Consider the following 288358-nt stretch of genomic DNA (forward strand, 5'->3'; position numbering starts at 1 on the left):
TCTCTGCTACTGAAGCTTATTTCATTTCCTTTCACATCCCCCTTTTGGTCAAGAAGATGTTCTCCGTCCCACGATGCCAGGTCTACATTCCTCCCCGGGAGTCATGTTCCACGTTGCCAGGGAGATTCACTCCCCTGGGTGTATGATCCCACGTAGGGTGGAGGGCAGCGATTTCACCTTTCAAGCTGGCCCAGCCAGAGAGACAGGGCCACATCTGAGCAACAAAGAGGCATCTGGGAGGAGGCTCCCAGGCACAACCACAGGGAGGCCCAGCCTCTCCTCCGCAGCAACCGTCCTCCCAAGGGTAAAATCTGTGGTAGAGGGCCCAAACCATCAAACCACCAGTCCCCTATGTCTGTGGTCATGTTAGCAACCATGGAGGTGGGGTAGGCAAATACCCCTGAATTCTCCACAGGCTCCTCAAGGGGGCACAATAACTTTTTTTTTTTTCCTTATTTTTCTTTTTTTTTTTTTTTAACTTTCCCTTCTTTTTTAAATAAACTGTATGAAAAAAAAGTTAAAAAGAAAACAAACATACAATAAAAGAACATTTCAAAGAGACCATAACAAGGGAGTAAGAAAAAGACAACTAACCTAAGATAACTGCTTAACTTCCAACATGTTCCTACTTTACCCCAAGAAACTTACCTAATATAGCAACATTTCTGTGAACTTGCTCCTACTATATCTATCAGAAATTAACAGACCATAGTCATTCCTGGGCATCCCCAGAACGTTAAATAGCTTATCTGTTCTTCTTGGATTATTGTTCCCCCTTCCTTAATTGCTCTCTACTGCTAGTTCCCCTACATTCTACATTATAAGCCATTTGTTTTACATTTTTCAAAGTTCACATTAGTGGTAGCATATAATATTTCTCTTTTTGTGCCTAGCTTATTGCGCTCAGCATTATGTCCTCAAGGTTCATCCATGTTCTCGTATGTTTCACGAGATCGTTCCTTCTTACTGCCGCATAGTATTCCATCGTGTGTATATACCACATTTTATATATCCACTCATCTGTTGAAGGACATTTGGGTTATTTCCATCTCTTGGCAATTGTGAATAATGCTGCTATGAACATTGGCGTGCAGATATCTGTTCGTGTCACTGCTTTCCGATCTTCCGGGTATATACCGAGAAGTGCAATCGCTGGATCAAATGGTAACTTTATATCTAGTTTTCTAAGGAACTGCCAGACTGACTTCCAGAGTGGCTGAACCATTATACAGTCCCACCAACAGTGAATAAGAGTTCCAATTTCTCCACATCCCCTCCAGCATTTGTAGTTTCCTGTTTGTTTAATGGCAGCCATTCTAACCGGTGTTAGATGGTATCTCATTGTGGTTTTAATTTGCATCTCTCTAATAGCTAGTGAAGCTGAACATTTTTTCATGTGTTTCTTGGCCATTTGTATTTCCTCTTCAGAGAACTGTCTTTTCATATCTTTTGCCCATTTTATAATTGGGCCGACTGTACTATTGTCATTGAGTTGTAGGATTTCTTTATATATGCAAGATATCAGTCTTTTGTCAGATACATGGTTTCCAAAAATTTTTTCCCATTGAGTTGGCTGCCTCTTTACCTTTTTCAGAAATTCCTTTGAGGTGCAGAAACTTCTAAGCTTGAGAAGTTCCCATTTATCTATTTTCTCTTTTGTTGCTTGTGCTTTGGCTGTAAAGTCTAGGAAGTGGCCGCCTAATACAAGGTCTTGAAAATGTTTTCCTACATTATCTTCTAGGAGTTTTATGGTACTTTCTTTTATATTGAGGTCTTTGGTCCATTTTGAGTTACTTTTTGTGTAGGGGGTGAGGTAGGGGTCCTCTTTCATTCTTTTGGATATGGATATCCAACTCTCCCAGCCCCATTTGTTGAAAAGACCATTATGACTCAGTTCAGTGACTTTGGGGGCCTTATCAAAGATCAGTCGGCCATAGATCTGAGGGTCTCTCTCCGAATTCTCAATTCGATTCCATTGATCTATATGTCTATCTTTGTGCCAGTACCATGCTGTTTTGGCAACTGTGGCTTTATAATAAGCTTCAAAGTCAGGGAGTGTAAGTCCTCCCACTTCGTTTTTCTTTTTTAGAGTGTCTTTAGCAATTCGAGGCATCTTCCCTTTCCAAATAAATTTGATAACTAGCTTTTCCAAGTCTGCAAAGTAGGTTGTTGGAATTTTGATTGGGATTGCATTGAATCTGTAGATGAGTTTGGGTAGAATTGACATCTTAATGACATTTAGCCTTCCCATCCATGAACATGGAATATTTTTCCATCTTTTAAGATCCCCTTCTATTTCTTTTAGTAGAGTTATGTAGTTTTCTTTGTATAGGTCTTTTACATCTTTGGTTAAGTTTATTCCTAGGTACTTGATTTTTTTAGTTGCTATTGAAAATGGTATCTTTTTCTTGAGTGTCTCTTCAGTTTGTTCATTTCTAGCATATAGAAACATTACTGACTTATGTGCATTAACCTTGTATCCCGCTACTTTGCTAAATTTGTTTATTAGCTCTAGTAGCTGTATCGTCGATTTCTCAGGGTTTTCTAGATATAAGATCATATCATCTGCAAACAATGACAGTTTTACTTCTTCTTTTCCAATTTGGATGCCTTTTATTTCTTTGTCTTGCCGGATTGCCCTGGCTAGCACTTCCAGCACAATGTTGAATAACAGTGATGATAGCGAGCATCCTTGTCTTGTTCCTGATCTTAGAGGGAAGGCTTTCAGTCTCTCACCATTGAGTACTATGCTGGCTTTGGGTTTTTCATATATGCTCTTTATCATGTTGAGGAAGTTTCCTTCAATTCCTACCTTTTGAAGTGTTTTTATCAAAAAGGGATGTTGGATTTTGTCAAATGCTTTTTCAGCATCTATTGAGATGATCAATTGATTTTTCCCTTTTGACTTGTTAATGTGTTGTAATACATTGATTGATTTTCTTATGTTGAACCATCCTTGCATGCCTGGAATAAACCCCACTTGGTCATGGTGTATGACTTTTTTAATGTGTCTTTGGATTCGATTTGCAAGTATTTTGTTGAGGATTTTTGCATCTATATTCATTAGGGTGATTGGCCGGTAGTTTTCCTTTTTTGTAGCATCTTTGCCTGGTTTTGGTATTAGATTGATGTTAGCTTCCTAAAATGAGTTAGGTAGTGTTCCATTTTCTTCAATGTTTTGAAAGAGTTTGAGTAAGATTGGTGTCAGTTCTTTCTGGAAAGTTTGGTAGAATTCCCCTGTGAAGCCATCTGGCCCTGGGCATTTATTTGTGGGAAGATTTTTGATGACTGATTGGATCTCTTTGCTTGTGATGGGTTGGTTGAGGTCTTCTGTTTCTTCTCTGGTCAGTCTAGGTTGTTCATATGTTTCCAGGAAATTGTCCATTTCCTCTACATTATCCAGTTTGTTGCCATACAGTTGTTCATAGTATCCTCTTATAAGTTTTTTAATTTCTTCGGGATCTGCAGTTATGTCACCTTCTTCATTCATTATTTTGTTTATATGGGTCTTCTCTCTTTTTGATTTTGTCAGTCTAGCTAGGGGCTTGTCAATCTTGTTGATCTTCTCAAAGAACCAACTTTTGGTGATATTTATCCTCTCTATTGTTTTTTTGTTCTCTATGTCATTTATTTCTGCTTTAATCCTTGTTATTTCTTTTCTTGTACTTGGTTTAGGATTGGTTTGCTGTTCATTTTCTAGCTTCTTCAGTTGATCCATTAGTTCTTTGATTTCGGCTCTTGCTTCCTTTTTAATATATGCGTTTAGTGCTATAAATTTCCCCCTTAGCACTGCTTTTGCTGCATCCCATAGGTTTTGGTATGTTGTGTTCTCATTTTCATTCGTCTCTATATATTTAGCAATTTCTCTTGCTATTTCTTCTTTAACCTACTGATTGTTTAGGTGTGTGTTGTTTAACCTCCAGGTATTTGTGAATTTTCTAAGTCTCTGATGGTTATTGACTTCTAATTGTATTCCATTGTGGTCAGAGAATGTGCTTTGAATAATTTCAATCTTTTTAAATTTATTGAGGCTTCTTTTATGTCCCAGCATATGATCTGTTCTGGAGAAAGTTCCATGAGCACTAGAAAAGTATGTGTATCCTGGTGATTTGGGATGTAATGTCCTGTAGATGTCTGTTAAATCTAATTCATTTATCAGATTGTTTAGGTTTTCAATTTCCTTATTGGTCTTCTGTCTGGTTGATCTATCTATAGGAGAGAGTGATGTGTTGAAGTCTCCCACAATTATTGTGGAAACATCAATTGCTTCCTTTAGTTTTGCCAGTGTTTCTCTCATGTATTTTGTGGCACCTTGGTTGGGTGCATAGACATTTACGATTCTTATTTCTTCTTGCTGAATTGCCCCTTTTATTAGTACGTAGTGGCCTTCTTTGTCTCTCAAAACATCCCTGCATTTGAAGTCTATTTTATCTGAGATTAATATTGCTACACCTACTTTCTTTTGGCTGTAGCTTGCATGAAATATTTTTTTCCATCCTTTCACTTTCAGTTTGTTTGTGTCCCTGTGTCTAAGATGAGTCTCTTGTATGCAACATATTGATGGTTCTTTTTTTTGATCCATTCTGCGAATCTATATCTTTTAATTGGGGAGTTTAATCCATTTACATTCAACGTTATAACCGTGAAGGCATTTCTTGAATCAGCCATCTTATCCTTTAGTTTATGTTTGTCATATTTTTCCCCTCTGTCTATTAATATCCTGTATTGTACCCATACCGAATCTCTTTAGTACTGAACCTTTCTCCAAGTCTCTCTGTCCTTTCTTTGTTTCTCTGTCTGGAGGGCTCCCTTGAGTATCTCCAGTAGGGCAGGTCTCTTGTTAGCAAATTCTCTCAGCATTTGTTTGTCTGTGAAAAATGTAAGCTCTCCCTCAAATTTGAAGGAGAGCTTTGCTGGATAAAGTATTCTTGGCTGGAAATTTTTCTCACTCAGAATTTTAAATATATCGTGCCACTGCCTTCTTGCCTCCATGGTGGCTGCTGAGTAGTCACTACATAGTCTTATGCTGTTTCCTTTGTATGTGGTGAATTGCTTTTCTCTTGCTGCTTTCAGAACTTGCTCCTTCTCTTCTGTGTTTGACAGTGTGATCAGTATATGTCTCGGAGTGGGTTTATTTGGATTTATTCTATTTGGAGTTCGCTGAGCATTTATGATTTGTGTATTTATGTTGTTTAGAAGATTTGGGAAGTTTTCCCCAACAATTTCTTTGAATACTCTTCCTAGACCTTTACCCTTTTCTTCCCCTTCTAGGACACCAACGAGTCTTTTATTTGGACGTTTCATATTATCTATCATATCCCTGAGGTCCATTTCGATTTTTTCAATTTTTTTCCCCATTCTTTCTTTTATGCTTTCATTTTCCATTCTGTCATCTTCCAGGTCACTGATTCGTTGTTCAACTTCCTCTAGTCTTGTACTATGAGTGTCCAGAATCTTTTTAATTTGGTCAACAGTTTCTTTAATTTCCATAAGATCATCCATTTTTTTATTTAGTCTTGCAACGTCTTCTTTATGCTCTTCTAGGGTCTTCTTGATTTCCTTTATCTCCCGTACTATGGTCTCATTGTTCATCTTTAGTTCTTTGAGTAGCTGCTCTAGGTGCTGTGTCTCTTCTGGTCTTTTGATTTGGGTGCTTGGGCTTGGGTTATCCATATCGTCTCGTTTTTTCATATGCTTTATAATTTTCTGTTGTTTTTGGCCTCGTGGCATTTGCTGAACTTGATAGGGTTCTTTTAGGATTTGTAGACCAATTGAAGTCCATATCTCTAATTTATCAGATCTACAGCTTCGTGGAGTACACTTTCTCTAACTAACCAGCAGGTGGCGTCCACGAGCCACCTGTTCTCCACAAGCCAGTTCTCCCCTGCTTAGCCTTTTTGGTGAGTGGGGGAGTGAGTCTTGTGGGGTCCAATTGGTGTACCAAGCTTGCGTGTGTAGTTGGTGTTGCCTGCCGTGTATATAGGGCATGTTTCTGGGCAGTCAGGGAGGGGGGGGTGGCTCTATCAATCAAATCTCCCTGGTGATCCTAGAGTTTTAAAGCTGCTGCAATACTCTAATCCTTCAGTTCAGTCCTGCCACAGTTTCTCTCTGCCACTGACCCTCAAGTCCTTGGTATTGGCGTATGGCTCCTGAGACTTGCAATTCGGCCCCTCTTCCAGGCCGTGCTCCCCGGGTCCTCTGTTGAGGGATGACTCTGCTATGTCACAGGTGAGTGCTGTCCCCCCAGGGCAGTTCTGGGCTGCTGGGCTGTGTAGGGAGGCTCCCAGTCTGCTGAAATGATCGCTGAATGGGGCTTTGTTAATTCACACTGCTCTACCTTCCCAACTCTGGGACAATCAGCTGATGTTGCAGGGAAGGCTAATGTCCACGCCCAGTTTTGTGGTGTGTGCCTGTTGTTTGAAGCACTTCCGTCACACTGGGTTGTCTGGGGCAGTTCTGGGCTATGGGGCTGGCAATGGGCAAGAGTGTTTCCTGTCCACCAGGACGATGGCTGTGAGCAGACACCCCCCTTTTCTTGGTAAGTTGTGGTGTTTAGTGAATTTTCTCAGCCACTGGATTATTGCCTTTTGTCTCAGAGCTCTCTTAGTTCTGCTCTTGACTTGACGTGCCCAAATTGAAAGTCTTTGAAGCTTTCTGTATTGGGCTTCTTAGAGTAATTGTTTTAGAAAAAGAAAAAAGGATTAAAAAAAAAAAAAAAGGGCCTTCCTCAGAGATCTAATGGGTTATTGAAATGCTAAGAGACAAAGCAACCAGAGCCATTAAGGAAAGGTCCACAGGGCAGAGAGATCAGCTTTTCTTCGGGATTTGCATATGCGCCTCAGGGCCTGAGCTCGGGCCTGAGCTCTACCCTTCCCCTTTCTATGTTCACCAGAACTCCAAAAATCCTCCGCTTTTATTTTGGAGTTTTTCGTGTTGTTTTTTTTCTATGCCTGTCTCCTCTATGCTGTGCTGGCTGCTCTCAGATTCTCTGGTGTCTATTCTCCATCTATCTATGGTTGGAGTTTGGATCAGCAGAATGAGTTTCCAATAAGGGCTGCCACTGCAGTTCTCCCTTCTCCTTCCCGGAGCTGACAGCCCCTCCTCCCCCGGGACTGAGCCTGGCAGGGAGGGGCGCGGGTCCCCTGGCCGCAAAAACTTACATATTTCGCTGATCTCAGCAGTTCCACGTTTTCATGAGTGTTGTATGAAGTATGTCCAAAGTCAGATTGCTCTGTGGTGTCCAGTCCACACAGTTCCTGGCTTTCTACCTACTTTCCTGGAGGAGTAACTAAAACATACAACTCACCAGTCTGCCATCTTGCCCCGCCTCCTCATCTCATTTTGCATCCCCCTTTTGGTCAAGAAGATACTCTCTGTCCCACTATGCTGGGTCCACATTCATCCCCAGGAGTCATATCCTGCATTGCCAGGGAGATTTACAACCCTGGAAGTCGGGTCCCACATAGGGGGGGAGGGCAGCGAGTTCACCTGTCGAGATGGCTCAGTTAAAGAGAGGGGGCCACATCTGAGCAACAAAGAGGTACTCAGGGAGAGACACTTAGGCACAATTACATGCAAATTTAGCCTCTCCTTTGCAGTAACGAGCTTCATAAGGGCAAGTCCCATGATCGAGGGCTCAGCACATCAAACCACCAGTCCCAATGTTTGTGACAACATCAAGACAAAGGGGACATCTTTTTAAATTGGATACCACTATCTTCTATTTTAATTATTTTGGTATGTGTATACTTTACTTTTTCTTTATATTGTGATAATAATAATTCTGTAAATTGAAACAATATAACCAATATAAAAAGATATATTCTCTAAATTCTGCTTTTATCCTTGCCCCATCTGTACTGTTTCCCTTCCCAACTCATTACAAATTGAAATATTATTTCTTAATTTTCTACCTTTATTAAATAAGAAGTGGCATATTCTACACAATAGTTCAGACCTGGTTCTTTTCACTTATTAAAATATCCTGGAGATCACACCATATAAGTGCTCAGAGCACTTCTTCATCATTTTGTTTTTGTTTTTTTTTACTTTCACCACATTCCCTAGTGTTGGTGTACCATAATTTAACAATTCCCTTAGTGACAAACACTTGTTTCCAGTCCTACAAGATTACAAACAAGGCTGCAATGAATAATTATGCATGTAGGTCATTTCATATAGTTTCAGATATTTTTGTAGGATAAATTATACAGATTAGAATTGCTAAGTGAAATGGTAAATACATCTGTAATCTTGATAGATATTGCTTAATTGCTCCCAATAAAAGTGGAAGTATTCTGTATTTCCATTAACAACTTATGAGAGTGGTTGTTTCCCCACAGCTTTGAAACATGGCAGGTTAAAAATAATTTGAAGGCTTTCTGATATAATAAAAGGAGTATCTTTCCATGTGTGTAAGTCATTTATATTTCATTCTTTGTAATTTGTTCTTATCTGTAGTAGAAACTTGTAGTGTTCACCCATAACCCATAGCCAGTTCCTTTTTCCTTCCTGAGCACATGGTAAGACTATTCTTCCTAGCCCCCTTGCAATTAGGTGGTGTCATGCAATTAGCTTTAGTCAGCAAAATATGAAAATGATAGGCATCTAAAAAACTGTGAGCAACTCCACTCTCTCTACTTCCCTTATTCCCCAACTCTGAAAGCTATGTGTTCTGTATGGTGTAGTAAGGCTACAAATGGGAGCCTCCATTATCCTTGGTCCCTAAGGCTACAAAATGGGAGCCTCCATTATCCTTGGTCCCTTGTAAAGCTGAATCCCTATTGTATCTGCATTGGACAGGTAATGTACATGAAAAATAAAACTGTATTAGCTATCTAGAGCTGCATAATAAATTTCCTCAAAATTTAGTGGTCTAAATACAATATTGTATCTTACAGCTTCTGTGTTTAGGAATTTGGAAATGGCTTAGCTGGGTGTTTGGCTTAGGATCTCCCATGAGGATTCAGTCCAGATGTCAGTCAGGGCTACAGTCATATGAAGGCTTAACTGAGGAAGGAAGATCCACTTACAAGATGGCTTACTCACATAGCTGGCAAATCGATCCTAGATGTTGGCAAGAAGGCTCATTACTTGTCATGTGGACCTCTCTATAGGGCTATTTTATTGTCCACAGAATAGTGATACAAGAAAGAGTAAAGAGGAAGCCATATTATTTAAATGTCCTGGCATCAAATATCACACTCCATCATTTCTACAATATCCTATTGGTTATGCAAGTCAGCCCTATTTAGTGTGGGAAGTGACTTTATAGGGACATGAATAACAGGAGGCAGGGATCATTGAGAGACATCTTGAGACTATCACTGCCCTATGGTTCCCAATGATCCACTTCTCACCTACATGCAAAAAACCTCATCCCATCCCAAGGACCCAAAAGTCTCAACTCATTACAGAATTCAGTCAAAATCCAATTGAATCAGGCCATTGAAAAATTTTAAATCCATTTAAAACAGGTCAAAGTGTGGTTTAGGCCCTGTTTTAGTTTCCTAGGCTGCTTAAGCAAATACCATGAAATGGGTTGGCTTAACGAGTGGAAATGTATTCACTGATGGTTTTGAGGCTGGGAAAATGTCCAAATCAAGGCATCATCAAGGTGATGCTTTCTCCATGAAAGACTGTGGTGTTCTGGGTTGGTGATCCTTGGTTCCTCTGTCACATGGCAAGGCACATGGCAGTGTCTCCTCGTTTCTTCCTTCTTTTCCAGGTTCTTTTTCAGCTTCTTGCTTCCTGTGGCTTTCTTGTTTTCTCTGAATTTCATTTTCTTATAAAGGACTCCAGAAATATGATTTATACCCATCCTAATTGAGGTGGGTCACAATTTAACTGAAGTACCCTCATCAATGTGTCCTACTTGCAATGGATTCACACACACTACTTACAATGGATTCACATTCCTACTTACAATGGATTAAATTTAAGAACTTATTTTTCTGGAGTACATACAGCTTCAAACCACCACAGTCCCTTTGGGACCAGTTCCACAAGTGGTGCTCATAAGTACCCAAACTGAAGGCCCTTGAACTAAAGAGACAAGTTATCTACTCACCACACATCCAACATACAATGATGAGAGTCACAAGATAACTGCTACTACATCTTCCCATTCAAAAATAGGGAAAACAGGAGATACACAGGAGTCATTGGTCTGTAGAAATTCTGAAATCCCACAGGGTTGTGTTGTAAGTTACTTGATTAAAATGTAAGCCCTGGGAATAATTCTTCATGGCTCTTATCTCCACCCTCTGTGCTTTTGGTTCTGTCTTCTGAGTCATCCATCCTTTTCCAAGAAATGTAGCCCAAGTTAGCAGCTGGATAGCTTTCTCTGCCTGTTTCCTGCCTGAAGAAGTTTGGGGAGCTGTACAAAGACTTCTTTCTATTTTGTATATTCTGCCCCCTTCAGTTCAAGCTGGTGGTATTTTTGTAAACACAGTTCTTTTTAAAACTTTTTGGGACCCATGTGAATTCCATTGGGGCTCGCTCCATCAGAAAAAGCTACACCCACAAATATCTTTGAGATAAGCTCTTCTTTAACTTGGGCTTCTGCTGAGACTGCTGAAGGACAGTTTCCTTAAGTGCCTGAGAAGTCCTGTTGTTTGAACTGAGTGGTTCCCTGAGGAACTGGGTTTTTTTTTGTTTTTTTTTTTGTTGTTGTTTTTTTTTTTTGGATCTTTATGAGGTCTTGAAATAGGATTTTACAGTCACAACTTCAGCTTCATCTTTAGACCATACTTCCATGAAAATGCCCTGGATTTGATGTTTTCCTGGGAGTCATTTCTTAAAGATTAGCATCGCTTGTCATTTGGAAGGCTGAGAATTTTTAAACCCAACAATTTATGGACCTTTTTTGTTTAGTAGTCCTTCCCTTAGGTTATCTCTCTCCTTTTGCATTTTATTATAAGCATTCAGAAGAATCCAGGAAGCATCTTTAACATACTGCCTGGAAATCTCCTTTCCTAGCTCACCTAAATCATCAGGAAAATTTTCTACTTTTCAAGTTACCACAGGCACCAGTCTTGCTAAACTTTCTTATCCTACATAGCAAGGGTCTCCTTTCCTCCAATTTCCAAAAACATTTTTCTCATTTTTGTTCAGTCTTCATTAGCAATCTCTGGCAAAGTTTTCAAAGCTTTTACTAACAGTATCTTCAAGGCAAACTAGACCTTCACTAACATTCTGTTAGTCTTTTTAGCTTCTGCCCACTATGTACTTTCAAATCTAATTCCACATTTTTAGGTTTTTATTATGATAAAATTCCTATTCCAGGTACTAAAATCCATATTAGTTATGTGTCATTGGAGAAGACTTGGGGAGTAGCACAACTGGAAGAGAAAACATTATGAATTGGAGATATTGCATTTAAGATATCTGAAATCTGTTAGACATTCAACTGTAAATGCTGAGTGGGCATCTGAATATATATGAGTCTGGAGTTAAGAGAAAGGTCCATGCTAGAAATACCAAATTGGAAGTTGTCCACATATAGTTGCTATTTAAAGGCACTGAGCCTGGATGAAATCACTCAGGTGAGTGAGGATAGAGAAGAGTTCCAACAATGGAGTCTTGGAATACTCTAAATTCAAGAGAAGGAATAGCCAGCAATGTATAAAGAAAACAAAGAGTGCAAAGCCAAGTGAAGAGAGTGGAAGAAGAGAGATGCATAAGAAGGTAGCTAACAGTATCTGCTACATGTGGTTATAATTTCTAATTTCAACAGCCTGAGGTGTGGGTTGTGCAGTGCACTGTAATAGGAGGTGAGCATAAAGAGTTGGACAGATCATCAGTACACAAGAAGGGATTTAATTAAAAGATGGATTTTCATCAGTGAAGTTATATGACCATATTTGTTTTAGAACTGTATTTAGAAGCATATACACCAAGGTGGTGTGGGAAAAGTTGTGGTGGGGGGAGAAATTAATTCTTTTTGTTTAAATTACTTTGTATTATTATATAATAATGTAGATTACAAGGGGTGACAGTGTGATTGTGAAGACCTTATGGATCACACCCCCTTTATCTAGTGTATGGATGAGTGGAGGAATGGGGATAAAAACTAAACGACAAATGGGGTGAGATGGGGGGATGATTTGGGTTTTCTTTTTTCACTTTTATTTTTTATTCTTGTTCTGGTTCTTTCTGATGTAAGGAAAATGTCCAGAGATAGATTGTGGTGATGAACGCATAACTATGTTATCATACTGTGGACAGTGGATTGTATATCATAGATGATTGTATGGTGTGTGAATGTATTTCAATAAAACTGAATTTAATTAAAAAAATTACTTTGTATTGTTTTATTATGGTGTATGTATTACATATAAAGATGTATTACTTTTGTAATTTAAAGATTATTAAAGAAAATTATTTTTTAAAATTCCCTGTAGGAATAACAGGGAACATATACTTGTTATATGGCTCAGCAGAACAATCCTCTATTTGACTTCTTTGCTTCCTCATGCAGCAAAAGAAAGACAAATATAGAAATTGATTATATTTATGATACAGGTTTGGAAGCCCCTGGCCCCCAAGTGTCTTGAAAACTGCACACAGCAGTTTGCTTGACCTAGGACAGCTGAGGTTTGACCTTTTCTCCTTGTAATATCAGGTGCTGAATGTAATCTATACCCAAAACTACCTCCTCCCTGAGACTCCATGAGACACTGTTATCTCTATAATCTTCCCCTCCTCCTCATTGATTACAATCAACCCCTCTCTATGTTACATGACCCTGCTCCCTGCCTTATGTTCCCATACCCATTGGAATGTTGAGCCCTTATAACCAGCTTATTCAGACCCCCAAAGGGTGGACTATTTCCACATTGTGCTCTGAACATGCCACCATTCAGAGCAATTCCTGAATCCATTCAGAGAAGCTCCTGATTTCAGGGCAATGTGACTCAACTTCCCCTCCCTGTAGGTAAGCCCTATAATAAAAGCTCAAGTCTCAGAATGTCTGGTGCTTTCTTTAGTCTTTTGGCTACAAAAGCCCTCTTGGGCCATGGCAACTGGTATTTAGTATCCTGTATCCTTTGCCTACTTCTTAGAGTTTGCCATGGTAAATTTTGGTCTCTAGAAACATGAGTAGGTCCATTTATTGCTGTCACTTATACTTTAATAGTGTTGATGTAACAAATGCAATTGCCTTTTCTTCAGGAAAATGTTTTAAAAATTCATTAGAATTCCAGTTTGGGGTTTTAAGATTTATGGAAATATTTGGAACTCAGTTCTTTTTTCAGGTAGTGTTAGGTTAATCACTCAGAATGCTAAATCTTTAGTGACAAAATTTTAACAAGAAATGTGGCTCTAGGCTTTGGTCTCAGTTTCAGATGTTGGTGTTCAAATACTATAAATGCATGTTTACAAAGTTATCTGATGGGACCTTGAAGAAGAAGATCCAATGTAAAAAATCTTTCAGTTTATGTTAGTAAATGAAGAAAACACGAGAGGAAATAGGTTGAAGAACAGACAGCTGAGCGAAAAGCCTCAAACCCTAGGTCATAGATATTCTGTTTGGAAATAGTATAATCTTAGATGTAGTGTCCACTCAGTTTTTCAAATGATATTTAAAAGAACCATAATTATTAAAATGGATTGAGTTCCTTTGATATTTTGGTAGTAAAATTAATAACCCTAAATTCCTACACTTTTGCCTTACTCAAAAAGTTAAATTGTATGAGCTTTTAAGCTTGCTAAATTGAGCAGTATACAAGTCCAAAAACAAAAATATACTTTTCTATGTCACAAAGAAAAGAAATGCAAAGAAATTTTGCCTTATGCCTCTTGCTCTGATTTATTTTATGGTATAAAGTTCAGGTTTTTGTGAGGAGAAAAGAATTTGGATTTTCCCCTGTTCTACTTTGCTAATGCTGCTGGAATGCAAAACAGCAGAAATGGATTGGCTTTTATAAAAGGGAGTTTATTTGGTTACACAGTTACAGTCTTAAGGCCATAAAGTGTCCAAGGTAATGCATCAACAATTGGGTACCTTCACTGGAGGATGGCCAATGGTGTCCAGAAAATCTCTGTTAGTTGGGAAGGCACATGGCTGGCATTTGCTCCAGAGTTCTGGTTTCAAAACGGCTTTCTCCCATAACATTCCTCTCTAGGCTGCAGTTCCTCAAAAATGTCATTCTTAGTTGCTCTTGAGGTATTTGTCCTCTCTTAGCTTCTCCAGAGCAAGATTACATCAAAGATAATGACATTTTGGGGGACATAATACATTCAAACTGGCTCATTCCACCTCTTGGACCCCAAAATGACATGATCTTTCCATATACAAAATACATTCATCCCACAACAATATCACAGAAATTTAAATCATTTCCATAAAAATAGCTAAGTACAAGACCCCATCAAAATCAGTTACAGGCATGGTCTGTCCAAAATCAGAACTCCCCTCTGACTGTGGACCTGTAAAACTTAGAACAAGTTATGTGCTTCCAATATACAAAGGAGGAACATTGATAGGATAAACATTCCCATTGCCATTAGGAGAAACGGAAAGGAAAACAGGGTCTAAGGGACCAAAACAATTCCTAAAACCTGCAGGGCAAACTCCATTAGATAGGAAAGCCTCAGAGTCATTTACAGAATGATGTTGCACCCTTGGGGCTTGAGAGGGCAGGAGTCTAACCTTTCCTAAGGGCCTTTGCAGCAGGCCATTTCTCTCCAAACACTGGGGTGAGTGCTCCAACATCCACATACTGGGGAGACCACCTTCTTGGCCCCACACTCCTCAAATATTGGGGCAGCACCTGGATTCTCTTCCATCTCTGGGGCACATGCTCAACCCTTTCAGAACAGTGGGGTGGCAGCCAGGCTCTTCCCAGTCCCCTGGGAATGTGCTCCACACTCTTTGAGGCCTGAGGAGGAAACACCTTTCCTGAATATCGAGGTGGAAGGCCCACACTCAGTCTCCAGGGCAAACTCACCCTTTCCATGCATGTGAGCCATACTGCTCTCCCAGCCTGGGACCTCTTAACTCCAGACTTCAACCTCCATGGCTCTGTCTTTGAAAAAATTTTTCCTTCAGTTTGTTCCTTCTCTGTCTTGTCAAGGCCTGAACAGCAGCATCTCTATCTGTGAAGATCTTGCAAAAATTCTGTTGGCTTCTCATGAAGCACACAGGGGTCAAAGCTATCAGACAATAGGACTTTCCACAAATCCTTTCTGCTTAACTCCTTCTCCAATCTTGCTTGTACTGAAATGGTGGCTGGGTTCCATGTTTGGTTACATCCTCATGTTGGGCTGTAGCCTCTGGGGTTTCACCCTGTGGAAGCCCAGAGTTTTTCAGGCCATCAATTTCCAGTTTCTTTGAAACCAAGAGTTCATTTCTCAGCTTATATCTCTCCTCTCACATTTTACTATAGGCTACAAGTAAAAGCCAGGCTACTTCTATATTTTGCTTGGAGATCTCATCAGCTAAATATTCCAGGTCATTGTTTTCAAATTCTGCCTTCCATCCAACACAGGACTCAATTTTGCCAAATTCTCTGCTACTTTAAAACAAGGATCACCTTCCTTCCAGTTTGCAACAACACATTCATCATTTCTGCTCAAGGCCTTATCAGAAGTATCCTTAGAGTCCATATTTCCACAAACAGTCTCTCCAAAGCAGTTTAGGCCTTTTCTATCAAGCTCCTCTCAATTCTTCTAGAACCTTCCCCTTATCCATTTAAAAAGCCATTCCAACATGTTTGGTATTTGCAAATACAGCAGCACCCCACTTCTCTGCTACCAAATTCTGTTCTAGTTTGCTAAAGCTGCCTTTTTGCAAAACACCAGAAATGGATTGACTTTTTTTTTTTTTAATCATCATTTTATTGAGATATATTCACATACCATGCAGTCATACAAAACAAATTGTACTTTCGATTGTTTACAGTACCATTACATAGTTGTACATTCATCACCTAAATCAATCCCTGACACCTTCATTAGCACACACACAAAAATAACAAGATTAATAATTAGAGTGAAAAAGAGCAATTGAAGTAAAAAAGAACACTAGGTACCTTTGTCTGTTTGTTTGCTTCCCCTACTTTTCTACACATCGATCCATAAACTAGACAAAGTGGAGTTTGGTCCTTATGGCATTCCCAATCCCACTGTCACCCCTCATAAGCTACATTTTTATACAACTGTCTTCGAGATTCATGGGTTCTGGGTTGTAGTTTAATAGTTTCAGGTTTCCACCACCAGCTACCCCAATTCTTTAGAACCTAAAAAAGGTTGTCTAAAGTGTGCGTAAGAGTGCCCACCAGAGTGATCTCTCGGCTCGTTTTGGAATCTCTCTGCCACTGAAGCTTATTTCATTTCCTTTCACATCCCCCTTTTGGTCAAGAAGATGTTCTCCATCCCACGATGCCGGGTCTACATTCCTCCCGGGGAGTCATATTCCACGTTGCCAGGGAGATTCACTTCCCTGGGTGTCTGATCCCACGTAGGGGGGGAGGGCAGTGATTTCACCTTTCAAGTTGGCTTAGCCAGAGAGAGAGGGCCACATCTGAGCAACAAAGAGGCATTCAGGAGGAGACTCTTAGGCACAAATACAGGGAGGGCCTAGCCTCTCCTTTGCAGCAACCGTCTTCCCAAGGGTAAAACTTATGGTAGAGGGCTCAACCCATCAAACCACCAGTCCCCTATGTCTGTGGTCATGTTAGCAACCATGGAGGTGGGGTAGGCGAATACCCCTGCATTCTCCACAGGCTCCTCAAGGGGGCACTACATCGTTTTTGTTTTTTTTTGTTTTTTTTTTTTCCTTGTTTGTCTTTTTTCTTTTTTTTTTTTTTTTAACTTTCCCTTCTTTTTTCAAATCAACTGTATGAAAAAAAAAGTTAAAAAGAAAACAAACATACAATAAAAGAACATTTCAAAGAGACCATAGCAAGGGAGTAAGAAAAAGACAACTAACCTAAGATAACTGCTTAACTTCCAACATGTTCCTACTTTACCCCAAGAAAGTTACATACTATAGCAACATTTCAGTGAACTTGTTCCTACTACATCCATCAGAAATTAACAGACCATAGTCATTTCTGGGCATCCCCAGAACGTTAAATAGCTTATCTGTTCTTCTTGGATTATTGTTCCCCCTTCCTTAATTGCTCTCTACTGCTAGTTCCCCTACATTCTACATTATAAACCATTTGTTTTACATTTTTCAAAGTTCACATTAGTGGTAGCATATAATATTTCTCTTTTTGTGCCTGGCTTATTTCGCTCAGCATTATGTCTTCAAGGTTCATCCATGTTGTCATATGTTTCACCAGATCATTCCTTCTTACTGCCGCGTAGTATTCCATCGTGTGTATATACCACATTTTATTTATCCACTCATCTGTTGATGGACATTTGGGTTGTTTCCATCTCTTGGCAATTGTGAATAATGCTGCTATGAACATTGGCGTGCAGATATCTGTTCGTGTCACTGCTTTCCGATCTTCCGGGTATATCCCGAGAAGTGCAATCGCTGGATCGAATGGTAGCTCTATCTCTAGTTTTCTAAGGAACTGCCAGACTGACTTCCAGAGTGGCTGAACCATTATACAGTCCCACCAACAATGAATAAGAGTTCCAATTTCTCCACATCCCCTCCAGCATTTGTAGTTTCCTGTTTGTTTAATGGCAGCCATTCTAACCGGTGTGAGATGGTATCTCATTGTGGTCTTAATTTGCATCTCTCTAATAGCTGGTGAAGCTGAACATTTTTTCATGTGTTTCTTGGCCATTTGTATTTCCTCTTCAGAGAACTGTCTTTTCATATCTTTTGCCCATTTTATAATTGGGCTGTCTGTACTATTGTCATTGAGTTGTAGGATTTCTTTGTATATGCAAGATATCAGTCTTTTGTCAGATACATGGTTTCCAAAAATTTTTTCCCATTGAGTTGGCTGCCTCTTTACCTTTTTGAGAAATTCCTTTGAGGTGCAGAAACTTCTAAGCTTGAGGAGTTCCCATTTATCTATTTTCTCTTTTGTTGCTTGTGCTTTGGGTGTAAAGTCTAGGAAGTGGCCTCCTAATACAAGGTCTTGAAGATGTTTTCCTACATTATCTTCTAGGAGTTTAATGGTACTTTCTTTTATATTGAGATCTTTGGTCCATTTTGAGTTACTTTTTGTGTAGGGGGTGAGGTAGGGGTCCTCTTTCATTCTTTTGGATATGGATATCCAACTCTCCCAGCCCCATTTGTTGAAAAGACCATTATGGCTCAGTTCGGTGACTTTGGGGGCCTTATCAAAGATCAGTCGGCCATAGATCTGAGGGTCTATCTCTGAATTCTCAATTCGATTCCATTGATCTATATGTCTATCTTTGTGCCAGTACCATGCTGTTTTGGCAACTGTGGCTTTATAATAAGCTTCAAAGTCAGGGAGTGTAAGTCCTCCCACTTCGTTTTTCTTTTTTAAAGTGTCTTTAGCAATTCGAGGCATCTTCCCTTTCCAAATAAATTTGATAACTAGCTTTTCCAAGTCTGCAAAGTAGGTTGTTGGAATTTTGATTGGGATTGCATTGAATCTGTAGATGAGTTTGGGTAGAATTGACGTCTTAATGACATTTAGCCTTCCTATCCATGAACATGGAATATTTTTTCCATCTTTTAAGGTCCCCTTCTATTTCTTTTAGTAGAGTTATGTAGTTTTCTTTGTATAGGTCTTTTACATCTTTGGTTAAGTTTATTCCTAGGTACTTGATTTTTTTAGTTGCTATTGAAAATGGTATCTTTTTCTTGAGTGTCTCTTCAGTTTGTTCATTTCTAGCATATAGAAACATTACTGACTTATGTGCATTAATCTTGTATCCCGCTACTTTGCTAAATTTGTTTATTAGCTCTAGTAGGTGTATCGTTGATTTCTCAGGGTTTTCTAGATATAAGATCATATCATCTGCAAACAATGACAGTTTTACTTCTTCTTTTCCAATTTGGATGCCTTTTATTTCTTTGTCTTGCCGGATTGCCCTGGCTAGCACTTCCAGCACAATGTTGAATAACAGTGGTGACAGTGGGCATCCTTGTCTTGTTCCTGATCTTAGAGGGAAGGCTTTCAGTCTCTCACCATTGAGTACTATGCTGGCTGTGGGTTTTTCATATATGCTCTTTATCATGTTGAGGAAGTTTCCTTCAGTTCCTACCTTTTGAAGTGTTTTTATCAAAAACGGATGTTGGATTTTGTCAAATGCTTTTTCAGCATCTATTGAGATGATCAATTGATTTTTCCCTTTCGAGTTTTTAATGTGTTGTAATACATTGATTGTTTTTCTTATGTTGAACCATCCTTGCATGCCTGGAATGAACCCCACTTGGTCATGGTGTATGATTTTTTTAATGTGTCTTTGGATTCGATTTGCAAGTATTTTGTTGAGGATTTTTGCATCTATATTCATTAGGGAGATTGGCCGGTAGTTTTCCTTTTTTGTAGCATCTTTGCCTGGTTTTGGTATTAGATTGATGTTAGCTTCATAAAATGAGTTAGGTAGTGTTCCATTTTTTTCAATGTTTTGAAAGAGTTTGAGTAAGATTGGTGTCAGTTCTTTCTGGAAAGTTTGGTAGAATTCCCCTGTGAAGCCATCTGGCCCTGGGCATTTATTTGTGGGAAGATTTTGATGACTGATTGGATCTCTTTGCTTGTGATGGGTTTGGTTGAGGTCTTCTATTTCTTCTCTGGTCAGTCTAGGTTGTTCATATGTTTCCAGGAAATTGTCCATTTCTTCTACATTATCCAGTTTGTTGCCATACAGTTGTTCATAATATCCTCTTATAATTTTTTTAATTTCTTCAGGATCTGCAGTTATGTCACCTTTTTCATTCATTATTTTGTTTATATGGGTCTTCTCTCTTTTTGATTTTGTCAGTCTAGCTAGGGGCTTGTCAATCTTGTTGATCTTCTCAAAGAACCAACTTTTGGTGATATTTATCCTGTCTATTGTTTTTTTGTTCTCTATGTCATTTATTTCTGCTTTAATCCTTGTTATTTCTTTTCTTGTACTTGGTTTAGGATTGGTTTGCTGTTCATTTTCTAGCTTCTTCAGTTGATCCATTAGTTCTTTGATTTTGGCTCTTTCTTCCTTTTTAATATATGCGTTTAGTGCTATAAATTTCCCCCTTAGCACTGCTTTTGCTGCATCCCATAGGTTTTGGTATGTTGTGTTCTCATTTTCATTCGTCTCTATATATTTAGCAATTTCTCTTGCTATTTCTTCTTTAACCCACTGATTGTTTAGGAGTGTGTTGTTTAACCTCCAGGTATTTGTGAATTTTCTAAGTCTCTGATGGTTATTGACTTCTAATTGTATTCCATTGTGGTCAGAGAATGTGCTTTGAATAATTTCAATCTTTTTAAATTTATTGAGGCTTGTTTTATGTCCCAGCATATGATCTATTCTGGACAAAGTTCCGTGAGCACTAGAAAAGTATGTGTATCCTGGTGATTTGGGATGTAATGTCCTGTAGATGTCTGTTAAATCTAATTCATTTATCAGATTGTTTAGGTTTTCAATTTCCTTATTGGTCTTCTGTCTGGTTGATCTATCTATAGGAGAGAGTGATGTGTTGAAGTCTCCCACAATTATTGTGGAAACATCAATTGCTTCCTTTAGTTTTGCCAATGTTTCTCTCATGTATTTTGTGGCACCTTGATTGGGTGCATAGACATTTACGATTGTTATTTCTTCTTGCTGAATTGCCCCTTTTATTAGTATGTAGTGGCCTTCTTTGTCTCTCAAAACATCCCTGCATTTGAAGTCTATTTTATCTGAGATTAATATTGCTACACCTGCTTTCTTTTGGCTGTAGCTTGCATGAAATATTTTTTTCCATCCTTTCACTTTCAGTTTCTTTGTGTCCCTGTGTCTAAGATGAGTCTCTTGTATGCAACATATTGATGGTTCATTTTTTTTGATCCATTCTGCGAATCTATATCTTTTAATTGGGGAGTTTAATCCATTTACATTCAACGTTAAAACCGTGAAGGCATTTCTTGAATCGGCCATCTTATCCTTTGGATTATGTTTGCCATATTTTTCCCTCTCTCTATTAATATCCTTTATTGTACCCATACCAAATCTCTTTAGTACTGAACCTTTCTCCAAGTCTCTCTGTCCTGTCTTTGTTTCTCTGTCTGTAGGGCTCCCTTTAGTATCTCCAGTAGGTCAGGTCTCTTGTTAGCAAATTCTCTCAGCATTTCTTTGTCTGTGAAAAATTTAAGCTCTCCCTCAAATTTGAAGGAGAGCTTTGCTGGATAAAGTATTCTTGGCTGGAAATTCCTCTCACTCAGAATTTTAAATATATCGTGCCACTGCCTTCTCGCCTCCATGGTGGCTGCTGAGTAGTCACTACTTAGTCTTATGCTGTTTCCTTTGTATGTGGTGAATTGCTTTTCTCTTGCTGCTTTCAGAACTTGCTCCTTCTCTTCTATGTTTGACAGTGTGATCAGTATATGTCTCGGAGTGGGTTTTTTTGGATTTATTCTATTTGGAGTTCGCTGAGCATTTATGATTTGTGTATTTATGTTGTTTAGAAGATTTGGGAAGTTTTCCCCAACAATTTCTTTGAATACTCTTCCTAGACCTTTACCCTTTTCTTCCCCTTCTGGGACACCAATGAGTCTTATATTCGGACGTTTCATATTATCTATCATATCCCTGAGGTCCATTTCGAGTTTTTCAATTTTTTCCCCATTCTTTCTTTTATGCTTTCATTTTCCATTCTGTCATCTTCCAGGTCACTGATTCGTTGTTCAACTTCCTCTAGTCTTGTACTATGAGTGTCCAGAATCTTTTTAATTTGGTCAACAGTTTCTTTAATTTCCATAAGATCATCCATTTTTTTATTTAGTCTTGCAATGTCTTCTTTATGCTCTTCTAGGGTCTTCTTGATTTCCTTCATATCCCGTATTAGGGTCTCATTGTTCATCTTTAGTTCTTTGAGTAGCTGCTCTAGGTGTGTCTCTTCTGGTCTTTTGATTTGGCTGCTTGGGCTTGGGTTATCCATATCGTCTGGTTTTTTCATATGCTTTATAATTTTCTGTTGTTTTTGGCCTCGTGGCATTTGCTGAACTTGATAGGGTTCTTTTAGGGTTTGTAGACCAGTTGAAGTCCTTATCTCTAATTTATCAGATCTACAGCTTCGTGGAGTACACTTTCTCTAACTAACCAGCAGGTGGCGTCCACGAGCCACCTGTTCTCCACAAGCCAGATCTCCCCTGCTTAGCCTTTTTGGTGAGTGGGGGAGTGAGTCTTGTGGGGCCCAATTGGTGTACCAAGCTTGCGTGTGTAGTTGGTGTTGCCTGCCCTGTATGTGGGGCGTGTTTCTGGGCAGTCGGGGAGGGGGGGGTGGCCCTAACAATCAAATCTCCCTGATGATCCTAGAGTTTTAAAGCTACTGCAATAGTCTAATCCTTCAGTTCAGTCCTGCCACAGTTTGTCTCTGCCACTGACCCACAAGTCTTTGGTATTGGCGTATGGCTCCTGAGACTTGCAAGTGGGCCCCTCTTCCAGGCTGTGCACCCCGGGTCCTCTGTTGAGGGATGACTGTGCTATGTCACAGGTGAGTGCCGTCCCCCCAGGGCAGTTCTGGGCTGCTGGGCTGTGTTGGGAGGCTCCCAGTCTGCTCAAATGATGGCTGAATGGGGCTCTGTTAATTCACAATGCTCCCCCTTCCCAGCTCTGGGACATTCAGCTGAGGTTGCAGGGAAGGCTAATGTCCACGCCCAGTTTTGTGGTGTGTGCCTGTTATTTGAAGCACTTCTGTCACACTGGGTTGTCTGGGGCAGCTCTGGGCTATGGGGCTGGCGATGGGCAGGAGTGTTTCCTGTCCACCAGGATGGTGGCTGTGAGCGGACACCCCCCTTTTCTTGGGAAGTTGTGTTGTTTAGTGAATTTTCTCAGCCACTGGATTATTGCCTTTTGTCTCAGAGCTCTCTTAGTTCTGCTCTTGACTTGACGTGCCCAAATTGCAATTCTTTGAAGCTTTCTGTATTGAGCTTCTTAGAGTAATTGTTTTAGAAAAAGCAAAAAGGATTTAAAAAAAAAAAAAAAAAAAAAACGGCCCTCCTCAGAGATCTAATGGGTTATTGAAATGCTAATAGACAAAGCAACCAGGGCCATTAAGGAAAGGTGCACAGGGCAGAGAGATCAGCCTTGCTTCGGAATTTGCATATGCGCCTCAAGGCCTGATCTCCGCCCTTCCCCTTTCTGTGTTTACCAGAACTCCAAAAATCCTCTGCTTTTATTTTGGAGTTTTTCGTGTTGTTTTTTTTCTATGCCTGTCTCCTCTCTGCTGGGCTGGCTGCTCTCAGAGTCTCTGGTGTCTGGTCTCAGTCTATCTATGGTTGGAGTTTGAATCAGTAGAATGAGTTTCCGATAAGAGCAGCCACTGCAATTCTCCCTTCTCCTTCCTGGAGCTGACAGCCCCTCCTCCCCCGGGACTGAGCCTGGCAGGGAGGGGCGCGGGTCCCCTGGCCGCAAAAACTTACAGATTTCGCTGATCTCAGCAGTTCCACGTTTTCATGAGTGTTGTATGAAGTATGCCCAAAGACAGATTGCTCTGTGGTGTCCAGTCCACGCAGTTCCTGGCTTTTTTACCTACTTTCCTGGAGGAGTAACTAAAACATACAGCTCACCAGTCTGCCATCTTGCCCTGCCTCCTTTGAGTTAATTTTTGTGTAGACTGTGAGGTAGGGGTCCTCTTTCATTCTTTTGGATATGGATATCCAACTCTCCCAGCCCCATTTGTTGGAAAGACTGTTATGTCCCAGTTCAGTGGCTTTCAGGGACTTATCAGTGATCAGTCATCTGTAGATCTGGGGGTCTACCTCCAAATTCTCAATTCAATTCCATTGATTAATATGTCTATCTTTGTGCCAGTACTATGCTGTTTTGACTACTGTGGCTGTATGATAAGGTTCAAAGTCAGGGAATGTAAGTCTGCCCATTTCATTTTCCTTTTTTAAAGTGTTTTTAGCAATTCAAGGCATCCTCCCTTTTGAAATAAATTTTCTTACTAGCTTTTCCAAGTCTGCAAAGTAGGTTGTTGGAATTTTGATTGGGATTGCATTGAATCTGTAGATGAGTTTGGGTAGAATTGACATCTTAATGACATTTAGCCTTCCTATCCATGAACATGGGATATTTTTCCATCTTTTAAAGTCCCTTTCTATTTCTTTTATAGAGTTATGTAATTTTCTTTGTATAGGTCTTTTACATCTTTGGTTAATTTTATTCCAAGGTACTTCATTTTTTTAGTTGCTAGTGAGAATGGTATCCTTATCTTCAGTATCTCTTCACTTCATTCATTTCTAGCATATAGAAACATTACTGACTTGTGTGCATTAATCTTCTGTCCTGCTACTTTGCTAAATTTGTTTATTAGCTCTAGTAGCTGTATCATCGATTTCACAGGGTTTTCCAGATATAAGATCATATAATCTGCAAATAATGAGAGTTTTACTTCTTCCTTTCCAATTTGGAAGACTTTTGTTTCTTTGTCTTGCTGGATTGCCCTGGCTAGCACTTCTAGCACAATGTTGAATAACGGTGGTGACAGCGGGCATCCTTGTCTCATCCCTGATCTTAGAGGGAAGGCTTTCAATTTCTCACCATTGAGTACTATGGTGGCTGTCAGTTTTTCATATATGCTGTTTATCATATTGCAGAAGTTTCCTTCAATTCCTACCTTTTAAAGTGTTTTAATCAAAAAGGAATGTTGGATTTTTTTGAATGGTTTTTCAGCATCTATTGAGATGATCATTTGATTTTTCTCTTTTGATTTGTTAATGTTTTTAATACATTGATTGATTTTCTTATGTTGAACCATGCTTGTATGCCTGGAATGAACCCCACATGGTAAGGTGTATGATTTTTTTAAAGTGTCTTTGGATTCAATTTGCAATTATTTTCTTGAGAATTTTTGCATCTATATTCATTAGGGAGACTGGCCTGTAGTTTTCCTTTTTTGTAGTATCTTTGCCTGGTTTTGGAATTTGATGTTAGTTTCATAAAATGTGTTATGTAGTTTTCCATTTTCTTCAATGTTTTGAAAGAGTTTAAGTAATATTGTTGTCAGTTCTTTTTGGAAAGTGTAATAGAATTCCTCTGTGAAGCCATCTGTTCCCAGGCATTTATTTGTGAGAAGATTTTGATGACTGATTGGATCCCTTTGCTGGTGATTGGTTAGTTGGTGTCTTCTATTTCTTCTCTGGTCAGTCTACATTGTTCATATGTTTCCAGGAAATTGTCCATTTCCTCTACATTATCCAGTTTGCTGGCATACAGTTGTTCATAGTGTCCTCTTATAATTTTCAATTTTCTTTAGGAACTGCAGTAATGTCACCTTTCTCATTCATTATTTTCTTTATTTGGGTCTTCTCTCTTTTGAGTTTGTCAGTCTAGCTAGGGGCTTGTCAATCTTGTTGATCTCCTCATAGAACCAACTTTTGGTGTTGTTTATTCTCTCTATTGTTTTTTTGTTGTTGTTGTTGTTCTCTATGTCATTTATTTCTGCTTTAATCCTTGTTATTTCTTTTCTTCTACTTGGTTTAGTATTCATCTGCTGTTCATTTTCTAGCTGCTTCAGTTGCTCAATTAGTTCTTTGATTTTTGCCTTTATTCTTTTTTGATGTATGCATTTAGTGCTATAAATTTCCCCCCAGTACTGCTTTTGCTGCATCCCATGTTTTGATATGTTGTTTCTCGTTTTCATTCATCTATATGTATTTAGCAATTTCTCTTGCTGTTTTTTCTTTGACCAACAGATTGTTTAGGAGTGTGTTGTTTAACCTCCAGTTATTTGCAAATTTTCTAAATTTCTGATGGTTATTGATTTCCAATTGTATTCCATTGTGTTCAGAGACTGTGCCTTGTATAATCTTAATTTTTTAAAATGTGCTGAGGCTTGTTTTATGTCCCAGCATATGGTCTATTCTGGAGAAAGTTCCATGAGCACTAGAGAGGAATGTGTATCCTGGTGATTTGGGATGTAATGTTCTCTATATATGTCTGTTAAATCAAATCCATTTATCAGATTATTTAGGTTTTCAATTTCCTTATTGGTCTTCTGTCTTATTGATCTATGTATAGGACAGATTGATGTGTTGAAGTCTCCCATTATTGTGGAAACAGCAATTGCTTCCTTTAGTTTTGCCAGTGTTTGTCGCATGTATTTTGTGGCACCTTGATTGGGTGCATAAACATTTATGATTGTTATTTCTTCTTGTTGAATTGCCCCTTTAATTAGTATGTGGTGACTTTCTTTGTCTCTCATAACATCCTTGCATTTAAAGTCTATTTTATCTGAGATTAATATTGCTACTCCTGCTTTCTTTTGGCAGTAGCTTGCATGAAATATTTTTTCCATCCTTTCACTTTCAATTTCTTTGTGTTCCTGTGTCTAAGATGAGTCTCTTTTATGTAATATATTGATAGTTCATATTTTTGATCCATTCTGCCAATCTATATTTTTTAAATGGGGAGTTTAATCCATTCACATTCAATGTTATAACTGTGAAGGGACTTCTTGAATCAGCCATCCTAACCTTTGGTTTATGTTTGTCAGTTATATTTTTTCCCTGTCTCTCGATGTCCTTTAATGTCCCCATACTGAATCTTTTTATTACAGAATCTTTGTCCATAACTCTCTCTCCTTTCTTTGTTTCTCTGTCAGAAGGGCTCCCTTTAGTATCTCAAGTAGTGCAGGTCATGTCTCTTGTTAGCATATTCTCTCAGCATTTGTCTGTGAAAAATTTAAGCTCTCCCTTAAATTTGAAGGAAATCTTTGTTGGATAAAGTATTCTTAGTTGGAAATTTTTCTCTCAGAATTTTAAATATGTCATGCCACTGCCTTTTCACCTCTATAGTGGTGCTGAATAGTCACTACTTAGTCTTATGCTGTTTCCTTTGTAAGTGGTGAATTGCTTTTCTCTTGGGGCTTTCAGAACTTGCTCCTTCTCTTCAGTATTTGACAGTCTGATCAGAATATGTCTCAGAGTAGGTTTATTTGGATTTATTCTATTTGGAGTTTGCTGAAGATTTATGACTTGTGTATTTATGTTGTTTAGAGGGTTAGGAAGTTTTCCCCAACAATTTCTTTTAATATGTTCCTAGACCTTTACCCTTCCCTTCCCCTTCTGGAACACCAATGACTGATATTTGGATGTTTTTATTATCTATCATATCCCTGAAGTCCATTTCAATTTTTTCAAATTTTCCCCCATTCTCTCTTTTGTTCTTTCAGTTTCCAATCTGTGTTCTTCAAGGTCACTGATTTGCTGCTCAGCTTTCTCTAGTCTTGTGCTGTGAGTACCCAGAATCTTTTTAATTTGGTAGACAGTTTTTTATTTCCATAATATCATCTTTTTTTTATTTACTCATGCAATTTCTTCTTTATGCTCTTCTAGGATCTTCTTCATGTCCTTTATATCCTGTCCCATGCTCTCATTGTTTGTCTTTTGTTCTCTGATTACTTGCTCCAAGTGCTGTGTCTCCTCTGATCTTTTGATTTGGGTTTTTGGGTTTGGGTTATCCATATCATCTGGTTTCTTCATATTCTTTAAAATTTTATGTTGTTTTTGGCCTCTTGGCATTTGCTTAACTTGATAGGGTTATTTTAGGATATGTAGACTTATTCTAACACTTATCTCTAATTTGTCAGATCTACAGCTTTGTGGTGTACACTTTAACTAACCAGCATGTGGTGTCCCCAAGCCACCTATTCCCCTCAAGCCAGTTCTCCCCAAATTTGTCTTTGTGGTGACTGGGGGTCTGAATCTTGTGGGGGTCCAATTGGTGCACCATGTTTGCAGGTGTAGTTGGTGATGCCAACCCTGAATTTGGGCATGTGTCTGAGCAGTTATGAGGGAATGTGACTATAATAATCAAACCTTCCAGGTGTTCCTGGAGATTTAAAGCTGTTTCAGGAGTAAACCTTCAGTTAAGTCTCACCACAGTTTTTCTCTGCCACTGAATCACAAGTCCTTTGTGTTGGTGTATGGTCCCTGGGACTTCCAAATGGGTCCCTCTTCCAAGCCATGATCTCCTAGGGCCTCGGCTAAGGGAAGACTCTGCTACATCCTAAGTGATTGCCATCCCTCAAGGGAAGTTCTGGGCTGCAGGGCTGTGTAGGGGCATTCCCAGCCTGCTGAAAGGATGGTTATATGAAGCATGTTAATTTCCCCCTTTTTGCACACCTCTGCCTTCCTAGCTCCAGGACAATTAACTGTGAGTTTGTGAAAGGCTATCATCCATGCCAGATATTGTGGTATGTTCATATGTTGCTGGAAACACTTTACGTCACACTGGGTTGTTTGGTGCAGCTCTGGGCTGCTTTGCCAGTGCTGGGCAAGAGCATTCCCAGCCTGCCAGGAAATTGGCTGTATGGGACATGGTTATTTTACCCTTTTTGCTAAGTTCTGCCTTCCTAGCTCTGAGACGATTAGCAGTGGGTGTGCAAAAGGTTATCATCCATGCCAGATATTGAGGTGTGACCACAGGTTGTGGGGACACAGTTTCACTGCACTTAACTGTGTGGTTCTTGCTGCCATATCAGCAGCTGCTTTTGTGTTTTTAAAACTAGTCTAACTCCAAACACCAACCCCCAATTTCCCCAGAGCACAGTGTGGCTGCTGGTTATCCAGCAGGCTCACTCACTCATTTCAGAACACAGAATCCCAGTTTCCCCAAGTGTACAATCCCTGTACATTTAGCAGACCTTGTCCAGCTGGTGCATCACTGGAACTGGTATTCTGGATCACTTTCTCTCTTTTATCTAGAATTTTTCACACAGATTTTTTTTTACCCTTACTCTCCTAATTGCCATCTTCCAGAAGCTCTCCCAAGTGTCTTCGTGTTACCCTTTATCTCTTGATGTATTTGTTTAGGAGATTTGTTTGAACATCTTTGATTTGTTGTTCCAGATTCTGTGTCTCCTCCAAATTTTGTTTACTCCTTTGGGCTATATCTTTCTGTTTTTAAATATGTCTTGTAACTTTTGGCTGATATCTGGGCATCAGATTATCTTGGTGAGTTTACTCTGAAGGTTGAATTCTCACTCTAGTCAAATCTTTTGTTGATTGGATTTGTGTTAATGCTCTTCCTTGACACTGGTTTCATCAGTATTACCCAACCAGGCTGGGCCAGGGACCCACAAAAGGTGTACACACCAGTTCCACAGGGCCTCAGGAAGATCAAGTAAAGATGCCTAAAAGGCTTTAATTTTGCTCCTGAAGGGTGCACTTTTCTGGCCTACCTAGCATATGCTCTTCTTTGCTGAAAAGCCTTTTAGATATCCTCCCAAAGGTGCACTGTCCTCACCTGCCAGCAGATGGCCCTCTTCAGGAATGTATTCTCCTCAGCCCTCAGAATTCAGGCTCTTTTTTAGCTGTCAGCACCAGATAATGGTGTATCTGGGCTGGGCTGGGGGGGATGAAATGTCCAGTGGTCCCAGCAGCCCAAATTTGCCATCTGAAAGCTTGCACAGTGCTCAATCATGTTCTGCCCTTTTCTTGTAAGAGTGTACTTCCACTGACCTTCCAGTCTAGAGCTGCCTACCCATGAGAGACTGGAGAAGCAGATGCTTCTTACCTTGAGAATGGAGGTTGGCCACCAAGATCTGGGGTTGAGCGGGTTACTGATGATCTCTCACCACAGCTTCTCCATCTTTTCACTTGGCACTTTACTGGGTGTTGTAGAATACTTCACCTGATTTCCATAGCCCCATCTCCATTGTTGTAGTTTCTGCCTGACCCCTTATTTTTCTGGGAGAAAAGAGAGCCCAGACTCTCCCAAATCAGCCATCTTGGTTCTCCATCTCCCTCATTTTTGAAGGACAGTTTTGCCAGATGCAGAAATATGGGCTGGCAATTTTTCTTTTTCAATACCTTAAATATATCATACCATTGCCTTCTTGTCTCTATTCTTTCTCATGAGAAATCAGTCAGCAAATAGTACAATTAAAGATCCCTTGTATCTGACAAATTGATATTCTCTTGCTGCTGTCATAATTCTCTTTTTTCTTTGATATTTGATATTCTGATTAGTATGCATCTCAGAGGATTTTTCTGTTTGGAGTGTATTGTGCTTCTTGGACATGTATATTTACATCTCTCATAATAGTTGGGAAGTTTTTGGCCATTATTTTTTCAAATAAACTTTCTGCACTTTTTTCCTTCTCTTGTCCTTCTGGGACATCCATGATGCATGTTTGTATGCTTCAGGCTGTTGTTCAAATCCCTGAGACAATCTCAGTGTTTTTCTGTTGTTTTCTCTATCTGTCTTTCACTGTATGATTTTGATCATCCTGTCTTCTAGTTCACTGAGTCCTCCCTCTGCCTGTTCAAAACTGCTGTTGTACACTGCTAGTGTATTTTTTAAACTCAAGTTTATTGAGATATATTCACAAACCATACAATCATGCACAGCATATAATCAATTGTTCACAATACCATTATATGGTTGTGCATTCATCACCACAATCCATTTTGGGACATTTTCATTACTGCACAAAAAAACAATAGGAATAGAAACTAAAGTAAAAAAGAACACCCAAAACATCCTATACCCCCATCCCTCCCTATTATTCATTTACTTTTTTTCATCATTTTTCTACTCATCTCTCCATAAACTGGATAAAGGGAGTGGGAGTCACAAGGTTTTCACAATCACGTGGTAAAACAGTGTAAGTTATATAGTTATACAGTCACCTTCAAGAATCAAGACTACTGGGTTGCAGATCAGCAGTTTCAGGTACTTCCTTCTAACTATTCCAATACACTAAAAACTGAAAAGGGATATATATATATATATATATATATATATATATATATATATTATGCAAAAGAACCTCTTGACTCTATTTGAAATCTCCTAGCCACTGAAACTTTGTTATGTTTCATTTCTCTTATCCCTTTTTGCCCAAGAAGGCTTTCTCAATACCATGATGCCAGGGCCAAGGTCATTCCCAGTAGTCAGGTCCCGCTTTGCAAGGGAGAATTACACCTATAGGAGTCATGTCCCATGTGGGGGGGGGGGTGTCAGTGAGTTTACCTTCAGAATTGACTTAGAGGCCACATCTGGCAACAAAAGAGGTTCTCTGGGGGGTGAATCTTCGGCACAATTATAAGTTATCCTAGCCTCTCCTTTGCAGTAATAAGCTTCACAAGGGCAAGCACCAAGATCGAGGGCTTAGCCTTCTAAATTGGTAGTCCCCAATGCTTGTGAAATATCAGTAATTCCCCAAATGGGGAAGTTCAATATTTCCATATTTTCCCCCTGTCCCTCAAGGGGGCTTTACAAATATGTTTTTATTCTTTGCCAGAATTACACTGGGGCTATATCAGGGCTTCACACTGCCTTGTATAAACCAACCAGATCACACTCTGTATTCAAAGTTCCATGTAATTATGGTGTTTGAGTAAACTGAACATAGAAGTTAAATTATATAGTGTGCTACAAAAATATAGATTTTTCACCTAATAAACATCTCTACCTTTAATCTCACACAGCAGATGAAGTTTTAAAACACCATCAATATCATCCTTTACCCTTTAGTCTGATTTATATTAGTCCTAAACAGGTCCATTTTGTTCATATCTGATTGAAGTCTAATCTTTTTTTCAACCTCTTTACCATTTGCTATGTAGGTAATGCTGACATTCATATGCTGGACTCTGGCTCTGAGTCTCAGGTGGCATACAGATATCTAAAGTTCCAGGGACTGACAAGCTAATGCACAAAGAACTCAGCATCTCAGAGTTTAGAAATAGCCATTGCAAATCAGGAATAGATATAACTGCTCTAAGAGGTTACAATCAAGGAAATTTTACCATAAGCCTTCCCCTAACAACGTATGCTCTCAGATTCAATTCTCAGTTTGGACATTATTGTTATTCCATATTAGTGAGGCATTATAATGCTTGTCTTTTCATTTCTGGTTTATTTAACTCAACATATTGTCCTCAATGTCCATGTACCTAGTTGCATACCACACAACTTCATTCTTTCTTGTATCAGCTCAATATTCCATTGTATGTCTACACCACAGTTTTCAATTCCATTCTTCAGTCCATGTACCCTCAGGCCACCCCCATCCACTGTGAATAGTGAATATTGCCACCAGTATCCCTACTGTGCAAATGTCCATTAATGTCCCTCTTCAGTTCTTCTGAGTGTATACCAATTACAGGGTTGCAGGACCAAATGGCAATCCCATGCTTAGCTTCCTGTGAAACCACCACCTTACCCTACAGATGGGCTGCACCATTCTATTTCTACACTAACCATGATTAGGTGTATCCCTCTTTCCACATTTTCTCCAGCACTTGTATCCCTCTGCTTACCTTTTAGACAGTTTTATTTACCATGCCAGTTTGGATGTATTATGTCCCCTAAAACTTCATGTTCTTTGATGCAATCTTGTGTGGGCAGACATATTAGTGTTGATTGGGTTGGAAACTATTGGTTGAGTGTTTCCATGGAGATGTGACTCAGTCAAATGTGGGCAAGGCTTTGATTGGATAATTTCCATGGAGGTTTTATGCCACCCATTCAGGGTAGTTCTGAATTAAATCACTGGAACCATATAAAAAGCTGACAAACAAAAGGAACTCAGAGCAGCTGTGAGTGACATTTTGGAGAGCAACTGAGAGAGACATTTTGAAGATGGCTGTTGAAAGCAGACTTTTGCTCCAGAGAAGCTAAGAGAGGACAGATGCCCCAAGAGCAACATTTTGTAGAACCCACTGGAACTAAGAGAGTAGCTAGAACACAACTCAGGATCAGCAGATGCCAGCCACATGCCTTCCCAGCTTAGAGAGGTTTTCCTGGATGCCACTGGCCTTCCTTCGATGAAGGTACCCAATTGATGTCATACCTTGGACATTTTATGGCCTTAAGACTGTAACTGTGTAACCAATTAAACCCCCTTTATAAAAGCCAATCAATTTCTGCTATTTTGCTTAATGGCAGCATCAGCCAACTGGAACAGATTTTGGTACCAGAGAAGTAGGGGTGCTGCTGAGTTTGCAAATACCAAACACGTGGAATGGCTTTTTAATTGGGTAAGGGGAAGAATCTGTAAAAATTGTGATCAGCTTGATAGAAAAGGCCTGGACTGCTTTGAGAAGACTGTTCATAGAAATATGGATTCTAAAGATACTTCCAAAGAGGCTTTGAACAGAAACAATGAATATGTCATTGCCAACTGGAAAAAATGTGATCCTTGTTTTAAAGTGGCAGAGAATTTGGCAAAATTGAGTCCTGGTGCTGAATGGAAGGCAGAATTTGAAAATGATGACCTGGGGCACTTAGCTGAAGAGATTTTTGACACTAAATATCAAGAGTGTGGCTGGCTTCTTGCAGCTTATAGTAAAATGTGAGTGGATAGAGACAAGCTAAGAACTGAACTTTTGGTTACAAAGAAACCAGAAACTGATGGTTTGGAAAATTCTGGGCTTCTGGGAAGTGAGACCACAGAGGCTACAGCCCCACATAAGGATTTAGACAAGCATGGAACCCAGCCATCATTTCAGTACAAGACAGGATTGGAGATGGAGTTATCCAGAAAGGATTTGTGGAAAGTCCTATTGTCTGAAGGTTTTGACCCCTGTGAACTTCATGCAAAGCCAATGAGATTTTTGCAAAATCTGTATAAACAGAGCCACTGTGGGTCTGGACTGGAGGAGATGGAAAAGGAACAAATTGAAGGAAAAATTTCTTCAATGACAGAGCCATGGAGATTGAGATCTGAACTCAAGATGTCTCACTCAGGGAGAACAGAGCTGCCCAAGCATGTGTAAAGTGTGCGTTTATCCTGGAGGCAGAGAGTGGGACTTCTGCCTTGTTGCTCAGGCCCCAGAGAGAGTGGAAGACATTCCACATGGACTGGGGAGAGCCTGGCCATCACCACATTGTTCAAAGAGAGGAAAGTCTTTGCCCAAACAGGCCGAGTCTGGGTGGCACCCCAATGTTTGAGAAGGAAGGAGCTGAGAAAAAGGTGGTCTCTCCAATGTGTGGATATGTTGAAGCACTCACCCCAGTGTTTGGAGAGAAAAGGGCTACTTCATAAGCCTTTGGAAATTGTGAGACTGCTGCTCTCTCAAGTTGCAAGGATAAAGCATCATTGTATAAATGACTTTCAGACTTTGAAATCTCATGGAGTTTGCCTTGCAGGTTTTAGGAACTGTTTTGGTCCCTTAAACCCTGATTTCCTTTCAGTTTGTCCTTATGGCAATGGGAATGTTTATCCCATGACTGTCCCTCCTTTGTATATTGGAAGCACATAACTTGCTCTGAGTTTCACAGTTCTACAGCCAGTGGGTAATTATGCCTTAGGACAGACCATGCCTGTAACTGATTTTGGTGGGATCTTGTACTTAACTTTTGTTACTGAAATGATTTAAGTTTCTATGATAAAGTAATGGTATGCTTGTATTTTGTATGTGGAAAGATCATATCATGTGCTGTTTTAAAAGTATTATGTCCCCCAGAACTCCATGTTCTTTGATGCAATCTTGTATGGGAAGACATATTAATGTCAATCTGGAACCTATTGGTTGAGTGTTTCCATGGAGATGTGATTCAATCAACTGTGGGCAAGGTCTTTGTATAATTTCCGTGGAGGTATTACCCCACCCATTCAGAGTGGGTCTCAATTAAATCACTGGAGCCATATAAAAAGCTGACAAATAGAAGGAACTCATAGCAACTGAGAGAGACATTTTGAAGACAGCTGTTGAAAGCAGACTTTTGCTCCAGAGAAGCTAAGAGAGGACAAACACCCCAAGAGCAACATTTTGAAGAACCCATAGGAACTGAGAAAGGAGCTAGAAAACAATCTGGGATCAGCACATGCCAGCTACATGCCTTCCCTGCTTAAAGAGGTTTCCCTGGATGGCACTGGCCTTCCTTCAGTGAAGGTACCCATTTATTGATGCCTTGCCTTGGACACTTTATAGCCTTAAGATTATAACTGTTTAACCAAATAAACCCCCTTTATGAAAGCCAATCAATTTCTGGTATTTTGCTTAATGGCAACATTAGCAAACTGGAACACCCCCTAAGTAAACAATCAATGGTTCCCTGTATAATTACATAGTTATGCATTCACCACCACTATCTATAAAGGACATTTCCATTTCTTCCACAAAGAAAGAGGAACAAGTAAAAAAAGAAAAAAGAAAAAAGAACAAGAAAGAAAGAAAATAAAAAACACAAAAGAAAAAATAAAATAAAGTAAAATAAAATAAAATAAAATAAAATAAAATAAAAAGGTCAAACAATGCCAACACCAAGAATCCCATATGTCTCCTTCATATCTCACTCTCATATACATTTGACTTTGGTATATTGCCTTTGTTATAACTGATAAAAGCATATTACACTGTTACTGTTAACTATAGTGTCTAGTTTGCATTGATTGTATTTTGCCCCAATACCATCTGTGCCAGTTTGAATATATTATGTCCCCCAAAACATCATTGTCTTTGATGCAATCGTGTGGGCAGATGTATTAGTGTTGATTAGATTGTAATTCTTTGAGTGTCTCCATGGAGATCTGACCCACCCATCTATAGGTGATAACTGTGATTAATTTCCATGGAGGTGTGGCCTGGCCATTCAGCACGGGCCTTGATTAGTTTACTAAAGCACTATATAAGCTCAGACAGAAGGAGCAAGCTTGCTACAGTCAAGGTGGACACTTTGAAAAGCACACAGGAACTGAGAGAGGAGCTTGAAGATGGCCGTTGAAAGCAGACTTTTGCTACGGAGAAGCTAAGAGGACAAATGCCCAAGAGCAACTGAGAGTGACATTTTGAAGAGTAGCTGTAGCCTAAAGAGGAGCATCCTAGGAGAAAGCCATTTTGAAACCAGAACCCTTGAGCAGACACCAGCCACATGCCTTCCCAGCTAAGAGGTTTTTCAGATGCCATTGGCCATCCTCCAGTGAAGGTACCTGACTGTTGATGCATTACCTTGGACACTTTATGGACTTAAGACTGTAAATGTGTAACCAAATAAACCCCCGTTTATAAAAGCCAATCCATTTCTGGTGTTTTGCAAAAAGGCAGCATTAGCAAACTGGAACTCCATCCCATTTTCAACACCTTGCAAAGTTGACATTCATTTGTTCTCCCTCATGTAAAGATATCCTTATATTTGTATATTTAATCACAATCATTGACCACTCTAGATTTCACTAAATTATACCATCCCAGTCTTTATCTTCTATCTTCCCTTCTGGTGTACTACATCCCCTAACCTTCCTCTTTCAACCATATTCTGCTACTCAGTATTGTGCTATCCATTTCTGGATCTATACAATCAATCCTGTTGAATATTCTGTACTCCTTCAGCATCAAATTCCAAATCTTTACCTGCTTTCTATCTCATGGTATCTTCATTTCTACACTTCTCTAAACATATCTCTCCTGTCTTTTCCTATCTGTCTGTAATACTCCCTTTAGCATTTTTTGTAGAGGAGGTCTCCTGTTCATGCACTCTCTCAACATCTGTTTATTTGTAAGTATTTTAATTTCTCATTTATGAAGAACATCTTTCCCTTTCATTATCTTGAATATATCATACCACTGCCTTTTTGCCCCTATGGTATCTACTGAGAAATCTGCACTTAGTCTTATTGAGTTTCCCTTGTACGTGATGGATTGCTTTTCTCTTGCTGCTTTCAGTATTCTCTCTTTGTCTTTGACATTTGACAATCTGATTAGTAAGTGTCTTGGAGTAGGTCTATTTGGATCCATTCTGTTTGGGGTACTCTGCACTTCTTGGACCTGTAATTTTATGTCTTTCGTAAGAGATGGGAAATTTTCATTGATTATTTCCTCTATTATTCTTTCAGACCCCTTTCCCTTCTCTTCTCCTTCTGGGACACCTGTACAACATATATTTGTGCACTTCATGTTGTCATTCAGTTCCCTGAGACCCTGCTCATACTTTTCCATTCTTTTCCCTATCCTGTCGCATGTAGGATTTCAGATGTCCTGCCGTCTAGTTCAGTAATTCTTTTTTCTGCCTCTCCAAATCTGCTGTTGTATGTCTCCATTATGTTTTTCATCTCTTTTATTGTGGCTTTAATTCCCATAAGTTCTGCCATCTGTTTTTTTCAAGCTTATGGATTCTTCCTTATGGTCACCCAGTGTCTTTTTATCCTTCATCTCTTATGTCACATTTTCTTTCAACTCATTAATTTGCTTTAGAAGATTTGTTTATACTTGTTTAATTAACTGTTTCAATTCTTGAGTCTCAGTTGAAGTGTAAGTTTGTTCCTTATACTGGGCCATATCTTTGTGTTCCTGATGCAGCTCATAATGTTTTGCTGTCTAGGCATCTGATTTTTTTTATTAGTTTATTCTGGAAGCTGTTTTCTCTCTTTTGCCTTGGGTTTTCTTGTTTGTTTCCTTTGATCTCTATATTTCTTTGTTTCTTTCACTGGCCAATTGTCAAATTGGCTCAGTCCTCTGGTCTTCCCCTCCAAATCAGGTCCCCACTGTGGCCTGCCACAGGAATGGAAAGTAGGCACTTGGAATCCCAGCAAATTCACTGTGTGTGGTAATATAGATTTGCTGTCTTCCAGTGGTGCTCTGTTTTCCACTGGCAAGCAAGACCTGGGTTTGTTTCAGAGCCCTGCTTTTACAGTTGGGTTTCCATATTTCTCAGCCAAAACAGGGCTGAGTTTCTGTGCAAGGCATGTGGACCAGCTCCTGTGGTCCTAATAGATGGTCTGAAGCATCTTTTTAAAAGTGTTCCAATTCCCTTACACCTTCCAGAGTGTCCAGCAGATGGCACTGTTCATTAACAGAATCATCCTTTGAGGCTGCTTTGCCTCTGAGCACAGGCTGCATCTACACAGTTGAGCTGAAACTGTGGGATTCCTATGGCCTCAATTTGCTGGCCAAAATCTGGCAGTATATGGGGCTATACATGTGGCTGAATGCTCCTTCAGCTGACCCAGTACTCCAGCCATTCCCAAGACAAGGAAACAGCCACTGGCTGCTGCTTCCTTCAAGGGTGGGGGAAGGATTTTCAGACCTAGGGCTGGAAATGCAGTTTCTGTCCACATTTTCTCAGTCTCTATGTCCCTCACTGACATGGGCCTTGAAATGTCCTCCCCTATCCCATGGGTCTTCAAACAGTGGGTGTATGTGTCACTGCTGTGAGAGATTTTAAAATCTGTGTCCCTAATGAGAGGGTTTCCATCTGCTGATTCCATGCCTTTCCCACATAGAAACCAAGTGAGGGGGAGGGGAGAGGACTGGCTATTCTGGGACAGAAGATTCCTACCTGATATTTCTTCTTTTTCTTCAATTTTGCATTTGCATGGCCTTCTCCAGTCTATATCCTCCTAAGAGTTTCAAACAATTCAGAATTGTTTTTTTGCACTGCATCTCTGGAGAGGAGTTTTCAGTAGCTGTTTACATTGCCATGTTGATGACACTCTCTACTGTATTTTTAACCTCTACTGTTTTGCCTTTCATCCTCATAATTTCTGTTGTTTCTTTTATACTTTCAAAATCTTCTTTATGCTCACAGATTGTCTTCTTAATATCTTTTATCTCTTTAGCCATTTTTTTCCTTCATCTCCTTGAATTGATTTAGGAGACTTATTTGTATATCTTTGATTAGTTGTTCCAAATTCTGTGTCTTCTCTGAAGTTTTAATTTGTTCCCTTGGCTGGGTCATAGCTCCCTTTTTCTTAGTGTGGCTTCTAATTTTTTGCTGATGTCTATGATTATTTTGATGAATTTTTTCTAAAGTTCAGTTTTCTATATCTCTCAGCCAAAGCAGGGCCAGGGACTCACAAAGGGGGCAGATACAGGTTCCAAAGTGCCCTGGGCAAGGGATTGAGAAGGACACCAAAATCCTCTTTGACAGCTTCTGGAAGCTGCACTTTCCTGTCCTGCTTAGCAGATGGTGCTCTCAGCTAACTCTTCCCCCCAAATCCTAAGGAGTCACTGTGCCTTTACCTCTCCACTGCCTCTGCCCATGTCCAAGTTAGAGATGAAACAATGGCTGCCATGGCCTTTGTCCAGGGCAGGTTGAAACAGTAGCCCTCAGCCAGGACCCAGAGATCTGAATTTGCTAATCAAAGCTGTGATCTCTTCTTGGGGAAGAGGATTTTTATATCCCTTTCTGAGAGCAGTAGCCAGCCAGGGACTGTATCCCAAGGTGGTCCACTGCCAAAATGGGTGTTGAGCACCAGCAGCCACCTCACAGAGAGAGCTATAGCCTGTACTTTACCACAGTTCATTAGCCTTTTCCTCCAGCTCCTCCCTGCATGGTGTACAGTGTTCTTCTGGGCTGAACAGACAGTCCCACCTTGTTTAATAGGTGGTTGGATGGAAGGACTAAGTCCTGGAGCTCCCTATTCCCATCAGTACATTTATTGGCCTAAGTTGGCAGGACTGAGAGCTATAATAAGATATAATTGGCATCTTAACAATATGCAGTTTCTAGTCTATGAAAACAAAGTGTCCTTCCATTTATTTAGGTAATCTTTGATTTCTTTCAGTAGTACTTTGTAGTTTTCTGGCAAGAAGTCCTTAACATTCCTGTTTAGGTTTATTACTTGATGTTTGATACTTTTAGTTACTTTTGTAGGTGAAATTTTTGATTCCCTGTTCAGATTGTTCATTACTAGTGTATAGCAACATGACTGATTTTTGCATGTTGACATCTAACCAGCTACTTTGTTGAATTCATTTCTTAGCTGTAATATCTTTGTTGCACATTTTTCAGGATTATCTACATATAGGATCATGTCATCTGCACACAGGGAAAGTTTTACTTCTTTCCAATTTGGATATCTTTTATTTCTTTTTACCTAATTACTCTGGCTAGAACTTCATGTACAAAGTTGAATAACAGTGGTGACATTGGACATATTTGTTTTCTTCCTGATCTTAGAAGGGAAACTTTCAGTCTTTCACCATTGAGTATTATGTTACCAGTGGGTTTTTTATATATGCCCTTTAACCACTTGGAATAGAAGTTTCCTTCTATTCCTAGTTTTCTAAGTGTTTTTTTTTTTTTTAAGTGGGGCTGGATTTTTTCTAGTAACAGCTTTGAGATATAATCCACATATCACCTAATTCACCCATTTAGCATGTGCAGTCCAATGGCCTCTGGTACATTCACAGAGTTGTAGAACCATTCCACCCTCAATTCCTGAGCATTTTCATTACCCCAGAAGAAAGCCCATCCCCATTAGTGGTCACTCCCCATTTCCCTTCTGCTCAGCACCTGGCAACCACTAATATACTTTCTGTCCCTATGGAGTTGCCTCTTTTGGGCATTTCCTATAAATGGAACTATGCAGTATGTGGCCTTTTTGACAAGCTTCTCTTTCTCAGCATAATGTTTCAAGGTTCTTCCACATTGTAGCATATTAAATACTTTTTGTACTTTAACATGTTATAAACACTGATGTGTTTAACACTGAATTTTTTAAAACCTAACATAAAATTTATCAATTTTTGATAAAAAGTGTCAAAAGTGCTATGTACCAAAAAATGGTCAACAGCGGTTTCTTCAGATGGCCTAACATTTGTCTTTTAAATTTTACTTTTTCTTCACGCACTTCTGTTTTCAAACAAACACATGTTCCCTTTACAATGGGAAAAATGATTATAATCTTCTTCTCAAAAAGAAAATCCCCACTCAACAGCCTGTATTCCTTGGGATGAGGTGACCAGAGGCCTATTGGACCCCTACTGCCCAGGAGAGCAGGAGGTCTATTTCCTGCTCTAGCAGTTTCCCCAGTGCCCACAGAAAAGCCCCTGACACCTGGGAAGGGAAAGTCAGGGAAGTTCCCAACCACAGCAATGAGTGGACATGCTTTCTTCCATCATAGGAATGAAAGGACATGGTTTTCTTATACCACAGCAGCGCATGGGTGAGCCTTGTTATGCCACAGTAGTGAGTAGGTATTTAACTTTATTTACCAACTCTCCATATCCACCAAATATACACACTTCTTTTCCTCCTTACTCCATCTCCTGATAATCTGTAAACTACTTTTTGTCTCTGCAGATTGGCCATTTCTAGACATCTCCTGTTAATGACATCATACAATGTTTGTCCTTATGTGTCCTGCTTATTTCACTGTGCATAATGTTTTCAAAGTTCTTCCACATTGTAACATGTCTCAGAACATCATTCTTTTTTATGGGTGAATAATATTCTCTTGTACAAATATTTCACATTTTATTTATCCATTCACCTGTAGATGGACACTTGGGTTCTTCGCACCTTCTGGCTATTGTGAATAATGCTGCTATGAACATTGGTGTACATGTATATGTTTCAGACCCTGTTTTCACTTTCTTTGGGTATATACCTGGAAGTAGAATTTCCAGGTCATATGGTAATTATATGTTTAACTATTTGAGCAACCTCCATATTGTTTTCCACAGACATTGCACCATTTTACATTCCCACCAACAATGTACAAGAGTTCCAATTTCTCCACATCCTCTCCAGCACTTGTTTTCTGTCTTTTCAACAATCACCATTCCTATGGGTGTGAAGTGGTATCTCATTGTGGTTTTAATTTGCAATTTCCTAATGATGTGGAGCATCTTTCCATGGGCTTATTGGCTATCTGTATATCTTCTTTGAAAAAATGTCTGTTCAAGTCCTTTGCCCACATTTTAATTGGGTTGTCTTTTTGTGGTTGCCTTGTAAACACTCTTTGTATATTCTGGCTTATTAAGCCCTTATCTGATATATGGTTTACAACTATTTTCTTCCATTCTGCAAGCTGTCTTTTCACTTTCTTGATAATGTCATTTGACGTATAAAAGTTTTTAATTTTGATGAATTGAATGCAGTTATATGTTCTGTTGCTCATACTTTTGTATCATATCTAAAGATCCATTACCAAATCCAGGTCATGAAGAGTTGCCCCTATGTTATTTTCTGTAGGTATGTCTTCTACCACAGCAGCATGTGAGCCTGCATTCTCATGGCTTTCAGATCATGCCTGTCTCACACCCTGTGGTCCTGCTGGTATTGCCCTCTGGCCAGCACTGGTCCAATGTACCTGCAAATCTCTGTCACATTCTAGTCTTGCTGCACTGTGCTTTCCTAGGTGGGCCAGTGTTTCTCAAAGACATTGATAGGACAAGTGACATCCTGTTGGCTGTGCTTGCTGCCAGCATGCTGAATTCTGGACAAGAATTCAACCTACAGCCCAGAGTCTGATTTTCTTCATTTCATACCCAGCTGAGACCTTCTCTTGGGTGCTGCCACCCCTGCTGCCCAAGCCAAAATGCCTCCTTTCCCAAGTGACATCTTGGAGACCATGGTGCTGGATTTTGTCAAATGCTTTTTCTGCATCCAGTGAAATAATCATGTTGGTTTTTTCCTTTTTCTGTTAATATGCTGCATTATATTATTTGATTTTCTTATGTTGAGACACTCTTGCATACCTAAGATGAATCCCATTTGCTCATAGGGTATAATTGTTTTAATGTGCTGTTGGATTCAGAGTGCTTGTAATTTTTGAGAATTTTTGTGTCTATATTCATAAGGGGCTTGTCTATGATTTTCTTTTCTTTGGAATCTTTATGGTATTAGGGTAATACCAGCCTTAGAATGCGATAGGGACTGTTACTCTCTTTTCAATTTTTTGGAAGACTTTGAGCAGGATTGGTGTCAATACACCTTGGAATGTTTGGTAAACTTATCAGTGAAGCCATCCGGTCCTAGGCTTTTTCTGTCGTTGGAAAGTTTTGATTACTAATTCAATCTCTTTACTCCTTAATGGCCTGTTGAAAACATCTGTTTTTTCTTGAGTCTATTTAGATAGTTTGTATATTTCCAGGAATTTATCCATTTCATATAGGTACCTAAATTGTTTGCATACAGTTGTTCATTGTATCCTCTTATAGTCCTTTATATTTCTGTGTGTTCAGTAGTAATGTCCCCCTTTCATTTATGATTTAAATTATTTGCATCCTCTCTTTTCTTCTTTATCAGTCTAAATAACATTTTGTCAATTCTATTGATCTTTTCAAAGAACCAACTGTTGGTTCTGTTGCTTCTATTAATTTTTTTTATTATTTTTCATTTATCTCCACTCTAAACCATGTTATTGCCTTCCTTCTGCTTACTTTGTGTTTAGTTTGCTCTTCTTTTTATACACTTTCTTGAAGAGAGGTTAGGTCTCTGGTTTGAGATTTACTTTTTTTTTAATACAAGCATTTAGAGCTATAAATTTCCTTTTCAGCACTTTCTTGCCTTGCATACATTTTGGTATGTTGTGCTTTCATTTTCATTCACCTCAAGATGTTTCCTAATATCCCTTGTGATTTCCTCTTAGACCCATTGGTTCTTTAGGAGTATGTAGTTTAGTCCATCCCTTCAATATGGCTTACCCCAAGGAGAGGTGAGACAAATGTGAAGGTTGAGTGTGCAGAACCTAAATCTCTCATCATATAGATGGCTGCACAGAGTTCAGGAGATGGAAGGCACAGTGTCTGGGCAAAGTAGACTTCAGCTGGAAGGACAGTGTGGAGGAGGATGTGGTAGAGCTTGTGCAGTTCCTGAACATGTGAGATCAATTTTTCACCACCAGCTCTAGCACTGGCCACATCCTCCTCCTAGATGGGGATATAAATAGTTTTGAAGTTCAGAAACAAAATTTTTGCTGGCTACTGGTTACATACAAATTTTGTGTAAATGATGATGTCATTTTAGCTCTGAAGAAAGTGACTGCTGATACCATTTTGAAATTTGAACCATTTGTTCTTCATATACAGTGTTGAGAGTTGCAGGATGCACAGATCCTGCACACAGTAGTAATAGATTCTGGTTTCAGGAATTCTGGCCTAACAGTGAGAAAGAGAGGAAAGACAATGTTGGCTGTCTGGAGTACACATGCCTTAGAAATTCCATTGAGCCATAAGGGAAAACTGATGGTCATGGAGGAGCATATTGACTTCCTGGTAAATATAGCAAATCTAAAAATGGAGGGGAGGATAGGCAAGATGGCAGCATAGAGAGATGTGGAACTCAGTCAGTCCCTTGGAGCAACTAATAAACTACCAGAAACCACTAGTAAATAATCTGGAACAATTTCTGGGGGACAATTGTGACTATCCACATATGTACACCTACCTGGAATGGGTGAAATGGCTGAGATCACAGAATAAAAGCTGTAAGTAAAACTGCAGAAACAGCCAGGAGTCCCCTCCCCCCATGGCAGTCTGAGTTGAAAGACCTCACTGTGGGAGAATGCAGCATTCCTGGATAGGCCAGTTTGGATGTACTATGTCCCCCAAAACACCATTATCTTTGATGCAGTCTTGTGGGGGCAGGTTTATTAGTGTTGATTAGATTGAAACCTATTGGTTCAGTGTCTCCATGGAGATGTGACTCAATTAACTGTGGGTGAGACCTTTCATTGGATTATTTCCATGGAGGTGTTGCTCCACCCATTCAGGGTGAGTATTTATTGGACCACTGGAGTACTTTAAAAAGAGCCACACAGACCCAGAGGCAGTGCAGCTGTGAGTGACATTTTGGAGAGCAACTGAGAGTCACATTTTGAAGAGGAGCTGCAGCTAAGAAAGGACAAAACACCCCAAGAGCAACATTTTGGAGAACACCATTTTGAAATGCAACATGGGAGCAAGCAGATGCCAGCCACATGCCTTCCAAGCTAACAGAGGTTTTCTAGACACCAATGGCAATCCTTCGGTGAAGGTACTCTTTGTTGATGCCTTACCTCGGACACTGTATGGCTTTAAGACTGTAACTTTGTAACCAAATAAACATCCTTTTTAAAAGCCAATCCATTTATGGTGTTTTGCAAAAGGGCAACATTAGCAAACCAGAACACTGGAGCAAGCTAATATAGCTCAGCCTAGCTCCTACTTGGCTTTTAATTTAAAAATGTGAACTGCTGAATACAAGCTACAAACAATCCTCTAACAAGCAGCAAAGTACCCAGAGGTCACTCCCAGTGGAGAAGAGGTGGGGCTGATGGAAAAAAAATAAATTAAAAACAATACAGAGGCTTTTAGAGACAGCTGACCTTAGAGAGCCAGAAAACCTGTGACCTGGGAAAGGGAACCCAGAATACAAGTTGTTCTCTCTGGCCAATTGGAGAAACTAGGGGGCAGTGGACTGGCTCTGAAAAGGGGCTTCCTTTCTATTTTTCTCTCTCTCAACCTGAGTGGCTCAGTAGAGAGCACCCCAACCATTCTCACTTCACAGTGCTCTGACCCAGATGGGTGGAGTTAACAGACTCAGAGAGACAAAGGAGTAATTCAAATGCAGAAGATAACTCCCTAATGGGTGTATCTTCCATAAGAGGAAAGAGGTGGGGCCCAGCACTAGTGCCTACTCTCCCTTCAGAACTCAGTCCCCAGGGCCTGGGGGGAAAACAGCCAAAATAGAAACAACTTAAGTTAAGAATTAAAGGGGCCACATCTCTTTACATCAGTGGGGAGTGACAGGCTGACAGGCACCACCTGCTGGGCAGGTTAGGAAAAGCACAGTGGCTAAAAGCCTCACACGAAAGTCTAACAATTTTCCAAGACACCCTCAGGGAAACCTGATACTTAAAATAGGCCTCTTCTGAGACCTGAGCCCCTTCTGGTCTGGGAAAATCTGATTGCAGTAATCAAGGAAACCAGATGCCTAGACAACAGAAAACTACAAATAACACTAGGAAAAATGAAGATATGGCCCAGTCAAAGGAACAAACTTACACCTCAACTGAGATACAGTTGAGATGTCATTTCACTTTAATGAAACAATGAATTAAAGATTTTCAAATAAATATGCTAAATCAATTCAAAAACCAAATCAATGAGCTTAGGGAAGATGTGGCAAAAGAGATGAAGGATATAAAGAAAACACTGGGTGAACATAGGGTAGAAATTGAAAGTTTGAAAAAACAACTAGCAGAATCTATGGAAATGAAAGGTAAAACCAAGAGATGAAAAATGGAATGCAGATATGCAACAGCAGATTTCAAGAAGCAGAAGAAAACATTCAGGAACTGGAGACCAAGACAATTGAAATCCTACATATGAAAGAACATGTAGGGAAAAGAATGGAAAAATATGACCAACAGCTCACAGAACTGAATGACAACATGAAACACATGAATGTACATGTCATGTGTGTCCCAGAAGAAGAGAAGGGAAAGGAGGCAGAAGCAATAATAGAGGAAATAATCACTGAAAATTTCCAGTCTCTTCTGAAAGACATAAAATTACAGATCCAAGAAGCATAGTGGATCAAAAACAAAATAGATCTGAATAGACCTATGCCAAGACACTTAATAATCAGATAATCAAACATCAAAGGCAAAGAGAGAATCCTGAAAGCAGCAAGAGAAAAGCGACCCATCACATACAAGGGAAGCTTGATAAGACTGTGTGCAGATTTCTCAGTAGAAACCATGGAGGCAAGAAGGAAGTGGTGTGATATATTTAAGATACTGAAAAAGAAAAACTGCCAACCAAGAATCTTGTATCTGGCAAAACTGTCCTTCAAATATGAGGTAGAGTTTAAAATATTCTCTGACAAACACACAATGAGAGAGTTTGTGCACAAGATACCTGCTGTACAGGAAATACTAAAGGGAACACTAAAGACATTGGAAAAGACAAGAGTGAGAGTTTTGGAACACAACTGTGGTTGATGGTAGCACAACAATGTAAGTACAGTGAGCAAAAATAGTTGTGAGTATGGTTGAAAGAAGAAGGTTAGGGACATGTGGGACACCAGAAGGAAAGAGAAAAAATAAATACTGGGACTGTATAACAGCAAAACCTAGAGTGCTCAAAAATTGTGATAAAATGTACCAATATGTTTTAACATGACAGAGAACAAATGACTGTCAACCTTGCAAGGTGTTAAAATGGGGTGGTATTGGGGAAAAAATGCAATCAATGCAAACTAGAGACTATAGTTGGCAGAAACATTGTATTATGCTTCCTTTGGTGTGGCAGGAGCAATGTACCAAAGCTGGAGGCCTGTGAGAGGGGGATATAAGGGAGGGATGTGGGACTCTTAGAATTTGTGATGTTGTCTAACTCTTTTATTATACTTTAGTTTAATTCTATCTTTCCTTTTTTTGCTTTTTAGCTCTCTGCTTTTTTTCTTTCTTTTTCTTTTTCTTTTGTTTCTCCACCTTCTTTGTCTCTTCCTCTTTCTTTGTGGAAAAAATGGAAATGTCCTTATATAGATAGTGGTGATGGTGATGAATGCGTAAATATGTGATGATGCAGGGAACCATTGTTTTGGTTTGTTAGTGGTGCCAGAATATAAAACACCAGAAATAGATTGGATTTTATAACGGAGAGTTATTTGGTTACATAGTTACAGTCTGAAGGCCATAAAGTGTCCAAGGTGAGAAATAAACAATCGGGTATCTTCACAGAAGGATGGCCATTGGTGTCCGGAAAATCTCTGTTAGCTTGGAAGGCATGTGGCTGGTGTCTGCTTGTTCCCAGATGGCACTTCAAAATAACATTCTCCAAAATGTCAGTGTCAGCTTCCAATGGCCATATTCAAAATGTGTCTCTCAGCTGCAGCTATTCTCTCAGCTCCTGTATGTTCTTCAAAGTGTCCCTCTTGGCTGTAGCAAGCTCACTCCTTCTGTCTGGGCTTATATAGTGCTCCAGTAAACTAATCAAGGCCCACACCAAATGGGCAGGGCCACACCTCCATGGAAATTATCCAATCAGAGTTATCACCTTCAGTTGGGTGGGTCGCATCTCCATTGAAACAAAGAATTACAATCTAATCAATATTAATATGTCTGCCCACACAAGATTGCATCAAAGATAATGGCATTATGGGGGACATAATACATTCAAACTGGCACATTCTACCCCCTGGACCTCAAAATGACATGATCTTTCCATATGCAAAATACATTCATCCCATCACAATATTACAAAAACTTAAATTATTTCAGTAACAATAAGTATGTGCAAGATCCCATCAAAATCAGTCACACGTGTGGTCTTGTCCTAAAGCAAAATTCTCTCTGGTTGTGGACCTGTGAATCTCAGAACAAGTTATCTGCTTCCAATATACAAAGGAGGGAGAGTCATAGGATAAACATTCCCATTGCCATAGGGAGTAACTGAAAAGAAAACAGGGTTTAAGGGGCCAAAACAATTCCTAAAACCTGCAGGGCAAACTCCATTAGATTTCAAAGTCTGAGAGTCATTTATCCCTGGGCTTGAGAGAGCGGTAGTCCAACCATTTGCAAGGGCCTTTTTGACAGCCCTTTTCTCTCCAAATGCTGGGGTAAGTGCCCCAACATATCCCCACATTGGGGAGACCATCTTCTCTATCCCACCCTCCTCAAACATCAGGGCTACACCCAGACTCTGTCTTTCTGGGGCACATGCTCAGCCACTTCAGAACACTGGGGTGGTGGCCAGGCTTTCTCCAATCCCCTAGGAATGTGCTTCACCTTCTTTGGGGCCTGGGGTGACAGCACTCTTCCTGAACATCGAGGTGGAAGGCCCACCGTCGACCTCTGGGGCAAACTCACCCTTTCCATGCATGTGGGCCACTCTGCTCTCCCAGCCTGAGTCCTCTTGACTCCAGACCTCAACCTCCATAGCTCTGTCTTTGAAGAACTATTTCCTTCAATTTGTTCCTTGTTTGTTTCCTCCAGTCCAGACCAGCAGCAGCTCCATCTATAAAGATCTCACAAAAATTCTGTTGGCTTCCCATGAAGCATACAGGGGTCAAAGCCATCAGACAATAGGACTTGCCACAAATCCTTTCTGGATAACTCATCTCCAGTCCTGGCTTGTTCTGAAATGGTGGTTGTGTTCCATGTTTGGTTAAATCCTCATGTTGGGCTATAGTTTCTGCGGTCTCACTTTTTGGAAACTCAGAGTTTTCCAAACTACCAGTTTCTGGTTTCTTTGTATCCAAGAGTTCATTTCTCAGCTTATCTCTGTCCTGTCACATTTTACTACAAGCCACAAGGAGAAGTCAGGCCACACTCTCCATAGATAGTGTCAGAATACCTTCAGCTAAGTATCCCAGGTCATTGTTTTCAAATTCTGCCTTCCATCTGACACCAGGACACAATTTTGCCAAATTCTCTGCCACTTACAAACAAGGATTGCCTTTCTTCCAGTTTGCAACAACACATTCATCATTTCTGCTCAAGGCCCCATCAGAATTATCTTTAGAGTCCATATTTCTACAAACAGTATCTTCAAAGCAATTTAGGCCTTTTCTTTCTAGTGCCTCACAACTCTCCTAGAATCTTCCCCTTATCCATTTAAAAAGCTGTTCCAACATGTTTGGTATTTGCAAACACAGCAGCACCCCACTTCTCTGGTACCAAAATCTGTTCTGGTTTGTTAATGCTGCCAGAATGTAAAACACCAGAAATGGATTGGCTTTTATAAAGGGGGTTTATTTGGTTACACAGGTACAGTCTGAAGGCCATAAAGTTCCAAGGTAATACATCAACAATTGGGTACCTTCACTGAAGGATGGCCAATGGTGTCCGGAAAACCTTGGTTAGTGTGGAAGGCAAATGGCTGGTGTCCGCTTGCTCCCAGGTGGTGTTTCAAAATGGCATTCTCTAAAATGTCAGTGCCAGCTTCCAATGGCCATATTCAAAATGTGTCTCTCAGCTGCAGCTATTCTCTCAGCTCCTGTGTGTTCTTCAAAGTGTCCCTCTTGGCTGTAGCAAGCTCACTCCTTCTGTCTGGGCTTATATAGTGCTCCAGTAAACTAATCAAGGCCCACACCAAATGGGCAGGGCCACACTTCCATGGAAATTATGCAATCAGAGTTATCACCTTCAGTTGGGTGGGTCACATCTCCATGAAAACACTCAAAGAATTACAATCTAATCAACACTAATATGTCTGCCCACACAAGATGGCATCAAAGATAGTGATGTTTGGGGGGACATAACACAGTTAAACTGGCACAACCACAGATTGTTTACCTAGGACAGCATTATGGTATGTGAAAAAACTGTCTTAAAAAAAATGGGTTGATGAAGAAACCTTGAGGGCATTATATTGACTGAAATAAGTCAGACACAAAAGGGCAAATATTGTATGGTCTCACTGATATGAGCTAATTATAATATGTAAACTCATAGACATGAAATATAGGTTACAGGATATAGAATGAAGCTAAAGAACGGGGAGAAGTTGCTTATTATGAGCAGAATGTTTAACTAGGGTGAACTTGAGTGTTTGGAAATGGACAGAGGTGATGGTAGCACGTTATTGTGAGAATAACTAACAGTGCTGAATGGTGTGTGAAGGTAGTGGAAAGGGGAAGTTTAGAGTCATGTATGTCACCAGAAGGAAAGTTGGAGGTTAAAAGATGGGAATGTATAAAACAGTGAATCTCGTGGTGGACAATGTCCATGATTAACTGCACAAATATTTAAAATCTCTTTCATGAACTAGAACAAATGTATGACATAGTAACTAGACGTTAATAATAATAGAGGTGTATATAGGGAAAAAATATACCTATTATGAACTATGTATACAGTTAGCAGTATTTTAACATTCTTTCATCAACCGTAACAAATGTACAATACCAATACTGAGTCAATAATGGTGGGGGATGGTTAGGGGTATGAGAGGATTTGAGTTTTATTTCTTATTTTTATTTCTTTTCTGGAGTAATGAAAGTGTTCTAAAAATTGAAAAAAAATTAATAGTGATGAATGCACAACTATATAATGGTATCATGAACAATTGATTGTAGCATATGGAATTCAACTATTTCATATCTGTGAACATATACCTTTCAGAAACTCCCAATATAAATGTCATTTTCATGACTGTGAAAATGTTTTTGTTTGAAACTACTGAAGCCCGAATCTATGCTTGATCTTAATATTTACGCTTGTTTTTTCTTTGTTCTTTGTTTTTGGTATCTTAAAAACATGTAAGTCCAGGAGGCGGGGCAAGATGGCAGACTGGTGAGCTGTATGTTTTAGTTACTCCTCCAGGAAACTAGGTAGAAAGCCAGGAACTGCATGAACTGGACACCACAGAGCAATCTGACTTTGGGCATACTTCATACAACACTCATGAAAACGTGGAACTGCTGAGATCAGCGAAATCTGTAAGTTTTTGCGGCCAGGGGACCCATGCCCCTCCCTGCCAGGCTCAGTCCCATGGGAGGAGGGGCTGGGCTGTCAGCTCCGGGAAGGAAAAGGGAGAACTGCAGTGGCAGCCCTTATCGGAAACTCATTCTACTGATCCAAATTCAACCATAGATAGACTGAGACCAGACACCAGAGAATCTGAGAGCAGCCAGCCCAGCAGAGAGGAGACAGGCACAGAAAAAAAACAACACGAAAAACTCCAAAATAAAAGCAGAGGATTTTTGGAGTTCTGGTGAACATAGAAAGGGGAAGAGCCCTGAGGCGCATATGCAAATCCCGAAGAAAAGCTGATCTCTCTGCCCTGTGGACCTTTCCTTAATGGCCCTGGTTGCTTTGTCCCTTAGCATTTCAATAGCCAATTAGATCTCTGAGGAGGGCCCTTTTTTTTTAAATCCTTTTTTCTTTTTCTAAAACAATTACTCTAAGAAGCCCAATACAGAAAGCTTCAAAGACCTGCAATTTGGGCAGGTCAAGTCAAGAGAAGAACTAGGAGAGCTCTGAGACAAAACGCAATAATCCAGTGGCTGAGAAAATTCACTAAACACCACAACTTCCCAAGAAAAGGGGGGTGTCCGCTCACAGCCATGATCCTGGTGGACAGGAAACACTCCTGCCCATCACCAGCCCCATAGCCCAGAACTGCCCCAGACAACCCAGTGTGATGGAAGTGCTTCAAATAACAGGCACATACCACAAAACTGGGCGTGGACATTAGCCTTCCCTGCAACCTCAGCTGATTGTCCCAGAGTTGGGAAGGTAGAGCAGTGTGAATTAACAAAGCCCCATTCAGCCATCATTTCAGCAGACTCGGAGCCTCCCTACACAGCCCAGCAGCCCAGAACTGCCCTGGGGGGACGGCACTCACCTGTGACATAGCACAGTCATCCCTCAACAGAGGACCAGGGGGTGCACGGCCTCGAAGAGGGGCCCACTTGCAAGTCTCAGGAGCCATACGCCAATACCAAGGACTTGTGGGTCAGTGGCAGAGACAAACTGTGGCAGGACTGAACTGAAGGATTAGACTACTGCAGCAGCCTTAAAACTCTAGGATCACCAGGCAGATTTGATTGTTAGAGCCACCCCCACCCCTGAATGCCCAGAAACACGCCCCATATACAGGGCAGGCAACACCAACTACACATGCAAGTTGGTACACCAATTGTACCCCACAAGACTCACTCCCCCACTCACCAAAAAGACTAAGCAGGGGAGAACTGGCTTGTGGAGAACAGGTGGCTCGTGGACGCCACCTGCTGGTTAGTTAGAGAAAGTGTACTCCACGAAGCTGTAGATCTGATAAATTAGAGATAAGGACTTCAATTGGTCTACAAATCGTAAAAGAATACTATCAAGTTCAGCAAATGCCACGAGGCCAAAACAACAGAAAATTATAAAGCATATGAAAAGACCAGACAATATGGATAACCCAAGCCCAAGCACCCAAACCAAAAGATCAGAAGACACACAGCACCTAGAGCAGCTACTCAAAGAACTAAAGATGAACACTGAGACCATAGTACAGGAGACAAAGGAAATCAAGAAGACCCTAGAAGAGCATAAAGAAGACATTGCAAGACTAAATAAAAAAATGGATGATTTTATGGAAATTAAAGAAACTGTTGACCAAATTAAAAAGATTCTGGACACTCATAGTACAAGACTAGAGGAAGATGAACAACGAATCAGTGATCTCGAAGATGACAGAATGGAAAATGAAAGCATAAAAGAAAGAATGGGGAAAAAAATTGAAAAAATCGAAATGGACCTCAGGGATATGATAGATAATACGAAATGTCCAAATATAAGACTCATTGGTGTCCCAGAAGGGGAAGAAAAGGGTAAAGGTCTAGGAAGAGTATTCAAAGAAATTGTTGGGGAAAACTTCCCAAATCTTCTAAACAACATAAATAAACAAATCATAAATGCTCACCGAACCCCAAATAGAATAAATCCAAATAAACCCACTCCGAGACATATACTGATCACACTGTCAAACACAGAAGAGAAGGAGCAAGTTCTGAAAGCAGCAAGAGAAAAGCAATTCACCACATACAAAGGAAACAGCATAAGACTAAGTAGTGACTACTCAGCAGCCACCATGGAGGCAAGAAGGCAGTGGCACGATATATTTAAAATTCTGAGTGAGAAAAATTTCCAGCCAAGAATACTTTATCCAGCAAAGCTCTCCTTCAAATTTGAGGGAGAGCTTAAATTTTTCACAGACAAACAAATGCTGAGAGTATTTGCTAACAAGAGACCTGCCCTACTGGAGATACTCAAGGGAGCCCTACAGACAGAGAAACAAAGAAAGGACAGAGAGACTTGGAGAAAGGTTCAGTATTAAAGAGATTCGGTAGGGTACAATAAAGGATATTAATAGACAGAGGGGAAAAATATGACAAACATAAACTAAAGGATAAGATGGCTGATTCAAGAAATGCCTTCACGGTTATAACGTTGAATGTAAATGGATTAAACTCCCCAATTAAAAGATATAGATTCGCAGAATGGATCCAAAAAAATGAACCATCAATATGTTGCATACAAGAGACTCATCTTAGACACAGGGACACAAAGAAACTGAAAGTGAAAGGATTGAAAAAAATATTTCATGCAAGCTACAGCCAAAAGAAAGCAGGTGTAGCAATATTAATCTCAGATAAAATAGACTTCAAATGCAGGGATGTTCTGAGAGACAAAGAAGGCCACTACATACTAATAAAAGGGGCAATTCAGCAACAAGAAATAACAATCGTAAATGTCTATGCACCCAATCAAGGTGCCACAAAATACAGGAGAGAAACACTGGCAAAACTAAAGGAAGCAATTGATGTTTCCACAATAATTGTGGGAGACTTCAACACATCACTCTCTCCTATAGATAGATCAACCAGACAGAAGACCAATAAGGAAATTGAAAACCTAAACAATCTGATAAATGAATTAGATTTAACAGACATATACAGGACATTACATCCCAAATCACCAGGATACACATACTTTTCTAGTGCTCATGGAATGTTCTCCAGAATAGATCATATGCTGGGACATAAAACAAGCCTCAATAAATTTAAAAAGATTGAAATTATTCAAAGCACATTCTCTGACCACATGAAATACAATTAGAAGTCAATAACCATCAGAGACTTAGAAAATTCACAAATACGTGGAGGTTAAACAACACACTTCGAAACAATCAGTGGGTTAAAGAAGAAATAGCAAGAGAAATTGCTAAATATATAGAGACGAATGAAAATGAGAACACAACATACCAAAACCTATGGGATGCAGCAAAAGCAGTGCTAAGGGGGAAATTTATAGCACTAAATGCATATATTAAAAAGGAAGAAAGAGCCAAAATCAAAGAACTAATGGATCAACTGAAGAAGCTAGAAAATGAACAGCAAACCAATCCTAAACCAAGTACAAGAAAAGAAATAACAAGGATTAAAGCAGAAATAAATGACATAGAGAACAAAAAAACAATACAGAGGATAAATATCACCAAAAGTTGGTTCTTTGAGAAGATCAACAAGATTGACAAGCCCCTAGCTAGACTGACAAAATCAAAAAGAGAGAAGACCCATATAAACAAAATAATGAATGAAGAAGGTGACATAACTGCAGATCCCGAAGAAATTAAAAAACTTATAAGAGGATACTATGAACAACTGTATGGCAACAAACTGGATAATGTAGAGGAAATGGACAATTTCCTGGAAACATATGAACAACCTAGACTGACCAGAGAAGAAACAGAAGACCTCAACCAACCCATCACAAGCAAAGAGATCCAATCAGTCATCAAAAATCTTCCCACAAATAAATGCCCAGGGCCAGATGGCTTCACAGGGGAATTCTACCAAACTTTCCAGAAAGAACTGACACCAATCTTACTCAAACTCTTTCAAAACATTGAAGAAAATGGAACACTACCTAACTCATTTTATGAAGCTAACATCAATCTAATACCAAAACCAGGCAAAGATGCTACAAAAAAAGGAAAACTACCAGCCAATCTCCCTAATGCATATAGATGCAAAAATCCTCAACAAAATACTTGCAAATCAAATGCAAAGACACATTAAAAAAATCATACACCATGTCCAAGTGGGGTTCATTCCAGGCATGCAAGGATGGTTCAACATAAGAAAATCAATCAATGTATTACAACACATTAACAAGTCAAAAGGGAAAAATCAATTGATCATCTCAATAGATGCTGAAAAAGCATTTGACAAAATCCAACATCCCTTTTTGATAAAAACACTTCAAAAGGTAGGAATTGAAGGAAACTTCCTCAACATGATAAAGAGCATATATGAAAAACCCAAAGCCAGCATAGTACTCAATGGTGAGAGACTGAAAGCCTTCCCTCTAAGATCAGGAACAAGACAAGGATGCCCGCTGTCACCACTGGTATTCAACATTGTGCTGGAAGTGCTAGCCAGGGCAATCCGGCAAGACAAAGAAATAAAAGGCATCCAAATTGGAAAAGAAGAAGTAAAACTGTCATTGTTTGCAGATGATATGATCTTATATCTAGAAAACCCTGAGAAATCGACGATACAGCTACTAGAGCTAATAAACAAATTTAGCAAAGTAGTGGGATACAAGGTTAATGCACATAAGTCAATAATGTTTCTATATGCTAGAAATGAACAAACTGAAGAGACACTCAAGAAAAAGATACCATTTTCAATAGCAACTAAAAAAATCAAGTACCTAGGAATAAACTTAACCAAAGATGTAAAAGACCTATACAAAGAAAACTACATAACTCTACTAAAAGAAATAGAAGGGGACCTTAAAAGATGGAAAAATATTCCATGTTCATGGATAGGAAGAGTAAATGTCATTAAGATGTCAATTCTACCCAAACTCATCTACAGATTCAATGCAATCCCAATCAAAATTCCAACAACCTACTTTGCAGACTTGGAAAAGCTAGTTATCAAATTTATTTGGAAAGGGAAGATGCCTCGAATTGCTAAAGACACTCTAAAAAAGAAAAACGAAGTGGGAGGACTTACACTCCCTGACTTTGAAGCTTATTATAAAGCCACAGTTGCCAAAACAGCATGGTACTGGTACAAAGATAGACATATAGATCAATGGAATCGAATTGAGAATTCAGAGATAGACCCTCAGATCTATGGCCGACTGATCTTTGATAAGGCCCCCAAAGTCACTGAACTGAGTCATAATGGTCTTTTCAACAAATGGGGCTGGGAGAGTTGGATATCCATATCCAAAAGAATGAAAGAGGACCCCTACCTCACCCCCTACACAAAAATTAACTCAAAATGGACCAAAGATCTCAATATAAAAGAAAGTACCATAAAACTCCTAGAAGATAATGTAGGAAAACATCTTCAAGACCTTGTATTAGGCGGCCACTTCCTAGACTTTACACCCAAAGCACAAGCAACAAAAGAGAAAATAGATAAATGGGAACTCCTCAAGCTTAGAAGTTTCTGCACCTCAAAGGAATTTCTCAAAAAGGTAAAGAGGCAGCCAACTCAATGGGAAAAAATTTTTGGAAACCATGTATCTGACAAAAGACTGATATCTTGCATATATAAAGAAATCCTACAACTCAATGACAATAGTACAGTCGGCCCAATTATAAAATGGGCAAAAGATATGAAAAGACAGTTCTCTGAAGAGGAAATACAAATGGCCAAGAAACACATGAAAAAATGTTCAGCTTCACTAGCTATTAGAGAGATGCAAATTAAAACCACAATGAGATACCATCTAACACCGGTTAGAATGGCTGTCATTAAACAAACAGGAAACTACAAATGCTGGAGGGGATGTGGAGAAATTGGAACTCTTATTCATTGTTGTTGGGACTGTATAATGGTTCAGCCACTCTGGAAGTCAGTCTGGCAGTTCCTTAGAAAACTAGATATAGAGTTACCATTTGATCCAGCGATTGCACTTCTCGGTATATACCCGGAAGATGGGAAAGCAGTGACACGAACAGATATCTGCACGCCAATGTTCATAGCAGCATTATTCACAATTGCCAAGAGATGGAAACAACCCAAATGTCCTTCAACAGATGAGTGGATAAATAAAATGTGGTATATACACACGATGGAATACTACGCGGCAGTAAGAAGGAACGATCTGGTGAAACATATGACAACATGGATGAACCTTGAAGACATAATGCTGGGCGAAATAAGCCAGGCACAAAAAGAGAAATATTATATGCTACCACTAATGTGAACTTTGAAAAATGTAAAACAAATGGCTTATAATGTAGAATGTAGGGGAACTAGCAATAGAGAGCAATTAAGGAAGGGGGAACAATAATCCAAGAAGAACAGATAAGCTATTTAACGTTCTGGGGATGCCCAGGAATGACTATGGTCTGTTAATTTCTGATGGATATAGTAGGAGCAAGTTCACAGAAATGTTGCTATATTAGGTAACTTTCTTGGGGTAAAGTAGGAACATGTTGGAAGTTAAGCAGTTATCTTAGGTTAGTTGTCTTTTTCTTACTCCTTTGCTATGGTCTCTTTGAAATGTTCTTTTATTGTATGTTTGTTTTCTTTTTAACTTTTTTTTTCATACAGTTGATTTAAAAAAGAAGGGAAAGTTAAAAAAAGAAAGAAAGAAAAACAAGGAAAAAAAAAAAGATGTAGTGCCCCCTTGGGGGGCCTGTGGAGTGTGCAGGGGTATTCGCCTAACCCACCTCCATGGTTTCTGGCATGGCCGCAGACGTGGGGGACTGGTGGTTTGATGGGTTGAGCCCTCTGCCATGAGTTTTACCCTTGGGAAGACCGTTGGTGCAAAGGAGAGGCTAGGCCTCCCTATATTTGTGCCTAAGAGTCTCCTCCTGAATGCCTCTTTGTTGCTCAGATTTGGCCCTCTCTCTCTGGCTAAGCCAACTTGAAAGGTGAAATCACTGCCCTCCCCCCTACATGGGATCAAACACCCAGGGGAGTGAATCTCCCTGGCAACGTAGAATATGACTCCCGGGGAGGAATGTAGACCCGGCATCGTGGGACGGAGAACATCTTCTTGACCAAAAGAGGGATGTGAAAGGAAATGAAATAAGCTTCAGTGGCAGAGAGATTCCAAAACGAGCCGAGAGGTCACTCTGGAGGGCACTCTTACGCACACTTTAGACAACCCTTTTTAGGTTCTAAAGAATTGGGGTAGCTGGTGGTGGATACCTGAAACTATCAAACTACAACCCAGAACCCATGAATCTCGAAGACAGTTGTATAAAAATGTAGCTTATGAGGGGTGACAATGGGATTGGGAAAGCCATAAGGACCACACTCCACTTTGTCTAGTTTATGGATGGATGAGTAGAAAAATAGGGGAAGGAAACAAACAGACAAAGGTACCCAGTGTTCTTTTTTACTTCAATTGCTCTTTTTCACTCTAATTATTATTCTTGTTATTTTTGTGTGTGTGCTAATGAAGGTGTCAGGGATTGATTTGGGTGATGAATGTACCACTATGTTATGGTACTGTAAACAATCGAAAGTACGATTTGTTTTGTATGACTGCGTGGTATGTGACTATATCTCAATAAAATGAAGATTAAAAAACAAAAAACAAAAAACTAAAGGACAAATGGGGTGGGATGGGGGGATGATTTGGGTGTTTTTTTTTCACTTTTATTTTTTATTCTTGTTCTGGTTCTTTCTGATGTAAGGAAAATGTTCAGAGATAGATTGTGGTGATGAACGCATAACTATGTTATCATACTGTGGACAGTGGATTGTATATCATGGATGATTGTATGGTATGTGAATGTATTTCAATAAAACTGAATTTAATTAAAAAACAAAAACAAAAAAAAAAAGAAAGGATGCTGAAAAAAAAAAAAACCATGTAAGTCCAAAGTTTGCCATCAACATCTGTAGGCAAAGAGTCAAAGCTACTGGGTTGCAGTTTGATAGTTTCAGGTATTTACTTCTAGCCATTCCAATACATGAAAACCTAAAAAGGGTTACCTATATAGTGCATGAGAATGCCCACCAGAGTGACCTCTCAACTCCATTTGAAATCTCTCAGCCACTGAAGGGTTATTTCATTTCATTTCACTTCCCCGTTTTGGTCAAGAAGATGTTCTCAATCCCACGATGCCGGGTCCAGGCTCATCCCAGGGACCAGGCTCATCCCAGGGAATCGTATCCTGCATTGCCAGGGCGATTTACACCCCGGGGAGTCAGGTCCCACATAGGGGGGAGGGCAGTGATTTTGCCTGCCAAGTTGGCTTAGCTAGACACCCTATAGTTTTTATGTTAATATATTCTGTGTCCTCAAACTTGGTCTGATTTGTTCATTGATATATCCCCAGTTGGCCAGTGCCTGGCATACAGTTGCTTATTAAAGTAAATTTAAAGTTGCTGTTAAAGTACATCCAAAAAACCCAGAGATTGCCTAAATCTCTTATCTACTATCCGATAACCCTGTTCACTAACGGCGCAGAAACAACGCATAATTATAAGACATCTACAAGCGAATAACTTTTTTTTTTTGGATTTTTTTTCCCCAACCCTTTCCTCCTTTTATATGGTAATTGAATCTCACTGGCCTGCGAGTAGCCTCCATTTATCAGCCTTTGGTCAGTGAAGAGGTTTTAGAGAAAATAATACAATTATCATTCAGAGAAAAGGAGGGGGTGGGGACCAAGGAAAAAAAAATTAAGCGGTAGCCTCAATGGGGCATTCACGGGCTAGATGCCCGGACTCGCCACAGCGATAGCAGTTGACTTCGCCTGTCTTGCTGCAGTTGATGGCCACGTGGCCGGTCTCGCCACACCGGTAGCACTTCACTTGGGTGCAGTCTTTCTGAATGTGCCCATATTCACCGCAAGAGTAGCACTTCTGCCTTTCCAGACGGTCACAATCACGAGCCAGATGACCTGGTCTGCCACAGGTGTAACAACACTGCTCTCTTTCTCGCTTAGGCTCGATACAGTCTTTGGCGATGTGGCCACTTCTCCCACAGTTGTAGCAGATGTCTTCAAGAAGGTCACAGTTCTTAGCATGGTGACCCGACTCACCGCAGCGGTAACAGATATCTTGTAGGTTGCTGGAACTGCACTGAGAACTTCTGCCTCGGCTTCTGGCTCCTCGCCCTCGAGCTCCTCCTCCTTTAGGGCATCCCCGGGCCCAGTGGCCATAGCGTCCACACTTGAAGCATTCCTTACTACTCATAGCGCGGTGAGATCTTTCAGTGAGTGGGCGTACCGCTGCCGCGGAGGCCCCGTTACAACCCCCTTTAGGGCGGATTAGAAAGAAGCAGCTGTTTTCCTCTAGGGACCTCAGCTACGTCACACAAGGTGTGCGCATGGCTTCCTTTACATGTCACAGGGGTTCCAACCGCCCTTCCCCCCTGACTTCCTTCCTATTCAGGAAGCCAAAAACGTAATAATTGGTTAACTGACCGGTGGTGTTTTCTGTTTTTAGAAAGTGTTGGGCCATTAAGCTTGAGTTTGAATCCCTTCATGTTCAGAAAATGTGACCTGTAGCATTTCTCATAATGAATACTCGGGCTTTCTTTGTGGTCTAGTAGATGACTAGTCTTTATATATGCTCTATGGACACAGGAAAAGAATATGTGAGATGTACCATATCCAGGGGGCAAAACAAACAAATTATGACAAATTAGAGCCATCCATTTTTGTGCTTCAAGAAAAATGTTTCCATGAAGTTTTTCAATATTTAAAAATTACTCTACAGCAGTGTCCCGGCCCGTGGGACGATCAACGGAGGCTCCAAATCCTGTGAGGGAGGAATGGTATGGGACAAGAGACGCGAACAACGACAGCAAAACAGGTTTCTGATCAAGCTGCAAAACTTTATTGAAAAGGCAGGGTATATATGCCCTGGAGGGAGAGGGGGTGGCTAATAAGGACAGGTAGCGGTCTGGGATTGGTGATTGCTGTTGCTAGGGTGGATGGCCAATGGGTGGCCACTGTTTAGGCGCGAACTAGCTACTGCTTAGGCGGGAACTAGTGTTCATTCCTTGAAGAAGGCTAATTATAGCTTAAGCTGTTCTTGCATGAGCGCTGGCGGCCATGTTGCATGTTACCGGTATCGCTGAAGGTGAATATTATATATGCTATCTTAATTGTCCCCAACACAGCAGATGGGGGGGCTGTAAAATGAGAAGGTTTACTCACAATTCAGCCTATTTTATTTCAGGAATGTTAGTTTTCAACATAATTACCACCATTTAGGCTGTAAAATATAACATAGTTGAAGTCATGTGATATAAAGAAAGTGTTATTACTTAGCAAGTAAAAAGAAATTACAGAATCATAAACATTTAACTATTGGACATTTTCTCTGTTGTATTTTCTGAATTGTTTTTATCTTATGTAAATCTCACAAGGATTTATGGAAATGTACATTTATATACACATGGAAATAAGTCTGGATAATTAGATACACTGAAACATCAACAATAGCTATGTCTGTATAATTAAATGATTTCCACCCCACCCCTCATTTTCCTTCATATTTCCAATTTTTGACAATGAATTTAGGTTGTGTAATTTTAAAAATCTACAATGAATCGTTTTCTTTAAGTTAATAGTTAACTATATGTTTTGCACATAAAATTTTTTTTCAAGCAGTCAGTACAAATGTTTTTGGTAAAATACAAACACAAGAACAGTAAATGTAGCAGTCATTCTTTTTTTTTTTTTTTTTTTTTTAATCATCATTTTATTGAGATATATTCACATACCACGCAGTCATACAAAACAAGTTGTACTTTCGATTGTTTACAGTACCATTACATAGTTGTACATTCATCACCTAAATCAATCCCTGACACCTTCATTAGCACACACACAAAAATAACAAGAATAATAGTTAGAGTGAAAAAGAGCAATTGAAGTAAAAAAGAACACTGGGTACCTTTGTCTGTTTGTTTCCTTCCCCTACTTTTCTACACATCCATCCATAAACTAGACAAAGTGGAGTTTGGTCCTTATGGCTTTCCCAATCCCACTGTCACCCCTCATAAGCTACATTTTTATACAACTGTCTTCGAGATTCATGGGTTCTGGGTTGTAGTTTAATAGTTTCAGGTATCCACCACCAGCTACCCCAATTCTTTTTTTTTTTTTTTTAATCATCATTTTATTGAGATATATTCACATACCACGCAGTCATACAAAACAAATTGTACTTTCGATTGTTTACAGTACCATTACATAGTTGTACATTCATCACCTAAATCAATCCCTGACACCTTCATTAGCACACACACAAAAATAACAAGAATAATAATTAGAGTGAAAAAGAGCAATTGAAGTAAAAAAGAACACTGGGTACCTTTGTCTGTTTGTTTCCTTCCCCTACTTTTCTACACATCCATCCATAAACTAGACAAAGTGGAGTGTGGTCCTTATGGCTTTCCCAATCCCATTGTCACCCCTCATAAGCTACATTTTTATACAACTGTCTTTGAGATTCATGGGTTCTGGGTTGTAGTTTAATAGTTTCAGGTATCCACCACCAGCTACCCCAATTCTTTAGAACCTAAAAAAGGTTGTCTAAAGTGTGCGTAAGAGTGCTCACCAGAGTGATCTCTCGGCTCGTTTTGGAATCTCTCTGCCACTGAAGCTTATTTCATTTCCTTTCACATCCCCCTTTTGGTCAAGAAGATGTTCTCCATCCCACGATGCCGGGTCTACATTCCTCCCCGGGAGTCATATTCCACGTTGCCAGGGAGATTCACTTCCCTGGGTGTCTGATCCCACGTAGGGGGGAGGGCAGTGATTTCACCTTTCAAGTTGGCTTAGCCAGAGAGAGAGGGCCAAATCTGAGCAACAAAGAGGCATTCAGGAGGAGACTCTTAGGCACAAATACAGGGAGGCCTAGCCTCTCCTTTGCAGCAACCGTCTTCCCAAGGGTAAAACTTATGGTAGAGGGCTCAACCCATCAAACCACCAGTCCCCTATGTCTGTGGTCATGTTAGCAACCGTGGAGGTGGGGTAGGCGAATACCCCTGCATTCTCCACAGGCTCCTCAAGGGGGCACTACATCTTTTTTTTTTTTTTTCCTTGTTTGTCTTTTTTCTTTCTTTTTTTTTTTTTTTTAACTTTCCCTTCTTTTTTAAATCAACTGTATGAAAAAAAAAGTTAAAAAGAAAACAAACATACAATAAAAGAACATTTCAAAGAGACCATAACAAGGGAGTAAGAAAAAGACAACTAACCTAAGATAACTGCTTAACTTCCAACATGTTCCTACTTTACCCCAAGAAAGTTACATAATATAGCAACATTTCAGTGAACTTGTTCCTACTACATCCATCAGAAATTAACAGACCATAGTCATTTCTGGGCATCCCCAGAACGTTAAATAGCTTATCTGTTCTTCTTGGATTACTGTTCCCCCTTCCTTAATTGCTCTCTACTGCTAGTTCCCCTACATTCTACATTATAAACCATTTGTTTTACATTTTTCAAAGTTCACATTAGTGGTAGCATATAATATTTCTCTTTTTGTGCCTGGCTTATTTCGCTCAGCATTATGTCTTCAAGGTTCATCCATGTTGTCATATGTTTCACCAGATCGTTCCTTCTTACTGCCGCGTAGTATTCCATCATGTGTATATACCACATTTTATTTATCCACTCATCTGTTGAAGGACATTTGGGTTGTTTCCATCTCTTGGCAATTGTGAATAATGCTGCTATGAACATTGGCGTGCAGATATCTGTTCGTGTCACTGCTTTCCAACCTTCCGGGTATATACCGAGAAGTGCAATCGCTGGATCGAATGGTAGCTCTATATCTAGTTTTCTAAGGAACTGCCAGACTGACTTCCAGAGTGGCTGAACCATTATACAGTCCCACCAACAATGAATAAGAGTTCCAATTTCTCCACATCCCCTCCAGCATTTGTAGTTTCCTGTTTGTTTAATGGCAGCCATTCTAACCGGTGTTAGATGGTATCTCATTGTGGTCTTAATTTGCATCTCTCTAATAGCTAGTGAAGCTGAACATTTTTTCATGTGTTTCTTGGCCATTTGTATTTCCTCTTCAGAGAACTGTCTTTTCATATCTTTTGCCCATTTTATAATTGGGCTGTCTGTACTATTGTCATTGAGTTGTAGGATTTATTTGTATATGCAAGATATCTGTCTTTTGTCAGATACATGGTTTCCAAAAATTTTTTCCCATTGAGTTGGCTGCCTCTTTACCTTTTTGAGAAATTCCTTTGAGGTGCAGAAACTTCTAAGCTTGAGGAGTTCCCATTTATCTATTTTCTCTTTTGTTGCTTGTGCTTTGGGTGTAAAGTCTAGGAAGTGGCCTCCTAATACAAGGTCTTGAAGATGTTTTCCTACATTATCTTCTAGGAATTTAATGGTACTTTCTTTTATATTGAGATCTTTGGTCCATTTTGAGTTAATTTTTGTGTAGGGGGTGAGGTAGGGGTCCTCTTTCATTCTTTTGGATATGGATATCCAACTCTCCCAGCCCCATTTGTTGAAAAGACCATTATGGCTCAGTTCGGTGACTTTGGGGGCCTTATCAAAGATCAGTCGGCCATAGATCTGAGGGTCTATCTCTGAATTCTCAATTCGATTCCATTGATCTATATGTCTATCTTTGTGCCAGTACCATGCTGTTTTGGCAACTGTGGCTTTATAATAAGCTTCAAAGTCAGGGAGTGTAAGTCCTCCTACTTCGTTTTTCTTTTTTAGAGTGTCTTTAGCAATTCGAGGCATCTTCCCTTTCCAAATAAATTTGATAACTAGCTTTTCCAAGTCTGCAAAGTAGGTTGTTGGAATTTTGATTGGGATTGCATTGAACCTGTAGATGAGTTTGGGTAGAATTGACATCTTAATGACATTTAGCCTTCCTATCCATGAACATGGAATATTTTTCCATCTTTTAAGGTCCCCTTCTATTTCTTTTAGTAGAGTTATGTAGTTTTCTTTGTATAGGTCTTTTACATCTTTGGTTAAGTTTATTCCTAGGTACTTGATTTTTTTAGTTGCTATTGAAAATGGTATCTTTTTCTTGAGTGTCTCTTCAGTTTGTTCATTTCTAGCATATAGAAACATTACTGACTTATGTGCACTAATCTTGTATCCCGCTACTTTGCTAAATTTGTTTATTAGCTCTAGTAGGTGTATCGTTGATTTCTCAGGGTTTTCTAGATATAAGATCATATCATCTGCAAACAATGACAGTTTTACTTCTTCTTTTCCAATTTGGATGCCTTTTATTTCTTTGTCTTGCCGGATTGCCCTGGCTAGCACTTCCAGCACAATGTTGAATAACAGTGGTGACAGCGGGCATCCTTGTCTTGTTCCTGATCTTAGAGGGAAGGCTTTCAGTCTCTCACCATTGAGTACTATGCTGGCTGTGGGTTTTTCATATATGCTCTTTATCATGTTGAGGAAGTTTCCTTCAATTCCTACCTTTTGAAGTGTTTTTATCAAAAACGGATGTTGGATTTTGTCAAATGCTTTTTCAGCATCTATTGAGATGATCAATTGATTTTTCCCTTTCGAGTTTTTAATGTGTTGTAATACATTGATTGTTTTTCTTATGTTGAACCATCCTTGCATGCCTGGAATGAACCCCACTTGGTCATGGTGTATGATTTTTTTAATGTGTCTTTGGATTCGATTTGCAAGTATTTTGTTGAGGATTTTTGCATCTATATTCATTAGGGAGATTGGCCGGTAGTTTTCCTTTTTTGTAGCATCTTTGCCTGGTTTTGGTATTAGATTGATGTTAGCTTCATAAAATGAGTTAGGTAGTGTTCCATTTTTTTCAATGTTTTGAAAGAGTTTGAGTAAGATTGGTGTCAGTTCTTTCTGGAAAGTTTGGTAGAATTCCCCTGTGAAGCCATCTGGCCCTGGGCATTTATTTGTGGGAAGATTTTTGATGACTGATTGGATCTCTTTGCTTGTGATGGGTTGGTTGAGGTCTTCTATTTCTTCTCTGGTCAGTCTAGGTTGTTCATATGTTTCCAGGAAATTGTCCATTTCTTCTACATTATCCAGTTTGTTGCCATACAGTTGTTCATAATATCTTCTTATAATTTTTTTAATTTCTTCAGGATCTGCAGTTATGTCACCTTTTTCATTCATTATTTTGTTTATATGGGTCTTCTCTCTTTTTGATTTTGTCAGTCTAGCTAGGGGCTTGTCAATCTTGTTGATCTTCTCAAAGAACCAACTTTTGGTGATATTTATCCTCTCTATTGTTTTTTTGTTCTCTATGTCATTTATTTCTGCTTTAATCCTTGTTATTTCTTTTCTTGTACTTGGTTTAGGATTGGTTTGCTGTTCATTTTCTAGCTTCTTCAGTTGATCCATTAGTTCTTTGATTTTGGCTCTTTCTTCCTTTTTAATATATGCGTTTAGTGCTATAAATTTCCCCCTTAGCACTGCTTTTGCTGCATCCCATAGGTTTTGGTATGTTGTGTTCTCATTTTCATTCGTCTCTATATATTTAGCAATTTCTCTTGCTATTTCTTCTTTAACCCACTGATTGTTTAGGAGTGTGTTGTTTAACCTCCAGGTATTTGTGAATTTTCTAAGTCTCTGATGGTTATTGACTTCTAATTGTATTCCATTGTGGTCAGAGAATGTGCTTTGAATAATTTCAATCTTTTTAAATTTATTGAGGCTTGTTTTATGTCCCAGCATATGATCTATTCTGGAGAAAGTTCCGTGAGCACTAGAAAAGTATGTGTATCCTGGTGATTTGGGATGTAATGTCCTGTAGATGTCTGTTAAATCTAATTCATTTATCAGATTGTTTAGGTTTTCAATTTCCTTATTGGTCTTCTGTCTGGTTGATCTATCTATAGGAGAGAGTGATGTGTTGAAGTCTCCCACAATTATTGTGGAAACATCAGTTGCTTCCTTTAGTTTTGCCAGTGTTTCTCTCATGTATTTTGTGGCACCTTGATTGGGTGCATAGACATTTACGATTGTTATTTCTTCTTGCTGAATTGCCCCTTTTATTAGTATGTAGTGGCCTTCTTTGTCTCTCAAAACATCCCTGCATTTGAAGTCTATTTTATCTGAGATTAAGATTGCTACACCTGCTTTCTTTTGGCTGTAGCTTGCATGAAATATTTTTTTCCACCCTTTCACTTTCAGTTTCTTTGTGTCCCTGTGTCTAAGATGAGTCTCTTGTATGCAACATATTGATGGTTCATTTTTTTTGATCCATTCTGCGAATCTATATCTTTTAATTGGGGAGTTTAATCCATTTACATTCAACGTTAAAACCGTGAAGGCATTTCTTGAATTGGCCATCTTATCCTTTGGATTATGTTTGCCATATTTTTCCCTCTCTCTATTAATATCCTTTATTGTACCCATACCGAATCTCTTTAGTACTGAACCTTTCTCCAAGTCTCTCTGTCCTGTCTTTGTTTCTCTGTCTGTAGGGCTCCCTTTAGTATCTCCAGTAGGGCAGGTCTCTTGTTAGCAAATTCTCTCAGCATTTGTTTGTCTGTGAAAAATGTAAGCTCTCCCTCAAATTTGAAGGAGAGCTTTGCTGGATAAAGTATTCTTGGCTGGAAATTCCTCTCACTCAGAATTTTAAATATATCGTGCCACTGCCTTCTCGCCTCCATGGTGGCTGCTGAGTAGTCACTACTTAGTCTTATGCTGTTTCCTTTGTATGTGGTGAATTGCTTTTCTCTTGCTGCTTTCAGAACTTGCTCCTTCTCTTCTATGTTTGACAGTGTGATCAGTATATGTCTCGGAGTGGGTTTTTTTGGATTTATTCTATTTGGAGTTCGCTGAGCATTTATGATTTGTGTATTTATGTTGTTTAGAAGATTTGGGAAGTTTTCCCCAACAATTTCTTTGAATACTCTTCCTAGACCTTTACCCTTTTCTTCCCCTTCTGGGACACCAATGAGTCTTATATTTGGACGTTTCATATTATCTATCATATCCCTGAGGTCCATTTCGAGTTTTTCAATTTTTTTCCCCATTCTTTCTTTTATGCTTTCATTTTCCATTCTGTCATCTTCCAGGTCACTGATTCGTTGTTCAATTTCCTCTAGTCTTGTACTATGAGTGTCCAGAATCTTTTTAATTTGGTCAACAGTTTCTTTAATTTCCATAAGATCATCCATTTTTTTATTTAGTCTTGCAATGTCTTCTTTATGCTCTTCTAGGGTCTTCTTGATTTCCTTCATATCCCGTACTATGGTCTCATTGTTCATCTTTAGTTCTTTGAGTAGCTGCTCTAGGTGCTGTGTCTCTTCTGGTCTTTTGATTTGGGTGCTTGGGCTTTGGTTATCCATATCGTCTGGTTTTTTCATATGCTTTATAATTTTCTGTTGTTTTTGGCCTCGTGGCATTTGCTGAACTTGATAGGGTTCTTTTAGGGTTTGTAGACCAGTTGAAGTCCTTATCTCTAATTTATCAGATCTACAGCTTCGTGGAGTACACTTTCTCTAACTAACCAGTAGGTGGCGTCCACGAGCCACCTGTTCTCCACAAGCCAGATCTCCCCTGCTTAGCCTTTTTGGTGAGTGGGGGAGTGAGTCTTGTGGGGCCCAATTGGTGTACCAAGCTTGCGTGTGTAGTTGGTGTTGCCTGCCCTGTATGTGGGGCGTGTTTCTGGGCAGTCGGGGAGGGGGGGTGGCCCTAACAATCAAATCTCCCTGATGATCCTAGAGTTTTAAAGCTGCTGCAATAGTCTAATCCTTCAGTTCAGTCCTGCCACAGTTTGTCTCTGCCACTGACCCACAAGTCTTTGGTATTGGCGTATGGCTCCTGAGACTTGCAAGTGGGCCCCTCTTCCAGGCCGTGCACCCCGGGTCCTCTGTTGAGGGATGACTGTGCTATGTCACAGGTGAGTGCCGTCCCTCCAGGGCAGTTCTGGGCTGCTGGGCTGTGTAGGGAGGCTCCCAGTCTGCTCAAATGATGGCTGAATGGGGCTTTGTTAATTCACACTGCTCCACCTTCTCAGCTCTGGGACATTCAGCTGAGGTTGCAGGGAAGGCTAATGTCCACGCCCAGTTTTGTGGTGTGTGCCTGTTATTTGAAGCACTTCCGTCACACTGGGTTGTCTGGGGCAGCTCTGGGCTATGGGGCTGGCGATGGGCAGGAGTGTTTCCTGTCCACCAGGATGGTGGCTGTGAGCGGACACCCCCCTTTTCTTGGGAAGTTGTGGTGTTTAGTGAATTTTCTCAGCCACTGGATTATTGCCTTTTGTCTCAGAGCCCTCTTAGTTCTGCTCTTGACTTGACGTGCCCAAATTGCAATTCTTTGAAGCTTTCTGTATTGAGCTTCTTAGAATAATTGTTTTAGAAAAAGCAAAAAGGATTTAAAAAAACAAACAAACAAACAAACAAACAAAAAAAAAAACGGCCCTCCTCAGAGATCTAATGGGTTATTGAAATGCTAATAGACAAAGCAACCAGGGCCATTAAGGAAAGGTGCACAGGGCAGAGAGATCAGCTTTGCTTCGGGATTTGCATATGCGCCTCAAGGCCTGAGCTCCGCCCTTCCGCTTTCTGTGTTCACCAGAACTCCAAAAATCCTCTGCTTTTATTTTGGAGTTTTTCGGGTTGTTTTTTTTCTATGCCTGTCTCCTCTCTGCGGGGCTGGCTGCTCTCAGAGTCTCTGGTGTCTGGTCTCAGTCTATCTATGGTTGGAGTTTGAATCAGTAGAATGAGTTTTCGATAAGGGCTGCCACTGCAGTTCTCCCTTCTCCTTCCCGGAGCTGACAGCCCCTCCTCGCCCGGGACTGAGCCTGGCAGGGAGGGGTGCGGGTCCCCTGGCCGCAAAAACTTACAGATTTTGCTGATCTCAGCAGTTCCACGTTTTCATGAGTGTTGTATGAAGTATTCCCAAAGACAGATTGCTCTGTGGTGTCCAGTCCACGCAGTTCCTGGCTTTTTACCTACTTTCCTGGAGGAGTAACTAAAACTTACAGCTCACCAGTCTGCCATCTTGCCCCGCCTCCAGCAGTCATTCTTTATATTTGGCATAACTTGAATGGAATGTGCAATCATTCCATACATGCAACAACAGAGAGAAATGTTTTTAAAAAAACATAACAAACATTTAGAGCTATATAGTATGAGCAGTTGCTGTGTATAGTGTAAAGAAATGAATTTTATTTCTGATCAGTGAAATGATGCTGCATAAATGGTATGAAAGGGCAAAAACTTGCCTCTGTGGTTCAAATTTTGATATATTCTTGTTAAATCAACCTTATTAATTATTATCTTGAAATCTCCTGTATCTTTTAGGTTTGTATTTTTATCAAAGTTATACGTGCCCATAGTTTAAAGAAGTGATTTTCAAATAGCTTTGACTGAGACATGAAGAAACACATTTTATATCAGCATAGGGGGTATATGTATGTGTGTGTATATAACTGAAATAAGTTTCAGAAAAAAAATACTTAACAGTTAATGTCTGCAATGCACTTTGATGCTTTCTATTCATGTTGTAAAAATTGCTGGTGGTGATCCATTAAATTGACTTATTTCATTAAACGATTGCAACTCAGTTTGAAATGTACTGATTTAAAGAGTCATAACTAAATAACACTTATATTTTGACTTTTTTGATGTTTCAATTTTAGACATTATCTGTTACTTTCCATTTTGAAGGATGAGCATTTAGCCCTCTTTCTCCTGCACCACCTTTTTGCATTTGCACACTGAGTTCCCCACTCCACTTTCACTTCTGCCTTTCTCCTAATATTGGTTGGGTCAATATTCGACATTTACATACCTATAACTATGTAAATACTATTCATGGCTAAGCCATTTAGAATACTCTGATCACTTTTATTACATTTACAGCTTTTTAGGTTTCCTGAATTTAGCTATTGTCTTTCTTCATTTCCTAGGTGTTTTACATGCTATTCCGTTAATCTATATGTTTATCTTTATGCAAGTACCGTAAGTGTTGATTGCTGTAGCTTTGTAAATACTTTGGAATTGGGAAGAGTGAAGCCTCTAACTATGTTTGTCTTCTCCAAGATTGTTTTTGCCATTCTGTGTTCCTTGCATTTTCAAATTTGCTCATCAATTTCTGCGAGAAAATGCAGCTGGGATTTTGAATAGGGGTTGTGTTTAACCAGTAGACAAATTAGGGGGTATTGTTAACAAGACATTCAAGATCATGTCATTTGCAAATAAAGATACTTTTAATTCTTCTTTTCCAACCTGGATGCCTTTTATTTCCTTTTCTTGTGCAATTGACCTGGCTAGAATCTCCAGCACAATGTTGAAGGATAGTAGTGATGAAAGACATCCTTGTTATTTCTCGTGATCTTAAGGAGAAAGCCTTCAGTCTTTGACTGTTAATTATGATTGTAGCTGTAGGTTTTTCACAGATAGCCTTTATCAGATTGAGGAAGTTTCCTTCTATTCCCGGTTTGCTGAGTGTTCTTATTTTGAAGGGGTATAGAATTTTGCCAAGTGCTTTTTCTTTTTTTTCTTTTTTAATGTATTTTTTTATTGTGAACTTTAACATGTATATGTAACATGATAACTTTCAAAGTACAATTCAACAAGTAGTTAGCAAATTTCAAAGAATATCATGGGTCACAGTTTCACAACTTCAGCTATTTCCATTATTGTAAAGTACAACATGCATATAGAAAGGTGTTAACTTTCTATATACAGCTCAATAAGCAGTTATATAGATAATTTCAAAAATTTTTATGGGCTACAGTTTCACAGTTTCAGTTCTTTCCTTATTATGCAACATAGGGTATATACAGAAAGGTGCAGACTTTTAAAGCACAATTCCAAGAATATATAGAGCAAATTTCAAAGGATGTTATAAGTTACAGAGTTCTGCATCTCTTTAGTTTGTCTTGCCTTTTTGCACTAGCTATAATCACCAGTATATTGTCAAGTAGAAGTAGTTAGAGAGGGCATCCTTATATTGCTCCTGATCTTGGGAAGAAAAATTTCAATCTCACCAAGAAATATGACAATAATAGCTGTGGGCTTTAGGTACCTGCCTTTATCAGGTAGAGGAAGTTCCCTCCTATCATTCGTTTATTAAGCAGTTTTATCATGAAACTGTGTTGGATTTTGTCAAATGGCTTCTGTGTCTAAGATGATCATGTTGTTCTTGTCCTTTATTCTATTAATATTATATTGACTGATTTTTTTAAAAACCAGCTAATGCTTTATTCATAATTGATATTTGCCTATGGAATAAATATTTACACATAAATGGAAATTCATTATAACAAAAATTATAAAACAAAATACCACCAATATAAAATAAATGACAAAGTGTAAAAACAAAACAAAATTTAGATTTGGTTTATTTAAAGAACGCAGCTAACTAGCTTTTTAATATAGCATGGTGGTTAAACACAGTCTCTTTGTTACCAGCCCAAACAAGTCCCCACTCTGCATCTAACCAGGGTGCAAAGTTAGACAAAACACTTAACCTGTGCCTAAGTTCTCCTTGTCTTTATAAGGAAAGTAATAGTAGTCCTTCCTCATATGTTTATTAAACATGAAGAATTACTGCGTGTATGGCATTCTTAGTCATGATTCATGCATTGTAAATGCTCTTTAGAGAGTATACATTCAATTCTTAGAAGTTTCTCAATGAAAGAAAACCTTTTAAGTGGAATAATGGTAAATGAAGAATGTTGAATTTCAATTGACATGAAAAATGTATCCCACACCTCATATTCCTATGCAGGATCCTCTGGTTTAGAAGGCTTGAAAATGACCAAATGGCTGCCAAGGACTTGGTAACAGGAGCTGTCTACTTATTACAGACTTTATTTTGGAGTACTAGGGAATTTCTGTCTTCTTTACCATTATATTTCTTTTCTTCACTGGATGCAGGCTAAGGTCAATAGATTTGATTCTCAAGCACCTAGTTGTAGCCAACTCCTTGATCATCATCTCTAGAGGATTCGCCAAACAATGATATCTTTTTGAATGGAAACATTTCCTCAATGATTTTAAATGCAAACTTGTTTCCTATTTTAACAGAATTGGCAGGGATGGGACTAGGCAGTACCTGCCTCTTGAGTATCTTCCACGCCATCACTGTCAGCCCCAGGAACTACAGTTGGCCAGAGCTTGAAGTGAAAGCTCTCAACTACATTGGAACCTTGATTTTCCTGTGCTGGATTACACGTTGGTAAATGTAATTTTTCCTATGTCTATGACTGGGAAATAGAGCAACAAAAACATCACAAACACACAAGGTTTTTGGATACTGCTCTACTGTTTGCCACAACAAAACTAGTGACTCCCTGCATACAGCATTGTTGTCATTCCCTGATGATTTATTTTTTGGGCTCATGCTATGGGCCAGTGGTTTTCACCCTATCTAGGCACAAGCAGTGGGTCCAACACATTCATATAATCAGTGTTCCCCACAGGTCTTCCCATGAGTCCAGAGCTACCAAAACCATCTTTCTCTTGGTGAGCACTGTTGTCTGATTTTACAAACTCTCCTCCAGCTTGCAAGTTTATTTAGCTATTAAAATTTTTTTTTATTGTAGTAATTCATACAACTCAAAATTTCCCATTTCAAACACTTTCAAGGGTACAATTTAGTGGTATTAATTATATTCATAATATTGTGCTACCAGCATCAATATCCATTACCCAAACTGTTTCATCATCATAAACAGAAACTCTAACCCATTATTCAACTCCTTATCCCCTGCACCCTCATTCCCTGGTAACCTACATTGTACTATCTATCTCTATGAATTTGCTTATGCTAGGTATTTCATATAACATGATCATACAATAGTTATCTTTTTGTGTCTGGCTTATTCCACTCAAAATAATGTCTTCAAGGTTCATTCATGTTGTTGCATATATCAGAACTTCCTTCCTTTTTAATGCTGAATAATATTCCATTTGAGTGTGTATATCACATTTTAAAAGAAACTTATTTTGAAATAATTTCAAACTTACAGGACAGGTGCCAATATAATACCAACCCCAAACAGAGAATTCCAGCATACCCCACACTTAGATACCCAGAGCCATAAACATTTAATATTTGCCATTCTATCTATACATTTATCTATCAATCTTATTGCCTGTTTATCTATTTTCTAACATTTGAGAGCAATTTGTATACACCATACTCCTTGAACACATAGTACTTCCATGTACATTTTTTTTAAATCTTCATTTTATTGAGATATATTCACATACCATGCAGTCATACAAAACAAATCGTACTTTCGATTGTTCACAGTACCATTACATAGTTGTACATTCATCACCTAAATCAATCCCTGACACCTTTATTAGCACACACACAAAAATAACAAGAATAATAATTGTCGGAAATAAAGTGGTACCTGTAAGGGAATAAACGCTTTCTCGGTTCTGGAGGAGAAAAGAATTTATTTACGATCTTGCAAGATGGGGTGTCCAGCCAAACACGCGGAAGGCTGGAGCACCAGAGGAAGAGAATGGCGATGTTTAAATCTCCTACTCCTAATTCGCAAGTCCCTCCCCTGTTTCCCCATTGACTGGGTACTACAGAGGTTACAGCCTATCCGAGAACACTAACTAATTCATCTTTTGAGATTTTAATTTGTACAGCCAATCCCAGAGAGCCAACTAGCTCATTATTGAGATTTTGAACTGATTAGCCAATCCCCCCCCAAATTTTTATTTTTTTGCTGTGAGTTCCCGCCTCTGGTACTACCTCATGTCTCTTTACATCAGGCAGATTCTCTCTTCTCTTTGTCTGGGGCTTGTTTAAACTGGTTTTGCCTCCATTTTCCTTATTCCATGCTGTCTCTATGTGAAAACGAAACTTATTCCTTTCTTACAATAATTAAAGTGAAAAAGAGCAATTGAAGTAAAAAAGAACACTGGGTACCTTTGTCTGTTTGTTTCCTTCCCCTATTTTTCTACTCATCCATCCATAAACTAGACAAAGGGGAGTGTGGTCTTTATGGCTTTCCCAATCCCATTGTCACCCCTCATAAGCTACATTTTTATACAATTGTCTTCGAGATTCATGGGTTCTGGGTTGTAGTTTGATAGTTTCAGGTATCTACCACCAGCTACCCCAATTCTTTAGACCCTAAAAAGGGTTGTCTAAATTGTGCATAAGAGTGCCCACCAGAGTGACCTCTCGGCTCCTTTTGGAACCTCTCTGCCACTGAAGCTTATTTCATTTCCTTTCACATCCCCCTTTTGGTCAAGAAGATGTTCTCCGTCCCACGATGCCGGGTCTACATTCCTCCCCGGGAGTCATATTCCACGTTGCCAGGGAGATTCACTCCCCTGGGTGTCTGATCCCACGTAGGGGGGAGGGCAGTGATTTCACCTTTCAAGTTGGCTTAGCCAGAGAGACAGGGCCACATCTGAGCAACAAAGAGGCATTCGGGAGGAGGCTCTTAGGCACAACCATAGGGAGGCCTAGCCTCTCCTTTGCAGCAACAGTCTTCCCAAAGGTAAATCCTGTGGTAGAGGGCTCAACCCATCAAACCACCAGTCCCCTATGTCTGTGGTCATGTTAGCAACCATCGAGGTGGGGTAGGCCAATACCCCTGCATTCTCCATAGGCTCCTCAAGGGGGCGCTACATATTCTTCATATACATTTTCTAAGAACAAGGATATTCACTTATTCTATCACCACCTTAAGTGCAGTTAGTAAGATCAAGAAAGTTAACATTGATAAAAGATTATAGTCTATACTCCAATTATTTTTTCATATTTCCCAATAATGTCCTTTTGGGCATTTTCTCCTCTATTATTAGATCCATTTTGAGATCATGTATTGCTTTTAGTTGTTATTGTCTCTTTGACCTATCTCTCTTTTAATTGTGAAAACATTTATACAACATGAACTTTCCTGTCACAACCACTCCCAAGCATACAATTCAGTGGGATTAATTACACTCATAATATTGTGCTACCCTCACCACCATCCATTGCAGAACTTTCCCATCACCCCAAAGAGAGACCCTGTACCAATTATGCATTTACTTCTACTTCATTTAACACCCTAAATCTTTACAATCTCATTTGCCTTGATACCAACTTAACTTCAATAGTTTAGGCAAACTATAATCTTACACCCCTCCACCCCCACCTTTATGTAGTTCTAGTCACAAATTATACATTTATACATTATAAGTCCAAAACCATTACTTCATTACCTTTTTTTATTCATTTTATTGAGATATATTCACATACCACGCAGTCATACAAAACAAAGCATACATTCAATTGTTTACAGTACCATTATATAGTTATGCATTCATCACCAAAATTAATCTTTGACATTTTCACCACCATACACACAGGAACAATAAGAATAAAAATTAAAGTGAAAAAGAACAATTAAAGTAAAAAAAAACACTCAGTGCCCATTTCTTTTTTTCTTTCCCCATTTTTCTACTTATCCATCCATAAACTAGACAAAGGAGAGTGTGGTTCATATGGCTTTCCCAATCACATTGTCACCTCATAAGCTACATTTTTATACAATCATCTTCAAGATTCATGGGTTCTGGGTTGTGGTTTGATAGTTTCAGGTATTTACTGCTAGCTACTCCAATTAATTAGAACTTAAAAACAGTTGTCTATATTGTGCGTAAAAGTGCCCACCAGCGTGAACTCTTGGCTCCTTTTGGAATCTCTCTGCCACTGAAGCTTATTTCATTTCCTTTCACATTCCCCTTTTGGTCAAGAAGATGTTCTCCATCCCACAATGCTGGGTCTAAATTCCTCCCTGAGAGTCATACTCCACTTTGCCAAGGAGATTCACTCCCCTGGGTGTCAGATCCCACATGGGGGTGGGGGGTGGGCAGTGATTTCCCCTGCCAAGTTGGCTTAGCTGCAGAGAGAGGGCCACATCTGAGCAACAAAGAAAGAGGCATTCGGGAGGAGGCTCTTAAGCACAATTATAAGGAGGCCTAGACTCTCCTTTGCAGCAACAGTCTTCCCAAGGGCAAGTCCTGTGGTAGAGGGCTCAGCCCATCAAACTACCAGTCCCCTATGTCTGTGAGCACATCAGCAACCATGGAGGTGGGGAAGCCCAGCACCCCTGAATTCTCCACCAGCTCCTCAAGGGGGCTCTGCATATTTTTTTATTGTTTTTTTTAGTTAACTCTTTTTTTGTTTTTAAATCAACTATATCAAAAAAAAAAAAAAAAAAAATACAATAAAAAAACATTTCAAACGAAACATAGCAAGGCAGTAAGAAAAAGACAACTAACCTAAGATAGCTACTTTATTTCCAAAATGTTCCCACTCTACCCCAAGAAAATAACCTAATATAGCAACATTTCTGTGAACCTGTTCCTACCATACCCATCAGAAATTAACAGGCCATAGTCATTCCTGGGCATTCCCAGAATGTTAAATTTGCCTATGATAGCTTATCTGTTCTTATTGGGTTATCAGTCCCCTTTCCGTAATTGCTCTCTATCGCTAGTTCCCCTACATTCTACATTATAAACCATTTGTTTTACATTTTTCAATGTTCACATTAGTGGTAGCATATAATTTTCCTCCTTTTGCGCCTGGCTTATTTTGCTCAGCATTATGTCTTCAGGGTTCATCCATGTTGTCATATGTTTCATGGCATCGTTCCTTCTTAGAGCTGCATAGTATTCCATCATGTGTATATACCACATTTTATTTATCCACTCATCCGTTGGAGGACATTTGGGCTGTTTCCATCTCTTGGCAATTGTGAATAATGCTGCTATGGACATTAGTGTGCAAATATCTGTTCATGTCACTGCTTTCAGATCTTCCAGGTATATACTGAGAAGTGTAATTGCTGGATCAAAGGGTAACTCAATATCTAGTTTTCTTAGGAAGTGCCAGACTGACTTCCAGAGTTGCTGAACCATTACACAGTCCCACCAACAATGGATAAGAGCTCCAATTTCTCCACATCTTCCCCAGCATTTGTAGCTTCCTGTTTGTTTAATGGCAGCCATTCCAATTGGTGTGAGACGGTATCTCATTGTGGTCTTAATTTGCATCTCTCTAATAGCTAGTGAAGCTGAACATTTTTTCAGGTGTTTCTTGGCCATTTGTATTTCCTCTTCAAAGAACTGTCTTTTCATATCTTTTGTCCATTTTATAATTGGGCTGTCTGTACTATTGTCAATGAGTTGTAGGATTTCCTTATACATGCAAAATATCAGTCTTTTGTCAGATACATGGTTTCCAAAATTTTTTTCCCATTGAGTTGGCTACCTCTTCCCCTTTTTGACAAATTCCTTTGATGTAGAGAAACTTCTAAGCTTGAGGAGTTCCCATTTATCTATTTTTTCTTTTGTTGCTTGTGCTTTGGGTGTAAAGTCTAGGAAGTGGCCACCTAATACATGGTCTTGAAGATGTTTCCCTACATTATCTTCTAGGAGTTTTATGGTACTGTCTTTTATATTGAGATCTTTGATCCATTTTGACTTAATTTTTGTGTAGGGTGTGAGGTAGGGGGTCCTCTTTCATTCTTTTGGATATGGATATCCAACTCTCCCAGCCCTATTTCTGGAAAAGATTGTTATGTCCCTGTTCAGTGGCTTTGGGAGCCTTATCAAAGATCAGTCAGCCATGGATCTGGGGGTCTATCTCCAAATTCTCAATTTGATTCCATTAATCAATATGTCTATCTTTGTGCCAGTACCATGCTGTTTTGACAACTGTGGCTTTATAATAAGCTTCAGAGTCAGGGAGTGTGAGTCCTCCCACTTCGTCTTTCTTTTTTAGAGTGCCTTTAGCAATTCGAGGCATCTTCCCTTTTCAAATAAATTTGATTACTAGCTTTTCCAAATCTGCAAAGTAGGTTGTTGGAATTTTGATTGCAATTGCATTGAATCTGTGGATGACTTTGGTTAGAATTGACATCTTAATGACATTTAGCCTTCCTATCCATGAAATGGAACATTTTTCCATCTTTTAAGGTCCCCTTCTATTTCTTTTAGTAGAGTTATATAGTTTTCTTTGTATAGGTCTTTTACATCTTTGGTTAAGTTTATTCCTAGGTACTTGATTTTTTTAGTTGCTATTGAAAATGGTATCTTTTTCTTGAGTGTCTCTTCAGTTTGTTCATTTCTAGCATATAGAAACATTACTGACTTATGTGCACTAATCTTGTATCCCGCTACTTTGCTAAATTTGTTTATTAGCTCTAGTAGCTGTATCGTCGATTTCTCAGTGTTTTCCAGATATAAGATCATATCATCTGCAAACAATGACAGTTTTACTTCTTCTTTTCCAATTTGGATGCCTTTTATTTCTTTGTCTTGCCGGATTGCCTTGGCTGGCACTTCCAGCACAATGTTGAATAACAGTGGTGATAGCGGGCATCCTTGTCTTGTTCCTGATCCTAGAGGGAAGGCTTTCAGTCTCTCACCATTGAGTACTATGCTGGCTGTGGGTTTTTCATATATGCTCTTTATCATATTGAAGAAGTTTCCTTCAATTCTTACCTTTTGAAGTGTTTTTATCAAAAAGGAATGTTGGATTTTGTCAAATGCTTTTTCAGCATCTATTGAGATGATCATTTGATTTTTCTCTTTTGATTTGTTAATGTGTTGTAATATTTGATTGATTTTCTTATGTTGAACCATCCTTGTGTGCCTGGAATGAACCCCACTTGGTCATGGTGTTTGATTTTTTTAACATGTCTTTGGATTTTATTTGCAAGTATTTTGTTGAGAATTTTTGCATCTATATTCATTAGGGACATTGGCCTGTAGTTTTCCTTTTTCTAGCATCTTTGCCTGGTTTTGGTGTTAGATTGATGTTAGCTTCATAAAATGAGTTAGGTAGTGTTCCATTTTCTTCGATGTTTTTAAAGAGTTTAAGTAAGATTGGTGTCAGTTCTTTTTGGAAAGTTTGGTAGAATTCCCCTGTGAAGCCATCTGGCCCTGGGCATTTATTTCTGGGAAGTTTTTTGATGACTGATTGGATCTCTTTGCTTGTGATTGGTTGATTGAAGTCTTCTGTTTCTTCTCTGGCCAGTCGAGGTTGTTCATATGTTTCCAGAAAATTGTCCATTTCCTCTACATTATCCAGTGTGTTGGCATACAGTTTTTCATAGTATCATCATAATTTTTTTCCAGTAGATGGATTTCTGTAGTTAATCACTAATTTTGAAATATAGTCAAACTGGTGGGTTTTTTTTTTTTTTGATTCATTTTATTGAGATATATTCACATACCATAAAGTCATACAAAACAAAGTGCACATTCAGTTGTTCACAGTACCACCACATACTTGTGCATTCATCACCAATATCAATCCCTGACACCTTCATTACTAGACACACAAAACTAACAAGAATAAAAACTAAAGTGAAAAAGAGCAATTAAAGTAAAAAAGAACACTGGGTGTCTTTTTTTGTTTTTTTCCTTCCCCCATTTTTCTACTCATCCGTCCATAAACTAGACAAATGGGAGTGTGGTCTATATGGCTTCCCCAATCACATTGTCACCCCTGAGAAGCTACATTTTGATACAATCATCTTCAAGATTCGTGGGTTCTGGCTTATAGTTTGATAGTTTCAGGTATCCACCGCCAGCTACCCCAATTCTTTAGAACTTAAAAAGGGTTGTCTAAATTGTGCGTAAGAGTGCCCACCAGAGTGACCTCTCGGCTCCTTTTGGAACCTCTCTGCCACTGAAGCTTATTTCATTTCCTTTCACATTCCCCTTTTGGTCAAGAAGATGTTCTCCATCCCACAATGCTGGGTCTAAATTCCTCCCTGAGAGTCATACTCCACTTTGCCAAGGAGATTCACTCCCCTGGGTGTCAGATCCCACATGGGGGTGGGGGGTGGGCAGTGATTTCCCCTGCCAAGTTGGCTTAGCTACAGAGAGAGGGCCACATCTGAGCAACAAAGAGGCATTTGGGAGGAGGCTCTTAGTCACAATTATAGGGAGGCCTAGCCTCTCCTTTGCAGCAACAGTCTTCCCAAGGGCAAGTCCTGTGGTAGAGGGCTCAACCCATCAAACCACCAGTCCCCTATGTCTGTGAGCACATCAGCAACCATGGAGGTGGGGAGACCCAATACCCCTGCTTTCTCTGCCAGCTCCTCAAGGGGGCTTTGCATATTTTTTTATTGTTTTTTTTTTTAATTAACTTATTTTTTAAATCAACTATGTCAAAAAAATTTAAAAAATCATACAATAAAAAAAACACTTTCCTTACACTTTAACTTTTGGTTAATAATAAATGATTATTTTAATTTAGGAGAGAGGTCCTTGGTACCACTACAACTTCATGTATTTCTCTTTATCTCTTTTTTATCTTCTGCATATTGCACAGTATTGTATAACCTTGTTGTGAATACTATGTATGAAATACAAAATTCCATTATTTCTCTGAATAATGTTAATATGACATTCTTATGTTAATTAGAGAGGAAAAGTATGTAGAAATTTATGGGTCCCAGGATTTAAGGATTTGTCAGTCTCAGTTTTTAATATTTCCAAATTAGCTTTCTTGGAAAGCAAGAAGAATCAGAGACCAAAATAAAGCAGAATAAAGAGAAAGAAAATATGATTTTTTATCCTCTCCTTTGCACATCCAAAGAAGAATCTATTTTAGACACCATTGAAGAAATGATCGAACTTCTCTCAAAATTAATATTTGAGTTTCTCACAGAAGACAGGACCAGCCCTTGTATTTAGCAGTGGAGGACAATGAGCACTATTTTTAATGTCCAGACAATACCAGGGTTGTGAAGAGAAAGAAAAAAGCATTACATATTGGTGGGATACTGTTTACTGATCACAAACTGATTGTCTATCCTTGCCCTTGTTGCTCTATAAAATCTTTTGGTTCTGTCTCTGGGTCTGTTCTCTAAGGGTTCATCATCAATCAGGTGTTTTGTTTGCTCAACACTGGCTGCTTGCTCCAAGTCTGAGAGCTGCTTTGAGGTCCTTGTGTGGATATACTTTTTTTTATTTTTTTGCAGTATATTTTACAATTTGCAACATCAGTCCCAGAAAGAAATAGTAAAAGGCCCAGCAGGGCTGCAGAGGGACAAGGAAAGCCAAGTTTGGGAGGGTAGGCCACTAAGGATAGAGCCAATAAAGGCCACCAACAGGGAGAGTTGGCAATGGAGTGGGGGACTAAGAATGGGTGAGGGATTGGTGAAAGAAGGATTGGCTGAAGGAGAGTTCGTGGTGGAGGCCGGTTCGACGAAGGGGAGGGGAAAGATAGAAGAAGAATGGGCTAGGGAACTGGGCACTGAAGAAAGGATGAACGAGACCAGTTGAACTCTAAGGGTTAGCCTCTTAGAAGTGGTCAGGGAAGAGTGCGGAGAAGGGGGCATACGCAGCGCATGCGCTGGAAGCACACTGCGGGGATACTGGAGAGGCTGGCCTATTCGGGTTTCAGTGCTGCTATTGTAGGCTCTGCGGTTTCCTTTTCTGCTTTCCGCTGTTGCCATGACTTGCTTCTGCCTCCCTGGCGCCGCGCGCTTGGGGTTGCTGCTCCTTTCACCTTGTCTTTGGACGGCCGATGATAAGATTCGTGTCACGGCATTCGACTCAGCTAGGAGGTAAAGGAACGACGGAGGGGAAGAACATGGAGGGCGGCAGAGGGAACTCCGGCCAGGAAGATCCTTAGTTTGTGTATTCTACTGGTTTACGGGAGGAAAAAATGGGGGACAGTACGGGCCTCAGACCTCCAAAAGGATGTTGAGTATTTACTTCCCATTGTAAATGGGATGCAGATTCCTTTCCTCAAACCTGCTTTGAGGCTCCTGAGCGTATTTCCCGTTAGGTTCTCGGTTTAAAAAATTGGGGGTTTCTCATTGTAGCAGAAGGTGTATTTGAAGGGCGGGGCCTTAGGGCTAGGCTCACCCGATTGCTTACAAAAACTCTTTTCCTTTATTCAGGATGGCGGTACTTACTACTTGAGTCCAGGAATACTGTAGCCCCCTCCTTTTGGGTTGGGGAGTATTCCTTGTAGGCTGGGATCTGCGTGTTCCAACTAAGCAGGCAATGCCTTCTTTCCCATGTTCCATATCCCTACTTTTATCACACCTTCCCCCAGTAGGGAAGGTTGGTAATAGCTTTCCGTGGGCACTGAGGTACATTTTGGAGAGAAACAACTGAATTTCATCAAGCACGTATACATAATAAACGGAGGTGGCAGCAGAAAGGGAGAGACTAGGGGAAGGCAGGTGCGGTGCGGAGGTGTATTTAAGAGCCTGGATGGGGAAGCGCGGCGCTCAGCGTTTCAGAAGGCCTGACGTGGAGGGGAAGGTACGCCAGCGCAACGCGTGCATGTGTTGTGTAGAAAAGGGGGAGATGCGCATGCGTATTTAAGAAAGCAAAGTTTCTCGAAGTTGGCGCCTGTAGCAGGTAGGGAGAGGGAAGGCACGCATGCATGTTTGAGACAGCCTTGTGGCCAGTATAGGGTTTAACCGGAGGGAGGAAAAGGTGCGCATGCGCATTTCAGACGGAATGACGGAGGGGAAGGAAGGCGCACAGCGCATGTGTAACTAGGTTGTAAAATGGCGGGGGAGGAGGTGAGTTGTTTCCGCTTACTGTTTTGCTTGGGCATTTTCGGCTAACATCGCATGCAGAGAAGCAAGTCTACCTTTTTAGTTGCGTGAAGGGATCAGCCTGACTTGGACTTCTCCTAGATTATGGGCAAATCCGCTAGAAATTAACCCAGAATCTAGCCTCTCACTGGCTTATAATGTGGGTTTAAAAATGCGGAAGGGGATGGCTATAAAAGATTGTGGCAGCTGGCTGAGTGTAGGATATGCGGAAAAAGTGGGCACTTGGAGATATCGCATCTGAATAGTACACACCTGGAGGGAATCTGTCTGAAATGCTGAGTTTTGGCCGCTGTACTTGGCACTGGACACATTCATCCCATCAGAGGGGTTGAAGTATTGTGAAAATTTGCTGTTTGTTAGCCGAAAACCCTTGATTTTCTACTCTTGAGAATTCAGGGGTGAAGCTTTCGCTGTGCTGCCAAATGCTTGTCACACTTTGCTTTAAACCTGGGATTTGGGCAAATGGCTATTTGGCACTCATAGTACGATTGGTACGTAGTCAATGGTAATATAAAGGTGACCTGGGTTTGCACCCTTTCCTCTAAATAATTTTTATCGGCAGAACTCTCAGCACGGTTTAGTGAAAAGGGAAGATTGGGTTTTCCTTTTTCTTTTTCAGGCTTCAGTGCTGTCATGGCTCTCTGAGGGCTACCAGTAAGGATCGATCGTTAATCACTAAAGCTAGTAAAATAATTTAGCGCTTAGGTGTGTAGTAGAAAGAGCACAGGATTCAAAAGTGAGGAGACAAGTCTTTTCCAATAATCCTAGCTCTGACCTCATGCTGGTCCTTTCCTTTCTCTGGGTCTCTTTATCTATCTCTGTACCCTCAACAGTCTTATGAAATAGCAGTACTGTTTTTCGTGTTTTACAGATGAGAAATTTAAGGGTAAAAGGTTAAGGATTTGTCCAAGGTGAGTGGCTGAGATTGCATTTTTACACAGGTAGGATAGCTCCAGAATCCTGTACTCGTAAACATTAATGCTTTATTCCCTAAAATGAGGGACCAAGTTGAAAGGGCCCCCTTTTTATGAGTTCAAGTTTGTTTGTAATTTACCTAAGCTCTTTGAGAGAGGAGACCTGTTTGCTGCTTTTTGCCCAGTGCATAGTACAGAGTTACATATGTAGAAGAAAAAAAGTAAAGCATTGTTGATTTGGCGCCTAGGGGGCTGGCTATCCTTTTCGATCCTTGTTTTATGTGCCTTTTGTTCTGTTACAGAGGGTCTAAAATGGCCGACTGCAGCAGGCTGGACACACCCTTCTTGCCTAGCCCGTTTTGCCATCTGTCTTGAGGCTTTGAAGCACCCAGTCATTTGCTGCAGTAGAGATTTATTTTTTTTTTACTTATTGTTAATATTTTGGTGTGTTAATCCAAATGTCCAATAGTAAAGGAAAGATTATTGCCCATTTTTCTTATAACAGCCTGAAATTACATGTATTTCTGTTTTTACTTCCTTAGGATAGACTCATTGAAGTGGAAATACTACATCAAAGGGTATGAACATTTTTAACATTCAATATGTATTGACAGATTTCTTTCCAAAAAGTTTATACTCATATAAGCACTGAGTAGTTTTTTCAAAAATTATTTTTATAGATAAGAAACAGTATTATTTTAATTTTGCATTTTGTTGGTTATTTGTATGTTTGGATTCTTTTTTCCTCCAGATGTTTCTTATCAGTTTTATTTTCTTTCATGTGATGTTAGTTCATATCATAGACTGATCTGTTGGAGTTTTAGTTTATGTTTTTTTATTATTATCTATTTGAATGTGTTCTGTACCTAAGGGCTATTACTCAGATTTCTGTAATATGCCATAGGTATCTACTCTGGGGTATTGTTTGCCTTCTATTTATTTATTTTTTTTAATTTTTGGTTAGTAGAAATTTGAGACTACATGGTCATATCTCTTCATTTTCTGTTTATGATTTTCTTCCATTGTTCCAGTTTGAAAAGCTCCCACAATCTAGAAATTCAATAAATTTTCAGTTGATTGCAGTTTTGTTTGAGGATAACCGTCAGGTATGAGGGGGGAAAAGATCCATAATTCCACCACCCAGAGGTAACCAGTATTAACAAATTTGTTCATTTTTCATTCTGTGTTTCAAATATTTGATCATAATATATATACTATTTTATATCATGTTTTGTGTTTAACATTATAACTTGCATTTTTCTATGTTAAACATTATTTGTAATTGTCATTTAATGGTTCATGATATTCTGTATGAAAGTATTATAGGTTTTCAGAATTTTAAATTATGTGATGAATAGTATTTTCATCTAGTTTTTATTATTTCTCTATTTTGGATTATTTCTTAATATAAAATAGAGTTCCAGAATTAGAATTATTTTTCAGAAGGTTTTGAACATTATAAAGACTTGCCATAATTCCTTTCCAAAAATTATGTTAATTTTTGTACCCAGTCATTTGGGTACTTAAAAGAATCTGTTTTTTTGGAGGTGGGGGGTGGGGTGGCTAACTAGACACTTAAAAGAGTATTTTTGTTTTTTCTTTTTTTATATTCATTTTATTGAGAGATATTCACATACCATGCAGTCATACAAAACAAATCGTACATTTGCTTGTTCACAGTACCATTACATAGTTGTACATTCATCACCAAAATAAAAGAGTATTTTTGTTTTATGATACATGTCTTTGATTACTGTTGAGGTTGGACTCAAATGTTAAATATTAGTTGTTGTGAATTATTCTATTTGGGACTGAATGTTATCTCTGTGGGAGGCTGTATATTATGTTCTCTGTTTCAGTCTCTATTACTGCTTATCATTTGTTGCAAGTACCTAAATACTCTACTGGTATATTTTTTTTGCAGTTGAGTCTGGAGAAATGTTTATGATTCCAAAGACAACTGCTGGGTGGCATACTTGTCAGATTCTTGGTAGCCTTTTGGAGATAACATTTGTGTCTGTTCTTTAAAGAGATTGCTTTCCTTTTAGACAAAAAGAAATGGCTTCCTTGAGTGCCTCATTGCAGTGGTGCAGTCCTTGGATGTGGGTGTGGGGAGAGGATATGGCAATATTTTGTCATCCCTAATGGGAAACCAATTTAGATAAGAAACAAAATGGTAATCCCCCTTACTCTCCCATTCAGGGACTGATCTTACTTTAAGTATTTGTGCATGATTTGGGGGAGGATAAGGATAGTGAAATCTTCACATTTATTGATAACACTAAGCTCTTCTGGGATGTGAAATGCTAATAGTAATAAACTGCCACACCTGAGAAAGTTTTGTGAGTGGGCTGACAGTTGGTAGAATTAAGCAGTGTAGGCAAGAGCAACGTAATAACTTTAGGGAAAAATAATATGTTAAGCTTAAAAAACAGTGGCATCAGAGGGATTGGGTCCCAGGACAGAGATCCCAGAGTAACTGGCAACAACTTATTGCTGTCATCAGCCCAGTTTGCTGATATAGAGACAAAAAGAACCATTAAAAACTTAGGCCTTTTTATAACAATACGGAACACAGAAAAATACCATCCTATCTTTGTATAAAACCATCTGAACCAAATAACTAGACGCAGTGGTAATCTCTCCTCAAGGAGTCTCACTATCACCCAGTTTTGAAAAGAGGATGGATATAGTATGTTACTTCTCTGTTTCATGTTTATTTGTAATATGTAGATGGATTAGAGTAGATATTCTGAAAGATGGTGGTGGTGATGTCTTCTTCTTGTTTCCTGAGGCTGAATCTGTTATTTATGGTTCAGAGAATCTGTTTAATTATATGTATTAAATAAACCTTTCTAAATTATCACCCCCATTCCATGAACTATGTGCTATTTTTGCTTTTAATAACATTCTAATTCTTTATTTGAGTGAAAGGTGAGGATTATGGATTTACAGGTGTCCAGTTGAGCTGTTACTTTTTGCTCCCCCGTTAAAGTGGGTTAATCGAATTGTGAGCTCTCATTTTTCAGCATTTTGCTAGCTGCAGATGTTAAACAATGTTCTTGTGGAAAATGGATTGGTTGTTTAATACATTGAAGTAAGAAATTTTAGCCTGGGTGTGTGTGTGGGTGCGGTAATTGCATAAGCAAAAAGCAAAAAAAAAAAAAGCTTCCATCATTTAGAGGAGAAGTTGAGAAGGTCCTTTATTGGAGGTCTGTACCTATCTTAAGCATGGGAGTCTCATTTTTGCACATACCAGTATTTAGGTCCCAAATCCATATGGTCAGGGATTAGGGATAGCCTGGATATTTGAAATAGTCTTAAAAGCATTTTAACCTTTGGTTTCTACTTCCTCTCCTCTTTTGATACAGCTCACAGCAGCCTGAAGCACAGCCCTCTGGAAAGAAACTTTGCATCGGCCATTATAATACAACCTGTTAAGTGTTACAGCACTTATCAGGTTGTATTGTAATTGTCTGTGTATATGCCTGTCTCCCTTCCTATATTATCACTTAGTCTGTGTGCTCCTTGAGGGCAGGGACAGTGTCTTCATCTCCAGAGCCCAGCCTGGCACATTAGTAGGCCTTAGTAAATGTTTATTGGATGAATAAATGAATGACTCTTCAACAAACATTTATTGTTTGCCTGCTAAAGTGATCTCCATGGGCTCTGGACTGTCAACAGTTTCATCAAAATGCATATGGTCTGAAACTTGCTATTTCTTTCTAGTTATGTGTATATCTTCCCAAGAGTTTCTCATGAGACAATGCTATTTTTGTGTTTGGATTTCAGTCCTTGGTATTTACAGATGTTGCTGCTGTTGCTACTGCTGACACATGCTTCCTTGGGACATGGGTGACATGGATGGTAGCTACCAGGTCAGGAGCCTCATCCTCACAGGGTAGTGTTTCTTTCTTTTTTAAAAAAAAAATTAAATTCAGTTTTATTGAAATATATTCACATACCATACAGTCATCCATGGTGTACAATCAACTGTTCACAGTACCATCATATAGTCATGCATTCATCACCCCAATCAATTTTTGAACATTTGCCTTACATCAGAAAGAATCAATAAGAATAAAAAATAAAGGTAAAGAAGAATACCCAAATCATCCCCCCCCATCCCACCCTATTTTTCATTCAGTTTTTGTCCCCATTTTTCTACTCATCATCCATACACTAGATAAAGGGAGTGCGATCCACAAGGTTTTAACAATCGCACTGTCGTCACCCCTTGTAAGCTACATTGTTATACAGTCGTCTTCAAGAGTCCAGACTACTGGGTTGGAGTTTGATAGTTTCAGGTATTTACTTCTAGCTATTCCAATACATTAAAACCTAAGAGGTGTTATCTATATAGTGCATAAGAATGTCCACCAGAGTGACCTCTCTACTCCATGTGAAATCTCTCAGCCACTGACACAGGCCAATATTTTACTAAATAGTTCCTATTTATAGATTCATCCTTATTTTCTCTCCTCCCCAGGTCATCCTCCAAATAGTAATCCTGTGTAAAGCTCCACATTCTAGATCAGGGGTGGGCAAACTGTGACCCATGGGCTACCTATTTTTGCAAATAAAGTTCTGTTGGAACACAGCTGTGCTCATTTGTTTACATGTTGTCTATGGCCACTTCGGTGTTACAGTGACATAGTTGAGTAGCTATTATAGCCCACAAAAGCCTGGCCTTTTACAGAAAAAGTTTGCCAACCTTGTTCTGGATCATCATTCAACAGTGATGGCTTCATTCTCTATCCATTCATCAGAGATACTTGCAGCATCTCAAAAACTTATATGTCTATCTACCTCATTCATTGTTGCTTATGACAGGTCTTTTCTCCTATTTTACAAATGGTACCACTAGGACACATTTTAAACTAGGATGTTATAAGGCCTCCCAGCGTCCTGCAATTCAGTTAGTTAGACTGTATCCTTCAATAAATTTTGAGCTTCAACTCTAGAAATTCCTTTTACTATTTCCTAACTTGAAGCAGGTGGACATATCATGCCTTAGTTGCCTTACTCCTCACCCTCCTTTTAACACAGCTCTTTGACATGAGAGTATGTGAAATAAGGAATTACTGGGGGACAGGGCAGAAAGTTAGGCTTAGGGAAATGTTTAGAGGGTCCTAATAAATTTTAAATGAAGAAATGGAGTTTCTGAAACATTAACTTGCTCAGATTTCTAGGTAACAAACCTGGACTTCGAGAGCTTCCCTGCTGCCTCTCCCAACCTTAAATGCACTAGGTAATCTACCTGTGAGTATATTGTGATTGATTTCATTTCATTAATAAGTTGAAGATCTCTGAGTTAGAGGCATGAAAGCTACATGTAAAAGAAAAATGGAGAGAACATTGGGTAGTCTCATTCTAGGAGTAAAAAGGAGGAAAAGGGCTTAGCCTAAAAAAATATAAATGATAAAAGTCTTAGCCTTTTTTGTCTCAAGTTTTTCACCTCAAAAATGGTATGCATGTGTATGTGTGTATATATAAATAAACTAGTAAATGAGTGTCTTGGGACTAAAAGTACAAATCCAAACAAATAAGGGGATATGGATTAAGGAAGCAGAAATTTTCTAGCAGAGGTCAAAACTGATTTTTCATTTTAAAACTTCTGATGGATCAATTTTTTTAAGCTGCTGGCTGGATTTTCCCCAACATTTTATTAAAATTTTCAAACGTAAATACAGAAAAGTTGAAAGAATTGTATTGTGAACACCCATATGCCCACCACCTAGATTGTGCAATCAACTTTTTGTTATATTTGCTTTATCACATAGTCATCTATCTTTGTTGGATAGATTTTTCAAATACTGTCATCATTCATTATAATCTCATCTGTGATTGACTCATTATGGTGCTACAAAATAATGGCTTTTGATTCTTACCTGTATCTTCCAAGGTAGCATGAATACCACTGCAACCCGACTAGGTATAAACAGATCTTTAAGGTGATGCAACATTGATCCTGCCTAGGAATGAGAGTCCCAGGGAGAAAAGCCATTTTGTTTCTGAAAGAAAATGGCTGCAGCTCCGTGTTGTTTACTAGGAGTGGCAGGGTGAAGGAAGGATGGGAGTACAGGTCGATTGTCAGTGAATCCTTCCAATAACACTCTGCCCTGAACTTGATTCACTTCTCTGACCTGGGAGGCTGGGGGTTTTCTGAGCAGCTTCTACTTAGTTCTCTCTTTTCCTTTAAGAGTTGATAAAGGAGAAACAACAAAGTCACAGTGAATTGCTAATGAGATGATATATTCAGCATTAGCACAATTCCTAGGAATTCTAGCAAATGGATTTTTTTTGTTATCTACTTTAATACAATAGTACACTTTATTTCAAGAACTCCATTCTTGTTAGCCTTTTCAACACATTATAATTGAAAAAAATAGTGCTGTGCTTACGCAGCCGGAGCTCAAGAAATACTCATTAAATCCACGATGAAGTAAATTTGAGAAATGTTGCATTAAGGTCATTCATATTTTCTTTCTGCTCTGAGTCTGTATCAGTAGTATACTGGTAAATGTTTAACAGCTGGCTCTCGGGGAAAAAAAATGCCATAGTTTAGCATTTGCCAATTTCTGTGGTGTAAATATTACCACCATGGCTGATTTCAAGGTTCCAACATAATGTCACTGAATGCGGAGTTGGGAAGAGATTCTAAAAATTGGCTTTTTCAAGCAGCTACAAACTGGCTCTCACGTACCACTTGTATAAACACTGAGCAATATCCTGATTGTAATATGGCTACTCATGCCATTTTCATTCATTACACCAATGGTTCTCAAAGGGTGGTCCCTGACCAATAGCACAAGCATCACTTTGAACTGAACTTAGTAGAAATGCAAAATCTCAGACTCCTCCTCCTGAAACAGGAACTCTGGAAATGGGGCCTAGCAATCTATGTTTTAACAACCCCTTCAAATTAGCAAATGGATTTTTAATTAGCAGTTCACTGCCAATTTTGGGCTATTGTGTAATACTGTTTTGAAACGTTTCTGTTAACAATGGTCGCAATATCAGGAAGCACCAAGAACTGAAATTTTGTTTATAAAGAACATGACAATGGTAAATGATGCATGTCTGCGTCTGTCTCCCTTGATTTAAGCTCCTCAAGGGTAGAGGCCATGTCTTATTCGTCTTTGTATTTCTCTTAGTAATAAATGTTTGTAATCAGAAATAATGCAGTATATTGAACACCTGTCACACTGTCAAAGATTAAAACAGATTTTAAAAATGTTATATGTTTTAGTGAGACCCTGAATTAGTACAGCTTTTGTAGGGGACAGTTTGGCAATATATATTAGAGGACAGAATACAAATTTCATGTCCTTTGACCCAGCAATTCCATATCCAGGGTTATAATGCACAGTATGTTTAAGGATATTCTAAAATTCTTAAGTAAAGGAATGTTCTCACTGTGTTCATAGGAGTAAAAATGGAAAAATCCACCTGTTCATGAATAGGAGTTTGGATAAATAAATTTTGGTCTATTCATGTAATGATACAACATAGCCGTTAAAAATAAAAATAGCCTCGTAGATGAATGTTTGACTTGGAAAGATGTATACAGTGTAGTAATTGAAAAAAGTCTACAAAAGCAGTATAGTTTCATCTAATTTTTGTAACAAAAAAAACCCTAATGTTTGTACATGAAAGTAATTGGAACAACATGCAGCAAGTATTAAACTTTCTAGGGTTCTGGGTGATTTTTACTTTGTATCCTTATCCTTGGAATTTTATTACAGTGTATATTTAAGACTTTTTAAATTAGAGAAGCAAAACTATATTTTGAAATTTATTGACATGAGCAGAAATAGAGTGAATGGGATGATGAGGGGTCTGCAAACTGTCCTGTGAATGACCTGGAGCAGTTTAATTTGGAAAAGTGCTGGGGGAGGCCACAGAAGGGAGTGGTGGAAATAAGATCACTGTCTTCAGAGAAAGGCAGTAACTATTAAGCTGCTCCCCACTATTCTTGGCTCCTTAGTGTAGGCATTCCACATGTCAGGGTTACGCTTACCATTTATTTCCCAGTCAGGCCCTTTATACATTCCTTTCCCATCCTTGACCCTCTAGGCTTAAACATGCTACAATAATTGCTAGTGGCACCAGCTACTTGTGGGTGTGCAGATCTTGCTTTGGTAATGGCTACTTTAGTTTCTTCAGCAAAGATGGCTCAGACCTATCAAGGCTTCTGCATATGTCTGCCTACCCCCAGCTTGGCAGCACCTATGGTAAGAGCTTTTTTCGTGGGTCTCATGGTCACCAATAGATTAGAGGAAAGGCACTTTTTTTTTTTTTTTTTTTTTGGCTGGTGTTGGGTGAAACAGTTAAAAATGAGCTCTGGGAAACTAACTGCCTCTTGGGATTTGAGGCTAGGAGATGAGGTCTGCCTGCATCTCACTGAGTAACGGGGAGCCTGGAAGCACTAGCTGTTGATGCCAGCATCTGATGATAACAGTTAGTAGCCTGGGCTTTGGGCCCTCACTGAACTGCCAGATATCTAGGTTGCTTTTCATGCTAAGCAGCTAGGGTCTGGAAAACTTACAGGAAATAGGCTGCTTCCTTAGAGAAAAATGGTCTTTGGGTTCTTTGGCTTGTCCTGTGTGGTTTCACATTTCAGAGCCCCGTTTCCCCTAGTGATTGAGTCTTGGAGGTAGAGTAGCCACTGCTTATCTAGTTCCTTGCTATCCTTTTGGTTACCCAGGAAGCTAGATAAAAGAATAGATATATTTGACTCCTTTTCACATATGGACCCGCATCTGAGTTGTGGGATAAAGGACAGGCTCATTTTAAGTAGAAGTAAGTACCCCTGGTGGGAGTTGAGATTATAAATGACAAGATGTGGTTCAGAAGCCAGGGTTTTGTTACCTTTCCTCATCAGTGTGAAACAAATGCCATCTGATGATCAGGAGGAGGTTCCATTCACTTCTGGGGGGACTGTTTTGGTCAGCAGTATGGAACAAAGGGTCATCAACTTCCAGGCACAGAAGGCCTCTAAGTGAACAAGTTTATTCTTTATTCAAAGAAAGGGATATTGAGGTCCAAAGAGGGAAAGAACTGAGTTCTCATATTTTGGTATAGTCACTTGGTGCCTCTGTACCCAAGTTGTTTCAATTAAAATGGAGGCAAGAATCCTTATTAAACATTAATTGTAGACCTTGTGACAGCCTTTGATAGATGAATATATTTGTGATGCTAATACTATTGCTCAGGACAAGAGTGAATCTGAGGACAGCAATGAGGGCTGGATGACTTGACTGAGGTGGTGGTGTAAGTAAAATTGAAACTACATCTCAAACCCTGACTGTTTTGTCTTAATGTTGTTTCTTCTTCCTTCTCCGTATCCTACAGGTAATATCAAATACAATCAGAAATCATGCCACTGGTGAAGAGGCATATTGAGCCCTGTCTGTCCCAGTGTTAACTAGAGAATTGGGAGAGGCTCAAATAAGTATCCTGTATATGGTCATCAAATGAATTGTGAAGTCTTGGTAAGTGCTGAGTGGCTTTGGTGAGCTTTTACAGCTAATGAGAAGGAGTAAAGAAAGGTATTCTTAATAGGCACTAGGCAATTACTTGGTGTTTTCCCATTATGATATGAAAAAAGGTCTTAAAATATTCAGGCTGTACTAGAGAGTAACTAGCCTAGCCTCTTTTCCCATTCTTTTATTTTTACAGATCAGGGATTGAATACCTTCCCAAGATTATAGTTAATTGGTATAGAAGGTGGATTCGAATCCAAGCCAGTAATGTGTCTTCTACCCGGTAGGGTAGATTCCATCCAAATCCAAGAAGGCCATGTGAGGCAGAAGAGTTTTTATTCCATCCTGAAAAATTGTTACAGTAGCCTCTGAGATTGTACCTCCCTAATGATGGAAATTTCCATGGTGTAAAATTTTATTACACATGAAATCACCTCAGGTGCTTGATAAAAATGCAGATTCTGGGGCAGTCGGAAACCTTGTCACTGGTCAAGAGCAACATTCAGACTAGCCTATCACTTAAACTGAGGTTTCCTGTCCAGTGGGTTCATCAGAGAGCAAGAATGAATTGCTATTGTTGTGGGCATCCTTGTGAGGCAGTTGGGAAGCTTTGGTAAGTAGTCAGTGGTTTTGGAGGGGTTCCCCAGTTGGTGGTATAGAAGGGAAGGGACAATTTTAGTCTTGGTGCAGCACTTACCTCCTTCCTTCAAAGGACAGTTAAGTACTTACTATTTTCTGGGGTCTAGAAGACAACAGAGTCCTGACCTCATGGAACTTTCATTTCATAGACAAGGGAATAAATAAACTGGTAGATGTATAATGTATCATCAGTGTTAAGTCGTGTGTTTTTCCATGATGTAAAAAACTGCATAAAAAATGGTTAGCTTAGACTAAATGACATCTTGTGTTTCTTCACCCTTCCCATTCTTCCCCCCCACCCTCCCCATGGTAAGGAGAATATTAAAATATTACTGTTAACTATAGTCCATAGTTTGCAGTAGGTACATTTTTTTTCCCATATACCTCCATTGTTAACTCCTTGTAATAGTGGTGTGCATTTGTTCTAGTTCATGAAAGAACTGTTTTATATTTGTACAGTTAATCACAGACATTGTCCAGCACAAGATTCACTGTGTTATGTACATTCCCATGTTTTAATTTCCAGCTTTCCTTCTTGTGACATACATCACATTCACACTGCATTCAGTATTGTTAGTCTCACAGTAACATGCTACCGTCACGCCTATCCATTTCCAAATGTTTTAAGTTCAACCTAGTTAAACATTCTCCACATATTAAGCAGCCGCTGCTCTCCATTCTTTAGTCTCATTCTATATCCTGGTATCCTATATCCTATATTTTATGTCTGTGAGTTTACATATTATAATTAGTTCATTTCAGTGAGATCATGCAATATTTGTCCTTTTGTGTCTGACTTATTTCACTTGACATAATGTCCTCAAGGTTCATCCATGTTGTGTGCTTCAGGACTTCATTACTTCTTACTGCTGAGTAATATTCCATTGTATGTGTATTTCACATTTTGTTTATCCATTGATCTGTTGGACACTTGGGTTATTTCCATCTTTTGGCAATTGTGAATAATGCTGCTATGACCATCAGCATGCAAATGTCTGTTTGTGTCCCTGCTTTCAGATCTTCTGGGTGTATTCTCTCTTAATATCTGCTATTTCCCCTTTGCTTGATCTCATCCAACTTTTTTTCCTTTACCAGGCCTTGGTTTTCAGTCTACAGCATGAGAGTTTTGTATAAATTTTTTAAAGACCCTTCCATCTTTGACTGTTTCAGAGTCTCAATGCAATGGAGGCTGGCCAAGCTGAGTGTGAGGAGGGTAATAGGTAATAAAAACAATCTTTTTCCTGTTTGTAACCCCTCACAAGATTGAAATGCCAAGGATGTTTTTGAAAAGCGTTTTAAAGAAGTCACCAGATCTTTCATGTGAGTGAACTTGTAGCAGAAGAAGGGGCTTTCTCAGCTTTAGGTAATACAGTGAAGAAAGGCTGACTTTGCCCTGACCTCTGTGAGAGAGGCCCTTTGAAATTTCATTTCCAAAGCACAAGTAAAAAGTTATTTCATTGCCATCTAACTTTCTGGACCATTAATTTCAAAGCCTTCAGGTTATTCTATACTTCCTTCTCAAAACAATTGGGGTAGGTTAGATGCTTACCCATTCAGTGTTTGCCTCTGCTAGTACCAGAAGAACTGAAATAGTTCACAAGTAAATTAGGTGGCATAGGTTGTGTGTCACAAGTAATGGCAGCACAACACTAATTGTATTCCCCTTAGGGAAGAGTCTTTTCTTTCAAACCAGGCTTGTTAAAGGTTTTTCTTTCTCAGACTATGGAGCTGCATAAATCATGGCAAGAGCCAGTCCATTGCAGAGGCTCATTGTTTCAGTGGCAGCCAAATTCATGGTACTTTGGATTGGTAATTTCAAAGCCAATTAGGATAGCATTTAGTTTTGGTTCTTCAAGTGTCAGTCCCCTATGGACTTTAGGGAGCACTGAAAGTGTTTGTAATTACACTAGGAAATATCTATAAAATGACCTTTCTTAAAGAATCTCTGCAAAGGCCACCTCTACCTTAAGTTAGTAGTGCCCCCATCCAGAAGCCAATTCATGAGGCCCAGACCACTCCTTAGCCTCTGCCATTCTTCATAGAAGTAATAAAAGTCTATTATTTTCCATGAGGTTGGTATTGAAAATGGCATAACATTCTGAGATAGCTCTGGAGCAATTAGGTCATCCTTACTGGCAGATATTAAGTAGATAAAGCCAGTTCAGGGAATCCAAATAATGGAAAAGATGGCTTTTCCCTTAGGAGAAGCACCAAGGGTGCTATATGCCTAGAGTAGTCACTGATACAAAGGGAATGTCTGCATTTCTTGCCCCCCCACCACCACAATCTATTTTAAAATGACATCATGTGTAAGGAAATAAAGGTTAGCATGTTGTTAAAATTAAAAAAAGTCCTCTGTAAGTCGATCTATATGGGCCGAAATGGGTGGAATAAATCAGGCTTTTGCTTTCTTTCCCTTGCTTCTCCCCTATGCCTGTTATCTGTCCTGCTTTTCTTTGTGACAGCAGTTCTGTTGCTTTCTCTCAGCAGTAATTGAAAAGTAGGATTTGTTCACATTTTACAGATAATAAAACTGAGAATCAGAGAGGTTGAGTTATCAACGTAATACAGGGAGTCAGTGGTGGAGCTGTGTGTGTCACATTCCAAAGATCTTAACTTCAGTGTACTTGCACTAGAATGTGGCAAGCACATTTTAAGGTGTTGAAACTGCCTCGTTCTGGGGTCCTTGTCACTGTTTTTTATCCACGACATTGTGGCATATATAAAAGGTTCATTCTTTTTTTAGAAAAATTTCTGGTCTCAGATTTATTTTTTATTTCAATTTCAAAGCCATTTTTTAAGCCACTGTCTTAAACGCAGTCTCTCAGTTTCTCCAGCTAAATACTCTCTATGTGGTGTTGGAGTCCCTGCCCAGCCAGTGGAACCCTGGAAGTGTTCTTGGCATGTTTTCTGTCCTTTCTCTAGTGTTTTTCATGTAGGACAATTTTGTTCTTTTTCTCCTACTCCACCATCTTCCTGGAAGTCCTCAAAACGCTCATTCTTGAGAGAAGATACAGATGCCAGAGAAGAGGCCACAGGTGATGAGATAATGTAGGTCCTTCTAACTTCTAGGGATGACTATGACTATGTTGAATGGTCCATCACTTATTTCCCTTCCACCAAGTCATTCACCATTTATTTGTCAGTCTCTTCTCATCTTTATCACCTCCCTCCCCTCCATGGTGCTCATGTTGGACAATTTTCTATGAGGTTATACTTTCTTCCATACCTAACATAAAGGAATGAAGAGTAGGAGTCACAGGTGAAAAATCCAGTTATCTCACAGAATGTTAATTCAGGGGCAGTTGCATTTCAGGGTCTGAAGCAGCCTACTCTGCAGATCACAAAGTCTCATTTGTAATCCCACACAAACATTGCTTTCAGGTAGCAGCCAATACTGATAAAATTACTTTCATAGCAAGTAGAAAATAGCAAGAATATCTTAATTTATACTTCCACAGATTTTATTGCTGGCAAGGTTTAGATGTCCAGATTGTTAGTAGAACAGAGGTTAGCAAACTGGGACCCATGCACTGGCTGCTTGTTTTTGTAAATAAAGTTTTGTTGGAACACAGTCATGCTCATTCATGATGATTCGTATATTGTCTTTGGCTGCTTTTGTGCTACCATGGCAGAGTTGAGTGGTTGTGACAATAATGTATATATGGCATACAGAACCTACAGTATTTACAGTCTGACTCTTCCAATCAAATTTACAACTCCTGGCATAAGTTAAATGTATATGAGTACAAATTTCCCTTCCCCTATTTTCTTTTCTGTGGGATTTGGCATCTGTACCTTATCATAGAATGTATGAAATCTCATAGTAATCAGTTTGGATCTTTAAGTTTCTCCCCTCTCTAATTAAGCTCACCAAGAAAGCAAATTCCCAAATTGGGCTATATTTACGGGTAGAACTATGTTTTGTGTGCCTTGTTGTAGTTATCATTTATTCTGTATTATGTGTCCTGTTGTAGTTATCATTTATCCTATATGATTTCCATACTTTTTTCCTTTCCAGTGATACTAATTTAGAATTCACCCATTCATGAGTATCCAAAACATTACCATTCATGTCTCCTAATTATGGTTTTAACCTAATTTTGATACTTCTCCCCCCTCTGTTTTTTTTCTGCATCCTTCTGTGGGTGTTTTTACTTTTCTGTAGAAAAGACCACCTTGGAAGGTTAATTTTTCCTTAGTTCTCTGTTTGGGAAATATTTTCCTGACCATTTTTTTCTTAAACATTTTATTTTAAAATAATTTCAAACTTACAGGACAGTTGTAAAAATAGTACAAAACCCATATAGAGAACTCCAACATCTCCCCTTAATACACAGATCCAGCAATTTTAACATTTTGCCACATTTACCATGTCATTCCATCCGTTCACCTATCCGTGCTTGTTTGAATCTGTTATGTACCCCACAAAAGCCATGTTCTTTTAAGCCGATCTTCTGGGTGCAGACTTACCATGGGTGGGATCTTTTGATTAGGTTGTTTCCATGGACATGACCCTGCCCATTGAAGGTGGGTCTTAATCATCTTTACTGGCATCCTCTATGAGAGGATAAAAGGCACAGACATTTTGAAGAGAGCTCAGAGACAGAAAATGCCCAGAGACATTTTGAAGAAAGCTGTTTTGAAACCAGAATCAAGAAGGTTTAGCAGATGTCACCATGTGCCTTCCCATGTGACAGGATCTCTGGATACCATTGGCCTTTCCTCAGAGAAGGTATCTACCTCTTGATGCCTTAATTTGGATATTTTCCGGCCTTAAATTTACAATCTAATAAATCCCCATTGTAAAAGCCAATCCATTTCTGGTATTTTGCATTTGGCAGCTTGAGCAAACCAGGACACCATCCATACATCCTCACATCCATGCATCCATTCTTCCATCCATCCATCTATTCTTTAAACATTTGAGAATAGGTTGTATACATCATATTTCTTGAACACAATATTTCCATGTACATTTCGTAAGAACTAGGATAGACACGTAACTACTTTAAGTACAGTCTCAAGTTCAAGAAATATATTAATATAAACCTTATAGTCTATATGCCAATCTTTTCATATGCTCCAATGTCCTTTTTTTTTTTTTTTTCCTGTTTCTCTTGTTTATTTTTCTTTTTTTTTTTTTAATTCAGTTTTATTGAAATATATTCACAAACCATACAGTCATCCGTGGTATACAATCAACTGTTCACAGTATGATCATATAGTTATGCATTCATCACCACAATCTATTTCTGAACATTTTCCTTACGTCAGAAAGAATCAGAATAAGAATAAAAAATAAACGTGAAAAGAGAATACCCAAACCATCCCCCCATCCCACCCTATTTGTCATTTAGTTTTTACTCCCATTTTTCTACTGATTTTTTTTCAATTTTTTAACTTTGTTTATCAAAAAATTAAAAACAAACAGGCAAACAACAACCAAAAAAACCCCACAACATTTCAAACAAAGCAATGGATTAAGGAAAACAAATAACCTAAAATAACTACTTTGCTTCCAATATGTTCCTACCATACCCCAAGAAAACTAATAAACCATGTCCAAACAGAGGAGTAAGAAAAACAAATAATCTAAAATAACTACATTGCTTCCAACATGTTCCTACCATACCCCAAGAAAATTAACAACCCCTAAGAAAACAAAGGAATATGAGAAAAAAAAACCTAAAATAACTCTATTGCTTCAAACATGATCTTACTATATCCAAGAAAGTTTACAAACCATAATCATTCCTGAGCATTCCCATAACATTGAGATTACCCTCCATAGTTTATCTGTTCTTATTAGATTATCATTCCCCCTGCACTAATTGGTATCTCTAGGTCCCCTACATTCTACAGTATAAAACATTGTACATTTTTCACAGAATTCACATTAGTGGTAACATACAATATCTCTCTTTTTGTGCCTGGCTTATTTTGCTCAGCATTATGTCTTTTTTTTTTTTTTTTTTTTTTTAAATCTTCATTTTATTGAGATATATTCATACACCACGCAGTCATACAAAACAAATCGTACTTTCGATTGTTCACAGTACCATTACATAGTTGTACATTCATCACCCAAATCAATCCCTGACACCTTCATTAGCACACACACAAAAATAATAAGAATAATAATTAGAGTGAAAAAGAGCAATTGAAGTAAAAAAGAACACTGGGTACCTTTGTCTGTTTGTTTCCTTCCCCTATTTTTCTACTCATCCATCCATAAACTAGACAAAGTGGAGTGTGGTCCTTATGGCTTTCCCAATCCCCTTGTCACCCCTCATAGGCTAAATTTTTATACAACTGTCTTCGAGATTCATGGGTTCTGGGTTGTAGTTTGATAGTTTCAGGTATCCACTACCAGCTACTCCAATTCTTTAGAACCTGAAAAGAGTTGTCTAAAGTGTGCGTAAGAGTGCCCACCAGAGTGACCTCTCAGCTCCTTTTGGATTCTCTCTGCCACTGAAGCTTATTTCATTTCCTTTCACATCCCCCTTTTGGTCAAGAAGATGTTCTCCGTCCCACGATGCCGGGTCTACATTCCTCCCCGGGAGTCATATTCCACGTTGCCAGGGAGATTCACTCCCCTGGGTGTCTGATCCCATGTAGGGGGGAGGGCAGTGATTTCACCTTTCAAGTTGGCTTAGCTAGAGAGACAGGGCCACATCTGAGCAACAAAGAGGCATTCGGGAGGAGGCTCTTAGGCACAACCATAGGGAGGCCTAGCCTCTCCTTTGCAGCAACCGTCTTCCCAAGGGTAAAACCTGTGGTAGAGGGCTCAGCCCATCAAACCACCAGTCCCCTATGTCTGTGGTCATGTTAGCAACCATGGAGGTGGGGTAGGCAAATACCCCTGCATTCTCCACAGGCTCCTCAAGGGGGCACTGCATCTTTTTTTTTTTTCCTTGTTTTTTTTTTTTTTTTTTTTAACTTTCCCTTCTTTTTTAAATCAACTGTATGAAAAAAAATTTAAAAAGAAAACAAACATACAATAAAAGAACATTTCAAACAGACCGTAACAAGGGAGTAAGGAAAAGACAACTAACCTAAAATAACTGCTTAACTTCCAACATGTTCCTACTTTACCCCAAGAAAGTTACCTAATATAGCAACATTTCTGTGAACTTGCTCCTACTATATCCATCAGAAATTAACAGACCATAGTCATTCCTGGGCATCCCCAGAACGTTAAATAGCTTATCTGTTCTTCTTGGATTATTGTTCCCCCTTCCTTAATTGCTCTCTACTGCTAGTTCCCCTACATTCTACATTATAAGCCATTTGTTTTACATTTTTCAAAGTTCTCATTAGTGGTAGCATATAATATTTCTCTTTTTGTGTCTGGCTTATTTCGCTCAGCATTATGTCTTCAAGGTTCATCCATGTTGTCATATGTTTCACGAGATCGTTCCTTCTTACTGCCGCATAGTATTCCATCGTGTGTATATACCACATTTTATTTATCCACTCATCTGTTGAAGGACATTTGGGTTGTTTCCATCTTTTGGCAATTGTGAATAATGCTGCTATGAACATTGGCGTGCAGATATCTGTTCGTGTCACTGCTTTCCGATCTTCCGGGTATATCCCGAGAAGTGCAATCGCTGGATCGAATGGTAACTCTGTATCTAGTTTTCTAAGGAACTGCCAGACTGACTTCCAGAGTGGCTGAACCATTATACAGTCCCACCAACAGTGAATAAGAGTTCCAATTTCTCCACATCCCCTCCAGCATTTGTAGTTTCCTGTTTGTTTAATGGCAGCCATTCTAACCGGTGTTAGATGGTATCTCATTGTGGTCTTAATTTGCATCTCTCTAATAGCTAGTGAAGCTGAACATTTTTTCATGTGTTTCTTGGCCATTTGTATTTCCTCTTCAGAGAACTGTCTTTTCATATCTTTTGCCCATTTTATAATTGGGCTGACTGTACTATTGTCATTGAGTTGTAGGATTTCTTTATATATGCAAGATATCAGTCTTTTGTCAGATACATGGTTTCCAAAAATTTTTTCCCATTGAGTTGGCTGCCTCTTTACCTTTTTGAGAAATTCCTTTGAGGTGCAGAAACTTCTAAGCTTGAGGAGTTCCCATTTATCTATTTTCTCTTTTGTTGCTTGTGCTTTGGGTGTAAAGTCTAGGAAGTGGCCGCCTACTACAAGGTCTTGAAGATGTTTTCCTACATTATCTTCTAGGAGTTTTATGGTACTTTCTTTTATATTGAGATCTTTGGTCCATTTTGAGTTAATTTTTGTGTAGGGGGTGAGGTAGGGGTCCTCTTTCATTCTTTTGGATATGGATATCCAACTCTCCCAGCCCCATTTGTTGAAAAGACCATTATGACTCAGTTCAGTGACTTTGGGGGCCTTATCAAAGATCAGTCGGCCATAGATCTGAGGGTCTATCTCTGAATTCTCAATTCGATTCCATTGATCTATATGTCTATCTTTGTGCCAGTACCATGCTGTTTTGGCAACTGTGGCTTTATAATAAGCTTCAAAGTCAGGGAGTGTAAGTCCTCCCACTTCGTTTTTCTTTTTTAGAGTGTCTTTAGCAATTCGAGGCATCTTCCCTTTCCAAATAAATTTGATAACTAGCTTTCCAAATCTGCAAAGTAGGTTGTTGGAATTTTGATTGGGATTGCATTGAATCTGTAGATGAGTTTGGGTAGAATTGACATCTTAATGACATTTGGTCTTCCTATCCATGAACATGGAATATTTTTCCATCTTTTAAGGTCCCCTTCTATTTCTTTTAGTAGAGTTATGTAGTTTTCTTTGTATAGGTCTTTTACATCTTTGGTTAAGTTTATTCCTAGGTACTTGATTTTTTTAGTTGCTATTGAAAATGGTATCTTTTTCTTGAGTGTCTCTTCAGTTTGTTCATTTCTAGCATATAGAAACATTACTGACTTATGTGCATTAACCTTGTATCCCGCTACTTTGCTAAATTTGTTTATTAGCTCTAGTAGCTGTATCGTCGATTTCTCAGGGTTTTCTAGATATAAGATCATATCATCTGCAAACAATGACAGTTTTACTTCTTCTTTTCCAATTTGGATGCCTTTTATTTCTTTGTCTTGCCGGATTGCCCTGGCTAGCACTTCCAGCACAATGTTGAATAACAGTGGTGACAGCGGGCATCCTTGTCTTGTTCCTGATCTTAGAGGGAAGGCTTTCAGTCTCTCACCATTGAGTACTATGCTGGCTTTGGGTTTTTCATATATGCTCTTTATCATGTTGAGGAAGTTTCCTTCAATTCCTGCCTTTTGAAGTGTTTTTATCAAAAAGGGATGTTGGATTTTGTCAAATGCTTTTTCAGCATCTATTGAGATGAACAATTGATTTTTCCCTTTTGACTTGTTCATGTGTTGTAATACACTGATTGATTTTCTTATGTTGAACCATCCTTGCATGCCTGGAATAAACCCCACTTGGTCATGGTGTATGATTTTTTTAATGTGTCTTTGGATTCGATTTGCAAGTATTTTGTTGAGGATTTTTGCATCTATATTCATTAGGGAGATTGGCCGGTAGTTTTCCTTTTTTGTAGCATCTTTGCCTGGTTTTGGTATTAGATTGATGTTAGCTTCATAAAATGAGTTAGGTAGTGTTCCATTTTTTTCAATGTTTTGAAAGAGTTTGAGTAAGATTGGTGTCAGTTCTTTCTGGAAAGTTTGGTAGAATTCCCCTGTGAAGCCATCTGGCCCTGGGCATTTATTTGTGGGAAGATTTTTTGATGACTGATTGGATCTCTTTGCTTGTGATGAGTTGGTTGAGGTCTTCTGTTTCTTCTCTGGTCAGTCTAGGTTGTTCATATGTTTCCAGGAAATTGTCCATTTCTTCTACATTATCCAGTTTGTTGCCATACAGTTGTTCATAGTATCCTCTTATAAGTTTTTTAATTTCTTCGGGATCTGCAGTTATGTCACCTTCTTCATTCATTATTTTGTTTATATGGGTCTTCTCTCTTTTTGATTTTGTCAGTCTAGCTAGGGGCTTTCAATCTTGTTGATCTTCTCAAAGAACCAACTTTTGGTGATATTTATCCTCTGTATTGTTTTTTTGTTCTCTATGTCATTTATTTCTGCTTTAATCCTTGTTATTTCTTTTCTTGTACTTGGTTTAGGATTGGTTTGCTGTTCATTTTCTAGCTTCTTCAGTTGATCCATTAGTTCTTTGATTTTGGCTGTTTTTTCCTTTTTAATATATGCGTGTAGTGCTATAAAGTTCCCCCTTAGCACTGCTTTTGCTGCATCCCATAGGTTTTGGTATGTTGTGTTCTCATTTTCATTCGTCTCTATATATTTAGCAATTTCTCTTGCTATTTCTTCTTTAACCCACTGATTGTTTAGGAGTGTGTTGTTTAACCTCCAGGTATTTGTGAATTTTCTAAGTCTCTGATGGTTATTGACTTCTAATTGTATTCCATTGTGGTCAGAGAATGTGCTTTGAATAATTTCAATCTTTTTAAATTTATTGAGGCTTGTTTTATGTCCCAGCATATGATCTATTCTGGAGAAAGTTCCATGAGCACTAGAAAAGTATGTGTATCCTGGTGATTTGGGATGTAATGTCCTGTATATGTCTGTTAAATCTAATTCATTTATCAGATTGTTTAGGTTTTCAATTTCCTTATTGGTCTTCTGTCTGGTTGATCTATCTATAGGAGAGAGTGATGTGTTGAAGTCTCCCACAATTATTGTGGAAACATCAGTTGCTTCCTTTAGTTTTGCCAGTGTTTCTCTCATGTATTTTGTGGCACCTTGGTTGGGTGCATAGACATTTACGATTGTTATTTCTTCTTGCTGAATTGCACCTTTTATTAGTACGTAGTGGCCTTCTTTGTCTCTCAAAACATCCCTGCATTTGAAGTCTATTTTATCTGAGATTAATATTGCTACACCTGCTTTCTTTTGGCTGTAGCTTGCATGAAACATTTTTTTCCATCCTTTCACTTTCAGTTTGTTTGTGTCCCTGTGTCTAAGATGAGTCTCTTGTATGCAACGTATTGATGGTTCATTTTTTTTGATCCATTCTGTGAATCTATGTCTTTTAATTGGGGAGTTTAATCCATTTGCATTCAACGTTATAACCGTGAAGGGATTTCTTGAATCAGCCATCTTATCCTTTGTTTTATGTTTGTCATATTTTTCCCGTCTATTAATATCCTTTATTGTACCCATACCGAATCTCTTTAGTACTGAACCTTTCTCCAAGTCTCTCTGTCCTGTCTTTGTTTCTCTGTCTGTAGGGCTCCCTTGAGTATCTCCAGTAGGGCAGGTCTCTTGTTAGCAAATACTCTCAGCATTTGTTTGTCTGTGAAAAATTTAAGCTCTCCCTCAAATTTGAAGGAGAGCTTTGCTGGATAAAGTATTCTTGGCTGGAAATTTTTCTCACTCAGAATTTTAAATATATCGTGCCACCGCCTTCTGGCCTCCATGGTGGCTGCTGAGTAGTCACTACTTAGTCTTATGCTGTTTCCTTTGTATGTGGTGAATTGCTTTTTTCTTGCAGCTTTCGGAACTTGTTCCTTCTCTTCTGTGTTTGATAGTGTGGTCAGTATATGTCTCGGAGTGGGTTTATTTGGATTTATTCTATTTGGAGTTCGCTGAGCATTTATGATTTGTGTATTTATGTTGTTTAGAAGATTTGGGAAGTTTTCCCCAACAATTTCTTTGAATACTCTTCCTAGACCTTTACCCTTTTCTTCCCCTTCTGGGACATCAATGAGTCTTTTATTTGGTCGTTTCATATTATCTATTATATCCCTGAGGTCCATTTCGATTTTTTCAATTTTTTTCCCCATTCTTTCTTTTATGCTTTCATTTTCCATTCTGTCATCTTCGAGGTCACTGATTCGTTGTTCAGCTTCCTCTAGTCTTGTACTATGAGTGTCCAGAATCTTTTTAATTTGGTCAACAGTTTCTTTAATTTCCATAAGATCATCCATTTTTTTATTTAGTCTTGCAATGTCTTCTTTATGCTCTTCTAGGGTCTTCTTGATTTCCTTTATCTCCCGTACTATGGTCTCATTGTTCATCTTTAGTTCTTTGAGTAGCTGCTCTAAGTGCTGTGTCTCTTCTGGTCTTTTGATTTGGGTGCTTGGGCTTGGGTTATCCATATCGTCTGGTTTTTTCATTTGCTTTATAATTTTCTGTTGTTTTTGGCCTCGTGGCATTTGCTGAACTTTAGGGTTCTTTTAGGATTTGTAGACCAATTGAAGTCCTTATCTCTAATTTATCAGATCTACAGCTTCGTGGAGTACACTTTCTCTAACTAACCAGCAGGTGGCGTCCATGAGCCACCTGTTCTCCACAAGCCAGTTCTCCCCTGCTTAGCCTCTTTGGTGAGTGGGGGAGTGAGTCTTGTGGGGTCCAATTGGTGTACCAAGCTTGTGTGTGTAGTTGGTGTTGCCTGCCCTGTATATGGGGCATGTTTCTGGGCAGTCAGGGAGGGGGGGGTGGCTCTATCAATCAAATCTCCCTGGTGATCCTAGAGTTTTAAAGCTGCTGCAATAGTCTAATCCTTCAGTTCAGTCCTGCCACAGTTTGTCTCTGCCACTGACCCACAAGACCTTGTTATTGGCGTATGGCTCCTGAGACTTGCAAGTGGGCCCTCTTCCAGGCCGTGCACCCCGGGTCCTCTGTTGAGGGATGACTGTGCTATGTCACAGGTGAGTGGCGTCCCCCCAGGGCGGTTCTGGGCTGCTGGGCTGTGTAGGAGGCTCCCAGTCTGCTGAAATGATGGCTGAATGGGGCTTTGTTAATTCACACTGCTCTACCTTCGCAACTCTGGGACAATCAGCTGAGGTTGCAGGGAAGGCTAATTTCCACGCCCAGTTTTGTGGTGTGTGCCTGTTATTTAAAGCCTTCCGTCACACTGGGTTGTCTGGGGCAGCTCTGGGCTATGGGGCTGGCGATGGGCAGGAGTGTTTCCTGTCCACCAGGATGATGGCTGTGAGTGGACACCCCCCTTTTCTTGGGAAGTTGTGGTGTTTAGTGAATTTTCTCAGCCACTGGATTATTGCGTTTTGTCTCAGAGCTCTCCTAGTTCTGCTCTTGACTTGACCTGCCCAAATAGCAAGTCTTTGAAGCTTTCTGTATTGGGCTTCTTAGAGTAATTGTTTTAGAAAAAGAAAAAAATATTAAAAAAAAAAAAAAGAAAAAAAAAACCGGGCCCTCCTCAGAAATCTAATGGGTTATTGAAATGGTAAGAGGCAAAGCAACCAGGGCCATTAAGGAAAGGTCCACAGGGCAGAGAGATCAGCTTTTCTTCAGGATTTGCATATGCGCCTCAGGGCCCTTCCCCTTTCTATGTTCACCAGAACTCCAAAAATCCTTCTGTTTTATTTTGGAGTTTTTCGTGTTGTTTTTTTTCTGTGCCTGTCTCTTCTCTGCTGGGCTGGCTGCCTTCAGATTCTCTGGTGTCTGGTCTCAGTCTATCTGTGTTTGGAGTTTGGATCAGTATAATGAGTTTCCGATAAGGGCTGCCACTGCAGTTCTCCCTTCTCCTTCCCGGAGCTGACAGCCCCTCCTTCCCCGGGACTGAGCCTGGCAGGGAGGGGCGCGGGTCCCCTGGCCGCAAAAACTTACAGATTTCGCTGATCTCAGCAGTTCCACGTTTTCATGAGTGTTGTATGAAGTATGCCCAGAGTCAGATTGCTCTGTGGTGTCCAATCCACGCAGTTCCTGGCTTTCTACCTACTTTCCTGGAGGAGTAACTATAACATACAGCTCACCAGACTGCCATCTTGCCCCGCCCTCTCCAATGTCCTTTTGAGATTTTTGTCCGTAATTACAGTCCGGGATTATGTATTGCATCTAATTGTCCTTGTCTCTGTAGTTCTTTTTTGTTGTTGTTGTTATTGTGGAAACATATACAACATAATCTTTTCCATTTCAGCCACTCCAGGCATACCATTCAGTGGGATTAAACACATTCACAGTGTTGCAGTAACCTCACCTCCATCCATTACCAGAACTTTCTCATCACCTCAAATCCTACACCCATTAAGCATTTACTCCCCATTCCCAAATCCCCCATAACTATGATATGTTGTACTCTACTTTCTATGCATGTGCATATTCTAGATTTTGCTTGTAAGTGGAATTGTAGAATGTCTGTCCCTTTATGTCTGGTTTACTTCACTCTATGTGTCTTCAAGGTTGAGTTCATGTCATTGTATGTATCAGAATGTCATTCGTTTTTTTTTTTTTTTTTTAATCATCATTTTATTGAGATATATTCACATACCACGCAGTCATACAAAACAAATTGTACTTTCGATTGTTTACAGTACCATTACATAGTTGTACATTCATCACCTAAATCAATCCCTGACACCTTCATTAGCACACACACAAAAATAACAAGAATAATAATTAGAGTGAAAAAGAGCAATTGAAGTAAAAAAGAACACTAGGTACCTTTGTCTGTTTGTTTGCTTCCCCTACTTTTCTACACATCGATCCATAAACTAGACAAAGTGGAGTTTGGTCCTTATGGCATTCCCAATCCCACTGTCACCCCTCATAAGCTACATTTTTATACAACTGTCTTCGAGATTCATGGGTTCTGGGTTGTAGTTTAACAGTTTCAGGCATCCACCACCAGCTACCCCAATTCTTTAGAACCTAAAAAAGGTTGTCTAAAGTGTGCGTAAGAGTGCCCACCAGAGTGATCTCTCGGCTCGTTTTGGAATCTCTCTGCCACTGAAGCTTATTTCATTTCCTTTCACATCCCCCTTTTGGTCAAGAAGATGTTCTCCATCCCACGATGCCGGGTCTACATTCCTCCCCGGGAGTCATATTCCACGTTGCCAGGGAGATTCACTTCCCTGGGTGTCTGATCCCACGTAGGGGGGAGGGCAGTGATTTCACCTTTCAAGTTGGCTTAGCCAGAGAGAGAGGGCCACATCTGAGCAACAAAGAGGCATTCAGGAGGAGACTCTTAGGCACAAATACAGGGAGGCCTAGCCTCTCCTTTGCAGCAACCGTCTTCCCAAGGGTGAAACTTATGGTAGAGGGCTCAACCCATCAAACCACCAGTCCCCTATGTCTGTGGTCATGTTAGCAACCATGGAGGTGGGGTAGGCGAATACCCCTGCATTCTCCACAGGCTCCTCAAGGGGGCACTACATCGTTTTTTTTTTTTTTTTTTTTTTTTTTTTTCCTTGTTTGTCTTTTTTCTTATTTTTTTTTTAACTTTCCCTTCTTTTTTCAAATTAACTGTATGAAAAAAAAAAGTTAAAAAGAAAACAAACATACAATAAAAGAACATTTCAAAGAGACCATAGCAAGGGAGTAAGAAAAAGACAACTAACCTAAGATAACTGCTTAACTTCCAACATGTTCCTACTTTACCCCAAGAAAGTTACATACTATAGCAACATTTCAGTGAACTTGTTCCTACTACATCCATCAGAAATTAACAGACCATAGTCATTTCTGGGCATCCCCAGAACGTTAAATAGCTTATCTGTTCTTCTTGGATTATTGTTCCCCCTTCCTTAATTGCTCTCTACTGCTAGATCCCCTACATTCTACATTATAAACCATTTGTTTTACATTTTTCAAAGTTCACATTAGTGGTAGCATATAATATTTCTCTTTTTGTGCCTGGCTTATTTCGCTCAGCATTATGTCTTCAAGGTTCATCCATGTTGTCATATGTTTCACCAGATCGTTCCTTCTTACTGCCGCGTAGTATTCCATCGTGTGTATATACCACATTTTATTTATCCACTCATCTGTTGATGGACATTTGGGTTGTTTCCATCTCTTGGCAATTGTGAATAATGCTGCTATGAACATTGGCGTGCAGATATCTGTTCGTGTCACTGCTTTCCGATCTTCCGGGTATATACCGAGAAGTGCAATCGCTGGATCGAATGGTAGCTCTATCTCTAGTTTTCTAAGGAACTGCCAGACTGACTTCCAGAGTGGCTGAACCATTATACAGTCCCACCAACAATGAATAAGAGTTCCAATTTCTCCACATCCCCTCCAGCATTTGTAGTTTCCTGTTTGTTTAATGGCAGCCATTCTAACCGGTGTTAGATGGTATCTCATTGTGGTCTTAATTTGCATCTCTCTAATAGCTAGTGAAGCTGAACATTTTTTCATGTGTTTCTTGGCCATTTGTATTTCCTCTTCAGAGAACTGTCTTTTCATATCTTTTGCCCATTTTATAATTGGGCTGTCTGTACTATTGTCCTTGAGTTGTAGGATTTCTTTGTATATGCAAGATATCAGTCTTTTGTCAGATACATGGTTTCCAAAAATTTTTTCCCATTGAGTTGGCTGCCTCTTTACCTTTTTGAGAAATTCCTTTGAGGTGCAGAAACTTCTAAGCTTGAGGAGTTCCCATTTATCTATTTTCTCTTTTGTTGCTTGTGCTTTGGGTGTAAAGTCTAGGAAGTGGCCTCCTAATACAAGGTCTTGAAGATGTTTTCCTACATTATCTTCTAGGAGTTTAATGGTACTTTCTTTTATATTGAGATCTTTGGTCCATTTTGAGTTAATTTTTGTGTAGGGGGTGAGGTAGGGGTCCTCTTTCATTCTTTTGGATATGGATATCCAACTCTCCCAGCCCCATTTTTTGAAAAGACCATTATGGCTCAGTTCGGTGACTTTGGGGGCCTTATCAAAGATCAGTCGGCCATAGATCTGAGGGTCTATCTCTGAATTCTCAATTCGATTCCATTGATCTATATGTCTATCTTTGTGCCAGTACCATGCTGTTTTGGCAACTGTGGCTTTATAATAAGCTTCAAAGTCAGGGAGTGTAAGTCCTCCCACTTCGTTTTTCTTTTTTAAAGTGTCTTTAGCAATTCGAGGCATCTTCCCTTTCCAAATAAATTTGATAACTAGCTTTTCCAAGTCTGCAAAGTAGGTTGTTGGAATTTTGATTGGGATTGCATTGAATCTGTAGATGAGTTTGGGTAGAATTGACATCTTAATGACATTTAGCCTTCCTATCCATGAACATGGAATATTTTTCCATCTTTAAGGTCCCCTTCTATTTCTTTTAGTAGAGTTATGTAGTTTTCTTTGTATAGGTCTTTTACATCTTTGGTTAAGTTTATTCCTAGGTACTTGATTTTTTTAGTTGCTATTGAAAATGGTATCTTTTCTTGAGTGTCTCTTCAGTTTGTTCATTTCTAGCATATAGAAACATTACTGACTTATGTGCATTAATCTTGTATCCCGCTACTTTGCTAAATTTGTTTATTAGCTCTAGTAGGTGTATCGTTGATTTCTCAGGGTTTTCTAGATATAAGATCATATCATCTGCAAACAATGACAGTTTTACTTCTTCTTTTCCAATTTGGATGCCTTTTATTTCTTTGTCTTGCCGGATTGCCCTGGCTAGCACTTCCAGCACAATGTTGAATAACAGTGGTGACAGTGGGCATCCTTGTCTTGTTCCTGATCTTAGAGGGAAGGCTTTCAGTCTCTCACCATTGAGTTCTATGCTGGCTGTGGGTTTTTCATATATGTTCTTTATCATGTTGAGGAAGTTTCCTTCAATTCCTACCTTTTGAAGTGTTTTTATCAAAAACGGATGTTGGATTTTGTCAAATGCTTTTTCAGCATCTATTGAGATGATCAATTGATTTTTCCCTTTCGAGTTTTTAATGTGTTGTAATACATTGATTGTTTTTCTTATGTTGAACCATCCTTGCATGCCTGGAATGAACCCCACTTGGTCATGGTGTATGATTTTTTTAATGTGTCTTTGGATTCGATTTGCAAGTATTTTGTTGAGGATTTTTGCATCTATATTCATTAGGGAGATTGGCCGGTAGTTTTCCTTTTTTGTAGCATCTTTGCCTGGTTTTGGTATTAGATTGATGTTAGCTTCATAAAATGAATTAGGTAGTGTTCCATTTTTTTCAATGTTTTGAAAGAGTTTGAGTAAGATTGGTGTCAGTTCTTTCTGGAAAGTTTGGTAGAATTCCCCTGTGAAGCCATCTGGCCCTGGGCATTTATTTGTGGGAAGATTTTTGATGACTGATTGGATCTCTTTGCTTGTGATGGGTTGGTTGAGGTCTTCTATTTCTTCTCTGGTCAGTCTAGGTTGTTCATATGTTTCCAGGAAATTGTCCATTTCTTCTACATTATCCAGTTTGTTGCCATACAGTTGTTCATAATATCCTCTTATAATTTTTTTAATTTCTTCAGGATCTGCAGTTATGTCACCTTTTTCATTCATTATTTTGTTTATATGGGTCTTCTCTCTTTTTGATTTTGTCAGTCTAGCTAGGGGCTTGTCAATCTTGTTGATCTTCTCAAAGAACCAACTTTTGGTGATATTTATCCTTTCTATTGTTTTTTTGTTCTCTATGTCATTTATTTCTGCTTTAATCCTTGTTATTTCTTTTCTTGTACTTGGTTTAGGATTGGTTTGCTGTTCATTTTCTAGCTTCTTCAGTTGATCCATTAGTTCTTTGATTTTGGCTCTTTCTTCCTTTTTAATATATGCGTTTAGTGCTATAAATTTCCCCCTTAGCACTGCTTTGCTGCATCCCATAGGTTTTGGTATGTTGTGTTCTCATTTTCATTCGTTTCTATATATTTAGCAATTTCTCTTGCTATTTCTTCTTTAACCCACTGATTGTTTAGGAGTGTGTTGTTTAACCTCCAGGTATTTGTGAATTTTCTAAGTCTCTGATGGTTATTGACTTCTAATTGTATTCCATTGTGGTCAGAGAATGTGCTTTGAATAATTTCAATCTTTTTAAATTTATTGAGGCTTGTTTTATGTCCCAGCATATGATCTATTCTGGAGAAAGTTCCGTGAGCACTAGAAAAGTATGTGTATCCTGTTGATTTGGGATGTAATGTCCTGTAGATGTCTGTTAAATCTAATTCATTTATCAGATTGTTTAGGTTTTCAATTTCCTTATTGGTCTTCTGTCTGGTTGATCTATCTATAGGAGAGAGTGATGTGTTGAAGTCTCCCACAATTATTGTGGAAACATCCATTGCTTCCTTTAGTTTTGCCAAAGTTTCTCTCATGTATTTTGTGGCACCTTGATTGGGTGCATAGACATTTACGATTGTTATTTCTTCTTGCTGAATTGCCCCTTTTATTAGTATGTAGTGGCCTTCTTTGTCTCTCAAAACATCCCTGCATTTGAAGTCTATTTTATCTGAGATTAATATTGCTACACCTGCTTTCTTTTGGCTGTAGCTTGCGTGAAATATTTTTTTTCCATCCTTTCACTTTCAGTTTCTTTGTGTCCCTGTGTCTAAGATGAGTCTCTTGTATGCAACATATTGATGGTTCATTTTTTTTGATCCATTCTGCGAATCTATATCTTTTAATTGGGGAGTTTAATCCATTTACATTCAACGTTAAAACCGTGAAGGCATTTCTTGAATCGGCCATCTTATCCTTTGGATTATGTTTGCCATATTTTTCCCTCTCTCTATTAATATCCTTTATTGTACCCATACCGAATCTCTTTAGTACTGAACCTTTCTCCAAGTCTCACTGTCCTGTCTTTGTTTGTCTGTCTGTAGGGCTCCCTTTAGTATCTCCAGTAGGGCAGGTCTCTTGTTAGCAAATTCTCTCAGCATTTCTTTGTCTGTGAAAAATTTAAGCTCTCCCTCAAATTTGAAGGAGAGCTTTGCTGGATAAAGTATTCTTGGCTGGAAATTCCTCTCACTCAGAATTTTAAATATATCGTGCCACTGCCTTCTCGCCTCCATGGTGGCTGCTGAGTAGTCACTACTTAGTCTTATGCTGTTTCCTTTGTATGTGGTGAATTGCTTTTCTCTTGCTGCTTTCAGAACTTGCTCCTTCTCTTCTATGTTTGACAGTGTGATCAGTATATGTCTCGGAGTGGGTTTTTTTGGATTTATTCTATTTGGAGTTCGCTGAGCATTTATGATTTGTGTATTTATGTTGTTTAGAAGATTTGGGAAGTTTTCCCCAACAATTTCTTTGAATACTCTTCCTAGACCTTTACCCTTTTCTTCCCCTTCTGGGACACCAATGAGTCTTATATTCGGACGTTTCATATTATCTATCATATCCCTGAGGTCCATTTCGAGTTTTTCAATTTTTTTTCCCCATTCTTTCTTTTATGTTTTCATTTTCCATTCTGTCATCTTCCTGGTCACTGATTCGTTGTTCAACTTCCTCTAGTCTTGTACTATGAGTGTCCAGAATCTTTTTAATTTGGTCAACAGTTTCTTTAATTTCCATAAGATCATCCATTTTTTTATTTAGTCTTGCAATGTCTTCTTTATGCTCTTCTAGGGTCTTCTTGATTTCCTTCATATCCCGTACTAGGGTCTCATTGTTCATCTTTAGGTCTTTGAGTAGCTGCTCTAGGTGTGTCTCTTCTGGTCTTTTGATTTGGGTGCTTGGGCTTGGGTTATCCATATCGTCTGGTTTTTTCATATGCTTTGTAATTTTCTGTTGTTTTTGGCCTCGTGGCATTTGCTGACCTTGATAGGGTTCTTTTAGGGTTTGTAGACCAGTTGAAGTCCTTATCTCTAATTTATCAGATCTACAGCTTCGTGGAGTACACTTTCTCTAACTAACCAGCAGGTGGCGTCCACGAGCCACCTGTTCTCCACAAGCCAGATCTCCCCTGCTTAGCCTTTTTGGTGAGTGGGGGAGTGAGTCTTGTGGGGCCCAATTGGTGTCCCAAGCTTGCGTGTGTAGTTGGTGTTGCCTGCCCTGTATGTGGGGCGTGTTTCTGGGCAGTCGGGTAGGGGGGGTGGCCCTAACAATCAAATCTCCCTGATGATCCTAGAGTTTTAAAGCTACTGCAATAGTCTAATCCTTCAGTTCAGTCCTGCCACAGTTTGTCTCTGCCACTGACCCACAAGTCTTTGGTATTGGCGTATGGCTCCTGAGACTTGCAAGTGGGCCCCTCTTCCAGGCTGTGCACCCCGGGTCCTCTGTTGAGGGATGACTGTGCTATGTCGCAGGTGAGTGCCGTCCCCCCAGGGCAGTTCTGGGCTGCTGGGCTGTGTTGGGAGGCTCCCAGTCTGCTCAAATGATGGCTGAATGGGGCTCTGTTAATTCACACTGCTCCCCCTTCCCAGCTCTGGGACATTCAGCTGAGGTTGCAGGGAAGGCTAATGTCCACGCCCAGTTTTGTGGTGTGTGCCTGTTATTTGAAGCACTTCCGTCACACTGGGTTGTCTGGGGCAGCTCTGGGCTATGGGGCTGGCGATGGGCAGGAGTGTTTCCTGTCCACCAGGATGGTGGCTGTGAGCGGACACCCCCCTTTTCTTGGGAAGTTGTGTTGTTTAGTGAATTTTCTCAGCCACTGGATTATTGCCTTTTGTCTCAGAGCTCTCTTAGTTCTGCTCTTGACTTGACGTGCCCAAATGTCAATTCTTTGAAGCTTTCTGTATTGAGCTTCTTAGAGTAATTGTTTTAGAAAAAGCAAAAAGGATTTAAAAAAAAAAAAAAAAAAAAAAAAAAAACGGCCCTCCTCAGAGATCTAATGGGTTATTGAAATGCTAATAGACAAAGCAACCAGGGCCATTAAGGAAAAGTGCCCAGGGCAGAGAGATCAGCCTTGCTTCGGGATTTGCATATGCGCCTCAAGGCCTGATCTCCGCCCTTCCCCTTTCTGTGTTCACCAGAACTCCAAAAATCCTCTGCTTTTATTTTGGAGTTTTTCGTGTTGTTTTTTTTCTATGCCTGTCTCCTCTCTGCTGGGCTGGCTGCTCTCAGAGTCTCTGGTGTCTGGCCTCAGTCTATCTATGGTTGGAGTTTGAATCAGTAGAATGAGTTTCCGGTAAGAGCAGCCACTGCAATTCTCCCTTCTCCTTCCTGGAGCTGACAGCCCCTCCTCCCCCGGGACTGAGCCTGGCAGGGAGGGGCGCGGGTCCCCTGGCCGCAAAAACTTACAGATTTCGCTGATCTCAGCAGTTCCACGTTTTCATGAGTGTTGTATGAAGTATGCCCAAAGACAGATTGCTCTGTGGTGTCCAGTCCACGCAGTTCCTGGCTTTTTACCTACTTTCCTGGAGGAGTAACTAAAACATACAGCTCACCAGTCTGCCATCTTGCCCCCTCTACCTGCTTTTTATGAAAGATATTCCCCAATGCCAAAGCAGGTACCGAGAAGGAGAACAATCCTAAGGAAGGGAGGTGGCTTCTGCCGAGTGCCAGGTAGGACTCAGTTGGATGGAAGAGGCTATGCCCTGTTACAAGGTCTAGAGTTCATTCATTCTACACAAATGTTTGTTAAGTTGTTAAACTGTTTTGGGCTGGATACTTAGCTCTTAGATTTCTTTTTCTGAAGACAGAATAAGAGGAAATGAGCTGAAAAGGCTGCAGGAGGGTTGAGATTAGACATCAGGAATGATTTCCTGGCTGTACGGAGTTATGTAGTCAAGGAGAGTGTAGTGCTGCCTGCTCTGGAGAGCTTTAAACTTGGGAGAAATTCCCACTGGCCAGGGTCTGTAGACTTGAGAGGCATCATGAAGAAGGCCAAGGTAATGGATATAGGGTCAAGAAGATGGACTGGAGGGAGCTGAGGCAGGGTATAGAGTTGGCTGTCACAGCTCGGAGCAGACCCTGAACTTTTCCAACACAGGAGCACAGGAGTGAGGGGCTGGTCTGAGACTGGGTTCTCAGGGTACTGGCTTCACTCAGCCTGGGTGCCCAGGTCTTTCAGGGAGAGATGGGGGGACATCCCTTATCCCTCTCTTCATATGGGGCATGCACGCAGCTAGGCACACGTGGATAAAAAGAAACTCAAAACACACCTCGGGAACCCACACAACCACCCACATCGAAGTCCTGCCGCTACCTGCCCTGCAGTCTGTAAACACGCACTCACATACACCCGCGCGGGGCACACGCAGCCACTCGTACCGGACGACCGTGTGCGTGCGCTCGCCCTTGGGCGCTTCGGTCTGCGTGTGCCTCCGGCTTCCAATCGTTCCTTCGGGAGGGGGAGGAGAGGCTGCAAGGAGTGAGAGACGAGCGGGCAGGCAGAGGAGAAGGGAGGGGGAGCAGAGGGAGGAGGGAACCCGGCTGGGGGAAGAGGAGGCGGCTCTGGCAGCGCGCGGCGGCGGTGGCGGCAGCGGCGGCGGCGCGGAGAGCTTGGACTGGTTTGCCCAGAGCTCGGACGGGCGGCGGGAGAGGAAGAGCCGCAGGAACTGCCTGTCATTCGTTTTTAAGGTTAATATTCCATTATATGGCTATACTACAGTTGGTTAATGGATTTGCTAATGGACATTTGGGTTGCTTCCACCTCTTGGCTATTGTAAGTAATGCTGCTATGGACTTTGCTTTAGAAGTATCTCTCTGAGACCGTCTTTTAATTCTTTGGAGTATATACCTAGAAGTGGGGTTGCTGGGTCATATGGTAGTTCTGTCTTTAACTTCTTGGGGAACCACCACTGTGCATTAATTACCTCCTAAAATGACCCAGGATGCCTTTTTCTCCACATCCTTGCCAGGACTTCTTTTCCATGTTTAAGATAATAGCCATTTTCCTGAGTGTGAGGTGGTATTTCCTTGTGGTTTTGAATTGCATTTCCCCAGTAGTTAATGATGTTGAGGATCTTTTCATTTGCTTATTAGCCATTTGTTCATCTTCTTTAGAGGAATGTCTACTCAAATCCGTTGCCCATTATTAAATTGGGTTGTTTGTCTTTTTGTTGTTGAATTATAGGAGTTCTTTGTATATTCTGGATATTGAACTGTTATCAGATAAATAGTATCCAGATATTTTCTCCCATTCTGTTGGTTGTTTTTCATTCTGGGTAGTGTTCTTAGATTAAAAAGTTTTAATTTTGATGAAGTTCAGTTGATCTGTTTTTCTCTTGTTGCTCATATTTTCAGTGTAACATTTTAAGAATCCGTTGACTAATACAAAGTGTCCTGAAGATATTTCCCTATGTTTTCTTCTATGGATTTTGTAATTTAAGCTCTTACATTTGAGTAAATTTTATCTATGGTGTCATATCGGGGCCCATCTTAATTCTTTTGCAAATGGATATCAAGTTTTCCCAGTACCATTTGTTGAAAAGACTGTTTTTTCCCTGTTTAGTGAACTTGGCTCCTGTGTCAAAAATCATTTGGCCTTGGTGTGTGGGTGTTTTCTGTGGTTGCACTTCTATTCTGTTGGTCTGTATGGCTGCCCTTGTGCCAGTTCCACCCTGTAACTTGGTAATATGCTTAGAAATTGAAAAGTGTGAGTCCTATTTTGTTCTTCGTTTTTGAGCTGGTTTTGGCTATTTGGGGTCCCTTGTCCTTGCATATGGGACTTGGATGATTACCTTTTCCATTTCTGTGAGGAAGGCTGTTAGAATTTTCATTGGGACTTCATGGGGACTGTGTTAAGTGTGTAAGTTGCTTTGTGTAGTATTGATATCTTAATGACATTGTCTTTCAGTCCATGTGCACGAATATCTTTCCATTTATGTAGGTCTTTAATTTCTTTCAGTAATTTGTAGTTTTCTGTGTACAAGTCTTACATCCTTTGTTAAGTTTATTCCTAGTTGCTCTATTCTTTTAATTGGTATTGTAAATGGAATTGTTGTTTTTTTTTTTTCCCAATTTTTGAACATTTTCATTACTCCAAAAAATAAAAATAAGAATAAAATTAAAAGAACACCCAAAACATCCCATACCCCTCCTCTCCCCACTATTATTCATTTACTTTTTGTTCCCATTTTTCTCCTCATTTGTCCATACATTGGGTAAAGGGAGTGTGAACCATAAGGTTTTCACAATCACAAGCTCATACCATATAAGCTATACAGTTACAATTTAAGAATCAAGGATACTGGATTGCAGTTCAGCAGTTTCAGGTATTTCCTTCTAGCTAGTCTAATAAAATGAAAACTAAAAAGGGATATCTATATAATGCATATGAGTTACCTTCAGAATGACCTCTTGACTCTTTTGAAATCTCTCAGCCACTGAAACTTTATTTTGTTCACTTCACTTCCCCTTTTTGGTCTAGAAGACTTTCTTGATCCTATGAAGCCAGGTCCAGGCATCATGTCCCATGTTGCCAGAGAGATTTGCACCCTTGGGAATCATTTCCCATGTAGGGGGCAGTGCAGTGAGTTTATCTGCCAAGTTGGCTTATAGAGAGAGGCCACATCTGAGAAAAAAGAGGTTCTCTGGGGGTGAGTCTCAGGCACAATTATAGGTAGGCTTAGCCTCTCCTTTGCAGTATCAGGTTTCATAAGGGCAAGTCCCAAGATCTAGGGCTTTAGCCTGCTAAACTGGTAGCCACCAATGCTTGCAGTAATACCAGGAATTCCCCAGGTGGGAAGTTTAATATTTCCACATTTTTCCCTAGTCCCTCAAGGAGGCTTTGCAAATATTTTTTATTCTCTGCCCAAATTACTGTGGGATGTATTGGGGCTTCACGTGAATCTGTACAAACCAGCCAGATCTCACTCCCTGTTCAAGGTTCCATGCAATTACGGTGTTTGAGTAAACTGACCATACAAGTTAAATTATATAGTGTTCTACAGAAAATAAAGATTTTGCACCAAATAAACATCTCTTCCTTTGGTCCTACATAGAAGCTGAAGTTTTAAAACATGGTTAATATCATCCTCTACCTTTTAGTCTAATCTACCCCAGTTTAAACCAAGTTCATTTTGTTCGTGTCTCCAACTGAAGACTGATCCCCTTTTCAGCCTCTTCAGCAGTTGCTTCGGGGCAGTGCTGACACTCACAGCTGCCGAATTCTGGCTCCGAGTCCCAGGTGCCACATGGGCACCTGAAGCTCCAGAGGTTGACCAGGTCACACACAAACAGCTCAGCATCTCAGAATTTAGAAATGACTTGAAATTCAGGAATAGATATGACTTCTGTAAGAGCTTCCAGTCTAGGAACCTTCGCATAAGCCATCCCCTGATAACCCGTGATTCGATTCTCAGAGTTTGCACATTATTGTTAGTCCATATTAGTGAGGTGTTGTTTGTCTTCATTTCTGGCTTATTTCTTACTCAACCTACTCTTCTCAAGGTCCATTAACCTAGTTGCATACCTTATAACTTCATTCTTTCTGCTCAGTATTCCATTGTATGTATACACCACAGTTCACCATTTGGTTTATCAGTTGATGTACTCTTAGGCCACCTCCATCCATTGCAAATTGTGAATACTGCCATGACAAACACCAGTGTGCAAATGTCCACTCAAATTCCCACTCTCAGTTCCTCCAAGCATACAACCAGTAATGGTTGCAGGACCATATGGCAAACCCATACCTAATTTTCTATGGAACCACCACAGTGCCCGCCAGATGGGCTGCACCATTCCACTTCCCCACCAACAATGAGTAGGTACATCCCTCTCTGCATCTTCTCCAGCACTTGTATACTTCTGTTTGTTTTTTAGACAGTTTTATTCACATGCTATACAATCCATCCTAAGTAAACAATAATTCCCAGTATAATTACACAAATGAATTAACCACCACAATCTATGGAATTGTGTTGTTGATGTCCTGTTCGAATTGTTCCTTGTTGGTTATAGAAGCACCACAGATTTTTGTGTATTGATCTTGTACCCTGGTACTTTTCCTAACTATTAAGTGCTTTTTTTTCTTCTGAATTTTCTGTATATAGGATCATGTCACCTGTGAAGAGGGATAGTTTTACTTTGTTCCATCCCAATTTGGATTTTTCTTGTCTAATTGCTCTGGTTAGCACTTCCAGTACAACACCAGAATAGCACTGGTGTCCTTGTTTTGTTCCTGATCTTATGGGGGAAGTTCTCAGTCTCCCACCATGGAGTATAATGTTAGCTGTGTGTTTTTCATGTATGACCTTTATCATATTGTGGGAATGCCCTTCCATTACTATTTTTCAAAGAGTCTTTGTAAAGAAACATTGCTGTATTTTGTCAAATGAGTTTTCTGCATCAATTGAAATGATTATTTGGTTTTCTTTCTTTCATTCTGTTTATGTGTATTATGTTGAATTTCTTAATGTTGAACCATGATTGTATTCCTGGGATAAATCTCACTTCATCATGGTTTATAAACCTTTTGATGTGCTGTTGGATTTGGGTTGCTAGTATTTTGTTCACTATTTTTGCATCTGTATTCATAAAGGATATTGGTCTGTAATTTTCTTGTGATATCTCTATCTGCCATTGGTACTGCAGTGATTCTAACCTCATAGAATGAGTTAAGAACTCTTCCCTCCTTTCCTCTTCAACTTTTTTGGAAGAGTTTAAGAAGGATTGGTATTAATTCTTTGAATGTTTTGTCAGATTCATCAGTGAAGCTTTCTGGTACTGAACTTTTTCTTTATTGAGTGGCTTTTGATTACTGATTCAGTCTTTTTACTTGTCATTCATCTGTTAAGATCTTTTCTTTTCTTTTGGAAAGTGTTTTGTGTGTTTCTAGGAATTTGTCCGTTTCATCTAGATTGTCTGATTTTTTGGCATACTATTGGTTATAATGTCATCTTACAATCATTTATATTTCTCTAAAGTTGATAGGAATGTTCCCCTCTTCATTTCTGCTTTTTGTTATTGGTGTCCTCTGCTTTTTATTCTTTGTCTAGCTAAAGTTTTTCAATTTTATTGAACTTTTCAAAGAACCAACTTTTTGTTTTGTTGATTCTCTATGTTTCTTTTCTTTATCCCACTTATCTTCACTCTGATCTTTATTATTTGTAATTTAAGATCTTGCTTCATTTAAAAAAATTTTTTTTAATAATTTTATTGTAGAATAAAACATATACATAGAAGTGATAACTCTCAGAGTGCAATTTAACAAGTAGTTAGCAAATTTCAAAGAATGTTATGGGTTACAGTTCCAGTTTCACTTGTTTACTAATTGTGAAATAGAACATATATGCAAAATGTAATATCTTTCAAAGTATCATTTCACAAGTAGTTCTATAGGAAAATTTCCAAAAATGTTATAATACCAGAGTTTCAGTTATTCCCTTATGGTGAAATATAGCATATATACAAAAAGGTGATAACTTTCAAATTACAATTGAACAAGTGGTTATAGAACAAATTTCAAAGGATGCTATGGGTTACAGTTCCACCATTTCAATTCTTTCCTTCTAGCTATTCTATACCCTGGCAACTAAGAAAAAGAAAATTATTTAGAGATTCAGTATTCATTATTCTTTGTAAAATTCCATCTTGTCTGTTGCTACCCCTTTAGTTTAATCACTTTCCTGATCCTTAGGGATGACCACCCTAACTTGTTCATGTAGAAAAGGGGTGCAAACATTATGGGAAAAGGGGACACATATGGTTGATGTTCTAGAAGAGGCTATTGCCTCTAGGTTTTGGGACTTAGCTGGCATAGGAGTTCTCTAGAGAATTTAAGTTTCTGAAGAATAAACATAGTAAATAAAACTTTTATAGAGTCTCAGATAGGAACACAAGTATTCTTTAAGGTTTCCGGGACTACTGTTGACTTGGACTTATCATATTGTCCAGATATTTAGCATATCTGCTTGAAGCTTGCATAGGATTAACCTGCAGGAGAGCCTCTTGACTCTGTTTGAATTCTCTTAGCCACTGTAAACTTATTTTGCTGCCTTTTCCCCCTTTTGGTCAAAAAGGCATTCTCAACCCCTTGATGCCAGGGTCAGGTTCATTCTCAGAATCTGTGTCCCATGTTGCCAAGGAGACTCATTCATTTTGGGGATCCTGTTCCATGTCAGGGGAAGAGTGATGAATTTATTTCCTGAGTTAGGCTTACAGAGAGAAAGTCCACATTTGAGCAACAAAAGAGGTTCTGTGGAGGTCATTCCTAGTGTAATTGTTAGGTTCATGTGTCAACTTGGCCAGGTGATGGTACCCAACTGTCTGGTCAAGCAAGCACTGGCGTAACCGTTGCTGCAAGGATCTTTGTGGCTGGTTAATAAATCAACAGGCTGGTTTATTAAATTATCAGTCAATTGGCTGCAGCTGTGACTGATGATGTCAATGAAGGGCGTGTCTGCCACAGTGAGAGGATGCAGTCAGCTGGATTTAATCCAATCTGTTGAAGGCTTTTAAGCGAGAATGACAGAGGACCTTCACTTCTTTGGCTGATCAGCAAAGCGTTTCCTGAAGAGTTCGTCGACGTTGCCGGTTCGTTTCCTGAGGAGTTCATCAGACATCTTCATTGGAGTTGCTAGTTTGCTGCCTACCCTATGGAATTTGGACTCATACATACCCACAGTTGCATGAGACACTTTTATAAATCTTATATTCATAGATATCTCTCATTGATAATGTTTTCCTAGAGAACCCTAACTAATACAACTTGGTACCAGGAGTGCTTCTGGAGAAACAGAATCTTAAAATGGGCTTTTACAATTTGTTTTCTACTCTGATTAGATTCAGAGGCACTGATGACTCCATTTCCAGTAATCAAGATGGCACTGACAGTCCATGGCATGAGTTGGCAATGAAGATACGCAAAATAGCACTGTTTGATTCTCCTAATTATACTCTTGTATGAAGCAAGGCTCTGGGTGACAATGTTTTGACACCTTCACAGAGTTTTGCAGAATTAAGAGGTATAATGATGTTGGCTGGCTGCTCTTAGATATGTTGGATAAAGTTATAAGGGAAAGGGATGAGCTATAGGCTTCAAATTTAAAACATAAGCGCTGTATGACAGATGAAAAGGTTTCTATGTGTACTGTGAAAGAAAATCTTACTTCCTGTGGCCGCAGACTTGAGATTTCTGAAAACCAGATGCAGACTGTCACTGTGTAAGTAGCATATTTACAATGTAAACTAAAATCTCAACCTTTCAGGGTGGTGTCTGCTGTTACAGTAAAGGCATTAATTGGAAAAGAATGGGATCTTGAAACTTGGGATGGGACATATGTATTGAGAATAATGGCAGTGAGACCACTGGAACCCCGGATTCTGCTGAGTCATTGTTAGATTTACCTGTAGTGGTATGCCCTGAGGAAACAGCTTCCCCACCTCCAGTCTGCCCTAAGGAGCCTGCCATCCAACTTCCACTTGAAGAGATTAACCCTTCAGTGCCTGCTAATCCTGTCTTCACCTCCCCTGAGAAGGCAGCCCTCACTCCTCTGGAGAGATTAATCCTGTTTTACCAGATGAAAATGCAACAGAATGTCCCAAGGTAAATGGCTTGAGGGATATTTCTAATTCTTTTTGTGACCCACCCCCACCACCAGTCTTTGCTTCAAAACCTATAACTAAAGTCTGAACAGTTCCCAAAGGGTGAGGTACAAAGTGTGACCCAAGAGGAAGTACACTATACTGCAAAACAACTATGCGTTTTCCAACTTGTACAGACAGAAACCAGGGGAATATGTGTGACAATGGATATTAAGGGTGTGGGATAATGGTGGAAGGAATATAAGGTTGGGTCAGGCCGAATTTACTGATACGGGCCCACTAAGCAGAGATTCAGCATTCAGTGTTGTAGGTCGAGTGATTAGAAAGGGCATTAACAGTTTGTTTGGGTGGTTGGCTGAAACATGGATCAAAAGGTGGCTGGCATTACCAGAGGCTGAATTTGCCAGAACTGTCCTGGTGTAATGTAGAGGAGGGGATTCAAAGGATCAGAGAGATTGAAATGTTAGCAAAATAGTAAACCAGAAGCAATACTTGATTCTTGGAGGGATTGCGGAGACTAATGGAATGCTTAAGTACTTGAGGGATGCAGCCTGGTGATTGCAGCCACATCCCATTCAACCTGCCTATTTGGCCTGTGGAGGAAACAGATGAGTCTTGGAGGATGACAGTGGACTACAGAAGTTTTACCAGGTGGTAACTCCAATTGCAGCTGCTGTTCCAGATGTGGTATCATTGCTTGAGCAAACCAACATGTTCCCTGGTACCAGGTATGCGGCTATTGATTTGGCAAATGCTTTTTTCTCAATAGTTTTTAGTAAGGACAACCAGGAACAGTTTGCATTCGGCTGGCATGGCCAGCAGTATACATTCACTGTGCTACCCCAGGGTTATAGCAGCTCTCCAACCCTATCTCACAATATTGTTCTCAGGGATCTTGATCATTTCTCCATCCCACAGGACATCACACTGGTCCATTATATTGATGATGTCATGTTGATTGGATCTAGTGAGCAAGAAGTAACAACTACTCTAGATTTGTTGGTAAGGTATTTGCGCATGAGAGGTTGCGAGATAAATCCAACAAAACTGCAGGGGCCTTCCACCTCATTACAGTTTCTGGGTGTCCAGTGGTGAGGGGCATGTTGACATATCCCTTCTAAGGTGAAGGATAAGCTGTTGTATCTGGCCCCTTCTGTGACCAAAAAAGAGGCACAATGCTTAGTTGGCTTCTTTGGATTTTGGAGACAACATATTCCTCTTTTGGGTGTGCTGTTCTTTCCCATTTACTGAGTGTGCAGAAAAGCTTCTAGTTTTGAGTGGGGACAAGAACAAGATGAGGGTCTGTGAAAGGTCCAGGCTGCTGTGCAAGCTGCTCTGCCGCTTCAACCATATGATCTAGCTGATCCAATGGTGCTGCAAGTGTCAATGGCAAACAGAGATGCTGTTTGAAGACTTTGAAAGGCCCCTACAGGAGCATCACAATGCAGGCCCTTAGGGTTTTGGAGTAAAGCTTTACCATTCTCTGCATGTGAGAAACAGCTTTTGGCCTATTGGGCCTTAGTAGAGAAAGAATGCTTAACCATGGGCCACCAATTTACTACAAGACCTGAGTTGACTATCATAAGCTGGGTGTTGTCCGACAGCGCCCTGCCATAAAGTTGGGTGTTCACAGCAGCACTCCATGTGGAAATGGTATATACAAGATAGAGCATGAGGAGGTCCGGAAGGCACAAGTAACATGAGAAAGTGGCCCAAATGCCCATGGCCCCCACTGCTTCCACCTTCTCTTTCTCAGCCCATAGCTATTTTGTCTTGGGGAGTTCTTTACAATCACTTGATTGAGGAAGAGAAAACTCAGTCCTGGTTTACAGATGGTTCTGCACGATATACAGGCACCACCCGCAACTGGACAGCTGCAGCAATGCAGTCCCTTTCTGGAATGTCCCTGAAGGACAGTGATGAGGGGAAATCTCCCCAGTGGGCAGAACTTCAAGCAGTGCACCTGGTTGTTCACTTTGCTTGGAAGGAGAACTGGCCAGAGGTGCATCTGTGTGCTGATTAATGGGCTGTTGCTAATGGTTTCACTGGATGGTCAGGGACTTGGAAGGAACATGATTGGAAAATTGGTGATAAAGAAGTCTGGGAAGAGGTATGTGGATAGACCTTTCTGAGTGGGCAAAAAACATGAAGATATTTGTGTCCCATGTGAATGCTCACCAGAGGGTGACTTCAGCAGAAGATGATTATAATCAAGTGGATAAGGTGACCTATTTGTTGGATACCAGCCTCTTTCCCCAGCCATTCCTGTCATTGCCCAACAGACTCACGAACACAGTGGTCATTGTAGGGGTAGAGGTTATTTGTGGGCTCAGCAATATGGACTATCACTCACCAAGGCTGACCTGGCCACAGCCACTGCTGAGTGTCCAATCTGCCAGCAGCAGAGACCCACTCTCAGTCCATGATATGGCACCATTCTTCGGGGTGATCAGCCTGCTACCTGGTGGCAGGTTGATTACATTGGACCGCTCACACCATGGAAGGGGCAGCAGTTCTCACTGGAGTAAATACATTCTCCGGATATGGGTTTGCCATCCCTGCATGCAGTGCTTCTGCCGAAAGTACCATCTGTGGACTTACAGAATGCCTTATCCATGGTCGTGGTATTCCACATAGCATTGCTTCTGACTAAGGAACCCACTTCACAGCAAATGAAGTGAGGGAATGGGCACATGCGCATGGAATTCTCTGGTCTTTCCATGTTCCCCATCATAGAGGCAGCTGAGTTGTTAGAACAGTGGAATGGCCTCTGGAAGACTCAACTGCAGTTCCAACTAGGTGGCAGTGCCTTGTAGGGCAGGGACAGTGTTCTCCCGGAGGCTGTGTATGCTCTGAATCCATATATACTCTGGTGCTGTTTCTCTCATAGCCAGGATTCAGGGGTCCAGGAATCAAGAGGTGGAAACAGGAGAGGCACTACTCACTATCACTCCTAGTGATCCACTAGGAAAATTTTTGCTTCCTGTTCCTGCAAGGTTAAGCTCTGCTGGTCCACAAGTCTTAGTTTTAAATGGAGGAGTGCTTCCACCAGAACATACAATTCCATTGAACTAGAAGTTAAGAGTGCCATCTGGCCACTTTGGGTTTCTTATGCCTCTGAATCAACAGGCAAGAAAGGGGATTACTGTACTGGCTGTGGTGATGGATCCTATCAAAGGGAAACAGCACTGCAGCTATACAGTGGAGTTAAAGAAGAGTTTTCATGGAACACGGGAGATCTTCTAGGGTGGCTCTTAGTACTACCATGCCCTGTGATTAAAGTCAATGGAAAACTGCAACAGCTCAATCCAGGCAGGACTACCAATGGCCGAGAAACTTCAGGAATGAAGGTTTGGGTCATCCCACCAGGCAAAGAACCACGGCCAGCTGAAGTGCTTGCTGAGGGTAAAGGGAACATGGAATGGATAGTCAAAGAAGGCAGTGATAAATATGAACTAAGACCATGTGACCAGTTATGGAAATGAGAACTACGATGGCATGAATAGTTCCTTCTTGTTTTGTTACGAGTATTTTTGTGTTTGTAAAGGAAATATCTTTGTTTTCTTCTGTATCTTACTCCTTTATCATATGACATGAGCTGTATTGTTCGTTTTGCAGTATTTAAGTTAACAGTTAAAGAGTTAATGTCACCCAAGGACTTGCAGCCTGTTCTGGTGAGACTTAGTGCGTTTCCGGTTTTACGCAGGACAGTGGAATAGTGTTAGGCAAAATATATGTCTGTTATTGTTCTTTACTTAAAAATAAAGTTTGGTTTAAGGTGATGTGTATAACTGCTGAGTTGACAAGGGGTGGACTGTTATGGGTAGGTTCATGTGTCAACTTGGCCAGGTAATGGTGTCCAGGTGTCTCATCAAGCAAACACTGTCCTAACCGTTACTGCAAGTCAGTTGTGGCTGGTCAATAAACCAGAAGTCTGGTTTATTAAGTCATCAGTCAGTTGGCTCCCATTGTGACTGATTACATTAACGAAGGGCATGTCTTCCACAGTGAGAATTCAATCAGCTGTATTTAATACATTCTGTTGAAGACTTTTAAGGGAGACAGATAGAGGACCTTCACTTCTTTGGCTAACCAGCGAAGCATTTCTTGAGCAGTTCATCGAAGTTGCCAGCTCATTTTTGAGGAGTTCATTGAACACATTCATCGAAGTTGCCCGTTCGCTGCCTTAGGAGTTCACTGAACATCTTCATTGGAGTTGCCAGTTTGCTGCCTGCTGTATGGAATTTTGATTCATGCATACCTACAGTTGCGTGAAACACTTTTATAAAATCTTTTATTTATAGATACCTCTTGTTGATTCTGTTTCCCTAGAGAACCATAACTAATACAGGTGACATACATGAGTCTAAGCTTCGCCTTTCCTCCACGTTCACACAGTGTTCACCACTGTTAGATATTCTCACAATAATGTGCTGACATCACCTCTGTTCATTTCCAAAGCCTCGTTAAACATTCTGCTTATAATAAGCAACCACTCCCCATCCTTTAGCCTCATTCTATATCCTGGTATCATATATTTCATGTCTGTAAGTTTATGTATTATGATTAGTTCATATCATTGAAACCATACATTTGTCCTCAGCTGTCTGACTTACTCCACTCAATATAGTGCCCTCAAGACTTCTTCTTCAACCTGTTTTTTTTTCACGAAAGTTTGTTCACCCACCATACATTCCGTCCTAAGTAAACAATCAGTGGTTCCCCGTATAATCACGTATTTGTGCATTTACCATAATCACCATTATCTGTTTAAGGACATCTCCATTTCTTCCATAAAGAAGGATGAAGAGTCGAAGGTAGAGACAAAAGAAAAAGAAAAAGAAAGAAAAAAAATACAGAAACAAAAGGGAAGATAAAATTAAAGTACAATAAAAGTCAGACAACATCACCGATGCCAAGTTTCCCATATATCTCCCTTACGCCCCCTCTGAAAGGCATTTAGCTTTGGCATTTTGCCTTTGTTAAATTAAAGGAAGCATAATACAGTGTTTCTGTTAATTATAGTCTCTAGTTAGCATTGATTGTATTTTTCCCCCAATACCACCCTATTTTAAACACTTTGCAAGGTTGACATTCATTTGTTCTCCCTCATATGAAAACATATTTGTACATTTTATCACAACCGTTGAGCACTCTAGGTTTCACTGAGGTACACGTTCCGAGTCTTTATCTTTCCTCTTTGCTTCTGGTGCCCCACATGTTCCTGACCACCTTCTTTCAACCGTACTCACAGTCATCTTTATTCATTGTACCTACATTGTTGTGCTACCATCACCAAAAATTGTTTTTCAAACCTGTCACTCCTGTCTTTTCCTGTCTGTAGATATTTCCTGTAGATAAGGTATCCTTTTCACAAACTCATTGTCTGTTTGTCAGAGAATGTTTTAAACTCACCTTCAAATTTGAAGGACAGTTTTCCTGGATTTAGGATTCTTGGTTGGCAGTTTTTCTCTTTCAGTATCTTAAATATGTCACACTGCTTCCTTCTTGCCTCCATGGTTTGTACTGAAAAAATGCACAGTCTTATCTTTGTATGTGATGGATCACCTTTTTCTTGCTGCGTTCACAGTTCTTTGTCTTTGAAGTTTGATAATCTGACTAAGTGTCTTGGCGTAGGTCTGTTGAGATCTCTTTTGTTTGGGATCCACTTTGCATCTTGGATCAGTAATTTTAAGTCTTTCAAAAAGAGATGGAAAATTTTCATTGATCATTTCCTCTATTATTGCTTCTGTCCCTTTTCCCTTCTCGTCTCCTTCTGGGATTCCCAAGACACGTAAATTCTTGTGCTTCATGTTGTCATTCAATTCCCTGAGATGTTGCTCATATTTTTCCATATCTTTTCTTTTGCAAGGAGGATTTCAGGTGTCTTGTACTCTAGTTCCTGAATGTTTTCTTCTGCCTCTTGAAATCTGCTGTTGTATGTTTCCATTGTGTTTTGCATCGATTTCTGCCTTGTGTTTCTCCATTGTTTTCTTTATATCCGTCATCTCTTTTCCCATTTCTTCTCTGAACTCGTTGATTTGATTTTTGAAAATCTTAAGTTGATTCATTAAAGTGAAGCAGTATTTCAGCTGTATTTTAATTGAGGTGTAAGTTTTTTCCTTTGGACTATATCATTTTTCCCGATGTAATTTGTAGTTTTCTGTTGTCTAGGTATCTGATTTCATTGGTTACCCCAATCAGATTTTCCCAGATGAGAACGGGTTCAGGTTCCATAGTGGGATTTTATTCAGTTTTGAGTTTCCCTGAATGTGTATCTTAGAAGAATAACAGACTTGCCTTTGAAGTCTGTAGCCTCTGTGCTTTTCCTAGCTTGCCCAGCAGGTGGCTCCTGTCAGCCTCTTGCTCCCAACTGGTGTAAGTAGATGTGGCCCATTCAGTTTCTGGTTTGGCTTTTTCCACCCAGACTCTCGGGTCTGGTTCTGAAGGGAAAGCTGGGCCTGATCTCCTTCCTCTTAGGGAAGATACCCCATCTAGGTAGTTATCATCTGCATTTGAATTGTCTCTCTGACTTTGTTATCTCCATCACTGTCTGGGTCAGAGCAATGTGATCTGAAAATGGCTGAGGTTCTCTCCACTGAACCACTCAGTTTGAGAGAGAGGAAAAACAAAAGAAAGACCCCTTTCAGAGCTAGTCTACAGGCCCTGGTTTCACTCGTTGGTCATAGAGAGCACCTGGTCTTGGGCTCCCTTTCCTGGGGCATAGGCGTTTTCTGGCTCTTTAAGGTTAGTCATTTCTGGAAGTCTCTCTTTGTTTGTTAGTGGTTTGTCTATGTTTGTAGCTTGTATTCAGCAGTCCACATTTGTTAGTTAAAACCCCAGTTGGATATTGGCTATATTCGCTTGCTCCGGGCTGCTGCTTTCTCCTGAAGTGAGGTCTTGTAGCTCAGCCTGCTGTTTGGGGAGGGGCTCCTGTCGCAGTTCCACAGTTTTTACTTAAAGATTTTATGCTGCGATGTCAGCCATTCCACCCAGTTCAGGTTGGTGTATGATGTGTGGATAGTCACAGTCATCTGCCAGTAGTTCACATTATTTACTAGTTCTTCCTGGTTGTTTTATTAGTTTCCCCAGGGGACTAAATAAATTTCACTCCTCTTTATGCCATCATCTTGCTCCTCTCCAGTATTCTGCTTTTAACGTGACCTCAGTATTCTGTGTGACCTTTCATCTCTGTTTTGCTACCACTGCTCTATGCTCTCTTCTCTATGACAGATGTCAGCAAACTCTTTCTGTAAAAGGCCTGAGTAGTAAATATTTTAGGTTTCTTTGGTAATATGTTTTCTGCCCTTGGAGCATGAAAGCAGTGTTAGATAACATATAAACAAAAACAAGCATGGTGATCCCCTAGCGTATGTTGTCACAAACATTGGGACTGGTGGTTTGATGTGCTGAGCCCTTGAGCATGGGACCTTGCCCTTATGAAGCACATTACCACAAAGGAGAGTCTAAAGTTGTATGTAATGGTGCCTGAGAGTCTCCCCCTGAGTACCTCTTTGTTGCTCAGATGTGGCCCTCTCTCTCTCTAACTGAGCCATCTCGACAGGTGAACTCGCTACCCTCCCCCCTACGTGGGACCCAACTCCCAGGGGTGTAAATCTCCCTGGCAACGCAGAGTATGACTCCCGGGGATGAATGTAGACCCGACATCGTGGGACTGAGAGTATCTTCTTGACCAAAAGGGGGATGCAAAATGAGACAAAATGGTTTCAGTGGCTGAGAGATTCCAAATGGAGTCGAGAGGTCACTCTGGTGGACATTCTTATGCACTATATAGATAACACCTCTTAGGCTTTAATGTATTGGAATAGCTAGAAGTAAATACCTGACACTACCAAACTCCAACCCAGCAGCCTGGACTCCTGAAGACAATTATATAATAATGTAGATTACAAGGAGTGACAGTGTGATTTTGAAGACCTTGTGGATCACACCCCTTTTATCTAGTGTATGGATGAGTGGAGGAATGGGGATAAAAACTAAAGGACAAATGGGGTGGGATGGGGGGATGATTTGGGTGTTTTTTTTTTTCACTTTTATTTTTTATTCTTGTTCTGGTTCTTTCTGATGTAAGGAAAATGTTCAGAGATAGATTGTGGTGATGAACGCATAACTATGTTATCATACTGTGGACAGTGGATTGTATATCATGGATGATTGTATGATGTGTGAATGTATTTCAATAAAACTGAATTAAAAAAAAAAAAAAAAAAAAAAAAAAAGCATGGCTGGTTAGCCAGATTTGCCATGGGGTATAGTTTGCCAACCACTGTTGCCATTTTTTTTTAAACTTTTTAGTTTTAAAAATGTTCAAGCTTAGAGGACCATTACACAAATAATACCAACCCCATACAGAGAATTTCCAACATACCACTTACCCTCCCAGATACCCAGATCCACTCATTTGAACTTTTTACCATGTTTGATATATCATTCTATCTTTCCCTCTGTCATCAGCTAATAGACGTATTTTTTGAGCATTTGAGTATAGGTTGTATACATCATGCTCTTCGAAGTTAATACTGCCATATACATTTCCTAACAACAAAAAAATTCACTTTTGTAATCACCTTAAGTGTAGATATCAAGTTCAAGCAATTTAACATTAATACAAAGCTTAAAGTCTAAAGTCTGTTCCAGTTTTGCCATGTGTCTCAATAATGTGCCTTTCAGCCTTTTCTCCTCCTTTGCTAGATCCCATCCAGGATCACTTACATTTAATTTTAATTGTGTTTTTAAATTGTTATTTCTTTTTTTTTTAGTTAATTGTGGGAACATATATACAATATAAACATTGCCTATCTCAGCTACTCCAAAGCATGCCATTTGATGGTAGTATAATCACATTCACACTATTGCATCTTCACCTTCCATTACTAAAACTTTCCCATCTCCTCAAATTGAAATCCTATCCCCATTATACATTAACTCCCCCTTCCACCTACTCCATGCCCCTGGCAACCTACAGTTTAATCCCTGTCTGTCTCTATGACCTTTCATATTCTCTGATATTTTCTTTTTGGTTTTAATGGGGCTTAAATTTAACATCCTAAATCTATAACAATCTTGTTGGCTTTGGTACCAACTTAACTTGAATAGTATTACACAAATAATGTTCCTGTACCATTATGTCCTCTAACTTTGTATAGTTCCTGTCACAAATATCACATTTATGCATTATGAGTCCAAAACCACTGATTTATCATTACACTATACATTTGCCTTTTAGATGCTGTAGGGAGAAAAAGCAATTATAAACCAAAGATATAATAGTACTGGCATTTGTATTTACCTGTGTCATGACTTTCACCGGAGAACTTTATTTCTTCATGTGGCTTTGATCTGTTTTCTATTGTCCTTTCCTTTCAACTTGCAGAACTCTCTTCAGCATCTCTTGTAGGCTGGACTAATGGTGATGAACTCCCTGGGCTTTTTGTTTACCTTGGAAAATCTTAGTCTCTCCCTCATTTCTGATAGACAGTTTTGCCAGATATAGAATTCTTGGGTTACGGTTTTTTGCCTTTCACACTTCAAATATGTCATATCACTGCCTTCTTGCTCCCATGGTTTCCAATAAGAAATAGGCACTTAATCTTATTGAGGTTTCCTTGTATGGGACATGTTGCTTCTCTCTTGCATCTTACAGAATTCTCTGTCTTCAGCATTCAGCAGTGTGATATTAATGTGCTGTGGTACGGGTCTAATTGGGTTTATCCTTTTTGAAGTTTGTTGAGCATCTTAGATGTGTGTGTGCCAGTTTGAATGTATTATGTCTGCCAGAAAAAGCCGTATTCTTTGATGCAGTCTTATGGGGCAGACATTTTAATGCTGATTAGATTGGAATCCTTTGAGTGTTTCTATGGAGATGTGACCCACCCAGCTGTAGGTGATAACTCTGATGAGATCATTTCCATGGAGATGTGACCCCACCCATTCAGCATGAGCCTTGATTACTGGAGCAGTATATAAGCTGTGACAGAAGGAGCAAGCTTGCTACAGTCAAGAGGGACACTTTGAAGAATGCATAGAAGCTGAGAGAGTAGCTGCAGATGAGAGACAGTTTGAAGACGGCCATTGAAAGCAGACTTTTGCTCTGGAGAAGCTAAGAGGACAAATGCCACAAGAGCAACTGAGAGTGACATTTTTGAGTAACTGCAGTCTAGAGAGGAACATACTGGGAGAAAGCCATTTTGAAACCAGAGCTCCAGAGCAGATGCCAGCCACATGCCTTCCCAGCTAACAGAGGTTTTCTGGACACCATTGGCCATCCTCCAGTGAAGGTACCCGATTGTTTACCTTGGACACTTTATGGCCTTAAGACTGTAACTGTGTAACCAAATAAACCCCCTTTATAAAAGTCAATCCATTTCTGGTGTGTTACATTCTGGCAGCATTAGCAAACTAGAACAGTATGTATTTGTGTCTTTTGTTAAATTTGGAAGGTTTTCAGTTATTATTTCCTTAAATATCCTCTCTGAACCTTTCTATCCCTTTCCTTCTGGGACTCCCACAATGTGTGCATTATTGCTTGATTGTATCCTTCAGGTCACTCAGGCTCTGTTCGCTTTTCTTCGTTCTTCTTACAGCTCCTCAGACTGGGTGATTTCAGTTGGCATATTTTCAAGTTCACTGATTCTTTGTTCTGCTAGCTCCAATCTGTTGTTGAGCTCCTCTAGGGAATTTTTTATTTCTTTACTGTGGTCTTAGCTCTGTTTGGTTCCTTTTCATAATTTCCGTCTTTCTATTGATAGTCTATTTGTGTTCATCTGTTATTTTCTTGATATCCTTTTGTTTTTTGTACATGTTTTCCTTTATCTCTTAGAGCAAATTTAGGACTTTTTTAAAAGTCTTTGTCTGGAATGTCCCAGGTTTGATCCTCCACATTGATGATTTCTAGTACATGAATGCTTTCTTCTGTCTGGGCCCTTACTTACTATTTCTTTGTTTGTTTTGTAATCTTTTTTTTTTTTTTTTTTTTTTATTAAATTCAGTTTTATTGAAATGCATTCACACACCATACAATCATCCATGATATACAATCCACTGTCCACAGTATGATAATATAGTTATGCGTTCATCACCACAATCTATCCTGAACATTTTCCTTACATCAGAAAGAACCAGAACAAGAATAAAAAATAAAAGTGAAAAAAAACACCCAAATCATTCCCCCATCCAACCCCATTTGTCCTTTAGTTTTTATCCCCATTCCTCCACTCATCCATACACTAGATAAAGGGGGTGTGATCCACAAGGTCTTCACAATCACACTGTCACCCCTTGTAATCTACATTATTATATAATTGTCTTCAGGAGTCCAGACTGCTGGGTTGGAGTTTGGTGGTTTCAGGTATTTACTTCTAGCTATTCCAATACATTAAAGCCTAAGAGGTGTTATCTATATAGTGCATAAGAATGTCCACCAGAGTGACCTCTCGATTCCATTTGGAATCTCTCAGCCACTGAAACTATTTCGTCTCATTTTGCATCCCCCTTTTGGTCAAGAAGATACTCTCAGTCCTACGATGCCAGGTCCACACTCATCCCCAGGAGTCATACTCTGCGTTGCCAGGGAGATCCACAACCCTGGGAGTCGGGTCCCACGTAGGGGGGAGGGCAGCGAGTCCACCTGTCGAGATGGCTCAGTTAGAGAGAGAGAGGGCCACATCTGAGCAACAAAGAGGCACTCGGGGAGACTCTCAGGCACCATTATATACAACTTTAGACTTTCCTTTGTGGTAATGAGCTTCATAAGGGCAAGTCCCATGCTTGAGGGCTCAGCACATCAAACCGCCAGTCCCAATGTCTGTGACAACATACACTAGGGGATCAGCATCTTAAAGTTTAGAGATAGGCCTTACAATTCAGGGATAGAGTTAACTGCTGTAAGAGCTTACAATCTAAGGACTATTACAATTATTGTGTCCACGTTAGGCTATGTTCTAAGATTCAATTCTGAATTTACACGTTGTAGTTAGTCCATATTAGTGAGGCATCATCCCTCTCACCATGTTTTCTCCAACACTTATACTCCTATATATATATTTTCCTACAATTTTATAGAGTTATATTCACATACCATACATTTATCCACAGTGTACAATCAGTTGTTCATGGTATCATCATAAAGTTGTACATTTATCACCACAATCAGCATTTGAACATACTGATAACTACAAGAAATTTTTTTTTTTTTTTTTTTTTTTTTTTAGCAATAAGAAAAAATGTTAAAAAGAAAAATAACATGTCATACAATACAATATACTACTAAGGACAGCAAATAACACCACTACCAAGAATCCCATATTACTCCTGTATATCCCCATCTCATATACATTTTGCATTGGCGTATTGCCTTTGTTACATTTAATGGAGGTATATTACAATGTTGTTGTTGACCATAGACTCCAGTTTGCTTTGATTATGTTTTTTCCTGAATACCATCCCTTTTTCAAATTTCTACATGGTTGACATTCATTTGCTTTCCCACATGCAAAAACATTTTTATATTTGTATATTTAGTAACAGTCATTGGCCACTCCAGTTTTTGCCACGTTATACGGTCCCAGTCTTTATCGTCTTATCTTTACCTCTGGTGTCATACATTCTCCTATCCCACCTGTTTCAGCTTTACTCACAGACATCTTTGTTCAGTTTACTTACAATACCGTGCTACCATCACACAGTATTATGCTCTCTATTTCTGGATCTATGCAATCGATCCTAAACATTCTGTAGTCCTTCAGCGTCCAATGGCTGATCTCTGCCCTCTTTCTATCTCCTGGTCGCCTGTGTTGTCAGCTTTTAACTCCCAAAGTTTGTTCATTAATGTCTGTTCATATTAGTGAGACCATACAGAATCTGTCCTTTTGTTTCTGGCTAACTTCACTCAACATACTGTCTTCAAGGTTCATCCACATTATTACATGATCCATGTCTTTGTTCTGTCTTACAGCTGCATAATATTCCATCATGTGTATATACCACAGTTTGTTTATCCACTCGTCCTTTGATGGACATTTGGGCTGTTTCCATCTCTTGGCAATTGTGAATAATGCTGCAATAAACATTGGTTTACAAATGTCTGTTTGTGTCTTAAGTTTCAGTTCCTCTGAGTATATACCCAGCAATGAAATAGCTGGGTCATATGGCAAATGTATATTTAGCTTCCTGAGGAACCTCCATACTGTCTTCCAGAGTGGTTGCACCATTCTACATTCCCACTAACAATGAATAAGTGTGCCTCTCTCTCCACATCCTCTCCAGCACTTGTCATTTTCTGTTTTTTGGATAATGGCCATTCTGGTAGGTGTGAGATGATATCTCATTGTGGTTTTGATTTGCATTTCCTTAACAGCCAGTGAAGTTGAGCATTTTTTCATATGCTTTTGAGCCATTTGTATTTCCACTTCAGAAAAATGTCTGTTCATGTCTTTTGCCCATTTTTTAATTGGATTGTTTGTCTTTCTGTTATTGAGATGCAGGATTCCTTTGTATGTTCGGGATATTAAACCCTTATCTGGTGTGTGGTTTCCAAATATCATCTCCCATTGTGTAGGTTGTCTTTTGACTTTTCTGACAAAGTCCTTTGATGTACAGAAGTGTTAATTTTGAGGAGATCCCGTTTGTCTATTTGTTCTTTGGTTGCTCGTGCCTTGGGTGTGAGGTCTAAGAAACCACCTCCTTTCACAAGATCTTTAAGATATTGCCCTACATTTTCTTCTAAGAGTGTTATGGTCTTGGTGCTAATGTTTAGGTCTTTGATCTACTTTGAGTTAATTTTGGTATAAGATGTGAGATGGACATCCTCTTTCATTCTTTTTGAAATGGATATCCAGTTCTCCAAACACCATTTATTGAACAGACTGCTCTTTCCCAGTTGCTTCGGCTTCACTGCCTTATCAAAGATCAGTTGTCCATAGATGTAAGGGTCTACTTCTGAACACTCAATTCGATTCCATTGATCAGTATATCTGTCCTTATGCCAGTACCATGCTGTTTTGAGCACTGTAGCTTTGTAATATGCTTCAAAGTCAGGTAGTGTGAGACCTCCCACTTCACTTCTCTTTCTCAAGACATTTTTGGCTATTCGGGGCATCTTACCCTTCCAAATAAATTTAGTTATTGGTTTTTCTATTTCTGTAAAGTAAGTTGTTGGGATTTGAATTGGTATTGCATTGAATCTGTAAATCAGTTTAGGTAAAATTGCCATCTTAACTATATTTAGTCTTCCAATCCATGAACATGGTATGTTCTTCCATTTTTTCAGGTCTTGTTCAATTTCTTTTAGCAGTTTCTTATAGTTTTCTATGTAAAGGTCTTTTGTGTCCTTGGTTAAGTTTATTCCTAAATACTTGATTCTTTTGGTTTCTATTGTAAATGGGATTTTTTTCTTGATTTCCTCCTCTTGTTGCACATTACTTGTGTATAGGAACACTACAGATTTTTGCGTGGTGATCTTGTAGCCTGCTACTTTGCTGTATTCATTGACTAGTTCTAGTAGCTTTGCTGTAGATTTTTCTGGATTTCCTACATATAGAATCATGTCATCTGCAAATAGTGAAAGTTTTACTTCTTCCTCTCCAATTTGGATGCCTTTTATTTCTTTTTCTTGCCTAATTGCTCTAGCTAGAACTTCCAGCACAATGTTGAATAGCAATGGTGATAGTGGGCATCCCTGTCTTATTCCTGATCTTAGAGGAAAAGCTTTCAGTCTCTCCCCATTGAGTGTGATGTTAGCTGTGGGTTTTTCATATATTGCCTTTATCATATTGAAAAAGTTCCCTTCTATTCCTGTCCTTTGAAGTGTTTTCATCAGGAAAGGATGTTGAATTTTGCCAAATGACTTTTCTGCATCAATCGAGATGATCATTTGGTTCTTCTGCTTTGATTTATTGATGTGGTGTATTACATTAATTCATTTTCTTGTGTTGAACCAGCCTTGCATACCTGGAATAAATTCCACCTGGTCGTGGTGTATAATTCTTTTAATGTGCTGCTGGATTCGATTTGCGAATATTTTGTTGAGGATTTTTGCATCTATATTCATTAAAGAAATTGGTCTATAATTTTCTTTTTTTGTAGTATCTTTCCCTGGTTTTGGTATTAGGGTGATGATGGCTTCATAGAAAGAGTTAGGTAGCTTTCCCTCTTCTTCAATTTTTTTGAAGAGATTGAGCAGGATTGGTACTAATTCGTTCTTGAATGCTTGGTAGAATTCACATGTGAAACCATCTGGTCCTGGGCTTTTCCGTTTTGGGAGCTTTTTGATGACTGACTCAATCTCTTTACTTGTGATTGGTGTGTTGAGGTCATCTATTTCTTCTTCAGTTAATGTTGGTGGTTTATGCTTTTCTAGGAAGTTGTCCATTTCATTTAAGTTGTCTAGTTTATTAGCATATAGTTGCTCATAGTATCTTCTCATTATCTCCTTAATTTCTGCAGGGTCGGTAGTTATATTTCCTTTCCCATTTCTGATTGCATTTATTTGCATCTGCTCTCTCTTTTTTTTTTTGTTAGCCTAGCCAGTGGTCCATCGATTTTATTGATTTTCTCAAAGAACCAACTTCTGGTTTTGTTGATTCTCTCTATTGTTTTCCTGTTCTCAATTGCATTTATTTCTGCTCTAATCTTTGTTATTTCTTCCCTTCTGCTTGCTTTGGGGTCAGTTTGCTGTTCTTTCTCTAATTCCTCCAGGTGAGCAGTTAGCTCTTCAATTTTTGCTCTCTCTTCTCTTTCAATATAGGCATTTAGGGCAATAAATTTCCCCCTCAGCACCGCCTTTGCTGCATCCCATAAATTTTGATAAGTTGTGTTTTCATTGTCATTTGCCTCGAGGTATTTACTAATTTCTCTTGTAATTTCTTCCTTTACCCACTGGTTTTCTAAGAGGGTGTTGTTTAGCCTCCATATGTTTGTGAATTTTCTGACCTTCTGCCTTTTATTTATTTCCAACTTCATTCCATTGTGGTCTGAGAAAGTGTTTTGTATAATATCAATATTTTTAAATTTGTTGAGACTTGCTTTGTGACCCAACATGTGGTCTATCCTAGAGAATGTTCCATGAGCACTTGAGAAAAAAGTGTATCCTGCTGTTGTTGGATGTAGTGTTCTATAAATGTCTGTCAAGTCTAGTTCATTTATCATACAATTCAACATCTCTTTGTTTAGTGATCCTCTGTCTAGATGTTCTATCCATTGATGAGAGTGCTGTATTGAAGTCTCCAACTATTATTGTAGAGGTATCTATTTCTCCTTTCAGTGATCACAATGTTTGCCTCATGAATTTTGGGGCATTCTGGTTTGGTGCATAAATATTTATGACTGTTATGTTTTCTTGATGAATTGACCCTTTTATTAATATATAGTGTCCTTCTTTGTCTCTTTTAATTGTTTTGCTGTTGAAGTCTAACTTGTCTGATATTAATATAGCTACTCCCTCTTTTTTCTGGTTGCTGTTTGCATGAAATATCTTTTTCCAACCTTTCACTTTCAGTCTATGTTTGTCCTTGTGTCTAAAGTGAGTTTCTTGTAGACAGCATATAGATGCGTCCTGTTTTTTAATCCATTCTGCCAGTCTGTGTCTTTTTATTGGGGAGTTTAATCCATTTACATTTAGTGTTATTACTGTAAGGGCAGTACTTTCTACTACCATTTTGTTTTTTGGAATTTATATGTCATATCTTATTTTTTCCTCTCCTTTTACCTTTCCTGATAATCTTCATTTCTGCACTCTTCTCCAACTCTCTCTCTCCTGTCTTTTCCTGTCAGCGTGTAGCACTCCCTTTAGTATTTCTTGTAGTCCCGGTCTCTTATTCACAAACTCTCTCAGTGTCTGTTTGTCTGAAAATGTTTTAATCTCTCCCTCATTTTTGAAGGCAAGTTTTGCTGGATATAGAATTCTTGGTTGGCAGTTTTTCTCTTTCAGTATCTTAAATATATCATGCCGCTGTCTTCTTGCCTCCATGGTTTCTGCAGAGAAATCTGTACATAGTCTTATTGACTTTCCCTTGTACGTGATGGATTGCTTTTCTCTTGCTGCTTTCAGAATGCTCTCTTTGTCTTTGACATTGGACAATCTGACCAGTAAGTGTCTTGGAGTAGGTCTATTGGGATCTATTCTATTTGGGGTACATTGTACTTCTTGAATCTCTAATTTTCTGTCTTTTGTAAGAGTTGGGAAATTTTCAGTGAATATGTCTTCTATTACTCTTTCTGCCCCTTTTCCCCTCTCTTCTCCTTCTGGGATACCCATAACACGTATATTTGTGTGTTTCATGTTGTCACTCAGCTCCCTAAGACCCTGCTCATATTTTCCATTTTTTTTCACCATCTGTTCTTTTGTGTGTATGAATTCGAATGACCTGCCTTCCAGTTCACTGATCCTTTCTTCTGCCTGTTCAGATCTACTGTTGTGTCCCTCCATTGTGTTTTTCATCTCCTCCATTGTGGCCTTCATTCCCATGAGTTCTGCCATTTGTTTTTTTAAGTTTATGAATTCTTCTTTATGGTCAGCCAGTGTCTTCTTTATATCCTTCAGCTCTTTTGCTGTATCTTCCTTCATTTCATCAAATTTATTTAGCATTAGTTGCCTCCACTCCTGTGTCTCAGCTGAGCTATTAGTTTGTTCCTTTGGCTGGTCCATGTTTTCGTGTTTCCTGGTATGGCTTGTTATCTTAAGTTGTCTAGGCATCTGATTCTCTTGATTAGTTTATTTTGGAGCTTGTTTTCTGTCTTTTACTTAGTGGTTTTCTTGTTGGTTGGCTTTGTTTTCTGGCCTCTGTTATTCAGTTCAACTTATTCTAGACCTCTAACTTAGGTTCTATTTAGTTGATCAGAATTTTTCCCCTCTTGTTTTTTCTGTTTCTTGCTCTGCCTCTATGTAACCTTTTTGTGAGTGGGTATCCTCAGATGTGGTCGACCCTAGTCAGATTTTCCCAGTCTAGTGAGGCCCAGGTCTCACTGGGAGGGTATGGAGTTTTCCTGAGAATGAGACCCTCCTATGAGGCCTTTAGAATTGGTACTTTTCTTCTCCTGTCCAGCAGGTGGCGCTGGCCAGCCCGCAGCTCCCCCACCAGTGTAAGGAGGTATGGAGCGGTTAGTTCTCCTGGTGACTCTGAGCCCGTCAGGGGTGTGGCTGACTGAAGCTGGAATCTGAATTCCAGCCCCTGGAGTCTGAATTCCCAGAAGGAGGACTGCCAGTTGAGCTGGGCCCCCCTCCACTCTCCCAATCCTCAGAATTCCAGTTGTCTCTCAGGGGCACTATTCCCTTCTCCCCTCTCCTCTTTGGGGCCTCTCCAGGTAGATTCCTTGGTCAGCCTGAGTTGCCAATTAAAGATGGGGGTGGAGGCCTTCAGTAGTGAATACTGAATTCAAAGACACTGTAGGTACTCTGTCTCCCCTCAAGCCCAGCCTAGTCCCTCAACCTGGGCTTTCCGATAGAAAATAACCACATTTATTACTTTTAGATTTAAAAAAAAAAAAGTAGAAAAGAAATCAAGAAAAAGAAAAAAGGAAAAAAAAAAAAAAAGTCTCTTTTAAATGTTTTTCCCCAGCCTGGAAGTTTTGTCAGTGTCAGAATAGAGCATTTAAAGATATGCTTTGGGCTATTGTCTGATAATTACTCTCCAACCGCTTCAGTTCCACCCCTGCCAGGGGCTACTGAAATGCAAAAAGATAAGGGATCAGTGAGAAGCCAGAAGGGACAAAATGTAAGGGAAAAAAAAATGGCTTTTTTGGAGTCTGGGAATGGGTGCCCGCTTTTAGGTGCCCCCACTTCTTGGAGCCCAGCCCTTCTTTAGCACCCCAGCTCCCAAAGTTAGTTAATTAATTTGTTAATTAATTCTGCAGTTGAAGCTGGTTTGAGCCTCCCTTCTTGCCCTCAGCAGATTGCTGTTTTTTGGTTTTTTTTTCTCCCCCCTTTCAGGGAGCCGGCAGCAAGACAGTCTGTGAGGTCTGGGTGGGGAGGGGCGCCAGACCCCTGGTCCGGGAAACTTACAATGTTCGCTGCGATCTCCGCTTTTCCTCCAATTCCAAACTTGTGTCCAATGTGTGACTGGTTACTGGAGACCCCGAAAACACTGTTTCATATAGTTCTTGGGTAATTGCCAGCTGCTGTAGGGGAGAGACGAAATTCTGCTCCTCACCACTCCGCCATCTTGCCCCACCTCCTGTTTTGTAATCTTTTGTTGAAAACTGAACATTTTGTTGCAACCTGCACAGTATACAGTTTCCCTTGGGCAATGTTTAAAACAGGGTCACAGTTTTTAATGGAAAAGTTTTTGTGTAAAAACCTAGATTTGCAGTTTCTCCTTAATGTTAAACTAGGTCTAAATTCCTGCTGAGCCCAAATAGTGGTGGACTTATTTAAAGAATGGCCTTCTGTTTTACCACACTGTATACCACCCTATTTTGTTTTTCAGTAGTTACTGCCTAGCCACTTGAGGCAGTTTTCACATATCGCTTACATTCTGTTATCCTTTTTTAATTGCCTGTAGCTACCGCATACCTCACCTTTTGTTGGTTTGGGGTCTATTTTCCAAGAGTCCAAAGGGAAAGGAATGTAACAATTATTAGTCTTCATTTTGGACTGTCAATGACTTTCTCAGTGCTCTACACTGGGAACTCATGAACACTTCAGAATATACCACATTTTGTTGTATGATCTGTCCTGTCCAACCCCATTCTTAAAAAAATATGTGGGGTTTTTGTTACATGCAATAGCAATTTATTTTAGGTAGGTCAAGTAAGGTGGGGGTTTGTGAAACTATACATGTAGCAATTTAGTAATATGGTATTTCACAAGAATCTGACTGTAGAAGCTTGGCCAATCTTTTCAGCAATAGTGAGGGATTTAAGGAAGCTTTAAGAACCTCATCAGATCTTATTTGTCTTTAGAACAGTGGTTCTCTACAAAAGTACTACTTATTTATATTCATAGTTGGTCTACTGTTACATTTTAAGGTTCCATGGAATGCAGGACAATTCTTTGGTTTGAGGGACTGTTACATTGTAGAATATCTTATGTTCTTGGTTTCTTTGGATTACATGTCAGCAGTAACCTAATCATTGTTACAACTAAAACTCTTGTAGAAACAAGTATTCTGGTTACATTGTTGGATGTATTTCTTGTGGTAAATTTAGAATTGACATCTTGGAAATTACGTAACCTCCCATTATGTCAACTATGATAAACGTCCTTGCAATTTATCCTTTGCACAGCTGACCATTTTCCTACCAACAATAATTCTTAGTCATAGAATTATTCTCTCAAATCCAGGAATCGTCGTATTTTCCCACATAAAAGAGCCTAACAAAAATATTGATGATCTGGACATGTTTCTGGCAGTAGACATGAGGAAAAATATGCATTTGCAACTATTAAAGAAGGGAGTAAGGTAATAAAAATCAATGGTTATTTTTTTGTTAAGACAACCTCCCTCATTTTCTAATTGTACCTAGAGAATTAACATTGTCATTTTAAATATAGCTGTATGTATATGCTTTGCTTTGGTCTTGATGCACAATTGTTGGTAATCAATTCTGTGTGGTTAGCTATAGTGAGCCACCAAAGGATTTTTAAACTCCTTGAAGGCATCCAAGTAGAGAGGGTTGAGTGAAGTGTTTGTAATTGATGGTCTGATAAAATATTGGTGCCTGACTTTAGTACCTTGGAACTGTTGATAGTAATGGCATTGACTGAAAATAAGAGATAAAATACATATTTCAGCTGAGAATAATGGCTTAATATGTAAAAAGGACTTCTGTATAACTAAAGCAGAAGAAAAAGTTACCCTCAAAAAATTACCTTGCCTAGCTAGGAAAACACATTGGTTTTTTATAAACCAGTTTGACACTTTGTGATTATATAATATAGACATAATAACTAATCTGTGGCTTTGTGTTCTGTACATGTAATATTATTTATTGACAGTTGTTTGCCAGAGATAAAATGTGACAGTAAGAATTATAACCTGAAAAATCTAATTGTTATAATGTAAATATGTACTATATTTAATTGTAATCTTGAAAATGCATTTTCAAACTTGGAGGAAAATGAAGATTGCCTGTATAATCTGGCAGCTTACCAGCAATAAATAGATGGTAAATCAGATTCCCTAGAAGGTCATGGGACTCAAAATATAGTTGTATTCATGGTGGCTAAGTTTTATTAAGGGTACACAGTATTTTAAAAGATAGCATAAGGGAAAAGATACAGGTAGAGTTTGGAAAAATCCCCACAAAGGCTTCCTTATGCTCTCTGCCTCCCCTGAGATGGGGTTTAGGGGTGTCACCCAGAGTGCACTCTTTCCCCCAGAAGCAAAATGGTCACGTAGTCATTCTTTGCTTAGCAAGTATTAAAATCCCAGACTCAAGGTGTTAAGTGTAAACAGCATTATTTATACAATCTAGGCATTACACCTCTCTGTCCCCCTACCTTTATGTACTTGTCTCAATGTCATTATGAGTCCAAAACCACTAATTTCTCATTACATTTTATGTATTTACCTTTTAGATCCTGTAGGAAGTAAAAAGTGGAGTTGCAAACCAAAAGTACAATAGTACTGACATTTATATTTACCCATGACATTATTCTTACCAGAGACCTTTATTTTTTCTTGTGGCCTGAACCTGTTCTTTCCTTTCAACCTACAGAACTCTTTTTAACATCTCTTGCAGGGCTGGTCTAGTAACGATGAACTCCCTGAGCTTCTGTTTATATGGAAATATCTTAATCTCTCTCATTTTTGAAAGATGGTTTTGCCGAATATCCATGTTTCATGTATCAGGACCTGATTCCTTTTTACAGCTGAATAATACTGCATTTTATGTACATGCCATATTCCATCATATACCACATTTTGTTTAGCCATTCATCTGTTGATGGACACTTGGGTTCCTTCCATCTTTTGGCAATGGTAAATAATGCTGTTATGAATATTAGTTTGCAAATATCTGTTCGGGTCCATGCTTTCAATTCTTTTGGGTATAAACATAGAAATGGGGTTTCTAGGTTGTATGGTATTTTATATTTAGCTTTCTGAGGAACCACCGTATTGTTTCCCACAGCTGCCTCACTATTTAACATTCCCATCAGCAATGAATGGGTGTTCTTATTGTATATATCCTCTCCAACACTTATTTTCCATTTTTTTTTTAATAGTTGTCATTCTAGTGAGTGTGAAATGGTATCTCAGTGTGGTTTTGATTTGCATTTCCCTAAATGCTAATGATATTGAGTATGTTTTCATGTACTTTTTGGCCACTTGTATATCTTTCTTGGAGAAATGTCTACTCAAGTCTGTTGACCATTTATAAATTGGGTTGTCTTTTTGTTGTTGAATCGTAGGATTTCATTATATACTCTGCATAATAAATCCTTAATGGATATGTGCTTTCCAAATATATTCACCCAATCTGTAGGTTGTGTTTTTACTTTCATGATGAGGTCTCTTTATCTTATGTTTTATTTTGTTGCTTATGTTTTTGGTGTAAAGTCTAAAAAGCCATTGCCTAAAAGGAGATCTGGAAGATGCTTTCCTGTGTTTTCTTCTAAGACTTTTATATTTTTGGTTTTTATATTTAGGTCTGATCCATTTTGAGTTACTTTTTTTATATGATGTGAGGTAGAAGTCCACCTTCTTTCTTTTACATATGAATATCCGGTTTTCCCAACACCGTCTGTTGAAGAGAGTATTTGTTCCACATAGAATGGACTTGGCACTTACGTCAAAAATCAACTGTCTGGGCGTGTAGAAAATGCCACCAGATGGTGGGTTACGATTGTAACTTCCTTGAAGGTGCAGCCCCCACTCTCGAACCCCTGAGATCTACCCCATAAGAAACCCCCCACGTCAGGAGTCACATGCTGGAGACTTTGGGGGAGAAACTGGATCGATGGCCGGCAGCGCCTGTATGCGCAATTGAGCAGTGGAAACCTTTGTTCAAACAATATATGGAGAAATGCTTTATATAAACAAATCTTGGGAAAGACCTTGGAGAAGATCTTAGGAAACATTTTGGCCCCAAATCTAATGGAGAAGTCTGTATTGCTAGATTGCCTTTGAGGTTATTTTAAAAGTTTTGAGTTGTACAATACTTCATTCCTTTATTTTACTGTGGGATGACCTCTCTAGCAATGATTATTTCAGAGTTACCAGTGTTACAGGATTCAACTAATGACACCACTGCCCATTCAGATGCTGGCAGCAAACTCAAAGAAACAGAGGTTAAAGGAAAAAGAAAAAAGGGTTGTCCTGGCTGGCCTCCAGATGCACTGAAAACAGACTATAACTTCTCTAGTATTTCTGCTGAAAATTCATAACCAACATCTAGCCATGGGAAAACATCAGACAAAACCAAATTGAGGAACATTCTACAAAATAGTAACTTGCCAGTGCTCTTCAAAAATAGCAAGATCATGTAAGACAATGAAAGATTGAGGTATTGTTCCAGATTGAAGGTGGGTAAAGAGACATGACAGCTAAATACAATGTGTGATCCTAGATTGGATCATTTTGCTATGAAAGGCATTTCAACAATTGGTGAAATTTTCTTGGGGTTTGTGGAGTAGATGGTAGGATTGTATTAATGTTAGCTTCCTGATTTTAATGGTTGTATTATAGTTATGTGGGAGAGTGCATTTTGGTGTATTGTATCTGCATCTTATTCTCAGTTTACAAAAAATTGTATATTTATATATATATATATATATGGATACATAAATATCTAGATACATACGAACATGTAGAGAGAATGATAAAGCAAAATTGGAAAAGGTTAAAAACTGGGGAATCTCAGTAAAGCACGTATAGTGGTTCTTATAGTTTTCTTGTAGCTTTTTCGTAAGTTTGAGTACGTTTCAAAATGGAAAGTTGAAAACAAGATTGTAGAATTAATTGTGAATAAAGTCTTTATAATGCATTGCTTTGTTGTCTAAGAGCAACAATTGAATATGTGACACCTTTGAAAGTTTTAAGATGAACTATTCTAGGCACCAGATGTTTTATTTTATGTGAAAACTGAAGCATCAACCTATCTGAATTCTCTTCCCCCAGTGGCACTGTATTGTAAAAATACCTAATAACCAACATGTATTGAGCATGCATTTTTTGTCAAGTACTGCTTATATAATCTTTACAATAATACTATGAGAGATATACTATTATTCCTGCATATCACAGGAGGAAACCAAAGCACACAGAGAGGTTAAGGTACTCCCTAGCCTCACTAGGAAGTTGCTGAGCCACATTCAGAACTGGAATTTTGATTACCCAGTCCATGCTCTTAACCACTTTTCTGTACTTCCTCAAATAAATATTTGCTGAATAAAAAATAAATAAATAAACCATGAACTACCAAAAAAAAAAAAAAAATCAACTGGTCATACATGTTAGGGTTTATATCTGAATTCTCACTCTGTCCTTGTTCTACTACCGTGCTGTTTTGATTACTGTATCTTAGTAATACGTTTTAAAATTAGGAAATGTGAGTCTTGTGTTCTCTTCTTCAAGATAGCTTTGGCTATTCAGGGCCTCTTACCCTTCCATATAAATTTAATGATTGGTTTTTCCATTTATGCAAAGAAGGCTGTTGGAATTTTGATTGGGATTTTGTTGACTCTATAGAACCATTTTGGGTAGAATTAATATTTTAACAAAATTTAGTCTTCCAATCCATGAACATGGAATGTCTTTTAATTTTATTGTTGTTGTTTTCATTTCTTTTAGCAATGTTTTTTAGTTTTCTGTGTTTAAGTCCATTGCATTCTTGGTTAAATTTATTCAGATATTTGTTTCCATTAGTTTCTTCCACTAGTTTCTATTGTAAATGGAAGTTTTTTTCATGATGCCCTCTTCATAGTGTTCATTACTAGTGTAGGAAATACTACGGATTTTCACACGTTGATCTTGTACCCTGCTACCTTGCTGAGCTTGTTAGATCTAATAGTTTTGTCATGGATTTTTCAGGATGCTCTTTCTATATATAGGATCATGTCAGCTGTAAACAGGACAGTTTTATTTCTTCCTTTCAAATTTGGATGCCTTTTCTTTCTTTTTACCTAATTGCTCAGACTAGAACTTCCAGTACTGTGGTGAATAACAATGGTGACAATGGGCATCCTTGACTTTTCCCGATCTTAGAGGGAAAACCTTGAGTCTTTCACCATCAAGTATGATGTTATCAATGGGTTTTTCATATTTGTCCTTTATTGTGTTGAGGAAATTTCCTTGTATTCCTACTTTTCTAAGTATGTGGTTCATAAGGGGTGTTTAATTTTTTAAATGCCTTTTCTGCATCAGTTGAGATTGTTATTTGGTTTTCTTTTGTTCTAGTAATTTGGTGTATTCCATTAATTAATTTTCTTATGTTGAACTACCTTGCATACCTGGGATAAATCCAGCTTCATCATTGTGTGTAATTCTGTTTGTTAGTAATTTCTTAACATTTTTTTCCTCTATATTCATAGGGATTATTGATCTGTAATTTTCCGTTCTTTTGTTCTCGTTATCTGTCTGGTATTAGGGTGATGTTGGCCTCATGGAATGAGTTAGACATATTCCCTCTTCATTAATATTTTGGAAGGGTTTTAGCAGGGCTGTTGTTGATTCTCTTGGAATGTTTTGTAAAATTAACCAATGAGGCCATCTGGTCCTGGGCTCTTTGGTGGGAAGTGTTTGATTACTAATTCAATCTCTATTTGTTAATGATCTGTTTAGATCTATTTCTTCTTGAGTCAGTGTAGGTTGTTTGTGCATTTCTTGGAACTTGCCTATTTCATCTAGGTTATCTAATTTCTTGGTGTACAGTTATTCAACTATCTTCATATAATCATTTTCATATTTGTAGGGGTCAGTAGTAATGTCCCCACTTTCATTTCTGGTATTAGTTATTTGCACCGTCTTTTTTGTTTTCCATCTAGCTAAAGGTTGGTTGATTTTTATTGAACCTTTTTTGGTTTCATTGTTTCTTTCTATTGCTTTTTAAAATTATTTGTTTCATTTATCTCCACCATAATCTTTGTTATTTACTTCCTTGTGCTTGCTTTGAGTTTAGTTTACTCTTTCTAGATCCTCTAGTTGTGAGGTTAAATCTCTGATTTGAGATCTTTTTTCTTTTTTTCATATAAGCATTAGTATCTATAAATTTTCCTCTCAGCACTACCTTTGCTGGAAACTGTAAGGTTTGATAAATGTTGTGTTTTTGTTTTCATTTGCCTCAAGATATTTTCTAATTTCCTTTGTGATTTCTTCTTGAACCTATTGGTCGTTTAAGAGTAAATTGTTACAAGGAGGGTGGCAGCTGGAAATTGAGGTGAACCACATGGGCAGTGAATTAATCAATTATGTCTATATAACGAAGCCTCAATGAAAACTCAACACGGAGACAATCCATGGCAACTAGGTTGTTTTGGTCATCATGGAAGGGTTGCCTACTTCCTTTACATGCTGGAAAGAATTTTAAGGGAAGACCATGAAGGCCATGAAGCCAAGAAAAGCTGCAGCATTGTCCCTCCAGGTTCCCCAGGAGTCTGTGAGGCTTCTAATCCCAAAGAGGGAAGAAGATGAACATATGTGGAGTCAAGAATCTAGCTTTCAAAGGAAGAAACCCTATGCCAGGGAGATCTTTTGCCAGTGTTTCAGAGAGTTTTGCTACCAAGAGGCACCTGGGTCCTGTGAAGCTCTGAGTCAGCCCAGGAGCTCTTCCGATAGCGGCTAAAGCCAGAGATCCACACCATGGAGCAGATCCTAGAAATACTGTTGCTGGAGCAGTTCATGACAATCCTGCCTGAGGATCTCCAGGCCTGGGTGCACTGAGCAGCATCCAGAAAATGGGGAGGAGGCAGTGTCTGCACTTGAGGGTTTAGAGGGAGAGCTGTATGAGCCAAGAGAACAGGTTCTTTTTAGTATACAGAAAGTGCGCCTGAAAGAGAACCTATCAACAGTACAGGAGTCATCACATTTCAAGTTCCTTTCCTCAGCAACCTGGTCAAAAAGGGAATCTCTATAGTTCGAACACTCCTTCCAGGAGAAGGATGGCAGGCCCAAGATTGACAACAGGGAGTTGACTGTACAGCAGAAAATTTCTGAACAAATAAAATCCCAAGTGGAGATACTTGAAAGATTCAGTGGAGGGAGTCAGTGCCCAGAGACCTGACAGTAGAGAAGCATATAAATACAAGAGAAACTGTGAAAAGTCGAACAGTTCTAAAGGGAAAAAACAATTTAAATATGATGAATGTGGGAAAAGTTTTCATGCAGAAATCTGGCCTCATTAAGCATTGGAGGATTCATACTGGAAAGAAACCATATGAGTGTGGTGAGTGTGGAAGAGCCTTCAGTGTGAGCTCCAGCCTGATTCTGCATCTGAGAATCCATTCCTGAGGTCGACCTTACAAACGCAATAATTGAGAAAGCCTTTAATGCAAGCACACACCTTAACCATCATCAGATAATTCACACCAGTGAAGGATGTGATAAGGGTTTTAATGTCAGTTCCAGCCTACTTCTCCATCAGATAATCCACTTGGGAAACAAACCCTGTAAGTGTAAAGAATGTGAGAGAGCTTTCAGTGGCAAGTCATATCTTGATTATACGTCAGAGAATCCACACAGGGGAGAAACCATATAAATGTAAAGAATATGAGAAATGCTTCAGTCAAATTCAGGTCTTATTCAACATTCACAAGTCCTTAATAGGGAGTTACCTTGCAAATGTGATATATGTGAAAAAGTTTTCATTAGGTGCTTAAGTCTTTATCAACATCAGAAAGTTCATTCCAAAAAAAAATTCTATGAATATAGTGAATAAGGGAAAACTTGAAGCTCATTTAGCACAGACTTAGACTGGATGGACACTGGGAACAATGTAAAGGAAGGCAAATGTTATAATATGGGTACGGGTAGCACATTTTGCCAACAACCTAGCCACAAGCAGCTCTACCAACAATCGCCTACCCAATTTTTTAGAAAACAGAGGTGTCCTTGCTTTGCTCAGATCCAACCAATATGCACAAAGTTCACTTACCACAGTTTAGTTAAATAACACCAGTTCTCCAAAAACAAAGTTCAAATTTCAGTTAACAAAGGATATTAACTGAGTAATTACATTAAGTTCAACCTTAGAGGCTAGCTCTTAAGGCCAACTGTCACTACATCATCATGATCAGAACTCACGCCCAATTCTAGGTTCCATGTATTTCATTGTTTAAACAAACTGCCCGGTCAAGTTAAATTATATAGTGTGCTACAGAAAACATTTTGTACCAGATAAACCTCTCTTTTGATCTCCACAAAGTTGGAGTTTTAAAATACAGTCAAAATCATCCTTTACCCTGTATTTTAATTTATCTTAGCCTTAACCAAGTCCATTTCATTGATATCTGTAATTGTTGTCTTATTTCTTTTTTTAGTTTTTAACAGTTGCTGTGTGGAGTAATGCTAACATTGAGAATTGCAGTTCTCATTCTGGGTCTCAGGTGTTACACAGATACCCAAATTTCCTGGGTATGCATCTCAGCATTTAGAAACAACAGCCAAAACTCAGGAAAAGATGTGACTGCTGTAAGAGCTTGCAGTCTAGGAACCTTTACAATAAGCCTTATTGAACATTCCATACTCCTTATTCATTGATTGCTCAATCTCTGTCCCCCATTCTATCCCCAGATAACCTGTGCTCTCAAATTCAATTCTCAGCGTTTGGTCATTATAGTTAGTATCTTAGTGATAGTATCTTAGTGAGGCCTGACAATATTTGTCCCTTCTTACTTAACATAATGTCCTTAAAATTCATTCTGCAACTTTAGTCTTTTTTGCAACTGCTCAATATTCCATTGTATGTATATGGCACAGTTTGCCCCTCTTCATCCATCGATGTACCCTTAGGCCACCTCCGTCCATTGCAAATTGTGAATAGTGCTACTATAACCATCAGTGTGCAAATGTCTACATCTGCCCCTGATTTCAGTATTTCCAAGTACACACCACATAACGTGGTTACAGGATCATATGGCAGCCCTACACCTAGCCTCCTGTGGAACCACCACATTGCCCTCCAAAGGGGCTACACCACTCTACTTCCCTACCAACAGTGAGTAGGTATATCTCTCCACATCTTCTCCAGCACTTGTATCTTTCTCTTTATTTTTAGAACAGTTTTATTCACACGACATACAAACCATCCTAAGTGTACAATCAATGCCTCCCAGTCTAATCACATAGTTATGCATTCACCGTCACAGTCTATATGAGAACATTTCCATTCCATCCACAGAGAAAGAAGAAGGCAAAAAAGAATAATAAAAAATAAAACAAAAGGAGAGACAAACACAATGACCCCTTATATCCCTCTCTTATTGACATTTAGCTTTGTTATATTGTCTTTGTTACAATTAATGGAAGAATATTACAGTGTTACTGTTAACAATAGACCCTAGTTTGCATTGATTGTATTTTTTCCGTATACGATCCCATTTTCAACACCTTGTAATGGTGACATTCATTTGTTCTCCCACATGTAAAAACTTTTCTCATTTTTATACATTTAATCACCATCATTATCCACTATAGGTTTTACTAAGTTATACACCCCAGTTTTTATCCTCTATCTTTCTGTTGTCATACATGCCCCTAGCCATCCTCTTTCAACTGTACTCCCACTGAGCTTTGTTCATTACACTTACAGTGTTGTGCTACCATCAGACAATATTGTGCTATCTATTTCTGGATCTTTACAATCTGTCCTGTTGAGCATTCTGTACTCCTTCAGCATCAGATGCCCAAACTCTACCCTCTTTCTATCGCTTGATTACCTGTATTCTTAACTTTTAAAGGTAGTACTTCTACCATTTTATCTTTTGGATTTTACATGTCATATCTTATTCTTTTCTCTTTTTATCCTTAATGTTAATCTCCATTTCTACACTTCTCTCCAAACCTCTCTCTTCTGTCTTTTCCTGTCTGCCTGTAGTGCTCACTTTAATATTTCTTGTAGAGCAGATCTCTTGTTCACAAACTCTCTGTGTCTGTTTCTCAGAAAATATTTTAAACTTGCCCTCAATTTTTTTTTAAAAATTGAATTCAGTTTTATTGAAATATATTCACATACCATACAGTCATCCATGGTGTACAATCCACTGTTCACAGCACCATCATATAGTTATGCATTCATTAGCACAATCTATTTCTGAACATTTTCCTTACATCAGAAAGAATCAGAATAATAAAAAAAAAAAAGTAAACAAGAACACCCAAATCATACCCACATCCCACCCTATTTTTCATTCAGTTTTTGTCCCCATTTTTCTACTCTTCATCCATACACTAGATAAAGGGAATGTGATCCACAAGTTTTTATAATCACACTGTCACCCCTTGTAATCTACATTGTCATACAGTCGTCTACAGGAGTCCAGTCTACTGGGTTGGAGTTTGATATTTTTATGTATTTACTTCAAGCTATTCCAATACATTAAAACCTAAGAGGTGTTATCTATATAGTGCATAAGAATGTCCACCAGAGTGACCTCTCGACTCTATTTGAAATCTCTCAGCCACTGAAACTTTATTTCATTTCATTTTGCATCCCCCTTTTGGTCAAGAAGATGTCCTCAGTCCCATGATGCCAGGTCCAGATTCATCCCCGGGAGTCATATCCTGCATTGCTAGGGAGATTTACACCCCAGGAGTCAGTTCCCATGTAGGGTGGAAGCCAATGAGATTACCTGCCAAGGTGGCTTATTTAGAGAGAGGGGGCCAAATCTGGGCAACAAAGAGGCACTTGGGAGACTTTTTTTTTTTTTTTTTTTTTTTAGATTTTTTTTTTTAATCATCATTTTATTGAGATATATTCACATACCACGCAGTCATACAAAACAAATTGTACTTTCGATTGTTTACAGTACCATTACATAGTTGTACATTCATCACTTAAATCAATCCCGGACACCTTCATTAGCACACACACAAAAATAACAAGAATAATAATTAGAGTGAAAAAGAGCAATTGAAGTAAAAAAGAACACTGGGTACCTTTGTCTGTTTGTTTCCTTCCCCTACTTTTCTACACATCCATCCATAAACTAGACAAAGTGGAGTGTGGTCCTTATGGCTTTCCCAACCCCATTGTCACCCCTCATAAGCTACATTTTTATACAACTGTCTTCGAGATTCATGGGTTCTGGGTTGTAGTTTGATAGTTTCAGGTATCCACCACCAGCTACCCCAATTCTTTAGAACCTAAAAAGGGTTGTCTAAAGTGTGCGTAAGAGTGCCCACCAGAGTGATCTCTCGGCTCCTTTTGGAATCTCTCTGCCACTGAAGCTTATTTCATTTCCTTTCACATCCCCCTTTTGGTCAAGAAGATGTTCTCCGTCCCACGATGCCGGGTCTACATTCCTCCCTGGGAGTCATATTCCACGTTGCCAGGGAGATTCACTCCCCTGGGTGTCTGATCCCACGTAGGGGGGAGGGCAGTGATTTCACCTTTCAAGTTGGCTTAGCCAGAGAGAGAGGGCCACATCTGAGCAACAAAGAGGCATTCAGGAGGAGACTCTTAGGCACAAATATAGGGAGGCCTAGCCTCTCCTTTGCAGCAACCGTCTTCACTTGGGAGACTCTTAGGCACAATTATAAGCAGGTTTAGCCTCTCCTTTGCGGTAACAAGCTTCATAGGGTCAAGCCCCAAGACAGAGGGCTCAGCATGTCAATCTGTCAGTCCCCAGTGTTTGTGAGAACATCAGCAACCATCTAGGTGAGGAAGTCCAACACATCCGCATCCTCCCCATCTCCACAGTGGGGCCCCAAATATATATTTTTATTCTCTGCCCAAATGACTTTGGAATGTGTTGCCATTTCGCTCTAACCTGTACAGACCTACCGTATCTCACGTCCTAGTCAAAGTTCCATGTAATTGTGGTGTTTGAACAAACTGATTGTAGGAGTTACATTGTTTAGAAAATATATGTCCTACACCAAATAAACGTTTCTTCCCTGGGTCTCACATGGAAATTGAAGTTTTAACACACAGTCAGTTTCAACCTTTACCCTTTGGCGCAGTTTGCCCTAGTCTTAACCAGATCTGCTTCATTCATATCTGATTGAGGTCTGGGCTCTGTTTCAGCTTTTTTTTTTAACAGTTGCTGTGTGCATTAATACTAACATTCATATCTGTCGAGCTTTAGCTCTGCATTTGAGGTGTCACACAGATACCCAGAGTTCCAGAGACAAATCAGGTTATACACCAAGGGATCAACATCTCAGAGTTTGGAGTTGGCCATTACAATTCAGGAATAGATTTGACTGCTGTAAGAACTTACAGTCTAGGGACCATAGCAATAATAATTTTCCTGTATAACAATCACTTTTGATTTGATACCATCTTGTATTCCATAGCATACTTATACGTTGTTTCAGTACCCTTCTGTCCCTCCTTTTTTGTTCTTGTCACAATTTATATTTTTATACATTGTACATCAAAAACTATAGAAAAAATAATTACTTTTTATGCATTTCCTTTTTAGAAACTGTAAGAAATGAAAAGTTGAGTTAAATACCAAAAATGTAATACAGTAGTGCTGTACTGTACTGTACTATAATTACCCATATAGTTACTTTACTGGAGGTCTTTCTTCATGCTGCTTTGATCCACTGTCTAGAGCCCTTTCCTTTCAGTCTGAATGATTCCCTTTAGCATTGCTTGTGGTGCCAATCTAGTTGTGATGAACTCAGTTTTTGTTCATCTGGGAATGTCTTAATCTCTCCCTCATTTTTGAAAGAGGTTATAAAATTCTTGGTTGATAATGTTTTCTTTCAACACTTTAAGTATTTTATCCCACTGCCATCTTGCCTCCATGTTTTCTTATGATTAATTGGCTCCTAATATTATTGGGAGTCCCTTGTACTTACTACGTTCCTGTTGTCTTGCTGCTTTCAGAATTGTCATCCTAGGCATTGCACCGTTTGACTGCTGTATTCTGGGCATGATTCTCCCTGAGCTTATCATTCTTTAATGTTCATATTAATATTTTTCATTAAATTTCAGAAGTTTTCTGCTATTATTTCTTTGAATATTCCTCTTCCCCTTTTTTTGTTGTCCTCTTGGGTCTCCCATAATGTGTTTATTGGTACACTTGATGGTGTCCCAGAGGTTTCTTTGGCTCTTTTTTTATTATTATTCTTTTTTTCTTTGTGCTCCTCAGCCTGAATCATTTCAAGTGTCTTATCTTTGAGATCAGTGGATTTTTCTTCTGTTAGTTCCAATCTGCTATTGAAACCCCCTGGGGAGTTTTTCATTGCAGTTTTTGTGGTCTCAACTCCAGTATTTTTGTTTGGTTCCTTTAAAAATTGTTTCTTTATTGAGATTCTCATATTGTTTTTTCATTGTTTTCCTGATTGATATCTTGAGTCCTTTCTGTTTGTTTTCCCTTATCTCCTTGTATGTATTCAGAAAGTTTTTAAAAGTCTTTGTTCCTTATGTCAAATTCTTGGTCTTCTTTGATGGTTTTTGGATTTTTATTTTGTTCCTTTGGATAGGCCATTATTTCCTGTATCTTTGTTTGTTTTGCAATCTTTTGTTGCACAGTGTATATGTTAGTATTTTGATATGTTATCTCTGGAATTTCATCCCTGAGCTGTTAGTTCCTTAAGTTTGTATACCCATAGTGATAGACAGAGATTAGGTTGAGTGTCAGGAGCTAACAAAAACATACAAGCCAACACACACACAAAAAACACCTTTCACAGTCTATGCTTCTGCTTTGGTTTGTGCTCTCTTTCAGAATTTAGCCCTCCTGTTAAGAAGATCAGCCCAAGGTGAACGTGAAGTGCAGGGTCCTCAATATCTTTTCTGATCCTACATCTTGTCCTGGGTTTGTATTTGCTCATGACCAGAGTTTCTTGGTTCTCTATATTAATAGTTGTGTCAGTGATTACTCATTTTCATGTCTCTTGACTTCAACTTTCCTTAATTCAGCAGTTCATTAGAGAAGTTTCCATATTCACGTATTTGTTAGTGTATTTTGAATGTCAATTTGACATGAATTTTTATTTTCCCTTCTACTATTAGATTCTTTTTTCCTGGGTATCCCAAAAAGGTATCCCAGTGTGTGTCTATGTTTGGACTTTGTAACAGAAAACCATTACATGTTAAAATTAATATGTGGATAATTTTAACCAGATTGCATGTAACATAACAGTAGCAGCTATATCAGTATCTCATGGCCTATGCTTTGTTGCATTCCTTTTGCTGCACACTGCTCTGGTTGAGTGTGGTAAGTAATTTTAATGGGGTGTATTGTGACTGTCATATTCATACAGGATCTGCATCACCATGGGTCTTTGCATGGCTTAAAAAGGACCCTTTGTCTTTGTATGCCTAAGTCATTCAATTTTAACTTCCTAATATCATCAATTTTAGCATTTAATCTATGGACTCCAGACTGTGCAACAGAATACTTGGCTTTTCGTTTGACCTGAAAATTCATGGCTATAATTATACCATAGTTTATCAGTTTATCCATTCATAAGCATTTAGGTTGCCTTCTCATAAATGATGGTGCAATGAGAACTTAATCCATGTGTCCTTGTGTGATTATTTTGGTATGATGGCTCTACAATGGCATCTTTGGAAAATTTGGTAACATTATGAGCTGTTTTTATTATAGTTCCCCCCATATTACCCTTCCAAAAAAGTTGTAATTTATATTCCACGGGGTTCTTATTCAACCATTTTTTGGTTGTTTTAATGATTTTTTTTCCAAAGTCTTTTTGAAATGAGAGTGTGTGCTGTTTAAGCTGTATTTATAGCAATAAATCACAAGGCAGCTTTTCCAAAAGCCACACACTGTGGGTCTCACAAGCATGTTATAAACTTAATTAAATTTGCTTTATTGAATTTGTAATAAGTAATTTTTGCCATGTAGAAAGATGAAAGATAAAAATGTTGTGGTAACCTGATTATATGGTAGAAATAATTTTTGAGGTGCATGTCACTATTCTCTTAATTAAAACAAAACTTGTTTTATTCAACTTAATTATGAAGTTTTTTAGATCTATAGGTATGATAGTACAGAGTGTTCCCTTATATTCCACACCCAGTATCCCCTATTCAATCTTATAATAGTATGGTATATGTCACAATTAATGAATCAATACTGATGCATTATTAGTAACTGAAATCCAGACTATATACCAATATCCCTCATGAAAATAGATTAAAAACCCTCAACAGATATTAGCAAGTCAAATCCAGAAATATAAGAAAAATCATACCATAATATCATGAAGTTTATTATGGCAATGCAAGGCTCATTTAATATTTATAAACCGGTCTGTGTCATTTACCATACTATAAATACAATGACAACAAAAATATGTGCTTATCACTTGATGGTGAAAATTCAGTACCCGTTCACGATAAACATTCTTAGCAAAGTTGGACTAGAATGGGAACTTCCTAAGCTTCATAAGTACATCTACAGAAAACCTACAGCTAACTTCATACTTAATGGGGAGAAACTAGACAGTTCTTCTCCTAAGATTGGATAAAGCAGAGATGTGAGCTTTTACCATGCCTATTCATTATCATTATGGAAGTCCTAGCTTGTGCAGTTTAGGAACAGAAAGGATATAAATGGTATAGAGTTTGAGAAGGAAGAATTAAAACTGTCCTTTGCAGATGACACAATTGTCTATGCAGAAAATCCCAAGTAGTCCTCAGAAGAATCTCCTTGGCTAATAAGTTACTTCAGCAAGATCACTGGATACATGGTTAATACACAGAAGTCAGTTGTTTCCTTTTATTCCACCAATGAGCGATTTGAATTTGTGGTAACAAAAACACAGTGCCATTTGCAGTAGCACCAAAATATACATAAAAAAAAAAAGCAGAGTATTTAGGTAAAATCTATGAGCACTTTAAATATGTTATTCCACTGCCTTTTGGTCCCCATGTTTTCTCATGATTAGCTGTTACTCTTATTGAGGATACATTGCATGTGACAAGATATTTCTCTGTTGTTATTTTCAAGATTTCCTTTGTCTTTATTATTTGATTATAATACATCTCAGTGTGGATATCTTTGAATTTAGCCTACTTGGAGTTTGCTGAGCTTGGATGTGTGGATTCATGTTTTTTATCAAATTTGGGAAATTTTCAGCCATCATTTCTTCAAACATTCTTTCTTCCTCTTTTTCTCCTCTCCTTCTGGACTCCATTTTGTATTCATTGGTATGCCAGTTTCAAACTGTTATTGAACCCAGAAATGTAATGATGTTTTAATCCAGTCTTGTTGGATGGAAACTTTTGCCTTACCCTTCAGTGCAGAGAAACTAAAGTTCAGAGGTGAAAGCTTAGGTTACCCTCAGGTCTTTTCAGACCATGCATCTGTCTAGCCCTGGGCATTGTGTGACCTTGTAAAATCCTTAGTATACTGGAAAGCTTTTCAAAGCCTTTATTCCCCTCAGTGTCCCTTTAGCAGCCTTTCCCTCCTAGGATTTTCTGTGTCTGTTGCTAGTCTTGATGTTATCCCTTGCTCTCAGCTTCTGAGGTTAGTACATTTGCCTTTAAGGCTGCCTTAACCTTGAGAAAGCTCCTAGCCCACTAGAAGAAAGTCAGGCCCTTGAGCAGGCAGTTAAAAACACACAGCAAAATTCCTTGGGAATAAGGTCCATATTGTTTCCTCTAATAACAGCAAACTGCACCTGGAATGTGGGCTGCCATTTTCGAGATTGCCACCAAATTGGGGATTAGGGAATGCTAACTGAGTAGTTAAAATGTCACAGTGCTCTCTTACCAAAATTCAGAAGTTTCTTCCTTCATTTAGCATTTCCCTTGTTGTTATAAATGAAAAAACAACAAACAACTTTATTTTGAAATAACTTCAAACTTACAGGGAAGTTGCAAAAATAATAGAGAAGTCCAGTATACCCCCTACCCAGATATCCAGATTTACCAACTTTTAACATTTTGCCACATTCGTTATATCATTCTGTCTATTCATATTTTCTAAACATTTGAGAGAAGGTTGCACACATCATGCTCCTTTACCACTTCATACTTCCATGCATATTTCCTAAGAGCAAGGATTTTCACTTATATAACCACATTAAATACAATTATCAAGTATTTTGAAATTTAACATTGATACAAAGCATATGGTCTGTACTCCAATTAGTTCAGTTGCCTCAGTAATGTCCTTTTGGGGATTTTTTTCTCCATTATTGCATACAATTCAGAATCATGGTTTGTGTTTAATTATCCTGTCTTTTTTGATTCCCCCTTTTTTCCCTAAATTATGATAATATATATCCAAAATAAAATTTCCAGTCTCAGCCACTCCCAAGCATACAATTCTGTGGCATTGATCACATTCACATTGTTGTGCTACTCTCACTGTCATCCAACCTGAAACTATACCATTACCTCAAACAAAGACTCTGCACCCATTATGCATTAATTCACTATTCCTACTCTTCCTACCCCCAATCCACCATTCCTGATAACCTATACTCTACTTTCTGTTTGTGAATTTGCATATTCTAGTTATTAGAATATCTGTCCTTTTGTGCCTGGCTTACTTCATTCAGCATGTCTTCAGAGTTCATCCATGTTGTAGCATGTATAAGAACTTCATTTCTTGTTACATATATACCCCATTTTGTTTAACCATTGATCTGTTGATGGTTGCTTTCACCTTTTGACTATCGTGAATAATGCTGCTATGAACACTGGTATGTATTGTAAATTTTTTAATAGATTCCAGAGTTTCAAGAAAAATTGATGTTCTTGTGTTTTGCCAGCTTATTCATTGTTTTTATGGAGGAATGGAATTTTCTGCTCTGACATTTTTGGTGAATCCCTCCTGTTGGTAAATATCAAACAAAATACGTACCAGGTCTTTATGTGGAAAACTACAAAACTCTGATGAAAGACGTCAAAGAAGATCTAAATAAATGGAAAGACATTCTGTATTCATGGATTGGAAGATTCAGTGTTGTTAAGATGTCAGTTCTTTCTAATTTCATCTACAGGTTCAGTGCAATCTCAGTCAGAATCCCAGTAAGGTATTTTGTAGATAACGACAAACTGACTCTTGAAATGTATATGGAAAGGCACAAAACAAATAGTGAACTCAATACTGAAGAACAAAAATGGATTACTGAAACCATCCAACTTAAAAACTTACTGTAAAGCCACAGTAGTCAAGACAGTGAATCACTGGCAGAAAAAAAAATAGGCACTTAGATCAGTGAAGCAGAACAGAGAACGCAGAAATATATCCACACAAGTATAGTCAATTGATCTTAGATAAAGTAATAAAGGCAATTCAATGGAGAAAGCATAGGTTTTTCAACAAATAACTGCAGGAACAATTGGACGTCTTTATTCAAGAAAATGAATCTAAACACAGACCTTATACCTTTCACAAAAAATAACTCAGAATTGACTATGGACCTAAATATAAAATGAAGAACAGGTAAAATTCTTTAAATTGGTATTTTCTTAGTTCAGAAGAGTTGTTGGCATTTTATTTTTGTCTTGTAATGGAACTGTGGAGGGAATTGCTACACAGTACATTGTGGGAACACAGGCTCAGGCACAAAAAAGACATTCAGCAAATGACTTCTTTATTACTTAGCACAAAGAGTCCAAAAGACAGAAGGGATCCCATCATGGCCAGTCTCCCTGGGAGGCCAACTGCTTGGGTCAGGGTTGGTATATGGCAGGGGAGGGCGCCCTGCGATTGTGAGTTCCCACCCTTATGTAGCTGGAACTGCTTGCTCCCGGTTTCTGATTTTTTTTTTTTTATCTTCATTTTATTGAGATATATTCACATACCACGCAGTCATACAAAACAAATCATACATTCGATTGTTCACAGTACCATTACATAGTTGTACATTCATCACCTAAATCAATCCCTGACACCTTCAATAGCACACACACAAAAATAACAAGAATAATAATTAGAGTGAAAAAGAGCAATTGAAGTAAAAAAGAACACTGGGTACCGTTGTCTGTTTGTTTCCTTCCCCTATTTTTCTACTCATCCATCCATAAACTAGACAAAGTGGAGTGTGGTCCTTATGGCTTTCCCAATCCCATTGTCACCCCTCATAAGCTACATTTTTATACAACTGTCTTCGAGATTCATGGGTTCTGGGTTGTAGTTTGATAGTTTCAGGTATCCACCACCAGCTACCCCAATTCTTTAGAACCTAAAAAGGGTTGTCTAAAGTGTGCGTAAGAGTGCCCACCAGAGTGACCTCTCGGCTCCTTTTGGAATCTCTCTGTCACTGAAGCTTATTTCATTTCCTGGTTTCTGATTTAAGGTAAGGTTGGGCTTGTTCTCCAACAGGCACCTTTTAGGGAAATTATCTCTCACTGTAAGATGAGAAACCAGGAAAGATTACTCTGACAATTTTTCCAAATTTTGAAAGAAAGTTATTAATACACTGATGGAAATTTTGTCTTCAAAAATAATTTAGTTAATGCCTTAATTGTCATACTGTTGAGCTTTTTTCCAGGAACAAGGGATATTTAAATATATAAATGTTATATTCTACAAGTTATTTCTACAGTGGATTTTCTCAATACTATTGTTTTCTATGTTTCCTCTTATCAAAACTTTAAACCTGCCTGTTATTTTCATGGATAATCTAAAAGTATAAATGATCTGTATCTTGCAGATTGTATATGATTATATTCTGTGTCTCTGATGGTTAGGCAATTTATACCTTTATTTGGGTTGGAAGTCTAAAAATAAAGTTAACTTGTTTCCATCACTGACTGTAGTAATAAATTTAATAAATAAAATTTATTACATTGCTTTCACATTTATTATGAACTTTATAAAGAACAGTGTCATTCCATTAGAAATGAAACCAAGCAAATATTTCAGTGTGGAGTTGTTTATTGTGATCGTTCCTTGTCCCTATTTACTGTTCAATTAAACACTTAGGTTTGAAGGAATTTCCCCAGGATGTGAAGAGGCAGTTTCCTATTAGTGAAACAAACCTGGTATATATACAAGAGAACTGTTGAACCCAACATACTAAGCGTTGTTATTTGCTACTTATTACAAACACTGAGATGTTAGCATTCATTTCCTCCATTCCATGCATGTGCTGCCAGCCCATGTAAGGAAATGCTGAGATGCTCTATAGCTTTTACGTCTTGTTTTAAAGGTAGAGTTTTTTCTTATTCTTTCTTTTTCCCTATGAGCAAATCTACCTTCTCTAGCTTGTATTATCTGGTTTCAGTCTCTGGTTCCAGTTTTTGATGGTACCAATGTTCTCTTTGTCTGAATATAATTCCAGATGACTCACATAAAATTCCAGAATGGTAAATGGTATCATAGATTCTAGAGAACCCAGACTTACCTTTTCCTTTAAGGAATATATACAGCCTCATAATGTACTAATAATTTTCCAGAGTCTTGCTGATCTTTACTTCCAGTGCTGCTTTGAGGTCCCAATTACCTTTGATCACCTTCTGCCATTTTTGGTAACTTACATTCTGAAGTTCACAGTGCTCTCTCTCTGCCTCTTACCCTCACCCACCCCCTCTAGAATCAGGCTGTCCAAATTATTGTACTCATTACCACATGTGGCTATTGAGCACTTGAAATATGTTTAGTGCAAGTGAGGTATTGAATTTTAAATTTTAGTTAATTTTAGTTAAATTTAATTAAGTTATGGGAAAACTGTTAAATGTGTTTTGAACAACTTGAGTATGTGAACCTATGTTTTTAAAAATGTAAATTTTATGAAATCCAAGTTTAGATCCAGTATTTCTAATGAAAATTTAGCACCTGAACTGAGGTTTGATGTAAGTGTAAAAAACTGATTTTAATGCCTTACTATGATAAAAAGGTAAAATATCTTATTAGTGATATTTTATATTGATTTTATGTTGAATTAGAATATTTTGGATAGATTTGATGGAATAAAATATGTTACAATCAATTTCAGCTTTTTTTGTTAAAATTAGGTATAGCTTACATTATATTTCTAATGGGCAACACTGCTCTAGAAAATGCATGCAATACTTTTGGTTAACTGTAAATTTTGTTAGGTTAATTAACTTGGCTATTATAGACTGTAGAATAGAGAATTGTTCAGCTCTTGTTATAAGGCAGCCATATTAACTGCACAAAAAAAAATTGCAGAAATTTCTTCTTATTCTAGGTGTGATAAACTTTTGGCATCACTACCTATTCCTCTCCTCCCCAATTAAAATTAAACAGTAACACTAATTGAGGAAAATAACTTTATGTGGTTTAAAGAAAATTCTTCTAGCTGATATTTTAAATATAGGTCAGTGTATTGTGTGCAAAACTGGTGTCTACTCCCTGAACAGCTGCTCTTTTTCTCTTTCCTATTCCCTCCGTAAGGAGGAATAACTTGAAACGTATATCCATTGTACAGGGTTACAAAGAATTTGTTTTCTTTCCCTCATTATACAATTTTTAAACAAAATTACAAAAGATCTAGCTATCCATTGTAAAAATTTTGAATAAATCCTAGGAAAAAGAATAAAATCATATACAGAACCACTTGAATTTTAGGTACATTTCTTTCTGTTAATGTGTGTGTATTGATAAATTTTTAGATAGCTGTTTAGTTAACAGGAATATTTTCTTGTCTTTAAACATGAATGCATAGAAATCTGTCATCTGAACCATGGTTTTATAAAATCTACCTCCTTTTTTCCTTTTTAAACATTAGTATTATTTTTAGTTTTTCAAATATTTGAATATAATAATACAATTAACAAATTTATGCCAACATCTTTATCTTTGTATGCATATCTCCCTGATAATTTTGCTTATAAGAAACTGAACTAAGAATCCCAATATTTCTGCGGCAGTGGGGGGTGGGGGGGAGAGCAGGGAGCCCTGTTCCGTGTCCCTTGATTAGCTGATATGAGCAAAGCCAAGTGTAAGCTAATTAGACTCATGTTTAAGAACTAGATTTTGATCATACATCCCTACCCCTCTTCATGTTTGTTTAATTCTTACCTCTACAAGATGTGATCATCCTGTGCCTCCTGTCATCTACTATTGTTTGTCTTCCTATATGAGCCCTAAGTTATGGGATGGCTGTATTTCTGTTACTTTTACTAGATAATATCATTTTAATGTTCACAAGATTATTTTACCCTTTTCATCTGCTTTTCTGGCAGTTTTCTTCCAAATACTACTGCATTCTTGCCATTTAAATTTCTTCCTATCTCTTACCTATTCATACTATTCAAGACAACAGTCAGTTTTATAAAATGGTGTATTTTTAAATAGTCTTGATAATAGTTAACTTTATCTGAACACATATTGTGTTGTACACTATTCTACATGTGTATTAACTCAGTTAATCCTCATGAAGTAAAATTCTTATCTTGTCCCTTATTTTTCTGATTGGGTAATTGAGGTCAGTTACACACAATAATATGTCCCCAAAGGTCACAGAGTGAGTGGTTCAAGCAATTTGGCTCCAGAGTTTCTGTTCTGTAATCTTATCTCTTACTGTTTTTATCATTGATGGTTCAGTTGGAGGTCAAAGTGAGGTCCTTTTCAATATCCAATAATATGGTGCTCGTAGAAGACCATTAACTCTTTAAGAATTGTCTTTAAAAAAAAAAAAGTTTAAGTGCTAGGTAGGGCAAATTAGTTGCAGGCAGAAAAGTTTACAGTGTATTACAGTACTAAGTGAACTGCCATTTCAGTGGGACACCTGGATGTGACCATTGTCTCCACAGATGATTTTCAAACATGATGGAAATAATGACTCCATACACATGGGATCTTTGCAGAAGGCTGTTTCCTCCCATTTTTGGCTTGTTTTAGGGTTGGCCAAACCTAGAAATTGCCCTAATCAATTCTAATAAATGTAATCATCTCACCAACTGTGATGTCAATATTGTTTTACTACATTTCAAAGATAGGGAATTACACCAAGAGAAGTTCAGAACTTGGTCAAGTATGGCCAGCTAGTAAATGATAGACACCCTTGTTGAACTCATGTCTTTTGATATAAGAGCCTAACCTAATTTTTCCAGTGTCAGCTTTGGACTTTTCTTGAGCTCTCTGGTCTACCCTCTCATGAGGTCTCCATTACATATACAAATTTTTGCAACTTAGCCACACCCCTAGTAAGAAACCCTTTAGGGTGAGGCTTGTTCTGAAGTTCTTTGGCTCCCCAGGCAGAGAACTGCCTTTTTCTTCTTTTTTTTAAAATTTTTCATATCTTCCAATAACTTTTAATAAACTTTATGTTTAGAGCATTTTTAGATTTACAGAAAAATTGCACAGAAAGTACAGAGTGTTCCAATAGACCTCCTCACACATACCATTTCCCCTGTTATTAGCATCTTGCATCAATGAGATTGCATTTGTTACAATTGATGTACCAATATTGAAACAAAATTGGTGAACCAATGCTATTAGTAACCAAAGTCCATAATTTATATCAGGATTATTTCTTTGTCTTGTAGAGTCATGTGGATTTTGACAGTTGCATAATGTCATGTGTGCCAGTTTGGATGTATTATGGCCCCCGAAATGCCATTATCTTTGATGCAGTCTTGTGGGAGCATATGTATTACTGTTGATTAGATTGGAATCCTTTGTTTTCATGGAGATGGGACTCAATCAAATGTGAGTGAAATGTTTGACATGGAGGTGTTACCCTGCCCATTCAGGGTGGGTATTAATTGGATCACTGGAGTCCTATAAAGGAATTCACAGACAGAGGGACTCAGAGCAACTGAGAGTGACATTTTGCAGAGGAGCTGCAGCCTAGAGAGGAACATCCTGGGAGAAAGCCATTTTGAAACCAAAACTTGGAGCAAATGCCAGCCATGTGCCTTCCTAGCTAACAGGTTTTCCGGATACCATTGGCCATCTTCCAGTGAAAGTACCTGATTGTTGATGCATTACTTTGGACACTTTATGGCCTTAAGACTGTAACTGTAACCAAATAAACCCCCTTTATAAAAGCCAATCCATTTCTGGTAGTTTGCATAACAGCAGCATTAGCAAACTGGAACATCATGTATCAACCATTACAGTATCATACAAAATAGTTTCCCTGCCCTAAAAATGTCCTGTACTCCACCTATTCATCCCCTCCACCACTGAATTCCTGGCAACCACTAATGCTTTTACTGTCTCTATATTTTATTTTTATATTTTTTTATTGTGGGATATAGCATATATACATAGAAATGATAACTTTCCAAGTGCAATTTAACTAGTTAGCAAATTTCAAAGAATGTTATGAGTTACAGTTCCACAGTTTCAGTTACTTGCTTTTTGTGAAATATAACATCATGCGAAAGAGTGATAACTTTCAAAGTACGATTTAACAAGTAGTTATATAGAAAATCTCTAAGAATGTTTTGGGCTACAGTACCTTAGTTTCAGTTATTTTCTTATTGTGAAATATAGCATATACAAAAAGGTGATAATCTTCAAATTATAATTTAACAAGTAGCTATATAGCAAATTTCAAGAATATTAATGGTTTACAGTTTTACCATTTCAGTTCTTTCCTTCTAGCTATTCTAATACCATAGCAACTAAGAAAAATAGATTCAGTATTCATAATCTTTTGTTAAATTCTATCTTGTCTGTTGCTACCCCTTCCCTTAGTTTAATCACTTTCCCAATCTTCAGAGATGTCTAGGCAGTGACCACCCTAACTTGTTCATGTTGAAAACGGGTGTCAACAATATGGGAAAAGGGGACGCGATTTGTTGATATTATTGAAGATGCTGTTGCCTCTGGGTTTTGGGACTTAGCTGGCATAGGAGCTCTTTGGAGGATTTAAGTTTCTGAAGAATAAACTTAGTGAGTGAAACTTTTTATAGAGTCTCAGATAGGGACCCAGGGTTTTCGGATTACTGTTGACTTGGGTTTACCATACTGTGGCCATTTGGCATATCTAGCTGAAGCTTGCATAAGAGTAACCTCCAGGACAGCCTTGTGACTCTATATTTGAAATCTCTTAGCCACCGAAACCTTACTTTGTTACTTTCTTTTTCCCTTTTTGGTGAAATAGGCATTCTCAACCTCTCGATGCCAGGGTCAGGGTCATTTCCAGAATCCGTGTCCCATGTCACCAAGGAGACTCACTCAACTGGGGGGCTCCTGTCCCACGTTGTGGAAAGGTGATGAATTTTTTTGCAGAATTGGGCTTAGAGAAAGTCAATTTTGAGCCACAAAAGAGGTTCTCTGGTGGTGACTCCTAGGCATAATTATAGGTGGGCTTAGCCTCCTCTTTACAACCATAAGTTTCACAAGATCAAGCCTCAGGATCAAGGGCTTGACTTATAAAGTAGGGGGTTCCTAATTTCACACAGCATATGTTTTGTCCACAATAATCAGTATCTCACATTATCATCACTTAGTTGTACAGTCCTCATCACTCTCCATTTTAGACAGTTCTCTTGAGCCAAAATACCCCATAGCTCTTCTCAACCCTAAAATATTTGTCCCTAGTATTTGCATGGTACTAGTAAGGTATTCCTATTATTTATAGTCCCTAGTATGCAATAGGTGGATTTTCCCCATATACCACTCTGTTGTCAACTCTCTCTACCAGTGTCATACCTTAGAACTAGATCATGCAAGCACCTACCTATATTTGTAGTGAGGATCTGTGGGATACATGCTTTTAAGCAACCCCTTTTTTTTTTTTTTTTAATCATCATTTTATTGAGATATATTCACATACCACGCAGTCATACAAAACAAATTGTACTTTCGATTGTTTACAGTACCATTACATAGTTGTACATTCATCACCTAAATCAATCCCTGACACCTTCATTAGCACACACACAAAAATAACAAGAATAATAATTAGAGTGAAAAGGAGCAATTGAAGTAAAAAAGAACACTGGGTACCTTTGTCTGTTTGTTTCCTTCCCCTACTTTTCTTTTTTTTTTTTTTTTTTTTTTTTTTTTCAAGTTTGTTTGTTGTTTTTTTTTTTTTTTTTAATCATCATTTTATTGAGATATATTCACATACCACGCAGTCATACAAAACAAATTGTACTTTCAATTGTTTACAGTACCATTACATAGTTGTACATTCATCACCTAAATCAATCCCTGACACCTTCATTAGCACACACACAAAAATAACAAGAATAATAATTAGAGTGAAAAAGAGCAATTGAAGTAAAAAAGAACACTAGGTACCTTTGTCTGTTTGTTTGCTTCCCCTACTTTTCTACACATCGATCCATAAACTAGACAAAGTGGAGTTTGGTCCTTATGGCATTCCCAATCCCACTGTCACCCCTCATAAGCTACATTTTTATACAACTGTCTTCGAGATTCATGGGTTCTGGGTTGTAGTTTAATAGTTTCAGGTATCCACCACCAGCTACCCCAATTCTTTAGAACCTAAAAAAGGTTGTCTAAAGTGTGCGTAAGAGTGCCCACCAGAGTGATCTCTCGGCTCGTTTTGGAATCTCTCTGCCACTGAAGCTTATTTCATTTCCTTTCACATCCCCCTTTTGGTCAAGAAGATGTTCTCCATCCCACGGTGCCAGGTCTACATTCCTCCCCGGGAGTCATATTCCACGTTTAAGCAACCCCTTTTAATCTCATTCACCTTCAATACAACTCTGATACTTATAATCCCATTAATAGTCATTACCCCTGTCCACTCCCATACCTTTTAATTTATCCTCCTTAACATATCCAAACATATTAAGTTATTATTTACCCTTCACTAACTTCTGTCTGTCTCTAGGTCCCCAATATTCTACATTAGAAGACATTGATTTGACATGGTTCAGGGAGTTCGGAGTAGTGGTAACATACAATATCTCTTTTGTGTCTGATTTATTTCATTCAGCATTATGTCTTCAAGGTTCATCCATGTTGCTATGTATTTCAGGACCTTTTTCCTTACAGCTGCATAGTAATCCATCATATTTATATGCCACATTTTGTTAATGCACTCATCTTTTGAAGGACACTTGGATTGCTTCCATCTCTTGGCAATTGTGAATAATGCCTCTGAACATCAGTGTACACATGTCTGTTCATGTCACTGCTTTCAAATCTTTGGGTATATACTGAGAAGTGGAATTGCCTGATAGTAGGGTAAATCAATATCTAGTGTTTTGAGAAACCACCAAACCATCTTCCACAGCAGCTTTACCATTATACAATCCCACCAGCAATGAATAAGAGTCCCCATTTCTCCACATCCTCTCCAGCATTTGTTGTTTCCTGTTTGTTTAATGGCAGCCATTCTTATTCTTGTGAGATGATATCGCATTGTCGTTTTGATTTGCATTTCCCTAATAGCTATTGAAGATGAACCTTTTTTTCTTGTGTTTTTTAGCCATTTGTGTTTCCTCTTTGGAAAAAAAATGCCTTTTCATATCTTTTGCCCATTTTATAATTGGGCTGTTTGAACTATTGTTGAGTTGTAGGGATTCTTTATATATGCTGCATATCAGTCTTACCAGATGTGTTTTCCAAATATTTTGTTCCAGTGCATTGGCTGCCTCTTGACTTTTTTTCACATAATCTTTTGAGATGCAGAAGCTTTTGATTTTAAGGAGTTCCTGTTTATTTATTGTCCTTTTTGTTGCTTGTGCTTTGGGTGTAAGATCTAAGAAGCTACCTCTGCTTACTATGTCTTGAAGATGTTTCTCTATATTATCTTCTGAGAGTTTTATTGTTCTGTTTCTTATATTGTGGTCTTTGATCCACTTTGAGTTAATTTTTGTATAAGGTGTGAGGTAGGGGTCCTCTTTCATTCTTTTGGATATGGATATCCAGTTCACCCAGCCCCATTTTTTGAAGAGACTGTTCTGTTGCAGTTCAATGGATGGGGGCCCTTATTAAAAATCAGTTGACCATAGATCTGGGGGTCTATTTCAGACATCTCAATTCGATTCCATTGATCAATATGTGTATCTTTGTGCCAATACCATGCCGTCTTGACCACTGTGGCTTTATATTAGGCTTCAAAGTTGAATCCACTCAAGGGCACCCTCCAGCTGAAACATGCCTGGTTCCCTGTGTGCCTTGATCCTCTGGTGTGTGGGAGGTGCTACTTTTGCTTCCACATGGTGCCTGCTTCTATCCCCTCTTCTTGCCTGTGCAACCTTGTGACTTCCATGGTAGGAGAGTAAATGCGGCCAGTTCTCATCTGCTGCCTCTCAGGTTCCCTCTGAGGAGCTCCCTGTCACGTGGTTGTGGAGGATTATCTACCCAGTTAATTGTTAAGCTTGGTGGACAGGATTGGAGAGCCTCTGTTCTTTAGTCTCCTGGTGGCTGTCTCACTGCTGCCACCCTGGGAGGCGGTCCCGGCCAGACAAACTCACCCTATCCCTCAAGGTGCAATCTCTCCACCTCTCCATCCACGTCCTATCCATGCACCACAGAAGTCCGTCTATGACTGCTTACATCCTGAATCTGCAGTCCTGGGCGTCCTCCGACTCCTCTCTAGTTTCGGTCACAGAGGAGAAGCCCACTCTGCCTCACTCCCTCCGTCATCTTCCTGTCTCTATGGTTTTGCCTTTCCGGAATGTCATATAGTTGGAATCATATAGTAAGTAGCCTTTCAGACTAGCTTCTTTCATTTAGCAATATGCATTTAAGGTTCTGCTGTACCTTTTCCTGGTTTGACAGTTCATTTTCTTTTATATTTGATGAATAATATTACATTGTAGGGATGTACCACAGCTTTTTTATCCATCCACCTACTGAAGTACATCTGGATTGCTTCTGATTTGGGGCAGTATTGGAGAACTGCCTTTTGATGCCTCTCTCTGGTTACCAGTACAGAGATTCCTGCAAGCCACCCTGCCATCAAGCCAACTGTTTTGCCTTAGGTGTTTCTTTCAGGGTTCAGCTTTGGAAATTCAGATCTTCACCTTCAGGTCTTCAGCTTCCATTTGACTTCCCACCCCTTCCACTGAGGATTGTGGGGTTACATCAGGTGAGGAATCATTCTGTTCCACATTGCAGAGAGTTCCTGAGAAGAGAGCTGTTTCTCTGTAAGAGGGAAAAGTTTCATTCATTTAAACTGCAAAATAAGTTACCAATTATAATGTATTGTGCAGTTGTTTAATTTTATAGAAAACCTATTAATAATATACCCAAAACTGAACCTCTTATGTCTACGTTCCTCCTGTTTATTATTTCTACTTTGGTCCTTGGTTCCTCGAATGAGTGAACTATTATTGGTGTTAATATCATGTACAGTGTACAGATAAAAGTGTGAATTGGAGAGAAGGTTTTAACAAGATAAGAATGCTTTTAAGTTAAGAGTTTGATGGCTCAATCCATGTCATTTTATATTCTAAGGAAAGCTTTGAATTGTTTAGGAAGTAATTAGCTCATATATTCAAAGGAAGAGAAACATGGATAACCGTCACATGAAAATTTCTCAAGTTTTGCCTAGCAAAATATGAACCATATATACTTATCTAAGGGATACACACATGTGGTGCTTCAGGTAATTCAACTGAAGTGCCGTTAGCCTCCCCCAAGAAGGCAGTCTTATCTGGGTAAATTTTTTAATAGGAAAGAAAACAGCTTTGTACAGAGGGAGAATTGAAAGATCTTCCTATGTCAGTTGGGGCTGTTGGTGCTTACTGCTCTGACTGAGACCTGCTTTGAAAGGAAAGGAGAGTGGGTTCAAGGTATTAGTCCTATGCCTTCAATATTGGCTGCAGCCTTTTTGAAAGTCAGGCTTTATTCCTTTTCCAGGGTCTGCTTTGGGATCAAGAATCTTCTTTATTTTTACTGCCTCTCAGCCTTGGCCTGGTCTTCAAGTTTCTGAATTTTTAGGTCTCCAACTCACATCTTCAAGTTATAGGCACTTAAAGCATTTAAATGAATCACCTCAGTTGTGGTGTCTGCGCTCTTACACCAGGCACAGTACTGAGCTAATATTTCCAGTTTCTTACCTGGCAATATGGCTGACAGAAAAGTATTGTGACTGATGTTCCCAGATTGCTGGATCCCCAGATTCAGAAGCAACTGGCATTTATCGAATAATTACTGTGTTGGGCACTGTATGAACAGTTTATGTATGAAAGTATTAAAGTATTTAATCTTGATGATAGCCCTTTCCTTCAGTACTATTATTACTCATATTTTACAGATGGGGAAATTGAGGCTGCTTACACAGTCTAGATAACTTGCCAATGGTCACAAAGCAAGTAATTTGCAGAGCAGGGATTTGTACCTGGGCAATCATACAACACAGTCCACATGCTTACCACTATACTGCAAGGTCCCTCATATCTTGTGTTTCACTCTTCTTCCCCTAGCACATGCCCTCTAAGCAGCAGTAGTCATTCCTTCTTGATCACCTTTCATCTATCTAATTTGAGTTTAATACTCCTTTTTTTCTAATAATCCTTCTCTCCTCCTCCTCTAATCCTTCATATTCAAAGTTTAACCAACTGCCTCTTCCCCCAGTCCCCCTCCTGGGAAACTTAACTCTTCAATTCTAGAAAGCTGGCAGCCTTATCAAACAAAGAAATCCTACTGTAATTCTCAACAATGCCTGGGAGGCTGAGTTTGTGGGGTCATTTGGCCCCTTTTGATATGTAAATACATTGGTAAGGATCAAGGTTTCCTGGGATATCGAGAGTGTCAGTAACTCAGCTATAGTCTGTGGTATGGTAAAAGTTGCTTGTTTGCTGGCTTTTGGGAGCTCATGTCTAGAGACAGATGCAACTAGTGGAGGGTACTCTTTATGGCAATGCCTAAATTCAGTCTTTAGCCAGTCTCATTTTAAGACTTCTTTTACTTCCTAAACTGAGGTTTTGTTTGCTGGGCTTACTTATTTAGACTCCAACTCATGTTATGTGCCTTATTACTCTGGTTCTGCCAGTGAGGCTTTCTTTAACCCCAGCAACTCAGGCCTATTTGAGTAACAACTTAGCAGTTATGAAAATGAATGTTCAAGTTGACAGGAGTTTTGAGCCGACCTACTAAGGAATGAACAAGTGTGTTTTAGGGAGCCCATGCTAGGTTTTTCTCATTTACCTTTAGATTTGCATATCTTCAGTGATGTCTCACTTTCACAGGGCCTAGGGATTTACTTTGGTCTACCCAGGAAGTTACTTTGTTTCATGAACCTTGCCTCTGAATAATGCCAAATATCAAGAATTATAGTCACTTTACATTTACTCTGCCATTGGATGCGTAATGTCTTCTCACATCAACCTTAAGTAGCTTTAGGCAGAATCTGGAAAGTGCCTTCATTCTGAGGTCCAGTGGGCAGTGTGTGGTAGGACAGAAGCCCATTTGGCATTAGACTTTCCATGATCAACAACTTGTTGCCTCCTTAGAAAATGGTTAAAATTTATTCAAGGCCTTTGGGGTCACAGCTACCACCAGATCTCTTCTGGGTTGTGCAGTGCCCCTCCTAAGCCTCAAAGTAAGGGATGTGTAGATTGAGAGGTAGAATATATGTGTAAGTGGAGTATTAGAGCTGGACAGATGATGACATGATTAGGCCGTATCAAGTTTTAGGTAGTAACACTAAGATCTGGGGTTGGCTGGGGGGTGGCTTGTCCAGTCTTCCCCGGGCTGGGTTGAGAATCCTTGCAAACTGCAGCCCCTCCAATATTTTTCCTTTTGCCTCTAAAGTGGTCTTTGAGTCTAAGCATCTTTTCTATTAAAAAAAATAAAAATAAAGGAAAATAGTGAATAGGTGTGAGATAGTCAATAGCTGGTCAGGATCTCCAGTCATACAGGTGTTGCTATTAGGAATTCTTCTAGTTGATTGTTTTTGGTAGGGGAGATGAGGCTGGGGCCTGATGATTCAAGACAAGAGGGAGAAGAAAGTGGGGAAGGGATAGAGAGTCCACCTGGAATCTGTTTAAAAAGAGAAAACTGCAAGTGCTTTGAAGTAATAAAAAATCAGTCCAGGAAGAAATGTGATCTCAGCACCTATCTTCGTATTACTACTATCACTGCCCCCCACCCCTTCTACTTAATATTTATGTCCAGCTCCACTGCTACTCCCCTGTGTTGGTCCTGGGTCTGTTTATTTTGGGGGTCAGTAATGTCCCATGCTCTGGGTGAATTTAGGCACTGGGTGAGTGATTGGGTTCAGTTTTCATTTAGGCTGCTAAAGCATTATGGAAAGGGTAGTTTCCTGTGGTATGGGGATGTCTCAGTGTAAGGGAGCAGCAGCAGAAGAGGTATGTGAGGAAGCATTTAGAGTAGGGGTACATAACCTGTAAGAAATGAGACACAGGTTTTTATAACCCATTAAGTGCCCCCCAAGTTAGGGGTAGTTGCAGCTCTGCTATTACCTACCCCTACCAAGTAGCCACTGTGATTATTAGCAGTAACTTTGAAATTACTCTGTAGCTCTCTGTTTAACTCCAAAACTGTTCACTATGGTTGAAAATGGAGATCATGGACCATCATCTTTGTATAGTAAAATCCCCACTTGAGATGCCCCTATTATTATATCCACCCGTCCTCTCTATCCTTCCCTGGCTTCCATTTGTTATTGGGATTGATGAGCCAATCTGTATTATAAATGTTTATCAAGTACCTACAACTGTAATAAATTTTCGGGTTGATGAGAAAAAAGGGTATGTGGGCTGAAGTGGAGATTTGGAAGTGTGTAAAGATCTTAAAGGTTTACTGTGGATTTCACATACCCTGGAGATACTTACTGTCTCTGGTGAATACAGGACATTTAGGCAACAAATATGACTAAAGATATTACATTTTAGGCCATCTAAAACTTTAATGACTTGTTTATCAAATTTTACACTTGAAGATGAGGTGAAGAAAAGTTACTGAAGTTATTGAGAAGTTTAGTTGATTCTGGAATTTTGTTAACTCAATACAGGAATACATCCTCAAAGAAGAAGACTGCCTGTACAGTATGATAGGGATCAATACCCATTTTCTCTCCAGGGAACAGTACATGGTGGAGGCAAGATGCTTGTTCCTTTGTATTTAAGGTGCCTCTTACCACATATATTGGGGAGATTGTAGCTGACCTTGGGATGGAAACTAAAATGATGAGAACAAATTACACTCCTGGTTTGATTGGGAAGAGGAAAGAGCCTTATGGTAATAGCATCTTTTGCTCTTGGTACACTTAGCCAAAAGAGCTTTATGCTCATGACCATTGCTAAAGTTTAATCATTGATCACTGCCCTCTGGAATGGCAGTGCCCCATATTAAATTATCCTTTCATCAAATGAAGTGCTTACTGTGCTTAGATTTTGGGGCCCTGAAAGCTTCCTTTGCACTTACTGGTTTGAATCCCTACACTAATCAGATGTTAAAAAGGGGTCATAAAAGGAAAGATTTGGGTTTCTTTTTTTAAGTTTGAAAAGTGGCATATTGACAAAGCTGGGAAGAAATTTCTGAATCCTCACATTTAGGCCCTAGAACACATGGCATTTAAGTGAAAAGCATTGGATTTTATAAATGGGAGAACTGCAAACTGAGCAAGCTTTTCACAAGAGGTGGGTGGAATAAATACTTCTTTCTCTGTACTTAGAATATGGGTGGGATACATGGATATGGTTCTTTGCTTGGCCATTTCAGTGATATAAAGGAAGCCCATGCTGCAGCACAGGAGATACTTCACTTTTGCAAGTAAAGGTTAGTTTGTCTTCATTGATCAGTCCCTACCTTGGACTAGATACTCGGGCCTTCCTATAGTCCTGTAGACTCTATCCATGGAAAGAGGCTTTTTTTAAAAAAAATTCAATTTTATTGAGTTATATTCACATACCTTACAATCATCCAAAGTGTACAATCAGTTGTTCACAGTACCATCATATAGTTTTGCATTCATCACACCAATCTATTTTTTTGAACATTTTCCTTGTACCAGAAAAAGTGAAAATAAGAATTAAAAAAAACGTAAGGACGAACACCCAAAACACCCCCCACCCTATTTTTCATTTAGTTTTTTGTCCCCATTTTTCTACTCTTCCATCCATACACTGGCTAAAGGGAGTGTGATCCATAAGGCTTTCACAATCACACTGTCACCTCTTGTAAGCTACATTGCTATACAATCAGGAAAGAGGCTTTTTATGACCTCCTAACAAGTTGTGAAGTGCCTCTTGTCGCACACCCTGTTACTAAAAGGAAATCACAATTGCCTATAAAGCACCCCCTAAAAATGAACTAGGCAGCAAAACTTCAGATGGGAATTTACCATCCCTATCAAATACATTACAATTTCATTGGTGGTGAAATTCATTAATGTCTGGTAAGAGTACTGGCATTAGTACCCATTTACAAATATTTAAGGTCAGGAAATTTTCTGATACAACATTGGCTGGCACCATAGTGCACCTGCTCTTCAGGAACATTTGCGGTAGAATCTTCAAAAGATGGCAAAAAGGTAGCTCCAGGACAATTTTTACCTGAAATACTGCACTGCATTGATCCATTTATGACCCTCCAGTGACATCATTGTGACATTTAAGAGAGGGAGAAGCTGTTTAGTTTGGACTAACACATTTTGTCAAAGTAATTCTCCTTTTAGCCAACCCAGTTCCACAATAATGATTTGCTTTTCGCCCATGAACTGCACCAAATCCGGATGTTCTTTTTTTTTTTCTTTTTTTGGGGCCAGGGTTTAAGGGTAAAAAAAACACTCAAGCCATGCTATTGATAAGAACACTTGATATCTCATATAACTACAAGAAAATTACAAACCAGAAAATCACACTGGCAATGTTAGATATTTACCTAAATCCACTAAAACCTAATACCTGTGAATTACAATGTCTTCAAGATTCCTACAATGTGTTGTTGGTTTACTACCACTGAAGTATCAGATTGAGATGCTACTGGAGTAATAATCCCTGAAGATAAACATGCAACCAATGTCACTGACACACAAAAAAACAGACAAATGATGTACTAGCATATTTCCATGATCATTGCTTGTTGTCCAGAGAGATGCACAGAATTTAAAGGTAAATTTAGGAAATTCATTCCAATTAGCAGTGCACTTTAATGCTTCAAATACAGCCAGAAATATAATTGAGATTTGTGGGATTAAATTTTAGCTTTAGTTTCTAATTTGTCTGATGTATCACAATACAGTAATTTTCTTAGGTGTATTATTGTGTGATCACAGTTATGACATATTTTGGTTCCTAAGACCATCTAGTTGTAATTTTGACTGTTGGTCGATTTTTCATGTTTCATGTTGTTGACAAGAATAGATTCGGCACCTCCTTATGGACACAAGGTAACCAATGTAGAATTTATGTAGTACCACATTTGTCCACACGGGAGCGCAGGTGGCAGAATTTACATGCACACTACATTTATCAAATTGCTCCCAGTAAAGGAATTAATATTGTACTAGCATTACAATCTCGTTCCTCCATTATGAGCTACTAGCATATTGTATCATTGTTAAGGGTCCTTAATACTACATGTTTATATAATGAGTTTTAAGGATTAGTCTGCCGTTGATAAAAGAATTCTTAAGTCTGGTATTTTGTTTATTTGGTTGTTTCAGATCTTACAAAGGCTATTTACCAGTTCCTTTAGTGTGTTCCTGCAATGGTACATTTTTTCTTCCCCACATTTTGTTATGCATCTTTAAATATCTAGTATTTCCAGTGTGATTTTCTGGTTTCTAGTTTTCTTGTAGTTATTGTGGAAACTAATCCTGTATTTACCCAAAAGACGATGTACCAAGATACTGCATTTCCTTTTGGAAATGTTTCGTTCAACATGTCCATTAGTAGTTTGGTCGTAGAAAACTTCTGTTAACATTATAATCTGTTCTCATTGCTACAGAGCCAAAAATAGATTTTAGTTTTGCTAAAGGCTGCTTATTCATTTCTAGTATCATTAATTTTATGTCCACATGCATTTGGAGTTTTAATCGCCTCCCTCTGCAACATTGTGGGGAAGTATTTCCAGGTTTGTCTCTGCCTTGTGGCAAATGTTAGTTAAACTGATCCCATCAGAAATTTGGTCCTGATAAAGGAACCATTATTACAATATTATGATGTAATTGAGCCAGAAGGATTTAGGATTTTTAAGAGTGATTTTTCATTTCCTGATTTTATCCAATTGCAGGTACTGGCTGATACAGTTTTGCATAGGTACTCTAAGGCATACTCCTGTTGTACCATTTCTTATTTAATTCTGTGTCATTTATTGGCTGCATTATTTGGTTCCTTACTATCAGCACATTAAAAACTTTATAATTTATTTTCATCAGCTACTAATATTAGTATATTTATCCTAAACCAATTATTGACCATGGGACTACTTTATCCCATATATGAAAAATGTCTGAGGGATATATATTTTATTTTTAAGGCTCAATGTACCATTGTTCTAAAATTCCCAAGTTTTGTTACCTCACATACTCACTTTTAGTATTGTAATTTTGTTACAGTAACTTCAGCTTATTTCTGTTACATCAGCCATTACCCCAGTAAGCACATGGTCTGTGACAGGCCATCCTGGGAACCAAAAAAACATAGTGTGTATGCTAGGAATTTGCACAGGTTTCTAGTTTTACCTTTTATATCTGTTGTCCACAAATGTGTTACAGTACAATTGGTTTAATTTCCTGCTCTTTTCTAGAAACCCCTATTGTACACTACTTTCAGCTGTATCTTTGGTTTCAAAATAAATTTTAGGTTTATTCTTGGTTAAAATTGTTTAGGTGGTGTATTTCTTTATTGCTTCTTGCCACTGGTTTCCTTAGTACATCCTAGGGCTTTATATGTATAACTGTCCATTATTAATGTGTGTGCTAGTTTGGATATATTATGTCCCCCAAGAAAAAGCCATGATCTTTTAATCCAATCTTGTGGGATGTTGGGATTAGTTGTTTCTATGGAGATGTGACCCACCCAACTGTGAGTGACACCTTTGGTTAGGGTGTGACCTCTGATTGAATGTTTCCTTAGAGGTGTGGCCACGCCCATTCAGTCTGGGCCTTGATTAGTTCGCTGGAGCTCTATAAAAGCTCAGACAGAAGGAGCTCACAACTAGCTGCAGCTGAGAGACACATTTTGAAGATGGCCATTGGAAAATGACACTGATATTTTAGAGAATGCCATTTTGAAACTAGCTTTTCTGAGTCTGCAAACTAGGTTGGAATTTTGATTGGAATTGTATTGAATCTGTAGATCAGTTTGGGTAGGATTGACATCTCAATGATGCTTAACCTTCCTGTCCATGAACACCAAATACCTTTTAGTCTCTAGGACCCCTTTTATTTCTTTTACTAAAGTTATGTAATTTTCTTTGTAGAGCTCTTTTACATCCTTGGTTAAATTTATTCCTAGGTACTTGATTTTTTTTTTTTTTTTTAGTTGCTATTGTGAATGAAATCTTCTGCTTGAGTGTCTCTTCAGTTAGGTCATTTCTAGTGTATAGGAGCACTACTGACTAATGTGCATTAATCTTGTTTCCAGCCACTTTGCTAAATTTCTTTATTAGCTCAAGTAGCTGTGTCATTGATTGCTCAGGGTTTTCGAAATATAAGATCATATCATCTGCAAATAATGACAGTTTTACGTCTTCCTTTCCAATTTGGATGCCTTTTATTTTTTGTCTTGGCAGATTGCTCTGGCTAGAACTTATGACACATTGTTGAACGATAGGGGTGATAGCAGGCATCCTTGTCTCATTCCTGATCTTAGAGGGAAGGCTTTCAGTCTCTCAACATTGAGGACCATGCTGGCTTTGGGTTTCTCATATATGTCTTTTTTCCTATTGAGGAAGTTTCCTTCAATTCTTACCCTTTGAAGTGTTTTTACCACAAGGGGGTGCTGAATTTTGTCGAATGCTTTTTCAGCATCTATTGAGATGATCATTTGATTTTTCCCTTTTGATTTGTGAATGTCTTATATTACATTGATTGGTTCTCTTATGTTGAACAACCCTTGCATGCCTGGGATGACTCCCCCTCCCCCCACTAGGTCATGGTGTATGATTTTTTTAATGTGTCTTTGGATTCGATTTGCAAATATTTTTTTGAGAATTTTAGCATCTATATTCATTAGGGAGCTTGCCTGTAGTTTCATTTCTTGTAGCATCTTTATCTGGTTTGGTATTAGAATGATGTTGGGTTCATAAAATGAGTTAGGTAGTGTTCCATTTTCTTTAATCTTTCGAAAGAGTTTGAGTAGGAATGGTTTCGGTTGTTTTTGGAAAGTTTGGTAAAATTCCCTGTGAAGCCATCTGGCCCTGGGCTTTTATTTGTAGGAAGCTTTTTGATGACTGATTGGATCTCATTACTTGTGATTATTTTGCTGACATTTCTATTTCTTCTCTGGTCAGTCTAGATTGTTTGTGTTTCCAAGAAATTATTCATTTCTTCTAAAATGTCTGATGTCTTGGCATACAGTTGTTCATAGTATCCTCTTCTGATTTTTTAAGTTTCTTTGGGATCTGCAGTCATGCTCCCCTCTTATTCATTATTTTGTTTATTTGGGTCTTCTCTCTTTTTTGACTTTGTCAATCTAGTAAGGGTTTGTCAATCTTGTTGATCTTCTCACAGAACCAGCTTTTGGTTTTATTTATTATCTCTATTGTTTTTTTGTTCTCCATATCATTTATTTCTGATTTAATCCTTGTTATTCCTTTTCTTCTGCTTGGTTTAGAATTAGTTTGCTGTTCATTTTCTGGCTTCTTCAGTTGTTCCATTAGTTCTTTGATTTTAGCTCTTTCTTCCTTTTTAATGTATGCATTTAGAACTATAAATTACCCCCTCAATACCACCTTCACTGAATCCCATAAGTTTTGATATGTTGCGTACTTGCTTTCATTCATCCCTAGATATTTAGCAATTTCTTATTTGATCCACTGATTGTTTAACCTCCAGATATTTGTGAATGTTGTAGATCTTTGATGGTTATTGACTTCTAGTTGCATTCCATTGTGGTCCGAGAATGTGCTTTCATTAACTTCAATCTTTTTAAATTTATTGAGGCTTGTTTTATGCCCCAGTATATGATCTGTCCTGAAGAAAGTTCCATGAGCACTAGAGAAGAATGTGTATCCTGGTAATTTGGGATGTAATGCTCTATATATGTCTGTTAAGCTTAATTCATTCATCACGTTGTTTAGGTTGTCCATTTCCTTACTGGTCCTCTGTCTGGTTGATCTATCTATAGGTGAGAGTGGTGTATTGAAGTCTCCCATGATTATTGTGGAAACATCTATTACTTCCTTCAGTTTTCCCAATGTTTGTCTCGTGTACTTTGGACCACCTTTATTGAGTGCATAAACATAATTGTTATTTCTTCCTGGTTTTCCATGCACCTGCTAGGTCCTGGGATTGGGAAGGGCTGCTGGAATTTCCATGCCACACCCTTAACTCTAGGCTGTGCACACTGCAGGCTTCTGTGGAGGAAGAGTGGATGCTGTCACAAGCCTGCCAAATCCCAGATTCCCTTACAGAAGGTCTCAGACACGGAGCTGCAAAGGATCATCTCCCCAGCCAATTGCCAAGATGGATGGATGAGGCATGGAAAGCTGCTGCACTCTGCATTTGTCTGTCTGCTCCAACCACCAGTTCCCAGCATGAGGGCTCTCAGCTATGGCTCCATGAAGGGTTATCACTCGAGCCAAGTGCTGAGGACTGTGCCTGGGACATGGAAGACTGCTCCCCTCTGCGTTCATTAGCTGGCTTCAGCTGCCCATTCCCTGGCAGCATTCTGGGCTAAACTCTCACCAGTCTTAAATGTCAGCTTTTCCAAGTACAGTCAATATGGGTGTGAAGTCCCTGGCAAGCTGGTGGAACCCTGGAATTGCTGTTCATGAGTGCTTTCTGTCCTTTATCTAGTGTTTTTCACAGAGAAAACTTTTGCTCTGTCTCCCCTAATCCACCATCTTGCCGGAAGCCAGTTCCATTTCTAAATAGCACATTAAAATGTGTTTTTGGGAATCTCTCCTTCATTTTCTTAATGCAATTTTATTGAGATATATTCATATACCATAAAGTCATCAAAAGTGTCCAGTCAGTTCACAGTATCACGATATAGTTGTGCCTTCATCACCACCAATTTTTTTTTTTAAATTAAGTTCAGTTTTATTGAGATATATTCACCTACCATAAAATCATCTATGGTGTACAATCAACTGTTCACAGTACCATCGTATAGTTATGCATTCATCACCCCAATCTATTTTTGAACATTTGCCGTATACCAGAATCAGAATAAGAATAAAAAATAAAAGTAAAAAAGAACACCCAGATCACCCCCCATCCCACCCTATTATTCATTTAGTTTTTGTCTCCATTTTTCTATTTATCCATCCATACACTGCATAAAAGGGGTGTAAGCCACAAGGTTTTCACACTCACGCTATCTATATAGTGCATAGGAATGTCCACCAGAGTGACCTCTCAACTCCAATTGAAATCTCTCAGTCACTGAAGCTTTATTTCATTTCATTTTGCATCCCCCTTTTTGTCAAGAAGATATTCTCAATCCTACGATGTTGGGTCCACATTCATCCCTGGGAGTCATATCCTGTGTTGCCAGGGATTTTTACACCCCTGGGAGTCAGGTCCCAAGTAGGAGGGACGGCAGTGAATTCACCTCTTGAGTTGGTTAGCTAGAGAGAGAGGGCCACATCTAAGCAACAAAGAGGCATTCGGGAGGAGGCTCTTAGGCACAATTATAAGCAGGTTTAGCCTGTCCTTTGCAGTAATGAACTTCATAAGGGCAAGTCTCGTGATAGAGGGCTCAGCATACCAAGTCATCAGGCCGCATTGTTTGTGAGAACTTCAGCAACAATCCTAGTCCAATACTTCCACATTTTCCCACAGCTCCTCTGGGGGCCCCTGTATATATATTTTTGTTCTCTGCCCAAATTACTTTGGGATATGTCGTTATTTCACTGTAACCTATACACATCTACCATATGTCAAAGGTCCATGTAATTGTGTTTGAACAAACTATAGAAGTAATATTGTTTAGAAAATATTGATCTTGTACCAAATAAACATCTCTTCCCTTGGTCTCACATGGAAGCTGAAATTTTAAAACAGTCAGTTTCAACCTTTCCTCTTGGGCCTGATTTGCCCTAGTCTTAACCAGATCTCCTTCATTCATATCTCTAATTGAAGTTTGGGCTCTGTTTCAGCTTTTTTTTTTAAAATAGTTGCTGTATGCACTAATACTGACTTATCTGCCAAGCTCTAGCTCTGAGTTTCAGGTGTCACACAGATACCCAATGTTCCAGAGACCAATCAGGTTATACACATGGGGATCAGCATCTCAGAGCTTGGAGATAGCCATTAGAATTCAGGAATAGATTTGACTGCTGTAAGAGCTTTCAAACTAGGGATCATTACAATAATTGTTCCCTTGTTAGGCTTTATTAGAGATAAAGCTCTAAGATTCAATTCTGAGTTTACACATTGCAGTTAGTCCGTATCGGTGAGGCATTATAGTGTTTACCTTTGTTTCTGGCATACTTCACTCAAAATACTTTCTATAGAATCCATTCACCTCACTGCTTGTCTCACAGCTTCACTCCTTGTAGTTGCTCAATATTCCCTTGTAGGCATACACCACAGTTCACCATTCTGTTCCTCAGTTTATGTACCCTTAGGCCACCTCCACCCATTGCAAATCATGAATACTGCCTCCATGAACACCAGTGTGCAAATGTCCATTCATGTCTCTGCTCTCAGATCTTCCAAGTACATACCCAATAATGAGGTTGCAGGACCTTACAGTCCCCACATGCTTAGCTACTTGTGGAAACACCACACTGACCTCCAGAAAGGCTACACCATTCTGCCTCCTCATCAATAGTGAATAGGTACATCCCTCTCTGCATGTTTCCTCCAGGATTTTTACCCCATTTATATTTTTTTCCTACAATTTTATAGAAATATATTCACATAATATACAGTTATCCACAGTGTACAGTCAGTTGTTCATGGTATCATCACTTTTGTAAATGTTTGCCTCATTTGTTTGGGGACCTGTGGTTAGGTACATAAACATTTATGATTATTTCTTCTTGGTATATTGATATGCTTGTTAAAAAAACATATAGTGTCCTTCTTTGTCTACTTAACATGTTTCAACTTACATTCTGTTTGGTTCAATATTAGTATACCTACCCCAGCTCTCTTTTAGTTACAATTTGTATGGAAATTTTTTCCATCTTTTCACCTTCAACCTGTTTGTGTCTTTGGGTCTAATTTGAGTCTCGTGTAAACAACATAGATTGGGTTTTGCTTTTTCATACATTCTTCTAATCTGTGTCTTTTGATTCAGGAGTTTAATCCATTTGCATTGTGTTATTAGAGATAAAGCATGACCAGCAATTTGTCCTCTGTTCTTTATGTCCTCTGTTTTTTATGCATCTCTTTTTTTGCCTCTCCTTTTCTTTATTGCAGTCTCATTTTGCATGCAGTTGATCTTTTGTCATGTAACTGTCCAATCCCTTTCTTATTTCCAATTCTGTATATTTTAAAAATACTTTCTTTTATATTACCCTGGGATTTATATTAAACAACAAAGTCTGTAACCTACAAGTTTGAAAAGATTTAACTTCAATAGCATACACAGTCTGTGCTTCTGCATCCCTTTGTTCCCCTCTTTGTGTTGTTTTTGTAACAGATTGTTTCTTTTTATTATGTGTGTCCAAGGATTTATGATTATTTCTTATTAAATTGTATTCTAAATCTTACAAGAAATGAAGTGTAAAATTATATGCTGAGGACATAGTACTACTAGATTTGCATTTACCCGTGTAATCAAATTTACTGAAGATCGTCACTTCTTCCTTAATGCTTCAACCACTATCTCCTGACCTTTCCTTTCAACCATAAGAACTTTTAGTAATTTTTTAGGACAGGTCTTTCAGTGATGATCTCTCTCACTATTTGTTTATATGTGAAGGACTTAAATTCTCCCTCATCTTTGAAGGACAGTTTTGCCAGATTATTTTCGCCTGGCAGTTTTTCTCTTTTAAGAATCTTAAACATATACCACTGCTTTCTTGCCTCCATGGTTTCTGATGAGAAATCAGCATTTAGTCTTATTGAGATCCTTTGTATGTGATGAATCACTTTTCTCTTGCTGCTTTCACAATTCTCTCTTTATCTTTGGCATTTGACATTTTGATTAGTATGTGTCTTGTAGTACATCTTTTAATGTTTATCCTGTTTGGAGTGCATTGCACTGATTGTTCATGTATATTTATGCCTTTTATAACAGCTGGGAAACTTTTGGTCATTATTTCCTCAAATATTCCTTCTGCACCCTTTCTCTTCTCTTCTGCGCCTGGGGCTTCCGTAATGCATACGTTGGTATGCTTCATGTTGTCCCACAAGTCCCCTAGGCTGGCTCACTTTTTTTTTTTTTTAATTAAATTCAGTTTTATTGAAATACATTCACATACCATACAATCATCCATGGTATACAATCCACTTTCCACAATATGATAACATAGGTATGCATTCATCACCACCAATCTATCTCTGAACATTTTCCTTACATCAGAAAGAACCAGAACAAGAATAAAAAATAAAAGTGAAAAAAGAACACCCAAATCATCCCCCCATCCCACCCCATTTGTCCTTTAGTTTTTATCCCCGTTTTTCTACTCATCCATACACTAGATAAAAGGGGGTGTGATCCACAAGTCTTCACAATCACACTGTCACCCCTTGTAATCTACATTATATAATTGTCTTCAGGAGTCCAGACTGCTGGGTTGGAGTTTGGTAGTTTCAGGTATTTACTTCTAGCTATTCCAATACATTAAAATCTGAGAGGTGTCATCCGCATAGTGCATAAGAATGTCCACCAGAGTGACCTCTCGACTCCATTTGGAATCTCTCAGTCACTGAAACTATTTTGTCTCATTTTGCATCCCCCTTTTGGTCAAGAAGATACTCTCAGTCCCACGACGCTGGGTCCACATTCATCCCCGGGAGTCATATTGTGCATTGCCAGGGAGATTTACACCCCTGGGAGTCGGGCCCCATGTAGGGGGGAGGGCAGCAAGTTCACCTGTCAAGATGGCTCAGTTAGAGAGAGAGAGGGCCACATCTGAGCAACAAAGAGGTACTCAGGGGGAGACTCTTAGGTACCATTTCGCACAAGTTTAGACTCTTCTTTGTGGTAATGAGCTTCATAAGGGCAAGTCCCATGATTGAGGGCTCAGCACATCAAACCGCCAGTCCCAATGTTTGTGACAACATCAACACCAGTCCAGGTGAGGATGTCCAACACATCCGCACCTTCCCCCAGATCCTCAGGGCTGGGGAGGGGGAGGCTGTAAATATATTTTTTATTATCTGCCTAAATTACTCTGGGATGTATCACTATTTCACTCCAGCCTATACTAACCTACCATATCTCACTTCCTATTCAAAGTTCCATGCAATTGTGGTGTTTGAACAAATTGACTGTAGAGTTCTACCGTTTAGAAAATTTAGATCCTGTACCCAATAGATATCTATTCCCTTAGTCTCATATGGAAGTTGAAGTTTTAAAACACAATCAGTTTCAACCTTTACCCTTTGGCTGGCTTGTGGCTGGCTCACTTTTGAAAAATCTTTTCTCTGCTTGTTCTTCCTATTGTATGATTTCAATTGTTCTGTCTTCTAGTTCACCGATTCTGTCTCCTACCCTTTCAAATCTGTTGTATTCATGTATTTTTAATTCCATTATTCTGTTTTTATCCCCATTATTTCCATCATATTCTTTTTTAGATTTTCTGATTCTTGTTCTTTGCATTATGTCTTCTTAATATCATTTAGCTCTATTTCCATTTTTAGTTTATTTCTATTAATGTTTTCCTTTTCTCTTTGAATGACTTAGATTTCTTTTAAAATCTTTGATTAGTTGTTCCACAGTCTGTATTTCCTCTGAAGTTTTAATTTGTCCCCTTGAATGAGCCATATCTTGTTTCTTTTCTGCTTGTGATTTTTTTGCTGATGTCTAAGCATTTGATTATTTTGATGTGCTAACTCTGGAGGCCAGCTTCTTCCTCTTGCCTAGGATTTTATTGTAGAATGGCTTTGTGTTAAGGCTTTTCTTCAACACTTGCTCCAGCTTATATTTAACCTTTAGAGCAGACCATGTTTAATAGCTCAGAGTTTCTCAGGTCTTCTGCACCTGTCTCTTGCCTTGGGCATGATCTGCAACTTTTAAGATTACCCTGTTACATGTGACTGTTTCACATCCAGGATATTTCCTTTCCTCTGTTTATTCTCAAGGAGTCTTGCACTGTGCTGTTTGATTTTATGTGAATTTTCCTCTCCAGTGGCTATGATTTGCTTAACTGCTCTCCTACACTCAGGACTGCCTTTTATTCCTCTGTTCACTCTGCCTTACAGCAGTTCAGTTTTCCCCTTTCCCCATGTGGCATTTATGCCTCTGATGACTTCCACATTTGGGTATCCTGTCCCAGATTGCCAGGTGTAGTCAGCATTCAAAAACACCCATTTTTTTTTCTTTTCATTTTGGTACACTAGCAATTAGAAACCAGGTTGGGAGTGTGCACTGTTTACCAACAGTTCTGCTATGGGTGGCTCTTGTTCCTGTTTCCTGAGTGCTGTTTTGTATGTGCTATCACTGACTACTATAGCCCCATCTTGGATCTGTGTGACCTTGGACCCCATGTCTGACTGTGCCAGGGGCTCTGCTGCTTGGGTGGCTCTGTGTTCAATAACCATGGAAAGAAGTATCCAAGCCAGCATGCTGCTGCTGTTGAACTCTTAAACTGCATAGGGCAGAATGAGGAGTGGTCCAGACTGGGAAGTCAGAGCCGTAGATCTCCTACATTCTTTTTTGTGTTTTTCCCTTCAATTCAGAATTTGTGTGGTCTTTCTCTGGTCTTTATAATTCTCCAGAGTCCCAAGTGAGTGTAATGTGCCATTTTATTTAGTTTTCTCTCTGGGGCAACTTTCCCAGGGATGTCTTTTGCTGCTGTTTTGATGACATCCCTCCACTCTTTTTTCTCTCAAGTCTTAGGCTTGCATAATCTCTGTCAGTCTATCTTCAGTTTCACTTGTTTTCTCTTTGGCCTATCAAATCTGTTGTGAGCAGTAAAATAATTTGTTATTGTACTTTTCAAATCCATAATTTCCATTTGATCCTTCTTTATACCTTCTATATCTTTATTGATATTCTCTATTTGCTGTGACATTGTCATCATGCCTTATAATCTTTTCTGTTAAATTTAACATCTGGTCTCTCAGTAGTTTCTATTGCCTCATTTTTTCCTAGTATAGTGGCTATACTTAAATGTTTCTTTGCATACCTCACATTTTTTTTTTTCTGGAGAATGGATATCTTAGATAATATAGTAGTTCTGTGCACTGCCATCACCCCATGGGGCTTGTTTTTATTTGCTTGTATTATTGGTTGAATTATTTTTATTGGACTGTGTTCTCCTCTCCTCCAACAGTTCAACCTCTGATGTTGTTCCTCAGGGAATTGTAGCTTTCAGTATGCCCACGCCATTTTTTGATGACACTGGTTTTGGTAGCACTGTTTTCTTCTCTGTTCCTGACCATACCCACCTGTGAAACTACACTAGCTAAGGTTTTTTGTTTATTTTTTTTCAGCCATGCCTTGTGGTATAAATTGTTCTACAAAGTAATCCAAACAAATTCTGGCTCCTTTGAAGGAATCATTTCTGATGTCAGTGTTCAATATTTGTTCTTATCCCAGAAGTGCTCCTTTCAGCTGTCATATTATTCCCTAGTTATTTCTTGCAAACTAGCTGGCCTACAGTTTAGCCTGTATCTTGAATCTCCTCCCAATTGCCTTTCACCACAACCTCCATTGTTCTTGAGTATGCCTTCAGACTTGAACTTTCTGTTAGATTGTCAGGGCTGCTATGACAAATACCATGGAATTGGTTGACTTAATAAGAATTTATTGTCTCATGGTTTTTGAGGCTAGAGGTTGGACCTCAAAGTATTGGCAGAGGGAGACTGGCAAGATGGCAGCATATAGAGGTGTGGAGTTTAGTTAGTCCCCTGGGGTAACTAATAAACAACCAAGAACAACTAATAAATAATCTGGAACAACTGCCAGGGGACAACCATGACTGTCTACACATCATACACCAACCTAGATTGGGTGGAATGGCTGAGATCACAGCAAAGAATCTGTAAGTAAAAACTACAGAACTTCACTGTGAACCCCCTCCCTCTGCAGGAGGCTGAGCGGCAAGACCTCACTATAGGAGAAAGCAGGATTCCCACAGCCAGCAAATATAGTTCAGCCTATTTCCAACTGGGGTTTTAATTAACAAATGTGGTCTGCTGAATACAAGCTACAAATATAGACAAACGCCTAACAAGCAACAAAGTACCCTGAGGTCACTCTCAGTGGAGAGAAGTTGGGGCTGATGGAGAGGAAAAAATTAATTTAAAAAAGAAAAAAAATACAGAGACTTTTAGAGACTGACCTTACAGAGCCAGAAAGCACCTGTGCCCTGGGAAAAGGAGCACCAAAGAATGGATGCTATCTCTGGCCAATGGACAAACTCACGGACTGTGGACTGGTTCTGAAAAGGGGCTTTCTTTCCCTTTTCCTCTCTCTCTCAACCTGGGTGGCTCAGTGGAGAGAGCCTTAGCCATTTTCAGTTCACAGTTCTCTGACCCAGACTGTGGTGGAGTTAAGAGTCAGAGAGACAAAGGAGTAATTCAAATGCAGAAGATAACTTCCTAGGGGGTGTATCTTCCCTAAGGGGAGGGAGATGAGGTCTAACCCAAATGCCTGCCCTCCCTTCAAAACTCAGACCCCAGGGCCTGAGGGAAAACAGTCAATCCAGAAACAACTTAACCTGAAAATTGAAGGGCCATACCTCTTTACACCAGTGGGGAGCAACATGCTGACAGGTGTCACCTGCTGGGCAGGTTAGGAAAAGTAAAGTGGCTAGAGGGCTCAAGGAAATTTGTCAATCTTCTAAGACACACCCTCAGGGAAACCTGACACTGAATATTGCCCCTTTCTGAGACCTGAGCCTGTTCTGTTCTGGGAATATCTGATTGGGGTAATCAAAGAAAGCAGATGCCTAGACAAAAAAACCCACAAATCACACTAGGAAAAATGAAGATACGGCCCAGTCAAAGGAACAAACTTACACTTCAACTGAGATACAGGAATTGGAACAAGTAATGCTAAATAAATTCAACAAGTTTAGGGAAGATATGGCAAAAGAGATTGAGGATATAAAGAAAACACTGGCTGAACATAAGGTAGAAATTGCAAGTTTGAAAAAAAATGGCAGAATCTATGGAAATGAAAGGCAGAACACAAGAGATGAAAAGCAATGCAGACATACAACAGCAGATTTTGAGGCAGAAGAAAACATTCAGGAACTGGAGAACAGGACACCTGAAATCCTACGCTCAAAGGAACAGACAGGGAAAAGAATGGAAAAATATGATCAGTGTCTCAGGGAACTGAATGACAACTTGAAGTGCATGAATGTACATGTCATGGGTGTCACAGAAGGACAAAAGAAGGGAAAAGGGGCAGAAGCAATACTAGAGGAAGTAGTCACTGAAAATTTCCCATCTCTTATGAAAGACATAAAATTACAGATCTAAGAAGTGTGGTGTACACCAAACAGAATAGATCTGAATAGACATATTGCAAGACCCTTAATAATCAGGTTATCAAACATCAAAGGCAAAGAGAGAGTTCTGAAAGCAGCAAGAGAAAAGTGATCCATCACATACAAAGGAAGCTTGATAAGACTATGTGCAGATTTCTTAGTAGAAACCATGGGGGCAAGATACTGAAAGAGAAAAACTGCCAACCAAGAACCCTATATCTGGCAAAACTGTCCTTCAAATATGAGGGAGAGTTTAAAATATTCTCTGACAAACAGACAAAGAGAGAGTTTGTGAACAAGATACCTGCTGTACAGGAAATATTAAAGGGAGCACTACAGGCAGATAGGAAAAGACAGGGGTGAGAGGTTTGGAACACAATTTTGGGTGATGGTAGCACAATGTAAGAACAGTGAATGAAGATGACTGTGAGTATGGTTGAAAGAAGGAGGTTAAGGGTATGTGGGACATCAGAAGGAAAGAAGGAAAATAAAGAGTGGGACTGTATAACTTCGTGAAACCTAGAGTGCTCAACGATTGTGATAAAATGTACAAATATGTTTTTACATGAGGGAGAACAAATGGATGTCAACTTTGCAATGTGTTAAAAATGGGGTGTTATTGGGGAAAAATACAATCAATGCAAACTAGAGACTATAGTTGACAGAAACATTGTTTTATGCTCTCTTTAATGTAACAAAGGCAATATACCAAAGCTAAATACCTATAAGAGGGGAATATAAGGGTGGGGTATGGGACTCTTGGCATTGGTGATGTTGTCTGACTCTTTTATTGTACTTTAGGTTTATCTTTCCTTTTGTTGCTTTTTAGCGTTCATTTTTTTCTTTCTTTTACATTCTCTTTTGTCTCTTTACCTTCTTTGATTCTTCTTCCTTTTATATGGAAGAAATGGAGATGTCCTCATATAGATACTGGTGATGGTGGTGAATGCATAAATACATGATTATACTGGGAACCATTGATTGTTTACTTAGGATGGAATGTATGGTGTGTGAGCAAAACTGTCTTAAAAAATGGGTTGATGAAATCTTGATGGCAGTGTATTGAGTGAAATAAGTCAGACACACAAGGACAAATATTATATTGTCTCACTGATATGAACTCATAGACATGAAATATAGGTTACCAGGATATAGAATGAGGCTAAAGAATGGGAAGTGGTTGCTTATTATGAGCAGAATGTTTAACTAGGTTGAACTTAAGTGTTTGGAAATGGACAGAGGTAAACATAGCACGTTAATTGTGAGAATAACTAACAGTGCTGCATGATGTGTGAATGTGGTGGAAAGGGGAAGCTTAGATTCATGTTTGTCACCAGAAGGAAAGTTGGAGGAAAAAATATGAGAATGTATAAAACACTGAATCTTGTGGTGGGCAGTGTCCATGATTAACTGTACAAATATTAGAAATCTCTTTCATGAACTAGAACAAATGTATGACACTGTAACTAGAAGTTAGTAATAGAGGGATATATAGGGAAAAATATACCTATTGCAAACTATGCAATACAGTTAGTAGTATTTTAACATTCTTTCATCAACCGTAACAAATGTACCATACCAATACTATGAGCCAGTGATGGATAGGGGGTTTAGTGTTATGGGAGTATTTGAGTTTTCATTTTTATTTCTTTTCTGGAGTAATGAAAATGTTGTAAAACTTAAAAAAAATTTGAAAAAAATTAACTGTGATGGATGCACAGCTGTGCTACCATGGGGAATTAATTGTGTACTTTGGATGATTGTATGGTATGTGAACAATCTCAATAAAATTGAGTTTAAAAAAAATATTGTAAGAGCTTGCTTTTACCTGGTGTTTGTTGTGTTCGAATGATGGCAATCCTCTGTCACATGATGCGCTCTCTCTCTGGCTTTTCTTACTTTTGGAGCCTACTGATGGACTGCATCCAAATTTTCTTTGCTTATAAGGACTTTAGTCATTTTGATTAAAGACCACCGTGATTCAATTTGGCCTCATCTAAAAAGGGGCTTTGAAAAATCCCATTCACAAATGAGTCCACACATTAATAACAGCATCTTCAAAGGTCCTATTTAAAAATTGGTTCACATCCAAATCAACACAGACTAGTACTTGAACATGTCTTTTGTAGGGTACATTATTCAATCCCCAACAAATTTCTTCACTCTCTGTTGCAAATAATGTCAGTTCTTTTGGGAAGGTATTGAGAGCTGTTTAATGGATTGCTTCTCTCTCTCCAGGCAAAATCTCTGAGCCGGGGATCTGGAGTTGGTGGGGACAATGAGATGTATCTCTCTAAGTGACATCCCTGCCCTAGGAGCTGAAAACTCAGTGGGGGCATCAGCAACCTGGGGTCTTCTCAACTCAGCTCTCCTGACATGAGGCATGAGAGCTGGGGCCATAATGATCAAGACCCCAGTATTCTCCGTGTGCTGTGCCCAAGGTAGAGCCTTCATTCCATGAGTGGAATCTGAACAGAAGAAGGGAACCACCCTGCATTTGACCAGGACTTAGCTTCAAGAACAGGTAGCCCAGGGCAGGATTAGAAATGCTGAAGTCCTGTCACCTGGGAAGAAAACCCTCCTACTGGGAGCTAGAGTAAGAGGGATCCTTGTGGTCTTGGCTGAAGGACTATGAATTGGAGTCTCTACCTTGCTGAGCTGGGAGGGGGGAGGGAAGAAGGGAGGGAATTGTCTTAGTTCAAATACTATAGACTCTCAACTTTAACCAAATTTTTATACATTCTCTTGGATAGATGTTACTTCATCTGCTTTTTGCTCTTAGGACTATTTCCAGAAGTTTTAAATTCTTGTTTTTCAGGTTTTCTGGGAAGTTCATGCTGGAATTCAACCTCCAAAATGTTTCTTTTGGATCTGATGTTACAATTCCTTCAAGATGGCCTTAAGATCCTGCAATATTTAGATCTAACCTCTGAACTTGCTCTGGTTTGTACCTGAAAGTCATATTTATCCCTGAGATTCCATGAACTTCTCAATCAGATGAAATGAAACTGACTTTTATTTCATGCCTGCTTCACAGGTTCCAATTTATTACCATAACCCCTGAGGCATCCAAGGGAGGTAGAGTAAATATTCTAAGGTAACTCATCTAATAAATGACAAAGCTTATTTCTTTTAGCCCCCTCCCCCATATAGATTAATGTCCAATAATGATTCATGAAATTTATAAAGCACTGTATAGTTTCTAGAAGCTTTTCACAGGCATGGTTTTGTTTGACTCATAACAAATTGGTGAAATAGGATGAACGGATATTACCAGTGTTTCTATTTTATAGGTGCAAATATAGGCTAAGAACCTCTTTGGGCCCATGGAATACCAGAAGTAAAGGGGACCTGGGAAATCATTCAAGATAGCCTCCTTATTTTGCAGTTGGGGAAACTGAGGACCAGAGTTAAAAATTTCAATATTTCATAGGCATTCATTTATTTGAATTGTGTGTGGAAGAGGGAAGGCTGTAGTAGATTATCTTGTCAGGTTTGGGGCAAGGGATGCTTTTATCCACTTAGAAGTGAAGTTTGATTGATAACAGCTTATATATCTTCCCATGTTAGATCAAATGGCTTTTTAAATATAATTTATTGATATATATTCACATACCATACAATCATCCAAAGTGTATAACAGTGTTCACAGTTTCATCATATAGTTGTGCATTCAACACCACAATTTTTGAACATTTTCATCATTCCAAAAAATAAAAATGAAAATAAGAAAAGAATATAAAAGTAAAAAACATTCAAAGCATCCCATACCCCTCCTCTCCCCCTCGTTTACATTTTTAAAATTGAAATATATTCACATACCATACAATCATCCAAAATGTAAAACAAATGTTCACACTGTCATCACATAGTTGTTCATTCATCACCACAGTCAATTTTTGAGCATTTTCATTACTCCAAAAACTAAAAATAGGAGTAAAAATAAAAGTAAAAAGAACACTCAGAATGTCCCATATCCCCCTCCTTTCTATTACTCATTTACTTTTTGTCCTCATTTTTTCTACTCATTTGTCCATACACTGTGTAAAGGCAGTGTGAGCCATAAGGTTATCACAATCACATGGTGACACCATATAAGCTATACACAATCACCTTCAAGAATCAAGGATATTGGATTTCAATTCAAAAATTTCAGATATTTCATCCTAACTATTCTAATAAACTAAAAACTAAAAAGGGATATCTATATAACACGTAAGAGTTACCTCCAGAATGACCACTCAACTCCGTTTGAAATCTCTTAGCCATTGAAACTTTATGTTGTTTCAGTTCTCCTTTTGGTCCAAAAGGCTTTTTCAATCACATGATACAGGGTCCAGGCTCATTCCCAGGAATCACATTCCATATTGCCAGGGAGATTTATGCCCCTGGGAATCATGTCCCATGCAGGGGGAGAGGGTAGTGAATTTACCTGCCAGATTGGCTTAGTGAGAGAGGCCACATCTAAGCAGTAAAAGAGGCCCTCTGTGTGTGACTCCTAGGCACAATTATTTGTAGGGTTAGCCTCTCCTTTGCATTGTCAGGCTTTGTTAAGGGCAAGCCCCAAGATCGAGGGCTTGACCTACTAAGCTGGTGGTCCACAATGCTTGCGAGAATATCAGGAATTCCCCAGCTGGGAACACTTAATATTTCCACATTTTCCCATAGTCCCTCAAGGGGGCTTTGTAAATACTTTTTGTTCTCTGCCCAAATTACTCTGGGTTGTATCGGGACTTTACGCTAACCTCACTCCCAGGTCAAGGTTCCATGTATTTATAGCATTTGAGTAACCTGACCATACACATTATATTAGTATGCTAAGGAAAATATAGATTTTGCACCATATACCCATTTCTTCCTTTGGTCTCACACAGAAGTCAAAGTTTTAAAACATAGTTAGTATCATCCTGTACCCTTTAGTCATATCTACCCCAATCTCCATCAAGTCCATTTCATTTCTGTCTCTAATCAAAGTCTATTCCCCTTTTCAGCCTCTTTAGCAGTTGATTCATGGGGCAATACTGACGCTCGCAGCTGCCGAACTCAGGCTCTGAGTCCCAGGTGCCACACAGACACCTGAAGCTCCAGGAACTGACCACATCACACATAAACTGCTTAGAATCTCAAAATTTAGAAATAACTTATGACTCACGAATAAATGTGTGTGCTCGATGAGTTTACAATCTAGGAACTTTTGTATAAGCCTTCTCCTTATAGGCCATGCTCCCAGATTCAATTCTCAGAGTTTACATGTCATTATTAGTCTATATTAGTGAGGTATTATAATGTGTGCCTTTTTGTTTCTGGTTTATTTCACTCAATCTACTGCCCTCACAGTCCATTCCCTTTGTGCCATACCTCATAGCTTCATTCTTTCTTGCTGCTCCCTCATGCAAAACAAATTCTTATATTTGTACATTCAGTCACGCACTGACCACTCTAAGTTTCACTGAGTTATACAGCCCCAGTCTTATCTTCAACCTTTCCTTCTGCTGTCACACAGACCCCTAACCTTCCTCTTTCAACCATATTCACAGTCATCTTTTTTCAGTGTACTTACAATATTGTGCTACCATCACCCAATATTGTGCTATCCATTTCTGGATCTACACAATCAATCCTCTAGAAAATTCTGTACTCCTTCAATATCAAATATCTAATCCCTACCCTCTTTCTTTTTTTTTTTTTTTTTTTTTCTGACTGTTATTTTTTTTTAATCATCATTTTATTGAGATATATTCACATACCACGCAGTCATACAAAACAAATTGTACTTTCGATTGTTTACAGTACCATTACATAGTTGTACATTCATCACCTAAATCAATCCCTAACACCTTCATTAGCACACACACAAAAATAACAAGAATAATAATTAGAGTGAAAAAGAGCAATTGAAGTAAAAAGAACACTGGGTACCTTTGTCTGTTTGTTTCCTTCCCCTACTTTTCTACACATCCATCCATAAACTAGACAAAGTGGAGTTTGGTCCTTATGGCTTTCCCAATCCCACTGTCACCCCTCATAAGCTACATTTTTATACAACTGTCTTCGAGATTCATGGGTTCTGGGTTGTAGTTTAATAGTTTCAGGTATCCACCACCAGCTACCCCAATTCTTTAGAACCTAAAAAAGGTTGTCTAAAGTGTGCGTAAGAGTGCCCACCAGAGTGATCTCTCGGCTCGTTTTGGAATCTCTCTGCCACTGAAGCTTATTTCATTTCCTTTCACATCCCCCTTTTGGTCAAGAAGATGTTCTCCATCCCACGATGCCGGGTCTACATTCCTCCCCGGGAGTCATATTCCACGTTGCCAGGGAGATTCACTTCCCTGGGTGTCTGATCCCACGTAGGGGGGAGGGCAGTGATTTCACCTTTCAAGTTGGCTTAGCCAGAGAGAGAGGGCCACATCTGAGCAACAAAGAGGCATTCAGGAGGAGACTCTTAGGCACAAATACAGGGAGGCCTAGCCTCTCCTTTGCAGCAACCGTCTTCCCAAGGGTAAAACTTATGGTAGAGGGCTCAACCCATCAAACCACCAGTCCCCTGTGTCTGTGGTCATGTTAGCAACCATGGAGGTGGGGTAGGCGAATACCCCTGCACACTCCACAGGCCCCCCAAGGGGGCACTACATCTTTTTTTTTTTCCTTGTTTTTCTTTCTTTCTTTTTTTAACTTTCCCTTCTTTTTTAAATCAACTGTATGAAAAAAAAGTTCAGAAGAAAACAAACATACAATAAAAGAACATTTCAAAGAGACCATAACAAGGGAGTAAGAAAAAGACAACTAACCTAAGATAACTGCTTAACTTCCAACATGTTCCTACTTTACCCCAAGAAAGTTACATAATATAGCAACATTTCAGTGAACTTGTTCCTACTACATCCATCAGAAATTAACAGACCATAGTCATTTCTGGGCATCCCCAGAACGTTAAATAGCTTATCTGTTCTTCTTGGATTATTGTTCCGCCTTCCTTAATTGCTCTCTACTGCTAGTTCCCCTACATTCTACATTATAAACCATTTGTTTTACATTTTTCAAAGTTCACATTAGTGGTAGCATATAATATTTCTCTTTTTGTGCCTGGCTTATTTCGCTCAGCATTATGTCTTCAAGGTTCATCCATGTTGTCATATGTTTTACCAGATCGTTCCTTCTTACTGCCGCGTAGTATTCCATCGTGTGTATATACCACATTTTATTTATCCACTCATCTGTTGAAGGACATTTGGGTTGTTTCCATCTCTTGGCAATTGTGAATAATGCTGCTATGAACATTGGCGTGCAGATATCTGTTCGTGTCACTGCTTTCCGATCTTCCGGGTATATACCGAGAAGTGCAATCGCTGGATCGAATGGTAACTCTATATCTAGTTTTCTAAGGAACTGCCAGACTGACTTCCAGAGTGGCTGAACCATTATACAGGCCCACCAACAATGAATAAGAGTTCCAATTTCTCCACATCCCCTCCAGCATTTGTAGTTTCCTGTTTGTTTAATGGCAGCCATTCTAACCGGTGTTAGATGGTATCTCATTGTGGTCTTAATTTGCATCTCTCTAATAGCTAGTGAAGCTGAACATTTTTTCATGTGTTTCTTGGCCATTTGTATTTCCTCTTCAGAGAACTGTCTTTTCATATCTTTTGCCCATTTTATAATTGGGCTGTCTGTACTATTGTCATTGAGTTGCAGGATTTCTTTGTATATGCACGATATCAGTCTTTTGTCACATACATGGTTTCCAAAAATTTTTTCCCATTGAGTTGGCTGCCTCTTTACCTTTTTGAGAAATTCCTTTGAGGTGCAGAAACTTCTAAGCCTGAGGAGTTCCCATTTATCTATTTTCTCTTTTGTTGCTTGTGCTTTGGGTGTAAAGTCTAGGAAGTGGCCTCCTAATACAAGGTCTTGAAGATGTTTTCCTACATTATCTTCTAGGAGTTTAATGGTACTTTCTTTTATATTGAGATCTTTGGTCCATTTTGAGTTAATTTTTATGTAGGGGGTGAGGTAGGGGTCCTCTTTCATTCTTTTGGATATGGATATCCAACTCTCCCAGCCCCATTTGTTGAAAAGACCATTATGGCTCAGTTCGGTGACTTTGGGGGCCTTATCAAAGATCAGTCGGCCATAGATCTGAGGGTCTATCTCTGAATTCTCAATTCGATTCCATTGATCTATATGTCTATCTTTGTGCCAGTACCATGCTGTTTTGGCAACTGTGGCTTTATAATAAGCTTCAAAGTCAGGGAGTGTAAGTCCTCCCACTTCGTTTTTTTTTTTTAGAGTGTCTTTGGCAATTCGAGGCATCTTCCCTTTCCAAATAAATTTGATAACTAGCTTTTCCAAGTCTGCAAAGTAGGTTGTTGGAATTTTGATTGGGATTGCATTGAATCTGTAGATGAGTTTGGGTAGAATTGACATCTTAATGACATTTAGCCTTCCTATCCATGAACATGGAATATTTTTCCATCTTTTAAGGTCCCCTTCTATTTCTTTTAGTAGAGTTATGTAGTTTTCTTTGTATGGGTCTTTTACATCTTTGGTTAAGTTTATTCCTAGGTACTTGATTTTTTTAGTTGCTATTGAAAATGGTATCTTTTTCTTGAGTGTCTCTTCAGTTTGTTCATTTCTAGCATATAGAAACATTACTGACTTATGTGCATTAACCTTGTATCCCGCTACTTTGCTAAATTTGTTTATTAGCTCTAGTAGGTGTATCGTTGATTTCTCAGGGTTTTCTAGATATAAGATCATATCATCTGCAAACAATGACAGTTTTACTTCTTCTTTTCCAATTTGGATGCCTTTTATTTCTTTGTCTTGCCGGATTGCCCTGGCTAGCACTTCCAGCACAATGTTGAGTAACAGTGGTGACAGCGGGCATCCTTGTCTTGTTCCTGATCTTAGAGGGAAGGCTTTCAGTCTCTCACCATTGAGTACTATGCTGGCTGTGGGTTTTTCATATATGCTCTTTATCATGTTGAGGAAGTTTCCTTCAATTCCTACCTTTTGAAGTGTTTTTATCAAAAAGGGATGTTGGGAGGGGAGGCGGGGCAAGATGGCAGACTGGTGAGCTGTATGTTTTAGTTACTCCTCCAGGAAAGTAGGTAAAAAGCCAGGAACTGCGTGGACTGGACACCACAGAGCAATCTGTCTTTGGGCATACTTCATACAACACTCATGAAAACGTGGAACTGCTGAGATCAGCGAAATCTGTAAGTTTTTGTGGCCAGGGGACCCGCGCCCCTCCCTGCCAGGCTCAGTCCCGGGGGAGGAGGGGCTGTCAGCTCCAGGAAGGAGAAGGGAGAATTGCAGTGGCTGCTCTTACCGGAAACTCATTCTACTGATTCAAACTCCAACCATAGATAGACTGAGGCCAGACACCAGAGACTCTGAGAGCAGCCAGCCCAGCAGAGAGGAGACAGGCATAGAAAAAAAACAACACGAAAAACTCCAAAATAAAAGCAGAGGATTTTTGGAGTTCTGGTGAACACAGAAAGGGGAAGGGCGGAGATCAGGCCTTGAGGCGCATATGCAAATCCCGAAGCAAGGCTGATCTCTCTGCCCTGGGCACTTTTCCTTAATGGCCCTGGTTGCTTTGTCTATTAGCATTTCAATAACCCATTAGATCTCTGAGGAGGGCCGTTTTTTTTTATTTATTTTTTTTTTTTTAAATCCTTTTTGCTTTTTCTAAAACAATTACTCTAAGAAGCTCAATACAGAAAGCATCAAAGAATTGAAATTTGGGCACGTCAAGTCAAGAGCAGAACTAAGAGAGCTCTGAGACAAAAGGCAATAATCCAGTGGCTGAGAAAATTCACTAAACAACACAACTTCCCAAGAAAAGGGGGGTGTCCGCTCACAGCCACCATCCTGGTGGACAGGAAACACTCCTGCCCATCGCCAGCCCCATAGCCCAGAGCTGCCCCAGACAACCCAGTGTGACGGAAGTGCTTCAAATAACAGGCACACACCACAAAACTGGGCGTGGACATTAGCCTTCCCTGCAACCTCAGCTGAATGTCCCAGAGCTGGGAAGGGGGAGCAGTGTGAATTAACAGAGCCCCATTCAGCCATCATTTGAGCAGACTGGGAGCCTCCCAACACAGCCCAGCAGCCCAGAACTGCCCTGGGGGGACGGCACTCACCTGCGACATAGCACAGTCATCCCTCAACAGAGGACCCGGGGTGCACAGCCTGGAAGAGGGGCCCACTTGCAAGTCTCAGGAGCCATACGCCAATACCAAAGACTTGTGGGTCAGTGGCAGAGACAAACTGTGGCAGGACTGAACTGAAGGATTAGACTATTGCAGTAGCTTTAAAACTCTAGGATCATCAGGGAGATTTGATTGTTAGGGCCACCCCCCCTCCCCGACTGCCCAGAAACACGCCCCACATACAGGGCAGGCAACACCAACTACACACGCAAGCTTGGTACACCAATTGGGCCCCACAAGACTCACTCCCCCACTCACCAAAAAGGCTAAGCAGGGGAGATCTGGCTTGTGGAGAACAGGTGTCTCGTGGACGCCACCTGCTGGTTAGTTAGAGAAAGTGTACTCCACGAAGCTGTAGATCTGATAAATTAGAGATAAGGACTTCAACTGGTCTACAAACCCTAAAAGAACCCTATCAAGGTCAGCAAATGCCACGAGGCCAAAAACAACAGAAAATTATAAAGCATATGAAAAAACCAGACGATATGGATAACCCAAGCCCAAGCACCCAAATCAAAAGACCAGAAGAGACACACCTAGAGCAGCTACTCAAAGAACTAAAGATGAACAATGAGACCCTAGTACGGGATATGAAGGAAATCAAGAAGACCCTAGAAGAGCATAAAGAAGACATTGCAAGACTAAATAAAAAAATGGATGATCTTATGGAAATTAAAGAAACTGTTGACCAAATTAAAAAGATTCTGGACACTCATAGTACAAGACTAGAGGAAGTTGAACAACGAATCAGTGACCTGGAAGATGACAGAATGGAAAATGAAAACATAAAAGAAAGAATGGGGAAAAAAATTGAAAAACTCGAAATGGACCTCAGGGATATGATAGATAATATGAAACGTCCGAATATAAGACTCATTGGTGTCCCAGAAGGGGAAGAAAAGGGTAAAGGTCTAGGAAGAGTATTCAAAGAAATTGTTGGGGAAAACTTCCCAAATCTTCTAAACAACATAAATACACAAATCATAAATGCTCAGCGAACTCCAAATAGAATAAATCCAAAAAAACCCACTCCGAGACATATACTGATCACACTGTCAAACATAGAAGAGAAGGAGCAAGTTCTGAAAGCAGCAAGAGAAAAGCAATTCACCACATACAAAGGAAACAGCATAAGACTAAGTAGTGACTACTCAGCAGCCACCATGGAGGCGAGAAGGCAGTGGCACGATATATTTAAAATTCTGAGTGAGAGGAATTTCCAGCCAAGAATACTTTATCCAGCAAAGCTCTCCTTCAAATTTGAGGGAGAGCTTAAATTTTTCACAGACAAACAAATGCTGAGAGAATTTGCTAACAAGAGACCTGCCCTACTGGAGATACTAAAGGGAGCCCTACAGACAGAGAAACAAAGACAGGACAGAGAGACTTGGAGAAAGGTTCAGTACTAAAGAGATTCGGTATGGGTACAATAAAGGATATTAATAGAGAGAGGGAAAAATATGGCAAACATAATCCAAAGGATAAGATGGCCGATTCAAGAAATGCCTTCACGGTTTTAACGTTGAATGTAAATGGATTAAACTCCCCAATTAAAAGATATAGATTCGCAGAATGGATCAAAAAAAATGAACCATCAATATGTTGCATACAAGAGACTCATCTTAGACACAGGGACACAAAGAAACTGAAAGTGAAAGGATGGAAAAAAATATTTCATGCAAGCTACAGCCAAAAGAAAGCAGGTGTAGCAATATTAATCTCAGATAAAATAGACTTCAAATGCAGGGATGTTTTGAGAGACAAAGAAGGCCACTACATACTAATAAAAGGGGCAATTCAGCAAGAAGAAATAACAATCGTAAATGTCTATGCACCCAATCAAGGTGCCACAAAATACATGAGAGAAACATTGGCAAAACTAAAGGAAGCAATTGATGTTTCCACAATAATTGTGGGAGACTTCAACACATCACTCTCTCCTATAGATAGATCAACCAGACAGAAGACCAATAAGGAAATTGAAAACCTAAACAATCTGATAAATGAATTAGATTTAACAGACATCTACAGGACATTACATCCCAAATCAACAGGATACACATACTTTTCTAGTGCTCACGGAACTTTGTCCAGAATAGATCATATGCTGGGACATAAAACAAGCCTCAATAAATTTAAAAAGATTGAAATTATTCAAAGCACATTCTCTGACCACAATGGAATACAATTAGAAGTCAATAACCATCAGAGACTTAGAAAATTCACAAATACCTGGAGGTTAAACAACACACTCCTAAACAATCAGTGGGTTAAAGAAGAAATAGCAAGAGAAATTGCTAAATATATAGAGACGAATGAAAATGAGAACACAACATACCAAAACCTATGGGATGCAGCAAAAGCAGTGCTAAGGGGGAAATTTATAGCACTAAACGCATATATTAAAAAGGAAGAAAGAGCCAAAATCAAAGAACTAATGGATCAACTGAAGAAGCTAGAAAATGAACAGCAAACCAATCCTAAACCAAGTACAAGAAAAGAAATAACAAGGATTAAAGCAGAAATAAATGACATAGAGAACAAAAAAACAATAGAAAGGATAAATATCACCAAAAGTTGGTTCTTTGAGAAGATCAACAAGATTGACAAGCCCCTAGCTAGACTGACAAAATCAAAAAGAGAGAAGACCCATATAAACAAAATAATGAATGAAAAAGGTGACATAACTGCAGATCCTGAAGAAATTAAAAAAATTATAAGAGGATATTATGAACAACTGTATGGCAACAAACTGGATAATGTAGAAGAAATGGACAATTTCCTGGAAACATATGAACAACCTAGACTGACCAGAGAAGAAATAGAAGACCTCAACCAACCCATCACAAGCAAAGAGATCCAATCAGTCATCAAAAATCTTCCCACAAATAAATGCCCAGGGCCAGATGGCTTCACAGGGGAATTCTACCAAACTTTCCAGAAAGAACTGACACCAATCTTACTCAAACTCTTTCAAAACATTGAAGATAATGGAACACTACCTAACTCATTTTATGAAGCTAACATCAATCTAATACCAAAACCAGGCAAAGATGCTACAAAAAAGGAAAACTACCGGCCAATCTCCCTAATGAATATAGATGCAAAAATCCTCAACAAAATACTTGCAAATCGAATCCAAAGACACATTAAAAAAATCATACACCATGACCAAGTGGGGTTCATTCCAGGCATGCAAGGATGGTTCAACATAAGAAAAACAATCAATGTATTACAACACATTAAAAACTCGAAAGGGAAAAATCAATTGATCATCTCAATAGATGCTGAAAAAGCATTTGACAAAATCCAACATCCGTTTTTGATAAAAACACTTCAAAAGGTAGGAATTGAAGGAAACTTCCTCAACATGATAAAGAGCATATATGAAAAACCCACAGCCAGCATAGTACTCAATGGTGAGAGACTGAAAGCCTTCCCTCTAAGATCAGGAACAAGACAAGGATGCCCGCTGTCACCACTGTTATTCAACATTGTGCTGGAAGTGCTAGCCAGGGCAATCCGGCAAGACAAAGAAATAAAAGGCATCCAAATTGGAAAAGAAGAAGTAAAACTGTCATTGTTTGCAGATGATATGATCTTATATCTAGAAAACCCTGAGAAATCAACGATACACCTACTAGAGCTAATAAACAAATTTAGCAAAGTAGCGGGATACAAGATTAATGCACATAAGTCAGTAATGTTTCTATATGCTAGAAATGAACAAACTGAAGAGACACTCAAGAAAAAGATACCATTTTCAATAGCAACTAAAAAAATCAAGTACCTAGGAATCAACTTAACCAAAGATGTAAAAGACCTATACAAAGAAAACTACATAACTCTACTAAAAGAAATAGAAGGGGACCTTAAAAGATGGAAAAATATTCCATGTTCATGGATAGGAAGGCTAAATGTCATTAAGATGTCAATTCTACCCAAACTCATCTACAGATTCAATGCAATCCCAATCAAAATTCCAACAACCTACTTTGCAGACTTGGAAAAGCTAGTTATCAAATTTATTTGGAAAGGGAAGATGCCTCGAATTGCTAAAGACACTTTAAAAAAGAAAAACGAAGTGGGAGGACTTACACTCCCTGACTTTGAAGCTTATTATAAAGCCACAGTTGCCAAAACAGCATGGTACTGGCACAAAGATAGACATATAGATCAATGGAATCGAATTGAGAATTCAGAGATAGACCCTCAGATCTATGGCCGACTGATCTTTGATAAGGCCCCCAAAGTCACCGAACTGAGCCATAATGGTCTTTTCAACAAATGGGGCTGGGAGAGTTGGATATCCATATCCAAAAGAATGAAAGAGGACCCCTACCTCACCCCCTACACAAAAATTAACTCAAAATGGACCAAAGATCTCAATATAAAAGAAAGTACCATTAAACTCCTAGAAGATAATGTAGGAAAACATCTTCAAGACCTTGTATTAGGAGGCCACTTCCTAGACTTTACACCCAAAGCACAAGCAACAAAAGAGAAAATAGATAAGTGGGAACTCCTCAAGCTTAGAAGTTTCTGCACCTCAAAGGAATTTCTCAAAAAGGTAAAGAGGCAGCCAACTCAATGGGAAAAAATTTTTGGAAACCATGTATCTGACAAAAGACTGATATCTTGCATATACAAAGAAATCCTACAACTCAATGACAATAGTACAGACAGCCCAATTATAAAATGGGCAAAAGATATGAAAAGACAGTTCTCTGAAGAGGAAATACAAATGGCCAAGAAACACATGAAAAAATGTTCAGCTTCACTAGCTATTAGAGAGATGCAAATTAAGACCACAATGAGATACCATCTAACACCGGTTAGAATGGCTGCCATTAAACAAACAGGAAACTACAAATGCTGGAGGGGATGTGGAGAAATTGGAACTCTTATTCATTGTTGGTGGGACTGTATAATGGTTCAGCCACTCTGGAAGTCAGTCTGGCAGTTCCTTAGAAAACTAGAGATAGAGCTACCATTCGATCCAGCGATTGCACTTCTCGGGATATACCCGGAAGATCGGAAAGCAGTGACACGAACAGATATCTGCACGCCAATGTTCATAGCAGCATTATTCACAATTGCCAAGAGATGGAAACAACCCAAATGTCCATCAACAGATGAGTGGACAAATAAAATGTGGTATATACACACGATGGAATACTACGCGGCAGTAAGAAGGAACGATCTGGTGAAACATATGACAACATGGATGAACCTTGAAGACATAATGCTGAGCGAAATAAGCCAGGCACAAAAAGAGAAATATTATATGCTACCACTAATGTGAACTTTGAAAAATGTAAAACAAATGGTTTATAATGTAGAATGTAGGGGAACTAGCAGTAGAGAGCAATTAAGGAAGGGGGAACAATAATCCAAGAAGAACAGATAAGCTATTTAACGTTCTGGGGATGCCCAGAAATGACTATGGTCTGTTAATTTCTGATGGATGTAGTAGGAACAAGTTCACTGAAATGTTGCTATAGTATGTAACTTTCTTGGGGTAAAGTAGGAACATGTTGGAAGTTAAGCAGTTATCTTAGGTTAGTTGTCTTTTTCTTACTCCCTTGCTATGGTCTCTTTGAAATGTTCTTTTATTGTATGTTTGTTTTCTTTTTAACTTTTTTTTTCATACAGTTGATTTGAAAAAAGAAGGGAAAGTTAAAAAAAAAAAAAAAGAAAAAAGACAAACAAGGAAAAAAAAAAAAAAAAAAACGATGTAGTGCCCCCTTGAGGAGCCTGTGGAGAATGCAGGGGTATTCGCCTACCCCACCTCCATGGTTGCTAACATGACCACAGACATAGGGGACTGGTGGTTTGATGGGTTGAGCCCTCTACCATAAGTTTTACCCTTGGGAAGACGGTTGCTGCAAAGGAGAGGCTAGGCCTCCCTGTATTTGTGCCTAAGAGTCTCCTCCTGAATGCCTCTTTGTTGCTCAGATGTGGCCCTCTCTCTCTGGCTAAGCCAACTTGAAAGGTGAAATCACTGCCCTCCCCCCTACGTGGGATCAGACACCCAGGGAAGTGAATCTCCCTGGCAACGTGGAATATGACTCCCGGGGAGGAATGTAGACCCGGCATCGTGGGATGGAGAACATCTTCTTGACCAAAAGGGGGATGTGAAAGGAAATGAAATAAGCTTCAGTGGCAGAGAGATTCCAAAACGAGCCGAGAGATCACTCTGGTGGGCACTCTTACGCACACTTTAGACAACCTTTTTTAGGTTCTAAAGAATTGGGGTAGCTGGTGGTGGATACCTGAAACTATTAAACTACAACCCAGAACCCATGAATCTCGAAGACAGTTGTATAAAAATGTAGCTTATGAGGGGTGACAGTGGGATTGGGAATGCCATAAGGACCAAACTCCACTTTTTCTAGTTTATGGATCGATGTGTAGAAAAGTAGGGGAAGCAAACAAACAAAGGTACCTAGTGTTCTTTTTTACTTCAATTGCTCTTTTTCACTCTAATTATTATTCTTGTTATTTTTGTGTGTGTGCTAATGAAGGTGTCAGGGATTGATTTAGGTGATGAATGTACAACTATGTAATGGTACTGTAAACAATCGAAAGTACAATTTGTTTTGTATGACTGCGTGGTATGTGAATGTATCTCAATAAAATGATGATTAAAAAAAAAAAAAAAAAAAGGGATGTTGGATTTTGTCAAATGCTTTTTCAGCATCTATTGAGATGATCAGTTGATTTTTCCCTTTCGAGTTTTTAATGTGTTGTAATACATTGATTGTCTTTCTTATGTTGAACCATCCTTGCATGCCTGGAATGAACCCCACTTGGTCATGGTGTATGATTTTTTTAATGTGTCTTTGGATTCGATTTGCAAGTATTTTGTTGAGGATTTTTGCATCTATATTCATTAGGGAGATTGGCCGGTAGTTTTCCTTTTTTGTAGCATCTTTGCCTGGTTTTGGTATTAGATTGATGTTAGCTTCATAAAATGAGTTAGGTAATGTTCCATTTTCTTCAATGTTTTGAAAGAGTTTGAGTAAGATTGGTGTCAGTTCTTTCTGGAAAGTTTGGTAGAATTCCCCTGTGAAGCCATCTGGCCCTGGGCATTTATTTGTGGGAAGATTTTTGATGACTGATTGGATCTCTTTGCTTGTGATGGGTTGGTTGAGGTCTTCTATTTCTTCTCTGGTCAGTCTAGGTTGTTCATATGTTTCCAGGAAATTGTCCATTTCTTCTACATTATCCAGTTTGTTGCCATACAGTTGTTCATAATATCCTCTTACAATTTTTTTAATTTCTTCAGGATCTGCAGTTATGTCACCTTTTTCATTCATTATTTTGTTTATATGGGTCTTCTCTCTTTTTGATTTTGTCAGTCTAGCTAGGGGCTTGTCAATCTTGTTGATCTTCTCAAAGAACCAACTTTTGGTGATATTTATCCTCTCTATTGTTTTTTTGTTCTTTATGTCATTTATTTCTGCTTTATCCTTGTTATTTCTTTTCTTCTACTTGGTTTAGGATTGGTTTGCTGTTCATTTTCTAGCTTCTTCAGTTGATCCATTAGTTCTTTGATTTTGGCTCTTTCTTCCTTTTTAATATATGCGTTTAGTGCTATAAATTTCCCCCTTAGCACTGCTTTTGCTGCATCCCATAGGTTTTGGTATGTTGTGTTTTCATTTTCATTCGTCTCTATATATTTAGGAATTTCTCTTGCTATTTCTTCTTTAACCCAGTGATTGTTTAGGAGTGTGTTGTTTAACCTCCAGGTATTTGTGAATTTTCTAAGTCTCTGATGGTTATTGACTTCTAATTGTATTCCATTGTGGTCAGAGAATGTGCTTTGAATAATTTCAATCTTTTTAAATTTATTGAGGCTTGTTTTATGTCCCAGCATATGATCTATTCTGGAGAAAGTTCCGTGAGCACTAGAAAAGTATGTGTATCCTGGTGATTTGGGATGTAATGTCCTGTAGATGTCTGTTAAATCTAATTCATTTATCAGATTGTTTAGGTTTTCAATTTCCTTATTGGTCTTCTGTCTGGTTGATCTATCTATAGGAGAGAGTGATGTGTTGAAGTCTCCCACAATTATTGTGGAAACATCAATTGCTTCCTTTAGTTTTGCCAATGTTTCTCTCATGTATTTTGTGGCACCTTGATTGGGTGCATAGACATTTACGATTGTTATTTCTTCTTGCTGAATTGCCCCTTTTATTAGTATGTAGTGGCCTTCTTTGTCTCTCAAAACATCCCTGCATTTGAAGTCTATTTTATCTGAGATTAATATTGCTACACCTGCTTTCTTTTGGCTGTAGCTTGCATGAAATATTTTTTTCCATCCTTTCACTTTCAGTTTCTTTGTGTCCCTGTGTCTAAGATGAGTCTCTTGTATGCAACTTATTGATGGTTCATTTTTTTTGATCCATTCTGCGAATCTATATCTTTTAATTGGGGAGTTTAATCCATTTACATTCAACGTTAAAACCGTGAAGGCATTTCTTGAATCGGCCATCTTATCCTTTGGATTATGTTTGCCATATTTTTCCCTCTCTCTATTAATATCCTTTATTGTACCCATACCGAATCTCTTTAGTACTGAACCTTTCTCCAAGTCTCTCTGTCCTGTCTTTGTTTCTCTGTCTGTAGGGCTCCCTTTAGTATCTCCAGTAGGGCAGGTCTCTTGTTAGCAAATTCTCTCAGCATTTCTTTGTCTGTGAAAAATTTAAGCTCTCCCTCAAATTTGAAGGAGAGCTTTGCTGGATAAAGTATTCTTGGCTGGAAATTCCCCTCACTCAGAATTTTAAATATATCGTGCCACTGCCTTCTTGCCTCCATGGTGGCTGCTGAGTAGTCACTACTTAGTCTTATGCTGTTTCCTTTGTATGTAGTGAATTGCTTTTCTCTTGCTGCTTTCAGAACTTGCTCCTTCTCTTCTATGTTTGACAGTGTGATCAGTATATGTCTCGGAGTGGGTTTTTTTGGATTTATTCTATTTGGAGTTCGCTGAGCATTTATGATTTGTGTATTTATGTTGTTTAGAAGATTTGGGAAGTTTTCCCCAACAATTTCTTTGAATACTCTTCCTAGACCTTTACCCTTTTCTTCCCCTTCTGGGACACCAATGAGTCTTATATTCGGACGTTTCATATTATCTATCATATCCCTGAAGTCCATTTCGAGTTTTTCAATTTTTTTCCCCATTCTTTCTTTTATGCTTTCATTTTCCATTCTGTCATCTTCCAGGTCACTGATTCGTTGTTCAACTTCCTCTAGTCTTGTACTATGAGTGTCCAGAATCTTTTTAATTTGGTCAACAGTTTCTTTAATTTCCATAAGATCATCCATTTTTTTATTTAGTCTTGCAATGTCTTCTTTATGCTCTTCTAGGGTCTTCTTGATTTCCTTCATATCCCGTACTATGGTCTCATTGTTCATCTTTAGTTCTTTGAGTAGCTGCTCTAGGTGCTGTGTCTCTTCTGGTCTTTTGATTTGGGTGCTTGGGCTTGGGTTATCCATATCGTCTGGTTTTTTTCATATGCTTTATAATTTTCTGTTGTTTTTGGCCTCGTGGCATTTGCTGAACTTGATAGGGTTCTTTTAGGGTTTGTAGACCAGTTGAAGTCCTTATCTCTAATTTATCAGAACTACAGCTTCGTGGAGTACACTTTCTCTAACTAACCAGCAGGTGGCGTCCACGAGCCACCTGTTCTCCACAAGCCAGATCTCCCCTGCTTAGCCTTTTTGGTGAGTGGGGGAGTGAGTCTTGTGGGGCCCAATTGGTGTACCAAGCTTGCGTGTGTAGTTGGTGTTGCCTGCCCTGTATGTGGGGCGTGTTTCTGGGCAGTCGGGGAGGGGGGGTGGCCCTAACAATCAAATCTCCCTGATGATCCTAGAGTTTTAAAGCTGCTGCAATAGTCTAATCCTTCAGTTCAGTCCTGCCACATTTGTCTCTGCCACTGACCCACAAGTCCTTGGTATTGGCGTATGGCTCCTGAGACTTGCAAGTGGGCCCCTCTTCCAGGGTGTGCACCCCGGGTCCTCTGTTGATGGATGACTGTGCTATGTCACAGGTGAGTGCCGTCCCCCCAGGGCAGTTCTGGGCTGCTGGGCTGTGTTGGGAGGCTCCCAGTCTGCTCAAATGATGGCTGAATGGGGCTCTGTTAATTCACACTGCTCCCCCTTCCCAGCTCTGGTACATTCAGCTGAGGTTGCAGGGAAGGCTAATGTCCACGCCCAGTTTTGTGGTGTGTGCCTGTTATTTGAAGCACTTCCGTCACACTGGGTTGTCTGGGGCAGCTCTGGGCTATGGGGCTGGCGATGGGCAGGAGTGTTTCCTGTCCACCAGGATTGTGGCTGTGAGCGGACACCCCCCTTTTCTTGGGAAGTTGTGTTGTTTAGTGAATTTTCTCAGCCACTGGATTATTGCCTTTTGTCTCAGAGCTCTCTTAGTTCTGCTCTTGACTTGACGTGCCCAAATTTCAATTCTTTGAAGCTTTCTGTATTGAGCTTCTTAGAGTAATTGTTTTAGAAAAAGCAAAAAGGATTTAAAAAATAAATAAATAAATAAATAAAATAAAAAAACGGCCCTCCTCAGAGATCTAATGGGTTATTGAAATGCTAATAGACAAAGCAACCAGGGCCATTAAGGAAAGGTGCACAGGGCAGAGAGATCAGCTTTGCTTCGGGATTTGCATATGTGCCTCAAGGCCTGATCTCCGCCCTTCCCCTTTCTGTGTTCACCAGAACTCCAAAAATCCTCTGCTTTTATTTTGGAGTTTTTCGTGTTGTTTTTTTTCTATGCCTGTCTCCTCTCTGCTGGGCTGGCTGCTCTCAGAGTCTCTGGTGTCTGGTCTCAGTCTATCTATGGTTGGAGTTTGAATCAGTAGAATGAGTTTCCGATAAGAGCAGCCACTGCAATTCTCCCTTCTCCTTCCCGGAGCTGACAGCCCCTCCTCCCCCGGGACTGAGCCTGGCAGGGAGGGGCGCGGGTCCCCTGGCCGCAAAAACTTACAGATTTCGCTGATCTCAGCAGTTCCACGTTTTCATGAGTGTTGTATGAAGTATGCCCAAAGACAGATTGCTCTGTGGTGTCCAGTCCACGCAGTTCCTGGCTTTTTACCTACTTTCCTGGAGGAGTAACTAAAACATACAGCTCACCAGTCTGCCATCTTGCCCCGCCTCCCCCAGTGTCTTCTTTATATCCTTTATCTCTTTTGTTATATTCTGTCTCTCCTCGTTGATTTTGTTTAAAAGATTTTTTTTTTAAACATCTATAATTAGTTGTTTCAACTCCTGAATATCAGTTGAAATGTTAGTTTCTTCCTTTGACTGGGCCATATCTTCCAGTTTCCTGATGTGGTTCATGATTTTCTGCTGTCTTGTCATGAGGTTTTCTTGATTGGTTTATTCTGGAAGTTGTTTTCTCTGTTTTGCATAACAGTTTTCTTGTTGGTTGACTTTGATCTCTATCTTTTCTTTGTTTCTCTCCCTGGCCACTTGTCAGATTGGCCCTGCCTCCCAGTCTTCTTCCCAAAGTCTGGCACCCACCATGGCCTGCCACAGGAATGGGAGATTGGCATTGGGCACCCCAGCAAGTTCACTGTGTGTGGTAATACAAATCTGCTGGCTTTTAGTGTTGCTTTGTTTTCCACCAGCTAAGAAGACCTGGGTTTATTTTGGGGCTCTACTTTAACTGTTGGGTCTTCCCTATTTCTCACCCAAGAGAGAGCCATGTTTCCATACAGGCCATATAGACTCTCCAGCAGGTGGTGCTGTTCGGTAACTTAATTGTCCTCAGAGTCTGTTCTGCCTCAGAGCACAGAATACAGCTAGGCCAAAACTGCGAGACCCCTATGCCCTCACTGGAAGTAAAGCTCTATCCACAGCAGTGCTCTCCCCCTAGCCAAGCCAGCACTCCAACTATCCCTAAGGTGAGGAAATGCCTGCCAGCTGCTGCCTCTCTGTGGCAAAGTATGCCTTCAGCCAATCCAGCACTTCAGCTGTTTCCAAGGCAAGGAAATGACAGCCACTGGCTGCTGCCTCTCTTGAGGTTGGGGGAAGGGCTTTCAGACCCATGTCTGGGAATGCATCTCTGTCTGCATTTTCTCAGTCTCTTTGTCCCTCACTGATCTGGGCCTTGAAATGTCCTCCCCTGTCCACCAGGTCTTCATACAGGGAGGGTATTTTTCACTGCTGTGAGGTTTAAAAATCTGTGTCCTTTGTCTTTTGTTTCTGTGCCTTTTGTGCACAAAGACCAAGTGAGGGGGAGGGGAGATGACTGGCTTTTCAGGAACAGAAAATTCCTACCTGATATTTCTTCTCTTTCTTCAATTCAGCATTTGCATGGTCTTACTCCAATCTATATCCTCCTCCAGAGTTTTAAATAATTCAGAATTGTCCTTTTTTTGTTGAATCTCTGGAGAGAAGTTTTCTTTAGCTGTTTATGTCACCTTGTTGATGATGTCCTCTCATGGCTTTTTAACAAAGACTGAGTAAAGGCACTTAAGCCTTAAGGGAGAAAGCCAAGGCTTTAGGTAGCAAGTGGTAGAAGATATTTTGAATCATGAGGTCCTTTTGGCCTTGGATCCTATATATGGCATTTCCTGCTCCAAGCCTAAGGGTTAACTGGTGAGAGGGCCCCTGGGGAATAATTTATGTTGTAAGTTTGGTATCAGTCCAGTGTGGATGGGAGTGAGGCCTTAGTCTTTGTCCAAAGTTCTTGAAACCACTGTTCACTCATGGATCTATAATATGTGGAGTTTAGGTTCAGAGTGATGGAATTTTTGAGGTCATGTCACAGGTTTTAGATTTCTCTGAACCTCAGGGATTCTTCTTAAAAATGTCTTCTCTCAGACAGGCCTGTAGGTTATTTTTATCCAACCCCAATTATTAAAGTCCATTTATAACGTATCTGACAAGTGGCATTTTAGCATGACTGACTACATTTCATGAGTGGGGAACTCCTTCTTGAGTCAGTTTGTCTCTTCTGACATCTCTTTGCAATACTGAGCTGAAATATGTTTCTCTACAGCTTCAACTCATTCAGCATATATGTATGGTGCCTCTACTCAAAATTTTGCTTTATTGTTCTGTCTTGCATCTTTAGCTTCTCCTCTGCTGCCTCTTGAGCTGTCAGGCACTGAGCTGGGTCATGGGGATACAGAGATGAATTAGATAATTCCCTGCCCTCAAGGAGTTCCCAGTCTAGTAAAGGAGATTGACATGTACATAGATAATTGCAACAATATGATATGCTATTCAATGGAGGTTTGTACACAGTAATATGGGGTGCTTCTGCATCATTTGAGTCTGGTGATGTCAATGGTCAGAACTGATGCTTGAGTTGAGTCTTAAAAGAAATAGAGGTGGATTGGCAGAAAAACAAGGAAAAACCTTCCAAACAAAGGCATGGACATTGAGAATGATGAGTGGGGGAACTCCAAATAGTTCATGAAATTAAACTGGAAATTTAGGTCAGGAATAGATCTTTACGTACTTTACCTTGGTACTTGGATTTAAGACGGTAGTGGGGAGCCTTTGATAATCAGTGGCAGTGGAGTATGTTTTGGGAGAATTACAAATTTGGACAAGTAGGTCAATTAGAAGGTTTCTGCAATAGTTAAGATGAGAAATGAAGGAGTGAGAGTGGAGAGGAAGTGGAAATGGAGAAGAGGAGATATATTTTAGAGGTCATAAAAATATAGACATAATAGAATTTATGGGAAAATTAGAGTGGTGCAGGGGGAAAAGCCAAGGTTTTCTGACTTTGACAAATGTGCATCCATCTGCTTCCACCCCAGGACTTGATGAAAGATCCTCTTATGGTTTTGGATGGATGTGGCTGGTGGTTGGTATGTTAATGTTTCCTTCTGGACCAGTGCTTGGCTGCACAGGTTTTGCAAGGTTTTTTATTTTGGAGAACCATATAGGAAATGTTGGTTCCAAGGAAGCCATCAGAATATCAGAAGACCTCTTACAATGTTCCTTCTCTTAATTAGCAGGCCTACTCTCACTGCCACAAGTCTTTCAAGGTTGTTTCACCAAGACGGGACGCTTACTTTTCAGAGGGTTTTTTATATCTAAGATCTACTCAGAGAAGTAAGGGCCTTAGTTGCTATTGGTTCAATTGCTTTATTTTGCTTATGGATTTAACACCCTAACCCTAACCCTAACCCTTCAAGCAAAAAATATACTCATTAATTTAAAATCTAAACATATGCACCATTTATTTTCTTTTTTCTCCAAGGACTATAAAAACAATGTTCTTTGGAAAATTTTCCACTTAAGTTTCAGAGATTCAGAGAATGAGCTTTCTGTGACTAAAATGAGAAGTAGGGAGTTTATATTTAAGTAGAACAGAATGTTTCAGAAGGCCTTATGTAACTGGACAGCCTGAAGGCAACAGGGAGATAAAGAGTTGGAGGAGGAAGGCATGAGAAGGATAGCAAAGCAATGTAATGTGATTATGAGCCTTGGGTTCAAATATTTGATCTGAGCATACAATGTGGTCATGAGCATGATTCTTCACTTCTCTGGTCCTTTGATAGTATCCGTTTGCAATGACTTGGGAAAGAAGTAAGGATTTGAGGGGAACACTTATGTAAATTGTTTAGAACAGGCCTGGAATATGCTAAATCAAATATAGTTGCTGCTAATGGTGTTGGCCATGACAAGGATTTTAAAAAGGTAGTTCACAAGAGGTGCTTATGTTTTAACTGCTTGCTAAGGATGTTGGGGTTGAGGGAAAAAAAGTTTACTGACCTCAAGGTTGTCAATGGAATGTTGTGTGAAGTCACTTCTTTGCCTTTGTTTTCCCCTCAGCCAGGTACCATGGGAAATCAGATCAAGTCTTTAGTCTATGACCTGACCACTAATCTATTGCTTTTGCTCTTAGTTCCAAATAGAAAACTGCTAAAAAGTTGTGCTATGCCTGAAAAATGGTATCCTAAAAAGGTTTAAAAATGCTTTGAGGTTGGTCAAAACTGGATTTGAAACCTGACACCACTGCTTACTAGCTAATGCTCTAAGGCATGTTACTTGACCTTATTGAATATTTTTTCTTCATCTGTAATATAATTAATTTGCAGGGTATCTATCCATGAAGATATTTGTAAAGTGTATTTATAGACACTAGACATCACAACTAATATTATTGTTAGTTGTTGAGGAACTCAACATGTGACAGAAATAACTGCAGGCCCTGGTGACTGGGAGGACTCAGGATTTCTCCATGATCCAGCAGAAACCTGGAGGGATGCTCCTCTGAAGAAATCCTATTTGGATGGTGTATTAGTTAGGTTTCTATAGGAAAACAGAATCAACAAAATATATCTATAAATATAAGATTTATAAAAGTTTCTCACACAACTGTGGGTATGCATGAGTCCAAATTCTGTAGGGCAGGTGGCAAACTGGCAATTCCAATGAAGATGTGAGAGGAACTCCTCAGGCAGCAAACTGGCAACTTTGATGAACTCCTCAGGAACACTGCACTGGTTAGGCAAAGAAGTGAAGTCCGCTATCTGTCTCGCTTAAAAGTCTTTAACAGATTGGATTAAATCCAGCAGATTGCATTCTCTCGTTGTGGAAGACACACCCTTCCTTGATGTAATCAGTCACAGCTGCAGCCAATTGACTGATGATTTAATAGACCAGCCTTCTGGTTTATTAACCAGCTACAAATGTCCTTGCAGTAACAGTTATGCTAGTGCTTGCTTGACCAGACTCCTGGGTGCCATCACCTGGCCAAGTTGACACATGAATCTAACCATCACAGCCCACCCCTTGTCAACTTGGCAGCTATACACCTCACCTTAAACCATACTTTATTGCTAAGTAGAGAACAATAACAGACATATATTTCTCCTAACAACATTCCGCTGTCCTGCATACAACCAGAAATGCACTTAATCTCTCCAGAATAGAGTGTAAGTCCTTGGGTGATATTAACTCTTAAAATTCATTTCCTTTAACTTAAATACTGCAAAATGAACAATACAGCTTATGTCATATGATAAAGGAATAAAACAGAGAAGAAAGCAAAGATACTTGCTTTACAGACAAATACAAACATACTCATAACAAAACAAGGAAGAAATATTCATGCCATCATAGTCCTTGTTTCTGTAACTGGTCACGTGGCCATCATTCATATTTATCACTACCTTCTTCCACTACCCATTCTATATTCCCTTTACCCTCAGCAAGCACTTCAGCTGGCTGTGGTTCTTTGCCTGGTGGGGTGACCCAGACCTGCATTCCTGAAGTTTCTTGGCCATTGGTAGTCCTGCCTGGATTGGGTTGTTGCAGTTTTCCATTGACTTTAATCACAGGGCATGGTAGTACTAAAAGATGCCCTAAGGGATTTCCTGTATTCCAGGAAAACTCTTCTTTACCTCCATTGTGTAGTTGAACTGCTATTTCCCCTTAAAAGTCAGGATCAATCACCCCAGCCAGTACAGTAATCCCCTACCTTGCCTGTTGATTCAGAGGCATAAGAAGCCCAAAGTGGCCAGGTGGCAGTCCTAACTTCCAGTTCAATGGAATTATTGTTGTGTTTCCTGGTGAAACACTCCTCCTTTTGGAACAAAGACTTGTAGACCAGCAAAGCTTAAGCTTACAGGGACAGGAAGCAAAAATTTTCCTAGTGGATCACTAGGAGTGATAGTGCATGGTGCCACTCCTGTTTCCACCCCTTGATTCCTGGACCCATGAATCCTCCCTATGGGAGAAACAGCACCATAGAGTGGACGCTGATTCAGAGCATACACAGCCTCCTGGAGAACACTGCCCCAGCCCTGCAAGGTATTGCCACATGGCTGGCTCTGTAATTGACTCTTCAACAGGCCATTCCAACATTCTATCAACCCAGCTGCCTCTGGATGATGGGGAACATGGTAAGACTAGAGAATTCCATGAGGATGTGCTCATTCTCTCACTTCATTTGCTGTGAAGTGGGTTCCTTGGTCAGAAGCAATGCTATGTGGAATAACATGATGGTGCATAAGGCATTCTTCAAGTCCATGGATGGTAGTTTTGTCAGAAGCATTTCGTGCAGGGAAGGCAAACCCATGTCTGGAGTATTGGTTTATTCCAGTGAGAACAAATCACTGCCCCTTCCATGATGGAAGTGGTCCAATGTAATCAACCTGCCACTAGGTAGCAGGCCAATAACCTCGGGGAATGGTGCCATTTTGGGGACTGAGAGTGGGTCTTGGCTGCTGGCAGATTGGACAGTGAGCAGTGGCTGTGGCCAGGTCAGCCTTGGTGGGTGGAAGTCCATGTTGCTGACTCCATGCATAAACCCCATCCTTGACAACATGATCACTTTGTTCATGAGCCCTTTGGGCAATGACAGGAGTTGCTGGGGAAAGAGGCTGATTGGTATCCACCAAATGGTCATTTTATCCACTTGGTTTTTAAAATCTTCTGCTGAAGTCACTGTTCTGATTTGCTAAAGCTGCTGGGATGCAAAACACCAGTAATGGATTGAGGTTTATAAAAGGAGGTTTATTTGGTTACACAGTTAAAGTTTTAAGGCCATAAATTGTCCAAGGTAAGGCATCAACAATTAGATACCTTCACTGGAGGATGGCCAATTGTGTCCAGAAAACCTCTGTTAGCTGGGAAGGTGCATGGCTAGCATCTGCTCCAGAGTTCTGGTTTCAAAATGGCTTTCTCCCAGGATATACCTCTCTAGGCTGCAGCTCCTCAAAATGTCACTTGACCTAGAATAATTCTGCTTATATATAGGTCAAACAAGAGTTTAGTCGATTGCCCATCTATTTTACTACTTGGTACTCGATGATCTACTAGACAACGCCGTAAGTCTCTGCATGTCAGATTATTTTGACTGCTGCCCTGAGCCTGTTTTCCATTATACTAGCCACACCCACCTTGTCTTTGATGGTTAACTGCTGCCACATGGCTTCTGCTGACTCAAGATCCAATTATCCCCATTGTGTTTACAGATTTCAGCTCAGTGACAGGAGTTCCCACAGTATTATCTGACCTACAGAGAAGGGCGACTACAGAGCTCTTCAGGGATGATGGAGCTAGTCTCACAAATTTATTCCTCACAGTACTGGTAAAAGGTGTGTCCTCTGGACATTCTAGGGGTGTGTGAGCAGGTCTTCCATGATAAATCCACTCTAACATTCCAATCTCTCTAAGCCTTTGAATCCCCTCCTCTACATTATACTAGGGCAGTTCTGGCATTTCAGCCTCAGGTAATGTCGGCCACCTTTTGATCCATGTTTCAGCTAACCACCCAAACTGTTAACACCCTTTTCTAACCCCTTGAGCTATAACATTGAATGCAGAATCTCTGCTTAATTGGCCCATATCAGTAAATTCAGCCCAATCCAACTTTATATTCCTTCCACCATTATCCCACACCCTTAATACCCATTCCCACACATATTCCTCTGATTTCTGTCTGTGTAAGTTGGAAAACTCATACAGTTCTTTTAGAGTATAGCATACTTCCTCATTGGTCACACTTAGTACCTCACCCTTTGGGGACTGTTGGGACTTTAGTTATAGGTCTTGAAGCAAAGAGTGGTGGTGGGGGTGGGTCATTAAAATAATTAGAAGTATCCTTCAAGCCATTTACCTCAGGACATTCTGTTGTAGCTTCATCTCATGAAACAGGATTAATCTCTCCAGACAGGAGTGAGGGCTGCTTCCTCAGTGGAGGTGATTACAGGTTTAGCAGGCGCTGAAGGGTTAATCTCTTTAGGTGGAGGTTGGATGGCAGTCTCCTTAGGGCAGACTGGAGGTCAGGAAGCTGTTTCCTCAGGGCAGACTGGAGGTGGGGGTGGCTATTTCCTTAGGAGAGATCACTACAGGTATATCTAACAAAGACTCAGCAGAATCCAGGGTTCCAGTGTCCTCACTGTCATTATTATCAACCCATATGTCCCCATCCCAAGTTTCAGGATCTCATTCTTTTCCAATCAGTACTTTTACTTTAACATCAGACACTGCGAGGTTGAGATTTCAGTTTATATTGTAAATCTACTCACACAGTGAGACTCTGGGTCTGGTTTTCAGAAATCTCAAGTCTGTGGCCACAGGAAATAAGATTTTCCTTCAAGGCACACATGGAATCCTTTACATCTGTCATACCATGCTTAAGTTTTAAATTTGAAGCCTTTAGCTCATCCTTTTCTCTGATAACTTTTCCCAGCATATCTAAGCAACCAGCCAACATCATTATACCTCTTAACTCTGCAAAACTCAGTTAAGGTGTCAAAAACACTGTCACCCACAGCCTTGCTTCATACAAGAGTATGATTAGGAGAATCAAGCAGTGATAATTTGCATATCTCCATTGCCATCTCAAGCTGTGGACTGTCAGTGCCATCTTGATTATTGGAAATTGAATCATCAGTGCCTTTGAGTCTAATCAGAATAGAAAACCAATTGTAAAAGCCCATTTTAAGATTGTTTCTCAAGAACCACTCCTGGTACCAAGTTGTATTAGTTAGAGTTCTCTAGGGAAACAGAATCAACAAGAGATATCTATAAATATAAGATTTATAAAAGTGTCTCACACAACTGTGGGTATGCACGAGTCCAAATTCTGTAGGGCAGGCAACAGATTGGCAACTCCAATGAAGATGTTTGATGAACTCCTCAGGTATGAACTGTCAACTTCAATAAACTCAGGAAACACTTCACTGGTTAGCTAAAGAAGTAGTGAAGGTCTTCTGTCTGTCTTGCTTAAAAGTCTTCAACTGATTGGATTAAATCCAGCAGATTGCATTCTCTCATTGTGGAAGACACACCCTTCATTGATATAATCAGTCACTGCTGCAGCCAATTGACTGATGATTTAATAAACCAGCCTTCTGGTTTATTAACCAGCCACAAATGTCCTTGCAATAACAGTTACACCAGTGCTTGCTTGACTAGACACCTGGGTACCATCACCTGGTCAAGTTGACACATGAACCTAACCATCACAGATGGATATAATGCAACCTGCTAAGTGTCCTAGCATTTACCAAGTTGTATTATCATTGTCCATGTCAGTGGCTCTAATCTACCGGACTCTTAATTCCTTATGGGCAAGGACAGTGCCTTATTCATCTGTGTATCCCCAGTGCCTTACCCAGTGCACATTGTTAGCCTCATTAAATGTTAACAGACATTAATTGGGCATCTGCTCTGTGATCTCCAAAGTCTCAGCTTGTCCCCATCAGTTGTCTTCAACATCCAAGCTCTCTTCAGAATGCTTACTCCTGATGTTTACTCCTATCTTCTAATTCTTTTTGCTGGAGACATTTCTGTTTAGTGCAAAGATAGCAAATAGACTTCATCTCCAATTGATTGATAATGCCTGCCTGGAATATGTGTTAAGATGGATTCTGAAGTAAAGTCCCAGCTTAGTGTGAAAGAGTATTGTACCTGATTAGTGATGTTGCTGAGGGTAGGAAAATCAGGAGTAGCAGTACAAGTGCTACATGTTTGTCATATTTGATATTGTGTCTTCCATGAAATACTCTATTTCCATGGCTGCTTTTTAGTCTTGGCTACCTACAGATGTTGCATGGCTATTGCCACTTCTATAACTGCTGCCAGTTGCTCCCTGGGTAGGACAAGTGTGATCATTGATTAGGAAACTCTTCCTCAAATCTGGGACTTGTTCCTATGGTTGGTATTCTGTCTTTCAACTTTACTCCAGCTATTCCCCTACATGCATTTATAGGTAGGCCTCCACTTTCCTGATCACCACTCAAAATGCTCATATTTCCTTATTTTTACTTAGTGTGCTTTGTCATTTTTGCCCCCATGAGAAGCCTTCTTTCTGTTTACATACCTGACAACCAGAATACAGGCTAAAGCCACTCCTTCAGGGCCCCACAATGAGTCATACACACTCTCTTTTAGTATAGGATGAAATTGAGTGTGTTTGCAGATAATGGGGCAGGAGCAACTGAGATGAGAATTGTACATGTAGGACAGAGAAATTATAACAAATAGAATAAGATCCTGAATGATGCAAGTGGGGAAGGGAGGGTGAAATCTATGACTCTAGAACACAGGTGGAGGGTGAACCTTGCATGGAAAGAATTAACTCTTCTCTGGATTGGAGATAGGTATAGCAGTGAGGAAGGGAAACTGACAAGGGAAATGGATAATTGAATTGCAGAGGCAGATGATAGGGAGGAAGCTGACCAGGGACAGAAAAAATCAAATGAACTGCTGGAAGAGGAGGACCTGAGGGGTGGGCGTCTCAAAGAAATATTCAGGCCTTAAAGGCTGCAGTGAGGCCATTAACAGGAGAGCTTATGGTATCCAAGTCAGAAACTAGTTTGAAACTGGATTAAAATCCATCAGGGAAATATGAAGTGGCCATTGCCACAAATATCATTTGGATGTCTGGGCTTCAATTTCATTGATTGAAGGGTGGGCAGCTAGCAAGAGAGGAGTTACACCGAAGTGGATTTGGAGGTCCAGGCTGATTAAGAAAGCAAGGGAGGTCAGGAAGGGACTTAAAGTCCAAAAACAATGAGACTTCAGTGTGATCAAGATGGTAGTCAGGTAGTTATAAAACTGGAATCATAGGAGCTGTGATCAGAGAGTGGATTTTGGAGTGTTAAGATTTCTGAAATAGAGTGATCAGGAACTTACGAAGTTAGGATGTCAGATGGTTATTTATATGGATATTGAAGTCACTCAGGATTATAGCAGAAGGTGGGCTGGAAATGAACACTGTGGGCCAGATGGAAAAGGCTTCAGTGACCATGAGGAATGACCTAGCAGTTGGCACATGACAACTGTGTAAATGCAAGAGTGGAGGGGCTGTATTGGGGTAGTAGTTTGAGCTACAGAAGAATGGTGGAAGTTATAAGATGCAAAATCAGTGGTTAGAACATTACACTAGGTATTGACTGGCAGATTCCCGCTTTATTAAGTGCTTGCTCTATGCCTGGCACCTTGCTATGTGCTATCCAATTAGATTTTCAGGGTCTGTCACATTTTAAATGTGGGATAATGAGTAGCAATTCCTGGTAAGGACACTTAGGGTGGCAGTGCTGGAATTCTTGTGGTTATCTCATTCTTTCAAAGCTGTGGTCTGGTCAGCTTGAAATGGCGTAAAAGACTTCTTTTGTATCAAAATTTTCTCTTGACCATAATCAAAGTTCAATGCATGGTACAAGCTTCTGTTGGCCATGTTCCATAATGTACTTCAGCTTCTGAGCCTCTGACATGAGGAATGAGCTAGTGCTGCCCTTTATAAAATCAAGGACAATGGAAACAGCCCAAGTGTCCATCAACCAATGAATGGGTAAACAAAATGTGGTATATGTATTTGATGGAGCATTATTCAGCAGTAAGAAGTAATGAAGTCCTGAAGCATGCAGCAGACAACATGGATGAACCTGGAGGACATAATGTTGAATGAAATAAGTCAGACACAAAAGGACAAATATTGTATGATCTCACTAATATGAACTAATTACAATGTGCAAACTTGTAGACATAGAATATAGAATATAGGTTACCAGGAGATAGAATGAGGCTAGAGAATGGGGAGCAGTTGATAAAGATGTGCAGAATTTTTTATTAGGTTGAATTTAAATGTGTGGAAATGGATAGAGGTAATGGTAGCACATTATTGTGAGTATAACTGACAGTGCTGAATTGTGTGTGAATGTGGTCAATAGGGGAAATTTAGAGTCATGTATGTCACCATAAGGAAAGCCAGAGGTTAAAACATAGGACTGTATGATACAGTGAATCTTGTGGTGGATGATGACTGTGAACAACAGTAAAAACAAAAAATTTCTTCCATGAACTAGAATATATGAAACTATTACAAAGAGTTAGTAATAGAGTAGTATATGGGAAAAAATGCATCTGTTGCAAACTATGGACTATACTTGAAAGTATTATCTTAATATTCTTTCAAAATCAGTGACAAATATATGATACCAATGCTAGGGGTCACTGACGGGGAGGGGTAATGAGTGTGGGATTTTGGGGGGTTTCTCTCTCTTTTTCTTTTTAGAGAAATGAAAATGGTCTAAAATTGATTATGGTGATGAATGCACAACTCGGCGATGATACTGTGAGCCATTGATTGTATACTTTGGGTGGATGTATGGTGTGTGAATGTATTTCAATAAAATTGCATTTTAAAAAGTTTCAGTTTGGAAATGGACAGAGATGATAGTAGCATGTGATTGTGAGACTAACTAACAGTGCTCAGTGGTATGTCAGTATGGTGGAAGGGGGAAATTTAGTCATGTTTATCACCAGAAGGAAAGTTGGAGGTTCAAACATGGGAATGTATAACACAGTGAATCTTGTGGACAATGTCTGTGATTAACTAACTACAAATATAAAAAAGGTTTTTCATGAACTAGAGCAAATGTACAACACTATTACAAGGAGTTAATAACAGAGGAGTATATAGGGAAAATGTACCTGTTGCAAACTATAGACTATAGTTAACAGTACTATTTTTTAAATTCATTTTTATTGAGATATATTCACATACCATGCAATCATACAAAACAAAGTGTACATTCAGTTGTTTACAGTACCATTATATAGTTGTGCATTCATCACCAAAATTAATTTTTGACATTTTCATTACACACACACAAAAACAATAAGAATAAAAACCAAAGTGAAAAAGAACAACCAAAGTAAAAAAGAACACTGGGTGCCTTCATTTTTTTTTTCTTTTTTTTCCTCCCCCATCCCATTTTTCTACTCCTCCATTCATAAACTGGATAAAGGGGAGTGTGGTCCATATGGCTTTCCCAGTCACATTCTCACCCCTCATATACTACATTTTTATACAATTGTCTACAGATTCATGGGTTCTGGGTTGTAGTTTGATAGTTTCAGGTATTTACTGCTAGCTATTCCAATTCATTAGAACCTAAAAAGGGTTGTCTAAAGTGTGCGTAAGAGTGCCCACCAGAGTGACCTCTCAGCTCTTTTTTGAATCTCTCTGCCACTGAAGCTTATTTTGTTTCCTTTCACATCCCCCTTTTGGTCAAGAAGATGTTCTCCATCCCATGATGCCGGGTGTAGATTTCACCCCAGGAGTCACATTCCATATTGCCAGGGAGATTCACTCCCCTGGGTGTCAGACCCCATGTTGCGGGGAGGGGGGGGGGGGCAGTGATTTCACCTGCCAAGTTGGCTTAGCTAGAGAGAGAGGGCCACATCTGAGAAACAAAGAGGTATTCTGGAGGAGGCTCTTAGGCACAATTATAGGCAGGCCTAGCCTCTCCTTTGCAGCAACAGTCTTGCCAAGGGCAAGTCCCATAGTAGAGGGCTCAGCCCATCAAAACACCAGTCCCCTATGTCTGTGAGCACATCAGCAACTCTCGAGATGGGGAAGCCCAACACGCCTGCATTCTCCACCAGCTCCTCAAGGGGGCTCTAAATATTATTTCATTGTTTTTTTTAATTAACTTTTTTTTTAATTATATCAAAAAAAATTTTTTTAAAGATAGACAATAAAAACCATTTCAAACAAACCATAACGAGGGAGTAAGAAAAAGACAACCAACCTAAAATAGCTCCTTTACTTCCAACATGTTCTTACTCTACCCCAAGAAAATAACCTAATATAACAGCATTTCTGTGAACTTGTTACTATACCCATCAGAAATTAACAAACTGTAATCATTCCTGGGCATTCCCAGAATGTTAAATTTACCCACGATGGCTTATCTGTTCTTATTGGGTTATCATTCCCCCTTCATTAATTGCTCTCTATTGCTAGTTCCCCTACATTCTACATTATAAACCGTTTATTTTAGGACTGTGTTGTTTAACCTCCAGGTGTTTGTGAATTTTCTAAGTCTCTGATGGTTATTGACTTCTAATTGTATTCCATTGTGGTCAGAGACTGTGCTTTGAATAATTTCTTTTTTTTTTTTTTTTTAATTTATTGAGGCTTGTTTTATGTCCCAGCATATGGTCTATTCCTTTCTTTTGGCTGTAGCTTGCATGAAATATTTTTTCCATCCTTTCACTTGCATGCAACATATGATGGTTCATATTTTTTTTATCCATTCTGCCAATCTATATCTTTTAATTGGGGAGTTTGATCCATTTACATTCAACATTGTTACTGTGAAGGCATTTCTTGAATCAGCCATCCTATCCTTTGGTTTATGTTTGTCAGATATATTTTCCCCCTCTCTCTTAAAGTTCTTTAATGAACCAATATTGAATCTCTTTAGTACTGAACCTTTCTCTCTATCTCTCTCTCCTTTCTTTGTTTCTCTGTTGGGAGGGCTCATTTAGTATCTGAAGTAGGGCAGGTCTTTTATTAGCAAAATCTCTCAGAATTTTTTTCTCTGTTAAAAATTTAAGCTCTCCCTCAAATTTGAAGGAGAGCTTTGCTGGATAAAGTATTCTTGGTTGGAAATTTTTCTCTCAGAATTTTAAGTATGTCATGCCACTGCCTTCTCGCCTCCATGTGGCTGCTGAGTAGTCACTACTGTCTTAGGTTTCCTTTGTATGTGGTGAATTGCTTTTCACTTGCTGCTTTCAGAACTTGCTCCTTCTCTTCCATATTTGACAGTCTGATCAGAATATGTCTTGGGGTAGGTTTATTTGGATTTATTTGGAGTTTGCTGGGCATTTATGCTTTGTGTATTTATATTATATAGAAGGTTTGGGAAGTTTTCCCCAACCATTTCTTTGAATACTCTTTGTAGACCTTTACCCTTCTCTTCCCCTTCTGGGACACCAATGAGTCTTATATTTGGATGTTTAATTTTATGTCTTATCCCTGAGGTCCATTTCTATTTTTTTCAATTTTTTCCCCATTCTTTCTTTTGTTCTTTCATTTTCCATTCTGTGGTCCTCGAGGTTGCTGAATTGTTGTTCAGCCTCCTCTAGTCTTGTACTATGAGTATCCAGAATCTTTTTAATTTGGTCAACAGTTTCTTTTATTTCCATAAGATCATCTTTTTTATTTACTCTTGCAATTTATTCTTTATGCTCTTCTAGGGTCTTCTTCATGTCCTTTATATCCTGTGCCATGCTCTTCTTCATGTCCTTTGTATCCTGTGCCATGCTCTCATTGCTTGTCTTTAGTTCTTTGGTTAATTGCTCCAAGTACTATGTCTCCTCTGATCTTTTGATTTGGGTGTTTGGTTTTGGGTTCTCCATATTGTCTGGTTTTTTATATGCTTTAAAATTTTCCATTGTTTTTGGCCTCTTAGCATTTGCTTTACTTGATAGGGTTCTTTTAGGATATGTAGGATTATTCAGAGGCTAATCTCTGATTTGTCAGATCTACAGCTTGGTGGCAGATGCTCTCTCTAAGTAACCAGCAGATGGCATCCACGAGTCACCTATTCCCCTCAAGTCAGTTCTCCCCAACTTTGTCTTTGTGGTGTGTTGGGGTCTGATTCTTGTGGGGCCCAACTTGTGCAACAAGTTTAGGTGTGTTGTTGGTGCTGTCTGCCGTGAATATGGGGCATGTGTCTGAGCAGTTAGGGAGGGAGGGCAGCTTTAAGAATCAAACCTCTCGGGTGTTCCTGGAGATTTAAGGCTGTTGCAAGAGTCTAAACCTTCATTTCAGTTTCACCACGGATTGTCTCTGCTGCTGACCCTCATGTCCTTAGTATTGGTGTATGATCCCTGGTATTTCTGAGTGGGTCTCTCTTCCAAGCCACGTCCTTCTAGAGCCTTTGCTGAGGGAAGGTTGTGCTATGGCACAAGTGCATGCCATCCCTCAAGGGAAGTTCTGGGCCACCAGACCATGAAGGTGCATTCCCAGCCTGCTGTAAGGATGGCTGTGTGGCATGTCAATTTCCCTCTCCTTGCACAGCTCCACCTTCCCAGCTCTGGGACAATCAGCTGTGGGTGCACAAAAGGCCACCATCCACGCCCAACACTGTGGCCTGTGCACGCTATGCTGGAATCACTTCTCATCACACTGGGTTTTCTGGTACAGCTCTGGGCTCTGGCACCGGCACCAGTCAGGAGTGTTCCCAGTCCACCAGGAAGATGGCTGCAAGGGGCGTGGTTATTATCCCCTTTTGGCTAACCTGTGCATTCCTCGCTCCAAGACAATTAGCAGTGAGAGCTTGAAAGGCTATCTTCCATGCCAGATATTGAGGCGTTCTCACAGCCCATTCCTTCCACGCTTAACTGTGCAGTTCTCACTGCCATATCTGCAGCCACTTTTGGGTTTTTTAGAAAAGAACTAGTCTGCCTCCGAATGCCAACCCATGGTTTCCCCACACTGCAGCATGGTTGCCAGATATTCAGCAGGCTTACTGATTTCTGAATGCAGACTTCTGGTTTCACCAAGTGGATTTAGCAGACCTTGTCCAGCTGGTGCATCACTGGAACTGGTGTTCTGGGTCACTTTCTGGCTTTTATCTAGTATTTTTCATGGAGGTGTTTTTTTGCCCTGTCTCTCCTAGCCACCATCTTATGTTCTCCCCAACAGTACTATTCATCAATAGTACCAAATGTGCCACACCAATACTATGGGTCAGTAATGGGGGTGGGTGGGTAAAGGGGCATGGGAGGATTTGGATTTTCTTTTTTATTTTAATTTTCTGGAGTAATGAAAATGTTCCAAATTTGATCATGGGGTGTATGCATAACTATGTGATGATACTGTGGGCTAGTGTTTATATACTTTGGACGGTGTCTATGGTGTGTGACTATATTTCAATAAAACCGCATTTTAAAAAAAGGCCTCAAATGACAGATCCTAACAAAAATCAAGACAGTACTTAAAAATTATGCTAATTAACTAGAACAAGACAGAGCCCTACTAATTATTATCTAATTCAGCTTATAGGATAAAGGGTAGACAAAAGAAAGTTCATATCAAAGGGTGAATAACAAAACCACTTTGTAAAGCCCTACATCTGCCCCATATTGCAGATGTTCCTCGTGCTGTTGGATAGGAGGGCTGTAAATTGATGCAGAGAAATGGCCTGAAAGTTTGGAGGGTAAAGCGTAGGAGAAGAGAATCTCTATGAACCCTTTTACATTGCATGTAGACTTTTTTTTTTTTTTTTGTAAGTACATTTTTCTTGGGAAGAGGATCAATGACTGTAATATTTCTTGAATGAGTTAATATTCCTACAAAGGTCTAAAAACCATTTTTGTTAGAGTAACCAAGCCCTTAGTTGACTCACTGTCTTCTGTGGGGGCTGGTTTATATTTATTCCCCAGGAGGAGTAGCTGGTGGAAGACTTCATGTGAAGAAGAAAAGGGAAGAAGTAACAGAGGATGACTATAGCCTGACTTCATCACAGCTTCACAAAGCATCATTCAACAGAATGATAACACTCTTGAGACCCTCTCCATACCACAGGTCTTGGCCTAGGAAATTTGGGATATAAGAACAGATATCTTATGTGTTAATAGTAAACAGTATCTTTAGTCCCAGTTAGTTTTTTGTCTCTCTTGGCAATGGGTAGGATAGAGCATGGGGAAAATGGAAAGTCTAGTGCCTTTCAAATTCATTCTCAGAGACTCCTCAGGACACCCTCTTGGATACGTCTTCTGGTGCCTTACCCTAGGTCTTGCTTCTGTTTTCTTCAGAGTACTTCTAGTGCCTTCCTTGCTGTCACCATTCTCCCTCCATTTCTTGCCCCACTGTGATGGGTTTTAGCAGATCTCCTTTCCTTTACCTCTCCTTAGGCTGTCTGCCTGCACAATCCCCCATCTGAGAAGATCCTTGTTGTAAGTGAGTAAAGGAAACCTCAGTGATTCTTTTTGGGAGTCACAGTCATGTTACCCTGTGGACTTGAGAGAGAGGAGTGGAAGGCAGAAAGAAGGAGAGAGAGGCTATGAAATCTCACAATGGAGTATAACTGCTTGACATTTTTAGTGGATATTGGATCAATTACTTAAGCTTCATCCACCAGAAACCGAATGAAAGAAGCAAAACTGAGATATCTTATGCTTATGAGTGAAGATAGGAGTGAACTACTTGTTGCCCTTAGAAGCAGAGGAAGGGAGGGGAGAAAAGTAAGGGAGGCCATAAAACCCTCTACTGGAATGGAGGTAGCATTGTGGCTCACTTTAGAAACCCATATTTTTAGCAATTTGGGGATAAGTTCTTGTGCTGCTCTACTCCCTTGATACTTGTGAGAGTATCACTTCCAGCCACTGTTTTCAGCTAGGGCTGAGTTTGTGGAGGTTTCAGTCATACCTAGTTGAGCAATAACCCAGGACAGGGTGAGAAACTTAGAAAACCTCTCTGGTCCAGTGAAAGGGTATTAAAGAGATCAAAGACAATGGAGATAACAAGTGGTGCTAAATAGCCAGTTTGTTTTTTTGTTTTTTTTAATTTGTTTTGTTTTTGTTTTTTTTTTAAAAGAAGAGGATAGATGTGCCAGGGACAGGGGGCAGAATGGCTCCAGGCATCCCAAAATACCACATGTGGCATAAGAAAATAGTACAATGAAAGGTCAATTCTTGGATCTATTATTTCTTATTCCGCAAGACATGATGAACTATCTAAAATAAAAAGAAATGCTTTAGAGAAGGGTTATGAAAGAGTCTTCCATGGAAGAGATTGAGAAGAAACTCCAATTTATATAACATGGACATTTTTTCCTTATATGTTTCATGGAGATTGACACCAGTATCATCCTGGTATCAACTTCCTTGGAGGTTTCATGCTCTCGAAAGCATGCTGCCACCTTCTCTTTTGGTTTGGCAGGTGTTCATCTGCAAGGGGTCCAGTACCTGAAGGGACAGGAGGAAAATAAACATCAAGTGGACAACAGCAATAATAACTGCTTGACATTTTTAGTGGCTATTGGATCAATTGCTTAAGCCTCATCCACCACAAACCTGCATGAATGAAAGAAGCATTTTGAGTGAAGATCATGGGCTGAGCTAAGCTTGTCTTTTTAAAATACATTTTTTTTCCTGATGACAAACATAACAAATGATCATTGTTAAAAAATAAGAGGAAAGTAGGAATAAAAAATTAAAGAACGTATGATTTTATAACAAAAACAACCCTAGTAATATTGGGGTGTATTTCTTTCCAGTCTTTTTAAAAAATGAATGTGTATAATGCATTTTTTAAAACAAAATTGACATCATACTTTTTTTTTTTTAAATCTTCATTTTATTGAGATATATTCATATACCACGCAGTCATACAAAACAAATCGTACTTTCGATTGTTCACAGTACCATTACATAGTTGTACATTCAACACCCAAATCAATCCCTGACACCTTCATTAGCACACACACAAGAATAACAAGAATAATAATTAGAGTGAAAAAGAGCAATTGAAGTAAAAAAGAACACTGGGTACCTTTGTCTGTTTGTTTCCTTCCCCTATTTTTCTACTCATCCATCCATAAACTAGACAAAGTGGAGTGTGGTCCTTATGGCTTTCCCAATCCCATTGTCACCCCTCATAAGCTACATTTTTATACAACTGTCTTCGAGATTCATGGGTTCTGGGTTGTAGTTTGATAGTTTCAGGTATCCACCACCAGCTACCCCAATTCTTTAGAACCTAAAAAGGGTTGTCTAAAGTGTGCGTAAGAGTGCCCACCAGAGTGACCTCTCGGCTCCTTTTGGATTCTCTCTGCCACTGAAGCTTATTTCATTTCCTTTCACATCCCCCTTTTGGTCAAGAAGATGTTCTCCGTCCCACGATGCCGGGTCTACATTCCTCCCCGGGAGTCATATTCCACGTTGCCAGGGAGATTCACTCCCCTCGGTGTCTGATCCCACGTAGGGGGGAGGGCAGTGATTTCACCTTTCAAGTTGGCTTAGCTAGAGAAACAGGGCCACATCTGAGCAACAAAGAGGCATTCGGGAAGAGGCTCTTAGGCACAACCATAGGGAGGCCTAGCCTCTCCTTTGCAGCAACCGTCTTCCCAATGGTAAAATCTGTGGTAGAGGGCTGAACCCATCAAACCACCAGTCCCCTATGTCTGTGGTCATGTTAGCAACCATGGAGGTGGGGTAGGCGAATACCCCTGCATTCTCCACAGGCTCCTCAAGGGGGCACTACATCATTTTTTTTTCCTTGTTTTTTTTTTTCTTTGTTTTTTTTTTTTTAACTTTCCCTTCTTTTTTAAATCAACTGTATGAAAAAAAGTTAAAAAGAAAACAAACATACAATAAAAGAACATTTCAAAGAGACCATAACAAGGGACTAAGAAAAAGACAACTAACCTAAGATAACTGCTTAACTTCCAACATGTTCCTACTTTACCCCAAGAAAGTTACCTAATATAGCAACATTTCTGTGAACTTGCTCCTACTATATCCATCAGAAATTCACAGACCATAGTCATTCCTGGGCATCCCCAGAACGTTAAATAGCTTATCTGTTCTTCTTGGATTATTGTTCCCCCTTCCTTAATTGCTCTCTACTGCTAGTTCCCCTACATTCTACATTATAAGCCATTTGTTTTACATTTTTCAAAGTTCACATTAGTGGTACCATATAATATTTCTCTTTTTGTGTCTGGCTTATTTCGCTTAGCATTATGTCTTCAAGGTTCATCCATGTTGTCATATGTTTCACGAGATCATTCCTTCTTACTGCTGCGTAGTATTCCATCGTGTGTATATACCACATTTTATTTATCCACTCATCTCTTTAAGGACATTTGGGTTGTTTCCATCTTTTGGCAATTGTGAATAATGCTGCTATGAACATTGGCGTGCAGATATCTGTTCGTGTCACTGCTTTCCGATCTTCCGGGTATATACCGAGAAGTGCAATCGCTGGATCGAATGGTAACTGTATATCTAGTTTTCTAACGAACTGCCGGACTGACTTCCAGAGTGGCTGAACCATTATACAGTCCCACCAACAGTGAATAAGAGTCCCAATTTCTCCACATCCCCTCCAACATTTGTAGTTTCCTGTTTGTTTAATGGCAGCCATTCTAACCGGTGTTAGATGGTATCTCATTGTGGTCTTAATTTGCATCTCTCTAATAGCTAGTGAAGCTGAACATTTTTTCATGTGTTTCTTGGCCATTTGTATTTCCTCTTCAGAGAACTGTATTTTCATAACTTTTGCCCATTTTATAATTGGGCCGACTGTACTATTGTCATTGAGTTGTAGGATTTCTTTATATATGCAAGATATCAGTCTTTTGTCAGATACATGGTTTCCAAAATTTTTTTCCCATTGAGTTGGCTGCCTCTTTACCTTTTTGAGAAATTCCTTTGAGGTGCAGAAACTTCTAAGCTTGAGGAGTTCCCATTTATCTATTTTCTCTTTTGTTGCTTGTGCTTTGGGTGTAAAGTCTAGGAAGTGGCCGCCTACTACAAGGTCTTGAAGATGTTTTCCTACATTATCTTCTAGGAGTTTTATGGTACTTTCTTTTATATTGAGATCTTTGGTCCATTTTGAGTTAATTTTTGTGTAGGGGGTGAGGCAGGGGTCCTCTATCATTCTTTTTTTTTTTTTTTTTTTTTTTTTTAAATCATCATTTTATTGAGATATATTCACATACCACGCAGTCATACAAAACAAATTGTACTTTCGATTGTTTACAGTACCATTACATAGTTGTACATTCATCACCTAAATCAATCCCTGACACCTTCATTAGCACACACACAAAAATAACAAGAATAATAATTAGAGTGAAAAAGAGCAATTGAAGTAAAAAAGAACACTAGGTACCTTTGTCTGTTTGTTTGCTTCCCCTACTTTTCTACACATCGATCCATAAACTAGACAAAGTGGAGTTTGGTCCTTATGGCATTCCCAATCCCACTGTCACCCCTCATAAGCTACATTTTTATACAACTGTCTTCGAGATTCATGGGTTCTGGGTTGTAGTTTAATAGTTTCAGGTATCCACCACCAGCTACCCCAATTCTTTAGAACCTAAAAAAGGTTGTCTAAAGTGTGCGTAAGAGTGCCCACCAGAGTGATCTCTCGGCTCGTTTTGGAATCTCTCTGCCACTGAAGCTTATTTCATTTCCTTTCACATCCCCCTTTTGGTCAAGAAGATGTTCTCCATCCCACGATGCCGGGTCTACATTCCTCCCCGGGAGTCATATTCCACGTTGCCAGGGAGATTCACTTCCCTGGGTGTCTGATCCCACGTAGGGGGGAGGGCAGTGATTTCACCTTTCAAGTTGGCTTAGCCAGAGAGAGAGGGCCACATCTGAGCAACAAAGAGGCATTCAGGAGGAGACTCTTAGGCACAAATACAGGGAGGCCTAGCCTCTCCTTTGCAGCAACCGTCTTCCCAAGGGTAAAACTTATGGTAGAGGGCTCAACCCATCAAACCACCAGTCCCCTATGTCTGTGGTCATGTTAGCAACCATGGAGGTGGGGTAGGCGAATACCCCTGCATTCTCCACAGGCTCCTCAAGGGGGCACTACATCTTTTTTTTTTTTTTTTTAACTTTCCCTTCTTTTTTCAAATCAACTGTATGAAAAAAAAAGTTAAAAAGAAAACAAACATACAACAAAAGAACATTTCAAAGAGACCATAACAAGGGAGTAAGAAAAAGACAACTAACCTAAGATAACTGCTTAACTTCCAACATGTTCCTACTTTACCCCAAGAAAGTTACATACTATAGCAACATTTCAGTGAACTTGTTCCTACTACATCCATCAGAAATTAACAGACCATAGTCATTTCTGGGCATCCCCAGAACGTTAAATAGCTTATCTGTTCTTCTTGGATTATTGTTCCCCCTTCCTTAATTGCTCTCTACTGCTAGTTCCCCTACATTCTACATTATAAACCATTTGTTTTACATTTTTCAAAGTTCACATTAGTGGTAGCATATAATATTTCTCTTTTTGTGCCTGGCTTATTTCGCTCAGCATTATGTCTTCAAGGTTCATCCATGTTGTCATATGTTTCACCAGATCGTTCCTTCTTACTGCCGCGTAGTATTCCATCGTGTGTATATACCACATTTTATTTATCCACTCATCTGTTGATGGACATTTGGGTTGTTTCCATCTCTTGGCAATTGTGAATAATGCTGCTATGAACATTGGCGTGCAGATATCTGTTCGTGTCACTGCTTTCCGATCTTCCGGGTATATCCCGAGAAGTGCAATCGCTGGATCGAATGGTAGCTCTATCTCTAGTTTTCTAAGGAACTGCCAGACTGACTTCCAGAGTGGCTGAACCATTATACAGTCCCACCAACAATGAATAAGAGTTCCAATTTCTCCACATCCCCTCCAGCATTTGTAGTTTCCTGTTTGTTTAATGGCAGCCATTCTAACCGGTGTTAGATGGTATCTCATTGTGGTCTTAATTTGCATCTCTCTAATAGCTAGTGAAGCTGAACATTTTTTCATGTGTTTCTTGGCCATTTGTATTTCCTCTTCAGAGAACTGTCTTTTCATATCTTTTGCCCATTTTATAATTGGGCTGTCTGTACTATTGTCATTGAGTTGTAGGATTTCTTTGTATATGCAAGATATCAGTCTTTTGTCAGATACATGGTTTCCAAAAATTTTTTCCCATTGAGTTGGCTGCCTCTTTACCTTTTTGAGAAATTCCTTTGAGGTGCAGAAACTTCTAAGCTTGAGGAGTTCCCATTTATCTATTTTCTCTTTTGTTGCTTGTGCTTTGGGTGTAAAGTCTAGGAAGTGGCCTCCTAATACAAGGTCTTGAAGATGTTTTCCTACATTATCTTCTAGGAGTTTAATGGTACTTTCTTTTATATTGAGATCTTTGGTCCATTTTGAGTTAATTTTTGTGTAGGGGGTGAGGTAGGGGTCCTCTTTCATTCTTTTGGATATGGATATCCAACTCTCCCAGCCCCATTTGTTGAAAAGACCATTATGGCTCAGTTCGGTGACTTTGGGGGCCTTATCAAAGATCAGTCGGCCATAGATCTGAGGGTCTATCTCTGAATTCTCAATTCGATTCCATTGATCTATATGTCTATCTTTGTGCCAGTACCATGCTGTTTTGGCAACTGTGGCTTTATAATAAGCTTCAAAGTCAGGGAGTGTAAGTCCTCCCACTTCGTTTTTCTTTTTTAAAGTGTCTTTAGCAATTCGAGGCATCTTCCCTTTCCAAATAAATTTGATAACTAGCTTTTCCAAGTCTGCAAAGTAGGTTGTTGGAATTTTGATTGGGATTGCATTGAATCTGTAGATGAGTTTGGGTAGAATTGACATCTTAATGACATTTAGCCTTCCTATCCATGAACATGGAATATTTTTCCATCTTTTAAGGTCCCCTTCTATTTCTTTTAGTAGAGTTATGTAGTTTTCTTTGTATAGGTCTTTTACATCTTTGGTTAAGTTTATTCCTAGGTACTTGATTTTTTTAGTTGCTATTGAAAATGGTATCTTTTTCTTGAGTGTCTCTTCAGTTTGTTCATTTCTAGCATATAGAAACATTACTGACTTATGTGCATTAATCTTGTATCCCGCTACTTTGCTAAATTTGTTTATTAGCTCTAGTAGGTGTATCGTTGATTTCTCAGGGTTTTCTAGATATAAGATCATATCATCTGCAAACAATGACAGTTTTACTTCTTCTTTTCCAATTTGGATGCCTTTTATTTCTTTGTCTTGCCGGATTGCCCTGGCTAGCACTTCCAGCACAATGTTGAATAACAGTGGTGACAGCGGGCATCCTTGTCTTATTCCTGATCTTAGAGGGAAGGCTTTCAGTCTCTCACCATTGAGTACTATGCTGGCTGTGGGTTTTTCATATATGCTCTTTATCATGTTGAGGAAGTTTCCTTCAATTCCTACCTTTTGAAGTGTTTTTATCAAAAACGGATGTTGGATTTTGTCAAATGCTTTTTCAGCATCTATTGAGATGATCAATTGATTTTTCCCTTTCGAGTTTTTAATGTGTTGTAATACATTGATTGTTTTTCTTATGTTGAACCATCCTTGCATGCCTGGAATGAACCCCACTTGGTCATGGTGTATGATTTTTTTAATGTGTCTTTGGATTCGATTTGCAAGTATTTTGTTGAGGATTTTTGCATCTATATTCATTAGGGAGATTGGCCGGTAGTTTTCCTTTTTGTAGCATCTTTGCCTGGTTTTGGTATTAGATTGATGTTAGCTTCATAAAATGAGTTAGGTAGTGTTCCATTTTTTTCAATGTTTTGAAAGAGTTTGAGTAAGATTGGTGTCAGTTCTTTCTGGAAAGTTTGGTAGAATTCCCCTGTGAAGCCATCTGGCCCTGGGCATTTATTTGTGGGAAGATTTTGATGACTGATTGGATCTCTTTGCTTGTGATGGGTTGGTTGAGGTCTTCTATTTCTTCTCTGGTCAGTCTAGGTTGTTCATATGTTTCCAGGAAATTGTCCATTTCTTCTACATTATCCAGTTTGTTGCCATACAGTTGTTCATAATATCCTCTTATAATTTTTTTAATTTCTTCAGGATCTGCAGTTATGTCACCTTTTTCATTCATTATTTTGTTTATATGGGTCTTCTCTCTTTTTGATTTTGTCAGTCTAGCTAGGGGCTTGTCAATCTTGTTGATCTTCTCAAAGAACCAACTTTTGGTGATATTTATCCTTTCTATTGTTTTTTTGTTCTCTATGTCATTTATTTCTGCTTTAATCCTTGTTATTTCTTTTCTTGTACTTGGTTTAGGATTGGTTTGCTGTTCATTTTCTAGCTTCTTCAGTTGATCCATTAGTTCTTTGGTTTTGGCTCTTTCTTCCTTTTTAATATATGCGTTTAGTGCTATAAATTTCCCCCTTAGCACTGCTTTTGCTGCATCCCATAGGTTTTGGTATGTTGTGTTCTCATTTTCATTCGTCTCTATATATTTAGCAATTTCTCTTGCTATTTCTTCTTTAACCCACTGATTGTTTAGGAGTGTGTTGTTTAACCTCCAGGTATTTGTGAATTTTCTAAGTCTCTGATGGTTATTGACTTCTAATTGTATTCCATTGTGGTCAGAGAATGTGCTTTGAATAATTTCAATCTTTTTAAATTTATTGAGGCTTGTTTTATGTCCCAGCATATGATCTATTCTGGAGAAAGTTCCGTGAGCACTAGAAAAGTATGTGTATCCTGGTGATTTGGGATGTAATGTCCTGTAGATGTCTGTTAAATCTAATTCATTTATCAGATTGTTTAGGTTTTCAATTTCCTTATTGGTCTTCTGTCTGGTTGATCTATCTATAGGAGAGAGTGATGTGTTGAAGTCTCCCACAATTATTGTGGAAACATCAATTGCTTCCTTTAGTTTTGCCAGTGTTTCTCTCATGTATTTTGTGGCACCTTGATTGGGTGCATAGACATTTACGATTGTTATTTCTTCTTGCTGAATTGCCCCTTTTATTAGTATGTAGTGGCCTTCTTTGTCTCTCAAAACATCCCTGCATTTGAAGTCTATTTTATCTGAGATTAATATTGCTACACCTGCTTTCTTTTGGCTGTAGCTTGCATGAAATATTTTTTTCCATCCTTTCACTTTCAGTTTCTTTGTGTCCCTGTGTCTAAGATGAGTCTCTTGTATGCAACATATTGATGGTTCATTTTTTTTGATCCATTCTGCGAATCTATATCTTTTAATTGGGGAGTTTAATCCATTTACATTCAACGTTAAAACCGTGAAGGCATTTCTTGAATCGGCCATCTTATCCGTTGGATTATGTTTGCCATATTTTTCCCTCTCTCTATTAATATCCTTTATTGTACCCATACCGAATCTCTTTAGTACTGAACCTTTCTCCAAGTCTCTCTGTCCTGTCTTTGTTTCTCTGTCTGTAGGGCTCCCTTTAGTATCTCCAGTAGGGCAGGTCTCTTGTTAGCAAATTCTCTCAGCATTTCTTTGTCTGTGAAAAATTTAAGCTCTCCCTCAAATTTGAAGGAGAGCTTTGCTGGATAAAGTATTCTTGGCTGGAAATTCCTCTCACTCAGAATTTTAAATATATCGTGCCACTGCCTTCTCGCCTCCATGGTGGCTGCTGAGTAGTCACTACTTAGTCTTATGCTGTTTCCTTTGTATGTGGTGAATTGCTTTTCTCTTGCTGCTTTCAGAACTTGCTCCTTCTCTTCTATGTTTGACAGTGTGATCAGTATATGTCTCGGAGTGGGTTTTTTGGATTTATTCTATTTGGAGTTCGCTGAGCATTTATGATTTGTGTATTTATGTTGTTTAGAAGATTTGGGAAGTTTTCCCCAACAATTTCTTTGAATACTCTTCCTAGACCTTTACCCTTTTCTTCCCCTTCTGGGACACCAATGAGTCTTATATTTGGACGTTTCATATTATCTATCATATCCCTGAGGTCCATTTCGAGTTTTTCAATTTTTTTCCCCATTCTTTCTTTTATGTTTTCATTTTCCATTCTGTCATCTTCCAGGTCACTGATTCGTTGTTCAACTTCCTCTAGTCTTGTAGTATGAGTGTCCAGAATCTTTTTAATTTGGTCAACAGTTTCTTTAATTTCCATAAGATCATCCATTTTTTTATTTAGTCTTGCAATGTCTTCTTTATGCTCTTCTAGGGTCTTCTTGATTTCCTTCATATCCCGTACTAGGGTCTCATTGTTCATCTTTAGTTCTTTGAGTAGCTGCTCTAGGTGTGTCTCTTCTGGTCTTTTGATTTGGGTGCTTGGGCTTGGGTTATCCATATCGTCTGGTTTTTCATATGCTTTATAATTTTCTGTTGTTTTTGGCCTCGTGGCATTTGCTGACCTTGATAGGGTTCTTTTAGGGTTTGTAGACCAGTTGAAGTCCTTATCTCTAAATTATCAGATCTACAGCTTCGTGGAGTACACTTTCTCTAACTAACCAGCAGGTGGCGTCCACGAGCCACCTGTTCTCCACAAGCCAGATCTCCCCTGCTTAGCCTTTTTGGTGAGTGGGGGAGTGAGTCTTGTGGGGCCCAATTGGTGTACCAAGCTTGCGTGTGTAGTTGGTGTTGCCTGCCCTGTATGTGGGGCGTGTTTCTGGGCAGTCGGGGAGGGGGGGTGGCCCTAACAATCAAATCTCCCTGATGATCCTAGAGTTTTAAAGCTACTGCAATAGTCTAATCCTTCAGTTCAGTCCTGCCACAGTTTGTCTCTGCCACTGACCCACAAGTCTTTGGTATTGGCGTATGGCTCCTGAGACTTGCAAGTGGGCCCCTCTTCCAGGCTGTGCACCCCGGGTCCTCTGTTGAGGGATGACTGTGCTATGTCACAGGTGAGTGCCGTCCCCCCAGGGCAGTTATGGGCTGCTGGGCTGTGTTGGGAGGCTCCCAGTCTGCTCAAATGATGGCTGAATGGGGCTCTGTTAATTCACACTGCTCCCCCTTCCCAGCTCTGGGACATTCAGCTGAGGTTGCAGGGAAGGCTAATGTCCACGCCCAGTTTTGTGGTGTGTGCCTGTTATTTGAAGCACTTCCGTCACACTGGGTTGTCTGGGGCAGCTCTGGGCTATGGGGCTGGCGATGGGCAGGAGTGTTTCCTGTCCACCAGGATGGTGGCTGTGAGCGGACACCCCCCTTTTCTTGGGAAGTTGTGTTGTTTAGTGAATTTTCTCAGCCACTGGATTATTGCCTTTTGTCTCAGAGCTCTCTTAGTTCTGCTCTTGACTTGACGTGCCCAAATTGCAATTCTTTGAAGCTTTCTGTATTGAGCTTCTTAGAGTAATTGTTTTAGAAAAAGCAAAAAGGATTTAAAAAAAAAAAAAAAAAAAAAAAACGGCCCTCCTCAGAGATCTAATGGGTTATTGAAATGCTAATAGACAAAGCAACCAGGGCCATTAAGGAAAAGTGCCCAGGGCAGAGAGATCAGCCTTGCTTCGGGATTTGCATATGCGCCTCAAGGCCTGATCTCCGCCCTTCCCCTTTCTGTGTTCACCAGAACTCCAAAAATCCTCTGCTTTTATTTTGGAGTTTTTCGTGTTGTTTTTTTTCTATGTCTGTCTCCTCTCTGCTGGGCTGGCTGCTCTCAGAGTCTCTGGTGTCTGGCCTCAGTCTATCTATGGTTGGAGTTTGAATCAGTAGAATGAGTTTCCGATAAGAGCAGCCACTGCAATTCTCCCTTCTCCTTCCTGGAGCTGACAGCCCCTCCTCCCCCGGGACTGAGCCTGGCAGGGAGGGGCGCGGGTCCCCTGGCCGCAAAAACTTACAGATTTCGCTGATCTCAGCAGTTCCACGTTTTCATGAGTGTTGTATGAAGTATGCCCAAAGACAGATTGCTCTGTGGTGTCCAGTCCACGCAGTTCCTGGCTTTTTACCTACTTTCCTGGAGGAGTAACTAAAACATACAGCTCACCAGTCTGCCATCTTGCCTCTGAATCTCCCTCTATCATTCTTTTGGATATGGATATCCAACTCTCCCAGCCCCATTTGTTGAAAAGACCATTATGACTCAGTTCAGTGACTTTGGGGGCCTTATCAAAGATCAGTCGGCCATAGATCTGAGGGTCTATCTCCGAATTCTCAATTCGATTCCATTGATCTATATGTCTATCTTTGTGCCAGTACCATGCTGTTTTGGCAACTGTGGCTTTATAATAAGCTTCAAAGTCAGGGAGTGTAAGTCCTCCCACTTCGTTTTTGTTTTTTAGAGTGTCTTTAGCAATTCGAGGCATCTTCCCTTTCCAAATAAATTTAATAACTAGCTTTTCCAAGTCTGCAAAGTAGGTTGTTGGAATTTTGATTGGGATTGCATTGAATCTGTAGATGAGTTTGGGTAGAATTGACATCTTAATGACATTTACTCTTCCTATCCATGAACATGGAATATTTTTCCATCTTTTAAGGTCCCCTTCTATTTCTTTTAGTAGAGTTATGTAGTTTTCTTTGTATAGGTCTTTTACATCTTTGGTTAAGTTTATTCCTAGGTACTTGATATTTTTTAGTTGCTATTGAAAATGGTATCTTTTTCCTGAGTGTCTCTTCAGTTTGTTCATTTCTAGCATATAGAAACATTACTGACTTATGTGCATTAACCTTGTATCCCGCTACTTTGCTAAATTTGTTTATTAGCTCTAGTAGCTGTATCGTCGATTTCTCAGGGTTTTCCAGATATAAGATCATATCATCTGCGAACAATGACAGTTTTACTTCTTCTTTTCCAATTTGGATGCCTTTTATTTCTTTGTCTTGCCGGATTGCCCTGGCTAGCACTTCCAGCACAATGTTGAATAACAGTGGTGACAGTGGGCATCCTTGTCTTGTTCCTGATCTTAGAGGGAAGGCTTTCAGTCTCTCACCATTGAGTAATATGCTGGCTGTGGGGTTTTCATATATGCTCTTTATCATGTTGAGGAAGTTTCCCTCAATTCCTACCTTTTGAAGTGTTTTTATCAAAAACGGATGTTGGATTTTGTCAAATGCTTTTTCAGCATCTATTGAGATGATCAATTGATTTTTCCCTTTTGACTTGTTAATGTGTTGTAATACATTGATTGATTTTCTTATGTTGAACCATCCTTGCATGCCTGGAATGAACCCCACTTGGTCATGGTGTATGATTTTTTTAATGTGTCTTTGGATTCGATTTGCAAGTATTTTGTTGAGGATTTTTGCATCTATATTCATTAGGGAGATTGGCCGGTAGTTTTCCTTTTTTGTAACATCTTTGCCCGGTTTTGGTATTAGATTGATGTTAGCTTCATAAAATGAGTTAGGTTGTGTTCCATTTTTTTCAATGTTTTGAAAGAGTTTGAGTAAGATTGGTGTCAGTTCTTTCTGGAAAGTTTGGTAGAATTCCCCTGTGAAGCCATCTGGCCCTGGGCATTTATTTGTGGGAAGATTTTTGATGACTGATTGGATCCCTTTGCTTGTGATGGGTTGGTTGAGGTCTTCTATTTCTTCTCTGGTCAGTCTAGGTTGTTCATATGTTTCCAGGAAATTATCCATTTCCTCTACATTATCCAGTTTGTTGCCATACAGTTGTTCATAGTATCCTCTTATAAGTTTTTTAATTTCTTCAGGATCTGCAGTTATGTCACCTTTTTCATTCATTATTTTGTTTATATGGGTCTTCTCTCGTTTTGATTTTGTCAGTCTAGCTAGGGGCTTGTCAATCTTGTTGATCTTCTCAAAGAACCAACTTTTGGTGATATTTATCCTCTCTATTGTTTTTTTGTTCTCTATGTCATTTATTTCTGCTTTAATCCTTGTTATTTCTTTTCTTGTACTTGGTTTAGGATTGGTTTGCTGTTCGTTTTCTAGCTTCTTCAGTTGATCCATTAGTTCTTTGATTTTGGCTCTTTCTTCCTTTTTAATATATGCGTTTAGTGGTATAAATTTCCCCCTTAGCACTGCTTTTGCTGCATCCCATAGGTTTTGGTATGTTGTGTTCTCATTTTCATTCGTCTCTATATATTTAGCAATTTCTCTTGCTATTTGTTCTTTAACCCACTGATTGTTTAGGAGTGTGTTGTTTAACCTCCAGGTATTTATGAATTTTCTAAGTCTCTGATGGTTATTGACTTCTAATTGTATTCCATTGTGGTCAGAGAATGTGCTTTGAATAATTTCCATCTTTTTAAATTTATTGAGGCTTGTTTTATGTCCCAGCATATGATCTATTCTGGAGAAAGTTCCATGAGCACTAGAAAAGTATGTGTATCCTGGTGATTTGGGATGTAATGTCCTGTATATGTCTGTTAAATCTAATTCATTTATCAGATTGTTTAGGTTTTCAATTTCCTTATTGGTCTTCTGTCTGGTTGATCTATCTATAGGAGTGAGTGATGTGTTGAAGTCTCCCACAATTATTGTGGAAACATCAACTGCTTCCTTTAGTCTTGCCAGTGTTTCTCTCATGTATTTTGTGGCACCTTGATTGGGTGCATAGACATGTACGATTGTTATTTCTTCTTGCTGAATTGCCCCTTTTATTAGTACATAGTGGCCTTCTTTGTCTCTCAAAACATCCCTGCATTTGAAGTCTATTTTATCTGAGATTAATATTGCTACACCTGTTTCTTTTGGCTGTAGCTTGCATGAAATATTTTTTTCCATCCTTTCACTTTCAGTTTCTTTGTGTCCCTGTGTCTAAGATGAGTCTCTTGTATGCAACATATTGATGGTTCATTTTTTTTGATCCGTTCTGTGAATCTATATCTTTTAATTGGGGAGTTTAATCCATTTACATTCAACGTTATAACCGTGAAGGCATTTCTTGAATCAGCCATCTTATCCTTTAGTTTATGTTTGTCATAATTTTTCGCCTCTGTCTAATAATATCCTTTATTGTACCCATACCGAATCTCTTTAGTACTGAACCTTTCTCCAAGTCTCTCTGTCCTTTCTTTGTTTCTCTGTCTGTAGGGCTCCCTTTAGTATCTCCAGTAGGGCAGGTCTCTTGTTAGCAAATTCTCTCAGCATTTGTTTGTCTGTGAAAAATTTAAGCTCTCCCTCAAATTTGAAGGAGAGCTTTGCTGGATAAAGTATTCTTCGCTGGAAATTTTTCTCACTCAGAATTTTAAATATATCATGCCACTTCCTTCTTGCCTCCATGGTGGCTGCTGAGTAGTCACTACTTAGTCTTATGCTGTTTCCTTTGTATGTGGTGAATTGCTTTTCTCTTGCTGCTTTCAGAACTTGCTCCTTCTCTTCTATGTTTGACAGTGTGATCAGTATATGTCTCGGAGTGGGTTTTTTTGGCTTTATTCTATTTGGAGTTCGCTGAGCATTTATGATTTGTGTATTTATGTTGTTTAGAAGATTTGGGAAGTTTTCCCCAACAATTTCTTTGAATACTCTTCCTAGACCTTTACCCTTTTCTTCCCCTTCTGGGACACCAATGAGTCTTATATTTGGACGTTTCATATTATCTATCATATCCCTGAGGTCCATTTCGATTTTTTCAATTTTTTTCCCCATTCTTTCTTTTATGTTTTCATTTTCCATTCTGTCATCTTTGAGGTCACTGATTCGTTGTTCAACTTCCTCTAGTCTTGTACTATGAGTGTCCAGAATCTTTTTAATTTGGTCAACAGTTTCTTTAATTTCCATAAGATCATCCATTTTTTTATTTAGTCTTGCAATGTCTTCTTTATGCTCTTCTAGGGTCTTCTTGATTTCCTTTATCTCCCGTACTATGGTCTCATTGTTCATCTTTAGTTCTTTGAGTAGCTGCTCTAGGTGCTGTGTCTCTTCTGGTCTTTTGGTTTGGGTGCTTGGGCTTGGGTTATCCATATCGTCTGGTTTTTTCATATGCTTTATAATTTTCTGTTGTTTTTGGCCTCGTGGCATTTGCTGAACTTCATAGGGTTCTTTTAGGATTTGTAGACCAATTGAAGTCCTTATCTCTAATTTATCAGATCTACAGCTTCGTGGAGTACACTTTCTCTAACTAACCAGCAGGTGGCGTCCACGAGCCACCTGTTCTCCACAAGCCAGTTCTCCCCTGCTTAGCCTTTTTGGTGAGTGGGGGAGTGAGTCTTGTGGGGTACAATTGGTGTACCAAGCTTGCGTGTGTAGTTGGTGTTGCCTGCCCTGTATATGGGGCGTGTTTGTGGGCAGTCAGGGAGGGGGGGTGGCTCTAACAATCAAATCTCCCTGGTGATCCTAGAGTTTTAAAGCTGCTGCAATAATCTAATCCTTCAGTTCAGTCCTGCCACAGTTTGTCTCTGCCACTGACCCACAAGTCCTTGGTATTGGCGTATGGCTCCTGAGACTTGCAAGTGGGCCCCTCTTCCAGGCCGTGCACCCCGGGTCCTCTGTTGAGGGATGACTGTGCTATGTCACAGGTGAGTGCCGTCCCCCCAGGGCAGTTCTGGGCTGCTGGGCTGTGTAGGGAGGCTCCCAGTCTGCTGAAATGATGGCTGAATGGGGCTTTGTTAATTCACACTGCTCTACCTTCCCAACTCTGGGACTATCAGCTGAGGTTGCAGGGAAGGCTAATGTCCACACCCAGTTTTGTGGTGTGTGCCTGTTATTTGAAGCACTTCCGTCACACTGGGTTGTCTAGGGCAGTTCTGGGCTATGGGGCTGGCAATGGGCAGGAGTGTTTCCTGTCCACCAGGATGATGGCTGTGGGCGGACACCCTCTTTTCTTGGGAAGTTGTGGTGTTTAGTGAATTTTCTCAGCCACTGGATTATTGCGTTTTGTCTCAGAGCTCTCCTAGTTCAGCTCTTGACTTGACCTGCCCAAATAGTAAGTCTTTGAAGCTTTCTGTATTGGGCTTCTTAGAGTAATTGTTTTAGAAAAAGAAAAAAGGATTAAAAAAAAAAAACGGGCCCTCCTCGGAGATCTAATGGGTTATTGAAATGCTAAGAGACAAAGCAACCAGGGCCATTAAGGAAAGGTCCACAGGGCAGAGAGATCAGCTTTTCTTTGGGATTTGCATATGCGCCTCAGGGCCCTTCCCCTTTCTATGTTCACCAGAACTCCAAAAATCCTCCGCTTTTATTTTGGAGTTTTTCATGTTGTTTTTTTTTCTATGCCTGTCTCCTCTCTGCTGGGCTGGCTGCTCTCAGATTCTCTGGTGTCTGGTCTCAGTCTATCTATGGTTGGAGTCTGTATCAGTAGAATGAGTTTCCGATAAGAGCAGCCACTGCAGTTCTCCCTTCTCCTTCCCGGAGCTGACAGCCCCTCCTCCCCCGGGACCTAGCCTGGCAGGGAGGGGCGCGGGTGCCCTGGCTGCAAAAACTTACAGATTTCGCTGATCTCAGCAGTTCGACGTTTTCATGAGTGTTGTATGAAGTATGCCCAAAGTCAGATTGCTCTGTGGTGTCCAGTCCACGCAGTTCCTGGCTTTCTACCTACTTTCCTGGAGGAGTAACTAAAACATACAGCTCACCAGTCTGCCATCTTGCCCCGCCTCTTCGACATCATACTTTATATAGTTTCATTCTCTATCATTTTTTCAGTTGAAATATCACAAGCATATTTCCATGTCATTAATGTTCTTTGCAAACACAATACTAAGGACTGCATAATATTATTTCATATGGATCTAAAAAAGGATAATCTGGTGATCTCATGTTGCTGTATATTTTGGATACTATTGATTTTTCTTATAAAATTAAAATGTAATGAACATTTTACATTAATTTTTGTGTGTATCTGTAATTTCTTTTTAAAAATTTTTTAACTTGATCAAAAAATTAAAACAAAGAACAAAACAACACTTCAAACAAAGCAAAGGATTAAGAAAAACAAATAACCAAAAATAACTACTTTGTTTCCATGTTCCTGCCATACTCCAAGAAAATCAATAAACCATATCCAAACAAAGAAATAAGAAAAACAAATACTCTAAAATAACTGCATTGCTACCAACATGTTCCAACCATACAAAGAAAATTAACAAACCATAATCAAAGGCATAGGAAAAACCAAATAACCTAAAATAACTACATTGAAGCTAATTTTTTATATGCAGTAGCTTTTTTTACTTCATCAAAAAAAAAAAACAATTGAAACAAAAGGAATAAGGAAAACAAAGAACCTAAAATAACTGTATTAACTGTATTGCTTCCTACATCTCCCTACCATACCCCATGAAAATTAACAAACCCTTACAAAAAAAAAAAAGAAAAGAAAAATAATCTAAAACAACTACATTGCTTCCAACATGATCCTACCATATTCAAGAATGTTTGCAAATCGTAATCATTCCTGAGCATTCCCATAACATTGAGATTACCCTCAATAGCATATCTGTTCTTATTAGATTATTCCCTCTTCAGTATTTGCTGTCTATCTCTAGGTCCCTTATGTTCTACAATATAAAATTTTTATTTTACATTTTTCACAGAGTTCACGTTAGCAGTAACATAGTCAGTCTCCTTTCGTGTCTGACTTATTTCACTCAGCATTGTATCTTCAGGTTTCATCCATGTTGTCATATGTTTCATGACCTCATTCCTTCCTTCTGCTGCATAGTATTCCATCATGTGTATATACCACATACTGTTTATCCTCTCATCTGTTGAAGGGCATTTGGATTGTTTGCATTTCTTGCCAATAGTGAATAATGCCTCTATGAACATTGGTGTGCAAATATCTGTTTACGTCACTGCTTTCATATCTTCTGGGTATATACCAAGAAGTGAAATTGATGTTTTGGAGGGTAATTCAATATCTAGTTTTCTAAGGAACCACCAGACTGGTTTCCAGAGTGGGTTACCATTATACAGTCCCACCAGCAATGAATAAGAGTTCCAATTTCTCCACATCCTCTCCATTTGTAGTTTCCTGTTTGTTTAATGGCAGCCATTCTAACTGGTGTGAGATGATATTTCATTGTGGTCTTAATTTGCATCTCCCTAATAACTAGTGAAGATGAACATCTTTCTTGTGTTTTTTTTAGCCATTTGTATTTCCTCTTCAGTGAAATGCCTTTTCATATCTTTTGCCCATTTTATAATTGGGCTCCCTGTACTATTGTCATTGACTTGTAGGATTTCTTTATATAAGCAAGATATCAGTCTTTTGTCAGATACATGGTTTCCAAATATTTTTTTCCCATTGAGTTGGCTGCCTCTTCACTTTTTAAAGAAATTCCTTTGAGGTACAGATGCTTTTAATTTTGAGGAGTTCACATTTATCTATTTTTTCTATTGTTGCTTGTGCTTTGGATATAAGGTCTAAGAAGTGACCTCCTAATAAAAAGTCTTGAATGATAGCCTACATTATCTTCTCGGAGATTTATGATACTGTCCTTTATATTGAGGTCTTTAAACCACTTTGAGTTAATTTTTGTAGGGTGTTAGGTAGGGGTCCTCTTTCATTCTTTTGGATATGGATAGCCAGTTTTCCCAGTCCCACTTGTTGAAGAGACTGTTATGTCCCAGTTCAGTGGTTTGGGTTACCTTATCAAAGATCAGTCAACTGTAGATCTGGGGGTCTATCTCTGAATTATCCATTCAGTTCCATTGATCAGTATGCCTGTCTTTGTGCCAGTACCATGCTCTTTTGACTAGTGTGACTTTATAGTAATCTTCAAAGTCAGGAAGTGTAAGTCCTCCTGCTTCATTTTTCTGTTTTAGAATGTTTTTAGCAATTCAAGGCATCTTTCCCTCCCAAATAAATTTGATAACTAGCTTTTCCAAGTCTGCAAATCAGTTTGTTGGAATTTTGATTGGAATTGCACTGAATCTGTAGAATAGTTTGGATAGAATTGACATCTTAATGACATTTAGCCTCCCTATCCATGAATACAGAATATTTTTCCATCACTTTAGGTTCCCTTCTATTTCTTTTAGTAAAGTTATGTTATTTTCTATGTATAGGTCTTATACATCCTTGGTTATGTTTATTCCTAGGCACTTGATTTTTTTAGTTCCTATAGAGAATGGAATCTTTTTCTTGAGTGTCTCTTCATTTAGGTCATTTCTGGTGTATAGGAATATTACTAACTGATGTGCATTAATCTTGTATCCTGCTACTTTGCTAAATTTGTTCATTAGCTCAAGTAGCTGTGTCATTGATTTCTCAGGGCTTTCCAAATATAAGATATTTTCATCTGCAAATAATAACAGTTGTACTTCTTCCTTTCCAGTGTGGAAGCCTTTTATTTCTTTGTTTTGCCAGATTGCACTGGCTAGCACTTCTAGCACAATGTTGAAAAACATTTAGAGACAGCAGGCATCATTTTCTTGTTCCTAATCTTAGAGGAAAGGCTTTCAGTCTCTTACCATTGAGTACTATATGTTGGCTGTGGATTTTTCATATATGCCCTTTATCATATTGAGGTTTCCTTCAATTCCTACCTTTTCAAGGGTTTTTATCAAAAAAGATGAGAAACATTTATTTTTTGATAAAAGATAAGAAACATTTTATCAAAAAAAGGTGAGAATATTGTCAAGTCTTTAGGAATTTTTATACAATTTCTAAATATATGACTTACATTTTTACCCATATAAATTTAACTAATAACAGGATAGAATATCCTTTTTATCTACTGTAATAATTCCCAAACACCTCTTATGAATTATGTTAAACTATTTCAGCACCTCACTTTTTTTGATTTTTTAAAAATAATTAGAGAAGTTATACATTTACAGAACAATCATCCACAAAATACAGGATTCTCTTACACCTCCTCAACACCAACACTTACATTGGTTATGAAAATTTGTTACAATTGATGATAGCATTTTTAAAATTCTGTTTTTAAAGTAGTTACATTTGTTACAATTGATGAAAGATTATTAAAGTAGTACTATTTACTGTTGCCCATAGTATATGTAGGGATATTTTTCCCAGATTCCCAAACTTTATTTTTAGGCATGTTTTTATTTTATTACTCTACCCTACACCTGATAAAGGGTGTGACAGTTACTAGAATTTTACAGTCACATGGTCACAAGGTTAGCACCTCACTTTTACAAGGTGGAAGAACAGATTCTTTGTAACAGTGTTCCCTTAAAAGTGAGAAGATTGTCTTTGGAAATAAGGATGATAAGGCCAACATAAACAATAAGGATATAAAATACAAATATAAAGTAATATAAAATACTTGTCTTCTAGACCGAGTACTTGGATGGTTAAGAAAAACTTTTTAAACAGTTTCATTAAGAGCAGACTAACAAAGTGCTGAAGAAAATGTGCAGAGAGGGATGTACCTAATCACAGCTGGGGGGAAGTAGAATGCTGCAGCCAATCTGGAGGGCAGTGTGGTGGTTCCACAGGAAACAAAGTATGGGGTTGCCATATGATTCTGCAGCCTCCTTTTGGGTTTATACTTGGAAGAAATGAAAGCTGAGACTCGAATGGGCATATACACACTGTTGTTTATGTCGGCAGTATTCACAGTTTGCAATGGATGGAGGTGGCCTAAGTGTACATCAACCAAAGAATGGAATGGAAAACTATGGTGTATACATACAATGGAATATTGAGCCATGGCAAGAAGGAATGAAGTTGCGCGAGGTATGCAACTAGAATAATGGACCTTAAGAACAGTATGTTGAGTGAACTAAGCCAGAATCAAAAAGACAACCATTATAATGCCTCACCAATATGGACTATAATGTGCAAACTCTGAGAATTGAATCTGAGTGGATAGATTATCATGGGGATGGCTTATTGTAATGGTTCCTAGATTGTAAGCTTTTACAGCAGTTTCATCCTTTCCTGAGTTGTAATGGTTATTTCTAGATACTGCAATGCTGAGCCCTTGTGTATAAACTGGTCAGTCCTTGGAACTTTATGTATTTATGTGACACCTGAGACTCAGCGCTAGAGTTGGGTAGCTATCAATGTCAACATTACCCCTTACAGAAAATGTTAAAGAAGCTGAAAAAGAGATCAGACTTCAATTAGAGATATGAACAAAATGGCCTTGGTTAGGACTATGGTAAATCAGACTAAAGGGTACAGGATGATATTGACTGTGTTTTAAAATTTCAACTTCTTTGTCAGACCAAGGGAAGAGATGTTTATTTGGTACAGGATATATATCTTCTACAGCACAGTAAATAATTTAACATATATGGTCTGTTTATTCAAACACCATAATTACATGCAACTTTGAATAGGGAGTGAGATCTGGTTTGTTTGTACAGGTTAGTGTGAAGCTCCAATACATTCCAGAGTAATTTGGGCAGTGGATAAAAAAGCATTTGAAAAGCCCCCTTGAGGAACTGGGGGAAAATGTGGAAATATTAAATTTACCCACCTGGGGACTCTCTTATATTCTTGCAAACATTGGGAACTATGAATTTAGTAGGCTGAGCCCTCATTCTTGAGCCTTGCCCTTGTGAAGTCTGTTACTGCAAAGGAGAGGCTAAGCCTACTGGTAATTGTGCCTGAGTCACCCCTAGAGAACCTCTTTTGTTGCTCAGATGTAGCCTCTCTCTCTAAGCCAACTTGACAGGTGGACTCTCTACCCTCCCCCTACATGGGACATGACACCCAAGGGTGTAAATCTCCATGGCAATGTGGGACATAACTCCAGGGCATGAGGCTGGACCCAGCATCATGTGATTCAGAAATCTCTTTTGACCAAAAGAGGGAAGAGAATTGAAACAAAGTAAAGTTTCAGGGGCTGAGATATTTCAAATTGAGTCAAGAGGTCACTATGGAAGTTATTCTTGTGCATTATGTAGGTATTGCTTTTAGTTTTTACTGTATTAGAATAGCTAGAAGGAAATACCTGAAACTGTTGAACTCCAACCCAGCAGCCTTGATTATTGAATATGAGTGTATAACTATATAGCTGATATGATGTGACCATGTGCTTGCAGAAAACCTTGGGGCTCACACTCCCTTTATCCAGTTGGACAGATGAGTAGAAAAATAGGAACAAAAAAGTAAATGAATAATGGGGGGGATGAGGGTATGGCTTGTTTTGGGTGTTCCTTACTTTTATTTTTATTCTTATTTTTATTTGATTTTTTTTGGTGTAAATGTTCAAAAATTGGCTGTGGTGATGAATGCACAACTATATGATGATACTGTGAACAACTGATTGTACATTTTGGAACACTGTATGGTACAGGACTGTATCTCAGTAAAATTGCAAGAAAAAAAAGAACAGTCTAACAATCCTCATTATTTCAACAAATGGCAAATAAACTTTAGTTTTGTATGACTACATGGTTTGACAAAAAAAGCCATTTTTAAAAAGTCTATAAACAGGCCTATCAAATTTTTGGTCAGCATTGACTATGACAGACAGATTCATTTTTATAAACCTTCTACAACTTTCCATTTCCAGTCAGGGCTTGTAGTCAGATACAAACAAAATTCACTTTCACAAACTTTTTACAACAAAATTCACTTCAATCAGAAAATATGATCATTTTAGTATGTAAAATACTACAAATATCCATCCCATCTATAGTCTTTATTCATCCAGATTTCATAAAATTAGAAATAAATTTTAATGCAATTTTATTGAGATATACTCACAGACCATGTAATCCATCCAGAGTATATAATCAGTGGTACACAGTATCATCATATAGTTGTGTGTGCGTTGCCACAATAAATTTCAGAGCATTTTCATTTCTCCAAAATCAAGAAAAAATATAAAAATATATTAATAATTAAAAAAATAAAACAGAACACCTAAACCATCCCTTACCCATAATTGTCCCTGTAATTTATATATTTTTTTGGTCATCTGCCCATACACTGGTTTAAGATAGTGTCAGTCACCAGGTTTTCATTATGACACTGTCACATGATAAAAGCTATATAGTTATATGATTATCATCAAGAATCAAGTCTACTGGATTAACATTCAACCTATTCAGGTATTTCCTTCTAGCTGTTCTAATACACTTGAAACTAAAATGGAGTATCTATATAATGCATAAGAATAACTTCCAGATTGACTCCTTGATTCTATTTGAGATCTCTCAGCCACTGAAACTGTATTTTTTTTCATTTCTTTTCCATCTTTTGGTCAAGATGGTATTCTCAATCCCACCATGCAATGGCCAGGCTCATCCCTGGGAGTCCTGTTCCTTGTTGCCAGGGAGACTTGCACCCCAAGGAATCATGTCCCATGTAGGGGGGAGGGTAGTGAGTTTATCTGCAGAGTTGGATGAAAGAAAGAGGACATATATGAGCAACACAAGAGGTTCTCTGGGAGTGACTGTTAGTGATAAGTGTAAGTAGGCTTAGCTGCATAAAATTAGAAATAAATTTGACAACAAATTTACAAAGCTCCTTGAACATGCATACTGCCTTCAAATAACTATTCATGAAGGGGACAAGAGACAGAGATACTACAACATAGTGGAAGACGAAATTTTATACTTGGGTTTGGATGCAGCCAGGCATTTATATATTATATACTTACAACACACAAATGATTACATTAAAATACGCCTCAAATCTTTCAGTCCATTCCAACACTACCTTCAAAGGTCAGAAGAGTCCAAGTTTGAAATACAATCAGTTTTTTTTAAATAACTAAGGGGTTTACATCCAGAAAAAAATTCAAAAATTTTCAACATTATTCTTAAGTACTAAGTAATACCAGGAATATGTTAGTTCACAATATTGAGTTTTGGCTTCTAAAAAACTAGTTTCGAGCTCTATTCATTCAAATGCTTTTTTCTTATTCAAAGGTCTTACAAGTATTGTCTTTTTTATATAAGGTCTTCCTAGGTCATTCTTTATTTGGTTTTTAAAATTCTTCCAGGAGAGGCGGGGCAAGATGGCAGACTGGTGAGCTGTAAGTTTTAGTTACTCCTCCAGGAAAGTAGGTAAAAAGCCAGGAACTGCATGGACTGGACACCACAGAGCAATCTGACTTTGGGCATACTTCATACAACACTCATGAAAACGTAGAACTGCTGAGATCAGCGAAATCTGTAAGTTTTTGCGGCCAGGGGACCCGCGCCCCTCCCTGCCAGGCTCAGTCCCGTGGGAGGAGGGGCTGTCAGCTCCGGGAAGGAGAAGGGAGAACTGCAGTGGCTGCTCTTATGGGAAACTCATTCTACTAATTCAAACTCCAACCATAGACAGACTGAGACCAGACACCAGAGACTCTGAGAGCAGCCAGCCCAGCAGAGAGGAGACAGGCATAGAAAAAAACAACACGAAAAACTCCAAAATAAAAGCGGAAGATTTTTGGAGTTCTGGTGAACATAGAAGGGGGAAGGGCAGAGCTCAAGCCCGAGCTCAGGCCCTGAGGCGCATATGCAAATCCCGAAGAAAAGCTGATCTCTCTGCCCTGTGGACCTTTCCTTAATGACCCTGGTTGCTTTGTCTATTAGCATTTCAATAACCCATTAGATCTCTGAGGAGGGCCGTTTTTTTTTTTGTTTTTTTTTTTTTAAATCCTTTTTTCTTTTTCTAAAACAATTACTCTAAGAAGCCCAATACAGAAAGCTTCAAAGAATTGCAATTTGGGCATGTCAAGTCAAGAGCAGAACTAAGAGAGCTCTGAGACAAAAGGAAATAATCCAGTGGCTGAGAAAATTCAATAAACAACACAACTTCCCAAGAAAAGGGGGGTGTCCACTCACAGCCACCATCCTGGTGGACAGGAAACACTCCTGCCCATCGCCAGCCCCATAGCCCAGAGCTGCCCCAGACAACCCAGTGTGACGGAAGTGCTTCAAATAACAGGCACACACCACAAAATTGGGCGTGGACATTAGCCTTCCCTGCAACCTCAGCTGAATGTCCCAGAGCTGGGAAGGTGGAGCAGTGTGAATTAACAAAGCCCCATTCAGCCATCATTTGAGCAGACTGGGAGTCTCCCTACACAGCCCAGCAGCCCAGAACTGCCCTGGGGGGACGGCACTCACCTGTGACATAGCACAGTCATCCCTCAACAGAGGACCCAGGGTGCACAGCCTGGAAGAGGGGCCCACTTGCAAGTCTCAGGAGCCATACGCCAGTACCAAAGACTTGTGGGTCAGTGGCAGAGACAAACTGTGGCAGGACTGAACTGAAGGATTAGACTATTGCAGCAGCTTTAAAACTCTAGGATCATCAGGGAGATTTGATTGTTAGGGCCACCCCCCCTCCCCGACTGCCCAGAAACACGCCCCACATACAGGGCAGGCAACACCAACTACACACGCAAGCTTGGTACACCAATTGGGCCCCACAAGACTCACTCCCCCACTCACCAAAAAGACTAAGCACGGGAGAACTGGCTTGTGGAGAACAGGTGGCTCGTGGACGCCACCTGCTGGTTAGTTAGAGAAAGTGTACTCCACGAAGCTGTAGATCTGATAAATTAGAGATAAGGACTTCAGTAGGTCTACAAACCCTAAAAGAACCCTATCAAGTTCAGCAAATGCCACGAGGCCAAAAACAACAGAAAATTATAAAGCATATGAAAAAACCAGACGATATGGATAACCCAAGCCTAAGCACCCAAATCAAAAGACCAGAAGAGACACAGCACCTAGAGCAGCTACTCAAAGAACTAAAGATGAACAATGAGACCATAGTACGGGATATGAAGGAAATCAAGAAGACCCTAGAAGAGCATAAAGAAGACATTGCAAGACTAAATAAAAAAATGGATGATCTTATGGAAATTAAAGAAACTGTTGACCAAATTAAAAAGATTCTGGACACTCATAGTACAAGACTAGAGGAAGTTGAACAACGAATCAGTGACCTGGAAGATGACAGAATGGAAAATGAAAGCATAAAAGAAAGAATGGGGAAAAAAATTGAAAAAATCGAAATGGACCTCAGGGATATGATAGATAATATGAAACGTCCGAATATAAGACTCATTGGTGTCCCAGAAGGGGAAGAAAAGGGTAAAGGTCTAGGAAGAGTATTCAAAGAAATTGTTGGGGAAAACTTCCCAAATCTTCTAAACAACATAAATACACAAATCATAAATGCTCAGCGAACTCCAAATAGAATAAATCCAAAAAAACCCACTCCGAGACATATACTGATCACACTGTCAAACATAGAAGAGAAGGAGCAAGTTCTGAAAGCAGCAAGAGAAAAGCAATTCACCACATACAAAGGAAACAGCATAAGACTAAGTAGTGACTACTCAGCAGCCACCATGGAGGCAAGAAGGCAGTGGCACGATATATTTAAAATTCTGAGTGAGAGGAATTTCCAGCCAAGAATACTTTATCCAGCAAAGCTCTCCTTCAAATTTGAGGGAGAGCTTAAATTTTTCACAGACAAAGAAATGCTGAGAGAATTTGCTAACAAGAGACCTGCCCTACTGGAGATACTAAAGGGAGCCCTACAGACAGAGAAACAAAGACAGGACAGAGAGACTTGGAGAAAGGTTCAGTACTAAAGAGATTCGGTATGGGTACAATAAAGGATATTAATAGAGAGAGGGAAAAATATGGCAAACATAAACCAAAGGATAAGATGGCCGATTCAAGAAATGCCTTCACGGTTTTAACGTTGAATGTAAATGGATTAAACTCCCCAATTAAAAGATATAGATTCGCAGAATGGATCAAAAAAAAATAAACCATCAATATGTTGCAGACAAGAGACTCATCTTAGACACAGGGACACAAAGAAACTGAAAGTGAAAGGATGGAAAAAAATATTTCATGCAAGCTACAGCCAAAAGAAAGCAGGTGTAGCAATATTAATCTCAGATAAAATAGACTTCAAATGCAGGGATGTTTTGAGAGACAAAGAAGGCCACTACATACTAATAAAAGGGGCAATTCAGCAAGAAGAAATAACAATCGTAAATGTCTATGCACCCAATCAAGGTGCCACAAAATATATGAGAGAAACACTGGCAAAACTAAAGGAAGCAATTGATGTTTCCACAATAATTGTGGGAGACTTCAACACATCACTCTCTCCTATAGATAGATCAACCAGACAGAAGACCAATAAGGAAATTGAAAACCTAAACAATCTGATAAATCAATTAGAGATAACAGACATCTACAGGACATTACATCCCAAATCACCAGGATACACATACTTTTCTAGTGCTCACGGAACTTTCTCCAGAATAGATCGTATGCTGGGACATAAAACAAGCCTCAATAAATTTAAAAAGATTGAAATTATTCAAAGCACATTCTCTGACCACAATGGAATACAATTAGAAGTCAATAACCATCAGAGACTTAGAAAATTCACAAATACCTGGAGGTTAAACAACACACTCCTAAACAATCAGTGGGTTAAAGAAGAAATAGCAAGAGAAATTGCTAAATATATAGAGACGAATGAAAATGAGAACACAACATACCAAAACCTATGGGATGCAGCAAAAGCAGTGCTAAGGGGGAATTTATAGCACTAAACGCATATATTAAAAAGGAAGAAAGAGCCAAAATCAAAGAACTAATGGATCAACTGAAGAAGCTAGAAAATGAACAGCAAACCAATCCCAAACCAAGTACAAGAAAAGAAATAACAAGGATTAAAGCAGAAATAAATGACATAGAGAACAAAAAAACAATAGAGAGGATAAATATCACCAAAAGTTGGTTCTTTGAGAAGATCAACAAGATTGACAAGCCCCTAGCTAGACTGACAAAATCAAAAAGAGAGAAGACCCATATAAACAAAATAATGAATGAAAAAGGTGACATAACTGCAGATCCTGAAGAAATTTAAAAAATTATAAGAGGATATTATGAACAACTGTATGGCAACAAACTGGATAACGTAGAAGAAATGGACAATTTCCTGGAAACATATGAACAACCTAGACTGACCAGAGAAGAAATAGAAGACCTCAACCAACCCATCACAAGCAAAGAGATCCAATCAGTCATCAAAAATCTTCCCACAAATAAATGCCCAGGGCCAGATGGCTTCACAGGGGAATTCTACCAAACTTTCCAGAAAGAACTGACACCAATCTTACTCAAACACTTTCAAAACATTGAAAAAAATGGAACACTACCTAACTCATTTTATGAAGCTAACATCAATCTAATACCAAAACAAGGCAAAGATGCTACAAAAAAGGAAAACTACCGGCCAATCTCCCTAATGAATATAGATGCAAAAATCCTCAACAAAATACTTGCAAATCGAATCCAAAGACACATTAAAAAAATCATACACCATGACCTAGTGGGGTTCATTCCAGGCATGCAAGGATGGTTCAACATAAGAAAAACAATCAATGTATTACAACACATTAACAAGTCAAAAGGGAAAAATCAATTGATCATCTCAATAGATGCTGAAAAAGCATTTGACAAAATCCAACATCCCTTTTTGATAAAAACACTTCAAAAGGTAGGAATTGAAGGAAACTTCCTCAACATAATAAAGAGCATATATGAAAAACCCACAGCCAGCATAGTACTCAATGGTGAGAGACTGAAAGCCTTCCCTCTAAGATCAGGAACAAGACAAGGATGCCCGCTGTCACCACTGTTATTCAACATTGTGCTGGAAGTGCTAGCCAGGGCAATCCGGCAAGACAAAGAAATAAAAGGCATCCAAATTGGAAAAGAAGAAGTAAAACTGTCATTGTTTGCAGATGATATGATCTTATATCTAGAAAACCCTGAGAAATCAACGATACACCTACTAGAGCTAATAAACAAATTTAGCAAAGTAGCGGGATACAAGATTAATGCACATAAGTCAGTAATGTTTCTATATGCTAGAAATGAACAAACGGAAGTGACACTCAAGAAAAAGATACCATTTTCAATAGCAACTAAAAAAATCAAGTACCTAGGAATAAACTTAACCAAAGATGTAAAAGACCTATACAAAGAAAACTACATAACTCTACTAAAAGAAATAGAAGGGGACCTTAAAAGATGGAAAAATATTCCATGTTCATGGATAGGAAGGCTAAATGTCATTAAGATGTCAATTCTACCCAAACTCATCTACAGATTCAATGCAATCCCAATCAAAATTCCAACAACCTACTTTGCAGACTTGGAAAAGGTAGTTATCAAATTTATTTGGAAAGGGAAGATGCCTCGAATTGCTAAAGACACTCTAAAAAAGAAAAACGAAGTGGGAGGACTTACACTCCCTGACTTTGAAGCTTATTATAAAGCCACAGTTGCCAAAACAGCATGGTACTGGCACAAAGATAGACATATAGATCAATGGAATCGAATTGAGAATTCAGAGATAGACCCTCAGATCTATGGCCGACTGATCTTTGATAAGGCCCCCAAAGTCACCGAACTGAGCCATAATGGTCTTTTCAACAAATGGGGCTGGGAGAGTTGGATATCCATATCCAAAAGAATGAGAGGACCCCTACCTCACCCCCTACACAAAAATTAACTCAAAATGGACCAAAGATCTCAATATAAAAGAAAGTACCATAAAACTCCTAGAAGATAATGTAGGAAAACATCTTCAAGACCTTGTATTAGGAGGCCACTTCCTAGACTTTACACCCAAAGCACAAGCAACAAAAGAGAAAATAGATAAATGGGAACTCCTCAAGCTTAGAAGTTTCTGCACCTCAAAGGAATTTCTCAAAAGGTAAAGAGGCAGCCAACTCAATGGGAAAAAATTTTTGGAAACCATGTATCTGACAAAAGACTGATATCTTGCATATACAAAGAAATCCTACAACTCAATGACAATAGTACAGACAGCCCAATTATAAAATGGGCAAAAGATATGAAAAGACAGTTCTCTGAAGAGGAAATACAAATGGCCAAGAAACACATGAAAAAATGTTCGGCTTCACTAGCTATTAGAGAGATGCAAATTAAGACCACAATGAGATACCATCTAACACCGGTTAGAATGGCTGCCATTAAACAAACAGGAAACTACAAATGCTGGAGGGGATGTGGAGAAATTGGAACTCTTATTCATTGTTGGTGGGACTGTATAATGGTTCAGCCACTCTGGAAGTCAGTCTGGCAGTTCCTTAGAAAACTAGATATAGAGCTACCATTCGATCCGGCGATTGCAATTCTCGGTATATACCCGGAAGATCGGAAAGCAGTGACACGAACAGATATCTGCACGCCAATGTTCATAGCAGCATTATTCACAATTGCCAAGAGATGGAAACAACCCAAATGTCCTTCAACAGATGAGTGGATAAATAAAATGTGGTATATACACACGATGGAATACTACGCGGCAGTAAGAAGGCACGATCTGGTGAAACATATGACAACATGGATGAACCTTGAAGACATAATGCTGAGTGAAATAAGCCAGGCACAAAAAGAGAAATATTATATGCTACCACTAATGTGAACTTTGAAAAATGTAAAACAAATGGGTTATAATGTAGAATGTAGGGGAACTAGCAGTAGAGAGCAATTAAGGAAGGGGGAACAATAATACAAGAAGAACAGATAAGCTATTTAACGTTCTGGGGATGGCCAGAAATGACTATGGTCTGTTAATTTCTGATGGATGTGGTAGGAACAAGTTCACTGAAATGTTGCTATATTATGTAACTTTCTTGGGGTAAAGTAGGAACATGTTGGAAGTTAAGCAGTTATCGTAGGTTAGTTGTCTTTTTCTTACTCCCTTGTTATGGTCTCTTTGAAATGTTCTTTTATTGTATGTTTGTTTTCTTTTTAACTTTTTTTTTCATACAGTTGATTTAAAAAAGAAGGGAAAGTTAAAAAAAAAAAAAAAAGACAAAAGACAAACAAGGAAAAAAAAAAAAAGATGTAGTGCCCCCTTGAGTAGCCTGTGGAGAATGCAGGGGTATTCGCCTACCCCACCTCCATGGTTGCTAACATGACCACAGACATAGGGGACTGGTGGTTTGATGGGCTGAGCCCTCTACCATAAGTTTTACCCTTGGGAAGACTGTTGCTGCAAAGGAGAGGCTAGGCCTCCCTATATTTGTGCCTAAGAGTGTCCTCCTGAATGCCTCTTTGTTGCTCAGATGTGGCCCTCTCTCTCTGGCTAAGCCAACTTGAAAGGTGAAATCACTGCCCTCCCCCCTACGTGGGACCAGACACCCAGGGGAGTGAATCTCCCTGGCAACGTGGAATATGACTCCCGGAGAGGAATGTAGACCCAGCATCGTGGGATGGAGAACATCTTCTTGACCAAAAGGGGGATGTGAAAGGAAATGAAATAAGCTTCAGTGGCAGAGAGATTCCAAAACGAGCCGAGAGATCACTCTGGTGGGCACTCTTACGCACACTTTAGACAACCTTTTTTAGGTTCTAAAGAATTGGGGTAGCTGGTGGTGGATACCTGAAACTATTAAACTACAACCCAGAACCCATGAATCTCGAAGACAGTTGTATAAAAATGTAGCTTATGAGGGGTGACAATGGGATTGGGAATGCCATAAGGACCAAACTCCACTTTGTCTAGTTTATGGATGGATGTGTAGAAAAGTAGGGGAAGGAAACAAACAGACAAAGGTACCCAGTGTTCTTTTTTACTTCAATTGCTCTTTTTCACTCTAATTATTATTCTTGTTATCTTTGTGTGTGTGCTAATGAAGGTGTCAGGGATTGATTTAGGTGATGAATGTACAACTATGTAATGGTACTGTAAACAATCGAAAGTACAATTTGTTTTGTATGACTGCGTGGTATGTGAATATATCTCAATAAAATGATTAAAAAAAAATTCTTCCAGCATTTTTATTCTTTTATTAAGATAATTGGCAGGAACTATAAATACTACTGTCTTACACTGTGCCCTAGTAGAAGTACGTTCTAATTAGAATATAAAACCTTTAAAGCTAAGAATTACATCTTTCCAATTCCTGACAGCACTTATTAACCTGATTATGTAATATATTCACAGAATGTAATGCCTGCAACTACATGATGAGTCTGTGAACAAGTGTACACTTTGGATGACTGTATGGTATGTGAATATATTTGAGTAAACTTACATTAAAAATAGAATATAATGCCTGATATTAACAAAGCAACTAAAAATTCAAATTCTTGCATATACTGGAGTAACAAATGATAAAGTAATGAAAAAGCAAGAATCTTTGAAGTCCAGATAATAAAGTTTACAAAAATTTCATTTATATTTCTTACTAAACTTAACTGATTTCTTAAAAAGGATATATTTCAAGCATTAGCATATAATCAGACTAGACTTTCTCACTGCAAATTTGTACAGTTGTATTTCCTTTTTTTTAAATTAAATTCAGTTTTATTGAAATACATTCACACACCATACAGTTATCCATGGTATACAATCCACTGTCCACAGTATGATAACATAGTTATGCGTTCATCATCACAATCTATGTCTGAACATTTTCCTTACATCAGAAAGAACCAGAACAAGAATGAAAAAATAAAAGTGAAAGAACACCCAAATCATCCACCCATCCCACCCCATTTGTCGTTTAGTTTTTAATCCCCATTTTTCTACTCATCCATACACTAGATAAAGGGGGTGTGATCCACAAGGTCTTCACAATCAAACTGTCATCCCTTGTAATCTACATTATTATATAATTGTCTTCAGGAGTCCAGACTGCTGGGTTGGAGTTTGGTGGTTTCAGGTATTTACTTCTAGCTATTCCAATACATTAAAACCTAAGAGGTGTTATCTATATAGTGCATAAGAATGTCCACCAGAGTGACCTCTCAACTCCATTTGAAATCTCTCAGCCACTGAAACTATTTCATCTCATTTTGCATCCCCCTTTTGGTCAAGAAGATACTCTCAGTCCCACGATGCCAGGTCCATATTCATCCCCGGGAGTCATATTCTGCATTGCCTGGGCGATTTACAACCCTGGGAGTAGGGTCCCACGTAGAGGGGAGGGCAGCGAGTTCACCTCCAAGGTGGCTCAGTTAAAGAGAGAGAGGGCCACATCTGAGCAACAAAGAGGTACTCAGGGGGAGACTCTTAGGCACAATTACATGCAAGTTCAGACTCTCCTTTGCAGTAACGAGCTTCATAAGGGCAAGTCCCATAATCGAGGGCTCAGCACATCAAACCGCCAGTCCCAGTGTCTGTGACAACATCAACACCTGTCCAGGTGAGGATGTCCAACACATCTGCACCTTCCCCCAGATCCTCGGGGCTGGGGAGGGGGAGGCTGTAAATATATTTCTTATCATCTATCCAAATTACTCTGGGATGTGTCACTATTTCACTCCAGCCTATACTAACCTACTGTATCTCACTTCCTATTCAAAGTTCCATGCAATTGTGGTGTTTGAACAAATCGACTGTAGAGTTGTACCGTTTAGAAAATTTAGCTCCTGTACCAAATAGATATCTATTCCCTTCGTCTCATATGGAAGTTGAAGTTTTAAAACACAATCAGTTTCAACCTTTACCTTTTGGCCTGGCTTGCCCTGGTCTTAACCAGACCTGCTTCATTCATATCACTAATTGAAGTCTGGGCTCTTTTTCAGTTTTTTTCTTTTTTTTTTTTTTGACAGTGGCTGTATGCACTAATACTGACATTCATATCTGCCGAGCTCTAGCTCTGAGTTTCAGGTGTCTTAGAGATATGCATTGTTCCAGAGACCAATCAGGTTATACGCTAGGGATCAGCATCTCAAAGTTTAGAGATAGGCCTTACAATTCAGGGATAGAGTTAACTGCTGTAAGAGCTTACGATCTAGGGATGTATTTGCTTTTTATTCCTTTTACTGGAGGTTAAAAACATCTCTTTGTTTTCATAATATCCTAAAATTACAAACAACCTTAAATGCATGTTCACTCCCAAGTTCTGGAAATATCCTGCAATATTTGAGGACTTGTGGTGAACATTCATTCTTCCTACATGGAAGCCCTAGGTGAGAACAGCCAAGAGGCAAGAGCACCACAATAAATTGCCAGGAGACCCTCTGAACCCCAGGAGCTCATGGGAGCATGGCAGACAGGGGCTGTAGTACATGGGAGCTAGAAGGTGAGACACGCAGTTTCACAGCCCCATGGTAGTCCACTCACAGCCCCAGGAATTGCTGGGACTTCTGTGTCCTGGAGTGGATTCCCTGCTGAACCGAGCAGGGCCAACACCCCTTCCATAGGGCTGGCAGTACCAAGTACACATGGAAAACATGTGCTGACTGGATTTCCACCTGGTTTGGACCCTGTCAAAACACAGATGAATTTTGGGGAAGAGCTGGCTTGAGGGAAAGAGGTGGCTCAAGAGCACCATCTACTGGTAGGACAGGTAAATGGCACTCCACCATGCTGTAGCTCTGCCAAATTATAGATGAATGTTTAGGTAATCCTGTATGTCCCAAAATAACCTTATCAAGATAAGCAGATGATGTGAGGCCAACAATAGAAAATCATAAAGCACATGAAGAAACCAAAAGATATGGACAACCCAAATGACCAAATTAAAAATCAGGAAGAAACACAGAACTTGGAGCAATTAATCAAAGAAGTACTCACAAATCTCCAAAACAACTTCAGTGAATTGGATAAGGACATAAAGGACATGAAGAATACTCCAGAAGAGCATAAAGAAGAATTTGAAACAGTGAATTAAAAAATACCTGATATTCTTATGAAAATAAAAGATATTGCAGATCATATTAAAAATACACTTGAGACACTTAACAGCAGATTTGAAGATGCAGAAGAAAGAATAAGTGAACAAGAAACATTACAATGGAATGTGAACACACAAAAGAATAAATGCTGGAAAAAAACTTGAAATGGATCGCAAGGAAATGATGGACAACATGAAGTGCACAAATATAAGAATCACTGGTGTCCCTGGAGGGAAAGAGAAGAGTAAAGGGCTAGGAAGACAATTTCAAGACAAAGCTTTGGAAAACTTCCAAAACCTTCCAAATGACATAAGTCTGCAACTCAAAGATGCCCAACAAATTCCAAATATAATAAATCCAAATAAACCAACTCTGAGACATACTAATCAGACTGTCAAATGCTGAAGAAAAGGAGAAATTCCTGAAGGCAGGAAGAGAGAAGGGATTCATCACATACAAGAGAAACAACGTAAGACTAAGTGCTGACCACTCAGTGCGCACCATGGAGGTGAGCAGGCAGTGGTATGACATATTTAGGATTCTGAAAGAGAAGAATTGCCAACCAAGAACTCTATCCAGCAAGCTCCCCTTCAGAAATGAGGGAGAGGGGAGAACTTAAGGTAGTGGCTAGGAGAGAGAGGGCATAAAAACACCTTCATGAAAAATACTATATAAAAGCCAGAAAGTGACCCAGAACACCAGTTCCAGTGATGCACCAGCTGGACAAGGTCTGCTAAATCCACAGGGATTGTGCACTTGGTGAAACTGGGAGTCTGCATTTGGAAATGAATGACTGAGCCTGCTGAATGTCTGGCAGTCAAGCTGCAGTGTGGGGAAACCATGGATTGGCATTTGGAGGTGGAATAGTTCTTTTTTAAAAAACCCAAAAGTGGCTGCAGATATGTCAGTGAGGACCACACAGTGAAGTGTGACAGGAATGGGCTGTGCAAACACCTCAATATCTGGCATGGAAGATAGCCTTTCATGCACCCACTGCTAATTGTCTTGGAGCAAGGAAGGCAGAATTGAGCCAAAAGGGGAAAAAGCCATGCCCCTTGCAGCCGTCTTCCTAGTGGGCTGGGAACGCTCCTGCCCAGTGCTGTAGCCACAGCCCAGACCTGTGCCAAAACCCCAGTCTGACAGGAAGTGTTTCCAGCAACACACACATGCCACAATATCAGGCATAGACAATAGCCTTTCATGCACCCACAGCTAATTGTCCCAGAGCTGGGAAGGCAGAGCTGTGCAAAAAGAGGGAAATTAATATGTCCCATTCAGCCATCCTTACAGCAGGCTGGGAACACCCCTACAAGGCCTGGTAGGCCAGAATTTCCCTTGAAGGATGGTGTGCACTTGTGACATAGCACAGCCTTCCCTCCGCAGAGGCCCTAGAAGGGCACAGCTTGGAAGAGGGACCCACTCAGGAATCCCAGGGACCCTATGCCAATACCAAGGACTTGTGGGTCAGCAGCAGAATCCATGGCAAGACTGAAATGAAGGTTTAGAGTCTTGCAACAGCCTTAAATCTCCAGGAACACCTGGGAGGTTTGATTATTAAAGCTGCCCTCCCTCCCTAACCACTCAGACACACACCCCACATTTGGGGTGGACAGCACCAACAACACACCCAAACAAGGTGCACCAATTGTAACCCTACAAGAATCAGACCCCCACACACCACAAAGATAAAGTTGGGGAGAACTGACTTGAGGCGAATAGGTGATTCGTGGACACCATCAGCCAGTTAGCTAGAGAATGTGTACACCAAGCTGTAGATCTGACAAATTAGAGATAAGTCTGTGAATAGTCATACATATCCTATAAGAAACCTATCAAGTAAAGCAAATGCCAAGAGCCCAAAAACAGAACATTTTAAAGCATATGAAAAAACCAGATGATACGGAAAACCCAAACCCAAACACCCAAATCAAAAATTTAAGAAGAGACACAGTACTTAGAGCAATTAATCAAAGAACTAAAGAGAAACAATGATAGCATGGCACAGGATACAAAGGACATGAAGAAGACCCTAGAAGAGCATAAAGAAGAAATTGCAAGAGTAAATTAAAAAATAGATGATCTGATGGAAATAAAAGAAACTGTTGACCAAATTAAAAAGATTCTGGATACTCATAGTACAAGACTAGAGGAAGCTGAACAATGACTCAGCAACCTCAAGAACCACAGAACAGAAAATGAAAGAACAAAAGAAAGAATGGGAAAAAAATCAAAATGGATATGACAGATAAAATAAAACATCCAAGTATAAGACTCATTGGTGTCCCAGAAGGGGAAGAGAAGGGTAAAGGTCTAGAAAGAGTATTCAAAGAAATTGTTGGGGAAAACTTCCCAAACCTTCTACACAGTATAATTATACAAAGCATAAATGCTCAGTGAACTCCAAATAGAATAAATCCAAATAAACCCACTCCAAGACATATTCTGATCAGATTGTCAAATACTGAAGAGAAGGAGCAAGTTCTGAAGGCAGCAAGAGACAAGCAATTCACCACATACAAGGGAAACAACCTAAGACTAAATAATGATTACTCAGTGGCCACCATGGATGCAAGAAGGCAGTGGGATGACATTTAAAAGCCTGAGAGAGAAAATTTTCCAACCAAGAATACTTTATCCAGCAAAGCTCTCCTTCAAATTTGAGGGAGAGCTTAAATTTTTCACAAACAAATGCTGAGAGATTTTGCTAATAAAAACCTACCCTACTTCAGTTACTAAAGGGAGCCCTCCCAACAGAGAAACAAAGAAAGGAGAGAGATGGAGAAAGGTTCAGTACTAAAGAGATTCAATATTGGTTCATTAAAGAACAATAAGAAAGAGAGGGGAAAAATATATCTGACAAACATAAACCAAAGGATAGTATGACTGATTCAAGAAATGCCTTCACAGTAATAACATTGAATGTAAATGGATCAAACTCCCCAATTAAAAGATGTAGATTGGCAGAATGGATAAAAAAATATGAACCACCAATATGTTGTATGCAAGAGACTCATTGTAGACACAGGGACACAAAGCAATTGAAAGTGAAAGGATGGAAAGAATATTTCATGCAAGCTACAGCCAAAAGAAAGCAGGAGTAGCAATATTAATCTCAGATAAAATAGACTTTAAATGCAAGGATGTTATGAAAGACAAAGAAGGCCACTACATACTAATAAAATGGGCAATTCAACAAGAACAAATAACAATCATAAGTGTTTATGCATCCAATCACGGTGCCACAAAATACATGAGACAAACACTATCAAAACTAAAGGAAGCAATAGATGTTTCCACAATAATTGTGGGAGACTTCAACACATCACTCTCTCCTATAGATAGATCAACCAGACAGGAGATGAGTAAGAAAACTTACAACCTAAACAGTCTGATAAATGAATTTGATTTAACATATATAGAACATTACACCCCAAATCACCGGGATACACATTCTTCTCTAGTGATCATGGAACTTTCTCCAGAGTAGACCATATGCTGGGACATAAAACAAGCCTCAATAAATTAAAAAAAAAATTGAAATTATTCAAAGCACATTCTCTGACCACAATGGAATACAATTAGAAGTCAATAACCATCAGAGACTTAGAAAATTCACAAACACCTGGAGGTTAAAAATGAGGTGGAGATAAAAACATTCCTGAATAATCCAAAGCATAGGGACTTCATCACCAGTATATCAGTCCTATAAGAAATCCTAAAGGGAATTGTGCAGGTTGAAAGGAAGGGACACTAAATAATTGTCTGAAACCACATGAGGAAATAAAGATTTCCAGTAAAGATCACATGGTAAATATAAATACCAATACTACTCTATTTTTGATTTGTAACTCCACTATTTACTTCCTACAGGATCTAAAATACATAAAGTGTAATGATAAGTCAACGGTTTTGGACTCAGTGTAAAATATGTAATTTTTGACAAGAACTACATAAAGTTAGGGGAAAGGAGGAGTATAGGAACATAGTTTATGTGTCCTATTGAAGTTAAGTTGGTATAAAAGAAAACAATATTGTTATAGATTTAGTATGTTAAATTTAAGCCCCACAGTAAGCACAAAAGAAAATGTCAGAAAATATGATCATAGAGATGAAGAGTATGCGTTATGAGAAGTGGGGGAAGGGGCAATGGGGAGTTAAGAAATGAGTGTAGGGTTTGTTTGGAGTGAAGGGAAATTTCTAGTAATGGATGGTCGGAACATGATAGCATTGCAACATTGTGAATGTGATTAATCCCACTAAATGGAATGCTTGGGGGGGGGGGCCTGGAGTGGGAAGAATTATGCTGTATATATGTTTCCACAATTGAAAAGCAAAAAGACAGTCTGGATAGATAGTGACAATTAAATGCCAAAGATTATCCTGGATGAGATCTGGGAGTGGAGGAGAAAAGGCTCAAAAGGACACAACTGGCACATAAGAAAAAAATTAAATATAGAATGTAAGCTTTATATCAATGTTAAATTTCCTGAACTTCTTAACTACACTTAAGGTGATTGCATAAATGAATATTCTTGATCGTAGAAAATGTATATGTGAATTATATTATTTGTTCAAGGATGTGTGCAGCTTGCTGTCATATGTTCAGGAGACAGAGCCATATATGAGGGACACATATGCAAATCCCATGTATGATGGATGATAGGGAGGGAGGGAAAGAAAGAACTGGTAAAGTGACAGAATGTTAGAGTTGGTGCATCTGGGTATCGGAGGGGAGTTGGGGTGTGCTGGAGTTCTGTGTATGGGGTTTGTATTGTTTTTGCAACTGTCCTGTAAGTTTGAATTTATTTCAAAATAAAAAGTAAAAAAAAAATTTTTGAGGGAGAGTTTAAAATTTCATAAACAAATGCTGAGAGAATTTATTAATAAGAGACCTACCTTGCAAAAAATGTTAAAGGGAGTTCTACTGGCTGAGAAGAGGAGAGTGAAGAGGTGGAGCAAGATGTTTGGAGTGGTGAGGTATGTGTTTTTAGTTACTCTCCTGGGGCAGCAGGTAAATAGCCAGGAACTGTGTGCAACAGCCACTTCAGGGAAATCTGTGATCAGTTACACATCACACAACAAACTGGAATGGCTGGAGCAGTTGAGATCACAGTGAAACATGTAAGTTTCCCTGGCCTGAGGGCTGGTACCCCTCACTGCCAGGCATGGCAGAGTGTCTTCTAGCTGGTTTCCCAAGGGAGGAGGAAGCAGTCTGCTGGGAGCAAGGAGAAAGGCTCAATCTGGTCCCAATTGCAGAATTGATTAACAAACTCAAGACTGCTGAATAAAAGCACCAACCACAGATAAACTGAGACCAGACATGAGAGAATCTGCGAGCAACCAGCCCAATGAAGAAATGACAGTTCTAGCAAAAACAGCAAAATAAAAGGGGGGGGGGGAGACTTTTGGAGTTTGGGTGTTGAGAATATGGGAGAAGGGCTGGGCTGCAACAGAAGGGGACACATATGCAAATCCCAGAAGGTGGGGCCCCACTCTGAAAAGCTGGTTTTTCTGGTTTCTTGTTTCCTTTTCTCTTGTTCTCTGACTCCTTATCTTTTTGCATTTCAATATCCAGTCAGAGCTCTGTCTCAACCCAGCCCCCCTGCAAGGGCAGAATTAAAAGTTTTCTCAGAGCAACTATTCAGTAGAAAGAGATAATAGCCTAAAGGGGTTATCTTTAAATAGTCTATACTAGGACTGACAAAACTTGGGGGCTGGGGAAGTCCTTTTTCATTTTCTTTTTCTTTATGAAATAAATATTGTAAGTAGACCATTACAGAAAGCCCCAAAGACTTGAAATAGACCACTGGACACAGGTAAGAGCAGAGCTAAGATAGCTCTGAGACAAAGCAATGAGTCTAGTGGGGGAGAGAATTCCCTAAAGGGCATAACTTCCCCAAGAAAAGGGGAGGGCTGGGCCCAGTTCAAGTGGTTGGCCCTCCTTCAGAGAACTCAGCGCCCAGTGGCTGGGAAACAGAAACCAGCTTGAGTCAGCCACACACATGACAGGGCCAAGGTCTGTGGAGAATTAAAGGCACCTGTGACACCTCTTTACACTGGTGGGGAGCTGCAGGTTGATGAGCTCAACCTGCTGGACAGGATAGGAAAAGCACAGAGTATAGAGGCTTCACAGGAGGGTCTGACAACCTGTGGATTCTTATTCTCAGGGTAACTCCATACCCTGATCTTGAAACTTGGGCCTGTCTGGACTGGGAAAATATGATTGGGTTGGATAATATCAGAGGAGACACTCTCACAAAAATGGTTACATAGAGGCAGAGCAAGAACCAGAAAAACAAGAGGTGAAAAACTCTGATCAACTAAACAGAAGTTATGGTAGAGGTCTACAATAATAAATTGAACTGAATACCAAAGGACAGATACAGAACAAAGCAAACCAAAAAGAAAACCCTAGGTAAAAGAATAAAAACAAGATCCAAAATACATGAATCAACAAAACCAAATACCTAGACAGCTTAAAATAGCAACCCACACTAGGAAACACAAAAATATGGACCAGACAAAGGAACAAACTTATATTTTAACTGAGATACAGGAATTGAAACAACTAATTAATAACCAAACAGATCTCCTAATCAATTTAAAAATCAAGTGAAAAAAATCAGTTCAATGAGCTGAGAGAAGATATGACAAAAGAGATGAAAGATATAAAGAAGACATTGGGCAAATATAAGGAGGAACTTGAAAGTATGAAAAAGCAAATAGCAGAAATAATGGGAATGAAAGGCAGAATAGAAGAGATGAAAAACACAATGGAGACTTACAACACCAGATTTGAATAGACAGAAGAAAGGATAAGCAAACTAGAAGACAAAACATCTGAAAGCCTAAACATAAAGGAACAGATACAGAAAAGAATAGAAAAATATGAGCAGGGTTGTAGGGAACTTTTCTGGTTTCCTAAGGCTGCCAGAATATAAAATAGCAGAGATGGATCAGCTTTTATAAAGGGGGTTTATTTGGTTCCAAAGTTACAGTCTTAAGGCCATAAAGTGTTCAAGGTAAGTCACTGACAATCAGGTACCTTCACTGGAGGATAGCCAGTGGTGTCTGGAAAACCTCTGTTAGCTGGGAAGGCACATGGCTGGCATCTGTTCCAGAGTTCTGGTTTCAAAATGGCTTTCTCCCAGGATGTTCTTCTCTCAACTCTTGTGCATTCTTCAAAGTGTCCCTCTTGGCTGTAGCTAGCTCACTCCTGTCTGAGCTTATATAGTGCTCTAGTAAACTAATCAAGGCCTATGCTGAATGGGGGGGCCACACCTCCATGGAAATCATCCAGAATTATTACCTTCAGTTGGGTGGGCCACATCTCCATGGAAACACTCGAATTACAATGTAATCAACAATAATACATATGCCCACACAAGATTGCATCAAAGATAATGGCATTTTGGGGAATAAAATATATTCCAACTGGCACATTCCACCCCCTGGACCCCAAAATGACATTATCTTTCCATATACAAAATACATTCATCCCATCACAGTATCACAAAAACTTAAATCATTTCAGTAACAATAGTTAAGTACAAGATCCAATCAGAATCAGTTATAGGCGTGGTCTGTCCTAAGGCAAAATTCCCCTTTAGCTGTGCATCTGTGAAAATTAGAACAAGTTATGTGCTTCCCAATATACAGAGGAGCGACAGTCACAGGGTAAACATTCCCATTGCCATAAGGAGAAACTGAAAGGAAAACAGGGTTTAAGGAACCAGAACAACTCCTAAAACCTACAGAGGAAACTCCATTAGATTTCAAACTCTGAGAGTCATTAACTGAATGATGTTGTATCCTTGGGGCTTGAGAGAGCAGGAGTCCAACCCTTTCCAAAGGCTTTTTTGGCAGCTCTTTTCTCTCCAAATGCTGGGGTGATTGCTAAAACATATCCACACATTAGGGAGACCACCTTCTCAGTCCCATCCTCCTCAAACATTGGGGCAGCACCTGGATTCTCTTCCATCTCTGGGGCACATGCTCAACCCCTTCAGAACAGTGGGATGGTGGCCAGGCTCTCCCCAATCCCCTGGGAATGTGCTCCACACTCTCTGAGGCCTGGGGTGATAACACTCTTCCTGAAAATTGAGGTGGAAGGTCTACTCTTGACCTTTGAGGCAAACTCACCCTTTCCATGCATGTGAGACACTCTACTCTCCCAACCCGAGACCTCTTGACTCCAGACCTCAACTTCCATGGCACTGTCTTTCAATCAGTTTTTCCTTCAATTTGTTCTTTGCCTGCTTCCTCCAGTCCATACTGGCAGCGGCTCCATCTATAAAGGTCTCACAAAAATTCAGCTGGCTTCACATGAAGCACACAGCACAGGGGTCAAAGCTGTCAGACAATAGGACTTTCCACAAATCCTTTATGGATAACTCTATCTCCAGTCCTAGCTTGTACTGAAATGGTGGCTGGGTTCCATGTTTGGTTAAATCCTCACATGGGCTGTAGCTTCTGGGGTTCCACCCCCTGAAAGCCTGGAATTTTCCAAACCATCAGTTTCTGGTTTCTTTGAACCCAAGAGTTCAGTTCTAATTTTATCTCTCTCTGCTCACATGATCATTTTTATTGATGCAGAAAAGGCTTTTGACAAAATTCAGCATCCTTTCTTACAAAAACACTTCAAAGGATAGGAATAGAAGGAAACTTTCTCAACATAATAAAGGCAATATATGAAAAAACCCACAACTAACATCACAGTCAATGGAGAAAGACTGAAAGCTTTCCTTCTAAGAGCAGGAACAAGACAGAGATTCCCACTGTCACCATTGTTATTCAACACTGAGCTAGAAGTTCTAGCTAGTGAAATTAGGCAAGAAAAAGAAATAAAAGGCAGCAAACACTATCAACACTGCAGGGAGAAGTACATACTTCTACAATAATATTTGAAGGCTTCAATACACCACTCTTACTAATGGATAGAACATCTAGACAGAAGACCAATAAGGAAACAGAGATGCTGAGTTCTATGATAAATGATCTGGACTTGACAGACATTTATAGAACACTACACCCCACAGCAGCAACTTACACATTTTTCTCAAGTGCTCATGGATCATTCTCTAGGGTAGACTACATGTTGGGTCATAAAGCAAGAATTGATATTATACAAAACACCTCAGACCATAACAGAATGCAGTTGGAAACCAATAACAAGCAGCAGGTTGGAAAATTCACAAATATATGGAGGTTAAATAACACACTCTTAGACAACCAGTGGATAAAGGAAGAAATTACAAGAGAAATCACAAACTACCTCAAGGCAAATGAAAATGAAACCAAAACATATCAATACTTATGGGATGCAGGAAAGGCAGTGCTGAGAGGAAAATTTATTGCCATAAATGCCTATCTTAGAAGAGAAAAAAAAATGTAGGAATTAACTGCTTGCCTGGAGGTACCAGAGAAAGAACAGCAAACTAAACCCAAAGAAAACAGAAGGAAAGAAATAACAAAGGTTAGAGCAGAAATGAATATAACTGACAGCAGGAAACAATAGAGAGAATCAAGAAAACCAGATGTTGGATCTTTTAGAAAATAAATAAAATTGATGTACCTTTATCTAGGCTGACAGAGAGAGACAGAGAGAGAGAGAGAGAGAGAGAGAGAGAGAGAGGATGCAAATAAACAATCAGAAATGGAAAAGGGGAGATAACTACTGACCCCACAGAAATAAAGGAGATAATGAGATGATACTATGAGCAACTATACACTAATAAATTAGACAACCTAGATGAAATAGAAAACTTCCTAGAAAAGCATGAAGAACTAACATTGATGCAAGAAGAAATACACAACCTCCACAAACAAATCACAAATAAAGAGATTGAGTCAGTCATCAAAAACCTCCTAAAGAGGAAAAGCCCAGGACCAGATGGCTTCACATGTGAATTATACCAAACATTCAAGAAAGAATTACTACCAATTCTGCTCAAACTTCAAAAAAATTGAAGAGTAGGGAAATATACCTAACTCTATGAAACCAACATCACCCTAATAGCAAGGTCAGACAAAGATACCACAAAAAAAGAAAATCAGAGACCAATCTCCTTAATGAATATAGATGTAAAAATCCTCAACAAAATACTCACAAATCAAATCCATCAGGACATTAAAAGAATTATACACCATGATCAAGTAGGATTTATTCCAGGTATGTAAGGCTGATTCAACACAAGAAAATCAATTAATGTAATACACCACATCAATAAATAAAATGGAAAAATGACATGATCATTTTGATTGATGCAGAAAAGGCTTTTGACAAAATTCAACATCTTTTCTTGATGAAAACACTTCAAAGGATAGGAATAGAAGGAAACTTTCTCAATATGCTAAAGGCAATATATGAAAAAAACCCACAACTAACATCACACTCAAAGGGGAAAGACTGAAAGCCTTCCCTCTAAGAGCTGGGAAAAGATAGGATGCCCACTGTCACCACTGTTATTTAAATCAAGCTAGAAGTTCTAGCTAGTGCAGTTAGGCAAGAAAAACAAATAAAAGGAATCCAAGTTGGAAAGGAAGAAGTAAAACTTTCATGGTTGCAGATGACATGGTCCTTTATATAGAAAATCCTTAAAAATCTACAGCAAAGCTTCTACAGTTAATCAACGAATACAGCAAATTGGAAGGCTATAAGAACAAGATGCAAAAACCAGTTTTCATATACACAGTTAATGAGCATCAGGAGGAGGAAATAAAGAAAAAATTACATTTAGAATAGCAACCAAAAGAGTCAGGTATTTCAGAATAAACTTAACCAAGGCCACAAAAGACCTATACAGAGACATTTATAAGAAAATGCTAAAAGGAAAGAAATAAGACCTTAAAAAATGGAAGAACATATCATGCTCATGGATTGGAAGACTAAACAAAGTTAAGAATTCAATTCTACCTAAACTGATTTATAGACTCCCTGCAATACCAATTAAAATCCCATCAACTTAGTTTGCAGAAATAGACAAACCAATAACCAAATTTATTTGGAAGGGCAAGGTGCCACAAATAACCAAAAATTCTTAAGAGGAAGGAAGTGGGAGATCTCTCTCTACCTGACTTTGAAGCACGCTACAAAGCAACAGTGTTCAAAACAGGATGGTACTGGCATAAAGATAGATATACTGACCAATAGATTTGAATTGAGTGTTCAGAAATAGACCCTCTCATCTACAGACATTTTATCTTTGATAAGGCAGTCAAGCCAAAACAACTGGGATCGAGCAGCCTCTTCAATAAATGGTGTTTGGATAACTGAATAACAATATCCAAGAGAATGAAAGAGAACTCCTCTCTGACATCTTATACAAAAATTAGCTCAAAATGGATTAAGGATCTAAACATTAGTGTTAACATCATATGACTTTTAGAAGAAAATGTCAAGAAATATCTTAAGGATCTAGTGATAGGAAGTGGCTTCCTAGGCCTTACAGCCAAAACACAAGCAATCAAAGAAGAAATAGATAAATGGGATCTTCTGAAAATTAAACTTTTATACATCAGAGGACTTTGTCAGAATAGTAAAAAGGCAGACTATGCAATGGGAGACAATATTTGGAAATGGCAAATCAGATAAAGGTTTAATATCCAGAATATATAAAGAGATCCTACAACTCAACAAGAGAAAAACAAACAACCCAGTTTTAAAAATGGGCAAAAGACATATATAGCCACTTTGCTGAAGAGGAAATACAAATGGCTCAAAAACATATGAAGAGGGGGAGGAAGATGGTGGATTAGGAGAGACAGGGCAAAAAACATCTCCACCAAAAATACTAGATAAAAGACAGAAAGTGCTCCAGGATACCAGTTCCAGTGATGCACCAGCTGGTCAAGGTCTGCTAAATTCACAGGGACCATGCAGTTGGTGAAACTGAGAGTCTTCCTTCTGAAATGAGTGAGTGAGCCTGCTGGAGAACCAGTAGCCACACCATGGTTGTGGGAAACTGTGTGTGCCGGTTTGAATGTATTGTGTCCCCCAAATGCCATTATCTTTGTGGTCTTGTGGGGCAGAGATTTGCTTGGAATGTGCCCCACCCAGCTGTGGGTAATGATAATTTTGATGAGATGTTCCCATGGAGGTGTGGCCCCGCCCATTCGGGGGTGGGCCTTGATCAGTGGAGCCATGTAAAACATGTTGACTCAAAGAGACTGGACGGAGTACAGCTGTGAGTGACGTTTTGAAGAAGAGCAAGCTTGCTAGAGAAGAATGTCCTGGAAGAAAGCCATTTTGAAACCAGAACTTTGGAGCAGATGCCAACCACGTGTCTTCCCAGCTAACAGAGGTTTTCCGGACACCATTTGCCATCCTCCAGTGAAGGTACTTGATTACTGATGCGTTACCTTGGATGCTTTATGGCCTTAAGACTGTAACTGTATAGCCAAATAAAACCCCTTTTTATAAAAGCCAGTCCATCTCTGGTGTTTTGCATTCTGCAGCATTAGCAAACTAAGACAGATTTTGGTAATGAGAGTGGGGTACCAAAGCTAAAGGAAAAGTATGCCTTAAGACTGACCACGCCTATATTTGATTTTGATGGGATTTTGTACTTAACTTTTGTTACTGAAATGGTTTAAGTTTTTGTGATACTGTGATGAAATTAATGTATTTTGTATTTGGAAAGATAATGTCATTTTGGGGTCCAGGGGGTGGAATGTGCCGGTTTGAATGTATTGTGTCCCCCAAATGCCATTATCTTTGTGGTCTTGTGGGACAGACGTTTTGGTGCTGGTTAGATTTGCTTGGAATGTGCCCCACCCAGCTGTGGGTGGTGACTTCGGTGGGATACTCCTATGGAGGTGTGACTCCACCCATTCAGGGTGGGCCTTGATCATTGGAGCCATATAAAACATGCTGACTCAAAGAGACTGAATGGAGTGCAGCTGTGAGTGACGTTTTGAAGAGGAGCAAGCTTGCTAGAGAGGAATGTCCTGGGAGAAGCCATTTTGAAACCAGAACTTTGGAGCAGACGCCAGCCACGTGCCTTCCCAGCTAACAGAGGTTTTCCGGACGCCATTTGCCATCCTCCAGTGAAGGTACCTGATTACTGATGTGTTACCTTGGACACTTTATGGCCTTAGGACTGTAACTGTGTAGTGAAATAAACCCCCTTTTTATAAAAGCCAATCCATCTCTGGTGTTTTGCATTCTGCAGCATTAGCAAACTAGGACAGATTTTGGTACCAGAGAAGTGGGGTGCTTTTGCTGCTGAGTTTGCAAATACCAAACATGTTGGAACGGCTTTTTAAATGGATAATGGGGAGTTTCTGGAAGAGTTGTGAGGAGCTTGATAGAAATGGCCAAAACTGCTTTAAAGAGACTGTTTGTGGAAATATGGACTCTAAAGATACTTCTGACGAGGTCTTGAACAGAGATGATCAATGTGTTGTTGTGAACTGGAAGAAAGGCGATCCTTGTTTTAAAGTGGCGGAGAATTTGGCAAAATTGAGTCCTGGTGTCAGATGGAAGAGAGAATCTGGAAGCAACAACCTGGAATACTTAGCTGAGGAGATCTCCAGACTACATGTGGAGGATGTATCCTGGCTTCTCCTTGCAGCTTATAGTAAAATGCGAGCAGAGAGGGATAAACTTAGAACTGAACTCTTGGGTTCAAAGAAACCAGAAGCTGATGGCTTAGAAAATTACGAGCTTCCAGGGGGTGGAATCCCAGAAACTACAGCCCAACATGAGGATGTAACCAAACATGGAACCCAGCCGCCATTTCAGTACAAGCCAAGACTGAAGATGGAATTATCCAGAAAGGACTTGTGGAAAGTCCTATTGTCTAATGGCTTTGACCCCTGTGTGCTTCATGCAAAGCCAACAGAATTTTTGCGAGATCTTTATAGGCAGAGCCATTGCCGGTCTTGACTGGAGGAGACAGACAAGGAAAAAATTAAAGGAAAAATCTCTTCAAAGACAGAGCCATGGAGGTTGAGGTCTGGAGTCAGGAGGTCTCAGGCTGGGAGAGCGGAGCAGCCCACACACGTGGAAAGGGTGAGTTTGCCCCAGAGGTTGAGGGTGGGCATTCCACCTCGATGCTCTGGAAGAGTTTTGCCACCTGAGGTCCCAAAGAGAGTGGAACACATTCCCAGGGAATTGGGGAGAGCCTGGCTGCCACCACACTGTTCTCAAGGGGTTGAGCATGTGCCCTGGAGATGGAAGGGAATCCGGGAGCTGCCCCGATGTTTGAGGAGGGTGGGGCCAAGAAGGTAGTCTCCCCAGTGTGTGGATATGTTGGAGCACTCACCTAAGTGTTTGGAGAGGAAAGGGCTGCTGCAAAGGCCCTTAGGAAGGGTTGAATTCCAGCTGTCTCAAGCCCCAAGGATGCAACGTTATTCTGTTAATGACTCTCAGACTTTGAAATCTAATGGAGTTTGTCCTGCAGGTTTTAGAAACTGTTTTGGTCCTGTTAACCCTGTTTTCCTTACTCTTTCTCCTTATGGCAATGGAAATGTTTATCCTATGAATGTCCCTCCTTTGCATATTGGAAGCATATAACTTCTTCTAAGTCCACAGATCCAAGCTAAAGGAAAAGTATGCCTTAGGACTGACCACACCTATAATTGATTTTGATGGGATCTTGTACTTAACTTTTGGTTCTGAAATGATTTAAGTTTTTGTGATATTGTGATGAAATGAATGTATTTTGTATTTGGAAAGATAATGTCATTTTGGGGTCCAGGGGGTGGAATGTGCCGGTTTGAATGTATTGTGTCCCCCAAATGCCATTATCTTTGTGGTCTTGTGGGGCAGAGATTTGCTTGGAATGTGCCCCACCCAGCTGTGGGTAATGATAATTTTGATGAGATGTTCCCATGGAGGTGTGGCCCCACCCATTTGGGGGTTGGCCTTGATCAGTGGAGCCGTATAAAACATGCTGACTCAAAGAGACTGGACGGAGTGCAGCTGTGAGTGATGTTTTGAAGAAGAGCAAGCTTGCTAGAGAAGAATGTCCTGGGAGAAAGCCATTTTGAAACCAGAACTTTGGAGCAGATGCCAACCACGTGCCTTCCCAGCTAACAGAGGTTTTCTGGACACCATTTGCCATCCTCCAGTGAAGGTAGTTGATTACTGATGTGTTACCTTGGACGCTTTATGGCCTTAAGACTGTAACTGTATAGCCAAATAAAACCCCTTTTTATAAAAGCCAGTCCATCTCTGGTGTTTTGCATTCTGCAGAATTAGCAAACTAAGACTCTGTGGGTTGGTGTTCAGAGATGGATTAGATTAAAAACACAAAAGCAGCTTCAGATCCAGTAGCAAGAGCTGCACAACACAGCATGGTGTGTAGTACTTCCTGCAAACACACACATGCCTCAGTAGCTGGTGTGGATGATAGCCTTTTGCACACCTGCAGCTAATTGTACTGAAGCTAGAAAGGAGGAAGTCTACAAAAAGGGGGAAATTACCATGTCCCATACAGCCATCTTTTCAGTGTGCTGGGAATGCAGGGTGCTGGGGGCCAGCAATATGCCAGCAGGCTGGGACTGCCCCTGAGTGATGCAGCAGCCCAGTGCTTCCCTTGTGGACTGTGCTCACCTGTGACATTAAACTGTCTTCCCCTCTTGGTGGCCCTTGGACGTGGGACCTGCACAGAAGTCCCAGGGACCATACACCAATACCAGGGACTTGTGGGTGCATGGCAAAGACAGACTGTGGGGAGACTGAACCAAAAGTTTGGACTCCTACAACACAGCTGTAAGTCTCCAGGAACACCTGGGAGATTTGATTATTAAAGCTGCCCAAACTTCCTAACTGCTCAGACACATCCCCACATTGAGGGTGGGCAGTACCAACTACACATGAAAATTTGGTGCACCAATTGGACCCCCACTCACCAAAAAGACAAAGTTTAGGAGAACTGGCTTGAAGGCAGTAGGTGGCTTGTGGATGCAACCTACTGGTTACACTGAGAAAGTGTTCTCCACCAAGCTGTAGCTCTGAAAAATTAGAGATAATTGTTCAAAAAAGCCTATGTATCCTAAAAGAACCCTATCAAGATAATCAAATGCAAAGAGGTCAAAAACAACAGAAGAACTTAAAGCATGAAGGAACCAGATGATATGGATAACCCAAACCCAAACACCCAAATCAAAAGATCAGAGAAGACACAGTACTTGGAGCAATTAAACAAAGAACTAATGACAAACAACCAGATCATGGCACAGGATATAAAGGACATGAAGAAGACCCTTGAAGAGCATAAAGAAGAATTTGCAAGAGTAAATAAAAAACAGATGATCTTATGGAAATAAACTGTTGCTCAAATTTAAAAGATTCTGGATACTCAGTACTACATTGGAGGAAACTGAACAGTGAATCAGTGAGCTCAAAGAGGATAGAATGGAGAGTGAAAGAACAAAAGAGACAATGGGGAAAAATTGAAAAAATCAAAATGGATCTTAGGTATATGATGGCAAACATAACATGCAAAAATATAAGAATCACTGGTGTTCCAGAAGGGGAAGAGAAGGGTAAAGGTCTAGGAAGAGTACTCAAAGAAATTCTTGGGGAAAACTTCCCAAACCTTCTAAACAACAAAAATACACAAATCATAGATGCCCAAGAAACTCAAAGCAGAATAAATCCAAATAAACACACTCTGAGACATATTCTGATCTGATTGTCAAATACTGAAGAGAAGAAGCAAGTTCTGAAAGCAGCAAGAGAGAAACAATTCACCACTTACAAGGGAAAGAGCATAAGACTAAGCAGTGAGTACTCAGTGGCAACTATGGAGGTGAGAAAGCAGTGGAATGACATATCTAAAATTCAAAAGGGAAAAATTGCCAACCAAGAATTCTTTATCTGGCTGAGCTCTCCTTCAAATTTGAGGGACATGAAATTTTTCATAGAGAAATGAATGCTCAAGAATTGGCTAACAAGAGACCTGTCCTACTTGAGATTTAAAGGGAGCCCTACTGACAGGGAAACAAAGAAAGGAGAGGTATGGAGAAAGGTTCAGAACAAAAGAGATCCAGTATGGATATGTTAAAGAACATTAAGAGAAAGAGTGGAAAAATGTATCTGACAAACATAAGCCAAAGGATAGGATGGCTGACTCCAGAAATGCCTTCAGAGTAATAACATTGAATGTAAATGAATTAACTCCCAGATTAAAAGACATACATTTGCAGAATGGATTAAAAAATATGAACCATCAATATGTTGCATACAAGAGACTCATCTTAGACACAGGGACACAAAGAAATTGAAAGTGCAGGGATGGAAAAAATATTTCATGCAACCTACAGCCAAAAGAAAGCAGGAGTAGGAATATTAATCTCAGATAAAATAGACTTTAAATGCAAGGATGTTATGAGAGACAAAGAAGGCCACTACATACTAATAAAAGGGAAAATTCAACAAGAAGAAATAACAATCATAAATGTTAATGCACCTGAAGAGAAGCTAAGATGGTGGCTAGGAAAGACAGGGCAAGAAAACACCTCCATGAAAAATACTAGATAAAAACCAGAAAGGGACCCAGAACACCAGTTCCAGCAATTCACCAGCTGAACAAGCTCTGCTAAATTCACAGGTACCATGCACTTGGTGAAACCAGGAGTCTGCATTCTGAAACGAGTGTGCCTGCTGAATGTCTGGCAGCCATGCTGCAATGTGCAGAAACCATGGGTTGGTGTTTGGAGGTGGACTAGTCCTTTTCTAGAAAACCCAAAAGCAATGGCAGATGCGGCAGAGAGAACCAAACAGTGAAGCACAGCAGGAACGGGCTGTGCGAACACCTCAATATCTGGCATAGAAGATAGCCTCTGATGCACCCACTGCTAATTGTCTCAGAGTGAGGAAAGCAGAGGTGAGCCCAAAGGGGAAAAAAAACATGCCCCTTGCAGCCATCTTCCCAGTGGGCTGGGAACGCTCCTGCCCAGTGCCAGAGCCACAGCCCACAGCTATGCCAAGGGACCCAGTGAGACAGGAAGTGTTTCCAGCAACACCATGCACACACTACAATATCAGGTGTGGACAATAGCGGAGCTATGCGAAAAGGGGGAAATTAACGTGCCCCATTCAGCCTTCTTTACAGCAGGCTGGGAATGCCCCTGCACAGCCTGGTGGCCCAGAACTTCCCTTGAGGGATGGCATGCACTTCTGATATATCACAATCTTCTCTCAGCAGAGGCCCTAGAAGGGCACAGCTGGGAAGAGGGACCCACTTGGAAATTCCAGGGACCCTATGCCAATACCAAGGACTTGTGGGTCAGCAGCAGAATCTGTGGCAAGACTGAAATGAAGGTTTAGACTCTTGCAACAGCCTTAAATCTCCAGGAACACCTGGGAGGTTTGATTATTAAAGATGCCCTGCATCCCTAACTGCTCAGACACATGCCCCACATTCAGCGCAGACAGCACCAACAACACACCCAAACATGGTGCACCAATTGGGCTCCACAAGAATCAGACCCCCACACACCACAAAGACAAAGATGGGGAGAACTGACTTGAGGGGAATACGTGACTGGCGGATACCCTCTGCTGGTTAGTTAGAGAAAGTGTATGCCACCAAGCTGTAGATCTGACAAATTAGAGATTGCTGTTTGAATAATCCTTCATATCCGAAAAGAACCCTATCAAGTAAAGCAAATGCCAAAAACCCAAAAACAATGGAAAATTTTAAAGCAGATGAAAAAAACAGATGATATGGATAACCCAAACCGAAACACCCAAATCAAAAGATCAGAGGAGACACACTACTTGGAGGAATTAATCAAAGAACTAAAGACAAACAATAAGAACATGGCAGAGGATATAAAGGACATGAAGACGAGCATGGCACAGGATATAAAGGACATAAAGAAGACCCTAGAAGAGCATAAAGAAGAAATTGCAAGACTAAATAAAAAAAAATAGATGATCTTATACAGCTAAAAGAAACTGTTGCCCAAATTAAAAAGATTCTGGATACTCATAGAACAAGACTAGAGAAAGCTGAAAAATGAATCAATGACCTCGAGAACCACAGAACAGAAAATTAAAGAACAAAAGAAAGAATGGGAAAAAAATCAAAAAAATCAAAATGGATCTCAGGGATATGATAGATAAAATAAAACATCCAAATATAAGACTCATTGGTGTCCCAGAAGGGGAAGAGAAGGGTAAAGGTCTGGAAAAAGTATTCAAAGAAATTGTTGGGGAAAACCTCCCAAACCTTCTACACAATATAATTACACAAAGCATAAATGCCCAGTGAACTCCAAATAGAATAAATCCAAATAAACCCACTCTGAGACATATTCTGATCAGATTGTCAAATACTGAAGAGAAAGAGCAAGTTCTGAAGGCAGCAAGAGAAAAGCAGTTCACCACATACAAAGGAAACAACATAAGACTAAGTTGTGACTACTCAGTGGCCACCATAGAGGCAAGAAGGCAATGGCATGACATATTTAAAATTCTGAGAGAGAAAAATTTCCAACCAAGAATACTTTATCCAGCAAAACTCTCCTTCAAATCTGAGGGAGAGCTTAAATTCTTTACAAAGAAATGGTGAGAGATTTTGCCAATAAAAGACTTGCCCTACTTCAGATACTAAAGGAAGCCCTACAAACAGAGAAACAAAGAAAGGAGAGATGTAGAGAAATTTAACAGACATATATAGAACATTACATCCCAAATCACCAGGATACACATTCTTCTCTAGAGGTCACAGAACTTTCTCCAGAATAGACCATATGCTGGGACATAAACCAAGTCTCAATAAATTAAAAAAAATTGAGATTATTCAAAGCACATTCTCTGACCACAATGGAATACAAATAGAAGTCAATAACTAACAGAGACTTAGAAAATTCACAATACCTGGAGGTTAAAAATGAGGGGGAGATGAAATCATTCCCAGATAATTAAAACCTGAGAGACTTCATCACCAGTAAATAAGTCCTGTAAGAAATGCTAAAGGGAATTATGCAGGCTAAAAGGAAGGGACACTAAACAATTGACTGAAACCACATGAAGAAATAAAGATTTCCAGTAAAGATCACATGGTAAATATAAATACCAGTACTAATGTATTTTCTATTTGTAACTCCATACAAATAGATAAATCAGTGGTTTTGGACTCAATGCAAAATATGTAATTTTTGACAAGACCTACATAACGGTGGGGGAATGGAGGAGTATAGCAACATAGTTTATGTGTCCTATTGAAGTTAAGTTGGTATCAAAGAAAACAAGATAGTTATAGACTTAAGATGTTAAATTTAAGCCCCACAGTAAACACAAAGAAATTATCAGAGAATATGGTCCTAGAGATGAAAAGTAGAGTATGGGTTGTGAGAAGTGGGAGAAGGGCCAATGGGGAGTTAATAAGAAATGAGTGTAGGGTTTCTGTTTGGGGTGAAGAGAAATTTCTAGTAATGGATGGTGGAAAGGTGATGGCATTGTGAGTGTGATTAATCCCACTAAATGGAACGCTTGGGAGGTGTTGGAATGGGAAGATTTATGCTGTAGATATGTTTCCACAATTGAAAAAAAGACAGTCTAAATAGATAATGACAATTAAATGCCATAGATGATCCCAGATGAGAGCTAAGAATTGAAGAGAAAAGGCTCAAAAGGACACAACTGGGACATAAGAATGAAATATAGAAAGTAAGCTTTATATCAATGATAAATTTCTTGAACTTAACAACACTTAATGTGATCACATAAATGAATATTCTTGTTCATAGGAAATGTATATGTGAATTTTATTTGTTAAGGCTGTGTGCAACTTGCTCTCATATGTTCAGAAGACAGCAATAGATGATGGATGACAGGGAGGGAGGGAGGGAAAGAAGGAAATGGTAAAGTGACAAAATATTAAAGTTGGTACATTGGGGTATCAGTGGAGGGGGGTTGGGGTATGCTGGAGTTCTGTGTATGGGGTTTGTGTTGTTCTTCCAACTGTTCTGTAAATTTGAATTTATTTCAAAATAAAAATTAAAAAAATAAAATAATAAAAAAATGTTAATTCACCCAATCAAGGTGCCACAGAATACATGAGACAAACATGGGCAAAACTAAAGGGAGCAA

The 288358-nt window shown here is 39.2% G+C and overlaps 1 protein-coding gene, 1 long non-coding RNA gene and 1 pseudogene across 5 annotated transcripts; 2 read left to right on the forward strand and 1 right to left on the reverse strand.

Moving 5' to 3' along the window:
* Positions 1–40911: 40911 nt before the first annotated feature.
* LOC119524074 lies at positions 40912–44024 on the forward strand (annotated as a pseudogene).
* Positions 44025–59844: 15820 nt separating this feature from the next.
* On the reverse strand, positions 59845–60360 carry LOC119524241 (cellular nucleic acid-binding protein-like). Its single transcript, XM_037822882.1, has one exon. The coding sequence runs from the start codon at positions 60358–60360 to the stop codon at positions 59845–59847; it is 516 nt and encodes a 171-aa protein (XP_037678810.1).
* Positions 60361–83591: 23231 nt separating this feature from the next.
* On the forward strand, positions 83592–184833 carry LOC119524301. 4 transcript variants are annotated; one of them, XR_005214772.1, is made up of 7 exons: positions 83592–83649; positions 84557–84596; positions 85142–85177; positions 88392–88500; positions 93957–94096; positions 95897–97777; positions 184132–184833. It is a non-coding gene; the product is annotated as an uncharacterized LOC119524301 (long non-coding RNA). The 4 variants fall into 4 exon arrangements; XR_005214775.1 differs by having other exon boundaries at positions 83593–83649; positions 184202–184833; XR_005214774.1 differs by lacking the exon at positions 95897–97777 and having other exon boundaries at positions 83604–83649.
* Positions 184834–288358: the final 103525 nt, after the last annotated feature.

This window comes from Choloepus didactylus, chromosome Y (assembly GCF_015220235.1).
Source record: "Choloepus didactylus isolate mChoDid1 chromosome Y, mChoDid1.pri, whole genome shotgun sequence".
NCBI lineage: Eukaryota > Metazoa > Chordata > Mammalia > Pilosa > Megalonychidae > Choloepus > Choloepus didactylus.

Coding starts and splice junctions, on each gene's coding strand:
- LOC119524241 (XM_037822882.1), bottom strand. CDS start 60,360: ATGAGTAGTAAGGAATGCTTCAAGTGTGGACGCTATGGCCACTGGGCC.